We start from the raw sequence: 262,935 nt of genomic DNA on the forward strand, positions 1-262,935 counted from the left end.
ATAATACTAGAAAATCATCAGATTCCACTTATTTACTGGCAATCTATAATCGAAGTAGGCAGGTTCAATTTTAAAAAGGCTAAGGAAAACATAAAAATTAAAATAAGAAGTTAATTTAAAATAATTGTTAATAGTCGTGAAGATTCAACAAATTCTGATCGTTCTGGTGAAGATCTCACCCAAGGTGATGATACATCATCCATTTATTGCAATGAGACGAGTAATGGTTGCATGGCTTGTTCGAGGCTCGAACCCCGCTCTACAAAACTGCTGCTTGTTTCTCAATTATAAACACGGTTTTTGACGACAAAAAGAGTGTTCTTCAAATTAAAATGTTCGGTCGAATCATAAGAAAGAAGACCTTTTTTTAACAAAAAACTGAAAAAAGATTTGTGGCATTGAATTTTTATAAAATACGTGAGATGTTGCCACGCGTTGTTGCCTTATATACCATCTAAAACAAACACATTTGCTTGTGAATTATGCAAAGAAAAATAGCATGTCATCTAAGACGGATATGTGTCATCTTAAGGACATCAAAAATATTTTGTTTTTTAATCATTATTGTAATTCTTCACTAAAAATTTATGTTTACATATTTTTGTTAAATGAAATCAAAAATACATGGTATTTTGTAATTTCTTATTTGAAATAATGATTAAAATTTTTCTCATTTCGAAAAATAGTGTGTCATCTTAAGCAAAATTCCCTTATGTTGTTTTAACGTTAACTTATTTAATTTGAAATATATTGTCTACAATTTCTATCTCACTCTTAATTCTATAACAAAATATAACATTACGAAAAACGCCTCCCTGTGGTGATATTGCTGTTATTGATTGAAATATTACAAAACTCATTTCCTGACCTTTAAATAGCAATGTAATTAATAGAATTACTCTTTCAAAAATCATCGTTCATTTCTTTCAAAATGAACTGCATGATAGTCATGAAATAATATGGTTACTTACAATAATAATTACGGTGCTGTAATTGATTTATCAATGAATACCAAATATTTGCTTTACGATTTCTTAATATTCTTGGCCACTTTTTAATAAAAATAAAACATTCGCTAGATAACTAGAATTAGTATTTAAAATTCAGAATTTGAATTTGAATTTACAATTTTTAATTCGAAAGGTCACGCGTTGGACTTTAAGTCAATAAATAATGTTTTTTCCTGGATCGAATTTATTATTACTTATCTGGGGTCTGATTACAATATAAAAACGAATTTTATTTTCGAAAATATTTATATTTAAATATAAAAAAATTCTTATAGTTGTCTACAAACATGACTACATCCTCAAAAAATATTTTATTTTAACGGTTTAATTTCAGTGTAGTTTAAAACAGACAAATAAATGACAATTTCAGTATGTTATTAAACAATATGAAAAATTACAATAATGAGTGACAACAAGAAAATACTGGTTGACAATGTTGGAAGCCATGAATGATTTTGTTCCGTCGTATACTTCCGTTATCGAGTGAAAATATCCGTTATCCGAACTCAGACTGGATTGTGGACAAAGGCAATAACTCAATGAAATAACCACAATACAGCGAGGTGTCATAATAATGTAAAGTCCATTATTAATTAATCAAACATGTTATAAAAAAGCAACTACAAATAAAACCCATTTTTATTAATTACAACTGCATGCAGGCGGATAATTGCCTTCGAAAAGGAAATTGAAGTATTCGCATTTACTTTTACTTTTACAAGATTTCTTTTTTTTTTTTACTTTAATTTTAATTTTTAAACAACTTCTATTTATGTTTTTTTTCTTTCTCTTTTTTTGTACTTTTATTTTTAACCATTCATATAATTACTTTATAATATGGAAACTTCGCTGGTCCATTAGATTTAAGTCTAACTGTGTAAAATATAAAACTTTGTAACTGTACTGTATGTTTCCTAAATAAAATAAAATATTTTTTTTTTTTTTTAAATTTTAAAAAATTATCAGCCGATTTACCTAGCTTTGATAAATTTATATTACTACTTTACACACTTACTTAACACTGTGTAATATTTATCATGTTTCAATGCATATATTCATTAAATTATTTTATTTGTTGATTAAAGTCAAGTAAAATAACGAAGTTAGTTATAATTTAGGTCAGATTGTTTATAATAATTTGACTTACTTATTTATAGCATTTATCAACACCGTTTTCCGAAAAAATCACTCTCTAGTCACCGTTACGGCGGCTGTTTACCGCATCACCGTTCACTACGGCCGTTAAGATACGGTCACCGCTGTCCTAGGAAACCCGAGCTTTATGGAGTCAGTAAAACAGCTGAAAAATACCGTCCAATTTCAAAACGCATCTTGTCCGTCTGATCCTCATTTCTAAATAATATAATGTAGTCCATTTTAAGGATTTTATATTTTATTATCTTTCGTAGTTATTCTTTGTATAATAAATAATAAACTAAATAATCACATTTTATACCGCTAAAAACTACTTTCGACAATATTGCCATAATAAATCGTCTCTTCAAAACATTTTCGAAATGCACACGTCCATGAAATAGTTACAAAAATCAACCTATTCGTAAAACATGTTTAAATAATTAATATAACTATCTTAATTTATTTCAACAGAGAGAATATGGAAGTCTAGGCATTTACAGGGCTTATGACCTGTCATTGGCTGGTTTAAGTGGCCACTTTACACACAGTGTGTAACATTCACTATTCTGCCCATGTTTTAACATCCACATTTCGTCAACTTTTCCAAATGTTGATTTTTGTGAAGTAAAAGAGCTGAAACCATTATAACGTGGGTGAGATTCATCCGGCTGAAGCAAATCACCTACATGCCTAGACTTCCATATTCCCTTCTCAAAAATGTTTTCCCTCTCTGTTGAAACAAATTTAAATATGAATAACTCCCTAGGGAGGAAATTCAGCTAGTCTGCAAGCATTTGGACATACTCAAATATTGTTGAATATAACTATCTTTTATTATTTTTAATATTATATTTTTTACAACATTCAATAAACTAGGTTTTGTTTTTAAAAAAAAACAGGGGTCTATACATTTTTGTGAATATGAACAAAAAAAAATCAAAATGATTGAGATTAATTTGGAAATCGGCAACTCGTGTAGACGTCCATATTAAATTACTAAAGAGATTTTTTATCTGCGTTTAAATATTTACCAATCTCAATAAACTTTTCAGACTTGTCTATAATGATTGAAATAAGTAAAAAGTCAATTGTCATATAAAATTGAATTTTTATATAAAAATCATTTGCTTAACATTTCCGACTGGACGGTGAATCTTCCAGGTCTCTTCAACTATGGATCTTAGGTGTTTCATTATTTTCTCGCGTTTGTAAAAATACTATTTAGTTACAAATAAATTCGAAGTGCTCTTGTCATATGAATTTTAAAACAGATTTTTATAAATCATTGATAGTCCCGTGATAAGATATAATAATTAAGATGCAGTTCTGGGGCCTTATGCTTGAAAGATGTGACATTTTGTCACCTACTCGACAATAGTAGAGAGGTCATTTCAATTGCTTCGTCAAATTGCTATTCTTGAAAGACCTTTGGCCATTTAACGATAAAATGAATGAAAAAGTGGCGACAAATACTTAATTTATATGCCTTTTATGTCACTTTTAAACTTAAATTTTATTCTGCCATTGTTAAGTCAAACTTGCTTCTTCGGATATTTTGTGTACGTTATACTTTTATGTATTTTATGTCGGCCTCGTGGTGTAATGGTCAGCGCGTTTTTCTACCATGCAAGAGGTATCGGGTTCGACTCCCGGCATGGTTAATATAAAAGATTTATTTGAAAGGGTGTTTTTACACAACAATATTTCAAAGTCCCCGGACTGGTACCTGAAGCGTATAACTGATCATCTTACCTTCATGTAACAAAAATAATCAAGATACGCTGCTATTGCTGTACCAACACAGTGCCCTTTTACAATTAGGTACGGAAACGGAATGATGATGATACTTTTATCTCTAAATGAAATGTTTTACCGAGACCCAGAAATATTTTTAATCACTGCTGGCTCAATATAACACACATTGACCTGTTATACAAAATATTCCTATTCATTTAATGGATTTCAAAAGCATAAAATAAATTTGAAATTGTGTTTTATTTTTGAAGCGATTGGAAATATGTATAGATGTATTATTTGCACATTTGTCGATACGCTAATATTATAATACTGCTGTGGATTTTAACTTCTATAAGTTAAAATAATATGCCTGAAATCCTCGTCGTTCAAAGATAAATGGCGACCGTTTTACATGGAGAAAGTTTGACAGCTGAAGAAACGATGTCGCACTCGATTGTCAATGAGGAAGTTCAGTGGTTATTCATATTTTTTTATTTGTTAATTGACTATTAAACTAAGCCAATTTTTTTTTCAATTCTTATATATTGTATTATCCGCGCTGCGATTTTTCAAGTATTTCTAAAATAACTCCGCGTGTGTCGTCAGAAGTTATTTTCGATCAGTTTTTCCCATTGATCCATCCACGGCACGCAGACCAGAAGTCTTTCATAACTCTCATATTATAGGTTGATTCAAATGAACCAGTGACGTCATTCAAAGAAGTTCTTTTTTATTATTTTTTTCGTACATTATCAGGAAACTTTGGCGTAAAATTTAATGCTCCAATTTTCACCGCAGGCAAGAAAACATTTTTTGTATCTAATTTCCCGTAAGGCTAAAGTTTCTCGTTGTTTAGGGGCACTCGAGATACATTCGACAGATTTTAAACGACATCAGTTGCATGGGTGGTTTAAGAATACTGTAACTCGTCAATTCACATAAGTCGTATGCGATTCTTAAGGCGAACGAGTCCAGCATAAGACCCCTGTTTGTGAAATAGAACCATAGTAATGAGTATTTTAGACTCGATGGCATGTCTCAGATTGAAATCTTAAAAGGTAAAATCGAGTGGAGATTAGTCGGCATTGTTATATACTGATTAGTGCATTAGCCTGCCCTCCTGTGTTCGATTTAGATTAGTTGATTATTCACTACAGTTGTAGTCCCTCGACTGGCTCCTGAAGAAAAAGTTTAATTATTTATCTTCCCGTAATTACTAATAATGCATAGTTTCATGCAAGTGTCTGTATCCAGGTTGATGAAAATAACTGTTCTGTGCGTGAAATATGGGCCAGAACCCTGGGCGAGTGTTTTCGACTCGACGGCTGCTCTCATGTAAAAGCCCTGAAAAAGTTAATCGAGTGGAAATAAGTCCACCTTGTTGTGTAATAGTTAACGCGTTCTCCCACCATTTGTTATTGAGGTCCTGGATTCGATTCTTATCAGGGCGAAAGTAAAATATTAACTTAAAAAGTTTTTTTGAAGTGCAATATTTAATTAATCCTGGACCGGCAGCTGAAAGATAAAACTGATCACCTTACCTTCATGTAACATATTTATTTATGCTTTATTAAGTTCGTTCATAACATCTTAATAACTAATATAATTTTTTTATCAAAATTTCTAAATAACTTATTTTTTCATTTTTTTTTTTAATATTTCGATCTTTTTTATCTCTTTTATTGCTTCAGGGAATTCATTGTGCAGCTTCAATCCTTTGTACAATGAGTTTTGAGATTCTGTATTTCTTCTCATTTGTAATCTTATCATTTTTGGTTAAATTTTATTATTGTTAACATTTTTTTTATCCCTTTAATTATTTTATGCATAAAAATTGCTACAATTTATTTAATTTGCTGGTTTACTGTGGGCAAGCCAGTTTTTTTGTGAATTCTTTCTATACTAAAGATATTTTTTTCAGTAAAATCCTCATCGCCTTATTTTTGAGAATTTGTATATTTTTCATTTCTCCTTCATTACATAAAAAAAGGATAGAAAAACAGTAATTTATGTGTGGACATATGATTGTTTTTTGTATAAGAACACTACTCTTTACAAATGATCAAATTACATCGCGTTTTGTCTACCAATGCATTGCCTTATGCACCACTGGGTCTGGAAAGGGGGGTGATAACATGCGGTAAGATAATGATGTAAATCTTTAAAACCTTTTATTTAAATGTATAAGTTTCGACTTACGTTTTCATTAAACTCAAATCAGTATAAAGTCTGAATTTATATTGCTAAATGCGCCTATATACACACCGGAAAGTGGTGTGTATAAATTACGATCGCGCTGAGTACGCGTTCGGCCAGACTTGATTGAGAAATCTACAGGTTGGTTCAAAATACGGAAGAAAATCACATCGGGTTTGAAAAATGAACTTGTGAAAAAAACGCGGTAGCATTTTTTTTTCTGTATGAATTACATGATGAACATTTTATATTATACTTCCTGTCTACGTGTGTGCTTAAAAATTAGACCACATATTTTAATTTTAGCAAATGTTTCAAATAGTTGAAATTCAAAATGTATAAATATTTCCTGTCTACGTGTGTGCTTAAAAATTAGACCACATGTTTTAATTTTAACAAATATTACAAATTGTTGAAATTAAAAATGTTTATAAAAGAGTTTTTATTTTCACATAACAAGAGGTATTAAAAATGTTTTTCAGCATTGACGGTAGGCATTTTTTTTCTTGAATCACTTTAGTAATATGGAAATAAACTTATTCTAAGTAAGACTGATCTCCTTACCTTCCTGTAACAGATGTTTGAGATACGCTGCATTTGGTTTAACAGTTCAGGAGTTTTACTAGAATTTAAGGCATTTAATTTAAACTATTTTAAACAATGCACATGCATTTGAATTGATATTTATTGTACTAGCTCATTCCATCCATATAAATTTGTATGCTTGTTGCATTTTATATTACTGTAATTATTTTTTATTTTATTTTTGACATGTTTTTCTTCTCGCTACACCTGTTGTTTTTTATTCGATACAAACATAATGAACCCCCTGTATAATCGAGTTTGTTTTGCCTACTTATTTACCGAGTATTGCGGAGTAAAAGTAACTTTTTAATAAGACAGTCAACTCAGTTTTGTCATACGCTCCGTCGCGTACTGACGCTAGTTCGGGTTTCGTGTCTCATTCGAGTTTCAGCACGCGTTGGTGTCTCTTTCATGCGATTATAACTTATTGATAACATTAATGGAAACGTTTCACCGAATACTCGAACCGTCAGCTCACACTACTTAGATAACAGTCTCACAATAATAGATCGCGTAACAGGTGGAATTTCATTTCGTAAAGGAATTTGTTCGTTCGCCGATATCACGGCCTATCTGTTGCAGTAAAATTATTGCACAAATTGTGTGTTATTAGAGTGTAAATTTTTACCCAGTTGGTTGATAATTATTTTTATCGAAGTGTTTCAAAGCTGAGTTTATGGATACGACTCACCAAAACCACCACACAACGGAGAATGTTCTAAATTTTTGAAAAGGTTTGTTTTACACAAATGCATAATTTTTATTTCAATCAAAAGGTCTATAGATTAAATACTTATAACTGCATCTAGTAAATATTATTATGTGAAACAAAATCTTCAAAAAAAATATGAGTTTTTTTGTCTGAATAAAGTATAAAAAATAATTTTATAAATTATGAATTGGCAAAGGGTTACTGTCATTCGATGAAAACGCAATTTAATTACGTATTGTGAGAACTTTATATTTCAATACATTTCGTCAGAATATTTAATGTTTATATTAAAATATGATAGCTTAACACAACCAATGATGAAAATATTTTTTTATCCTAGTTCTTGAATCATATATTGACGATTTTATCAAAATTGAAAAAATAACCTTTTAAAAAATAAATACAGCTCAAAACATCCAAACGGCATTTGTATTTCTTAGATTTAATGTTCGATTTGATACGAATTAACATTCACCTACTTTCATTTAAATATTTTTTTATTATATGTTTCCCTTCCTTCCCTATAAACTAATTTATTTTTGGCATATTTTTATTTTCATTCGATCAATCTCGATTTAAGTTTCTATTGATTTTTTGGGATAACCCGATTGTGGTCCCGTGGCCAGTGTCGCGCATTCATGGATCAAAGGTTCGTGGTTCGAACCCCACTCTACGCCAACTTGATTCTCATTTTTGAATAATGAGTTATTTGCAACTCGTTTAAAATGGCCCTCAAAATTGAATGTTAAGGTAAATCATAAGAACGGAAGTATTTCTTAAATAACGTTTTTAGATTTCATTTGCTGAAACACTAAGTTTTTTTGTGATGATTGTACTTCTGTTAAACAACCAAAAAATAATGGAGTACATAATTCGGTATATTTTTTTGACTTATGCTATTAACTTATAACTTCTTAAGTATTTTTCTAATATAAAATTATCTATTTGTTTTAATAATATAGAAACTGGAGCATGAGGAGAGCATAATAATATCGGACCATTTTTCTAATACCGATATTTTCCGATATTACAATTTCCATGTTTTTTCTAAATACTCAATATTTTATTTATTTATTTTATTTTTTTGGGATTTTTACAGCTATTACATTAACAAAATAAGTATAAAAATATTAACAATGATAAAGCTAATTTAAAAAAATTCACTGTAAATACAATGACACATAATATATAAGAAAAGAAGTTTCGTAATTGTATTTGTGTGACGTTTGTATTCATGTGTATGTGAATGTGTGTATGCGTGAATGAATGAGGGAGAGGGTGCGTGTGTGTGGGTGCGTAAGTATAAGTAATATCATAATCTTCAGGTTAAAATCGTTCTAAAATATGGTAATCCTGGAAAAAAAGTGTTTCAAAGGAAATAAACAAAAAATATTTCAATTTACCGTTTACCTTTAAAGTCTTCAACTTCAATTTAGACTTAGATAGATACATGTATTTTAACCGTGACAGTAATTTCTTAAATTTATCAAACTCATATATTTCTTATTACACACTATGCTATGTTTTTTAACAAACTCAACAAAACATAAAATTAATACACAAACAATACACAATTCATTACTTTAAGCATTGAATAAAATCTAAATTAAAAAAATATTCGGCATGTTTTCAGGCACGGCTTGTAGTAGTAATAGTTGTGAATAAATATTAACTAACTAAAACGACTACTGACGGAATCTGATCGAACGAAATCAGCATTCCGATTTCTGATTGGTTGAATGAGCGAAATGGCGTGACGATGAATCACGTTTTAATATTGAAACTTTTAACTAGATAAAATAAAATACAACTCATTAAATATCGAAATCCTCGGTGTTTTCAATATCGCATTTTTGTTCCGATATTCCGGTTTTCGATATTATTGAAAACGTGGATCTACGCTCTAAGCGTGAGTTGCACTTTAGGGTATAAATTTCAACTTATTTATATTTATCTAATAAATCTTTATTATTTCTATACTATAGTACTATTGTTAGAGTATAACGCTGTTAAAATATTAGTTGGTAGGAATTTCAAATGCTTACAACCAAATTCACTATTTTAAAAAGGTTTTATAATTAAAATATCATGTAATCCAATACCTACTCCCTACCCCTTATTCATTTTCTGGTAATCTGTAGTCTGAACTTGTTACACTAAATTCATGTAAGCAAATGTATTGAAGGTATCTACTTGTCATTTGGTAAAATTAAAAAAACCTTATTTTAGAGCTTCTTACAAATGAACAGTCATATTTGTACATTAAATTTATTTTGATAACTTTTCACATGCATGAAATATTTCACAAAACTAAATGCGTAAATAATTTTCATACAAAATCGCTAATTTAGTTCTTTGAATATTTACTTTATCTTTTTTCATTTTCCGGATTACTTAATAGATTGGCGTATTATTAATAAAAATTTGTCTTAAACGTCATGAGGTAACCAGAAATCTTACTTTCGATCTTCATTTTTTGTATAAGTTGTAGCAAGTACTTGTGTATATGGGGAGACAAAACGTCTGGCGCCAGACCTGCCAATATAATTATAAATATGGAAGGTTATTAAATTGTGCTTTCTTGTTTTCAAACAATTTGAAAAACTTATATTATTTTGTAAATATGCATTTAATTCGTGTCTAAACGGGTGGAAAATACAGTTCTATATGTGAAACAGGACCAGGGCCCCAATTACAATGGGAAGCAAAGTATTATTAATTGAATCGCAATAGACTTCGTAACACTTCAATTCAAAATATTATGAAAATAAAACTTTGTTATTAGTGTAACACAATTTTATCATTATAAAACAACACTACTACAGTTTCGAGAGAGAATTCCTCCCGTCGACGGGTGATATAAAACTAATAGTACATACAGAATATTGTTCACGGTGTCATTATAGAATCTATACAAAAACATAAAAGGAGGAATGCTCTCCCGAAGCTGTAGCAGTGTTCTTGTAAAATAAGCAAATCATGTCGCACTACTAACAAAGATTTGTTTTCATAATAATTCAAAATAATTTAAAGGTTAATAGAGCTATATTCAACTGTCGATAAGGAAAGCAGTCACTTTGTGATAGGTACAATATGTGTCTACTACTAGCACAATAATTTGAATTAAATGCTTTGAAATAAATCGGCTTGTGGTTCTGTGGCTAGTGTCTTGGACTCACAGACCAAAGGTCCGTAGTTCGAATCTCACACTACCTCAACTCTATTCCATTTTCTAATAGTGAGTTTTTCACAACTCGTTGTAAATGGCCCTCAAAATTGAATTTTTGGGTAAATCATCAGAACGCAAATAATTATTTTTAAAAAAAAGCAATTTTATGGATAAATTTCAACTTGCAAGAGTTATATTTCATGACTTAATATTATAATACTATTGTGTCAACCAATTGAAGTGCTTAATTTGTTATAAAACAGTCATTTATGAAAATTAAACGGATATTGGTTTGTTAGAATTGCTTCCAGAGAGTAACTAACGATCTCAATTTGCGCATGTACGGACTTGTGAATTTAGTAATAGGTGACTGTTTTATAGGAACCAATAGACTTACACAGTTCCTTATTTTAAGATAAAGATGGAGATTTGACCCAATATTTACTATTTTGTGTAATGCACTAATTTTGTGAAAACACATTTAAAACGTTAATTTCGAAAATTACCAATGCGAAAATTTATAGTATCTATTAAAACCATATTGGAATGTACAAAAAAGGTCCAACAAGTCAAACAGATACTATTTTTATAGTTTTGGTACTATGACAATGAAATATCAATTCGTATATTTTTTTTTTCTGGACTATATGTTTTTCTCTCTCCTGTAAAATCATTAACTTCGTACTTGGTCGTTTTCGGAATTAACCATTCATTTGATAATAGGGTCAAATTCGGAAAAAAATTAAACTGTCATATTTTTCAACAAATATTTGAACCAAGATCAACGCGCGCATCCCATGCCTGTAATACTGTCAACTGTCAACTTGTATTTGTTTTTGCTTTTGTCATTTTATTTATCTTCGGCCGTATTTGTTTCACGGCACTTTTCGCTTCACGCTTGCCTTTCTCTTCTAGAAATAATGGTTTTCAATAAGGTTCAGGATCCATGTTATTTAAGGGACCTGGTGTTGACTGTTGATCACAGAATAACATAATAAGTTGTCAGTTGTTGCGTCTTCACAAAATAGCGATCGCGGGCAATTTTGAAGCTTTGGAGTAGAATGCAAAATTGATAGTGTTTTATTTGTAATGATACAGCGTGTTTGCAAAACTCTGTCACATCCGAAACCACGATGATCAGTATGAGCAAGATAACGTATAAAAAATAAAAAAAATAGAATCGAGAAAATACATTTTTTTTATATTAAAAAACCAAATGGTTTTTTACTTCTGCAGGGGTGAAACCAGGAGTTGGGGGGGGGGGAGTCAGATACGCCGCACACCGCGCCCCCCGCGCTTTCCACTCGACCGCTCCATAATCCTAGAGATAAAACTGACTTAACATTCCTGGTTAACATATTTGTACGAATTTAGCGTGATTTCAACAATAAAAGGAAATTTCACATTGGTTTACGAATTCCTCACTTTTTACTGACAATATTCAATTAAAACATTAACAACGCCACGATGCTATCTGATTCTATTCATATTCCACGTGTATTTTATATAAGTATTTCACTTATAACTTATAAGTTTAATACATAATTGATTATTTATTTGCTAGTAATCGTACATAATCGTTTAGTTATGATTACGATAATCAGTTAGACTTAACACTTGACACCGATCTACTAGGACCGGTCATGGTAAAATTAACTTGTTTTTACCGATTGTTATAATGCTTTTATGATAAATATATTGATTACCTAATAATGATCATAATCATGCAAGGTAAATCCTGGGAAGAGACTGCCATAAAAGCCAATAAATGTATAAAAGTAATTAAAGAGTGGCTAGATTGAGTTCTTCTTTCTCTCAATTCTAATATTGAGTTACTTACAACTCGTTGAAAATGGCCCTCAAAATTAAATATTTGGGTTAATCATAAGAACGCAAATATTTCTTTTTTTTTTTTTTTAATAAAAAATAGCGAAAAAACTTTCTTCCTACCTTTTTACACTTAAAAATTTTCAACCCCTTCATTTAAACTTAACATTATATTTTATGATAAATACTGTTACCTTGATATATGTTATAACTGAAGAAATAAAAACTGGAAAATAGATAAAATATTTAAGAGTAACGTTAGACTGTCAACTCAAATAGAATCCGTTTTGCAAGTAAACTATTTAATATCAAACGGTACTAATTGTTCGTGGCTCCAAAACTATTCAATGCATTCATAAAGATATTATGAAAGAGATTAATTATCTGAATGTGTTTTGATATGAATTTTTGTTGAAATTATGGATGAAAAAAGTAGATTTGAATAGCTCCTTTTTTTAATATAATATTATTTTCTCATTTTTATTGTCAAAAAATTATATACTAATATTAGCAATTTAAAAAAATGTTTGATACCTATTGTATTCTTCGCAATAGTGTAATTTGTATTTGTTACTTAAGTTTACCTATTTTAAAATGCAAATAAAAAAAAAATACATTATATTAAAAAAAAAAAAAAAAATAGAAGCTTTGCACGTAATGTGCTAAACACAGTACAGAGTAGAAAATTGACAAATAAACTTAAAATTTTAAAAACGAAATAATAAAGATCTCGGATATAATTTCTCTCCCACCTTCAAAAAAATAACAACGATACACGCGCACTTGTCACATATTTAAATATACGCAATTATATCTTACAACGATCTCAAGATTTTACGGCTGAGTAGAGGAACCCCCCGTTTTAGAGATAGGTAAAATACATCGATATTTTTTCAATACAGTTCAACAACTAAAAATAGATCCGTTGTCTTTTGTGATAACAATATTTTCCCTTATGCCGTAGGGATTTTATACTATTTTATTATGTATATTAATTTTTAGTTATTATTGTTGTTGAAACCACTGATTTTCAAAAATTTTTAACCCACACAAGCACAGACATCATAAGTAGCATCCGGGGGTAGGGCGGAGGAACAGATGTCCTGGCTGAGGAACATCAGCGACTGAGCGGGAGTGCGCGGGGGGAGCTGTTCCGGTTGGCACAGAATAGGGATGCCTACTCCCGAGTGATCGTCAACATGGGTTGACCTGATATGGCACAGAAATAAAAGAAATGTACGTTGTTCTCATTCATAATCGTTGCTCATGATCGGTTAAAATCGCTCTTTAAATACCAATATATTTTCAAACTTAAACAGCGCGTAGATCGTGAGATTTTTTGTCGTTCTCTGGTTCATTTCCGCTTGAAATGTATTAAGATTACGTTGTAATAACGTGTAATATTACGTGTATGTAATGGCGTTCGAAAGTCCTCAAGGTCGTCCACTCTCTGAGCCAATAAATGAATAACAATAAGTACAATATATAATTATGTACCCACATACAACATACATAATACAGACATGTAATCTTGGTTAGAGCATGTCACAAAAGCGCTATAACTTCCGTCAACGAACGTTATTGAACTCCAAAATAAAAAGTATGCATGTACCATATACTCGCATAACGATTTATTTTAGAGTACTTAAGGGTTTGTAAAGTTTGTCGAATGAAGATCAAATAGGTTTATTTCAGTTTAAGTAATATCTGTAAAAATTATATTGATCCAAATCCAGAACAGATTTTGATTCAGAAAATATCGTGTCGTGTTACACAAATGCGAATGCGAACGCGAACGCTTAATTTTAGAACACGTTTTTTTATAATTCTTTTTACCTACTGCGAATGCAGTCAAATAATGGCAGTTAACGCATTTAACTTATATAATCAATTTTCTGATACCTGGTAATCACATAGATGCGAGTTCATTTTTTTTTCTATATTTTCAATAATGTGCAATTTAAATTATTCTGAATTGTAAATGCTCCATATTCTTATTTGTTTCGTACTGCTACAAACAATTTCATCCAATAAATTTTCCTAGTATAAATTTACAAATCACTATCTTCATTGACAAAAACAAACCTGCCAAAAATGAATAAATCTTTAAATCTATAAAAAACGGCAAGTTATATCTTTAATTGGCGGGTAATTTTTCATTGTTAACAAACAAAAATATTTCGAAAAAACCTGTTTAAGAGAAATTTCTCAAAGAATAATAAAGAATTACTCTGTATGGGTATACCTGTTTTGTGTGTAGGTTGAAAGAATCTGCCAATTATAATAATACCAAACTAGAAGAGAAACGTCACCTACGTCAGGTTACCTCGGTGACATTGCTTTTGTATAAATGTATTATAAACCTGTTAAATGTATAGTGCATTAATGATTATTCTATTAAATTGATGACGTCGAATTCAATTTTTTTTATATTATTTAATGTAAGTCTTTAAATACTGTTTTTCGTAATTACTAAGAGAATGAGAGTAAATACATGGTGTAACATAAAAACATTAAATTTATTGACGTATTTACACTTTACGCGAGCATATTATGCGTCTCCCGTAATGAGTTTTTCCTAAAACTCCTTTGAAATATTAATTGTGTATCTTGTATAAAATGTAATAATATGAAATGTTAAAAGTATGAAATATTAATTTCATAATACTGAACAAACAAGAACGTTCAATTAACCAATAAATAAAATTTACATTTTATCTTATATTTGAAATCAATAAAAGCCCTTTTTATTCTCAGAAACAATAAAAAGAATGATTTTTTTATATTTGAGACACCGTCTTATGACATTTTCAAAAATAATTATTATCTTAATTCGCATATTTCGCGATTGCATCTTATTTTACGGTCATCAAATCATTATGGTGGTTCATTACTATTAAGTAACTCATTACATACCGATTTAATCATTAATGTTTAGAGAGGGATTTATTAAAATTAGACTTTTTTTTTTTTTAATGTTCGTCTTCATTGTATTCTATTTCACGAAATCGTTGATTTTGTTCAGTAAGAAATTATTTTGTTAACAAATTACAACAGGGATGGAGAATACCTTAAATAAGGGAATATGGAAGTCTAGGCATTTTCAGGGCTTATGACCTGTCATTGGCTGGTTTAAGTGGCCACTTTACACACTGTGTAACATTTACCATTTTGCCTATGTTTGAACATCCATATTTCTTCAATTCTTCCATTTGTTGATTTAAGTGAAGTTAAAGAGCTGAAACCTTTATTGTTGTGAAGAGATTCATCTGGCTGAATTATTTCACATACTAGACAACGCCGGATATTATTCAAACATAGGCAAAATGGTGAATGTTACACAGTGTGTAAAGTGGCCACTTAAACCAGCCAATGACAGGCCATAAGCCCTGAAAATGCCTAGACTTCCATATTCCCTTATTTAAGGTATTCTCCATCTAGGCATTTTCAGGGCTTATGACCTGTCATTGGCTGGTTTAAGTGGCCACTTTACACACTGTGTAACATTCACCATTTTGCCTATGTTTGAACATCCATATTTCTTCAATTCTTCCATTTGTTGATTTAAGTGAAGTTAAAGAGCTGAAACCTTTATTGTTGTGAAGAGATTCATCTGGCTGAATTATTTCACATACTAGACAACGCCGGATATTATTCAAACATAGGCAAAATGGTGAATGTTACACAGTGTGTAAAGTGGCCACTTAAACCAGCCAATGACAGGCCATAAGCCCTGAAAATGCCTAGACTTCCATATTCCCTTATTTAAGGTATTCTCCATCCCTGTTGTAATTTGTTAACAAAATAATTTCTTACTGAACAAAATCAACGATTTCGTGAAATAGAATACAATGAAGACGAACATTAAAAATAAAAAAAAGTCTAATTTTAATAAATCCCTCTCTAAACATTAATGATTAAATCGGTATTGAATCGAATTGAAGAAATATGGATGTTCAAACATAGGCAAAATGGTGAATGTTACACAGTGTGTAAAGTGGCCACTTAAACCAGCCAATGACAGGTCATAAGCAATGTAAATGCCTAGACTTCCATATTCCCTTATTTAAGGTATTCTCCATCCCTGTTGTAATTTGTTGATCTTAATGACTCTCGAGGGGGTGAAATCCAGTCTTTTGTTTACGAACATTTGGACAAACTCAAATATTGTAATTATTTTCTTTTTATAACTGTCTTTTTCTTTGGAAACTTGTTTACAAACTACTTACCCCTCCTTTTTACGCACTTGGAAATAATAATTTACGGAAAATACAATCATGTTTTTTTATAGAAAAACTAATTTTTCAATGGTAATCATCACATCGAATACGGGCCTGAAACTATTGTATTTGCGTGTGATATACCCATTTAATTTGCTTACACGATTTTTCAGCGAATAAGAGTTATGAATCTTATTTTATAAACATCAACTCACAGACAAATAAATGAATTTTTAGGGAAATATTTGGACTAGTTGGAAATGTAACGCATAATACAAAAAATAAGATATTTGGATATTATAAACTGTGTAAAGTCATTTACATTGAATTATCGCATTATTCAGGTTGATTTATATGGATAAGCAACTGATTGCTTATAAAATCTTGGAGACTATTTTATGAGAAATCTTTAAAAATATGTTTATTTTACTGTCTTACACATTTTATTGTTTCTCTCCATTTATATTTTTAAATCGAAGTTCAATTGAAAATAAAAAGTACCCAGATATTCGTCTCAAAAATACGTTCTCATTGTTCCCATATTTTTTTTATTATGTCCGTTTTTATAATATTCAATGTCAATATTCAAACATATCTTTTTGGTGGTTATTTTACAAATTACTTTTACTATTTTATGAAAAAAATGTCTTCAAGTACCTTTATTTATCGAGTACCTACTTATTAATGTTTTGTACACTCAAGCTTCAACATTCACGTATAGTTTTCTCTCGTGGTCAGTTAATACGATTCCAATTTCCAATAGTTAGGAATTTCATGTCAAGACTGGGTTCATGAATCCCAGCAGCAATTAAAAGCTTAGAGAAGGATCCTACGATATTCTCTATTCCGCCTGGAGAAGAATTCTCTCCAATACTTCCATTTTCTTAACATTCCATACTATGACCTTTTTCTATTGCAGGCATTGTGTTTTACTTCCAAGAAATACGTATGCTTGGCTTTCGTAGGGAATATATTCGATTTAAGGGTAGATGAATTGTAGAAGAAAATACTTTACTCAATTGCATTAAATTCAAGTTTAATAGTTTTCATATTTATATTTACAAATCGCTACAATTTGTTTTTGCCGTTTTAAATTTACAATAATAATTATGAATTAAATTTTTATAACCGTAGCGTATAATTTACTCCTTACCGTAGCCTTCTGATGGTTGTCAACCAAGTAGAAATAATATTTCACATATCTACAGGAACTAACTAATTAAAGAAGCTTGAACATGTACAGTTTAATATCATACAAATAATTAAATTACTTAATTAGTTTCTCACAACAACTAAAAAATGATTTGTATTTTCTGGATGATAAAATTCACTATTTATCCATAAATATTTTGGACATATTACAAAAAGGGCATAGAAGCAAATGGAACATGTGATATAGTAAGGAGACAAACGACACAAGTAAAAAAGAGCACTAATTCGATATTCACTTTTGATAAATAACAATTAAAGAAGAACAAAGTAAGATTTACAAAATGAAAATATTTGTATTAGTTATCATGAACCTTTCTTTTTGATTGTGTATTGATGTTTTGTGTGTAATTTAAAATAAACACCATATAAGAGTGATGGATTAGGACGTAACTCAAGTAAGTACCTTATTGCACTAAATGTTATTGAATATAACTACATACCGACTTTTGTATGTCTACCGGTTTCAAGACGTACCCGTCTCTTCGTCGGAAGAACAATAAACCAACATGCAAAACTCACTAAACGCCTTCACCATTGTCGTTGCACAAAAATATAAAACTAACACAACATGCATTTTAATAAGTAACTCTTACATGCACTGATAAAGTTTTGAAAACGTTTTATGCTGTGGGAGAAATATATAAAAAAGAAGGAGGGGCGTGAGTTTAATAGGTATAGGGTGACCATTACAATTGAACATCATATGATGGGCTATATTGAAAGGTTGTTTGATTATTTATCAAAGGAACATGATTTTTTAAAGCTTTTCTAATGTGAAAAATATCTATATTATTTGCTTTTACCCCTTTTTATTTACATGTAAGATTTCAACTCCTGTATCTTTATTGAAATCATGATTAAAGGTGATTAGGTGATTAGGTGATTTGAGAATCCGGAGAAATTGTAAAGACACCTCATATGTTCCTTAACCCGAATATCAAAATTTCATGATGTTCTTCCAACGTAAAATGAAAGACAAGAATTGCACTTTGATTGGTAAACACCTAAATTATTTGGTAAACAATTTTTATCTTTATTATTATGCAAGAATTTACCAATATTGGTATTTGTATCAAAAGCAAGTATGATATTAATTGGTACAAATCGGGATACATTTGTGGATATAGTATTTACGTAAAGAATTTCTCTCGTAAGAAAGGTATGTCTCGAAACTAGTATGCATAGAAAAGTTGGTTAATGGGTAAATACAAATATTGAATATCATTTAGTCAAATGTTTGACCACAAAGTTAATGATTTAATAACTTATATTTACATATAAGTTATTAATTGAAAAAACTTACTACACTTCCACTTATTTGTTTGATCAATTAGCGTTTTTACCTTCTAATGAGCATCTTCAGACTGGTAAATATAAGTTATTACATCATTACAATGGGATTTCATCAAAAATTGACAGTAAATAATTTTAATCAAACAATGCTAATGCTATAAATATTAATAATACGATAATATGTATTTAAATAAATTCGTTTTAAATTATTTTAAAAGGCGGTTTTTTAAGCTAGTTACCTAGTTTTTTTATTAAACATACCTATCTATATGGCAAAAAAGTACGGCAAACTTGAAGCAGCTACGATATATTTCATGAATATATTTTTTTGCAAATGATTTTTAAATTAAAATAGATCATGTCGAGTTGACTAAACTGGACAATTTATTGAAACAGGCTAAAGATTTCATTAAAATGATGCAATTTACTGAGAACAAGGCTATAAATAAAATTGTTTAAAATATAATTATATTACTTTACTATGCAAAAGTAGGTTTGTGAGTACCATGTATGGCATAGTGACCAGCAGTGTCTTGTGGAAAATTGAAAGTTGTTAGTGTGTTTTATATCATTTAACATTTTTTTAAGTTCACTTGAGGTTATCGTGTTGTGTGAATAGAAAGGTGGAGAACTGTGTAGGTCTGGAATCCCAGCAAATGTCAAGGTTGTAGTTATTTGCCATCTTATGCGATTAATAACTAAACTGTCAACCGGTAAATATACAAACTGTGCAGCTTTGATTACATATATAGCCACTGACTGACTATTCATAAATATCAAAATATGGAAGATCTTTCCTATACCTAATAGTATACTCAACGGAATACATATTATTAATTCTAGTAAATATTAATATTTCACCACTTACCAACTTTTTATGTTTACTGGTTTCGAGATGTACCCGTCTCCATCAAGACACTCACTACACCAACATGCAAATACTGAAATACACTTTCTTCCCCTTTACCATCACCGTATACATAGTATTTATGATAAAATACATAAATTACATGCAGAGTTAAAGAGAATGCAACACCACCAAGTTCAAACATGCACTAAAAGTAGGTTAATAATATTTAGGGATATGTTGCAGAACGTAAGGAGGTAGAAATTAAGAAGGGAAGGGGGCTAAGAGGTTGAAAGTTACACGATTGATTATTTTTTTATTTAGAAAGTAGGCTTTATTGAAAAGATCTTTAATTATATATAGCGGAATAGTTTTTTTTAAAACTTTTTTAATTTTAAACATTTCCATGTTGTTTAATTTAAGTCCTTTTTTACTATTTAAATGTAAAACTTTAACTCCCGTATCCTCATAAAAATTGTTGCCCACAAAGTTAATGCTTTGAACATAAATAAAAGAATGCATATAACTTGAGTTACATATTTGTAGGATTGCGAAAGAGCATCCGAATAATAATAAGCGCGTTTTCTAATTTTTTATTCACTGATTTATTAATTATTTGTTATGTGAGTTTACACCATCTTAAAAACCAATATACAATTTTTGTAGTATAGCGATTAAAAAAATTATAACATAAAATAACAATTGAAGAAAAAAATTATTTTAGTATAATATTAAGGTTTCCCGTGTCTTTTATTTCTTCGAATAACTCATTATACAATTTTGAACTCTTGTACAATGACCGTGTTTTGAGACTAATTTTTTATTGACAAATGCTAAATTTTCCCCCTAAAGGATTTATCAAAATTTATGGATATTACAACACAGAAAGATAATGTTTCCCACAACTATATAGTTGTCTAGGCATTTACAGGGCATGTGACCTGTGATTTGATAGTGTAAGTCATCACTTTACACACTGCATAACATTCAAATTTACCCTATTTTAAAATATTGGTAAAAGGCTTTACCTCTTTTACTTCACAGAAATCGACTAATAGAAGAATAAGAGACATACGGATATTCAAACACAAGCAGAATGATTAATTTTACACGGTGCTGTGTTTTAATACCTGAATGAAATGCTAATTTCCCCTAATAGTATTACTACTACCATCACGCCATTTTTTCGTAAAAGCAGGCAAAGAGTATGGAACGCCACAGACGTCTATGCTTACATACATTCCCAGCTTCTTGCACATTCATATATCTTGTCATACCCTTCGATTGTGTCTGCTTTTGACAATACCAGAATAAAGATTTTGGTTTATCTGATCATGCTATATATGTTTTTGACGTCCACGTCCTGCTGTTAAGTTAAGTTATGATGTATGTTAAGTTAACTCGTTATGTAACAATAAGTAACTCTTAAAGTTATGTAATCTGTCAAATAATGGCTAACTCCTCGCCTGGCTCACCTTCCTGGCGGGTCTTTCTCTACCTGAAACAATCTTTTACTGCCCTGTAGGCTGTAGGAATTTGGCACAGATCCATTTATCCATCTTCAGCGATACATTTCTCATTAGGTCTTGTTTTTTACGAATAAACGTCTTCATCCGTTCCTTCCTTTAGCTGTCACCTTCGAATTTCTACCCCAGAGTCCGACAGTCTGCCACGACATACAACCATCGCAGTTTCGGTCTGCCGACACTTTTTCGCCCTGCCGCCGGGTAGTAGCTAAACACTCTTTTTGGAAGCTCCAAACCCCTTTGCATGCGGTGCAAATGACCTAACCAAAGTAATCTGTTAACTGTAATCAACTTGACTACGCTGACGTTTTGATATACGAGTGCATAGTAATGCTTCGTTTTGAATATTTTCCTGTGTCTAAATTCAGCACTGATAGGTCTGATAATAATGTGACGAATTTCTGGTCTGACATTAACGCAATATTGTTCCCATGAAATATCCTTGTTTATAATTATTTACAGTTTTCCAGGTTTATTTGTTAGAAAAACGCTACCTTGATAAAAATAAGCTCGGATAAAAAAAGACCCCATATAAAATATTTGCGTTTTTAAGTCCCGGAATAGTCTCAAACTTTCAAACATTTCAAAACAACCTTCTGACTTCCTATAAACAACGTAAGTTAAATACGTTACACAATACTTGAATGTAAAAATTAGATATGAGTACATTAAATTATTTAAAAGATGTTTAAGATTTATTAGTATACTCACATTTATTATCAGATTAGTTTTTCTTTTTATTTCCTAATAATGGCCATCACTGAAACGAATTTAATCACTCGAAATTCTAGTGTTATTTTTTCTAAATGGCATAAAACTAGATAACCTCAAGAAACGTGATCTTAAATTTCGGACTATGAAGGTGAGAGTTCAATTTTTTATTCCCGGGACTAAATAAAAGTGTAAAAGTATTCAAGGTTACCATGAATCATTAAAAATGCAAACCATCAAACACTTTCATTAAAGTTCGTACTAATAGCATATTTGATTTGGTATTTCAGAGCGTTTTTATTTTAATTGGCGATTTCAAAACCTGCAAATCTATTACAAGCTCTTAAATACCATGATTCAATAAAAGTATATTAAACTTATGATTATTGACGCCAACAAATTCAGCCATTTAATTAAATGAAATTTTATATTTTTTATTTTTTTTTATATTTGAAGCTCTTTGTGGTTATTCATTATAATAAAATAAATAAAAAACTTTTTTATTAACCACCATTTTTTTTTCCACCTACCGGTTTCAAAGCATCTTCTTCGTCAAAGTTTACGTAGCTAATGAATTAAATCCTCTTTTATTTTTATCGCGTTAACTTAATACCACACGTGGACCCAATAAATTAAATCTTTTTTTCCTTACGGTAATTTGATATCAGTATTTACGAAGGTTATTATTTTTTTTTAATTATTATGAATCGCTTTTTTAATTTCTAAGATTTCTAAGTTGTCTAATTTTAATATTTTATTTTCAACGTAAAGTACTTTTAATCCAGTATCTTTATTGAAGTTATGATTATTTTCTATCGGATGGTTTGCGAATTCAGATAAAAAAATATTATTTAAGCACCTAAAGTGTTCTTTTACTCTAATATTAAAGTTTATTTTAGTTTTTCCAAAGTTGATTAAACCGCAATCATTACAATTTAATGTAATTTGAAAAAACATTTGAAATAAAACTGTCTTTAAAATTCACTTTGATATTGGGTGCGTATCAATTGTGTTTTTTTTAATTCGTAAGGAAAATATTAAAATCAAGACATTTTATGAAATCTATTCAATGCTATTTAAGTTTTTAAGTAAATAATTAATATAAACAATACTTGACTCACATTCCATTTTTTCTCGAAAAAAATAAGAAATAATTTGAATTCAACCTTCTGGAGATGGTATTAAGATAAACATATCTTGCACGCGAATTCATGCAAAAATTTAAGCAAAACTTTTATTGAAATATTTCCACACACGTTTTAGTATATTTATTTTATTGGTTTTCATTGCTTGCAATGCATTGTTTATCAGATATAACTAAGACTGTAAACCCCATTCAAAGACAGCCAAAAACCATAATTATCTTGCATATCACCTGTCATTTAATAAACTGTACTTCGAAATTTATTTTATTGTTTTAGTTTATCTCTGATTTAGAGTTTTTGAAAATAAATATTTGTGCCCTAATGATTTACCCAAACATTTAAATTTAAGTGCGACTTTCAACAAGTCATAAATTATTCAAAGCTTAAAGTAGCAATCGAGTAGGGCTCGAAATTCGGACGTTTGGGCCGCGATCATAATTGGACGTTAAATCCCATATCTTTATCATGACGGTAAAGTTAAAGATAAATTCTCCCGAGACACAGGGAATACACTACAGACCCTTTATCTTCCAGTTTTAAGGTGAGTACACATCGATATGTACCGAAGATTCAAATATCCCGGTACACATATCTATCTACGCGTGAAAAGGGACAAAGCGGCAAAAATTTTATTCCACTGAGCAATTTTTGCTTTAAACTACAATTTATTTAATTTTTTTATCTTTTTGAGGTTAGCACTTTTCGTCTTAAAAACTTATTTAAAATACGAAAAAGATATAAGTAAAGTTTGTAAGTATAATTAATTATTAATAGCTGTTACTTTTAAACCAAACGGCTAGATTCTGCTTCATAGCAGCATCTAGCCGTTCGGCTTGGCAAAAAAATGTGTTAAATTTACATTTACAAGAAATAGGAATCCTGGGAATGTTAAATATTATTTTGATAATACCAGTCTTTGTTCAGTTAATATAATTCGCCATCTTGGAGTTATTCTTGACTCACGTTTCACCTTTTTGTCTCATTTTGACCATATCAGGATGAAGTCTTTAAAAATGATTGGCTTTGTACGTAGAATAACTAAATCATTCGAAAATCTAGCAATCCTTATCTGTTTATAAAATTCGTTAGTTCGAAGCACCTTAGAATTTGGAATTGTAATCTAAGTAAGCTCACAAAAATACTATTGAGTCAGGGCAAAAAAAGTACCTTCAATTGCTTTCATCTTAGTGTGGAATGGGTGGAAACCTGAGAAGTTACGAAGAACGATTAATATATTTCAATATTGAAAGGTTGGAGGAGAAGAGGAAAATTACCGAATCGATTTGCCTGTACAAGATAATTAATTTTAATCTTGACTCATCATTTTGAACCAAAAAAGTTACTCTGAATGTTACAGAAGCGCAAAAACAAAAGTTTCATGTTTTTTTTAAGAAGCTATCAGATACTGTAGAATTGCCTAACATGTGTCTATTAAAATACGATAAATACATGTTTGGCAATTCTACCCAAAACCCAGCAAAAATGTTGATTCAATAGTATACGTAGGGACCGTTGAATTATAAAAATTCCTTTACTAAAAAAATTTAATCATACCTATAATATATTATGTTTTACACATTGGTTTTGAACTGTTCAATACCCTTATTAATTCAAAATAATTCATTGTTACTTCATCTTCTAAATTTTTTAAAAACAATTGTTACTAAAAATTATAAATATACCTAAAAAAACTATTTGCTACTACAAGACATTTTACAAATCATTTATATTTTAGTTTAATTTTATTAAATTATTATATAAATTACATCTATTTTGAATAGTTTTTTTTAAGTTAATCTAAATTTCAATAAATTGAATTAATTATACATTAACATATTACAACAGAAATGAAGAACATTCTAAAAAAGTTAATATAGAAGTCTAGTCATCTACAGAGCTTATGACCTGTCATTGACTGGTTTAAGAGGCCACTTTACACACTGTGTAACATTCACCATTCTGCTCATATTTGAACATCTATATTCCTTCAATTCTTTTATTTGTTGATGTCATCAGTCCTTGCCAACAAAAATTTGGATAAACTCCAAACATCGTTGATTACTTAAATATACGAGCTTTATAAATTAAATTTTGTTCTATTCCACATTTTTAATTTTTATTTTGTGATGATTAATGTGTCGGCCTCGTGGTGTAATAATTAGCGCATTTGCCTACCATGCAAGAGGTTTTGGGCTCAATTCCTGACATGGTTGATATGAAATCTTATTTAAAAGTTTGTTTTTACACTAGAATATATCATAGTACCTAGACTGGTACCTGAAGCGTAAGACTAATAACCTTACCTTTATGTAACAAAAAAATATCAAGATACGCTGCGATTGGTGTACCTATACAGTGTCCGATGCACGATTAGGTGTGAAAAGGTAGCTATCACTCCCTCTCACTTCTGTTCAATGTACTTCATAGTCCTAACGCTCCTATATACCTGCGTGAAAATCTTCAACGCTTATCAGTTCATGGTTTACCTCTTTGTTCTAATTCTCAAGCCACTCTCTTAATACCCTTCCACAATTCCTCTTTCTTCTCCAACTCATTTAGTGTCCATGCGGCTCGACTGTGGAATCATCTCCCATCCACCATCAAAGATGTTACTACAACATCTCCTTTCGCTTATTTAATCTCTCCTCCTTTCCTTTTTCCTCTTTTTCCTTTTTCCCATTGAGTAATAGTTTTGATTTAAATTAATTTATAAACAAATACGTTTATTTCTATTTTTATATATCTTAAGCTTTTTAATATTTTTTTTTCAACTGAATATGTTCTGTAATTTTAATTAAAAAAATAAAACTCTTATTTTATTGGTTGGTTGGAAGAAATTGCCATTTGGCAATAAGCCCGCCAATGTACAAATAACATTATGTACAAAAAGTTAAATAAATAAATAAAACCGATTGATGATGATGGGTGCTCACATATAATTCGTGAAAGATGTTTAGTGTTATTATTGTATATTTTATGAATTGTATATATATTGTGTTATATTTTACTGATCGTGAACTGAAAATAAATAAACAAACACTGCTCGGTATTACCGGATTGCGCCCACTCACAAGTTTTTCATCTTTCTATGTCCTCGGAAAGCTTTCCCATCTCGATCTAATAGTCTTTTGTCGTGGAGTACGGCCGAGTGTCGGGTTTCGGGTTCCGGCTGTCGAGGCTTGTGACTGGACAGATCCACCGCACCGAGACGAGGGTAGACGAGGTGTGTAAACCGATTATGGCTGAACTGAGCGCATTAGATGAGCTTAGCGCCGAGTGCCCATTAGCGATGGTCACGTGACCGCCGGCGCTGGACTATGAAAGTTGACTATTGGCGGGAACCTTGACATTATAGAGGAATTGAAGTCAAACAATCTTCAATATTTATGATGTATTTATAATAATATGACGTTCTTTGATTACACCCAAAGATCAGTAGCATAACAATTCACGCGGGTATAATATTTAATAAAAAAATATTTTTCTACGCACCATCGTTGTTCATAATGTATTTGTCAAGGTCGAGTTATGTTTCATTATAAAACTCATACTGGTATTTCAACTATTTGGAGTATGTTAGAATCGTTTAAGTCCATTTTTTAAATTTATTTATTTTAAAAGCATTAATACCATTGTGATAAAATTATAAACAAATGAGCACTTAAAGCTTACCGTGTAACCAGGAACAACTCGTGCATGTGAACTTGCTCCGACTCGCTATAAAACCCGTGTTGAATAAAATAAATGCGTTTATTTATTTATTTTCACATAAACGGTATAAATTGCCTAAAACATGGTGTTCCTTAAGCCCTGTCACATCCGAATCCACAATATATGACGATTTTTACTCCTCCATACCAAGAATCCTCAGGTTTGCTATCAGCAATAATCCTAGTCATTATGAGTTTATTTACAAATTAGTTTCCCCTTAAATTACAATGAAGTAAAATTCAAATATTTCCTTTGGCCATTTTTTATTTTTTAAATGTCTTATTGTAATTAATTTTATTTGTTTTTCAATACAATCTAATAGGACTTGTTTTTCCGTTTTGCGATTTCGGTGTTTACATTATATTGCTATTTAACCTATTTATAATTTCAATGGATTATGCCTTTAATAAGATAAAGTCTTAAAAGCAAAATACAAAACAATTGTGTTAATGAAAAAAATAAACCAAAAAAATTATAAAACTGGCAAGTTTAGAAAAAATCATAAGCGTTTAAACCCACAACTTAAGCATATATGATAAAAAGACAAAGCATAAAAAAAGTTTTCGGGAGAAAGAAAAAATGTTTCATGGAAGTTATTTTTTTCCTGCATCACAAGAGCGGTATGTTGCAGCACAAAACTCCCAGGCTTGAGAAAAATCACATTTAATTTTTGTGTTCTTACCGGGAATCAAACCTGGAACCTTCCGTACGTGAGTCGTCTTGACCACTACACCACGGAGGCCGCAGAGGGTTATTTTTTTGCTTACTCTTATAACTAACCCTCTATAATTCCCCCTTATGGGGAAAATGTCCTGCAGGCGTAAATAAATTAAATGAAAATATAATAAATAAGTACGAAATAAATCGAAAAGTCTGTTTTGAATCTCTAAAGGAATAATCTCACCTCGAACTAGGATAAACGTCTTCGTAAAGATGCATCAGATTTCTTAATACATCATTACATTTCACAATTCTACACGTCGATATTTTTTGTGATTTATTCAAGATGATGTGTTAGTCTGACTTTCGGAAGGTCATTTCCTTCATGTTTGAGTAAACGTGTAACCAATCGATTTAATAATTGTTCTGATGCAATGCTCAAACGCCAAAATGATTTTGCGCATATCGAAAATTAAGACCACAGAGAGTTATTTTATAAAGTTATAAAGTTTTTTTTTTTAAATATTTTCATACGCGCGGTAAAAATAAAAGCGTTTATATGGGACAACGGTCGCTTCCGGTGACAACTGGTGTCAAGCGGTGGCGATACAGTTAGCTAAGGCGCACACTGTGGACTGCCTGGACAATGCCTCCCAAGAGCTTGAACCACGCTTACCTTTACGAGTCCTAGACGTCGTTACGTCGTAGACATCCATTGCTGAAAGTCTGTCGGCAGTTAATGTCAGAACTATTTGTTTTTCCGAGTTTTATGTACTCGTATAACTGTGTCCTATATGTTAAAACATTCAAGTATTTACCATTTTAATTATTTTATCTACTGCATTTCACTGTTGCAAAAAAAAATCCCATTGGATACATAATTTTAATCGGTTAATCATTTTAGTATAGACATCACGAGTAAGAAACACAATTATTCACAATCTGCTTTTGTACGGAAATTTTATTTACATGAATGACCTGCAACACTTGAAATGATTGTGCTGATTTAAAAAAAAAAAAAAATACATACAGGGTGTTTTTTAAACCCTGTCACATCCAAAACCACGATGATCAGTATGGGCAAGAAGACAGATTGGCATATTTAAAAAAAATATTTAGAACTAATAAAATTTGTAAAAATAAAATATTGAAATGAGCAAATGGTTTCTTACTTCTGCAGGGGAGAAGCGAGTGGGGCGCGGCCACGTGGTTAACGATGTATCAGACTTCCCCCTCTTCCTCCTTGTTTCTTTCATGCAGTAGTTAGCAACCATTTGCTTTTTAAATATTTTATTTTTTTTAAATTTATTCATTCTGAAAATGTATTTTAATGTGCCAATATATCTTCTTGCTCATACTGATCATCGTGGTTTCGAATGTGACAGGGTTTAAATAACACCCTGTATACATTATCTGCCAAATAAAAGTTGTGACTAACCAGGAAAAATATTAACTTTGTTTTTCCTAACTATTCATTTGGAAATCATGCACACTATAGGTTTGTCATTTGTTAATAATTTATTCAATATAATATGTTGCAATTAAAATAACTTTTGATATATTGTCTCATTGAGAACATTTATTAAACTTACATAAAAAACGCAAACCTTGAAAACACAACATACTTATAAAAAAATCTACGAAATGTATTTAAGGTATTAAATTATATAAATAATAAAAACTACGTTTATAATTCAATACGTAATGTTTTGAGTATGTCCACATGCTTGCAGACTGTTGATGGTCAAACATAAGCAAAATGGTGAATGTTATACAGTGTGTAAAGTCGCCCCATAAACCAGCCAATGTGGATGTTCAAACATAGGCAGAAAAGTGAATGTTACACGGTGTGGAAAGTGGCCACTGAAACCAGCCAATAACAGGTCATAAGCTCTGTGAATACCTAGACTTCCATATCCCTTCTCAAAAGTATTTTTCCTCTCTGTTGTAACAGATTTAAATATGTTATTTTAAGAAATGCTGTTTTTTTAAGTGTTTAAATTAAATTTGACTGTGATATTGGGTACTTAAAACGTATGATTTTTTGGTACGTAATATTAAATACATAATGTGTGTCGAATTGTTTTTATGTGTAAAATAAAACGCAATTTAAGATTAGGTTTTATTATTGTACACTTATAATGTTTGTAATAATGTTATAAATGTTTGTAAATGTATTTAGGAGAAAACAATGGGCAGTACAAAAATAAATTGAGAATACTCGTTAAATATGCACATAAAATAAGTAACTACTGCGCTTTGCATTCCACATTCCCTGAGAACAATTTGCGTGGTTTTCAAAAACATTTCGTTTACCTATTCAGCCTGGGTAGCAGTAGCGAACGGTGATTTTATTTACAGGTAAACTATAAAAAAATATCATTTATTTGTACCTTAGTAGTAAGTACATAATATAATCTATGTGACATGTACTAAAGTTTGCTATTTTTTCTGTGGTTCTTTGTGACACAACTACTCTCATCTATGAAATCAACTTAAACTACGTAACTTCGTAATATATTATATTGTGTAGCTATATTATCCATTAATTTAACACATTACTTTTATCAAAGTTTATTAAAAATATCACAATGTCACAAGTCAGTATAAGGTATTCTCAATGAAATGTCAACTGGCCGATTTGTTCCAGAAATGAATAATGCTAAAAACAGCCGCGTCGAGCGCCACAGATGTTGCGAGTCATACGTCAAAAGTACCATCTCAAAGAAAAATAGCCCTTAACAAATAATGTTTGAAATACTGTTTTGCTAATCGAAAATCTTCAAAGAACTTGTGTAATCTGCAACTTAACTCGAGGAGAAAAATCTCGCTACTGGGTTTAATATGATCAAAATACAGTACACGTATTTGTATGAAGAAATAAGCTAAAGTAATCGGCTAGTTCCTTGGCTCGCTTTATTAATATTTTTATTTATATTTAGAGAAACATACAAATGGTGGCAATGATTTATAAGAAATATTAATTATTTGTTTGTTTTTGTGTAAATAAAGTCACCGTAAAACATTATTATGGATAGTCAAATATAATGATAAGCTGCGCATAATCGCTTCTATACACGATTCGCCCCTGCCGGGTAGGTATATGTTCAATATTTGCACGAAATTCAACATTTCTCGTCATTATGTATTTAAGAGAAATAAAGAAAATGATGAAAAACAATATTTATTTATTTATTCATCAACGGTTTAATGAACCTTTTCCGGAAATTGTGTTAAAAAAAAATCACTGCAGTTAACAAATTACAATGTAACACATAATATGACATAGTTATGTTATTTTATTGAATGAGTTAACCAAATCATTTAACGAAAAAAAAATAACATCAGTCAATAATAAAAAAAATATTGAGTTGAGAAAATCTTATTCTCTAAAATAAAAATTTTACTAAATGAAGGTAGGAATGATTTAAAATTAAAATAAAATGATTTGTGTTCGTCTAGGCAAGGATAACAAAAAAGGAATAATACAATAATAACACGTATTTTCAAACAATATGTTTTTAAAGCAATACGAAATCTTCAATTAAATCAACCACACCTATATTTTATCAATTGGTTGTAAGAAATTGCCATTTGGCAATAAACCCGCCGATGTACAATTTATATTATGTAAAAAAAATATTCATCCATAGAAAGCAATGTAAAATAATAATAAATTTACAATATACACATATATAAACATTTGCAGTTCCTAATTTAACGCTCAGCTTGACAAAAACTCTGTGCTAACAAATCGTGGATTTTATGTTTGTTAAGAAAATTATACTAAGCATCAAAAAGAAAGATGAAAATATTTGTTATATACGATTTACCCCATAACTTGGAGTAAATGATAAACTTTTTTGTAGTCTTGTGCAACGATTTTATAGTCTTGTGCAACTTGGTTACATTGACCTTAAACATATTGAAGCTGTTCATGGCTTTCAGAGAACTGTCCAGCTGACCACACGCTCTCGCTGAAATAACGCTATATTGCTTTTGGGCGGAATTTCAGCAAAATATATTCTTAAATTAAAAAGCGGTGAGTTTTTTTAAATACTGGTATCTCTTAGTGCGTCTCTATTTTATCTTTTAATGTTAGTAGTCGGCATTACATAGAAAAGTGTTTTTTTTTTGTTTGACAGCTGGCTTCTGGCTGGTTTGTTTGTTTTGATGCAAATTCCTGCCTTTTAAATCATGTTTCATGCAAGTTTTAATTATGTTTAAATAAAATCACAGCAGTTGTATTAAACAAACGTTTGTATATCGTTTGATTAATAAAACACGTTTTATGAATTTTATCTGTTGATTATTAGATTTACAGTGTGTTGATTTCAAGTAATTTCTAATAATTCCTTGATGACATGTTTACTACAAAATATTTTTATATCCATAAGAATTTATTTAGATCTGAAAGGGTTAACTCGTGTGGGCATTTACACTTACATATTCTTTGGTGAAAAATACATATTTAATATGATATTCTTTAAAACATTTTTGTAAGCCACTTTCACAAGTAACTATCTTACTTGTTCTCATAGATACCTTCCATATTATGTTAGTGTACTTACTCTCTCGGTGTAATGTATTTATTTTAAATGGAAAATCTCAAGTCAGTGTTTCAAATGTCAAAACAATTTAATTGACAAGTGCGCTGCAATAAAAACTGTTTTTGAGATTTCCGAGTTTTAATCTCAAACCTTTTCTTTTTGACAAAGAGTTTATAAATTAAAACCAGATGAAACAACTTCTTTTCTTCTGCAGCCTTATTCTCTCCACTGCTGGATAAAGGTCTCTTCCAAACGTCTCCATTCCTTCCTATCACCCGCTTTCATCATCCACGTTTTACCGGCAATAGAGGCAATGTCGTCGACCCATCTTTTCTGTGATGAAACAACAACAAGCTTTCTTTATTTAATTAGCAGTGTCTGTTCTTTGTTATTTTTATCATCATCATCATCACCTTTTCGCACACTTGCATGGTATGAAAACGCGCTGACCATTTCGCTACGGAGTGGACTATTATTTTGTTTATGGATATTTGTTTACACCACAAAGTAAGAACGCTCAATAACAGAGGTAAATTACAGCCCAGACTATACGGCCTTGAGAAAAATCACATTTTTAATTTTTGTCTTTTCACCCGGAATCGAACCCGGAGCCAACCGCACATGCGTCAAGCGCCTTAGTTATTATATCACGGAGGCCACCATCAATGAACTATACCATATTAGCATTCCTAACAGTACAGCGATGACTTTTAGATCCCTACAGATTTTCCACTTGTGTTCAGCGCATTTGAATGAGTCGAGTAAAAATATTTGCATAAGTCTCCTACATGTGAACTGCATGACCAACAGGAATAGGAAGAAGGTGGTTGCCGTTGTGAAGTAATACAGCTTTCAAACTAAGCTTGGAGAAGTCTATGAAAAACCTTCCTCAACCTAAAAATCTAAATGATTACATGTACCTCCAAAGAATTGGGTTGTAGTCCCGTAGCTAGTGTTTCAGACTCACGACATAAAGGTCCGTGGTTCAAATCCTACTCTACCTCAACTTTATTCCTATTTTCTTATAGTGAGTTATTTACAACCCGTTGAAAATAGCCCTCAAAATTTAATATTTGGATTAATCATAAGAACCAAAATATTCATTTTCATTTAAAAAATAAAAAATGAAATCTAATTGGTCATTTGTGCGATTTTCGATTTCAGCAGGTGGAAATACGTAAGAATATTCTGTTTTTTAGTGTGAAACATTTTTATCGTTGACCAGTGATATTAATGTACATTTTTTGACAACCTGTATTTTGAGGTATGAATAAACTTGGTAACTTAATTAAAGTGAACAGTACATAACGCCTATAAATATTATGGGTTTTGATATATAAATCAATTTTCTGATTTTAATCAACAATTTTAGGTTTGTTAAACATGGTTGCATAGAAAGGAAAAAATCATTAAATATAATAAATGTAATGCCTTTAATTTTGATCGAGAAGGCGTTTGTATATAGGCGTGTGAGTATTTTAAAAAAATATTTGAACTAATTGCTATGAATTAACATAACGCACACCTTTCAAGTGAATAATATTATGCCGTCGAATTGTGCTGTATTTCACTTTTTTTTTTACTTTCTTGTATTGAGGTAGTAATTTTTTTATTTTTTTTATCTTAGCTTTAAATTTTTGTATTTGTATTTTATTTCAATTGTGCCTGTATTTATAAGGATATTTGTTTGTTATTATTTTTAATGGACCAATTCCGTTAGTAAATTAATTTTTATAGGTACGTGTTAACTGTTATTTTTCCACCACTTAATTCAAGTCTAAATAAAAAATTGCATTTTCGGATAACATTTAGAATTGAATTCACACAATTTCGTATTATTTATGAAGATGGTGGTTTGATCAATCTAAAACCAGTAAGCTTAGTATGTACATACTCGTATATCAGCGCCGTAATGTGAAATAGTTTATTAAAACTAGGGTTGTGTAAAAAATACGGTTTTTATTTTTTTCTCAGGTTTAAGGCATTTTTTATTTGAGTTTAAAAATACATCTTTGGAAAGCTTAATTTTTTAACTCTTTTTCAACATAATCAACAGATTCTCTTTTGGAATCCAGCTTTAAAGAAGTCCGCCGCCAGTCCGTGGAGGAATTGGTGACCGCTTCCTGCACTCTTTTATTAGTCTCGAAACGTTGTCCACTCAAGTGCTGCTTTAATTCTGGAAACATGTGGAAGTCACTCGGTGCAAGATTAAGGCTGTAGGCAGCCTGTTCAACGAGATCCCAGACAAAATTTTCGATGAAGTCCTTGGTTTGGCGAGAGACGTGCGGGCGCGCATTGTCGTGGTGCAGTCTAACGCCTTTCGTCAGTCTTCCTCTCCGGCGATTTTGGATAGCTCTTCAAAGTCTCGCAATAATTTTACGAATTTATTGTGGTCCCTCGAGTCATAAACTCAATAAGCGGGACGGTCCCAAAATTCCTCCACGTACTGGCGGCGGACTTTTTTGAAGCTGGATTCCAAAAGTGGATTAGTCGTCAACAAAAATGCGTTGAAAAATCTGGTGATTATGTTAAAAAAATAGTTAAGAAATTAAGCTTCCCAATGATGTATTTTTCAGTTCAAATAAAAAATGCCTTAACCCTGAAAAAAATATTTTTTACACAACCCTCGTATAATATGATTCAAGTTATCTATTTTTTATTTTCATGCAAATAATATCATAGTTGCATGATTTGATTTTTCACACTTTTTATATCTCTGCTATTTAATAACACTAGTCTTGATCCTTTTACTGGTATAACTAGTTATACTAAAAAATATTATCTTGAATATGCTAAGCAAATTACGTAATATATCCACTTAATAAACTGGTCTCATTTTGTAGAGAAATACAAATAACAATAATGATCAATTCGAGTCATTTAAATCTACATTTAATTTTACGATTACTCCCTGGTTTGTTTTTTTCTGTCAGATCCTGAATATTTTCTGGATTCTTTTCTGATTCGGGATAAAATATTATTTCTAATTGATATCTACCGTACTTAAAGGCCCAGAGTATTGAAAAATGACAAACATAGAGGCTCTCACGAGGCATCCAAAATATTTGAAACCCATTTAATCGTTTTTGCTTGATGATAAACGGTTGTTCCCCCCCTTATTTTATTACTAAATTCTAGTAGTGAAACCGCGCTCCAAAATCAGTTTTAAGATACCTTGACAAAGACTTTATTTCTAAGCTTTATTAAACATTCATAAACGAGAATAAGAGCAATGCGGGCGTAAAATACTTACTGTGACCAATGGTGAAATATCACTTACTACATATACAAATATATGAAATGGATTTAGAATAGTTAATTGCATTTTCAAAATCAACATGAATATTGTGAAGAAATGGATTCATGTATATCTATAAAAAAGAAAATATAAAAAAATATGTCACTAGAAAAATGCGACATGTTTTGCGTTGATAATTGTGACGTCAAGATTCGTGTCGATGTTCTATAAAAAATAGAATGGTTTGGAAAAATGTTGAAAATGAACACAAATCGTGACGTATTAAGGGCGTGGCTTGTGACCATTTTTGCGGGATATTAAATTTACAAATTTAAAAATATTTTTTATGCTTCTTACAAATAACAAACAATTTTTTTTTCTGGACAGTATTTCATAGACCCTTATTACTTTAAAAATGAAAAATGTATACAAAAACTGTATTTTTTCCTATTCTTATGTCGCTCCAAACAACCTTAGTGACGAACACAGCTTCTAATAATCCAAATTTCTCTTTTGGTGCTTTTTGTGGATTGCTATTTTTTTATGTTCCCTATTTCCAGATATAAAAATCCATGCATAGATGTAATGTCTTTATTTCTCAGAATGTTTAACATGTGGGAAATTTGACCATCTCAACCCTTTCAGAGGTTTCATCAATAATGACAACTTTATCATAATACGCTCAGTTACTAATTTTCTTTAAAGAGATGAGAATTTGGTTCAGAAATATCAAAATGAATCTGGGCATTGATAATTCCCAATAAATCCATTTTTACCGATCATTTATTTCCTTTCAAAAAATATTTCGGATGAGCTTCATTTAAATGTGACATTTTTAAAAACTTAAAGGTGTGTAGCTTTTGATCTATTTTTTTTACTTATCTTGTTTACAGGGTTGGTGGTATCTCCACAGATTTTCATAATGACTCGTTATAATCCAGTGATGAAGGGAAAATGCTGTCGGCAAATGAAAAGAGGCAACTATAAATAATCCCATAGAGAACGTCTCTAAAATCCCCGAAGAGTGCTGTTTACTATCGAAAACTGAACAAACCGACATATGGAAGTGCCTTATTTAGAAGGACGTCTAACGGTAAGCCATTTTTCTGTACCTACTTATGAAAATATTTCATTGTAAAATATAACCGTAAGTTTATTTCGTTTAAATCGTACGAGTATGTTAGTTGCGGGAAAGCGAATTATTGAAACGTCAACCTGTCAGAGTGAGCGTTTCAAACGAGAATTTTCGACTTTTCGTATTTTGTAAAAACTAATCTAAGTTTTGTGTAAATCTTTTCATCGCTCTTTTTTTAACATAAAATGAATATATTTTATATATTTCGCACTCCGTAAGACAACTTAAAAAATGCCATTCCGAGGTAATTGAAAAGTTTTAATTTAAAATGCACTGAAACGTTGTTTCCGTGTTGTTTCCTTGAACAAAACTAATACAACTCAAAATATAAGAATCTAAAATTATTGTTAAGTATAATTTTAAAAAAATCAAAACTATGCTTTCTGAATTTTATTGAAAACTTTTATCTTTTATTGGTGATTATTCATTTACCAGGTAAAGAGTTAAATATAGTTTTTTGAACACTTTTATACATTTCAACTTCTTCTTTCTCAGCATATTTCCGTCCACTCCTTAACCACAGTTAGTCACACCGACATGCCGGTCTAGGTCACTCCTCCACCTTAGTTGTAACCGCCCTGCAATTCTTTTTATTATTCGAGGTCTAGATAGCTTTGCATTGGGAGTGCAATTTGTTTAAAAATAAGAATTAAGTTAGAAAAATGAAAGCGATTTAACAACTACAAGGCTTTTTAATTCTACTATTCTACTAGAGATCAAAATAATTAGTAAATAAGATTAATAATTACCAAATAAAATAATGCATATTATTTGTGTTAATTGTTTAGAAAACTTCTACTCACTATTTTGATTTAAAGTATCGACGCGACATTCGACAGATGGTTTCATAAATTTGAATGACAATATAATTTGCGGACGTAAGCGTAACAGTCAAAACTTAGTAAATTCTCAGCGCGTGTTTCGATTACAAAAAGGAAAGAAATCACACAAGAATAGCTGAGTTTTATGTGTCACATTGTGGTCACGACTTATAGCGACGATAATAATTGCATAATAAATACTTTGACATAACTGGATGCCGCATATAACTAAAGTAAAATTAATTACAGGGTACGTCTATGGTAAAAGAACCGATTCGAACAAATGTGATTTATTTGTTGATTTATATGCGTGTTTCTTTTTTTCGTCCTATTCTCAAACTTTTAGCGCCATTTCAAAAAATGAATACGATTTCATTACAATATCAACTTGAATATTTTGTTATGAAAACATTATGAAAGTTGTACGAATTTTATATAAAAATAAAAATCATCCCTTGTCATCTTAGTATAAAATTATGTTATTTTAGATAAATAATTACAGGGTCTAAAATAAAATCATTTAAAAATACGTCAATTACTTTATGTAATTTTTAGAGTAAGTATGGTTACTCAGTTTTTTTCTTTAATTGTATTACATAATAAAATTACTAATTTTCCATTTTTTCTTTCTTTGTTCTTATACACAGATGTAAATAATACATTAGCTCCTGACGTCACTGCGACACTGGTCAGCGTAGCACTGCTTACGCCTCGGCTCGTATCGTTTGATAGCGTGGCGGTCTCCTCTCGTAGCGTTGCATATTATTTTGGTTACGTGCTTGTCAAGTGACAAAGACTTATGTACTAGTATTTAGTTTAACAAAACCGGTTAGATAGAAATTGATTAGTAATATGAATTACATCCTGTGGTACTTTACGTAACTTTTTTTATTCAAATTTCAAAACATCTAGAGACGGAGAGAGAAGTTTAAGATAAAATAATGGTGTCTTATTGGTAGTATATTTTCATTAAACATTTTTGTTGACTGAATATTAAATCAATTAAAATAAAAGATTTGTTTAAATCTAGTCTTTAGTGAATTCTCTTTTGCATTTTTAAATATCTTCAAAAGAAGTGTGTGCATAATAAAAACGTGTTTTAGGTCTTGTTTCTTCAGAAACGCGCTATAAATAAAATACATAAAATATCAAAACATCACAAATAGATTATCTTGAAATACTTCGTTGTTCACCTTTTAAATGGTTTAAAATGCCTGAAAACCCAAAGGTCATTTATCCGCTCTTGGACCGGTTTCGACATTTCAATACGATGAAATTTCCTTTGCAAACATAATACATACTTGTATATGGCTAATGTTCACATTGTTGTTTTATCTTTATAGTTGTGATGTAACGGAGATCCGGTATCGATGTGCCATTAGTTAGTGACATTAAGAAGGTCAACATTCTAGGAAGAATTTGCGAACGTTAACATTAATAATTGACGGTACAATTATTTAATATTCTTGTTACATTATGAGTCGGCAACAAACTTGTCATTAAATTGGTTCGTACTTCAGCATTACCTATTATAACCCAGGTTTTCTCCATTACACTGTGGTCCCCCCGTGGGTCATAGCCCTGTTATATTGATGTTCGAATTATGAGATGTGTCACTGCACAAAAGTAGCGACTAATAACCAAACTACAAAAACAATCTCGGATCCCTTAAGGATTCATTTGTATTTCGGCATCGAAATTGAATTCATCGAAGGAAGTGCTCATTGCTGTTATCAATGCGGTTATTAGTCGCAGATATGAAGTTGTTAGGGTTCTTTTGTGATTCAATTCCAAATTGAAGATATGTTTAATTATTTTTATATAATTTCAAGAGTCTTGTTATTTTAGAATGGTTTGCCTCCTAAGTACAGCCTAATTTTCCACTTACTTTTAACTATTTTCTCCGTGGTTTCTAGGGTCACATTTACTACATAATGTTCATAAGAATATTTTATTTATGAACCAATAATATTATTGATGAAAAAAAATATTTTTTACTCTTCTCCATTCTAATGTCATATTGCAGTAGAAACTAGTCATTCTTTTCTGAAATTCAGTAATATTTGTCGATCAAATACTTTTTGAATGCAATAGCAATGACCACTGACCACCCTGCTTCGAGTGCGGGACCACTGTGCACTTCTGTGAGACGTTACCTTTTATGCTTTGTTAACATAATATCTACTTTCGTTTGATGTTAACATTTACACTAAACATTATTCATAATTTAGCAATACTGTCAATAAAAATATAAACTTATTATTTTTATTAGATTACATGTCAGTGGTTAATACCCGTATGCAGAGATAAAACTTAAGGTGAGGAAAGTACATTCTAATTTTAAATGCAGAGAATAACCCGAAGGTGAAGACAAAAGAATGTACTGTCCTTACCTTAAGGTTTGTCTCTGCATACGGGTATAAGTCTGTGATTAACTTATGTTTATTGCTGAAGGAATATTTTTCTTTTTATTTGAATTTAATCCGAAATACGGTGCTATTTTCTTGCTTTGAGACCTTATCAAAACAGTATTTTCAGATCTTCATTTCATTTATTATTCTCTTTCCGCACCTAATGGTGCATAGGGCACTCTATTGATACACCAATCGCAGAGTAACTTGATCATTTTTGTCACATGAAGGTAAGATGATCAGTTTCATTAGTTTATGAGTAAAGTCTAATACGTTGTAAAATGAGTAGTAGAAGAACAGAAGTCATCATTTCGTCATTGTTTACAAAATAAGCTGAATCGTTGAAAATATAAAAGTCATTGAACTGTTTATAAAAGAAATTCCAACAGGTAAGTCTTGTTTTAGCACTCGTTTACCTACATTTCAATGGGGAAAAGTAGAGCCAATAGAAACGTGACAGATATCGAACCGAACTTTCTATCATTGCCGTAGTAGGCGGATAAGTACTTTGTAGGTTAATTCTTCTAGCCACGAACGAGGCGCCAAATGCAAGTATTTAATTGACATAATTCATCATTTAAATTCGTCAAAATATCGGCCAATAATGCATGATCAATAACTCGTGCATTATACAATTGCCGCGTAATGTTTTATGTATTTTTATTTATTATAATTATCATTCCCCTTTTCCTATCCAGTGGTACAAAGGGCACTGCATTGGTAACCCAAATTTAGTGTATGTTGATCATCTGTTGAGTCAAGCGTCTTGACCACTACACCGGCGGCCTCCGTGGTGTAGTGGTCAAGACGCTTGACTCACGCACGGAAGGCTCCGGGTTCGATTTCCGGTGAGAACACAAAAATTAAAAATGTGATTTTTCTCAAGCCTGGGTGCTCTGTGATGTAATTCACCACTGTAATTAGGCCTCCTGGCCTGTTGTGGTGCAAAAAAAAAAACTGTTATTTAAATTTAATTTTGCACCACAATAGGAGGCCCAATTACTGTGGTAAAATTACAAAACCAAACATCTAGGTTTAAGAAATATCACATTTAATTTTTGTGCCCTCACCGCGAATTGAACCCGGAACTTTCCGTGCGTGGGTCAAGTTTCTTAGCCATTAAACTACTAGGGTCGCCAATAACATGAAATTACGGCGGTCAATCTAACGCTTCAGATGCCAGTCCAGGAACAATGAAGTATTGCCGTTCAAACAATGTTTAAAATCAATATATCACCTTCACTCTGCCAGAGGTGCTATTCCGAACGCTCTCGCGGCCGTAAAAAACAATTTTATAGCCCTATTTTGTACGTAAATACGCGCTATACAGCTTTTTCTACGTCCGCGGGAGCGCTTGGAATAGCAGCCCAGGAATCAAACCTGGGTCCTTAAAGATGGTACGTGAAAATCTCCACAAGAATTCCTTATTCGAGATTTTTGCCCGAGAGTAGTCATCGAATCGAAAACATTCGTCCAGAATTCTGAACCTTACTTTTTAGTAACACGTTTTGTTGTAAAATTTGCATGTCTGCATTTTTTTGGAGGAAATGTGGCGTTCTATCCTTTTTACCTATCTATTCTAGCAAATAATGTGATGGTTCTGGTAGTAGTGTATTAGAAAAACATGTTTAAAGCATAAATAATTTTAGTAATTTTTTTAAATAATGGTATATCTATATAATACAACGCACGTTCTTTATTAATTTTCCAAATGATTGCAGTAACCTATATAAACATTTCTTAAGTTATTACAAATTCTTTTTATACAGCCAATTAAACTTTCATCACCCACTTAATACAATTTACCAATTTTTAAAGTGAAATATTTACATTTCGGTATGTAAATGATTTTATGTTATTTTTTATTTTATTTATTGTAATGTGTCATATTTAAAATTAGAAATCAAGTTTTAGAGGAAAAAGATCTTTGAATCCGAAGTTTGCAAATATTCTACCTTTGGCGTTGGGCTAAAATATTAATTTTACATTACTAAAATAAAAAATGGCACTTAGCAAGAGTATTTTATAGATATAAGTACTTTTATTTCAACAAATAGGTTGCAATATCAACTCTTCCGAGCGAGCGTTTGCAAATAAACTATCTTTGGTATCGCGTATTACTAAAATGTTAGTACAATAACCTTAAATCTATTTCCATTTTAATGTGTCTAAATAAATATAGTTATTTTAAAGGAGTGCGATTAAATTTTGCAAAAAGAACTTTTATCGCCTTTACACGATCCAATCAAATTATAAGAACCTGGAACAAGTCGGTATTTTCTTCCTTTTTAATTTTATAATAATATTTACTTATCTTATTTATTTTATAATTTATCGGAATTAATTTTATAAAAAAGCTGTTTAAATTACCTAAAATAATAATTTTTCGAAATTGACAATTCTTTGTAAAATTCCATTTCAATTCCATAATAACGAAATATTCGTTGAAATACAATTCGTGGCACAATTCAACTTTTTTCTTTGACTCAAAATTATCGTTTTGTGGTTAGTATAATTAAGTGTAATTAGGTTTTTTTTCGAGCATTTGTAGTTAAAAATTCATTTTAATTTATAACATAAAACGAAAATATATTGCATAATTATTTTACTCATCATATTGTACTAGTAAGTGGTAATTACTAGGTTGGGTAAGATTGCTTAGTTTTGAGCATTTTTTTTTTTAAACAATGACAACATTAGAGTGCAATATTTGCATAAAACCTGACTTCCGATCAACTGACTTGCGTAGTTATATAATATTATTACGCAATTACATATAATATGATGCATTTATGAATAATATGTAGTGTTGTCTCTCGGAGAAAAATAAAGGTACTTTATATCCAAGTACGTATATTTTGTATGTATACCTTTATATATCGACAATGTTTAGGTCAAAGGCATTATTAAACCACAATTCTGTAAAAAATAATTTTACTATTAAATGTGTGTTAAACTAATAACGAAGGTCTTATATACATTCTGCTGAAAGGGTTGAAACTGCAAACCTCTATTGATTATTTTTATTATTTTTCCAGAATATGTAAAAGACGTATATAATTTTACTAAAACACATGTAAAAAAAATAAATTGCGGTTTTCAGAATTGTGGATTTTTGAATTTGTCGGCGTTTGACTTGAACACGGTCGACATTTTAGAAAAAAAAACATTAAATTGAAACGACACATTTTATGTTATTTTTGGTATTGTTTTTTCAAACATAGAGATAAATGTAAAGTTAAAATATAAGGTATAATATTAATCACGATGGAGACATGTTTTACTTGATTACTTTGCGTATGTCAAATTTTTTTATAGTATTTTAAAAAAGAATAATCAATATTTCTTAATGTTTTTGTGAAATTCAAATAATTCTATTAAATATTTATATCAAATAATTAGATTCTGAACAGTTCGTGTATTTATATGAAATATTTATTTGCATACTAATTTATATATCAAAATAATTCGCTATATAAAGTCCTTTCTTAAACTCTGCTAGAAAAAAATGCAAATCATGCGTAAATTGTTAAAATAATCACAAAAAATCTAACTGATAAAATACAATTTTTTCTCGTCTACAAGTACTGTTTTTCTTACCATATTTTATTTCATGTGCATTTTAGCGACGAGCGACTTTAAAAAACATTTTAAAAATTAATTGTATGTATTTTAATAATACTTCAACGGGCATTTTAAAATAATTAGCGTCCGCATAATAATTATAACATCAAAAATCAATATTGCGGAATTAATAACTACCTTTTCATTTAATGGAAACAATTATAACCGTTCGCATTCCATTAGCACTGAGTGGCATTAAAGTTAGTATAGAATGGCACTCTCGGTTAGTACTACGCCGACGCGACGGCCTCGAGATTCACGAACGCCGGAGGAATTTGCTGTTTTTTGTCTTATTTTTAATACAAGGCTGTTGTCAAGCTTTCGATTGCAAATTGTTTGCACATTTCTTATTGCAAAACCAGTTCTGCCGCGAATGTTATAACAAAGTTTCTTAGTCGTAATAGCATAAGAGTTACAAGTACAACAATAGCGCAGATATTGGCGGGTGTGCATAATATATCGGATTTACGCGTAGTACCTACAACTACGTGCATCGATTCGTTTATACTCGTAGTTAGGGCATCAGCAGACCTTGGAGGAGATATGTTTGTCTTTAAACCACGACTGCCCTGACTTAACGTATTTAATTCAAAGAATTCTCGACAAGTTCGGTACGCAATTTCCGTATTTTAATTGTATTTTTTTTTTTTAAATCATTTAATGCAAAGTAGTTTACGAAGTACACAACATTAGAATTACATTTCCAGGAGTCACTACAACTAAATTCAGGACATTAATAATATCCTTTTTTTTAATACACGTATTCTGAATAACAAAGAAACAAAGAAAGTTTAACATTTTTGTAACTAAAAATATATCACAACAGTATTTTAGCCAAAAAACTTTTCTTACATTAGAAAAATAAATATATGAAAACGCTTTCAAGAATGGAGGAGGTAGTAAATCTTGATCTAAGGGAGATAAGGTCGCTTACATCACACGCTACTCAGACGATGCAACCATCGTGTCACATACATGCAATACTCTCACATACATACACATATACAATATACAAACACCCTCACACAATATATGTATATATATATACTCACCCTCACCAACATGTAGGTACAATAATAACACTGATACACTAAAGCAAATACTTAGCATAAATTATATTATTATGTTACAATAAAAATTATTCTCATAATGTAATTGAGACCCATTATGTTTATACTTTTATTTCAAAAATTTGAAATAACTCTATATATATATATTTGTACATATATTTATAAAGAGTTAGTCCAACCCCCTAGGGAGCTGTTAATATAAACACATTTAAACAGAGATGAAGAACTTTTTTTAGAAGGGAATATAGAAGTCTAGGAATCCACAGGGCTTATGACCTGTCATTAGCTGGTTTAAGTGGCCACTTTACTCACTATGTAATATTCACGTTACACAGTGTTATTTATTTATCTCTGTTGTAATTTGTTAATATTAACAGCTTCCAGGGGGTTGAATCCAGTCTTTGTCGACAAAAATTTAGAAAAACTCAAAACATTGTTGATCAATCCACCTGGTCCAAGAAGAAGTATAAAAATTAAACATTATTTGCAAGCGTTGCCTAGTATGTAAGTGAAATGATTCAATCATAATAATCTCACCCGCAACAATAAATGTTTCGGCTCTTTAACTTCACAAACGTCAACAGATGGAAGAATCAAAGGAATTTAGACGTTTCAATATAGGCAGAATGGTGAATGTTACGCAGTGTTTAAAGTGGCCACCATAACCAGCCAATGACATGCCAATGCATTGAATTTTAGTTTGTAATGTATGTATTATTTAAAATAAATTAATTGAATGTCATGACAGTTCTTCATCTCTGTTGTAATGTGTTAATGTTATGTTTTAATCAAAAATAAAATAAAAATAGTGGCAGTAAGAACTTCAGATGATGAGAACGTATTAGTAAGTAAAACACAAAGTTAAAATATTCTCTTTTTTTGTTTTAAAATCTCGAACCACAGCGTCCTTAACTCCAAAGTGAGGGAAGGAACAAACGAGCAAAGCCCTGGAATCATATGGATGCCTCAAAAATGTCGTATTGCACGAAAAACACATGCAGATAGGAAGCAAGATTTGGATGTACAAAACGTGTGGCAGACCAATCACGGTGTATGCAATAGAAACGCGGGTAGATACGGTAAGAACAAAAAAGAACTAAATAACGGCTCAGAACGTTAGAGATAAAAGTACTAAGGGTCAGAGCTGAGAAGTTAGACGGTACGCTATAGCAAAACGAGAAGATTCTGGTGACATTATGTCGATGGTATGGACAGTTTTATAATCCCCCGTACTGGTCGCCGGATCTAAACCAAAAAGAAGAAGCTTTCAGAAACATTTTTCACTCAGATTTTCCAAGGAAAGATCAAGGTAAAAGTCCTTGAGAGCCACGCCTTGTAATTACGCATTTTATTTTCATTCATTTTGGTCGGTAGTTCATTATATAGCATTTGAGGGATATTCTCCGAGGACTTTGTACCGAACTTAGTAGAATGAAATTTTAAGCAAGCACTTCAATTAAAACTGAATCTAATTATTCTACTAACTTCTTTTTTACAAAAAAATATGTCTCCATGCTTAAGTAATATATATTTTTTTTAATTGTTCAATTCGAAACTGCCACAAATCGGGAACCCTGAAATTTCGTTTTATTGCAAAAATGAGATTTAAATCGGTTATATTTTCCTGTAAATAACATACTCCCATGGGTTTTGCATTATAAATTACACAAATCGCACAACATCCCTTTTGGCATTTATCGTTTTGGTGGCAAACAAAAAAAGAGTTTTATAGGCGATAAAAAGTCCATAGTTAGACAGATACTGCTTTAAAAAACGCACCTAATGATATAAAAAACATAAATATAAAAAAAGAAAGATTATAAAAATAAAAAATAAACAATAACTTGTCTTAAAAACTTTGATGGGCTCTACTAAAAAAAACACATTTCGATTAATGGCCCATTTAAATTTAAGCAGCGATATGTCTGTTTCCTGGTGGAGTACCCATATTATGGTAACCACAAGGTCCCTCCCGAATTTTTGTCAGCGGACAACTCTTATGCGCCATAATTCATACTATTTGTCTTAGTAAATACATCAAAATAAATATGTTATAACATTTTATTCTTAAAATATCCCATTGACAAAAACAGGTTTCAAAATTTTACCAATATTATTGCAACAGGTTAAAAATTATAATAGCTTTTATAATATATTTTTTTCACTTTTACAAAATACTGCAATTAAAAGAAAGAATTTCCGGCAAATAGATATTGGTCGGAACAACCAAATCTACGATTTCGTTTTAAAACGCGTTAGCTAGTTTGCCTTGTTGCTATTTTTGGTCAAAATTTTTACTCGGTTATTATTTTTTCAATTCTAACTTCCTTCATTGAAATGTTTACGTATCTTTAAAATGCTCAATTAAAAATTAGATTATTACCATAACTTAATACATTGCATTAGTGTAGTTTTGTTGAATTGGCGTAACTTTTCGTTTAAACTGCGCAAATGTAATAAGAAATCCAATAATATTTCGTTCCGGATTTTATCAACAGCATATTTTAAATTAGACGAACGTATTTTATGCAAATTAATAATGTTGCGGAAGAGCTTCCTGCTAAACATTCACTAGAAACTAAATAAGGATTTGTTTTTTTTTTATTTACAGCTACGCTTTTCTAAAAATAGCTACAAGTATGTGAAAACCTTCGTATTCTAGAATCGTAATTATATTATATCTCGATTTATTCTGTGGCCTATGATAGTTTAAAATATGCTAACCAAATCTGATCGTCACAAGGCATTGATCCTTGATAATGAAAACAATTGATGGTATAAATTATTTTGCCCTAGATTACAATACGAAGTAAGAAAGGTAAGAGATTTGCGAATGCTTTTTGATATAATCAAATCAAATCAATCCCAGAATAAAACTATTTTCAGGGTATAAAGTTTTCGTTTCGTTTGTCTGTAAAATATAAGCAATCGACACCATAGAGGTAATATTTATCGATACGGATAAAATTGAGTTTAAATTATTTTTTTCATTCGAAAAATTATTGACAGACCTTAACAAATCTTTTTCCTTTTGTAATGCTGGTACAAGACGCAACAGCAGCAAACTAAAAGGTCCAATTACAGTGATGGATTCCACCAAGAATCGAACCCGGAACCTCCGTGCGTGAGGTAATATTCTGTAATACAACAAATGTATTCTTCTAGAAGGAAACAATAGCGGAACTTTGTACATTTATGTACGTGTGTACATAATAATAAATGTATCTATATAGGTAGATGTCTTCAAAAGAATTCAGTTTTTCTCATTAGTATTCTAGAGATGTTGAAGAGGTCAGTAGTCAGTTATGAATATCACATAGTTTAAACACTTGCGGTACATTATTTCCATTCTCATTGAAACTGCAATCCTCGCGATTTTTAGGTTTTCGCCCTGTTTTCCAGACTTTTCAAATGTACGTTTTTTATTATAGCTTGTGGTTATGGATATTTTATTAGCTCAAATCGTCGTAAAATATTAAACTCTAAATACTAAATGGGTATATACCAGATACTTAAAACACTGACATAACATTTTGCGGCGTCGCAGCAAGTGGCAAAGCAATTTTCACGATATGGGGAATATCAAATATCGTCATAGTTTTTCCAGGATTTGACCTCATCCAACATCGCTTGGGTTATTCGCGTAACGCTTAAATGGACCGTATACACTGCGGTCCAAAGGTTATAGTTAGTGAAAACTACGCGGGGCAAATGAAAGAACCGCTACACCATTATCGTTACAGTAATCGAGAGTTTTAATAGATAGGTGAGAGTCATGGTTATCGATTTAACAAACAACGGTCGCTCTTTAGTAGGTTTTGTGTTACGAAAAAAATGCTGGATGTAATCAAAAAGCCTGTCTCTGTTTGTCCAGCCTGGGAATTGGCACCACCATGACAACCTGCTGGACCATTATTTGAGAAACGTTATCTGAAGTGAACGCGAGGAAATATGAAATTAGACGGGAACGATTTTCCAGTCGCTGAAACTGCAAATGCCATTGTGACAAAACAACCTCGTTCTGCTGATGTGAGGGCTCCAATCTGCTTCATTTGCCTTCGAGCTAAAACTTGTTGTGGTGTTTGAACAGCAGTTATGCCAGTTTCGTCTACATTCCATATTTCACACAGGGGTGGTATTCTGAACGCAAAAGCGCGCTCAGAAAACGCATGTTTAACGCGTATTTACGTACTTAATATACGCTAACAGAGCGATTTCTTCGCACGCAATTCCGTTCAAAATACCAACTCAGGCTGAAATTGATGTCTATATAAGACTTTGTTAAATTGTGGAAAAATTTATTGACATTATATGGAATAAATATTGTTGCTTTGGCCAGACTTGTGGCTTCCAGCTTCCTTATATTAAATTTGGATGTCTTATAATAAAGCCTTTAAACTTTTTTTTTTAAATATTAAATTTCGTTTTGGCAAAACACTATATCTTCTTCCCTAAAGTTATTAACTCTGAAGAAGGTTTTTCCGATACTAATTGGATATTCAAATTTAATAAATAAAGTGGCTCATAAAGAAAAAACCGTGTTATAATATCTTAATATATATTTTTTTAATATTTATTTATTTAGTGGCAGGTAAACGCACATATAAGTACACCATAAGGCCGAAGGCCCGTTTTTTGCAGGATATTTACCTGAGAGTACAAATCAAATTAAATAAACATACTAAAAAACAACACAGTCAAAATAAATGTGTGGATTTTACCACCAGTGTGAAATCGACCTATCAAAAAAAAAAATATTGCCATTTCAATGTCATAATTACGCAACGACACCTGTTTTAAAACTTTACAATTACTAACTGCTTTATGAATATTTCATGATAGATAAAAAAGTGATAGTTTAAAAAATGTTGGTCAAACTCAATGGACCCTTCTCAATTTTTTTTTTACCAAAACCTACATATTATATGCACAGCCATAGTCTGATATAACGATTAAAGCTAATGTAATAATTGACACAATTATATAACTATTAATACGAAATGAAATGTAAGCCAACGGAAGCGTGACATGCTCCATACCTCCATACAAATATAATACTTACTCCATTCCACCTACTAACACAGGTACAGGTAAGCTGTACAATAATTGTATAGACTTTATAAGTACAGAGAGAACGGGCTTGTGTTTAATCACCTGCTTTGTCACGTTACAAAATCCAGCACATTCTCTTACTTTTCATTTTATATTCTTTTTAAATAGTTTACGTATCAAAAATCGTTGAAAGGCATTACTTCATACACGCTATTAAGAGTTAGATCAGGTACTTAACTCTGTTGTCAGAAATCATTTATTCGCTACCAAATATTACAAATTTTCACAGTTAATTTACTTTTGAACAATTGATTGAACACTTTAAACAGGTTTTTAGTTTGTTAAATATAGGTTTATTAAAGTGAATTTATTACCTACTTATCTCATATAGTATTTTCTATGCCTGGCATAGAAGAAACATTCACATTCTATCACCTCTTCACAATATTTTAAATAATTCCACTTCACCTGTTCATCTGAGAGAGCTCATCCAACCTCTTTCACAACACGGACTATCTCTTCGTTCTAGTAACGAGAGAACCCTTTTGATACCATGTCATCGCTCTAATTTTCTTGCCTCCTCTTTCACAGTAGCAGCCGCTCGATTGTGGAATAATCTACCCACTTTTGTTAGAGACGCCCCTTCTTTATTTACATTTAAGTCAAGATTGAAATGTCACTATTTAAATATTTAAATTGTTCCTTTATCCTTCTTCTTTCCTTCCTATCCCCTCTCCTCTCTTCAAAGTATAGTGTTATTGTTTTATATGTATATTTATTTTTGTTAATCTTTGCTTTTAATTTTTGAATAAAATTGTAAGATTCAATATGTCCATGTATTTATAATTTTCTCAAACTGAACGGTTTGGGTAGGTAGGAAGAAATTGTCTTAAGGCAATATGCCCGCCCTTATATGTATATTTATTGTATATGTATATTAAGTGTCAAATAAATAAATTAACAAATATTTTAAAATAAATTTTTTCATGCTTACCAAAACACATGTTGATATATATTAACCGCTTATAAAGGTGCATAGAGCACAGCATTTGTATCAATAATTTGTTTATATTCCGCAAATGTCTAAATATGTTTATATACTGTGTACTTGTGTATAAATGAAATTTTTACGAACAAGACAATCACAAAAATAACAATTTTATGGTAATATGTAAATCTTCAATTTGCTTTCAATTTATTTTCAATTTAATACTTCTAATGTCTACTTTTTTTAACACGCAAATCAAAATAAACAACATAAAGCTTATTGATATATTACACGATTATCGTGAGTGAAACTTTGGCACCGATAGGAATCAGAACTCTTTATTAAGTAGATACACCTCTGAGGTAACAACATAACCGTGCGATGCCTTTTGAAGTGTTTTATTTTCATTCATGCTTCCGTTCTAAATCTTAGCGAATCTCTGGCCATTGAAACAACACGCGGTTGTGCAATCACTTTACAGCTTCTTCGCTAGGGATCAACAACTTTGGGCTTCTGTTGATAAGAATAATCGGACTATATTAAAAAGCCAAATTGCACATTGCTTATACTCGTTAAAAAACTATGGTCTCACGATTTAGAAAGTACCATTGAAGTAAATAGTACAAATACATGCATTAGATATTTGTGTATTAGCTATGCGCATCACATAATGGGATTGTATATATTTTGCATTTAAAATAAACGAATCTTAGATACCCTTTTGCAAATGAGAAAATCTGTCACGCTCAACAAAGAAAATATTCCAATAAAAATCAAACAATTTGCAACACCATCATGCTGATTTAAAATTTATATTTAAAAAGTACTTAGGCTTGGGGTCAAGTATGCGTTTGGTTATATGAACTTCATAACTTAAGCAATATTTTTAGTGTATCCAAATTACTGTTAATAAATTCTCTGTTGAGATGTCGGAATACCCGTAACTTAAATGTCGCATAGTTAAAATAAGAGATATTCAAGTAGAAGTGAGATGAAGCGCAAAAAGTAAAACCAGCAAAGCACGTAAGCACGTAAGTAATTAACCGAAAAGATCAGTGAATGCGGATCGGTAAAATAAAGAATTACATAATGAGAAAATATAGTTTGAAGAGATTGATGAAGTTACGAGAAAAAAAAGAAATTATCGTTTAATGAAAGTTCCAAATAGTTCATTTCTATTATTTTTGCACGCCTCTGGATTCATTCATCTTTATATTAATGTGTGAAACAACTTGTATTGGCCACATTTTAATTTAAATTAGATGTGTTATTGTAATCGAAATTAACATTTTAAACACAAGAGAAATTGAGAAGCGTGAGTGGTAAATTAAATCAAGTTAATATAATTGTATATGCAACTTTGCCGTAGAAAGTTCTGTATTTTATGTTTATTATGTCAATCTAAATCCACAAAACCTTTTGGCCGGAGGAATCCGTAATGAAGGCTCAAATACATCCATTCAATGTGGCCCGTAATTACAAAACATTTAATTTCAACTAACATACGTGTACTGTATGCATACGTAGATATTTATACTACACATGCATGTTAATGTGTACTTTCTCACGTTCTCAAATTGATTACGTTTATTGAATGCTGATTATTCAAAAATGTTCATACTCTTACACAAACCACCAAATACTTACGGAAATCATAGGTATAGTAAAAATGAACTCTGTTGAGGAAAATGTTTTATTTCCTCATGCAAATCATAATAAGCCTTATTTTTTCATGATATATGTCAATTGGTTCCCTTTTTTGAAAATGGGGTAATTCAATTATTCACTTAAGATTTAATTCGTTTTTATATCATTATCTGCGTTTTTTCCTAATAATTACTTTGTGTACTTATAAAAAAAATATATCCATCAGTAACTAGTATAACATGCTTTGAATAGACAAGTCAAACTCTTACCGGCCTCACAAAATATTGCATCTTGTACTTTATCTACCTTTCATCTAAAAAAACTAGCAAAAATGACAATGAGACCCTTAACGGCTTCATGAAAGTGTGTGGTATACGTACAGGAATGAGTTTGCTTACTTCAAATTAACGCGTTTTAATCATTCAAAGCTGTTTACAATAATAATTGAACAGTGCTATTTTCCTTATCACTGCCAAATATTTTCTGAAATTTTCACAATGAATTTGTTTTTATTTTTCTATCAGCATCAACAACTTCCCTACTCGGAACAAATTTACAATAATTAAATTTGTAATTACGTTTTTAACGTGTTCTATTTTTCATAAATGGAACGAAAACTTTTTCTTCCGGCACTGCCCCAACTCATGAGTTGGCTGTTGGGGTCTGTTTATTTTATTCTTAGACTGTACAATCTTCGGTTTTTGTAGCACTTTCATCTAAGCCGTTTCTCTACAGGATTTTGGAGCATTGAGTTATCCAGAAGTTCTTTGATCTTCTTTTGGATAACTGTCGGAGAAGATCCATAGACATTGCCTCATTTACTGTATGGTTTCGTGGTCTCCGTCTTATGTGTCTGTACTATTTCTTATGTCTCTCTTACAGATTACTGTTAGGCCAGTGATATCCAGGCTACCACGAATGCTTGAACTCTTAATTTTATATTTTAATGATACTCCTGCCGATCACCTGAGCATTCGCATTTCTGCTCTTTCAAGTTGCCTGTAGTAGGAATTTGACATAGTCCGGCATTCGGAGCCGTACAATATAATCAGCGATCTAACAATAGTCTAGTATACTTTTTCTTTCAGTTTTATAAGTATTTTTGGGTCACACAAGATTCCTGTCACCGATCTGAATTTTATCCATCCCACAACTATTATATGGTTAACATTTGCTGTGCATCCTCCTTCTTCGTGAATAAGTGAGCCCAGATACTTAAATGAGTTTACTAGTATTCCCACGTCCAATTACGTTGAAAGAGTTCCAGCATTTGTTTCCTCAAAAGGCAGGCACAGATATTCTCTCTATTTCCTATTAATTTTTAGGCCATTATCCTACACGATCTTTCTTCATCTTTCAACGCTTCTCTGCATGTCACAATCAAATCATCTGCAAAAGGCATAGTCTTAAAAATACTGTTCATTTAATGGTTTGTAAGATAATTCGCGAGAATTATGAAAGATAGAAAACACAAAAATAATTTGAAGCTAATTTTTTTTCTCTTTTGCGCTACTAAACTATTGGTTTAAAAAATATTTTTTACCATAATTTTTTTTTTTGTGGTATGAATTTAAAATTCTTTTGTTTTTGGCCGTTGCCAATTTGCACAAACTATGTAACATATGTAGTTAAAAAGTAATAAAATACTCATATAAGATACATATTAAGTTTATAAATCTTACTCACATATTATGATGTACACATAGGCACATTATGAATGTTGTGTACATTAGTATGAATTTATTTTATTTTACATATTTATGATTGAATTTTTGGTTCATTGGTTAATGTTGTAATATCAGTAGTACCTATTTCCTATGTACAACTGAATAAGTACGTTGAAACAATATAGATAGTTAGTATAATTATGTGTAAATAATATTTCAGGGGTCTTAAACTAATTATATTTATTCATTCTTTTAATAAAAAAAATAATGAAAATAATTTATAATGAAGTGTTACGAAGTGAATTCCGATTCAATTAAAAATATAATTTAAATTGATCTAATAAAACAGGGAATTATGCATTAGCGAGAAATATTGCGATTATTTTATCTTCATACTTTAGAAGTGACATGTGCCAAACATTGGTATAATTTGTTAATTCATTGTTGAGGTTTTGCATTCGATGTATAAGAATATTGAATCCCGACACTGTCTGGCTGTTATTAGAATAAAATAGTTTATGGTTTCTTGTGTTTCTGGTTAGAGGATAAAGATTTATCGTTTGCCAAGGGATAGTCTAAAATATTAAGGTTTTGTATAAATTAATCACATCAAACAGTTTTCTCCTATCACTCAAGTTTAATAAGTTTAGTAGACAAAGCGATTGAATATAATGCAAATGATATTTAGAAGAATTTATTTTTAATTTAACATACTTCAATAATGCATTGTGAACCATTCTTATTGATTGTGAATGGATAGAGTAGTTCGGTTCCCAAACCGATGAATTATATTTCAATTGACTCCTTACTTACGCCGTAGACAAGACTTTAAGTGTGTTTATATTACCGAAATGTTTGGTTATTCTCTTTACAAAACCAATTATTCTCATACTTAATTCATAATTTTGTTTTTGTGGGATAGGAAACTGAGTTTGGTGTCGAAGGACCAAGATCTTCTATTTCTTATAGTGATTATACTTTTTGTGCATACTTTGTTAATCGAGTAATTAAAAAAGAATGGTCTCTCGTTCTTGCAGAATCTCGTGATTCGACATTTTTGCGAGTTAAGGTAAAAATTATTATTATTGCACCAATCTGAGAGTCTGTCCAGATTTTTTTCTAGTATGTGATGAATAGTTTTGAAAATTTTCAGATCGTCGGCAAATTTAGAGTTATTTACCTCGGAACCGCTCGACGTATGACGGAAAATTAAAATGTTTCATACAAATTTACAAACAAATGCGAGTGATAACGCGTGTGCGTGTGATAAAAAAACTAAAACATATTGTAAACAGTGCGTAATTTAATTTAATATGTGGTTTAGTTACCGCATTTTTTCAATATGTAATATTCGCACGTCTTTTTATGATTCAACTTGGTTCAAATGCAGTGATTGATAAAATCGTGAGAAAAACTAATGGTTTCATTGAGTTAAATGCTTCAAATAAAATGAACAGTGTTGAGAAGAATGAACTACTTCGAATTCACAGTTCCACTTCAATGTACTTGTACATAGGTAGCTCGGGACAAGAGAACACAAAGGCATCGGTTTGTGTTCGTGGATAGGTTGACAGTAAGCAGCCATACAAAAAAAAACGGTTTGTTTTCATCTATTATTGTTCTTTTACATTTCTGATTCAGAACGGAAATTTTCATAAAACGCCTTTATAAAGCAGTTTCCGTTTCCGGGCTGTCGGAGTTTTCTCGGGCTAACAATGACAGAGTAATGACGACGCCGACAGCGCCATCAACCCGCCCTGTTGTTGGATGAGGTTCTTAACAAGAAACGTCTTAATCGTACTTTTATCATTATCATCATCATACCTAATCCGCACCCGATGGTTCTTGAGGCACTATATTGGTACACAAAATACAGTGAATTTTGATCATTCAGTACATGAAGATTAAGTAATCAGTCAAAAGATTTAAATGCGAGTCCAGGTCTAAGTAATGAAATATTGCATACAATCACTGCATTTGAACCAAGTTGAATTGAACGTAGCTATACAGAAAACAGCCAGCCATAGAAAAATGAAACTGAGATAATAGCAATTTTGTGAGAAATAGTGAATTATAAAATCTACACAACATGTGGAATGTTTTTGACTTTAACTAACGATAAACAATGAATACATAAGTTTTTTTTTTATTTTTTAAAATCAAGAATCTTATAATGTATTTGACCAGTTTTTATGATTTTTAAAGTACGATAAGATTTTTCTAGTGCTGTGGGTGTTTTTTGCAAATTGAGAAATGCCGTTTTTGTAATCGACACCTTTTTCCGAAGATGATTAATGTAGTTTTTTGTATGAAAGCGGTCTGGCTGTTTTTATCAGAACATAGAATCAACCTTACTGCACCTGATAACATCAATATATAATTTTTCCAAAATTGTGGACTAGCTTCTTTCAGCATAACTACGTTTAATAATAAGGAGACATGCAAAACATTTTTTTTATATATTTTTTTTATTCCAGTAAAATGGCTACATAGTGCAGAGCCAATTCTATCAAATAAACATAAACATTAATATAACCATAAACATAAACATTAACATAAATATAACCATTAATATAAACATAAAACAAAATTTTATTTTTGCAGCACTTATGGTGGTCTTAGCATATCCCGCCATCGCTCGAAAAACGGTGAATGGATCCACCCGCAGTGGCTTAGAGAAGTGTGTAGTTAGAGCTTTTCAGACATTCCCATAGGCTCCAGGCTCTTTGGGGAAGTAGGGCAGTGAAGGTGTTTACCCGTCTATTACATATTTTAAAAATGCGGCAACTAAAATACACAATTACATTATGCATTTTGCATAGACCATGGCATTGGTACACCAATCGTGGCGTATCTCGATATGTTTTTGTTGCATAAGAGCAAAGTAATCGGTCTCTAGGTTCGAATCCAGGGATTATTCAATATTGCAGCATAAAAACACATTTCTAAATCAATGTTTTGTGTCAACCATGTCAGGAATCAAATCTCAAACCTCTTGTATTTTAGATAAAAGTAAAAGGTCTTTTTTTTGTTTTTTAAAACAAAACCTAGCTGAAAATCAAACATATTGATTAAATGAGAGTTGAACGGGAACTTTTAAAATCAGTTTTAGTCTGTGTATGTCTTATTATGAATATTCAAAAAAATGTGGCACTGTTCTGAGACATTCTCATAGATATGATATGATACCGACTAGTTGTTTTATGGACAATAAAAGTTTAATTTTTTGTTCGTATGACATATCTTCGATGGCACAAGCTAATACCCACGGACCGCTGATTGACCACCCATACTCTAAATGCCTCAAAAATCACTTAAACCTTAATTAAATTACATAAACACCTTCCCCAGTAACTAAGTAACACGGAAATCGTTCCGCTACAAGTCATGAGGTTTTAATTAGATCTATTAAAATGCATAATATACATTATGCAGATTACATACATTCGCTGTGCTACGTCTTCCTTGAAAGGGAGGAAGCATTGCATTCTAAATACGGCATACCTTTGTTGAATTTGAGTATTTAAATCGGGGAAAACAAAACTAAAGCTGTCAAAAAAATGTTTCAATCCGTATTCGGAAATTCACACAAAAACATCTAGAAATTTAGTTAACTAAGAAAGCAAATACTGGTAAACATATTGAAATGAGGGTTAGCTCCGGGAACAGAATGAGCGTTAGGTACACAAAAATCAACTTTGACGAATAAGTGTTTTTCGTAGAATGCGAAATTATCCTGGTGCGAAATCGTCCTAGGCTGCTATTCCAAACGCTCTCGCGGCCGAACAAAAACCTTTTATAGCGCGTATTCACAGACTGAATACGCGCTATAAAAGTATTTTCTACGGCCGCAAGAGCGTTCGGAATAGCAGCGCTGATGTGCTTATGTACGACTACGGAAAAAAGTATGGTTTTAGAAAAAACTAGGATGAAAGTAGGTTGAATGCTGTCGAGATACTATCTCTCGGGTTAATGTGTGGAAGATATTTTTTTTAGCTATAAGTCCGCCAAAGTACTTATTCTTTGTACCTGAAGTTTTAAATAAATATATATACAAATAGATTAATTTAAAAAATACACGTATCCTTCCCGGTTCCACTCCCACCAAGTCTACTATATACCATTGTGTCTTTCTACGTTCCTTTATAACAATTTTCTATGCATAAATATGTCCTTAAAAATACCCATTGAGCGTATGTATAGATATATTTTATTTTTAATTTCAAACGATTACATATCTTATGTTCATAAACGGGCAGCGGCAACGGACAGCAAAAAAAGTGCCAAAAGATTAAAGGTAACTGAAAAAGATATGACATGAAGAATAGGACATCCAATAAATATCTGAAGATGGTCACAAAAAGTCTAAATCATCGGTGTGCATGGATGAGAAGATGTATAAATGCATAGGAAGCGAGGTCTGTGTGCTAAGATAGAGTGGTGTGGCATTTTATTCTTTTTAGTAAAGAGTTAAATTAACTACGTGTCTTTCACCTCACATTTTGTAGTTTCCATTAACTGAAATTTGGTATTTTTAAGGCAATTTTGTCTTTTTGTACCTTAATAACAAACCACTAAGACACGCTACAATGTGTTTTCATATATTCAGTGTCCTATAAACCATTTATACGAAAAAGATTATAAGAATAATAATTATGCCATCTTGATTATTGAAAATATTTTTAAGCCCAGTTTTCAAAACAAACGTGTGACGTTCGTTGCTTATTGAATGCGCAGTTTATTCAGTCGAAACAATATATCACTTTTTTGTTTAAACGTTCTTATTTATTTGGTTTTATTTACTTATTTTTATACGAAAAATTCCGATATAGTAGCAGTTTTAACATTAGCCTTCTTTAACACAGTGCCCAGGGCCTCAGGAATAGTATTACATTTTTTATTTCTAAACGTGTTCAATTACCGGTTACTGGCGAAGATACTTTGAATTTTTGTACAAATATATACACGTTTGTACATAAATATCGATTTAACAACAAAAATTTAAAAAACTTGTGTTGGTTTTCAACTCACAAAGAAACATTCTGCACAAAGAAACTTCGAAAAAAGTGTATTTCTCATTATGTCAAAGTCTTATTTAGTATGGTATTATTGCGTGGGGGGGGGCCAGGAAAAATGCTATTCAAGCATTAGAAATTGCACAAAAGTGTTTTCTCAAGGCTCTACTCGGGGTCCCTATCAGGACACCTACAGCTGAGGTGTTTGAACGAGTAGGTGTTTTGAACGTCAGGCAAATGTATGCTAAGGCATTTCTCGTTCACACTCATAAACATGATGGAAATAAAATTTACAATACTAGCTATGAAACGCGTCTTTAAAGAAAACAGCTATACATGGCACCTAAAATGACAACGTCATTTGGTCAAAGAAGTCTAATATACCTTGGACCAAGAATATATAACAATATACCATTTGCCACAAAAGCACATAAAAATCTTGAGCAATTTAAACTATTTGTAAAAAAAATGGCTACTTGATTTGGGTCCCGAGAACTGTCTTCAGATGGTCACCCCACCAAAGCAGTAAACTTGTTAATATATAATTATTTTTGCATTTCATATTTTTTTTATTTGTATTCACACAGTGTCTCTATAAATATATGTCATAAACTCGTATATTTGGCATTTGTGCGGATGTTAGGCCACCGGGAGCTGACAGTAGCTTGTTACTTGACCTAATGTCTGCACAGTAGTTAAATGTGTGAGCTTTACTAATAATATAATGTTGTTTTCTTTTTCTTTTTCTTTCTTTTTATTTTTTTTTTTTCTCTTACTATTATATATGTATATATTTCTGTGTGGATTTGAATGTGAATATGTAATTTATTTATTTTATTTTATATATTTTTAGACACTATATATATATATTATGTATAATATATTAAATCATGTAAATGAATGCCTCGACACAGGTTGTGCCCAGTGAGGTATTCATATTTTTTTAAAGTTTTATGTAAAACGTGAAGTAATCAATAAATAAATAAATATTAGTTTTTACCGTCTCAGTATATAACGATGAAAATAGCCGTTCATAATCGCGGCCCAGGTCCAGTCACAGTGACCGCACGGTGGTTGCCAATTTTGTGTTTCATAGGGAAGTGTTATGTACAAATATCTTATTTACAATCAAATGGAATTGTTTTCTTTTACTTTCACAGGTGCGAAGAGATAAGAATAAAAAGTTTTGAAAAAAATTGATAAAAGAATCACGTTAACGTAAAATAGAATGACAATTAAAGCAATACGAATGAGACAAAACAATCAGGGAGTGAGTAATGACTCAGTTATCTGCTGTCAATTATTGTTTGTTATGTTTGATAACCGCGTCATAAGTCATTACGAACAAAAACTAATGACAAGATATTTCTTTTTATATTGACATGTTTCATGTTTATATTGATGTAATTATTACAGATTTTGTTGAGGCATTCCTTTCCTCCTTATTCGACCGAAGAAAGCATTATTCGTGTACAGATATTATGACGAATTAACATTTTACGAGTTCAGCGCGGAAAAGAAACCAATTTTTGTTTATTTTGATGCATAAGAGATAAATTTACCACAAAATCTTAAACATTTCACGATTGTTCGTTGCCCGATTCTACGAAAATATTTTAAAAATGTAAGTACCTGACATTTTTGCTGTTCGTGTTTACGTATATCCTGTATGCATGATTGATATATATGTATACGCAAGATGCGGCACTAAGTGCTTGACTTGTGCTCCATTCAACCTTCGTTGTTCATTCAACGTTCCGGAGCATACCTTGTATTTGAAGGGAAAAAGTGTGTTACGCGCAGCGGTAGCGAGGGGTTCATTTGTTCTATAATAATTGCGTTTAGAACACGTCTTTCCGTGTTTTAAGGTAATGCAAAAACACATCTTCAAATATTTTTAAAGCTAGCGAAATAAAATTTCATCCAATAAATGAGTCTTAATGTAGCTTTAAAATAAAATAACGATTAATTTTATTTCCGTTAACGTGACATTGTACAACGTATTTTGTCTGCGAGTGCGACGATCTAAAACAGGGTTGCTGGTTGCTACAGTTCGAGTTCTGATTTCAAAATATTTTTAATTTTAAATTAAATTAAACTTAGTGATGATTGTGAGTAATAAAATTTCAGGGTTTCATGAATAAAAATAACAGATGTTGTATTTTCTTTTTCTTTCACTGTTTTATTTTATTTTACATTTTAAAATTTGTCTCGAGCGAAAGAAAAAATATCAGCTCAGCGGCGGCATTATCAAGCGTCGCGTCGTATTAATTTCGTACCCGACTATGAGCCAGATATCTGTATTCTAAATATAAAAACCTTATAGGGTAGCAAAGAATATCTCAAAAATGTGCCACAAACTTTTTACAGGAGCGTTAACATAAACATGTAATCTTATGTATTCTAGTATAAAATCACCATTTTGAATAAATATTTCATATCAACCATGTCGGGAATCGAACCCAAGACCTCTTGCATAGTAGGCAAACGCACTGACCATTATACCACGAGAGCGACAATTCATTAATAGTAAATAATATAAAAATCCTGAAAATTAAAACAAAAAATATTGGAAGTCTGGGCATTTACAGGGCTTATGACCTGTCATTGGCTGGTTAAAGTGGCCACTTTACACACTGTGTAACATTCACCATTTTGCCCAAGGTATTCTCCATCCCTGTTGTAATTTGTTAAATTAATGACTCCCGAGGGGATGAAATCCAGTATTTTGTCTACGAACATTTGGACAAACTCAAATATTGTAAAAATAATGATTTTTTTAAATAAAAAAGTATTTAATAGTATGTAAGTAGCAACAACCCTGGGTTTCCGGAAGCTTTTTTTTGTTTACGCTAAGCAAATGTGAAACAATGCAAAAGAGCGCGACAAACAGATTTGAATCAATTGTGAAGTGGCAGAGACAGTTACTCCTTTTTGTCTTTACAACGCGTTTTCCACGACAATGTTCACAACTCTCCGTGGCGTTTTTTGAAACATTTGGAGCATCGTTTAAACAAGGTTTAAACTAATAATCGTATGAAGTATCATCTCTACTAACTATACCTCAGTGATATACTTTACATCAATATTTCTTGTGCTTATCTAAATCTTGAAGGTTAAAACATTATAGGTTTTATTAGTGTTCTTCGTGTTATGATGAATTTATCTTTAATATTTTTTATGCATAAATTATTTTTCTGTTAAATATTGAAAAAATATAATGCAAAAAAAAATCCTTACAAAAACATGCGAATTTTCCATTTTTGAATCCTTTTGAAAAATGACAATAATAAAATACTGACAGAAAATGGCTTATAAATACGTACACCTATTTTGCGAAAACTGAACGCTTAGTAAATATCACAGTTTTATTGTAAAGTTTCGAATTTTCCTTTCTGTGAGGTAATTTTTTTTGTGGTCTGATATTTTAATATCACAATATTTCGCAATCCTATAAGCTAATGCATTGAGTTGAGAAATGATTTAAAATTCCTGGTTGATATATTATACTAGCGACGATTTTCATTCCAATTTTTTAAACATGAAATTAATAGTTGTAAAGTTTTAAATACTTTTAGGATTTTCTTAATTAGTCGCATCTATTTCATTAAAAGAAAAAACATTTACAAACAAATTATTTATAAGTATTTTTAATATTAAAAGCATTAACTTTGTAGTCAAATATTTTACTAAATGTTATTTAATATTTGTATACAACCACTTTCCGACTTTTCTAACGGTTTCGAGACATACCCGTCGCTTCGTCAGGACACCAATTAAACCAACTTGTGTCCTGACGAAGAAACGGGTACGTCTCGAAACAGTTAGACATAGAAAAGTCGGTAAGTGGTAATATATATATATTTAACAAATTATTTAAGTAACCAGTGTTCTAACCGCAGTCACATATTGGAAAGCTAATATAACTTAACTTTAAACAAATATGAATGAAAACATTATTATATGATATCTACATTGAATTTCATAAAAACGCCTTTCTAAATACGAAATATTGATTTATTTACGAATGCTTTTAAGCATATAAAAAGGTGGATTTTAATAAAAAATGCAATGCTACGATTAAGTTCAAAAGCCTTTTTATTCGCGTAAGCTTATTTATATAATTATTGTTGCTTTTTCTGAATGAACGAGTTTATAAAAAACGCCAGTGAGAGTATCAGAATGAATATTGCGGAACGATTTTTGTAAATTCTGTAATAATTGCAGAAACGCCCAACGCGGTTTTTATTGTTGGAACATGAACCGCCACTTTCGATGAAAAATACTTCAAGTGACCGAACAAGAATGGAGAACGTTCGGCCATGCGTGGCGCGGTAATGTGCTATGTGCTATGTGCTATCTGCTATGCCATAATAATAATTCTTTTCTGCTAGGCCTTGAAAACTAATTCCTTTTCGCAGGAGAAACCAACTATCTGTAATGAATAATAATCATTTTTTGTTTACGTGTGAATCTGGATAGGCACTTCGTTATCGAAACATTTTGCATTTTTAATTCCTGAATTCTATGCTCGAATACTTTCTTGTTTTCCTTGACATATCCACTCCTAAATGGAGCAAGTGGACATCACTAGACGCCTTCGAGAGACTATATCAGCCAGGAGTCTCTCCTCATCCTCAGTCAATTCTGCATCCCTAGGTTCCGCCGAATAAAGCCGAAAAACGGTCATGAAAATGATTTAATTCATCATCTCACATACTAAGTAAAGTAGTTAGTTCGTTTATAACACTATTTTGGATATTTGTAGCACTAACTTTGTGGTTCATTGTTATATTTTAGAGATAAACATAAAATAACTTTTGTTTTTGTTTGTCGTTATAACACGTTATAGTTTTCATCATTATCAATTCCCGTTCCGTACCCAGAGGTGCGTAGGGGACTGCATTTGTAAACCAAATGCAGCAAATTTCAATAATGTATTACATGAAGATTCAGATACCAGTCAAGAAACAATTAGGGATTGCAGTTTATATAATATTTCAAATCAAAATTTCAAGTTCACCCTGCCAGGAAACAAAGCCGAGGAAGCCAACCACTTCACACGAGGTGGGCTTATCTTCACTCGGTTTCCTTTTTCAGAATTTGTACCTGAGAATAGCCATCGAATCGACGCAGTCGGCCAAATATCTGGCTCTATTTTTACAGTTAATAAAACTATTTTCATTAATATATTAACCATGTTTTAACACCGTTTTCAAAGTAACGTGGCATGATTGCTCATATTGCAAAGGGGTAATTATTCCTATTTTGAAATAAAGCAATCTATCAATCTGTCTTCATTGGAGAAACGTAGAACGATGGACTTTATATGCATTTTTGAAATACTTAATGCTATGACTGATGTCCCATCTCTGTTGCAATCAATTTCTTATTATGTGGCCAACCGTGTTACCAGAAATCAAAATCTGATATTTATCAAATCTTTTTAGAGCAACTTCTGTTTTTATGGCCCAATGTCCAGAATATGTAGATTACTCAATTCATCTCACAACTTAAAATTCTTTCGGATAGATCTTCCTTGGGATAGATTATGGTTAGTTATGTATTTCGTTTCTTATTGGTTGTTCGTGTTTAAGAATATATTGAATACTATTATTTTATTGCCCTTGTTTGTCTTTGCTACATAGTTTCTTGAACGTCTAGTATACGAGATTTAGGTATTATACTTGACACTATTCTTTCTTTCACAATTCATATTGAAAATGTTATCAATAAATCCTTAAAACTTCTTGGATTTATTAACAGAAGAACAGCTGACTTCCAAAATATTAATACCCTTAAAACTCTCTTCTGTTCCCTAGTTCGCCCGCACCTAGAGTATTCCTCTGTTATCTGGTCTCCATATTATGATGTTCTGGAGGTTGGGCTTATCTAGAGACCTATATACGTATAATGAGTTAGAAACTACCTTGAATATATCTTCTCTTCAAGACCGTCGAAATAAATCCAACCTTATAGTCCTATTTAAAATTCTCAACTCACTCTTTGATGCGCCTGAACTACTGAGCTCAGTTAAATTAAATATCCCAACTAGAAACCTCAGACAAAACTTATACCCGTATGCAGAGACAAAACTTAAGGCGAAGAAAGTACATTCTAATTTCAAATGTAGAGAATAACCCGAAGGTGAAGACAATAGAATGTACTTTCCTCACCTAAAGGTTCGTCTCATACGGGTATTACTCTTTCATACCGATAACCATAGAACTAACTATGGTTCATTCCCCTATGCCCAGAATTCTTAGGTCTGCCAACAAACATACCAGTCTTGATTTCTTTGATAACAAGTTGTCTTCTTTCAAACGATCACTGAATCAAATTCAATTATAAACACCTCTCTCCTGCTTCCACTCCCACAAAGTCTACTATAAACCATCGAGTCTTTCTACTTTTTTTATAATAATTTGCTATGTTTATACATACATGCTATGTTTATACATTTATGGATACATTTATATGTATCCATAAAAGTGCCCATTGGGCGTATATGTAAAAATAAATATAAATAAATAAATAAAAAAACATATGTTTCTTCATATAACTGTTACAAATGGCTAAGGTCGTATATTCCAAATAATAAATAATAATAATACAATACAGTATAATATTTTCTTACTGTGGTGCTACGTGTGAAAAGTTACTTGTTATTGTTTTTTTTAAATATAATATATGATCATTTTAGCCGCTGGTTATGACATTAAATTATATATGAAAATACATTTGCTAAATTATAGTAAAACAAATCTAAACGAAATATCAAATTTTCCCCAGACAAAATACAGCCAATATTTATCACTCCTATATTTCCTTAATCCATGTGTATTATTGGTTTATGAAAACAATGCATAAATTAAATTTTAAAACAGCAAATAAAGAACGGAAAATAAACGTTACTGTGCGGAAATCGAGTTCTAATTTCATATATTTTATAAAATATATTACATAAATACAAAAAAACTTTTAAAAACTTTTTAAAATAGATAAATTAACTACTTTTTTTAAATTATATTTTTATGTTTTATTAACACCATTAAAAAAATGTTATTATTTCCTCGGCGCTGATCACCTAAGGACGGAGCTTCATTTTTCGAATATATATGTATTAAACAATAATAAACAAATAAAAACGAACTATTATTAGTAATAGTTATTGCATTGCATTGTCTACAATGTAAGTCCCGGGTTTGTCACAAGGCAGACAAAATAGTTAAAGCCTTTGTCTACAAATATTTGAACATACTTATAATACTGTTGGTTAAGCTGTTGTCCATACTTATATTAAGTCCTGTATTTACAGACCTAAACTTCCATGTTCCCTTCTCAAAATCGTTTTCTCTCTCTGGAGCAATGATAGTATTATAATGAATCGGGTTGTGGTCCCGTGGTTAGTGTCTCGGACGCACAGATCAAAGGTCCGTGGTTCGAATCCCACTCTACCCCAACTTGATTCCCATGTTCTAATAGTGAGTTATTTACAACTCGTTGAAAGTTCCCCTTAATATTGAATATTTGGGTAAATTATAAGAACGCTATTTTTTTACAAAAAATAAATAAAAATGTTCCACCGTACATTAATCCAAAATAGTTTTTTATTATTTTTAAAAAATCGCTTTACTTTTTAGTTTTTAAATTAAAGTGGAACGATTCAATTTATTTACTTACTTTACACCACAACGTGCCAGAGGGCCCAATGGTGAATAACAGCACAGAATATCAAGTCTTGAGAAAAGTCATATTTAATTTGTGTGTTGTCACCAGGAATCACACCCGGAGCCTTCCGTTCGTTAGTCAACGTCTTAGCCATTAGATCACACAGGCCGTATATGAAAATACCTTTATTTTCAAACGCAGCTCGAAAACAATATGCGAGAACACGATGTGCCTTTTGCCTATATTTCTCGTTATATGAATATCGAGGTCACGTGAAATCCACGTTCTGCAAGCAACTTAGCTTTAATGCCAAATGGTTTGAATGACATCAGAATATTTTGCAAATGGTTTTCTTCTCAACCCAGTATAAAATAAATAATCGTGGGTGTGATATTAGTAAATCTGAATTGCACGCTCGTAAAATACAAATGTATTGAGAGTTTCATAAGTATGTTTGAGGATCACCATCATCATCATATGTCTGCTGTTTCAGACTACCTCCAGACCGCTCTGTCGGTTGCCAACTCGTGTGCTCCCTCGGGGAATTTCGCATGAGTTTGATAGGGTCGTAGGACTTTGCCTGTATTATCTTGATAATATGCTTTCAAAGATTCAGCTGGCACAAAGAACCGGACAGTTGCTTACAAGGAAAGGGAAAATAATTTGCTTGTATTTATTTACAAACACGTGTATTCGTTCCTTTTCAGTAAGTGACTAGATTCCGTAACATCCGGCGTTGTACTTACATAGTATATGTGCTTTGGAATTCGTAGTATTTTTCTTTCGTTGATTGAGATCGTTTTGTATTGGGCGAATTCTGTAAATTTTCCCTAGATTTATAGGAGTTTTATGTGGTTGTTTGTTTTGTTTTTATTGCTAAGTTCTTCTTCTTTTCGAAGCAGAATTAGGATAGTATGGTCGTAGCTTCAAATTTGGAAATAACACTGTGTTCCGTCACTATCATGCGGGTAAATCCGAATAAGGTGAATCTACTGAACATGTATATATTTGATTGATCACAATTTAACAATACTGCAATCACAGGTACGATAAAATCTCTTAAAGTTTTTATCTTTTATTATTTTTATGCTTCTATTGTTAAGAAATATTACACTTTTGCCAAGTTAGTTTTCTCACCTAGGCCCTCTAGTCTTTAATGCATATACTTACGACATAAACATATGTTTTAAATTTTGTAAATTCATCTCTTTTGCTGATTACTTGAAAATTTACGCCTGCGTTAAATCTCACACTGACTGCAAAAATGTAAGAAGATCTCGACAGACTTTTTCAGTATTATAATCAAAATTTACTGAAATTAAATATTAGTAAATGTCACTAATGTTGTATTTCACGCAAACAAACGACGATCAGCTTTCCTTATTCTTTCAACAACACCCCGATCTCTATAACAGATACTCAAATTCGCGACAAAGGTGTTATTAATGATACGAAACTAATGTTTAATATTCATACTGAATCAGTCCTGAAAAAAACATATTAAATGGTCAAACTTATTATGCGAGTATCAAAACCATTTAAACATGCAAACACATATAAAAAACTTTACAAAACATTTGTTCATCCCCAGCTAGAATACTGTACTCCTATTTTGTTGCCATACTATAATTGAAGTATTAATAGACTAGAAAGGGTCCAACAAAAAAAAAATAAGCAGGTCGACTACCGGTTAAACATTAACTTCTCTAACCATGCTAAAAGTATGTAGTACCATGGAATAAACTATCTTTAAAATCGAAAAATAATGTTGAACCAGTTATTTTTCTTTAAATAATCAAATAATAAAATTGATTCTCCTAACCTACTTAAATGACTTCCATTCCGTGTGCCATCTAGACCGACAAGACAAAATTTTCTGTTTTACACAGAAATCGCGTCTTAACGTCATCAACTATTTGAAACAATTTACAATACCTGGAATATGCGACCAACATAACAATTAATTTACCGAGGCAGATATTTTTTGGGACAATGTATGTAAATTTAGGTCTAAAATCATAGAAATTTTGAGAGAAGCAGATATTTAATATATTATTAAATACATATTTTTTCATTTCGTTTCTTTTGTATTTATTATATTTAACATAATTTAAATTATTGTTTTAAGTGTAAACAATTTTTTTGGTGTGTGCATGAGTGTCCTACACTAATATACAAAGAAATTGTCAACATTTGTGTACATACTGTTTGTTTACCTAATAAAATAAATAAAATATGATGGTTAATATTTGAAACTAAAAACATACACGGGCCTTTATGAGCGGTTTCGGGAAAGGGTTTAACGGTTAGGAGATCAGTGAGCAGTAGACATCCAGAACGTAGCAAGCGTGGTTACGACTTTCAGGGCTGGTATTCTAAACGCCCTAATTAGTACGTAAATTACGCGCTAGCTTAGCATTATCTACCCCCGCGAGAGCGTATCGACTCCTTTTGATGACAAATTGTCACTGGAAGTCGCCTCGCCGTTCTCATATTTCTTCGCCACTTAAAAAGTAATATTTATGTAGCAGGAAACCTTTTTGCACGCCACAAGTTTTAATTGTATATTTTTGTTACAATATATCGTCTGGATTTTCACTCGTAGAATGGTAAATATTATGCAGCATGTTAAGAAGTTATCAATTCAATTAAACAACGCACATTTCACTCCCATGTTTTGACTTAACGTTGCACCCATACGATGTCTGTGTATTAAATTATAATACATAAAATTAGTTTTTAAATTAAAACAAATATTACAAATAAATAAAGAAACCAAAACAGTGTTATATTTCGTCCGCGGTTGTAGGCTCTGCATAAAAGGGGCAGTGATGATCCTATGAAATTCTTGTAACACATAATCAAGGCTGCGAACTTTCGTTAATTCCAAATTGATACCTGTGTACTGATGTAAGTTGTTTAAATCTGCGAATAAACAGACTGGTAATCTTAATACACAACTCAATTATTTTTTTCTTATTCAAAAGACATCACGATTGAAACGTTTGAATATTAAATAAGTGTTATACCTACATACTTCTTAAATGGATTTAAACAACATTAATATAACAGGTCTGCATATATAAAAAAGATGGCTTCTAGAAGAGGTTTTTGTATAATACACAATGTAACTACCTGCGTATAAATAAATCGACACGTTTATATCAATTGGCCCATTTCATGCGATCGTAAAAATCCACACGGCACGATAAGTAACAAAGGGTGGATTGATTTTTATTGCATTATAGTTATTTTTTATTCATTTATTGGCAAGTAAACGCACTAACCAGTACACCTTAAGTCCGACCAACCTCAATCTGATTTCCTTTTGTAGAATTTTCATGTGATAGTAGCCGCTAAATAAATAAATAGTGATTAAATAATAATAAATTCACTTTAATTGTACCGTGTTGTGTGGATTTGGACAATTCCGATAGATGTAAAATCAGCCATATCCGCTATTTGTTTTTTTTTTTTTTTTTTAAAGGAGTAAACCGCCAAGCCTCTATTTTGAGGCTTGTCAGCAAGTGAGATAGAGGGGATATGAAAGGAGGCAATGAAAAATACACCACAACACCCAGACCAATTGGGAATAAAATGGCGGGAATCGAACCCGCGACGCCAGTTTCACAGTTGGCCGTCTAACCAACTGCGCCATCAAATTGCGTACAATAATGCGAAACAAAAGGGTTCACGGATCACGATACTTTTCAATTAATAAGTGTTTTCAGGCGTTTTATAGAAAGTGAAATAATTTGGTAGCAATAGGGCACAAACCTTGTAAATGCCTAAAATTAAACTCCCAAAGTCCTTCTCAAAAATATTATACTCTTTACATGAAAATTATTTGTGAAACAAAATTTTTGAAAGTTTGCGCCAAGTAATTATTTCCTTGCAAACAATGATCTCTGAATGAAACTTCAAATTACTTAAAATAAATCGATTACAGTTTATACCTAGTATGTTCGAATCGCGTATTAGTATTTATTCGGAACAGACAGTTCGAAGTAAGGGCAGTCCACAATACGTAATTTGAAGGATCTAGGCCTCTATTATGATGGGAAGATAAAAACGTTATACCTTCACCTTGACGGTATAGTTGAAGATAAATTCGCTCTAGCGATTACAAAGATATACTACCGACCCCCCCATCTTCAAGTTTTGGGTAGGTACATCGATATGAAACAAGGGGAAGCGTACGTCACGGTACACATATCTACGCTCTAAAATAACATAACTTCAATATTACGTCACAGTTGAAGATAAAATTCTCCCGACCGACTACAAAGACATACCATCGATGCCCCCAGTATCAAGTTTTGATGTAAATACATCGGTTTATACCGACGCCGACGGGTCTAGAACCCCTCGATACGTTTATCTACGCATTAAAACTGTCAAAAATTTTGTTTCACCGATCAATTTTTTCTTTAATTATGATTTATTTAAATTTTTAATCGTTTTGAGGTTGGCACTTTTTTTTTAAAAGCCTATTAAAAATATGAGAGAGAAATATGTTAATTTTGAAGTTGAATTATATTCCGACATAACTGTCAGATTATGAGAAACGAGCGGCTAGATGCAAAAATAATCTCGTTAGATTCTGTCCTCTAGTTAGAATGTTATCACTGTAAAAAAAAAATTTTTTTAATATTTTTTCCATCTGTTTTACTATCTTTCTGACAGAACGTATTAAGATCCGGCTTTATAATCGCTACGTACTACCTCAGTAGATTCAGACGATCGTTAAGCATATCGTTTTGGCAATGGTTAAAGTCATATAAAAATTATGTTCAAGCGAGCATTTTTTGCTTGAATTGGGATTTATTGGAGTTTATAATCGCTTTGAAGTGGGCACTTTCTATCAAAGAAGCCCATTTAAAATATAAATGAGATCTATTTTAAATGTTAATGACGCAAGGAACGCGGACTAATTTTTAGCGGTCATTCATTGGCTTATTTCGATCATATGATGTCGATATGGCAAGTAGGTAGAACATACCGAGGTAAAATACAGATAGTACAGAAGTTAAGTATACCGTCTCGATTTATACAGATGAAGATAGCGTTCATAATCGAGGCACTGGAAGCCCAAAATCGCTAGTATTGCATTTCGTCTCTCTCACTCTATCTGGAACTCGGGAAAGAGGTATCTTTCACTTTTCACTAATTTCTCGTGATGCATAAATTTACGCCAGACCCCAAAATTGACCCGTCAGACGTTGTCCGGCCCGAACGTTGGCTTGCCTGCTATAAGCTGGTTCAGCAAACACAAAATCTCAAAATATTCTAATTATCGATAAACTGTATACTAAGTGACATTTGACATTGAGATCGCAGCGCCGCCTACTGGATCCAATTGTAAATCTTAACTATCCTGAGACCCACCTAAACTAAAAAATGCATCGAAATCGATCCAGCCGTTTAGGAGGAGTTCAGTAACATATACGCGAACAAAAGAATTATATAAATATACTAGTGGACCCGACAAACGTTATCCTGCCAAACGTTGACTTTCCTGCAATAGCAGTCTTTTTCCAAGCTAATAAGCTTGAAAAAAGAGTTTTCATTGATATATAGATACATAGGTACTTGTTTATGGTTGAAATCAAAAACATAAAATAATTCATTTTCAAATATAAAATAAATTTTGCAAATACCAAATTCGGCTCTTCTCACTAACAGGGATGCACATTATACATGAATGCGATTTTCAAAAATGTGTTAAATGTCAATTAATCTTCTTCTCTGGTCTCAATCCTGGGATTGGCTGACAGCAATTACATTCATTCTTCTCCTCCATTCCTCCCTGTCTTGTGCGGCTCTTTTAAAGTCAACATATGATGAGCAGCGCACGTCCTCTAATAGGTCCTCCAGGTACTCTCGGCGTGGGCGTCCCCTAGAATTTGTCCCCTCGGTCATCCCCTCCATTATGACATGCAAGAGGCCTTCTTGACGTATTACATGGCCGATCCATCTCGCTCGCCTTTCGGACAAGGTCCTGAGCAGGTGCCTTCCACCTCCGATTCTTTGGAGAACCTCCTCATTTGTAATGTGGTCTCTCCAGAAAATTCCTTGTAGTCTTCTATAGGACCACATCTCAAAAGCCTCTAGTCTCCGTTTATCTCTTTCGGATAGGCACCATGTCTCGCAGCTATACATCAAGATACTCCATACATAGGTCTTGATTAGGAGTATTCTTAGTTTTAGGTCTATATTAATTGATTAAATTATTTTTGACCTTTTATTAAATGCAAGTCTAGCTTGATGTATACAGCTGTCGACCTCGCTCTTAGACCGACCGTCCCACGTTATTTTGCTCCAGAGGTAGACAAACTCCTTGGTGTTCTTTAGTGGTTTTCCCGACATCACTACTCTCATTTGGTGTTGCATTCGGTCTACAGTCAGTAACTTTGTTTTGTCTTTATTTATCTTCATACTGTGGTTATTTTGAAGAATGCTTTCCATAGTTGTTAAGGCTTCTTGCAGTTCTTCTTCACTTTCAGCAACCATAGCAATATCGTCAGCAAACCTTATCATATCCACCTTTTGCCCGTGTATTTTTACACTTTCTCTGTGACTCATCTTCTCTCTCAAGTCGTCAATCGCACCCTGTATATAAGCGTTAAAAAGAACAGGTGATAGTGAGCATCCCTGTCTTACCCCTTGTCTTATATCGGATTATTTTGTATCATCGTCACTTAATATTCGTTAATTAATATTATTTTAATATTACCAAAAATCCAGTAAAAATAAATAAATAGGGAGAAATTATAAGGAATGCAAGGAAAGAATCTTTTTGCGATCCACAAAAAGCGAATGTTGTTTGTAAACATTCAAAAACAACATTTTTTTAAACAAAAAAAACAGCCTTCCATTTTTTTTCAACCCTGGTAGTTAGATGAAAAAAAGATTTATGCTTCTAACTTTTTTTTTACATGTTCGATAGAAAAATCTACGAACACGCGCAGCGCAAAGATCTACATTTCACCGAAAACCGCACGTAAATCGGTCAAGCCGTTTAGGAGAAGTTCAGTAACATCACACATACAGAATAATTATATATGTATATATAAAGATAAACAAAAGAGATATATTAAAAAAATAAATTACGGAAGCACATTCAAGACTTATTGTAATGTGATTGATGTTTTATCACCGCAATTAGCACACTTCGGAATATTGTTTTTTGATTTTTTTGCGCAATCTGACCAGTAGGCGCAGTTTTGGGTCCCAAAACTACAATAATTGTTCATTATAAATTACATTATTTTTATTAATTTACAGCGTTCATATTTACAAATATAAACATTTTATTGCAGAGAAAATTTTCATATTTTTTTCTACCGACTCACGTCGCTTTGCTTTGTTTATTTTGCATCTAATTATACAGACAATAATAAATATTATATAAAGATAATGTCTGCCATGGTTAAGCGGTAATACCTACTTTCACCCAAGTCGGACTTGGCACAGAACTGATAAATACTTTGGTTAGATGTTGTTTTTACTTTACTTATATAGTCACGCGCACACGTTTACTAAATGTATGAGATACACACGATTGACTATGACTAAGATGCAGATTGTTTACAGTTTCTGGAAAATTCTTACGCAGAAGATGGGTACTAAAAAATGGCCTTCCGAATATATTACGGCTGGATCTAACAAATGATGAGAAAGTTTGCAGATTAACGAAGGTCGTCAATAATAAATAATATCGAAAGACAACAATGTTTGAGTATGTCCAAATGCTTGCAGACTGGCTGGATTTTCACCCTAGGGGGTTATTCATATTTAAATTTATTTCAACAGAGAGGAAAAACATTTTCGACACCTCTTTCTGAGGAGCAAACAAATAATGTGAACTTGAATTAAAATAATCTAACAATGTTTGAGTATGTCCAAATGCTTGCAGACTGACTGGATTTCCTCCCCAGGGGGTTATTCATATTTACATTTATTGCAACAGAGAGGGAAAACATTTTTGAGGAGGGAATATGGAAGTCTGGGCATTTACAGGGCTTATGACCTGTCATTTTTTTATATATTTTTTTTTATATAGGAGTTGCTTTATTATTTACCTTGCTTATAATATACAAGGTTTATATTTCAAAAAGTGGATTTTTCTGCAATTAAATATCTTAAAATTTATCTAAACTATTGGGATCAGGAGGGATATATTAATGTGGGCTAATCAGGAACTTCTCAGCATTTGCTCACGTGGAGAGGAAACCACTTAAAACTCTTCAGGAGAAGCCGGCCTGTTGGCAGTAGTCAACGGGCCTTCCGTTCCACTAGAGGAGTGTTCGGCAGATGACCTGTCATTGGGTCATTGGATGAATCTCACCCGCATAATAAAGGTTTCAGCTCCTTTACTTCACAAAAGTCAACAAAAGGAAGAGTTGAGGAAATGTGGATGTTCAAACATGGGTAGAATGGTGAATGTTACACAGTATGAAAAGTGGCCACTTAAACCAGCCAACGATAGCTCACAGGCTCTGTAAATGCTGAGACTTCAATATTCCCTTCTCAAAAATGTTTTCCCTCTCTGTGGAAATAATTTGAAATTTATATAACTCCTCAGGAAGAAAATCCAGCCAGTCTGTAAGCATTTGGATATACTCAAACATAGTTAAATCAACTACCTGGTGAAAGAAAAAGTATATAAAAATTGAAACATTTTTTTCAGGCGTTGCCTAGAAGGTGATTTGGTTCAGCCGTATGAATCTCACCCACGTGATAAAGGTTTCAGCTCTTTTACTTCACAAAAGTCAACAGATGGAAGAATTGAGGAAATGTGGATGTTTAAACATGGGCAAAATAGTAAATGTTACACAGTGTGTAAAGTGGCCACTTAAACCGGCCAATAACAGGTCAAAAGCCCTGTAAATGCCTAGATTTCCATAATCCCTTCTCAAAAATGTTTTCCCTCTCTGTTGAAATAAATTTAAATATCGAAAGATATTGCAACAGAGATAATGAGCATTTTCGAAAACGGAATATGGAGGTTTTGGCATCTACAGGGATTATGATCTGTCGTTGGGTGATTTAAATGGTCACTTTTCGCACTGTGTGACATTCACTATTCTGTCTTTGTTTAAAAAACACCGCATCTGAGGACATAAGTCTCCTTGGCGATGCCCACGTACACGGAAAATTTGCTCGTTGTCAAACAAGAAAAGCTGCCTAAAAGAACTCTCTGTAATCTGGTAGCCTTAGCATCTTTGTGCTGAAAGAAAGTAATCCAGAAGTACATAATATTATGTACTTCATTGGATTGAGAAAAGACGAAAGGGAAGCGAATTCTTCACTGACTGGGATTAAATTGGTTGGACATGATCAATTCGCCAAAATGATTACAAAACTTTTTAAAAGCCTTGAAATTTGAAATTCTTTTTAGAAGCCACCAGATCTGTATATCCAACAGGGCCACGGATAGTAGCGAGAAGCTCCATTCGGTAATCGTAGAGAAGGGGAAGGGAACAAGACCACAGGATGTGTTCAGAAGATTGGTTAGGATATTCGCAGCTGCACGAAGGGGAGGCAACAATATTAATAACAAATAAAATCCACAAATAGAAGAATTGAAGAAATACGGATGTTTAAACATAGGCAAAATGATGAATGTTACACAGTGTGTAAAGTGGCTACTTAAACCAGCCAATGACAGGTCATAAGCCCTGTAAATGCCTGGACTTCCATATTCCCTTATTTGAGGTATTCTGTAATTTGTAATTTGTTAATCTTTATGACTCTCAAGGGAGTGGAAACCAGTCTTTTGTCTACACACGTTTAGACCAACTCAAATATTGTAAATAATATTTGATAAAATTTACCATGACCTGATAAAAACTGCGTCGTCCAGTTTCTTTATAGACAGTCTGTAAACTTATTGTAATTGGGGACCTGCTAAATATACAGTGATATGAAAAGTCCTTATACCTGTGCGCAACCAGCGTACTCAAATCCGGTAAACGCGCATTTCCGGTTGCAGGCCTTATGTAGCCTGAAATGCTCCCCTTGCAGAAGTGCGATACTGTAAGAGTAAAACGATGTTTTAGAAAAAAAACTTAGAACCCACATGTTCTCTAAACCAGCGTTTTAACCGCCCCCGCCGGTCCGCGGACCGGCACTGATCCGTTGATATTTTCTGCTGTTCAAAATTCCTGTACTAAGAAAACGTCATTTGTTATTTCTATAACTGTTACAATATAATATCAAAAACCAATAAACAAAATACTACACAAATATATATTTGTTCACCTGTGTTACCGGCCTGCAAAGTTTTTCTCCTTTTTTCACCGGTCCGCAGGCTTAATAAGGTTGGGAAACGCTGCTTTTTACTATTTTAACACTATCAATCTGCAGCATGTAATGACAAAATAAATTATTTTACTGAAAAGTCTTACTTAAATTTTATATTTTAAGTCAAATAAATTCATAAAATCACTTTAAGACTTGAGGTATGAAAAATGAGAAAAAAGTGCTGTATGAGTTATCGATAACATTTATCATAATTATTGTACTCCACGGTGGTCCTGTTTTACATAAATGGTGACATGTATTATGTATGTATGTATGATTTCTTGCTTCACTTTTACTCCTCCGGAATTTGACTTTAACTAGACAGAGGATAGTAATATAAAACTATTTTGTCGAAAGGTTCAAAAGTCGTTAAGATCTGCGATTGAGATGTCTTGACCTTATTTTGATATCTTGACCGATTTTTTTGGTAGATGCACAAATGTTGAGATCCGTACATGATGTAAGACTGAGACAAGCATTATCGACAAAATCAAGAAATGTAGAACGAATGGACAGCGAAAGAACGGCTATGAATATTTACAATGCGAATGTTAATGGATGCAGAAATAGAGGAAGACCGAGAAAGACATGGCATGACCAAATCCAACAAATACTGAAAGATGGACATGTCAAAAGTCGGAATAATCGGCCTGCGTGCACGAGAAGATGTACGAATGTAGAGGAAGCGAGATCTGTATGCAAAGATTGTGGCGTTCTATCCTCTCTGCCTACCCTTACGGGGAAACGGCGTGATGGTTTGCTGTTGTTGTTGTTGGCCATTTTATTATTTTATGTACCTACCAGTCAGTAGGGGTAAAAATAATCATGTTTTTCTTATTTTAAGTTCATATAGGTAAGTGTAGGTATGTAACGTATCTATATTTATTTAAAATTTACACTTTGGATGTCAGATTCTTCACTATTACATTTTGATAACTCTGAACAAAAAAAATCATGCCGCCTGCTAGAAAATTTCTAGCATGCAAAAATCAACGATAACCGACTGTTACTTGCTAGTAATGATACTCGTGCACAATATAATATCTACATTAATTATTTAGCGTTCTTCGCAAGATTAGATACCTCATTATCCTATAATTTTATAGCAATTTTATAAAAGTTTCTAGCGTCATTGTCTGATACACGTTATTTACAACAAAATTCGTGATATTAGCGTTGACCGAATATATACAACAAACTATTATTGGCGTAAATTTTCTTGAGAAATCGATTTCGCGCTTGAAGTGTTTCACCGACGCGACGCAGCGCGCGGAATCGTAGAGATCATTAGAATTAATATTATTCAATAATTTATTGAACGGTTTATCCGTAAATTCTTCATCCGGGGTTACAATATAAATCAGAATAATGGTATTGTATTAACAACATTCTTAAATTAGTTAAATATATAATGATTCCCAGTACATTTCAATATCTCTTTTAGCTACATGTATGTACATAAGAATATTATAAGGCTCATCCATACATTTTGAAACTGATTTTGTTCTCTATTCGCTTTCCCGTACGCTCTGTTCTTCGCCTAGATTAAAATAGTAGGTAAAATATATTACAGTAGTAAACTGAATTTAATTTCATAATCCATTGACTTTACAGATAATGAAATTTTAGGTAGGAAATTGTAGTTTATAAACTTAAACCACTCGAAACACGTTATGGTTTTAACCACGAAGAATTGAGAAATACAATATTTTCGCCATGTGGTTTTCATTTTTTCGTTTTCATTCCAACTTTTTTACTTTTACATTGAAACAATCATATTTCTGCTTATAATAAATAGCTGATTTCGCTTGAAATATTTTCCTTGCCATTATAATACAGTACCGACCATGATGTATCAATTTACCACACTTAAAAAAAATATTATAAAATTTGCTTGTATTTTTTATTAATTACTAGCATTGTCATGTTGTAGAATAACTTTTGAATGATTCTCTACTAAAATATTTTGGCGACGGAAATTTAAATTATGTATGGGACAAAGTGTAAATTGATTTAGAGAGAGGAAAGAAAATACTTTGAACGGTATTTTTATTTTGTGAAATTATTATTAGGCAGCCTGCGTGATGTAATGAATAAGACGCTCGACTCACACACTGAAGGTTTTGGGTTCAATTCTTGTTGAGAATAAAAAAAACATTTAAAATGGTTTGAATTTTCTCAAGACTTGGTATTCAACGCTGTCAGTCCTAGCCTTCTGTGGTGCAAATTTTTGAAAATATATTTTAAAAAATGAAAAACATTTTTATCTTTACATACTTTTAACATTCTTAAAACTCTACCGTATTGCCTTTATTATCTCTTCCCTTTCTTGCAAAATAATTTTACAATTTATCCATTTCAACATTACAAATTTCCGCCGGCGATATTTATCGATTTCTAAAACATGTTTTAACAAAATTGATACAAACAGAGTACAAACCAAGTGTCTTTCCAGAATTGTTATAATAGTAAATTTTATTATTTGAAGAATGATGACACAGTTGTCCTCTGAATTTGTCTTAAAATTAAATTACCATTTTAACCATCGTTTTATCTTCGAGAAAGCAAGCAAAAGCAATGTTTGCATGTGTGTCCTCGGTAGACTTAATAAATACTGGGCATTTTGAAAGCTCATAAAATCTTCAATTTGATTATTTTTTTTAAAGTTAGGTGCGTAAATGTTTTATTTATCATTTACCAGAGCTGCACTTGACGAGATGCATGTACGAAAAAAATGGGAGGACGTTTTTTTGTTGGGTGGAAGAAAGTTTGCATTTGAATGTTTACAAATAACGTTACTTTTTAATGGATCCCAATCAGATGTTTTCCTTGAATTTCTTATAATTTCCACCCATTTATTTCTCTACTAGATTTTTGATGATAAAATAATATTAACTGACATTCAATACATTTTTGAAAATCGCATTTATTGGTAGAATAGCAGCGCAGCGTTTGACTTTTGTAAAAATATTAATTACGATAAATTGTTCATTACGGGAACTAGAACAAAACCCGTAAAAACGCCGAGTTTTATCTTTTGTTTTCGGGCGGATATAAAAATTTGACAACTATTTTTGAAAAATGAAAAATGTACCGACACAGAAAATTTCACTCTCACATTCTTTGAAATACCTATTTATCAAATTTTTCTGTCATCCGAAACACAGAAATAATCATGTGTATATGTACATATCTAATTTTAACTAAATACAATAATTGATTTTAGACTTTCGATTGTGTTTATTTGATCCATATACGAGTATATACTCAAATCTAGGAATAGCAAAGCATTGCCGGGTCCAGATCGTATTATTATATTTATTAATGTATAGAGCATGTTGGAGGAATCAGTTAAACAAACATTTTGATGTGAGGTAACAAACACGGGATGATTTTGTTTTTATGTCAATGTTACAATGTCTACGTAATGCGTGTAGATCCCACATACATCATGTGAACGATTAATTCGGACTTTACCGAACAAGGGCCAAACGAATTTGTGTAACATTTTGCTAAATAAATCAACTGTCACTACATGCTTATCCTCCCACAGATAATGTCAAAATCATTTGAAGGAAACCATAATTAACTAAACCAAATACGCTGTCAAAAAAACTAAATGGTATTTGAAATGACATACTTAAAATTAATAAATTACAATGATATAGTCACGATTAATATATGTTGTGGATATTGCAAAATGGTGTCAAAAAATTATCACGTGTAGCCTTTAAAATATTAATAGATTACATGTGAAAACGTAAAGATTATCACTTTATACATAAAAATCAACATATTAACGAGAATACAAATTATTGGTCTTGAATTTGTACACATAGTATAAATGTAGGTGAGTTCTCGCAGTTTCAAATGTTTTTTTTAATATTTATATTTGTTTTCTTTTTACAATACATCACGTGGACGAAAGTTGCACAAAGGCGTGACCTGTGTGAAGGTACACAATTTTTTTTATTCATGAAATTACAGATATTAAAGTACAAATGTTACCTTATAAAAATGAAAATTATTTATAAATAGCTGAAAAAAGAAACTATTGAAAAGGGACTATTGAAAAAAGAAACTATATAAATCTGCTTTATTTATCCATAATTTAAAGAAAAAGATTAATAACTCTAATAATTGATCTCGATGCGAATAAATAGTAAGGAAATCATACGATTTTACTTATTTAAAACGTTGTTCTTTCAAAATTACGCCATTAAAAAAATAAAGTAAATAATTATTAGATAAAAACAATTATTTTCTAAGGTATTTCTTGTAAAGAATATACTGTATTTAACAAAAATGTTATAACTTTTCGACGGGCAGATTACGCCTCTTGAAATTCAGACTAATCTTAGGTACTCAAATTTAAGTAAATTTGTTTTAATGATTCAAAGGTTTATTTTAACAGAAAAGTTATTTTAAAAATGATCGTAATACTCGTATGAAAAGGAAATGCAATCATTTTAAATCACTAAAATTGTGTGCTATTTTTCTTTCAATTCTAAATATTATGATTTCAATAATATTTTCACAAAATAATTGAAATATTTATAATAATGTATAATAAAATATAATAATATACAATAATATATATATATATATATGTATTTTTTTTTTTAAATATATTTTGTATGCCAGGATAGACTAGTGTGGCGGTCCATTCTCTCGGCCTACCCCACGGAGAAATGGCGTTATGGTAGTAGAAGTAGTAGTAGTAGTATTAGCAGTAGTAGTTGTAGTAGTAGTATTGAAATATTTTATTTCAAACCCTTTTTAATGGAATTATGATTATTTTTTAGAATAAGATTTTTGTTGTGGGTATTTAATTTCTATATAATATTTTTAGGAAAATTTTAATAAATGCACTCGATGGCTGATTTATGAGTTAAAATTATAATTAAACCCTTTCGTCTTTCTTGTGAACGTGAACTTTTTTTAAAAATATTTTGAATGTATTATTTTAATCGTATTATAATATTGAGACGGGTTGTGGTGACCCCGCTCTACAACAACTTGTTTCGCTAACACGGTTATTTACGACTTATGACCAAAAGAAAATGGACCCAAATTCGAAATATTTGAGATGATCATAAGATTCAAAATGTTTCTTTATTTAAAAAAAACTATAAAGTTTTAATATACGGGGGAATCATTTATGTTAAATTTTATTTAACCACATTAGTATGCAGCAAAGAAACGCAGTTAAAATACTAGATGATGTGTCGGTACTCCCAATCACAGTGACGATCATCACACATAATGTAGGCGTGCTACTCAAAAATAATAAAAAATGAATATTTTAAAATACACAAATTGAGTATGTAGGGGAGATCCGCAATCAAACGGCCACTTTATACGAACTTAAATTTTATTAAAACTGTTGACTTAAGACACAAACCAAACATTTTTAAATTATTGACAATCCATCTGCTACACATATTTAAAATAAAATTGTTGATTGACTTATTGTAAAACAACAAAAAAATAGTTTTTGTAAAGAACTCAATTTGTCCACATCAAAACACCGTCGCTTTTATAAGGATACTGGGTGTTATGAAATGGAAACAGGAATGAAATGAAAGATTTATCAACTTAAACACAAATTTAACCACTCGGTGGAGTAATTTTGATAGGAAATATTATCAAGCATATAGTTATTAAGTAATTATACATTAAACATAGTGAGACATTATCGTAATAATTAACAGTGAAGATAAGTTAATATTTTTTCATGAAAATAATCCATTTTTGACAAAGTTATTTCAGTAGCCATTTTGACAGAAAAAAATACGTATGCCTCTTATATCAGATGTCTTGTAACACCAAATGGAACATAAAGCGCATTAAATTAAAAAATATTCTTCTGTAAAAATCGCACAATAATTATTTTCCCGATTTTTAGTTTATTCATCCTATTTCTGTACCTCTACCAATTCCTTTTACCTTTCATTTCGTTTGTGGGGATAATGTAATACGTTCCTTCGTAGAACTACCGAGTAACGATATTTCAAAATTACTAAAATCACGTGAAGAATAGTCTGAAGCGGATTCCTCCGTACCTCCGACTTATTATAATACAGAACACCCATGCCTGAAAAAAATCACATTTAATTGTGCGTTCTCACCCGGAATCGAACCCGTAACCTTCTGTGCATAAGTCAAGCGTCTTAAACAATACATCATTCTCGTGGAAGCATTCGGGAATGGATATATCTGTTCTGGTGATATTTGTGAATGGTGGGATGTTGATGGTTGGTTTGATTATTTGAAAATGAAATAGATGCAACGGTACTACGCATTTTTGTGGCTGGTGGTTGTATAGATTCACGAATCGCTCAGTCAGATAATCATTTTTGCACTGTATTTTTGAGTAAAAATAATATTTCAAAAATTAAATACACAATATAACTTTAAATTAAAATAGTCATACTAATAAATCATAGAAGTAAAGAATCGACCGATTCAATTTGTATATGTAGTTTGCAAATAGTGTTGACAAAAAACTTGTGAAAAACAGTATCCAAAAATACGAGTAATCGCAATTATTTCTATAAAAACATGTAAATACAATGATATAACATAGAAATACAATATTTCAAGTAACATACCTTTAAACGTGTTGGGAAAAACTTGATTCAATTCACTTCTTCTTATCAAAATTAAGAATTTCGTGACGCTCCTGCGCGTCCCGCTCAAACGAACTTTTAGTGGGGGGGGGGGTTATTGATGTCAAAATTTGAAAATCGTGAATACTCTAGGAATAACGGTAGTTGGCCGTTTCATTGCGGATCTCCCCTACGCGAGAAAACGGTAGTTAATTTTTCTGCACCTAAGTATACTGGTCGTGATAAAACCAAAACTTGAAATATTGAACAGTGGGTTTTAATAAATATGGCATTTAATACAAGTAATTATATTGCCTATAAATAGGTAGGTACACACATACACAAGCGTAGCACTCTGCTAAAGTTAATAAATAAGACTTAATTAAATAATCTTCTTAATTTGGGCTCTTTAGCATTCACAGTATTCACATTCACATCTTGTTTGTTACAAAACATCTTCAGAGGTTAACATTTTCCCGCGCCTTGTAGTCAGAGATCTCCTATAATGGTACGAGTATAGTGCAATCATATCAGTTCACTAGTTTAGAATCCCAACTAAACTAGTATATTGGTGTTATACTGGTAACTGGTAGAGTCCACTATTATGAAGGCGATCTGTTCGAGCTCTTACGTAATTCAATAGGTTCTATCTGAGATCGGGCGGAATTTATTTATCGAAGGTGTTTTAGCGATACAAAGTGCGTCAATAGTTCCACATAGCTGACTCTACTAAATTACACTAACGGTATTTGATACTAACTATTCATAAATTATAAATTTGTCTAACGTTTTTTGGGTCTAATGACAGGTATTTAATATGTCATTAAATTATTAACCGATTTTTAACGAACATTTTTTACTCGAAATAATAGTATTATAATGAGTGTAAAATAATATTACAAATAACTTACCTTGTCTTCAATCTTCAATAAATTTAACTCTCAGGAATTCCATCGAAGCATATGTACTGATGTAGCTATTGGGGTGCTAAGTACTTCAATTTTGAATTGTTTGACATAAATGCTCGAAGGGATTATAATATATTCAAAGTACATTAACGTTTTAATAGAAATACGTTATATCTCGTATGTTAAGATTACATGGGCACGGTATGTTAAGATTACAAGAGTAGAATTTTCTTCCACAATACCTAGGTATAACTTTATAAGTAAGGCCTTGAATTGGTAATGTACTATAGAAAATAATTTTGATATTATTGATTATTTGGTTTTTGTAGAACGCACATTTAAAAATATCTTCGCAAAAAGTACAAGATTAAAATTGAATAGTAAAGAATCTGCAATTTAAAATTATAACAGTCTGCTGTTGGCAACTGTTATACGATATATATTCAGCCTTTTAGACCTCATTTAATCAGCACTACAGGCCCCAACGAATCAGTCCTCTCAGTCATATTAAATTGATAAGTTTTTTGGGCCTCAGATAATTAGGATCTCGGTTGCGCTGTTCAATTTCTGCGTTCTGTTTAAAGTTATGAGCGAGAAATTTAAACTTTTTTCTCCCTCACATAAAACCTTTCATCTTACCTTTCTTTCTTTTGTTTTCTCGATCCATTTTTAAAGTGACAAATTTTAAAAGACGAATATGATTCTGATTTAACGTTAATACCACGATAACAAGGCTCACATTCCAGTACGCGAGCATAAGTGACAGACGCAATAAATTCTGAAGAAAAAATAATATGGATTAATGAATAGTATCTAAGCCTTACAAATTGTAAGTTTTATATCATTGCCATATGTGTCGCTTATTTTTTGTGAACCATAATAAATAAATATTTATTGTTATTAAGACTGGTTAACAAAACACTGTGACTAATTCAGTGCTCTCAAAGTATCTAATTAAGTGAAATAATGCAACAAATTATTAAATAATTAAAAAACGCAGGATTTTTTAAATTAAAATATTTTTTTTGGTGAAATGGTGTAATATTTACAGTTTATTGCAAATAATTCAAAAATATACTTTTGGACTCAATCAATTTTACCTGATTCCTTTTTAATTAAGGTAAATTTGTGGAAATTTTCTTCAATTTTTTTGCTAAATTGCTTCACATAACATATGCATAAGTAAAATCAATTATAACATTGACAAGAAACGACGCTTAATAGTGATTAATGATTTCTTGCAAGGTGGTCTATTTTCTGCATTGATATCATGTAATAATATACCGAAATATTAACTCGGCCTCTTGGTGCAATGGTCAGCGCATTTGCCTACCATGCAAGAGGTCTCGGATTCGGTTCCCGAGATGGGTGATATGAAATATTATTTAAAAGGGTGTTTTTGCACTAGAATATTTTATAGTCCTTATACTGGTATAATAAGCTGGTCAGTCGGAAGATGGGTGGCGAGGAGTGAGCCATATGGAGAGGGGATTCTAGCCAGTCTAGAACGGTAAACCCTCGGACAAATTATTTTTCCGCAAAAGAAAGGCACGCGTTTGCAATAATGTGAGAAGGAACGCCACGCGCAAACAGAAAACTTCGCATTATGGAGCGTATCGCAACAAAATACCTATATATAAAATAGCGTACCTGGCAGACGTTGTCCTGCCCAAACGTTGGCTTACCTGCTATGAGTTGGTTCACCAAACGTTTTATTTCATATTAGAATTTTCGATAAACTATATACTAAGTGACGTTTGATAATGAAATCGCCATTTTAGTTTTTTCGTTTCGTCATTGTGTGCTGTTGCCCAAAACAAAATAATAAAGACGTGCAATATCACCAGCCATGTATATAATTCTTCTGTACTGGTAATGAACTATTAATATTCAAATTTTCAATTTAAGTAGGTACTTAGGTACTTTTTTACGTTTGAATTCCAAAACAGACAATAAATATTTTTTAAATACAGAATTATTTTTGCAAATGTCAAACTCTGCTCTTCTAGCAACAGGGGTGTACTTTCATTGGGATGACGTATTTTAAAAATATATTAAATATCAGTTAATATTATTTTATAATTACCAAAAATCCACTTAATATAAATAAATGGGTATAATTTATAAGGATTTTAAGGAAATAATTTGATTGAGATCCACAAAAAACGAATGCTGTTTGTATACATTAAAAAAAAGTTATGTAAAACGTGAAATAAAAATAAATTAATACATTTCTTTTTTAATGCAAAAAAATAATCTCCCCAATTTCGTAGTAACCCTAATTTGTCGATGAATAAAACATTTACGCTCCTAACTTTTATTTTACATATTAGATTGAAGATTTTAAAATTTACAAACATGCAGCGCAAAGCTCATTTTTATGCAAAAACTGCACTTAAATCGGTTAAGCCGTTTAGGAGGAGTATAGGGACATCACACGTAGAGAATAATTATATACATAAAGATATATAGTAAGTGTCCACTGTTATTAAATAAAATTAACACATACAAGTTAAATTTAATGAAATTTATATTAATAGAATGGCGGTGATAATTATTATTCGTTTTTAAACGGTTTTAATTTTAACGCCGTTTTATATCAGGCACTTTAATCTATTACGCTTTATGTTTCGCCAAACTGACGAGCGTAATCATGTAATAATAATTATTATCAGTCTTACAAAACATAGGAAACCTCAAGTTTTATTGAAGATTTAGCAATCAAACATATTTTTTAATACACCTTGAAATACAAAAACAATTACTTATGCTTAAACTATACGCTTGTAACAGACCGTCGATTTCTTAATAATTTATTAATTAACATAATTCAACACAAAATTAAACAGCAAAATATTAAACCAGTTTCCATCTTCTGGTACATATTTTTATTTATATAGGTTTGTATATTTTAACGCCGTCGGTGGGTTTTTACTTTTGCATAATATAATATAATATAATAATAAAACAATTACGTAACTCAAATTCCTAAGCGACAGAATCTTCAATTATTATTAATGCTGCGCTAAAATTTAGTAAACCTTAGAAAGGTAACCCAGCGCGCGGCGGTGTTCCCTCGGGTAAATAACTCAACAATTTTGAAATATGTAGTACATTCATAAAACATTCCGATGATTTACGAATCCAGGTAATTGAACAAAGATACATTATATATGATTTGAGCACAGTAATAGTTAATGTGGAGAAAAAATATTTGCAAAGGAATAAATTCGGGACACTCGCCTTACGGCGCCTACAGACACGATGTGTCGATAGATGCACACCGTAAGGCGAATAACGCTCCATTTATTTTAACCTATTAGTTTTATTTTTAAACATTGACTGTACAAATTATTTGTTTATACTTTCACTTCGGTGGGATCCTACTTCATTTTTATTGAATTCATAAAATTTATTCACTAAAAAGTACTATTTTCTCACATTATAAATATTAAAAAATTCGTAAGTTCTTTTTAAACTAAATTGTAAATGATATTTATTTTATTTTTTTTTTTGAAATAAACGATACTTGGTGCCTTTTACATATTAGTTACAAATACAATTAAATAAACATACATGTAAGCATAAGTAATACAGAGCATTTAAAACAATATTATTAATTAACAAATTAAGAAAGTCTAAAAAAGATAAACTATATAAAAGAATAAAATATTACCAGTTATAGAATTATCGATAAAAAAAAGATAATTTGGTATTAGAAATACTTTGAACCAGTGAAAAAAAACTAAGAAGACAATTTTGAATAACATTTAAAAAAAACATATGTATTATTATTTAAAACTAATACTTAGGTAAATAGTATATATTCATGTATAAAAATATATAATGAAGTAAAAAAATGATGAAGAGAAATATTTGGTACTTATAAATTAATTCAAGAAAAGAAATTATGAGAATATTTTCCAAGCATCATACTATTCATCAAAATAATGTATTAATTCTTATATATTATCATCCTATACCAGCACATTGTATTCTAAATATAAAGATATCCTACCTAAAACATATATTAAAATATATAATCACAATGCTCTGGGTATATAATTTTATGTTCGATATCCTTATTATATTACGTTATCATATTATGTTGTTCATTCCTCACACAACCTCTTTTTTCCACTTACATTAAACATTAAACATTACACCTTACTTTTCTTTAATATTCATATTCTTCTATTATACATAATGTATACATACGAGTACATATATATTATTATTTTTTATCATATGCTTATTAACTTTTACTTAATAATTATTGATATATATATTTAAGTATACGTATTTTGTGAAAATGCAATTTCAGAATTCGTCAAATTGTTTACTCTAAAAAAATATATTTTGTTTGATTATTGAACAAGGTACTGAGTTCGTTTTTACATATCTGTGGAAAATATTTATCGACTGTTTTTGCTATTTTTGTTCCTTGTACTTTTAATTTCAGTATGTTTTGTACGTAAAAACTGTTGTTTTTTTGCCAAATAAATAAACATAAAAAATTTCAAAAAAAATATTTAAAAACCAATAAATCAGTAAATGAGTACACAATTGGCATGCCATTCACATTTTAAATTTAAATCTATCATTGTTTGTATGTTTTACATATTATATAGTTACATAATGTATGAGGTGTAGATATGCGTTCGTTTATAATATTTCCATTCTCATCGTGACTAAAACATTAAGATAATTTGTGTAAAATGATGATAATCGCAATCATACACAAAGAAACTCATTATGATGATTCTTACTATTTTAGATGCTATTTGACGAACTTACATTGCAATGGGATTCAAAACTGCTTTATACATAGATCTACTTTTATCGAGCTGATATGATTAGTCAGAGTTGTTTGGAATATATATGATAGAGTAAATAATTTTTATTGTATTTTATATAATTAAAGTATTTAGTTTATTTACAGACCTAGATCAACGCTAACGTTAATGCATTCATTGTTAAATTTACGAAAATCCCTTATTATGAAATATTAGTGTAATGCTTTTATTAAATAAACCACTAATTACCCGTGAAACCTAAGTAGGTCTCTTTTAACGGGATCCCCTAAAAATCAACCAAAATTATTTCATTGACAAGCAACGTGATAGAGTAATTGGAGATATACTCGACATTTGACGATCGTCAAATTGTGACAAATGTCAATTACACTGACTAATAACAATTTTCAACTAAATTTCTGATGAGTTCAATTTTTAAGCTGTTTTAAAGTATGCATTGGCATGCTGATTTCAAAACGGTAGTTCAGTTTCTTCTTTTAAAACACACCGGTGTTTTATGATATATATGTAGCAGTCCACTATTCCCAGTCAAAGGACAAACGCATCGAGTGGATTTGTCGAGCCTATTTTGCATATTTTAAAAATGAACATTGAAGATGAAGATACATTTTAAACCCCTCATAAAGTGAGCAAGCAGTGTATCTAGAACTCACGGATGTGGACAAAGGGAACACGAGATAAATTGGCATTTGGATTTGATGAGGAAAGATCTCGGAGATCGTTCAACTGACTTTCTTTTGCATAATGATAACGTTAGGATATAACAAGAAAAACAAATGTAAAATAGAGTATTCCAGATTACCATCAGCCATACGCCCGGTGCCTCATTCATCCCAGTGTCATTTTTATAAAGAAGTGCCCTCTCTCGAATTGAAATGACATCAACGATGAAAATTTTGAAATTGAAGATAACTCCGTTCGTAAGGAATTTGATCAGCATGAGTTGAATGATTTGGTTCAAAATTTGGGACTATCCAAAAGGACTTCCTAGCATCAAATTCCTAGCATCAAAACTGCACGAGAAAAACCTTGCCTGTTAAGGGAGCATCAAGAAAGGTGGATTTATGCAATACTTTCGAAGTAACGGTGAATTTGTGTATTGCCATAACGTACATGATTTAATGGAAGAGTTAAGAATTCCACCCTATAACACAATTAGAGGGCGATTGTTCTTTGATGGGCCAAAGCGGGGCCAGAAGCGAAAATGTTTACCTTAATATGTATGTTTTTTCGTTTGGTAAAAGAACTTTACTACTTGTATGAACGCAATTTGACTTTCAGTAACTATTTACATATAGCATATGTATGAATAAAATCACTGTCTTTGAACAGTATATTTGGTTAATTTTTTCATTGTTTTTCTTTGTAAACATTTTTTGTACGATTTTTGGATCAATGAGAGGGGGGTATCATGTGGTTTAAAAGTAGACGTGTTAGACAAAAACGGAGGTCATTTTTGAACTTATGAGCCAAAGGTTAGTCAAAAACGAGTGTCAGATCTAAATCGACGAAATTTATGTTCTCCAGTATTATCAAATGTCGCGATGTTGCCAGATACGCTCCATTTTTGTTGATTGTCATTTGTCGCCCATACGTACCCTCCAGATATCGTTACGTATCGGCAACAAATATCGATTGTGTTTGTAGGCAACCTAAACAGGTTTCAAATTCCTATTCAAAATGAGCAACACCATAATATACATAATTTCATTTATTGATTTTATTTATTTCCAAATTTTGAATTATTTGCATTATGAGAATACGGGTGGACGGGATTAAAGTCCTATATTGAGTTGGGACAAAAACAAAACATCAATCATCCGTGGACCATGACACTATAACGAGACCAAAACCGTTTTAAAATATATTACATGTAATAAATTATCAATATGTAAATTCTATTATTAAATATGTAATAGTTAGACGCGGTGAGACTTTCAAAGCTCATCTTAGACCCCTGAATAAATTACAAAATCAAATCATTAAAAAAATACTTCGAAAACCATCCTTCTTCTCAACTACTGAATTTTTCGAGAAGTTCAATGTATTACCAAAAAATAAAGTATATTTACGTAAGGTGTTGTATCCTTCAGGTGCATATGAAGAGCCTCCTATCGAATCGTATTACAAGGAAATGCCTCGTTTTACAACATTGGTTCCTAACCAAAATACAAAAAATATAAGTATCACAAGAGAGGTGAAAAACGTATTATAGAAGGGAATAACAGATTTTTAAAAATACATTTTCTTTAAATTATTAATACCTTGTTACCACCATAAGACCCTTCTCTTTCACGCAGAAGTTCGTTAGCTATCGAAAGGTAACGTGCTGGGAAGATTATACAAGCTCAGAGGAGATAAGGAGGTTAGGTTGCTTCTAGATGAGAAAAAAAATGAAAGACTTACTAGAGCAGTTTTCTGATCTGACATCTGAGATGCATTTGGTTTAATTTGTAAATATTTTAGTTGAATTTCAATTGCAAGGTTCTGGAAACAGACATTTAGAAGGTATTGCAAATGTATTTGTCTTGAAGCTTCATGTCTTTATTTGCAAAATTTAATCATGGATAGGTACAATTGGCGAAAACAGTATTCTGCATTCGTGACATTTAAAGCACTCGTTGATCAGTTAAGGGCAATCATTCCAGAAAATATCGAGAGTTATTTGCGAATGTTGGTTGATGAATTTGATTATTACTTCCCAGAATATAACAAAACTAAAAACTGATTCGCAATTCTTTTAGACCCTCAACCTTCAACCCTCATTGAATTCCAAAATGATAATAATAATAGTGATAAGAACCTTGAGAACGCATTTGAATCTGATTTTCTTGGGTAGTTTTGGTGTAAATAAGCAATTTCGTACACATAAATTCTAGAAATCGCCTTGCGCTACCTTATGCTTTTTTCCACAACTTATTTATGGAAATAAGTGTTCTCAGCTTTGCTGGTGGTAATTAAAAACAAGTCTAGGAATCGATTGAAAGTTAGTGATGATATGCATATGGCTTTGAGCAATAACGTGAGCTTGAGGATTACCGAACTTGTACAGAAGATGCAAGCTCAAAAATCACATTGAAGCAAACCAAATTCAATTTTCTACTAAAAATATACTTATTATAATACTACAGTTGACGCATGTTACTATCGATTTAGAGAATGTGTTTCAAGTTTATTTCTAGATTGACACAGTTTATTTTCTTGAACCTTGTAGTCCCTGCTGTAGCTAAAGTGGTTCCTGGTCAAAAAAAAGTTGGGAACCACTATTTTACAAAGAGTTAAAACAGCCACTGCCGAACATCAATATGTATATAATATGTTTGGAATATGCCTAAATAAAAATATTTTTTTACTTACGAGATGTCTAAAAATTATATTTTAATCCTTTTTATTTTATTTTAAACTTGTTTTGTCACTTTTTGAAGTGTATGAATAATTTATTTTTATTGTACCTACTATTTTGTTCACACTAGCGAATCGCTTGCCAAACACGATAGCCTAGCATTTTTGAAAAGAGTCCAACCAGAACTTTACCTACATATTTTTGTTCGTCTATGTTTTTTGTGATTAAAAAAAAACTTTGAAAAATAAGTAGCGATGCATTGATACTAGACTTGAACATGTCACTCGGGGACATGAGCAATGAATTATCAGAGCTTTCAGAGAATCACTTAATTACCCCTAAAGCCGGTGACATAGCAGTCAAAGGAACTATGTACCAACCACAAAAGTTGAATATATATCATTTAAATATATTTTTATTATAAAACTTCATAAAATTTTAAATTTCACATTTGTTTTTATTATATACATTCAAACAAAACTTAAATTCATACTATTGTCATTACTTTATACTTAAATTATTTCAATTTAAACTTTTTTATTCCCATAATTATATAAAATCATGATTTGTAACTCTCGCTTCCACTTTTATATAACATAGAAATTCTGACTAACTCAACAGTCTGACGACGTGAAATTAAACTCTACCTTTACGTATTTTTAGTATTATAATCAATGAACATTTTTTTTTTTCACAATTCATAAAAATAATTAATATGTACGTGATATCGCTGCATTAGAACATGCAAACTAGTTCAATAGTATTAAAGTAGTGACTTTCTTCCACAAACTGATAAAACCTTACTTATGGTTTACCTATTACCTGACCATATTATTTTCTCTAACTTTCATATCTTATTACAGAGCGTTAAGAGGCTTGCAGTATAATTTTTTAAACCATAGATTTTATTATTTTATAAATTTTTAAAAAAGAATTTTATAAATCTAAAAAACGTGATCAATGATGCAAGATCAATTATATCGATATGTTTGTTAAGTTTTTTAATCAAAAATATGCTACCGGAGTAATACCAAAAGAATGGCTTAAATCGACATTTATTACCTTACCGAAAAAAGTGAACGCAAAAAGGTGTAGTGAATATAAAACAATAAGTCTTATGAGTCACATTCTAAAAGTTTTCTAAATATCATTCACTAAAGAATATATGAAAAGTGTAAGGAAAATTTTAGCGAAACACAATTTGGTTTTAGGAATGGATATGGTACAAGAGAAGATCTCTGTTGTATTCAATTGCTTGTTGAAAGATGCCGCGACATGAACGTAGATGTATACGCATGTTTCATAGACTATGCCAAACCTTTTGATAAAGTACGTCACCAAGAACTTCTAGAAATTTTAAAAATAAACAAACTAGATTTAAGAGATATAAGGATTATTGGTAACCTCTACTGGCATCAGAAAGCTGCAGTGAAAGTGAATGATAAATTGACATCGGATATAGACATGAGTCGAGGAATCCGGCAAGGATGCATTCTGTCTCCTCTCCTTTTTAATATGTACTCGGAAGCCATTTTTAGAGATGCGCTAAATGAACTAACAAACAGCATTAGCATAAATGGACAAATTATAAATAATATCCGATACGCGGATGATACTGTTTTTCTAGCAGATAGTATGGAGAGCCTGCGACTAGCATTGGACAAAGTTCACACGGCAAGTTTGAATAAAGGGCTAGAGATGAATATTTCCAAGACTAAATGTATGGTTATTCGGAAAAAGCCACAAACTTTCCCAATGTCTTTAAAACTTGGAGCGCAGGTTATTGAGCAAGTTCATCATTATAAATATTAAGGATGCTGGCTGAATGATAAATGGCATCACTCGCAAGAGATCAAAGTCAAAATAGAGGTGGCGCGAGACTGCTTTTTCAGGTTGCGTGACCTTCTTTGCAGTAGAGACTTTTTATAATTCTTATATATTCTCTTAAAACATCAAAGCATTCGTAGCTGGAATGAGGAGGTTTTCGAATACAAACTAGTCTCATAAAGTAATGAAAGTGAGAACGTTTCATTTAGAAAAGTGAATGGATTTGTGAAGAAATCAATAAATAACACGGCGCGTATAAAAATGATACCAAATATAGGTTTCACACATGAACAAGACGTAGAACAGCGTGCGAAACTTCGTATATGGAGATGTTACCATAAATTATCCATTTGTTGTTAACTGAACAATGGGCCTTCTGCACGTACCAGTACTGCGGTGTTATATAATCCTTTCACTAGAACAATGACCCCGTTAATAATTCGTTTTCTATACGAGCTAATCACTTCTTCGACATTATTAATTTCTGCTTCCTTTCCAAAAATCTTAACATCACAGCCATTATAAGGAAATAAGCATAATAACAATTATTAAAATAACCTTAAACTTACATCTCTAATATTATCCAAAATGAAGCGGCAATGGAAGAATTATACGATATTTTATACTAAATTGGTTAGAAGAGTTTTTTTTTTTACAGTTTATATTTATTTTATTTTATGTTCTAATAAGTAAAGTAACTAATATAGTATTTAAAGTATCAGTGCATGTGTTATGTGCATGTGTGTTGTAAATAAAGGTGGATTTATTTAAAATTTATTAATTATCTCTTGTTTGACTACCGTTTAAGACAAAATCAATATTTTTTCCAATTATATTGAACGATTTGTCTAATAAAAATAACGTAAAAGGATTCTAATGATACACAAGATAAATTAATTTCCCTTTTTTAAATTCATATTTTAATGAATATTATAATTTCTATCAACATTCAAATTACATCGATACTTTTCAGTGATTTAATTTGTTACAAATTTCAAAAGTTATTGGTTGCTTTTTAAAAATCAGATCTCAGTTTTAAATAAAGTGTACAGATCCCCTGATATGTATTTTAACTTTATACAATTGCAAATTTTAATGATAACTTTTTTAATTGGAGTTTATTAAATTTAAATCTGTCAAATTGTAGGAATATTTCATCTCCTTAAACCTCTTCAACTTCACATTTTGAATGCCTAACAAAATATTCAAAAATACATATACCTCGGACAAGGGTTGGACCGCGATCATGTCTAAAATTACTTGTGTTTAAAAAAATTATACATCGTTTGCCTCATTTTTGCCATATTATAGAGGGCAATGTTTGTTTTATTTATATGTACGTTACAAGCTTTGTTTGGTTACATTCTTGAGACGAGAATATGAAAGTCCAGTCATTTACAGGGCATGTGACCTGTCAACCTATCTACGACTGCAAATATTTGGCCATACTTGAAATATTGTCATTTAGAGCAACTGATCAAGTCAAAAATGGTCTTTTCAGGCGTTGCCTGTCAGGTAAAATAATTCAGTCAGATTATTCTGAATAACGTCGATAAAGGTTTCAGATCTTTTTTTAAATGTATTTATATATTTTTTAAACCTGTCAGGGTTATATTAGAAATATTATAATGTCTCGTTTCTGTCTCGTCTGGTTAGTGTAGTTATCATAATTTTTTTCATGTTGATCTTTAATTTGTTTCCAATGTAATTTTCAAGTAGTACGGTAAGTAATTTTAGTGTTTCAGTATATTGTTTGGTTTTTTTATTGTTCTGGGTTCGTCTTTGTTTTTTTAATATAGTAGTGTTGTTGTCTGGTATTATGTTTGTGTTTGTCAGCATTTTTGGTTAATGTTATGTCATCGTTTTGTATATTTCTTGATGAAATTTTTACTTCACAACAGTCATCAGGGGTGCTATTCTGAAACGCACTCGAGGCACGAGAAAACAGTTTTTCTCGTGTATTTCGTATGTAAATACACGAGATAATACGGCCGCGATAGCGTTTGAAATACCAACCCAGGTGAAAGAATCGAAAAAGTATGGATTTACAGATATAAGGAGAATGATAATTGTTACGTAGTGTGTAAAGTGATGACTGAAACCCGCCAACGACAGTCTCCGTAAATATCTCGACTCCTATATAATCCGTATTCCCTCCCACCTACATACATGTTATGTTGTTATTAGTATGTCTATCTCGATACCTCTTCTGGGGGCTGCAATCCAGTCCTTGTCTACAAACTAATTCTCTAATAGGGAAATATCACATACTACGAATACCGATAAAAACATTTTAAATGGATTTAGAATATTTTTTTTTTCAAAATCAGTATGGATATTGTGGAGAAATGTTTACATGCGACATGTTTGGCCTTGGTTGTTGTGACGTCAAGATTCGTGATAATGTTCCAAAATAAATTTCAATGGCCAGGAACAAATGAACATGAATCGTGACGTATTAGGGGCATGACCAATGGAATGACCGTTTTTGCGGCAATTCAAAATTACAAATTTTAAAATATTTTTTATGCTACTAATAATTGGCAAAAAAAAAATGTTTTTTTGACTGTATTTCATAGACTCTTATTATTTTATTTAATGTTTTAAAAAAGTGATATTTCCCTATTATGGAGATACTCAAAGTATAGCCGATCTTTGTTTGAGTCATTCGTGTATTCAATATTTGTTTCTTAGAGTTTCTTTGTACTCAGACAAATTAATATTAAGTCGCATTGAAAAAAATAATCTGCAAAGATGATTATTCCCGTCCTTATGATAGTTCCGCATCACGAGCATAATAATATATTTTCTCCTATCACGACAATGTATTCACATGCTCAGTTTACCTGAGTATTCTCCTCAATACATCTATGCGTGGTAAATACGTAGATATCTCATTTATATATTTGTATGTATGATGCACCTACACCTTAAAAAACTTATTTTTGCCTTAACCCTAAAGAAATCGAAAACTAAAGACCACTTGAGTTTAACGTTATTTTTACACATATTTCTTTTCAACAAAATGTGAAAATTTTGAGATATTACACGACCGAAATCATTAAAAGTTGCTTTTTTTGCTTTTTATCAATAAGCATTATTTTTTTGTTTTTTCCACTACTTTTTCCATTCTCTTCTGCTTCCCTATTTTTCCATCCCCTTTTCTGACCATTTGCTTATCATCCTGTGGATACTGTTCTTTTTAGAAACCGTAATTGGTAAAGTTATTTATTATAACTTTATGAGTACCGTTTAATTTTATATTGCATTCAATAAATATATATTTTGAGTTTATATAATATCAAAGGACTTAACATTTAAAAAATATATGTCATCGGGTTTCTGACACAAATTGGTAACTACAAATTTTCGGAAAATAAGTTTTCTTCATAACTGGCATTAAATAATCTTTGTTTAAAAAGTAAATAAGAATATGTCGTATTTTATAAATACAAAAAAAAATGTTTTATAAAAGAACGGGTTGTGATCTCGTGGCTAGTTTCGCGGACTCGCGGATCAAAGGCCCAAAGTTCGAACCCCTCTCAACCCAACTCGATTCCCATTTTCTTATCGTGAATCTTACAACTCGTTAAAAATCCCCCCAAAATTAAAATATTTGAGTAAATTATATTAAACGCATATATTTATTTTTACAAAAAAAGGTTAACTTACGGTTTTGAATTGTTTTGAATTGTTAAGAATTGTTGATTTGGGATAAGCTTTTAAAAGTGCAATATCTCACAACTAGTGAAATGTTGTTACCAAGTTGTTCCAGAAACCCGACGATGTGTAAAAACCAAAAAAAAATATCGACACTGAATCTAAAGTCTTGCTAAATGTAAGTCTAATAATCTTTATTTATAACAAAAATTACCTATTTATTTTTATTGAATTTCATACAATAACAAAAATGTGTCCTCACTGGGGTATAGTGACGGGATATATGCCAAAGGCACTTGACACCATGCATTTATTTTTTGAGAATATATTTAGAAAAAATATAAAAGTACTTGATTCAACTGGGGAAAATGAATATGTTGAAATGTATATATTTTTATTTTTTTTAAAGAAAACAAATATGGAAGTTATCATAAACAATTCGTTTTTTATGTAAACGATCTCCCTTCTCTATTTCAATTTACGTTCTTGCAATATACTCAAGTTAAGTTTTAATATGTTATGTAGGTAGGTACTCGAATTTAGTGTTGTTGCTATTTAACCAGTTAGCCATAAATTGTAATTAAAAATAGAAATTACGTAACTTAAGTAAGATCAGTGATCGTGATCCGGAATGAGAATCTTTTATTTTGAAAGTAAAATAATACTTTAATAAACCATATTTTCTCAAAGTCAGTGTATTTATCAATCCATTACAAAAATGAAAACTACACCAATATTAGTTTAAAAACTTTCGTATATCTTTATTATGTTAATCTTTTAGTTCTTAAATAATTTTTAAATTTGCAAGGTTTCGTGTTTATTTTTATGAATATTGTAATACAAAGGTCCAGTTTGACTGATACCATTATAAATGTTTTCCACATTAAAAATCATCATCGTTTCCCTATTGGTTCCCACTGGGGCATAGGGCACTGCATTAGTGCACCGAATGCAGTGCATCTCGATTATCTGGTAAATAAAGGGGAAATGAAATATTGCAGTGTAAAAAACAGCTAATCGACAACATGTCGAGTTGACTCTGCTTAGAGTCGAACCCGGGACTATAAGAAAGGTATACGAATCCGCAAATCTCTACACTTCGAGGCGAACCTATTTCTAGTCGATTTCCTTTTCCAGAATGTTTACCTGAAAGTAGCCATCCGAGACAAAAACACTCACACAGGATTCCAGAATCCTTGTTGTATCTCAAACATATCATTTATCTATTTAAGATGTGACATCACTCAAATATAATTTAATTTCATCTAATATATTTATACTTGAAGAACCTTCATTAAGAAGCAGTGAACATTATTAATTATTCTGCAACCTACGAGATGGCGAATAATACCCACGTAAATCTTCCTACTTTCGTAGGAAAAATTCTAAGTGGCTTTGACGATGATCTAATCAGTGCACAGTAGTTGGTTCTTATAACTGTGTATTGCTCCATATAATATTTATAATTGCGAATAAGAGAAAATAAGATAAAACAGGGAAATCGATACAGACGCCTACTCTATTGTCTCGTAATTAAATGGGCGATTACATTACACGCATTCTAACATACAGCGTGTCCGTCGGCAGATTTTACTCTTTAAATCGATCGCTTTATAAATCATAAGTCCGTCAACCTGAGCCAATCGGGCTATCGGGGTTGATGCTTTTTTCGTGAACCAGATTTTAACCAATGTAGCATGGCAACGTTTTTGTGCTCAGTTTGATATCTGAAGATTTAATGATGGCCGTCGTACCAGTTCTTATAGACGTGAGCGTAGGAGTTTTGAGGAATAGGATCGGTTGGAAATGAACCCCGACCAAGACCTTCTACTTCTGTTTTGAGTCTGGAAAACGTAAACCGTGTGAGAGACAAAAATTGGCAAAATCCTCGCAAATTTGACAGTAAGATTGCAGCATCTATTGGCATTAAAAAAACTTCGTTACACATTTTAATGAAAAAAATATTTTTTCATCTCTGTAAGCTACATCCCTCCAGCAATTGAAAGAAAATGAGCACAATCGCTGGGGAAACTATGCGAGAGGGATTTCGAAAAAAAATTCTACCCCGACACGTTTGAACAACATTTTTTTAGTGAGACAGAGCATTTTCACTTTGTTAAGTGCGTCAATGAACAAAATATACACTATTGAAGTGAGAAAAATCCTCAAAAAGTCCATCAAAAGCCATTTAATAGCTTGAACTCCGCTGTTTGATGTGTCATTTTTACCCGTCATGTAAATCGGGCCTTTTTTGGTAACTTTGAAACAGTGACTTCAAAACAATATTGCGCGGTGGTGAATAGCTGTTTTATACTGGAGCAACAAAAACATGATGATTTCAATAACGCAAACCATTTTCAGAGGGATAGATCCACGGCATACACCGCTAGAGCATTAATGACTAAGGTGAAAAGCCTTTTTTATAGAACATTAATAAGTCGCTTTGGTTGCATAAACTGACTCCAAAAATCACGTGATTATGCTTCGAATAATTTTCTTTAAAAAACTACCTTATATCTCGCGTATACAGCAATTTGTCTTCATAAATAAATGCCCTACAAGGAAACATCCGACGTGAGATAGCATTTATCAGTCCAGAACTCTACGAGCGAGTTTTTGCCAATTTAAGGTCTCGATCAAAGAGTGTTTGCAACAAAACGGAGTGCATCTGGGTCATATTATTTTAAAAAAATAATTTGCGTTATTTATGAAAACAAAGAAATTACATTTTTTTACACATATTATTTACATAGAAATATAATTACAAAAATACGCTTTAGAAAAATACATCTGAAAATTAAGCTATGACATGAATTGGAAAAAATACCCACAGAGACTACAGCGTCGGAGCGTGGGCCATTCTTTTTTAAATTATTAAAAAGTATAGACACATATATATGGTATAACATGACCATGAAAAGAAAAGAAAAATTAAAGAAAAACCAAATTAACATATGCTGAAATTACGAAAATATGATTTATTTGCAGTATGCATTTATTTTTTTTAATAATGTATCTATTTGCTCCTTCCATGCTAATCCAAGACCTCAAACCGACTTTAAACTGTACCAGTGAGTTAATGTTTTGTAGTTCCTTGGTTAGAAGATTGAAGGATCTTGAACCAACATGTAAGGAGTGCCTCTGTGCAAAATGAGTTCTGCATCCAAATTTACAAATATAGAATTTTTAGAATCTTTAATATTTTTTTAAGTTTCAAATCTGCCTGTGGACACCCTGTATGAATTGTTTCTTGTTTTCTTTAACTGCGAAGAAAAGCAATAAGAATTTATATTAAATCTATAATAGTTTGTTCGTTTCTCATCTTCGTTACATCATACGAGTTCATATATTATTATTCATTATCTAACCTCACATTATCGTGTGAACGGAAAATGTTTATCTTTGCCTTCTTAGTAACATAATTTTAAGTAACTGAATATATTGTACGAACTATAATATTGTTAGTAAGTCTTAAGTCCAGTCTATATTAATTAAATACATTAATTTATATTTATCTTAATCTTCCTATAATTCATTATTTATTTTTGGTTTATTTTTAAATTATTAATGGTATATTTTCTAATTTATATTTATTCTTCAATTTTTATTATTATCTACAATATGTTTTCTAGTTTTTATTTATTTCTTATTTTTCAATGTTCTTATTTTAAAAAAAAAACACAAGTTAAAAAGAAGGTCCTGCCTAAACGCAGAAAAAAAGAACCTCTGAACGTTTTAAAATTGTGAAATAAATAAATTGATACCTACCAAAACAAAATAATGTCATTGTACGTGGATTTGAATAGTAACTAATTGTTTTTTAAACTGATGACGTAAAAGTGAATTCCAATATATTTTTCAATAAATTAGCCACACTCTATTTAACATATTCTTGTGATAGAACTGAGGCAACGATTGATATATGCAGGAAAATTCCATTGCGTCATATTAATTAAAACATCGACATATCAATCAATTTTCTCATTGAATCGAATCCTCAATTCAATTGTTTCCTTTATTTTTGCATTATGAGACACGTGATACTTTCACTATTGCGAAATAGTGAATAATATTCCTACAGAGCATTGCTTCGGATCTATTTGCATACTACTTGTTAACACTCATTACTTAAAATGAACTAAAAATGTGAGAACATTATTTACGGAATACATTATTGAGCCATCTTCAGTATGTGGAAACATGGAATAATTCTAATTTAAGAAATCCGCTTGCTATTTTAGTCATAACGTATTAGTTCACAATATGAATAACAATTAAAATCCCTTATTCAGGCGGCTCTACAGGCTGGGCAATACGTCGCGTCGGCCAGTACGCTGGCGCGCGTGTTGGCAATCGCAAAACTGCCCACACGCGGTGAGTCGTTCAATATCTATAGGTGTGCGAATGTCAAAAGCGCAAAAAAAATCGCGTGCGCCCTAGTAGTCGTTTTCAACCTCCATAAAAAAATCGTTAGATTTAGATAAATAAAATTCGAGAGATTCATTATTAACCCAAATATCCTGGAATTTTTGTTTATATGTAAACATGATAATAATAGATTCTCACTAATTTTATGTTATCAGATAAGTTCTTCAGAACATACTGGCTCTGTTTTAATTAATATTGAAATAATACATTTTTGTACTTTTAATATTCTTAAAACATATTGGTTTTGTTGCATTTCATGTTGAGATAATACATTTATGTACTTTTGATATTCATAAAGCAATAAAATTTATATTTTGTCCTTACATTGTAACATCTCATTAGGAAACATTTATTTATATATATTTTTTATCTATTGTTCTAACCGCGTAATATCTCAGTAGTGAACGTATTAAAGCTTTACAATTTTGATTTATCGTTACCATATTTTTTTTTTCTTAATCAGAGTTTAAAATTTAAGAATATTATAATAACCAAATGTTGTGTTAGACAATGTGTTTTATTCGAGGATTCGTGTGGTGATAAGAAAGTGGGAAAGTTCAGGCGGGTGCTTCGCCCCCCGGAACATCTTCATCACAATGACCAAAGGGGGGGACCGGAGGGGGGGGAGTCGGTTACCATAGTAAATAAAATTATTTGTTTTACCATTGATGTCTGATACGTAAAAGCCACATCGAAAAGTCGGTCGGTTGACGTTACATTGTAACAAATACCATAACAATATAATTTAGGTCCGTTTCATAAAATGGTGTAATAAAAAAATTATTATCTTATTTATGAATATTATTACTGGTGTAAAGTTTCCGCAAGCCAAGTTTTGTAAAATTTCCATTGAAAATAAACGTAAAAATGGCATTTTTTAATAAAAAAAATTAAAAGCGCCATCTAAGAATTTCATATTTTCGTTTAGAATCACCTTAATGTGATGGGATTTAGTAATACATTTCGATATGTAATCTCTCTTCTTATTCGTGAATCTGTACATAGTAAGATAAGTGCTGTCTGATTTGACGTCAACTCAGAAAGATACTATTGAATTGTAAATCATTGTCATTCCAACGTTTTAGCGCTTCATTCGTATTAAAATATATTATTTTTTTTATTAGTGTACACGGCATAAATTATGAAATAATACAAGAACAATATAATATATGAACAATATCCGTTACGTAAATAAATTATACGTATTTTGTAACACAACGCACTTCATTATTGATTTTGAAACTGATTAAACTAAAATACTCCTTTAATATTTAAGTATATCTTGATACTCTCAAATTTTTAAGGGTATATGTACGAATCCATTATTTCTGCTGTGTACAACAGTGAAAAACTTTTATAACTTTATAGTAGATACAGCTTCACCAACTATCGTTTTATGTCTTTCAGTTTATAATAATCATTATTTATGTTTTTTTTTATGTATGTATTTTTATGTTGATGTTAACTTTATTACTGATTCTGTAAATGCATAAATAATTTCTTTAAAAAAAACACCTTCCTACGTTATCTTTTAACGTATTGAGGAGAAATAATTAAATAAATCATTTTACTGCTATTATATTAAAAAGATTATTGATTCGTATTGAATCACTCCGAATTTGTCATCCTATTCATTTTATAAAATTTCATGGTAATTTTAGTGCCTTAAAGCTGTTTGAAATCAAGAATGTTTACTCATTATAAATTTGTAAATATTCATTTTTTACATACATACATGCTTACGTCTTACATAATTCATTGTTGTAATAAATTATCGGAATGAAAAGTACGCTTTTGTATCAAATCATTTTTAGAATAACACTTTAACTGTTATGTTATGTCTGAAGTAATGCATTTTAGTTAAACTGTCATTGTTTTTATAACGTTTTAAAAATCCTGACAATTTTAAATTCGATTCCATAGCTATTGAGTTATTTTAGTTTGGTAACAAATGTAGTTACCTATAACTGTCAGTGGTCAAATAGCAATCTGTTGCAATAAAAAGTATGATATTTGTGTGTACAATAATTTATCACTGTAACACTTTTTCACTCTGTATCTAGACACAAATCGATCATAAATAATCATATTCGATAACCAGAGTGATTTGTTACTTTTTTGATAGATCATTTAACGATGTTTTTTTTTTGTGAAAGTTAACAATTCTATCTAGACTTTTCAAAATCACGAAACGAAACAAGAAATTATTGGGAATTTATAGAATATACCCGTATTATATACAGGTATATAAACATATAAATGTATTATTAGAACGTAAATTGTATTTATGTTTTATAATGTCAATTTCTTTTTATGTGATTTCTCATGCTGGAACTCGCAACATAAGGTGATTAGATTACGGTACAAATTTTATTAATATGAACACCTTTCCAGATGCGGCACAAGGGGGCTGGCCGTGTGATCAAATTCCTCGGCCCCCGCGTTATGTCAGCACTTCAAGGTTCGTATATATTGTTTTACAATACAATAGTGTCAACTACTAATGTTCTGTGTGAATAAACATATTTTATAATTCCATGCACATCAAAAAACCTTTATCTCTATTATTTCACAAAAAAAATTCCGATGTTCAAATGATTTTTGGAAACACAAATGATTTTTTTAAAATTATTTAAGAGAATTCTACAGGGTGTCCAGTGGCAAATTTCATATTTAAACTAAAATAACTTTCAAATGCAAGTACCGAGAAAGGGGTGGGTTGAAGCGTTTAAGTTGGAGGTACAGCAGATTTTTTTATTTACCATGGATCGTTGATCGGAAAAGACGCGTGCGTTTTCTATTGAAGAGTACTTAAAAATATATTTTTCGCTTACTGAAGCTTGACGTAAGTTCTGTAATCATAAAAATATTCTCCGAATAAGCGTGGTGTCTTTGATAAAGTTGATTCAACATTGGGAAGCCAGATTCAAAGCTTCAAATACAGGTATTAACAGATGTGGCCATAGTCCAACTCCATCTGTTTCAATTGATGAAAACGTCCAACGCATTAATGATTAGGTGTTGGAAAATCCACAGATGTCACTAAAACGGCGCTCGTTCGTTTAAGGAATCGCTAAATCAGTTTTGCATAAAACAATTAAGAAAAAACTTATGTTTCATTTATATGAAACCTAAATACTATACTCATAGTATAAAAATTCTACCATAATAACTATAAAACAAGATAAACTTACGCCGAAAGAATCTTAAGGACTTTCACCACAGAAACTAGGCATAACAACATCTTTCTTCAGTGACGAAGCATATTTTTATCTTGAAGGTTACGTGAAAAAGCAAAATTTTCATTACCGAAGCTATCACAATTTGAGGGAAATACATGAACAACCATTTCATACCCAGAAAGTACCTGTTTGGTGCGCTATTTCAGTTAGAAGAATAATTGGCTTTTTTTTTAAATTATCCTGGCCAAGTAGTAGCGGTTAATTCTAAGATATGTTGTAAAATGATCAATAGTTTTTTTCAAAAATAACTTTCACTTTTTTCACGTTGTCCTTTCTTCAACAGAAACAGCTGGTTTCAAAAAGATAGCGCCATTGTACACTTACGCCTGCATCTAAAATTATTGTACGAGATTTATTTCCAAAAAAAAATGATATCTCGGTTACACCGATTGTGCAGGCCAGGTAACATCTTCTGGCCCGCACGATCGTCTGATCTGAAAAAAAAAACAAAACCAACCTGCCCCCTCCACTGAACTAAATGAAAATATACGGGGCGAGATCGCGAAGATTTCTAACAGTTGATATGCGTAAAAGATTGGAAAAGAGCTTGCATCTTAAAGGTTGATATTCAAAAAATGTTCTCACATTCTCGTTTTTCAAAGAAAATTAATAATTTTAAAAAGGGCATTTGTATTTATTTTTCTATTATGTTTTTAAATTTAAAATCTGCCGCTGGACAGCCTGTATAATCAGGCCATATAATATAGTACCCAGGCTGTATAATCTATAAATCAGGCCATTCAAACCTATAATAAATTTTGTTTATTTATTTGTATTCATTTAATATTCGTTTTAAGAGTTGTGAGGAAACAGTGAAACATCACTAGAAATATCTGTATTTTTTATTTTATTTTTGTTTTATTTATTCATTCAAAATTACACTAGTTTCTATATTAATGAACTTATTAAGGCTTTTTAGGCTATGCCCGTGTCAAGCCGTAATTCCAAAGAATACAATGCAAAAAAGATGACCAGAAATAATTTTTAAAATATAAATTATGCAAATTAAGATTCACAAATAATAAAAAAGACAAAATAATGGTATCATTGAAATCAGCAAAATAAAAGTAAAATATAGTAGTATTAAAAAAAACAAAATAAGAGTATCATTGAAATCAACAGAAAAAGAATGTATTGTTTTTTTTTTTTTTTTTTAAGGTAATTCAACAATAGAAAACATACAATTTAGAGATATTCGTCGTGAAAGTGTATAAACGTATGTATGCGTAGCAAAAAGTTTTCAAATAAATCGTTTAAATGTGCGTACTTGCTCAAGCAAACATTGTATGTTTACTTCAGTGTTTTTCAACCTAAGAGTCTCGACGCCTTTGGAAAATCGCGAAGCCTTGCTAGGATCACGGTCGCGGGAACAGCTTCCCACCCTATACCGCACCCCTCTTCTGAGGACATAAGTCTCCTTGGCGGTGCCTACATACACAAAAAAGTTGCTCGTTGCCTAACGAGAAAATCTACCCGAAAAAGCTCTCTGTAACCTGGTAGTTTTAGCACCTTCGTTCTGAAAAAAGATAATCCAGAAGTACATAATATGCGCTTCATTGGATTAAGAGAAAGGGGGAAGTAAATTCTTCACTAGGATTAAATTTATTGGACATGATTAATTTGCCGAAATGAGTACACAATTTTTTAAAGCCTAGAAATTATTTTTAGAAGCCACTAGATCTGTTTATCTGACAGGACCTATATCAGGGCCACAGATAGTAGCGAGAAGCTCCATTTGGTAATCATAGAGAGAGGGAAAGAAACAAGATCACAGGATGTGTTCAAAAGATTGATTAGGATATTCGCAGCAGCACGAAGGGGAATCAACAATATTAAAAACGAAAAAAAAAACATTTACATATTACAACAGAGATGGAGATCATTTTAGAGAAAGAAATATAGACGTATTGGCATTTACATAGCTTATGACCTGTCGTTGGCTGGTTTAGGTGGACCCTCAACACACTGTGTCAGGTCATAAGCCCTGTAGATTCCTACACTTTTATATTCCTTTCTCTAAAATTTTCTCCATGTCTGTTGTAATATGTTGATATTTACAACTCCCTAGAGGGTAAAATCCAGTTCTTGTCTACAAAAATTTGAACAAACTCATGGTTAAAACATTGTTCAATAATTTTAATTAAATTTACCATGACCTAGTAAAAACTCTGTAGTCCAGTGATCGGGGATAACCCAAGAAGATTTTAAGCGCTGACGGATTGAAGGAAAAAATAAAAAGGTAACCCTCCCTTAAGGGAAAGATACCCTTCTGGGTCGAGGGCCACAAGTAAGGCAACAGTAAAAAATAAGGGATGAAACACTGGCATCGTGGGTGGGGGGATAGCGCCAAATCTTAAGGAATCGTCCATTACCAACTATTTTTTTTACTCGTAAGAGGGTCTAAAAATTGAATCACGTAAACCAATGTTCTTCATAAAGGTTAAAAAACACTGGTTTACTTGATTTACCAACAGGCCCTAACACATTAACATAGGCTCATTAAACATTCGAACGCATGGTACACATACTTTGAATTCTTCCTTAAAAAAGTGTTTTAAAAATACGTTTTAAATTAAAATGTTTTCCTTCTCTGTTGCAACAAATTTTTAAAAGTTTTTTTTAGAGAACCGGTGGGTTTTAAGTTTTTTTGAAACATCACTCTCATAATATCACACATATCTGCTAGGAGAGCTTTCGATGCCATAGGGCCTGCAACCGCAACTGAGCGTTCACCGAATTCGGTGCGCCAGTTGCATATAGATATGAAGACTTTTTCTACTCTGTATAAGTAGCTGATCTGAGCGTAAAACATCTTTCAGCTAGTTCTTTAGATATTTCGGAGCAGCGTTGTGCAGCGACTTACCTATACATAACCCAACTATATTCCAACCTATATGGAAAGCGTAACCAGTGTAATTTCCGATATACTGATAAAATAAATCTCCGTGTTATTACAAAATGTTTTAATTTTGTTATAATTAACTTGACGCTGATAATAATTGGGATACCAAATAAATGTCGGATTTTGGTTTTGGGGTATGGAGTACTTGTGTGAATATTGTATAATATATTCGTGTATGAATGGTGAAACACATATTTTTATTATTTAACTGTAGCTAATATATACCTGAATAGAATGGCATTCTAAATTAATGATCCTTAACTGGAAACTATCAATATTAAAGGTCGAGCGATCTGAAAATATTACATCATTAGGTATTTGAAGATAGCTTAACACTAACATTTCACTTTGTATAGTTCACATTTATCATGAAATCGTATGACCCTTTGGCACAATAGTTTTTAGCTTCAGATAAACTCAATACTTATAAAAGTAAAAAAAAAAAACGTGACTTTCCAATTGTTACATAAGTGTTTTGTAACCTTGTGCAGTTTTGGAAAAAATGGTTCTAAATATTTGTTTAAATGTGATTAAACAAAAAAAAGTCTTTTGAAATCGAATGGAGATAAGTTCACCTCGTAGTTTAGAGCTTCGCGCATTCACCTTCATTCTTGAGATCCCGGGATCGATTCCTGGGTAGGTAGACATGAAATACTGATTTAAAGGGTGATTTTGAACTAGTAAATATTTCATTGTTCCTAGATTGGCACCTGAAACGTGAGACTGCTCACTTCGTGTAACGAATAATCTATATACGCTGCATTTGGTCAACTGATGCAGTGCCATATACACCACAGGGTGCGTATGGAGACGTTATGATGATAATCTATTCATTTACGTGTGTAATATTCATGTAGTACGTACAAATCTGTGGAATATGTGGTTACTATTGGCTGATTGTACAAGGGAGCCGTTTAAAGTTTCTTACTGATGTAATGCTATCTCTTCGCTCTAGTAACGAGAGAACCCTGTTAATACTAATAATAATAATTTGGTGGCCTCCGTGGTGTAGTGGTCAAGACGCTTGACTCACGCACGGGAGGTTCCGGGTTCAATTCCCGGTGAGAACACAAAAATTAAAATGTGATTTTTCTCAAGCTTGGGTGCTCTGTGATGTAATTCACCACTGTAATTAGGCCTCCTGGCCTGTTGTGGTGCAAAAAAAAATGTAAATGTAAATACCCCTTTACCGCTCTAATTTTCTTGCCTCCTCTTTCGCAGTAGTAGCTGCTCGATTGTTAGAGGATCTTTATTTACATTTAAATCAAGTTTGAAATGTGAGTATCTAAATGTTTGAGTTGTTCCTCTCTCCTTCTGTTTTCCTTCACATCACTCCTCCTCTCCTCTGTTCATAGTAAATTGTAAATTTTTAGTTCATTTTTGTTTTAAATTTTTGTAAAAAATTATAAGATTCTGCACAATTACTTAGAATATGTCCATGTACTTGTAATTTTCTCAATCAGAACGGTTTGGGTAGGTAGGAAGAAATTGCTTTAAGGCAATATACACGCTCTCGTTTGTATATAAATTGTATACGTATATAAAGTGATAAATAAACAAATCATTCTTTAACATACAATTTTAGCTGATGTCTTAGGATACACTTTAAATGAAATTAGATGAAGTGGCACAACTCATATTGTGTTTCTTCTCATATTTTTTGTTGTTAATGGCAATTTAAATACAAGTTACATATATTTTTTTACCTATTTCGGATGTTAAAATTGAAAATAATTAATTTTTCCTGTTTGTTTATCCCTTCACCCAACCTCCCGTAGACCTTATAGAGTGAAACTGCATGCTTGACTCATTTTCTTAATTTTAATGACATGAGCCTCTTTACCTACATGCGACAGAAATTATAAATATCTGAATCCGGTACTTCGAAGAATCTTTTACTGGTCAATCAATCGACGATTTAATGCAGACCGATGTAATGATACATTCTCATTAAATCTACGTATAAGTTCGTAATCAGAAATAAATGGATGTTCATGTGGGCAAAACATAAACGCATGGACTTTACTAGTAAGTTGTGACACATCCCTCCGATGTCTATACACTACTTCCTAGTGTAATAGTTTGATCAAGTACCGCCGAGCACGTTAATTATATAATAAGGATCAAAGTTCATATCGTGACCCTGTTTCTGAACTCTATCTACTTTAACCGCTAGTTAGCATCAAAGGAAAATCATAAACTTAGCAGAAAGCCTGGTTTCAATCATGAAATCAATAAAAGTGACTAATTCCATAGATTAAGAAAATAAGTAACCGATGAGAGATATTCATTTATCCACTGATATTTTTACGGTTATCTCGATATGGCCCTTATGGTTTTTTTGCAACTCAATGTTTATAGTCCTTTGCCTGTTTACTAGTAACATACTATTTTATTACTATACCAAGGGCCAATTATATCTACTATATCTAGCTCGGTATACTCTACCGACTTGTCATCTCTGACGTCATATGATCGAATTCAACCAATTATTGACGCTAAAACTTTACTCCGCGTATCTTACTAAATTTGAAATAATAGTAATTTTCTTTCGTATTTTAAATAGGCTTCTGTGATTATAAGTGGCCATATTTATGCCATTGTAAACTCAATTAAATCGGAATTAAAGAAAAAAAATCGCTTGAACGTGATTTTATACGACGTTTAATAAATCCTAAGATGGTGTGCTTGACTTTACGTCTGTATTTATCTACATTACGAAGCTGGCCCTTTTGACATCTTGATACGCACACTCAAGAAGATACTAAGAACGATGAAAAAATGTATTAACTAAATTTATTTTTTATGGTGCCGATGTTTTTACGGCTAGATGTTGCTATATATTAATAGGGCAGGATCTAGCAACACTATATCTGCATATAGCCGTTCGGTTTTAATACTGACAGTTTATAAGAATTTAATTTGACTTCAAAACTTACTTTTTTCTCTTTCGTTAACGGCTTGAAAAGTGGCCACCGCAGAACGATTAAAAATTTAAATAAATCGCAATTAAAGCAAAAATTTCTAGGTGGACCAAAATTTTCTTCACATTTAATGAGTAGATATCTGTACCGTGGGGTGCTTGAGACCTCGGTACATACCGTAATATTTATAGGTGCGGGGTCGGTAGTGTATCTTCGTAATTGCTCGGGAGAATTTATCTTCAACTATACCGACATGGTGAAGGTATGACGTCCTTAACGTACCATTCTAATCGCAGCCCTGTAGATGGAAATATCTGTGCTGAAAATATTTTTTTAATTTAATATATTTAACCTGATTTATCCTTATGTTCCAGTGAAGTCTTTAGACTTTGTGGAATATGATAATTTTATATATCTTTGCCAACGTTGTATAGCAGCTCAAGAGGTCACTTAAACTAGCTAAATACAAGTCATAAGCCATGTAAATGTCTAGATTTCCATATGCCTCTCTCCAAAATGTTCTCCGTATCTGTTGTAATATGGCAACCAGTCCCTGTCTACAAATATTTGGAGAAACTCGAAACATTTTTGACCTGAAGTACCTATTTCCTCTATCGCTCTCGTTGCGCAATACACGCAACAAACACAAACTTAATAATTTCAAAAATAATCATTAGTATCTCCGCTCCATAATTCGCATTTGGGAATAACGCAATGACACTATTTTAGTTTCATAAATTCGACTAAGTTGGAGTTACTTGTATGTTGTAATAGTTGAATGCAAAATGTCAAAAGCGAAAGTAGGTGCCAAAGCCTGTGTAGTGTGACCTATGTATATATCCACATACACACATTTTCTAATAAATGTGTAGGAATGTTTTGCCCAAACTGACCAAAGCCAGTGTACGTGAGTATTCCTTGTTTCAATATAATAATGACGACATGAAAACGGCATTAACAGCTTGTTAATAAAATTATAATTACCTTCTGGCACTAAATTAATGTCTGTTACTTACATAAATCCCTTGCGTCACTTTTTTTCTGTCCCCCTTCTTTGGTTCTCTAGTTGGATATACTTTGGTTAGACTTTATAAGATCATTACATTTATTCGACATTTAATATTCAACACATTACACATTGTCGATAGTGCAACAAAATTATGTCGATAATTAAATTACTGACATCACAATAATTTGAGGTAATTTGTATTTGTAGGAAGTTCAATTACAGTGGTGAATTACAGTACGTAATACTTACAATGAGGAAGTTCAGTGCAATGGAAAATTGGATACAAAAAAGTTTATATTACGCGCAGTAAAAATTAAAGCATTTAATAGTATGGCGAAGTTTCTTAAAAATGGATGAAAAAAATTCATCAAAATGATTTTATTAAAAAATTGATACTTCACAAGTTCTCAGAAATAAACCAATGCCAGTGTTGTGCTAAATTTCCCGTTACCAGGAAGACAATCCACTAATCAGGACAACTCACTGTAGAGAACCGCCTGTGACGTCTCAATTTCAAAATCACAAAACTTTAAAAAATCAAAGCGCTGATAACACAAAACATATATATATTTATTAAATTTTTGGCTTAGTTTTAGAGTATATTAACAAATAAAATTACTGTAATTCCTCATTGAGAAAATCACATTCCTTGTGATCTAGCCGAAAATCGAACCCGGAATCCTCAGTGTGCGAGGTCAGAGTCCATTACTTCACATGGGCCACCAATGACAATAGGTGTATTAAACTATAATCATTTTTATAGCGCCGTTTTTAAAAGTGATTACTTTTCAAGTGCGCTGTTTTGACTAACTATATTAGGAATTTATTAAAATGCAGTAAGGAACAAGTGAGTAAAATTGCTAAAAAAACATTCTAACTTAATTGTTCAAACAATTAACGTAAAAAATGTATGAACACGAAATCACATTAACATTACTTATACAATTTTCAGGCAGTTATTTTTTATTGTTATTTTGTCCCAAATAAAATGTATAAAGAGATTTTACGAATGTAAAATAAATAAGAAAATACTAAAAAATGCCTTTTTGAAATAGTTAAAATAAATCATTGCTTCAAAAAATAACAGGGCTTGAATAAAAAGCAACAAATCAAATAAGTTTGGAAAATTTTCAAATTAAACTGAGCAATGATTTCAACAAAAACAAGCCATCACGCCGTTTCCCCATAAGATTCCATTCCTCTACATACATACATCTTCTCGTGCACGCCCGTCGATTATTCCGACTTTTGACATGTTCATCTTCAAGTATTTGTTGGATTTGGTCATGACATGCCTTTCTCGGTGTTCGTCAATTTCTGCCATTTGTATCGTAAAGTTTTTTAGCCATTCTTTTGCTGCCAATTCGCTCTACATGTCCAAACCAACGCAGAACTCCTTTCTTGATTTTTTCGATAATGCTTATCTCCTAACGTAATTTTATTTATTTACGGACTTATTCAGTCGATTTCACAACAGTAAATACATTTCATCTTTTTTTATATGTATACCATACAATTGAAATAAAATACAACGAAAGGAAATTAAAGCCAGGACAAAAAATATAATAATAATAATAAGTATCTCAGCACAAGTCTGGTATATTTTAGTGATTTTTTAAATCTAGAAAGACTTAAACCAAAAAAGTCCAAATCTCGAGTTTATAATGCGACACAATCGGGACATTGCTGTATGTAAGCCATAGTTTGTGCTGTGCTAATCAAGGAACGGAATTATTATTTCGCAACCAGCGGTTCGGAATATTGAATGGCACTTGTTCCAGTAACGATGATACATCAACTAAGCCATTTAGTAAATTGAGTCAATCAAACTTGAATACAATCAATGTTATTTCTACGCTTTTGTAGACATGAGATTTTTAACATTGATTCCATTTCTCCGTAAGTGTAGTCTCCCCTCTCGAGACGAATCATCCATGCTACTTTTTTTAGCATACGATGTTGCACCAATTCAATGTGATTTATCCGGCCTACATAGAAGGGAGACCAGATCACGGAGGCATATTGTAAAAGAGAGTAATAGAGTGTGAACATATTAGTAAAGTCACTGGATGTTTTGCTAACAAAACCTTGGTGTTTTAGGGACTTATTTTTAAGGAAATTAATCATAGTATCAATGTACTTATCAAAGGTAAGTTTACAATCCATGATAACTTCGAGGTCCTTAATAGACTCCACTACTAAATTAATGTTTTCGATTTTGTAATCAAAGTAAATAGAGATGCAGAGATAATGCACGGATCTCGGCATTTGTCCAGGAGTTCGCATTTCGACAGCATTCATCCTACTTTCTTCCTTGTTTTTCCAATTCCATACTTTGCTCCTATACATAACGGTCGGCACCAGGACTCCATTGTGGTCTGCTAGTTTTGCCTCCTGCGACAAACATTTTTTGTCTAGGTTGATTTAATTTAAATTCAACACAATTCATTTATTTCAAAATAACATATACATAACAAACTAAAATTCAAGACGTGCGTATCTTAAAAAAAAAAACGGCAAAGTTTATTGAATATGTAAGAAAAATATCATAAAAACGAACTACTTTTAACGACATCACTAATTCATATGAATCAACCAATTGTAAGAGAGCTGCAAAGTATATTTATTTATTTATTTAACTTTTTGTACATAATGTTATTTGTACATTGGCGGGCTTATTGCCAAATGGCAATTTCTTCCAACCAACCAATAAAATAAAAGTTTTATTTTTATAATTCAAGTTACAGAACATATTCAATAGAAAGTATATCCGGTTTACTTACCGTGAACGGACCAATCGGCAGAACTGACTGAGAATAAGCGGAAGAGAACCTCTGACGACACATGCGGAGTTATTTCAGAAATACAAAACTTTGAAAAATCATAGCGCTGATAATAATACGATATAATTTTTTTTTAATGTTTTTGGCTTAATTTAATAGTCAATTACCAAAAAAAACCTTCGCCTTTTTAGGGCATTTCCATACAAATGCGATGATTGGGTAAGTAGACTGAAAGCCCTTATATACAGTTATAAAAAATCTAGGTACTTGTGTGAGGCCAGGTTTGAATAAATAAGTTTGGAAAACTCTGATTTGGAGCAACAATGTTTATGTTGTGTTGAAAATAATTATTCTGATGATTGTTACATGGATGCCTTGTTGTATACCCAATACCTTCCTAACAATTTACCATAATCACCTAATAGGTAAACTGCTACAATTATTTTGTTCTAGATAACAAATACCTACGTGTATCGTGATTTAAGGCTGACGTAAGGCGGTAAAATTACCCCGGTGTTTTACTGTAATTTTACCAGATTTTGGTAAAATACGGTATTTTACGGTAATTTTACCAGATTTTGGCAAAATACGGAATTTTACGGTAATTTGCGATTAAAAATGCATATGACGTACTATTTTTTTATTTTTCGAAGATATAACAAATACGAGTAGCTTTGTTTAGGGACACATTACATGACAGTGAAAACCATGTTTAGATCCATTCCATAGAGTGGCTGTCGAGATTTATAACTAAGATATCCAGGTCATTCGTTATGTACTTTTCAAACTTTTTTTGAAAAAAAGAGATTATGATGTTTTGAAACTTAACAGGACCGGTGGACATAGGGCTCTTGGTAAAACTTTAAGTTTGTGGCCTTGAACGACCATCGCTCGTGCCGCGATTTTGAAAAAAACATTCAGTTTTTTTGCGTTTAATTACGTCCCTATAGATTTTATATAAAAAAATACACAAAAGACTGAGAAAATAAAATTTACTTAAAAATCGTAATTATTATCTTTTCTTTTGACCAATACTTTCCAAGATCAAATAGCAGGAAAGCGGTTTTTGCACTAACTTTTTAGGTACTAACTATCCGATAGTTGGCGAACCTAAAGTCATCATCGTCATCATTCCATATTTGCTACCTAGTTGGAGCTTATGGTGTTCACAAAGATCCCAAAGGCATCTGAAATCGGGTTGTGGTCCCGTGGCTAGTGTCTCGGACTCACGGCTTAAAGGTCCGTGGTTCGAATCTCCCCTACCCCAACTTGATTCCCATTTTCTAAGTGAATTATTTACAACTCGTTGAAAATGGCTCTCAAAATTAAATATTTGGGCGAATCATAAGAACGCAGATATTTTTTTTATTAAAAAAACTCTGTCGGCTGCCTGCTCGTGTGTATCCTCACACGTCAGATTCGCATCTCGCAGTTCTAGCATGAACTGCCAACTAAGTTAGCAGCAGACGTCCAAGACGTCGAGAACCTGATGCGTTGTAAAGCAGGCAAACCTTGAGTTGCATTATGTAATATAAAATTATTGTTTTATTATAATGTACACTGTTTGAATTATTTGTTATACCTGCCACCCTATATATTTGTAAATTTCAATACTTTTATCAAAACACGTGACTGCGAGCAAAAACTCTTTTAAAAACTACCGGTGGAACTTTTTTTTAGATGCACTCGAAATTATATATTATTATATACTAGTTGTCTATGGTAAATAAAATTGACGGCACAAAAAGTTGTCAATGCAATGAAAATAAACAAAATAAACTATTTAACGTATCTTCAATTAAACAGCAAGAACCTCAGAGCAATAATGCGTCAGTCAACAGAGAAGCCCTATCACTATGTTTCATAGGACGCAAGCGATGTTGGTTAGCAACAAATTAGCACCCATTTTGTTTTGTTTGACAACATGGGCATAACGGTTCTATAGGATGCTTTTATCGCTGTGATTGGCTTTGTTTGTAAATAACTTGGATATTTACGTTATAATTCATAAAAACCGACTAGCAGTATGTTTGGTTGCAGCAGTAGGAGCGTCAAAGGTGTTTAAGAAGTCAGTTTTCACAGGTAATTGATTTCGAATATTTTCCCATGATTTACATTAATTTTTGGCATTTATTGTCCCAACACGTGTATTATTTTGCTTAAAAACTTTCTTGATATCAAAATATTTACTTCAAATACCATTTTTTTTTTCAATTTAGAGGATAAATTTGTGAATATAAGTTTGTTAACTGTTGATAATGACAGTTTATTACGGGCAATATGTCGGGGCCGCACTAGGCATCCATATAAAGTTTGAGTTTTTACCAAGTAGAGGTCGATACAAATTTTACTTGAAAATAGCAACGTTAACCTTGAAATTGCATCTTAAATGACATGTCCAAATTTCAAGTCGCTACGACTCCCCGTTTCGGAGATGTCACGGACAAACAAACAAACTCAATACAGGACTTTGGTTCCATGGAGTTGGGACTTATTTCTCAATAGATAAAACATCAGTATATTGTGAATAAAATTAATAAATACATAAAATAATAAACACACACGTGTATTTTCAAATTTGTAAAATAAATATAGGCGAATTATAGAAAAATAAATTGGAATAACCCTCCAATAATAAATACACAGGTACATATTAAGGAGTATTTATAATGCAAATTGATATCAATTTGGCAATTTCGACCTGATTACAGCCCATTGATTTGCTGCAAACTGTAGCTAACTTAATACTCAAAAGTCATAGAATGGTTTTCCTACATTTGGCTCCTCTAAAGCTTTGCTCATTATTACTCTGAGGCAAGAACAAATCATTCAAAGTATCGTGAGTACATTATTTGCATTCTAGATTTGAAAACACAAATCACTATATTATTGTTGCAATTGTGTGAGCACACAAGTCAGTTTTGTATTAAGCGTTAAAAAACCATGAATATTTGATAACGTATGCAAAATAAATTCAAGTCGTTTCGGAAAATCGTTAACTTTATTGTGTTTTTTAATGTTGTTACTGGTCTGAAAAATTTGTGGACATTGTTATGCCCTAAATAAGTCACAATATTCGAAACGCGACAATGCTATTCGAGTGTTTTTCATCAAATTCCTGATATTTTCTGACCTAATTATAGAATTGAACAACATTTTATTTGATGATCAGATACTTCATCTAATAGAATAGCGGGGAATGTTTATTTTATTTAGAAATATAAATATTTTCTTTCTTTTAGTCCCTGTTTGACCCGATTTAAGAGTTCCGGGCCGTTACTTCAGCTTTGAGGTTTTTGTCAATATTTAAGAAACAAGATCGTACTATTGACATATTAATACATAAACGCGCCCTACAGAGTAAAATATTTTTAAAAGTAATGACACGAAAACATACCCATAGTTACCGAGTTGTTTATTCAAACCAGGACTACATTCCACGAGCATGCATATACTACTAAAAATTGGAGAATACTCTTTTTTCGTATATAATTTTCTGTATTTTAATGTTATCAATCAACATTAGTTTTAGGTGGGTTCCAATCAGATTCTTTCCTATAATTCCTTATAATTTCGACCCATTCACTGGATTTCGTGGAAAGATAAAATAATGTAAAAAAATAACTCATATTTATTATATTTTTTAAATATATTCCTATAAGTGTAGCCCAGTGGGTAAGAAGAGCTTCGCAATTAGGCCACTAGGCGTAATATGAAGTTTATAAAAAACAATATTTATATTTAAATACTAATCGTTTTAAACTTTGTTGATCACACATGAAAAAATATTTACTAATAAAAAGTTAGACAATCCTTTTTTAAATGTTACCTAAAGGTTTTTACACTCTTTTACATGTCAATGATGCATATCAATCGTCAAGAAAATGCATAAATTAAAAAATAAAATTTTCGTAACATTAAATTACTTTTAACACGTATGTAATATATATTTATAATTCAGTTTGGTGCAGAATAGAAGGTAGTGATTTTAAAAATACATGTACAGTTGGTTTTTTTTTAATTTGGTATGCAACTCGCGTTTCTCGTTTCCATAAAGAATTTTAATTTCTCTAAATAATTGTAAGTATAAGAGGTTGCTTTTTAGAAAAAATTAATTGGTTTTTCAAATACACTTTTTTAAACAATTAATCTTTTTTTCTCGAGAATTTTACTTTACTTTACTCAAATAGGCAAACGAAAACCATTCTAGAGGATTCAGTTAACAAAGTTATAACTGAGTATCCGTCCAATGTACGCGAGATAGTGGGTTTTAAAAAATAGGTTTATATTTTTTTCAGTTTTATTTATTTTGTAGAACCCCATATTATAATTTTAGTATTAAAATTAATTACTAATTTTTATGTCATTAGTTTGAAAATGCCCTAAGAAGGTGTTATCCGAATCCTTTTTGTTTTTGTGTTTAAATCAGTGTTTGATTTTATTTTTTAATCTGATCAGAAAGTATGATTACTGTGAACAATCAAACCACTTTCGCCCTCTATGGTTAGACGTGCTACCTAGATTACCTAACATTTTCCATATATGAAGTACGTAGTTTTCAGTCAGCCCTACCTAAATTCATGAGTAATAATCTATTATTAAAATGACTGTATGATGCCATTTTCTTTAGCCACACTCTATATTCCCTTACGGTGTACCTGCATACTTCATTCATCGGACAAAGATAATTGTAGTGGATACGTTTATCGACTATTACTTCCTTCTTGCTGCACATAACTCGTGTTATTCACTCTGCAAGTATGGCCGCTCCTGCAGACCCGATATTCGGCTATGAGCCAAGGTCATTTACTTGAGATCTCTTACATACCTATTTGGCTTTATCACATTAGACTCGAGTATATATAATGTATCCTTGGCGGAAATATTACGTAGGAATGTATCGCTCATGCATACAATAAAATCGGTCGTGTCACGATCACCCGGAACTATCGCTCATTACCTCTCCTCCCAATATCTTTCGAGGTTTTAATAGTTTTTTTGCAGGTTGATATGAATTTGAAAACCACGCCATTCGCAGCACAGTTATGTGCCAAAACTGTAAAGTCCGAATTCAACAACGTAGTAGGTACTTGTTTATGGTTGAATTCCAAATCTAAAAATAATAGATATTCAAATATTTCATTTAAGTCGGTACCTAAGTACTTGTTTATGTTTTAATTCCAAAACATAAAATAACTAATTATTTTCAAATAAAGAATTCTTTTAGCAAATGTCAAACTCTGCTCAGGGATGCACTTGAATCAGGAATGCGATTTTCGAAAATGTATAGAATGTCAGTTGATACTATTTTAGTAAAACCAAAATTCCATTAAAAATAAATTAATTATAAGGAATTCAATGAAATAATCTGACTGGGGATCCATAAAAAAATGAATGTTGTTTTGTAAACATTCAAAGACAAACTTTTTTTATACATAAAAAAATATCATCCAGCCATTTTTTTTTGTTTACGCATTCTCGGCGAATGCAACCCTAGTTATGGATAAAAAAAACATTTACGCTCCTAACTTTTTTGTACCTAATAAATTGAAGATTTTATGAGCTATAAACTTTCTCGTGGCAAAGATGTACATTTATCTGAAAACCACACGTAAATCGGTCCGGTAGTTATCGATTCCATCGAGGAGAACCATTCGAACATTACCTTTTATATATATAGATTAAAATGCAGTTACACCAACAAATTAATGTAAGCAGAAAAACCTAACGTTTACAAATATTTTGGAATAATCGGTATATTAAATAAACAATACTTCTAGGTACAGAGGGTTATGTTTGTCTTTGTATGTTATAAACGTTTGTAATTCAATAATACTTGCTTTAATTTATATGACTTTTGACGATTTAATCTGATTGTAACACAAAGTGTCACGACTGTTTAAATTGAATTTTCATCTTGCACATAAAATAAATTGAAAAGTGTTTTTATTCCACAACTGTTCTCCGTATATATATATGTATTATATTTACTTGTTGGGTCTATCTACATACCAACATAAGCTGATAATTTCTTAACTTTGGTATCACGATGTACGCGTATTGCGGCTTATCAAAATAATCTTAATCCAATAAGTGTGTATTTTATGCGTCGTAATCCATAATGGATTAAATAGTGATTCACTCATTGATAAATAATGTTACGAGTAACTAATGTACTTATATACCAACTACGTTTTTACGTTACTAAAAGTGGGTAGTAAGTACTCATACATTATATAGCCTGCAGTACAAATATGAAATAATGAGCAAAATATAATATGCAGGGATGTATGTAGGTATCACCAGCTTAAGGAACCGTGTCACAAACACTGAGATAATAAGATGAAATGGAGTCACCGACATCAGTTGAAATGGACATAGGCTGGCAAATAATATTCCAAAGTATATGTGGATTAATAAACTAAATGAGATAATCAAATTAGATAACGAAATTGCAAGGAGAGACGCTGACTCCGGATGACGGGTAGATGACATCATACAGGGGCCAATGTCTTACATGTCATAAATGAGGATATGAGGAAGTGTGGATACTACGCATTGCAGTACCCATCGTTGTTCCTTTTAACTATACTTTATTATCACAAGTTTGCGAGTCAGAGGGAGCATTGCCTTACTTATGACGGCCTTTAAACTTTTGAACGGGTTAGTATATAATCCTAACATTTTGAAACGCATAAAATTATATGCACCGAGCAACTGCTTGAGAGTTAGGCAACACAGACCATTTGTCTTTCCTGAACACAAGAACAACATACCATTGATGATGCCTGTGGGGAGGATGATTTGTCTGTTGAACAGCCTACCGAGAGAGGTGGATCTTTTCCATGCTGGGATTACCAGTTTTAGACTCTTCCTCTCTAACCATGTAACGTAATGTGAATTCGTGATTTAGTTGTCTTTGTTTATTACAGTTTTTATGGACTACATATTGTTGTACCTTAAATGATATATTGTGCACTTGTTCTTGTAAATACCTATGTATATGTATGATGTTTTATTGTAACTGGCAGTTGCGCTGTATTAAACATTCAATAAATAAATCTGACTTAAATCTTTGTAGTAGAACTTAATATAATCACGAAAAGGCAGATAAATAACACGACCATGCTTATAAAAAACTTTTTTTCCCAACAAATGACAACAGGGATGAAGAACACCTTAAAAAAGGGAATATGGAAGTCTAAACATTTACAGGGCTTATGACCCATCATTGGCTGGTTTGAGTGGCCACTTTACACACTGTGCAACATTCACCATTTTGCCTATGTTTGAACATCCATATTTCTTAAATTCTTCCATTTTTTTATTTTAGTAAAGTTAAAGAGCTGAAACCTTTATTGTTGTGAAGAGATTCATCTGACTGAATTATTTCATTTACTAGGCAACGCCTGAAAACCATTTTCCAATTTTTAAACTTATTGGACCAGTTAGTTTTATTACAACATCCAGTCTTTTGTCTACAAACATTTGGACAAACTCAAATATTGTAGTTATTTTTTTTATTTCCAAACAAAAATATGCACACTCTGCCCTTGCAAAAAACATCGAGGAAAATGTGCTTTATAGGTATTTTAGTTTCCCAAAATGTAATGTCAGTATGATTTTTTTCTTTGTGATGCGGGTAGTTTCTGCACCAACTGAAGATGACAGAATAAAACGAAGTTATGCTTCGATATGTATTTATTACATGTCATGTTGAATGATGTACAGAATCGGTAATAGAGCGCGAGAGTAACATCAAGAACCGCGAACGGTTTTTAACTTTTCGAATCTCCCATTGATACCTTTAGGTACTACTGTTGTTAAAGTAGTTGTCCACAATGTTTTATTTACGTCCCAGTGGAGGATTGAGGTAATTTTTTATTTCCCTTACCGTCAGCAATTAGACATCCGTGCTGCGCAATCAGTATTTTGGATGATTTGATTCTTATGTATGTCGTTCCAATGCACGATTCTCCTTCTGCACTGTCCAATACGATTGTACGTCAGGTGACAGTAGGCATTTATTTTCGAGTGCGTTTGGAAGGTCCCTTATGCCCAAGAATAAGAAAAATATTTTTGTGTCGTCCTCGATTGGTTTTCAATCACTTGTAACAATGAGGAAATTCAGAGGTTTTTGAAAAAAAAAAATATTTTTTAATTGACCCGAATTATTAAAATACTTTTTATGAATCGTATTATCAGTGCTCTTATTTTTTAAAGATTTGTATTTCTGAAATTATTCTGCGTTTGATGTCTCGAGTTATTTACCGCTTCTTCTCGGACAGTTTTGCCGATTGGTCCGTTGACGTGCCGTAATCCGGAAATCATTCACAACTCTCTCGACACTGGTTGCTCTAAATGAACCAGTGACGTCGTTCAAAGTAATTATTTTTATAAATTACATTTTAGGAAATTGGATATATTTTCAAGAAAATATATCCAATTTCCTGTAGAGCTGAACTTGTTAATTGGCAAACATTTCTGAAAAACTCACCTTTTCATTCAATAGGTATCTTTTAACTGACCGGTTTTGGAACCACAGCGTGTCTTTCTTTTTCGATTGTAAGAACATTAGCAAAGTAATTTAGCTTATAGAAATTAAAAGGTTTTTATAGTGATTTCATACGAAACTACAATTAGACTCTTAAATAATATTGATTTTGTACTTAGGTACATGTAATATAACAAAAATCTTTAACAAAAAGAGATGTATAAATGCATGAAAAATCTGTTTCTTCCACCTGTTCGATGAATGTCTTGAATATATTATGCATGCAACTGCATATTCGCTAAACCTTTGTGTGATTTTCGTGCAATTTCCGATAATTGCGCTCTCATAGCCTGCTCATAAAAACCAATAACCGGTTTAATACAATATATTTATGAAATAGTAATTTAACCCTTTTTAACCTGAATTGTTTTAAAACAGCCCTAACTTTGAGAATTATTTGCAAAGTGTGTACCTACTGACAACACGTATTTGCGGCTTTTTTAGAATTGATTTAGTAAATCTTTTATTTTTTATCGGGTTCACTGCGAGCAAACTTTACGCTTTATACCGTAAACAAACTGTCGCGCCGCACACTAGGTTAAATGCCGATTCCAGAAGCGAATAAGTCCATTATTCGTGTCACTTTCAATGTTGAACAATCCAACGGTATAAAATTATTAAATACCCTATTAGCAATTAACAATTCAAATATAAAATAAATGAAAGTGCGGGGATGTTACTGAGACTTTATTAAACGTGAGTAAGTTGGAAATATCGGTTTTAAAACGATTTCAGTCACAAGTTGCTCATCTACTTGAAAGCATCGTGTATAAAGTACTTTTGTAATACTAGAATAATATTAACTGAAATTTAGTATATTTAAAAAAATCACATTCGTAAATAAGGCGCACCCCTGTTGGTGAGAAGAGCAGAGTTTGACGTTTGCAAAAAGAATTGTGTATTTGAAAATTAATTATTTAAAGTCTTAGAATTAAATCATAATCAAGTACCTACTTACAAATGAAAATAACACTAATAATTTTATGATTAAATGAACGGTTCTAACACGCTTTCACGACACAACTAAGCATTTCGGTTTCAAATTAAATGTCAAGTTAACTTCAAAACCTGGCTGGCGGTTTAAGAACGACTAAATACGCGTAGGGCAGGACTGAGCGTTTAAAATTGAGTTAAGTGTCATAATTTTAGAGGGTTCCCGGTGCGTCTATGTGTATTAATAGGTCGACGGTTTTATTTAAGAACACCAAACCTGTTGGCACTAGAAGAGTGTTTTTTTTACCACACTATAAACATTTACCATTGGCGTGTCCAAACTGTTTTGTTTCTTAAAAAATGGTTTATTATGGAAACTAGAACTATTCAAAAACCCTTAAAAAAGCACAGTTTTATCCGCTGTCTTCGGGCGCATGAAATACAAATATAACTATTTTTGAAAAACGTTAGACTTACAAAAAATTGTATTCTGATAATCTGTCTAAAAAAATAATAAAATCGGTTCAGTTTTGAGGTGCGGAAAACGGGACTACGAAACGTCGGTTTTGTCTATTTTAGTTAGGCATCAAAATATCAGAAATGCAGTTGTCTTATTCGCTTAGCATAGGGGTGGCATATTCAACACAGTAGCAGGAAAACAATGTTCAAATACCTATTTATCATAACTCCCTGTCACCGCATATCCTCATAATTTATTTAATCTGAAACACTAGAATTATTATTTACATGAACATTTTTTTTTTTTAAATAAATATTTACGTTCTTATGATTTCCCCAAATATTTTATTTTGAGGGCTATTTTTAACAAGTTGTAAATAACTCTAATTTTTACTAAATAATAATTGATATCAAACTTTCGATTGTGTTAATTTAATATGAATATATACATATACGAGTATAAATTCATATTAAATCATATATCAAATTATATATTCACTCAAATCTAGCAATTGCAAAGCATTGCCGGGTTCAGCTTGTTTTATATAAAATTGACTTCGATACGTCATCTTTACACTGTATTCCGTCGATTTAAACCTCAAAGTTATATTTGTACTTTTGTTGGAATAATCGGCCTATTTACATTGTGATAAAAGGCCGATTCTAATCAATAAAGCAGTTAAACTGAAAACAGGGGGAAAGAGTTAAAAATTAAATGTTTTTTTTATTTGTAAAAATGGGCCAAGTAGATTGGTTTATTTTAATTTCTGCATGCAGCCCATTCTGTCAATTTTCACAAAAAAGTTAGTGATGTAATGATTTTTTTTTGTATTTCATTTTATGCCACCGGCTCTAAATCATGGCGACCCTACCTATGAGGTTACCTGGAAACGCGTCCCACAGTTGGAACTCAGGTGACATTCCACTGTCTACTGTTAGAACCGGATTTCCTTTTAACGTTTCTGTAATATTTCGTCGAGCTCATATTACCATTACGGACCATTAGAATGCATTCCTTATAAGTTCTGTTTTACGCGTGCATACAATTGCATTCGCACTTGAATGATGATCTGCAACGATCAGTCAACCACAAAACATTTACGTACTATAATGATATACTTATATGTTTTTATGTTTTATAATATGTTTTTTTATTTACGAAACGCACACCGTGATTTCTAGATGGGGTCAGTTTCAAATACCTAATGTGGACATTAACATAATAAAATAAATATTATACAATACATACATTATATATATGCAGAATGTAGATATGTATAATAAGACTGTTTCGTTTACCTTATTACTTTATACTATTCTGCCTAATATTGATTAATCCGTATACTTACTTTTTTTGTTTTTTTTTTACATGTATTAAGGTATTTTATTTATATGTATATGGCAAATAAAAGTATACGAGGTATACTTTTATTATAAGAGGTATACTTTTATTTGCTTTTTATATATCTTGATATTTTTTCATTGTGCATTTTTGTATTATTTAATTTAGTACCTACTATTATTTGGCATATTATTTATTACTCTTATTTCTTACTATAGTATTAAATGAGTTTCTAGAAAACATATCTCAATTATCATTTTAATTATGTTTTGATACATACATTCTCTTTCTGTTGATTTCAATAATTCTTTTTTTTTAACACTACTTTATTTTACTATTATTTTGTTGATTTTAATGATACCATTATTTTGCATCTTTGATTATGTGTGAATCTTAATTTGTATAATTTAATACTTAAACCTTTTTTTCTAGATTGTTATTATATTTCATCACATGTCATTATAATTTAATCTAATTAATTTTACTATGTATTTTTATTGTTAATTATTATAGCTTGACACGGGCATAGCCTTAAAAGCCTTAATAAGTTAATTTATATTTAAACTAGTGTAATTTTGAATGAATAAATAAATATATTTAATTCTTATAAAAATTTGATTGGTTAAAAAACTTTTTTTTTTTTAGTGTGGCTGTGGTTACTCTTATTCATCTTCCAAAATAATGTTCATCCCTCTTGGACGGCAGAACCCGGGGTGAGTATATTTATGTCTTATTCATTGGTATATATTATTATATTGTAATTTAACAGCAATACGAGATGTTCCATGTTACTTGACCTCACAGGTTGTCCCTATTTAATCGTGTCCTGCCCCAGCTCTTTTTTTACTTCCCAGGACAATCCAGCCTTCCCGGGTTTCTTCGTTAAATAGTTGTCAACGGTCTTCTGTGGCTCAGGAGCTAGTAGTAAGGATAGGCAAGGTTGACCTCATCAAGCGGAATTCGAAGTGTTCAACTCAACAACTTCCACCCCGCCGTATTTTCTCCCTGGATTATAGATATTTACCATTGTCGTGTCTTCGTTGTTTTACTTTTTTGGTCAATTGTTTCTTATGGGAGCAGGACTATCCAAAAACCTTTAAATGCGCCTAGTTTAATCTGCTGTCTTCGGGAATGGTATACTAACATGAGAAATCATTTTTAAAAACTAAAAAAGTAGACAAAAAATGTCATTATATACTCTTTCTTAAAAATCAAAAAAAATCGGTTCAGTTTGGTGTCTGGAAAACGGTACAACGAAACTTTGATTTGATTTTAGTTATGCGTAATCTGTTTGCCATGCATCTTTCTTTTCACAAAATTTCGGGTATACATCTACGAGAGAGTGACAGAAAAACTATGTTCAAATACCCATTCATCAAATTTCTTTGGCACCGCATATCCTCTTAAGGACTGTCTTCGACTCTGCAGCACGATTTTCCTAAGAACTGTCGCCCGGCAGTTCTATCTAGGGATGTGCTGACTCCCAAATTGGATTCACGAAGTGTTGATTTTCATCACGTAAAACCACTTTTGTCGGTCTCGTGGTGCAGTGGTCAGCGCGTTTGCTTAGCATGCAAGAGGTCTCGGGTTCGATACCCTACATGGTTAACATGAAGTATTAATTCAAATATATGTTTTTACACTATAATATTTTACAGTCCCTGGACTGGCACCTGAAGCGTAAGACTGATCATCTTACCTTCATGTAACAAAATTGATCAAGATACTGTTCTTTTGGTCTTTCAATGCAGCGCCCTATGCACCATTAGGGGCGGAAATGGAATGATGATGACGAAATCCACTTTTAATTTTTTTTTTAATTGTCGGCTTGTACAAGTAACAGGTACGCAAAATTATGTCTATTCTACTACTACCATTACACCATTTACCCGTATGGGTAGGCAGGGAGGATAGACAGCCACACACATTTATCCTGACATACATTCCTAGCTTTTTACACTTTCATAAATCTTTTCAAACATGCCCTTCTGTTGTGTCTGCTTTTGACATCGCCAGAATAGAGATTTTTATTATTCTGATTATTCCAGAACTTTTTTAGTCATCCTCGTTCTACGTTACCATTCATTATTGCCATATCGTATTCAAAATCGAAAATAAGTATGAACATAGTGAATAAATTAAATCTTTTGATTTATTTTTATTTTTGTTGTAACAAAAATATAAACTTTACTATGAACAACAAAGTATGGAACGAATTTGTATAAATAAATTTATTTCGATAGTGCATGAGAAAATGTTAATATTTCGCAAAAATAAATCGAAATATTCAGGAAAATCTCATTTTGGCCAGTTCAGTTTTCGTGGTCCAAATTACTGACTTTTTTCAAAATAACACTTCAGTGCAAAATAATGGACACAAATAATATGTGTAGGTAAGTGCATAAAATCTTTAATGGCCTTTGTTTATGTGTTCGTAAAAGTTTTCAAATAAAATATTATAGTTTGAGTATTCACACAAACAAAAATAGCATGTTTATTCGGTTAACCGATGGGTACTAACACATTAATATAGACCATTAAACATTCGAACGTACTCAACTCGTACTTTATGGTCGCCCAAACGTCAGGATATATTATTAATTTTATTGGTAATATATTGTGTACTTACAGTATCTGGATTTCGACAACCTTCCTGACACCAACTTCTCGTGCGCGGGGAAGGTCATCGGAGGATACTACGCCGACTTGGAGACTGACTGCCAAATGTTCCACGTGTGTACTATAGGACAGCTGGAAGAGCCTATGGACATCAAGTTCCTATGCCTCAATGGCACCGTGTTTGATCAGGTAAGAACAATAGCTTATGTTTAAACGAAAATAAAATAAAAATTTGTGGCAAAAAAGAGATAAAACAAGCTCCAATACTAAAGCTAGAAGCTTCACAAAAAAGTTTCACAAAAAAATTCTGCTACAGAAAACATAAACCCCAAATTTGTATGAGCTAAAATGTTTTTAGACAAGCTGGATTTCATTAGAATTCAGCCGGTCTACAAACATTTGGATATACTCAAAACATTGTTAATTAAGTTTAAGTATAAAAATGGAAAAATTGTTATCAGTCGTTGTCTAGTAGGTGAAATGGTTCAGCCGGATGAATTCCACCTCCATGATAAAGATTTCAGCTCCTTTACTTCACAAAAGTCAACAGATGAAAGAATTGAGGAAACATAGACAGAATGGTGAAAGTTACACCTTGTGCCAGTTAAACCAGCAAATGATAAGGTCACAAGCCCTGTAAATTAGTTATGCAACAGACCTCTGCTTCTGCTTCCGCAACTGTGGAAGTTCTGCACATTTTTTGACATCCGTTTTTTTGTTTCTGTTTCCGCAACTTTTATAACGGAAATTTGAACGGAACTTTACGCGCGGGAGGAGTGTTCACGGCGTTCCAGCCAACCACAAGCGATCCGGGCGCGTGCTTTCGGCACTTGTCGCAATGCATTTGTTTATACGCTATGACGTGAGTTTAAGCTCGTAATATTTTCTGTTTCTGTTTGTTTCAGTTATTAATTTGTGTCGTGTGTGTAACGTATGTGCAATTGAACATAGTGCATATGCAGAATGCAGCCAGTCCAAAATTTTGAAAAAATGAGATATTGATATTATCGGATGCAGTAAGGTCAATTCTATGTTCTGCTAAAAACACCCAGACCGCTTTTATACAAAAAAACTGTATTAATCACCTTCTGAAAATGGTGACAATCACAAAATTCAGAAAACATCCCACTTTGAAAATCACTAAAACTGGTCAAATCCATAATTAAATTCTTGTTTGTAATGTAAAAAAAAAACTAGTGTATTATCGTTTATCATTAATTAAAGTCAAAAACATTCCAACTGTTGTTTAGATCAGATTATTCACTCTTTTCACAAATGTGCTATTATCTCAGTTTCACTTTCCTATAGCTGGCTGATTTCTACATAACTACGTTCAATTGTGAAACCAAAAACAAGTCCTATTTGGAACTATTTCGTTGAAATTGTCGATCTAACAGCCAGATGTAAACCATGTGCCGAACTCAAATTGAGAATGAAGTTAAACCTACGTCATCATAAAAGATGAATTCATCACTCCTAATGTTAGAATTCATGTTAAGTATGAATGAAGACCAGCAAGATTCGATTTTAAATAACGAGAATGACATTATATTTTTGGAGACAACTTCAGGAGTACAAAAAAGAAAAACGATTGCTTTTAGATGAGAATCACCTTATGTGGTGGAAATTAAATTCATTCAAATAAACTTATCTTTTGCCATTAGTGCGCCAATATTGATCAGCTCTTCTCAGCAGCGTCGCCAGTGAGCAATTATTCACCGGAGATGGTCTTATATATGAAGAACGCCGTAACAGATTGTTAGATGTAAAAGACGCCAAACTACTTTTCATTCAATAAAACTTACCACTACTTAATTTCGAATATTAATTTCTTTAAAAATTGCATTTGTAAAAAAATGAACTTTTTTTTTCATAGTATTTATGCTTTCACCTCTGCATCCGTTTCCGTTTCTGTTTCCACTAAAATTGACTTTTTACAAATGTTTCCATTTCTGCTTCCGTTATGACACTTCCGTTGCATCATTACTGTAAATGAGCAGACTTCCATATTCCATTTTAAAATTTTTATTTTAAATTTAGATCTTAATAACTAGAGAGTGAAATCCAGCCCGTCTACCAACATTTTCAAAACATTGAAAATAAAGCATACGCATACATACGCAATCATATTTGATTGCGTATGTACTCTGGCGTGCTCCTAACTCGTCAAATATTTAGTTTTTCTATTTAGTTTTTCTACTTGGTTTTTCGTATTTTTTATTTTCTTCTCTGTCTATCCTCGCCTCTGTTGTATACACCATGATTTGGTCTGACACGCGTTTTGTATATCCGAATTATGTTTCCAATAATCATGTGTTCATTGTACTATACGTATTTCTTAGGCATCCAGATGTTTACTAACTGAGATGGATATGTTCTCATCATCACTATGGCAGCATCATCTGCATGGCATGTGATGTTAATGACCTTATCCCCCTTAGTAGATTCACTACTTTTTTTCTTTTTTTTATTCTTAAAAGCGTTTTTATATACATATTTATTCTGCTTGTGTAAGAAAAGATTTTATGCGTAAATCTTGTTGTATATTTAGTTATAAAGGTGCTAAACTTGCTTTGTTTCTTTGTTGTTCTCAATATGTGTTATTTTCTAAATGCTAATATTATTTATGTCCCGAATTGAGTTGTTGTAACTCCTGGGAATGTAATTCAGCGTATTTTACTTGTAAAATACTTTGTGTTATATGATTTATAAAGAAAAATATTTAAAAAGCTTTTTTTTTTTGATGTTTCAAATGCAATATATTTTTTTTTTAATTTACCATTTTAAATCCCACTTTCCGGGCATTTGAATGGGTTACAATTAAAACAGTATTTATTGGTTTTTTTTCGTACTTTTTAAGAAATTTTATAAAACGAATATTTTTTGCAAATGTTTTCCCCCTGTTGTAATATATTTATATAAACATATGTTTATCGATTACAGGAAACCAGAGTCTGCGAAAGAGTGGATGAAGTGGACTGCAGCCGCTCAGAGCACTACTATAGTCTCAACCTGGAATTATATGGAAATACTGCCCCTCCGATTATTAAGGCTGATACACCAAAAAGTGAAGGTACTTTTGAATAAAAATATTATTGATCGAGTTGATTCCGTGTTACGATCGAAATATACACGGAACTTTGTCGAATTTAGTATACCCGAATTTTTCATACGAAAATTAAATTTGTATGAAATTTTACCAGTAGGTAATATGATTCATAACTATGTAACATACGAAAGCAACTGTAAATTTATTACCAATTTAAGCATAGAGTATTATGCTGACTTTTAGTGATAAACATCTTATTCTCTAACCCTTCCCCTAGTTTTAAGTCCCATTGATCGCTTTTTCATCTTCTGGGGGTACTTTTAAACGTGCCCCCAACTTTTCAACATACGTGAAAATTGTTTTGACCACTGAATAGGAAAAAAGGGTTTTGAATAGTAACCGACCAAAGTTTCGGTTTCGGCAAGTTTCAGCCAATAAAACTAGTTTCAGTCGCGATTTCAGTTTCGGTCTAAAATTTCCCGAAACTTCGGCTCAGCCGAAACCTACGGTCGGGATGTGTCAGATTACGTCCGATTGTACTCAAGAGCTTCTATAGATCGTGACTCGGCCGCGTGACCTGTGACCTGTGACCTTTAGTTTGTTTCGGCTTTCGGCCGGTGAGTATTGGTAGTCTAACACAGCATAAAAAATTTAATTAGACTGATTTTTTTACTATAATTGGTAGTTCTAAGATCTATCGTATTTTTGTTTTTGTAATTCTTTTATAGTTTATAATTTAAATTTCCTATACTGTACATTGAAGAACTGTTACATTATGAGTTATATAAACAACGAACCAAAAGCGCTAAAAAAACTAATTAACTCATTAAATTTATGCCTTTTATCTAATTGTGTATATATTACTCGTATTTAGCACCTAGTTTAATGAACTCATAAAGTTAAACCATATTAATTTTGGTCATTTTAAAGTGTTTTTCAACTTATTTTAATAGGTTTTTGTTTCGGCTAAAACGGTTTCGGTTTCGACTGAAAAACTTGTTTCAGTCGGTCACTAGTTTTTATTGAAAGTCTTCATTATCTCGCGATAGGTTTTAACATTCTAAATATCTCACGAAACAAGGTTAAATACTCATACGAGTACTTTTTCAAAAATTTATCTTACTAGTCAGTATGTTTGTTTTTTTTTCTAATGTGTAGAAATATATTCAACAGTTTACCCAACATTGTTTTCTTTGAAATGTGACACTAATTACTTACCAAAATCATGTTTAACGTTTAATTACATTAGAGGTATTTATTAATTACACCATTTCCATTTGTGCGATGTTTCTCCTCTGAAAACCATTTAAACATTTCCAAATCCTGATACTTCAGATCTCCTTTTATAGATGTACTGAATCACATTATACTGTATGGGTGTCTCGTAGGTGAATGATAGTACTTCATCCTTGCAACAAGTAATACTAGTAGAAGTATTTGGTGCCGTGTTATAGCTCTTGGTACAATATTATATTGAGTTGTCATATAATCGGGTTGTGGTCCTGTGGCTAGTGTATCGGACTCACGGACCGAAGGTCCGTGGTTCGAATCCCACTCTACCTCAACTTGATTCCCATTTTCTAATAGTGAGTTATTTACAAATCGTTGAAAATGGCCCTCAAAATTAAATATTTGGGTAAATCATAAGAACGCAGATATTTCTTTTTAAAAAAATATTTTATTTATTTATTTTCTAATATTTTCGATGTTATGTTTTTATTAGTTTCAGTATGAAGGTGTGATAATAATGCATTGTAACACATAATTACTAGCCTTTCCTACGCACGTAGATGCTTATAATATTACCTACATGGTATAGATTACTAGCTGAGCAAGTATCAACCATTTAAAGGCGCACCTTCTATAAAATAACCCAAAAATACCAAATTGATCCCGGACAATTGAAGATTTGTCTTCTAGCGGACTATAACAGAAATCTCTCCCCAAGAAATCCGAAGGGTGCTATTCTGAACCATTTTCGCGGCACGAGAACAGTTTTTTTAACCAAGAAGAATAGGGCTAAGTTGGGCTGCTTTCGCCAAACTAAAATATTTTTTTAAAAATAAAGAAGTCCCTATATGCTTAAAAATACAAGTATATGAATCGTTCATATTGCCGGTGACAACATACGGATTAGAAACCATGTCTGTAACACAAAAAAGCCGCCAGAAATTAAAATACACGCCACGATCCGTGGAAAGACAGATGCTCGGTGTATGTCTAAGAGACAGAGTAAGAAACGAAGAAATAAAGCACCGAACCGGAGTCGTGGATATCATGGATCGTGCAGCGAAATTAAAATGACATTGGGCAGGACACTTGACGAGACAAAATGATGGCAGGTGGACACCCAGAATAATAAATGGAGACCATGGGCAAACAAAAGAAGTGTGGAAGGCCACAGAAAAGATGGGGCGACGACATTGTTTCTATCGCCGGTAAAACGTGGATGATAAAAGCGGGTGATAGGAAGGAATGGAGACGTTTGGAAGAGGCCTTGTTGAGGTTAGGTTATCACGTGGTCGAGAGAGGCCTGTTTGAATATAAATTACATAAAATGTTTTTAAAAAAATCGATCTTGGAGCTCCCGCGATGGCAAAAAATAAAATAACGAGGACTTACGTCAAGTTTGGCGCCCCAGGGTTGATTCGGAACTACATTTCTTGATTCGAGTTGGCCACGTTCCGTTAAATATTCGGAAATCACATGTGGAAGTTTTTAACTCCGTCGTCAACAAATGTTGAAAGAAAAGGGAATTGTGACGTTAGGTTGTTCAACCTTAGCTCGGAAAAAGCAGTTCTGGCAACATTGCAAGCGCATGGCAAATAACGGGGCTAATTAACATACAGTACCCTTATGAATTAATTCGTTACAGTATGTAGAATTATTTGTAATGATCTTAATTAAGGATGTTTTTAAAATTATTTTAAAGCTTATCGGTTTTTTAGCCTAAAGATTATTTTTTATTTACTTTGAATCTTGAAATAGGGCACACATAAACATATTCCTATGTGTGCTTTATTAATAACAATGTACTTTCATTTTATGTATAAGTTATTTAACACATTTTTCTCTTAACCTTCTGTTTGAATAGTGTGTTTTTTCTTCCGTGATAGTGTTATTTCGCATTTCAATTATATTAATTAATAATTAATTATTATAAATTGAATTTTGTGACTTCGCATTTTTTCTGAAAGTGAGTCTGATTTTTACATTTTCTCTGGTATTGTGAAAATATTCATGTTGGTTTTAATAAAAAAAAAACAATAATTCTGTGTTTAAAAAAATAAATTATACACAAAAAGATTGAATTGTAAAATATCATTTACTTATATGTTGGCACCATTAATTAATTTAACATCGAATACACACTTGTGAATCGGATTTTTTTCAAAATGATTCTTAATGCTTTGTTTGATAGTACGGTTGGTTTGTTGAATTTTTCTTGGTTTGATATAAATAATATGCTGCTACAGAAATTAATGTGCGATTCAATAATTATGTAATAATTAATTTAGCATAAATCCTTATCAACAAATCTTGTGATTCTTCCCAAAATTGATTTTTTTTACAATCTTTTTTGTTATCATCCTAGTATTTTGATGAAATGTAAGTTAAGAATCCATCATTACACACAAATATTTCATTTCGCTAAGTTCATTCAGTTTTTCATTATCTAATATTGTTTATGCATAATCTACTTTGTTTATATTTCATTTTAATTTATTATTATTTAGCCATAGAGATATAATATTAGGGTTATGATTCGATTTGTCCATTATTGTTTTATAATTTTTTCCCTATATATATATATAGTAAGGAATTGTCTGCAAAGAGCCTTATTTTAGAATATTTTAATGTCTGATTATTTTTATTATCTCAGTTATGTTGTGACAAGTGCTTTACGGTTCCTCAGTAAAACATAAATAATAACTATTCATGGAAGCTTAGCGGGTTTATTCCCTTTTTCCAAAATTAAAAAGCAATTTAGGATTAATTTATAAAATCTTACAATATAAATTAAATTACTGTTTTTAATTAGATAATTAAGAAATAATATTTTTACAGATACTAATGAGGATGAAGAAGGAGAAGATGAAGAGTACGACATTGACGAGATGTACGATGAACCAAGTACTACCACGAAGTCCACTACCATAGTTACAAGTACAACTCCCAAACTTAAGGAGAAAACAACAACTCCCCAAATATTCCACACCACCATGAAGCCAACTTATTACCATACTACGGTACAATCATCCTTCAGTTTTCATGATCCCACAAGTGATAGCGAAGATGAAGCATATGAATTGATTGATGATAATGAAAATAGTGAGCCTCCAGTCAAAAATTCAAGCATCTCTAATGTTCCTCATTACAGCCTCGACTCTCAGTTACAGCGTCCTTCTGACGTTTCACAAGGACCAACAAAACACTTCTCAGGTTTTGACCTAACGAGCATCGGTGAAGATGACGACAAATCTTCAAATGTAGAAGACAACGCTCATCATGTTTATAATCCACACGAATTAATATATCAACATAATAATTTGGGCCGTAAAACTCCGGCAGTTTCATTTCAACAGCAGTCATTTTCTAGTGACGGACAAAATTCACATGTGACTGTAACGACACATACTGGTGGGAAAACGTTCAACACAGGTGCCCCAAAAACTCCTAGTAAAACCGCAGAAAACTCCCAGTTGAGCCGAACATATTTGTCTAGCTCTACTCCAAACTCAAATAAATCATTTAAAGAAAAAACTCACTCGTTCCACAACTATCCAGCATTTGTGCCTCCTAAAAGAACGCCACTGCTCCCTACTCCTGTTGCTCAGGGGCAGATTCCTACCGGCCATCCGGGCATAGCAACATCCAAACGCCAGCATCAAGATGAACCGTTATATTTTAGTTTTAGAAAACCAGCCCTTACGCCTCAAGGATTCAAACCGAATCACTCCGCCTCTAATATTAATTTGGGTGTAAAACCTAATGTCAAGAGTCCCGCTAAACCATTTCAAAGCTACCAACCATCTGAAAGACACGAAGTATCCATCGAATCTGAATTTGAATTCGAGAAACTCACTCCCACATTTCCTTATATTCACCAAGATTTTTCGCAATACCACTATGAACACAAAAGAAGTCAGGATGCTGATAAATATGAACAATCAAATATTACCGAGAAAGGATTAGAGACGACAACAGTGACGTCAACTCCATATTATAATACTTGGGCAACTCGTAATAATAATTATACCAAAAGCCTTCCCAGAGTTATTGTCACGGCCAGTGCAAGTGTAAGCGATAGTAATGGGAAAAAGTTGAACTATACTGTAGGAAATATAGTACACGCCGTTAAACCATTAGTGCCCACGAACTATGATGACTACAAAGAGACGGATGTACTTTTAGATCCATTCTTTCTAGATGTTCCCAAAATTCAAAAACCGAGAGGTAAAAGGTCACATCAAACAATATTTACCAACAAAGTACGAAAACGTCATATTGTGGATGGAAGAATTTTTAAACTCATTCCAAAGTTTGCATATACTACTACCACAAAACCTTCTACTGATTTAGATCTACCATTCAAAGTTGAAGATTCGGCAACGGAGCCTGCTCAAATTACGATATTAAGTAAAATGAAGTCCAAAGACGAAGGTCAATCATTTATTACGATAAATCCTATACCATCCAACAAAAATAATACAGTTTTAGAAAACAATAAAGAGCATCATTGGATACCTCCTGACTACGTGAACGATAATTACGAACCATTAACGTATTCTGAGTCACCGCCAAGCGATGAAGTGGAAAAGCAATTGCCAAAAGAGATTCCGAAAATAAAAACCGAACATAAAACTGTTTCAATTCTTGATGTGCCTACATTTCCAATTGTAATGCCTCAATCTCCAACAGTGGCTAGTTTCAAAGGTACGTTGATTGACAAAAATCAAACTTACGAAAAACTATCAGACAACCATAATAAATCTAAGATAAAATTGACAACGGAGAGCGATATAGCCAAAACTACGCTAGATATAGCCCATGTTGATACAACTACAGAGAGTTTTATCGAATCTGTGTTGAACAAAAGTTCAACAATATATTCTAATAAATATCGAATTAAATCTGTGCATTTAGTGAATTTAAGTGACGAAATTTCAAACAATTTTACCTGTCAACGAAAAAAGTATTTCAAATTTTATCCTGATAAAAGGGATTGCAGAACGTTTCACATTTGTTCGCCGGGACTTAATCCTCAACAAGTATTAGATATTGCGTTCACGTGTGATCTAGGAACGTTCTTTAATCATAGTTCCGTACAATGTATTCCTGAGAAACCAAATGACTGCGAACATGTTAGTGCGTTATGAACACTAATTATGATCAAATATGTTTGCTATTAATATTGTGTAAAAATATTACGTGTACCTATGAATAATGGTTTTACATTATGTGTTGTACCACTTAAATAATCAATTGTAATTATTTTGTAAAAGGTATATTTTATATATTTATTATGTAACAAAAGTACACTAAATGTCGTTACGTATGCACTATACGCAATACGTGCTGGCTAAACGAACTTATAAATTCTGATTTTGTAGTTACAGTCAAGTAAGTCGCACGTGTGTATTATTTCATTTTAATGTCATATGACTACGTATCGCTGTATTCTATATTTAAAATAAAGGTGAAGATAATCAACTATTTATCTAACCAACGTAAGTGTTGATATTTTATACCTCCATCATCGAATTTCATAATCGTATTTATTTATAAATTAAATTTGTTTATAATTTTTGATAAATCCAATTTAAAGTTTTATGTTTGTATTAAACTTTTTGTTACAATGCGCTGTATTTATATTTTTTTACGCGAGCTCTCTAATTTAATATAAAATATTTTGTATAAATGTTAATAGAAACACTTAAATGAATATTACGCACAACACAGACTTAAAACCCTAAAATATTGTATTTTTCCATAAACGTTAATTTTCTCTAGCTATTTACAATCCTATAATGAGGAAATTCAATGCCATGGGAAATTGGATATGAAAAATGTTTTTTAACACACGGTAAAAATTAGAGCATTTGAGTTTTCTGCGAAATATCACGAAAATTAACAAAAAATTTCATGAAAATGCATTTTAATAAAACGAACTTCTTTAAAATGAAACAAGTTCAAGTGAACAGCCGTTTAGAAGAGCCAATCAATTATGTGTTTTGATGTATTTCCGATAATTGGGAAGCTATGTTTAGTGTGTTTTTATGCGTACCCCCGTAGTTTAAAAAGTAAACCCCTACTTTTTAAATGTCAGGACAACTCACCGACGACAACTTGTGACGTCACAGGCGGAGTAGTTTCAAAAATACAAAGCTTCAAAATCACAGCGATGATGATACGATACATAAAAAAAAATATGTTTGATAGTCGATTAACAATTTTAAAAAAAACAACCTTACTTTCCCACTAGAGAAAATCATCACAAACATTTTAAACTTCATTGCATTCCTTATTATTATGAGTAAAAATGACAAACTTACTATTGTGTTCACTTAAACCGGCAAAAAAATAATATTCCCCTCTCAAAAATGTTTTCCCTCTCTGTTCCGATAAATTTAGATCTTGATAACTCTCTGGGAAGTGAATCCATCCTGTCTACAAACATTAGGGCATACTCAAAACATTTTTGGTTAAAATAAGATAACCTCAAGTTTTTTTATCAAACAGAAAAAAAACTATTTTTCTGGTAATATGAATCAATTTTTTACTTTATGTTACAATAAACGTTTTATCTTTTTTTTATTTTCCGTAAGTAATGTTTTACTTTTGTCATTGTAAATCATTCCAATTTATTGACGGAAAAATAAAATTATCACAAATGACTTATTATTGTAAACAATACACATGATTTTAGTTTGCCTGTACGGGTGCAGCATTTCAGATTATTGACGCCCATGTGGCAAAATAAAAAATAAATTGAAAAGTGCTTTAGGTAACATTGCACATTTCAATACTATTAGATATCAATTGCCGAGTGATTTCGGTAAAATTGTAATTTAGGGAAGAATAGGGAGCAATGTAACGAAAAACTTTTATTTAATTTTAGAAAAATCTATAATTATTTTATGAACACCTTTTTATAGTCAATCAGTAGTTTATCCTTTAGCTTGACTTTACTAAAAAGAACGATAGATAGCATGCATGTGATTTATAACATAAATTATTTTCCTAAGCCCCTTATTTGTCACGCTAAACCCCAGATCTAAGGTGTAACTAGCATAAAGGAACAGTTTAACAAAGTAAAACATTGACCTAAACGGTATTTTCACAAAATATCTTTTTGGAATGGATAAAGATCAGCTTGCCTCTTTGTTTTACCCTCAGTAATTTGGATACGGTGGTCATCATTGTCATCAGCTGAGACAAGTACCGGATCGGGTTCCAATGGATGAGAAAAACTTTTTTTTGTGCTATTTCGAAGGTTGAATTCATATTCCGTATTCTCTCAGCACCCGGCCAGCAAAATAATTGTCCTGTTTTCTAGAAAATTAATTCCCCACCTGACCCTATAAAAGTTTTCCTTCGATGAATGTTCACGTCATAATATTTTGTAAACGATTGACAGTGATTTTTCGGTAAATGAAAATCATGAATTCCAATATGATTTCATTAACATGATAACTATTTTGATAAGCCGGCATCATCAAATTCTTTATTATTTATTAATTTCCCGCATGCAGAATGCCTAAAATATTCGTAATACTTAAAAAATACTTGTAGGTTTCTTCAAAAAAAACATCTTTGCCAATGTTTTTTTTAATCATCTATATTGAATGTTTTGCGTTGTTTGTGAATATAAACATTCTTTCATCTCTCCTATGTATATATTTTATATTAAAACTATTTATTACAGAAAAACACTAAATAAATTGTTATACTTCACTAGGTATAATGGAAGTACTGTGTACATATTTATAAATCGTTATAATAAACATATTACTATAAATCGACATGAAACTAAATCACGCCTTTTCATTTAAAAATGTGTAACGGACTCGTATGTAGGTCCAAACTAAAATAAAATTATTATTTATTATATTAGGAAATTCGGTAGGTATTAAAAAAAACAATTTTGAGAATGTGTCTACTATATTATTTAATTAAAAGTATGTATTATGTAAAAGTATGAATTATAAATATTATAAATACCTTCCACGTTATAAATAATCAGTACCTACCATAAACAAATAATATATTTATAGCTCACGGTACCTACCTAGTATGATGACGAAATTAATAGGTACTAAATATAAAAACAGCATTTTTACAACTCGCTGAATAGCCAATATTTTATTGATGAGGAAGTTGTTGGTTTTTTTTATATTTGTTACTATCAAACTAAGCCAATTTTTTTTAGAATTGTTTTTAAGTATCATATTATCATCGCTACGATTTTAAAAAGTTTTGAATGTTTTAATTACTCGCGCTTGACGTCACTAGTTCTCTTCAGTGACTTATCATATATCACAAGACTCTATCGTTGGTTGATTTAGAAGAACTCGTGACGTCATTCAATCAAGTTTTTTTTTTATACATTTTAGAGAAATTTCTCTGTACAATTAAATGCTTCAATTTTTACCGCATGTAAGAAAACATTTTCATATCCAATTTACCGTAGCACTGAACTTCCTCATTGTTATATAGCTTTACTGGCATCCTATTGCATCATCAAACGCGGGGCGAGTATTAAAATTAGTATTTCTAAGGACCCCTTGCATACAACTTGATTAGTATTTCTAAGGACCCCTTGCGTACAACTTAATTGTGATTGGCTCAATATAGTGAAGGAGGTTTGAACAATCCAATCCATTTTCTAAAAAACGTGTGTTCTGAGAAAATGTCGCGACATAATATGGATGCTAAACTTGCACAAAAGTATCCAAAACGCATACGAGAGACAAAAGAAAATCATAGGTAATCCAATAAACTTAAACTGACAAATGCTGAACCTCAGAAGAATTACAGGAAATGCTTGGGATAGGGGGTTCTTTAATTTAGCACAGTGGACCCACAACCCTGTACTCGTAGATCTGCTACTGCTGCCAGTGGACGACGATAAATACGAAATGGACTTTTGAAATAATAAAATTGAACCAAGTAATTATTATTTTCCAATAAAGATTTGATAGTTAGTAAAATAAATATTTTTTCGTTTTATTTATAACGCAATAGCAACCCTTGAATACAGACGTATTCTATGTTTGCGGCCGTGGCTCCGACCTTCGATACAGCCTCCGCCAGTGTTTTTTTCAAAGTGGTATGGATCTCTACAACTACCTACATACCTGCTCGTAAGAACCTTGCCTTCCTGCAACAGATGATAGAGATACGCTGCATCAGGTTTAAAAATGCAGTGCCCAATGCACCATCGCGTATGGATAAGGGTTTGAGTTGAGCTAACACTTTGTTTTGATATGATAATTGCGTATTTTTCGAAAACCGGAACTTCCAGCCCCGGCCTCCCCTGTAAGTACTTAGATAGTTGTCTGTAATCCTAATCAAATGAGGCCCAATGGGCCGATTAATTGAGGTATTTATGGCAACGACTGGTTCCTGCTAGTTCTTACTGTAAGAAAAAGAGGACATGGAAGGAATTAACTAAAAATACGGAGAAAAAATATTTCTTTGATTTTTTCTTGCAACTGGCAGGAAACTCGCGACGCTAATTTTATAGTTAGTCGTCTTAACAACTGCGCCACAGCGCCCCGTTATAATGATTGAATGGATAAAACTGGTGCAATAGCAGAAAATGTTCGAGTAAGTATTTTTATTAAAATAATACTCCATTGAGTATTATCACTTGGGAGGAATATCGGATTTAACATACTTTACATATAGTTTAAAGGATTTTAAAAAACTATTTTTGTGTTTATAAAAGCCCTAATAATCAATAATTTCATTTATAAATTTTGTTTGCAGATTTCCATGTCTCAGAAAAAAGATTTTATTCGATTGTAAATGAATTTAGTCCTACAAATCCAAAGTACACCACCTAGACTGAAGGCCTGGGCACTGAAATCATGAAAGCGATTTTTGACGTTTATTAACATCAACAGTTTTTAGGTTATGAACAGTTTACCTATTAGTTTTTCAAAAGTTCTGATACAAAGGTAACTGAGGACCTATGTTTTGAACTTTGTATATTTTTCTAATAATAAATACCTATAATTCACAAAGACAGGTTAAAATTAAACATACGTTTTTTTTAAACTCGCTTTTACAGAATGGGTACCATTTGACATCTTGTTTAAAGGATTATTTACCCATCATTTATCCAAACCACGCATATTCATAATATACAAATAAATGGAGTAAACACGCATAATAAACCAATAAATTTATAATGCGTGTGAAATGACAAATATCATGTACTTAAAATACATAAGCATAAATCATAAGAGGTAACGTTAAGGGGTTAATTAAGTGTTGATTTTTAGTAAAAAGATATTTTTTAATATATTTATACTTACCCTGGCGTATTTAGTTGGTCTAAGTCATTTTTACGTAAAACCTGGTCAGTGGAAAGCACAAAGGTTTAGACTTTTAGACCAGATTTATAATTTCCTTTGGAATTGGAAACTTAACACGTATTAACCATTTCTATATATCAAAACCAAAACCAACCAGCTAAGGGAAGGTAACCCCGACATAATATCCACCAGAGAAGGCAACGGGAAACCACTCTGGTCATCTTTTCCCAGGAATCACTATGGTGAGTACCTACATCAATAAGCAGTCGTCCTGGCTGCGAAATGTAAAATTAGCGCAGGACAGATACATATGCTTTCGTTGTAGTGATCGCCAACGTCGGGAGGACCCGGCAAGGCACTAGAAAAAGAAGATAAATCAAAATTATTATTTGATAGGCAGGAATAGTTTTAATATTAATTTTACTTTATTTTAAGAGCAATTGGCCACTTTTAAGGCAGAAAAACACGAGTGAGCGGCGGTTTGTCAGACGAGAAATGACGGAATATATTCGCAGATATATGAAAAACACACAATTTACAATTGAACGCATAGGGTCCCCTATGGCCTCTTTAACCAGATTCTACCGCTAGGGGCGCTTTGACTGCCAAGACTTTTGACTTGTAGATCTAGTAGGTATTGACACCGCGAACCATGCATTTATTTTAATGTTGGTAATGCCAAATATAAATTAAAACGACGCGTATTGTTGTATATTCTTTTTCCCCCTCTCCCGCCTACCTTGAAGCTACCTTGAAGCTAATAGCTTCGGTAAAATGGAGCAACATTTGAATCGTAAGGTAACTTTGATCAGCAAATATATTTTTCATATTTCTCTCTATAACTTGAAAATATCTGTCAATTTTTAATTGTTTTTTCTTTACGATAATGCAGAATACGCTTTAAATGTTAATGTTATCTGACTTTATTTCAAGTAAGATTCCAATAAATTTGTAGTTGGATTGTTAAGCTGGTTTTTTTTATTTTTAAATCAGTACAAAGTGTTTTCAAATATTTATTCAATGATAAATTTACTTTTCTGTAATTTGCATTGCTTTGACATCACTGGTATTTATATTACCGAATGTCTATTATTATGATTGTCTACATATTTGAATTTTTATTTAACGAATAATAAAAGGTTTTCTAAAATAGGCTGAAATCGATTCTTTTTCTTCATCTTTGTTTTGCGTGTGACATAATTCTTACATATATATAAAAACTTTGAGGCAGGACCTTTAAAAAATATTTTTCTTAAATACAAGAAAAAACTCTTATAAAGAATCGGACTGCTTCCAACGAATACAAAATATGTTTTTAAACACTATACAGTGGATAATATAAAATTTAAAATCCTTATAAGAATTTTAGCTAGTATTTCCAGAACAGGAAAAAAAAATTTAACCAAGCTGTAGTAAAATGTGGGGACTGGAGATTTACTCATATGAACGAGTAAAATTTCAAAATATTTTCTTTTAAAAATGAGCGGAATAAATGTGAGGCTTCGTCCTCGAACAGTTATATATAAGTGATTCATCAAGTAAATACTATAATTCTGATGAAATCCTTGTAGAAGAACATCATATACTTCAATTGCACTTCTTGTGAAATCTTGTCGAACACTGTTAAATATGGCCATTTTTGATTTCTTTGTTATATTTCACGTCGTTGTAAGAAATAGATCAGCAGATGCAAGAATTGCTTTACTGAAATAAAAGTAATGAATTCTAAGTCATTTGGTCAAATAAATATTTTGAGAGCTGTAAAAGATGAAGTTTCCACCATACATAAAAAGAACACAATAACTAATCTTTCTGATCCGATAATAATGTCAGGGAATGAAAAAATTCTTATACGCAATATAATTTCTATCTAAATAATTTTATTTGATCATAAAGCAAGGTCATTATGTTTTCTTCGTCAATTATTATTATTATTTAGGAAATATCATTGATCAATTTATTTATTTTTTAATTCACCATAATATTTCCCAATTTACACTTTATTCATATTTCACAGACTATTTTTCTGCTTATAATAAAATTTCCTTTTTTGGTTGACAATAATTTAAAAAATAAAATATTAATTTATGTCCAATTAATGTGTATTATTTATATTTACTTAATTATTTCATGAGATGCAACTTAAACGCCCATCAAAGACACGACTCTTTTAAATTTGATAATGCCTCAGTGTCTTTTTTTGTAAGTAATTTATAATTGGAAAACTTCAAAACACACACATAAAATCATGGTGTATCAAAGCGACCCCCTTCCGGAGGTTGACTTTAATCACCAATTTTTTTTTCTCGCTCACACAACATAATATTTTCTCATCAAAAATATGACCGTTTCAATTTCCCCTTTATGAAGGTTTGAAGTTCGAAACTGATCAGTCATTCCACTTATTCTAATAAAGATCATAGAATTTTAAGTAAAATCTTTCGCCGCATCTGATGAAGTCATACTTGATGACGTCACGAATTGTTTTTTTTAATCTTTATTCAAATTAATAGATTTGATGCTTTATATAATTATTTATTTCTTAACAGATTTTAGTAAGAATAGTACCGATTGTCCTGTGATTTTTTAATTAATTTATCAGCTAATAAAAAAATCCATGATAATTGCCCATTCGGACACCGGCAGTATGGAAGTCGCAAGGTATTTAGTCAGATAAAATAAAACTTCATTGGTGCACGCATTCGCACGCTTTGTCTATGATATTTTTTGTGCACATGGTAATGTTTTATTTATTTTTATTTCGTTATGTTGTCATATTGACGTTTAACTGCACATCCGTATCCACGCGTATCCATTCGCATTGACTATAACCTAAAACATAAATCTAAAAAAATTACCAAAGTCATGGCCGCTGTAGAAGCTGATATAGGGAAATCTAAGCAGAACGAGGAAGATGATAATATACCAAATGTACAAGATGACGATGCTGAAGATCACCCTGGATCGCAAGACGCCGAGAAAAAGAAAAAGAAACGGAAAAAGAAGAAGAAGGTTGTCGCCGAAATTAGTAATTATAATTATTTGTTTTTTATTATAAAACGTGACCAGCGGTATACAAGATCCCGTATGCTCTTTTATTGGGGCAAGGGAAGTAGCTTCGCTGATTCAAAGATCGGTAATCTTAACTTTTTTAGTTAGTGTCATTCCCTGTTCCCCCCTTCATAAATTTGAATATTTTTTCAGGTTTTCTTAATTTATTTGAATAAAATGATGTTACCTTTAAAATTGACACCCACCTATTATTTCAAGTATATAATCCAATCTTATTTGTTGGAATGCCATTTATTTAGTAGTATTCTTATATTTACATATTTTATATGTTCCATATTTGTGGAGAAAAGCAACTTGGCCATAATTGAGTTAATATGGACATTGTGCAATTTAATACAAAATCCCTTTCGTGAAAAGAATTGTGAATAATACCATAGATTTATACAAATCACACTTGGAGCGATCAATATAATTCAATCATATGATAACTGTTTGACAGAGGGATTATCATAAACGGGAATAAATAAGAATGGGGTTGTGGTCCCGTTGCTAAAGTTGTGGATTCATGGTTAAGATGTGTTAAAACTCAAAATAAATCAACTACTACTGTTTAAACCGAACCCCTCTGGGTCTTTGAATCTATCTGGATTGAATCGGGAAAAGAATGCAGATCACTTAGATGCAATCAGTTTATTGTTTTTCTAAAAGCTCTATAGTTAAGAGCTTTCTTTCCGTGCTCTGGATCCTGGCTAATTTCATCCCTGTTTGTTGGTCTGTATTATATTGAGGCCTATAACCGAGGCTTCTGAAAGTACATAAAATTTATTTCTAAATGTAATTAATATGCTTTTAGTGTCCTCTGATAATGCGGCAACTGAGAGTGACATGGCAAAGCAACTAGATAAAGCAAGCATCGAAGATGAAGATACTCAGGAACAAGTTGGAGATGGAAAGAAGAAGAAAAAAAGGCCAAAAAATAAATCAAAAGCAACGACACTTGCCTCTGACAATAACACAGGGCCTCCGAGTGTTCCTATATCAGAACAATTCCCTAAAGGTAAAATGCCCGACAAAATTTATGTAGTGTAAATATTAAGAAAGTAACTAATTAATACAAAATATTTATCTTGTTAAAAACTATCCTTGCTTGAATGTTTGAAAATTTTTAATTAAGTTTTTTAAAAATACTTATTACCTATATATTATTTTCCAATACAGTCGAACTTAATTATCACGAGGAAAATGGAACCGACTGAATTTGCTCGTTGTAAGCGTTACTCGCTATACCAAAAAAAGTTTGTTTTTTTTAAATGCAATTGCCATTGGACATTATTATCACATAAATATGTAATTCATACAGATAACTTCAAAAAACTTTAAGAAAAATTACAATAAATGCATGTAAAACACGTGGAAACAAAGTGTTACACATGACACTGAAAGTTGTAATCCAAAGAAAACTACACAATTTGAGTTTATTTATACACACATTTTTCTGTAAATCCCTTTTTGTCATAAAATTTTAAAATTCTAAATTTCTTCATGTCTGCAATATTCTTTTCAAATGCAAATAAATAAACATTCTTATTTTTCCACAATACAGATACTATGGGTGAAAATAGAAAAAACTTTTTTCACTAATAATATTTTTTTTTCGCAAATTAAGAGCCACTTCCTCCGTTTTTCAATGTCGGCGAAAAAAACAATTAAGTAGACACTTACATTGTCATAAACAAAATTTTCCCTACTCCCGGCGGTATTGGTCCTTGAAGTTAGTCGCACATTTGGATTTTATTACTTGGGTTCTTATTTTCAGTGATGTTTTTAAACAACTGAAGATTTGTTGTACAACTGTTGACCATATTTTTGTTCGGTATGTCTGAGAAGTCAGCTCATTATAAAAGTGAATAGTATGGAGAAAACCATGATCTAAAATGTTAATTAGTGTTTGCTCATTACATCCGAAATCTCGCTATTTCCAAGTTCGACTGTATATGTGTGAAGCCGAGATAACACATTGTTTCAAGGGTAATTATTTAGATGAAATCTATCCCCCTAATACGAAATTATGTAAAAATTCAATAAGATATTCACGGCTGTTCGGAAGCTATTTGGGTTTTTCTCAGTTATTGTGATGTGATCATCACAATAACCGAGACGCTGCAACCTGAAATGTCAACAGATAGTTCGAACAACACATGGCACAATAACTCAAATAAACTCAATCTGCATCCAAAGGATGCATTTGACAATAGGGAAATATATGAAATGGATTCAAAATAATTAATTGTATATTCAAAATCAATATGGATATTGTGGAGAAATGTTTTCATACATAAATTTAAAAAAGAACTTTAAAAAAATATGTCGCTAGAAAAACGCAATATCTTTGGCCTTGACAGTTGTGACATTAAAATTCGTGACAATGTTTAAACAAATTTTAATAAGCAGGAATAAATAAACATGAATTATGACGTATTAGGGACGTGGCCAGTAGAATGACCGTTTTTGTGGGAATTCTAAATTACAAATTTAAAAATATTTTTTATGCCACTAATAATTAGCAAAAGAATTTTTTTTACTGGACAGTATTTCATAGACCTTGATTACTTTAAAAATGTAAAAAAAAACCTGATATTTTCCCAATTGACCTAAACAGAATTTGGAGATAAACAGTATTTTTAATATGTTGAAATGTTTGTAGACATGACTTGATTCCACCCCCTAGGGAGTTCACAAGATTGACATTTATTACCACAGAGAGAGAAAAGTCAACAGGTGGAGAGTTGTTGAAATATGAACATTTGAACATGAAGTAATTCGGTAGAATCTCTCCCACATTTTCACATCAAAGGTTTCTTACTTTATGAAATTAACAGCCGAAAGATTTTTTTTTAAATATATGTTTTAACATAAGAGTGCATAGGCACAATAGTGAATATTGCACAGTGTGTAAAGTTATCACTTTAACCAGCCAATGATAGGTCATGAACCCTGTAAATGCCTAGACTCAAAAATGTTTTCTCTCTGTTTTGATAAAAGTCAGAATTTGAATATTTGAAATAGTAATGATTTTTAAAAAATTGTATATCTTTTTTCTTTTGTAAGTTTTTAAAAAAATCCATTTGATTGAAATGTTTTCTTCCTTTTAAGGAGTTTTCCCTATTGGGCAGATAATGGATCACGGTCCTGCCGAAGGTATAGATGAGAGAACTGCGAAGGATAGATACACTAGTGAGGAGAAAAAAACCCTAGATCGGCTACATAATGATATTTATAATGAAGTAAGGCAGGCAGCGGAAGCTCACAGACAGGTATGGTAAAATTATTATATTATTCTTTTAATCAGAGACCCAGGTTCGCATTACACAATTAAAGCATAAAGTCCATTTTTTGCATGATTTTTTCCAGTATTATCTTTCATTAGGTGATTCGGGCCTTCTGCTTATGCAGCGATTTGCCCCCCGTAACCTCAAACTTAAAGAAAAGATAGTGAAATAAAGGTTTGAGTCAAAATATTTGAAATGTGAATTTAAAAATTCAAGGGATGTGTTGACTTTTAAAAAAAAAACTTATTACCCTATGATATACACGCGACAGAAAGATAAATAATACGACTGTTACATACCATGGAATTTAACCCTTCGGACCTCATGTAATCGGCCTTCCGAGCCTCGGTTGTTTAGGATCTCAGGCATCACAATTTATGTTTGTTGTTCGGAGTAATTTAAATGTTATACCGAATGTCTCTCAAAATAATGCTACCAAAACTACACAAATAAAACACATACATTTTAATGTTATTTGATATAATGGTATTTATATCTAGGCAAAAAGTTTGGTTAATAAGCAATCAAAATTTAATAGTGAAAATTCTGTAATTTAAAATAATAACAGTGAGTGGTCAGCGACTCTGTAACATGCTCCGAATAAGTAGATAAAAGTTAAAACAGGCAGATGGGCCCGATAGGCCATTGATTGAAAGAATAATATTATAGCCATAATAAATTTACCATCAAATTAATTTTTCAGATAATAATTTCAATGTATTATTTCATTTTCGATTATACAGTAGGGCCTCAACAATCCGGACAGGAAAAAACAGGGCCTTGACATATTTCCATCCGCACGCCCGGATTGTGGTCTGCAATACCCTAATACAAGGTTTTACTTGAAGATGGCCATGTCAGAGTAGGAATAATTGGCGTGCGTTCTTGAGAAGATGTATGAATGTATAGGATACGAGGTTTGTATGCAAAGACAGAGTGATATGGCGTTCTATCCTTTCTGCCTACCCCACGGGGAAACGGCGTGATTGTGTGTTGTTGTTTAATTTAAGAAATTTCTTTAATTATCAAAAGATAATATTAACAAGAGTGAATAATAAACATGTAGGAAGACTGCGCGTTTGACATTCAAGCTAAAAAAACAGAAGTTTAAATAGTTGTCTCTATGATTGACAACAGACTGCTTAACACGGGTGAAATGCCTCCCGCCTCCCCTTTGAACACCCTCGCATCATCCGTCGGGATTACCTCAATCATCACCGGATAAGCGGGGGTCCAGATTAGCGAGGCCCCACTGTAATTTGTAATATAGGGTAATTATTATTTGCTGACAAAATTTAAATGACTTATTACTATTGTTTAGATTATGATATATTATAACTGTTTTCTAATGATAGAGACTTCTTTCATTTAATTATGAACTCAAAAAATCATGAAATGTAATTTGGTGTTTTGCCCTGTCATGCCTTTGATATTCTATGAAAACTATAGAGGCCTTTGAAGCGAGGTCAAAACATTTTTCCATAACATATTACTAAACAATATTTATTCTGCGTACGGCATGGCATGACTTGGCTTTATGATAATAATATATGAAGAACTTGCTCCAATATTGAACTTCAACATTTTCCGGGCCGATAGACCTTACCATAAAAGTAATGTATCCCGCGGATGTGGGCTTATAATTATCCTCCGAAAGGAGCTGGAAGCGCGCTCGGGAGGGTTTGGTATTCACATCAGAGTGCATATAGCATGCATCTATATACCTCAAGGACGCAATTACAACTCAACGGTGAAATCATTTTCATTGTTTTGGGTCTGTGACCAAAATCCTGTTGACGCTATAATAGTGATGGGTGATTTCAATATGCTAAATATCTTACAAAATTGGACAATATAGCAATACTCGTATACCACACTCTGCAAGTTATTACATTGACACATATAGCCCCGCCACATTATGCTCCTTGCGCTGCTCATGCCCATGCCCCTCGCGCTGCCGCCTTCTCGCCCGATGTTGCCCTCTCCGCCCACACACTGCTCTACTCGCGCAATTAATCACGACGTTCCGCACTTGTCATTTGTCTTTCTATACAATGGACGATGAAACTGTGACAGCGTGCGCCGATGCATTTTTAGTACAGCTAATTATATCAATGTATATTAATATGGAATGATGGAATATTTTTATGTTTTTTATATATTTTTTAAATTACTATAAAATAAAAAAGTACCTTATAGTCTTTAACACAATATTTTCTTTTCTCTTTCTTATATAACACAAAAATATTATATCTGTCTATTTATTATAGGAGCAAAAATTCATAAACATTTCTTGTATACCCACGAACAGGCCATGCCTTTGTGGGATTTTTTTTGCTATTTTTACAGTTAATATGTATTTCATTTATATGTAATTATCCTTTATTTTTTAAATAGGTACTTTGTTTCACCTCTTCTGTATATTGTAAAAAAAAAAAAATACAAAAAATAGTAAAAAAAATGTCATACAAAGAAATATACATCATTTAAAAATGACGTGAGCGCTCGGTGCGTACTGCGACCGCGCGATTATGTGGCCCCCCACTCGCGCTCATATTGCCGGCCCTTTGACTCGCGCTCAAAAAACCGACAAAATAGGGAGCGATGGGCACGACGAGGAGCATGACGAGCGGCATGACGAGTAATGTTACCACACTGCGTCTGCCTCCTCTCCTTGCTACTTCCCACGCCACTCGTCGAGTGTGTGGCAGGCCCATTAATAGTAAAGGAAGACTCCCGTGTACTTAGGAAGATTGTCTCGTACTTAATGATTTTTAAACAATATTTTCAGAATGCGTAGACATTGCTTTTAAGATCAAAGCATGATTTAAACAATCGTGTTGTATTTTTATAAAATATAAACCATATTTTTTTTACTGAAATATTCTATTAACATTATGATCAATAAGTTATTGTTTCTTTCCTTAGACAAGACAGTACATAAAAAGTTGGGTCAAACCAGGCATGTCTATGATTTCTATTTGTGAAGAATTGGAGAATACCGCTAGAAAACTGATTGGGGAAAATGGATTATCAGCTGGACTGGCTTTTCCTACAGGATGCTCACGTAACCATTGTGCTGCACATTACACACCTAATGCAGGTAAACTCAATTGAAGGCTACATGGCAAAAACAGTCTCATTAACAAATTCAATAATTAATTTTGCAAAATTTAATAATGAAAAGCAAAAGGACAAATCAAAACCTTATTTGTGGGTGTAAATTTTTTTTTTTTTAAACTGACTAAATACAAACTCGTTGCAGCGATCGTTGCATTTTAGCTATTTTTTTTACAGCCGCGACCCCATATTTACTTCCTCCCATGAGGAAGTTCAGTGCTACGGGAAATTGAATACAAAATATTTTTTCTTCCATACAGTAAAAATTACAGCATTTAATTGTACGGCAAAATTTGAAAAATGTACAAAAATGAACTATTTTGAAACATCACAAGTTTATGTGAACACGTGTTTTTAATAACCAATCAATTATAGTGTTTTATGTCGTGATAGATTTCTGGTTTCCGGGCCAGCCCTGTTTTTTGACATTTAGCGGGGACGGGGTCCTACTTTCAAATGTCAGAAAAACTCACAATTCCAATTTGGAAGTTTCAGTAGGGATTTTCAAAATTACAAAACTTTAAAAAAATCAAAGCGATGATAATTATGATACATAATTTTTTTGAAAATCCAGCTTATTTTGATGAGAATTCTATTAACAAATAAATGTCTGTTTTAAAATCGCTGAACATCCTCATTTAAAGACATGCAGCCACGTTTTGTTAGGTATGAATATTTTATTCATTCGGGAGAAATAAATAGCATTAATAACAAAAATGCAATGAACCCGTTTTAGCCGTATAGACGTTTTTGTTAGTGTCAATTTTCTTCTAAAGGACATTTTAGCGCATTTATAAACAGTTTGGTTTTTTTTGTTTGAAGAAGGATCATATTTTCGTAACATACTTATAGAATTCATTAGTAGTTTGCTGAAAGACAAAATAAGGGCTATCATATCATATTCTTAAATCCCTCAGTGATAAATTATAACCATTTTACACCAGAAGATTACTCAATAAGATTTGTAATTAAATAATACCATTGCCTCATGTAAAGCTAAGCCAATTTAATTGTTAAAATGTTAGAATTGTTAGAATTCATGTGATATCAAAGAATGTATGTACTTTCTAAAAAAAAAAAAAAATTTTATTTCAGCATTTTTGTTTCTATTTTATATTATTTTGTACACTTTCCAATCACAAGAGCCTGGCTCTTTTGGCAAGTTCAACCTGAATTATTCATCTCTTTATGTATGTTTTAATGTTAAATAAAGGTTTATTAATAAATAAAAAAAGGTAAGTTTTTTTTTTATTGTAAAATTTATTGAATTCAGTTTCTGATTAATGACAATTTAATATTTTTATTTTATAGGGGATCCTACAGTTTTAGAATATGATGATGTTGTCAAAATAGACTTTGGAACACACATAAATGGGCGTATTATTGACTGCGCCTTTACTCTAGCGTTCAATCCTCGATATGACAAACTACTGGAAGCAGTAAAAGATGCCACCGACACTGGGATCCGGGCTGCTGGAATCGATGTGAGGCTCTGTGATATCGGAGAAGCTATTCAGGAAGTTATGGAGTCCTATGAGGTGGAACTAGATGGCAAAACGTATCAAGTCAAGTCTATTAGAAATCTCAATGGCCACTCTATAAGTCCTTATCGTAAGTTCCAATGAAATAATACGATCTATTTTAATTCCCCCATGTACAATCACTTTGTTCAAAGTCTTCCACTTGTTTACATAGAGCTGGTGATAGAAACTGAGCTGATAAAGTTTCAAAACATAAGATGTTTTGTTCAGTTTATAGACATCAGTCAGATTCACTCCCACATAGAAAAATTGACAAACTGTATTAAATTTATAATATTACATTACAGGGAAGTAAATATTTTAGTATTATATTTAACATAGTGAATTTATCACAAATTCTAAGATGAATATTTCTAAATATAATATCTTTTTAAAAGTGTGCCTTCTAAAATAAATGCTATATTTTCCAGGTATACATGCTGGTAAAACCGTTCCAATTGTGAAGGGAGGTGAAACAACTCGAATGGAGGAAAATGAATTTTATGCCATTGAAACCTTTGGTTCTACTGGAAAAGGATATGTACATGATGATATGGATTGCAGTCATTATATGAAAGATTTTGACAAACCTTATATTCCCCTACGGTAAGAAAGTTTTGCTCTATTCATTAATATTTTGAGGCAACATATCTCTGATTTCAGCATATTGAAAAAAAACATTCAAATACTAAAATGTACTTAATTATTTTTTATAAATTTTTAATTGTAATATTATAAAAATCATAAACATTAAATTCGTAGAATTGTATTTAAGTTAGACCAGAGGCGGTTCCTTAGTATGTGCGTAAGTGCAGTGAACTGCCAAGTAAAAATTAGTGTAAATAAATTGGTAATTTTATTGATAGTAAAAATATGTTATAAGTAGGTACAAAGAAACAGGGATTCGTTGCAATATTGTACACGTAAACATCATAATATTCAATACTAGCGCTAAAAGATCTAGCGAAATCGACTCTAGCGGACGATTTTCTCATCTTGTCTACGCATGCGCAATCGTCCCAGTGTATATTCTGTTTTGCACAATCTTTTACCCTGAATTTGTAAGAAATATATCATATCTCCTAAAATCGTCATTTGAGCGAGACAGACAATGCTTCATACCGATGAATTGTGCGTTTGAGGGAGAAGATAATATACATATTCCGGGCATTGCCAACGCATGCGCAGATTTAAAGTTTGTTTGTAATATCACTTTAAACATGCGTAATGACATGATATTAGTACGAATTTAGTCAACTATAACGTGCGTATTATGTTGGGCGCGTTTCTGGTTCCGATGTGCGGGCTGTCATACTATTGCTCGTTTTTGGTAAATCGTAAACTTTTTTTACTAATTTGTTATAGATTACAATCATCGAAGAATTTGCTACGACTTATAAACTCCAGCTTCGGCACTCTGGCCTTCTGCAAGCGCTGGCTCGACCGAGCCGGTGCCACCAAGTACCAGATGGCGTTGAAGGACTTATGCGACAAGGAAATAGTAAATGCCTACCCTCCGCTGTGCGATGTCAAGGGCTGCTACACGGCACAGTACGAACACACTATTATGCTACGCCCCACCTGCAAGGAAGTAGTATCCAGAGGCGATGACTACTAATTATTTTCCCCTGAGACTTCAGTATCAAATTAAATCTAGTTCACATGTTTTCCTTATGGTTATGTAACTCATTTATAATATGACTAAAAATTATGAATACAGTTGAATTATGTCTTTCATCTTCTAAACATTTCATTTATTCACCCTTCAAAAATGATTTTCACTTAACAATAAATAAACTAATCTGACATAATTTTATGTCATTCATAAATCAAGCAATAAAAATTCTATTTGATTGATATTTGTGTTTTTATTTAATTTAACATTGTGTATTATTATTATGGATAACTTATATAGCGCCATTTTCGTAATAAAATGCCTCAAGGGCGCTTTACGTGGTGATTCTATTGTTAAATTAATTTAATTGAAGCTTTTAAATTTGTAATTTAATTAAAACAATTTATTTTGTTGTCACGTGCTACGGATTTATTCTAATGATTTAGAGAACAAGTGGGTTTTAAATTTTTTCCGAAACATCACTTCACTTTCACAGCCTCGCACCTCTGCTGGGAGAGCATTCCATGCCATAGGGCCTGCGACCGCAAATGCGCGTTCACTAAATTTAGTGCGCTGTTTGCGTAGAGGTACGAGTATAATAACTTTTCCTCTCGCCGTAGACGTAGCTGATCTAAGCGTAAGACGCCTGTCAGTTAGTTCATCTGGGGTGTATTCAGAAAATAACGTGAATTTTTTAATTTCGCAGGTTTGGAGAGTCCGATTGTCAATTTTTAAAATTTTATTATGTTTTTGTATACATGCCCCTAAAGTATGCTTAAATTTTCAGCTGTATTCATTGTTTACTAATACCCGTATGCAGAGACAAAACTTAAGGTGAGGAAAGTACATTCTAATCTCATACAAAATTAGAAAATCAGCATACATTTATAAAAGCCTAAGAAATATTTTGAATGCTCAACTTAGGAGACAAATTTACTTTGCTTTTTGCCAAAGCAAACTATCATATTGCAATTTAGCTTGGGGAGGTTGCTCTCGTTCAATCCTTGAACCAGTAAAAATAGCACAAAAATGGATCATGAAGATCATTCTCAAAAAACCCTTGAGGTATTCAACGGAAGATCTATTCGCTGAGTTAAAGATATTGGATGTAAGACAATTGTTTGTAAGACGCCTACTACTTAAATTTTATGATAAATTAAGTGAGGTCAAAAGAACCCAACAGAATATAAACACTCGTTTAGCAACACAAATTAACTGTATTGTCCCATGTTTAATTTCTTACATTTGATTAGCTAGGCATTTATAATAAAGTAGTTTTAGTTTTTCTTTTTTATGTTATCGTTTTATTAGTATAGGACTACTTACGCTGTAAAGATAAAAAATCTCCATCTTAGAACAGGCTGTGCCATGTTAGATGGAGACTATCATAAACAGAGAACACTCCGTTTTCATTTTACATTAATTGGTTTTATATAGATTCCCTGTTATTAAGTATGTATATTATTTTTTTGCAATAAATTTATAAATAAATAATATGCAGAGAATAACCCGAAGGTGAAGACAATAGAATGTACTTACCTCACCGTTTGTCTCTGCATACACGGGTATTAGTCTGTGGCAGCCGCTAAGGTTAGATGTGTTTTTCTGAGCTCGGCAATTTTCGTTTGTTAAAAAAATAGATCAAAGAATTTGTACCTATCAAATATTGTGTAAAAAAATGAAATAAAGTCTAACAAAGTACATTTCACACGAAATGTTAACAAAGGCCTATGGTTAGTCTACTATGAGTAAAACAAGAGTTTATGAGTGGTGTAAACGTTTCCAAGATGGCCGTAAAGACATTGAAGATGACAAACGGCCCAGACGCCCCAGCACATCAACAACTGATGAAAACGTGGAAAAAGTTAATGAAATGGTTATGAACAATCGCCAAATCACAATCAGAGAAGTAGCTGATGTTGGCATATCGATTGGCTCATGCCATGAAATTTTTTCGAATGTTTTGGGTATGAGACGCGTGGCAGCAAAATTGTTGAATTTTGAACATTTCTTGGAGTGGAAGTTGCTCAGGTGTTACTTAATGAAGTCAACGATGATGCACAAAATCGGGTTAGTAATTTTGATACAAAGTATCAACCAGAGTTTTTTTTCCATCCTTTTTAAAACCCATCACATTCATTTAAAAAAATTACTCTATTATACTAGTAAAAAAAAATGTAACTTTTGAAACTATCTGTTAGCAATATACTGCATTACAGATTACTTGCACTGAATCATCAGCATACAGAAAACAATGGACGGTAAGGATTGGATTTGATATATACGTATAATGAAAGACAGCAGTAGTTTTTTTCTTATCTATAGATATTTATCTTATCTTTTTTTCTCATGAGAAGTATACCTCTCATGAGAAATTAAATAGGCTGAGGTAAAATTAATTAAACAGATTATTTTATATAGATTTATTTAAATACCAGTTTTCCCCATTGTCTACGGGCTGGTCATAGATATAATAGGAAAACATATTATTAGCAATACAATAGGCATCAATTTATTGCATAAACATATTGTTAAGTATTTAACTTTGATTGGTTCATTGAGAATACATAGTCATTACCCAAATAAATGTAAAAGATGTAGAATGCAAATAAGTACATAATTTATTCAATTGATAGATGGAAATGGTACCTATCCCAAAAAATTTTTTTTGTCTAATTGAATAAATAAAAAAAAAAGCCAATTTTACTGGAATATTAAATGTAAAGTAAAACTTTAAAAAGTATTAGCAATTAATTAAAAGAAAAATTGTGGAATCTTATAAATATGGTAACGGGAATATTATTAATTACAGATCAGCATCTTAGGTAGATAAATAAGAATGTTTATTATGTATTCCGATACATAATATCCACAACAAACATAAATTATACATTTTTCATAAAATATTACTATCAACCCCAAAGCTAAGAAAACTTTTTAAAAATAATATACTAGAAAAAGTGTACAATAATTTCTTAAATTATCTGGGTTAAATAATACTTATCTTTATAATTTAATAAATAATTTTGGTAAAAAAAGTACATATGTATGGAAGATCATCCTATATTATGCTCATAAAATTTTATTTTATTTATCTATGAAATATTTTATTAAAACAAAGCTTCACAAACAATGAAAGCGATTATAAAACCTACGTATCTGCATATGCAGCTAACTGCTCTGTTCTATAATCATGTTAACTACATACTTTTTATACATAAGAGACTAATACATGCATCAAAGCCGTAAGTATTTATACCACAGTATTTTATTTTATAACCTAACAGCCCTTACTTCATGAGGTAAGAATTTTGTTATATCTAATGACTCCTAATCGCACAATTTTATTGCACACAATATCATATCTCGTGAATGTCATTGGCGTGAAATAAACAGAAATAAATAAAATGTGAAAAAACTACAATTACAAGACTTTTTTATTTTACTCATAGTACATTTTGCATCATTAATATACATATATTATGTATTTTATATATTTAACATTTAAAAAATAGTAATGGCTGCATAAAATAGAAAGTAAAATTACTCACATAATTATAAAATACAACCAGAGTCTGAAACAATTAGAAAGCTTTTTCATACCCAACATCTAAATCCCAGTCAGTAGGTACCATATATTTAAATTAACTCAATACACAGTGTTTAAACAAACTTCTGTTGTATAAATGAACCTAAAGTAATTCTACAATGAAATAACAAACCCTCAGAGTAATAATTCTCTAGAGAAGCCCTCAAGCTGTATTGCATAGAACAAAGACATTCCAAATTTTCAGTTTGGTTTTAGTTTGGTTTTTAGTTCAACAACAAACGTGTAATGGACGGTTTTGGTGTGCGCTCGTAATTCTCAACACAAGTACCTATGGCCCGTTGTATTGCTGTAATCTGTAGCTTAGTTCGTGGTCAATAATCATAGAATGGTTTTCCTCCATATGAGCAACTCTATTGAGTTATTACTTTAGAGTTCTTAGGAACAAACCACATAATCATAGGTCGATGTTGAAAAAATACAAAGCTCTCTATAGAAGGCAAACAAATCTATTTCTCCTCAAATTCAAATAAACCGTCCATCAAACAAAGATTCCTTCCATGAAGATATGTTTAAATGATGAATATATCTGTTTAATTGTTGGTGTTGTATTACATTTTACCCTTTAAAATGTGTTAATTAAATGTACAATTATTTTAATCGAATTGTAATTTATAACATAATATTAAAACCATATCAATGTTTTAGCTACATATAAGTAATTTATTTTTTTTAAACAAGAGCGGGAATATGTTAGGGGTGAATTTTACAATTTACTTTACATTTATTATTTGTAATGATGTAATAACTTATATTTACATATAAGTTACTAATTAAAAATACTTGGAACACTTCCACTTATTTGTTCGATCATAATTGAGCGCTAATGCGCTCGCACCCTCTAATGGGCATCTTCAGACTGGTAAATATTATACAGTGTAAGGATAGTTTATATAAAACTAAATATTATATTAAGTGTAGGTACATTTAAAAAATAGGTTGAAAAAGATACAATACGTAATATTTCAACAAAACAGAGTGGGACAAATTATTGAAACATGTGTTGGCGGTCACATGTTTCAATAATTTGTCCCATTAGAGGGTGAAAGCGCTAATTGGTCGAACAAATAGATGGAAGTGTACAAAGTATTTTTAATTAGTAACTTATATGTAAACATAAGTTATTAGATAATTAATGACAATGGAATTTCATCAAATCAAATCAAATTTATATATTTATTTGAGGAGAGAACAAACAGCAGTAATATTAACAAAACATCACATAAAAATAAAAACAGTAGCCAATAACTGTTTTCAAATTGATATAGTAAATAATAAAACAAAATAACAATAAAATGACATATTTTGCTAAAATTACTCTAACTAAAGCATCCACCAATGCTTAATCCAACTTGGATATAGCATAATAATCTATAAACTAACCCCTTCTTGTCCTGTATTTCAGAATACAAAACAAAAAGTGTTTAAAACGTTCACAGACTAACCAGCTGTCGCTGAATTCAATGAAGCACTGGTGGACTGAATAAAGTTGCCACAATACAACAAAATATATATGAATGTCACCATTACATCATTAGTATTTGAGTATCTGAAAAGAACTAATCTCATAGCACTGATGTTTATAATTTTGCTATCATTACTAAAATACATATTTATGAATAAAATTCAGGTTTGTAATGTGTTTTATATAATTCATCTATTATGGATCATCAGAATTACTAACCCCATATATTATATCACTATTAAGAGGATATGTAGAGGAAAAGCAATTTGATGAGTAGGTATTTGAATATGGTTTTTCTGTCACTCTCTCGCAGATGCCTCTCCGAGTACTGTGCGAAAAAGACAACTGCACGTCGGACTGATTATACCTAACTAAAATCGAGGTCTCGTGGTCCCGTTTTGCGCACCCCAAAACTTTTGTTTTTTTATTCAAGAAAGAGTATTAGAAAGAAATTTTCTGTCAGCAGGTTTTACTTTAAAAAAAAATAGTTATCATATTTGTATGTCAAACGTCAAAAGACGGCAGATAAAACTAGGCACTTATAAGGATTTTTGGATGGTCCTAGCTCCTATAAAAGACAAATTATAAAATATAAAAAAATTATAGAGACATGACAATGGTGGATATATATAGTGTGTAAAAAATCATCGCTCTGGTAACATAATCCAGGAAGAAAATACGGGAATACGTCTGTATGGGAATACATTTGTAAATAAATTTGCACAAAGATGCTAAGGCTAGCAGCTTTTCTCGTTTGGCAACGAGCAACTTTTCCGTGTATGTGGGCACCGCCAAGGAGACATATCCTCAGATGCGGTGTGCGGTATGTGGTGGGCAAGCTGTATATATGTATGAAGAAAGGTCAGACCATGTATCCTCTTAAGGCATCAGTACTGATAAACCTTAGTAAAGGGCAGAAGTAATGTGTACAGAAATGTACAATATTTTTTTGTCCCTTTTAAGTACATAAATGCAAATGCTTGGTAAATTAAAACTACGACATTCTCAAGCCAAATAAAAGTGGGAATTTAATGTTTAAAATTGGTTTTGAAGAAATAATATGGCAGGTAAATGTTGTACAAATACGATCTTAGAAATCTTTTTGTTTCTGCTCAGCTAAAAAAAATGTAATTAATTTAAATTTATTTCAACAGAGAGGGAAAACATTTTTGAGAAGGGACCACATATAAAAAAATATAACATTTTGTTTTTAAAAAAAATATGAATGCTGTGGGAAAGTTTTAAAATATTTGCAACTGAAACTGTGCTCCTCATTTTTAGTTTTGTTCACCAATCATTGATACACTTTATTTTTGACTCCATTTTTGACAGTCAATAAATAAATTAGATTATATTAAAAAAATAAATTTAAAGCATTAGTGGGGATCCAAGAAAGCCAAATACTGTTCACTCCTGGAATATTTCATAGATATGTGTACTCCCTAAGTAATCTGCTTTATTCAGCAAAGTGTTGTCTGGCCGCCTGAAACTCGTCATTTACAGAAAATTAACGCGTTCTGTACATTCATAGGGTTAAATAAATAAGTATAAATTCGGCAGTATCTACAGTACCTCCTCAACGAATAAGACTCGCCCATAATGACTTGTATTTTAGTAGCAATAACAATGTTACAATTTTTTTCTTCTCGGAATGGCTATTGTTTAATATTTCTTAGTACATAATCTTCAGAATTTGCTAACTGTTCAATTGTTACCTTCAACCCTTAAAACTTTCCAGACCCCTTTTCTTAGGAATTGCCACTGGGGCTAAACGGGTGTATAAAATCCTACTTCATTTCAAAATGAGATTCCATGTACTACAGTTATATTATATGCTAAAATAGTGTTTTCTGTGATAATTTGAAAATGTTTTATACTTAAAATCCCCGAAACCATTTTCTTAGGGACAATTCAGTGTTTTTTGTAAATAATTTAAAATGGGAAAGTGTAAAGACATTTCTGATGAATTAACAAGCGAATGTGTGGTAAAACTATGAATGATAGGTGTACGAATGTCGAGATTTGTGTATTATGTAAGGCTGAGACCAGAGTTCTCAACAAAATCAATATCTAAAAGGATTAACGATGCAAATGTCGATGGATGCAGGAAACGAGGAAGACCAAGAAAGACATGGCATGACTGAATTCAACAAATACTTGAAGATGGATATATCAAATTCGGAATAATTAGCATGCGTGCATGAAAAACTGTATGAATGTAGAGGAAGTGAGGTTTGTATGCAAATACAGTAATATGGCATTCTATCCTCTCTGCCTACCCCCCCGGAGAAACAGCATAATGGTTTGTTTGTATAGAAGTCCAGTATTATAGCATTAATAGAACTAAAAATGCTATCTAATAGACAAATTGCCAAAAAAGAAAGTGTTTCCCAACATACTGCTGACAGAATATCAAATTTAATCAAAAATAAATTACCCTCAAAGAAAACGAAAAAACAAAGCCTAGAACAGATCAGAAATTATCCGAAGTGCTAATGAGAGTCGTATTGGTCCAGCAAGTGTTAAAAAATAGTTTGGATGAAGAGGGTATTCATACATCCGGGTCCACATTAAGGCGGAGTCTCCATGAAGCCAATATGAAGTGCATGAGGCCCGCTAAAAAGGTGAAATTGACCCCTAAAATGATATTGGCAAGTTTAAATTGGTAAAAGTGATAAAACATCCACCTGCAATAATGATATGGTCGTGCATTATTAATCAAGTGCCTGGACCATTATTTTTATGGAAATATGAAACAAAATTCATATAAAGGCATATAAAGGAAATGGCATTTTTTCCATTCTATGATACCTTTGAGCTGAGAGAAGGTCCATATACTTTCATACAGGGAGGAGCACCTTATCATCGGGGAGATTACATAAAAAACATCACTGATTTTAAAAAAATAAGATTACTTCCCTGGCTGGGAAATTCTTCTGACCTTAACCCTATTGAAAATGTGTGGAGCATGTTAAAATAAGTTGTTTATTTATTTCCAAATCCAACTCTTCAATTTCTCAAAAGAAATACTGAAAAAAACATAGAAAAGTTATAAATATAAATTAAATAAAATTGAGCGATGTATTCTCAGTATGCCATGAAGAATAGAGGCAGTCACACCTACAAAAGGTGGAAACAGTAAATATTATCCTACAAAAATTGCCAAAAATGTAAATTGAGTTCAAATAAAGCATCAGTGAAGATAGAAAATTAACAAATGCTTTATTTTTAATTTACTATTTATTATCTTTATTTTATACGAGAAAATGGCGGGTCCTAATTAATTGAGGAAATACTGTACTCTTTATTAAGCTGGATTGATTAGAGGGTATGTATTTAAACTATTAAATGATTACATACAAGTATCTATGTCAACCACAAACTCGATTTATTTTCTCGGAGTCAAAATAACAATAAGTAAAAAAATTAACTAATGCAAACATACATATGTAGTAAACAAAATTTTTGAAATTCATAAAATGGTTTTAACCTAAAAAGTACTATACTTGTCTTTTGTCTATTTTTTTTTTTTTAAATAATTAATAAAGCTCCTTAGACTTTGAGATTAATATTTTGAAATAAGTTTTGAAATATTTTGTACATAATACAGGCTGATAAAAAAATATATGACCTACCAAAACATAAAAGGATTTAGTCAGCATCCACACTGGTCCCTTAAGATAAGAACCAAAGCAGTTTGAGCTTCTTTGGATAAAAACTGAAAATTAAAATCCATATGTCAGTGAAAAATTAGTAATAATCTGAAGAAATGGCAGTTTTGACAGTGCTATTTGTAAATAAGCAGTAAACGGGAACATGCATTATTTGGAATCGCTATTTATTTCATGAATAGTGAGTATTATTAAATATATGAAAACATACTAAATAATAGTGAAGAATTTTATTTTATGTTACGTTAATCAGGAGATCAAACAGTAAAAAGAAAACCAAAGTAAAAAGGTATAAATTAATAATATTCAAGGACAATCACAAGAATCTGTTATTTGCAAGACTCACTAATACAATTGGGATATTAGATAATAATAAGATACCTATGTATATCTACATAATAGTACAGATAATATATCGTCAATAATTGTGAGGCAAATCCAAAATTACAATATCCAAAAAAAGAAAATACTAAGTTGTAAAATACGTGGGCAAAGATCAGAAACTAATCTTTGCCTATTTTCACTAGTAAAATGGCTTAGTAAAACAAAAAATCAATTTTATTTAAAAAAATTAACAATTTATTTCGATGTTTAAAGTATGCATTTTTTTCGGCTTTGAAAGTACTCAGAAGTGTCTTCATTTGATACAATAAATAGCTTATTTTAGGGAAAAAAAATAATATTTCAACCTTCATTTCAGTTGATATTATTCATAGATTTTTAAAAAATCTATTGATATTTTAGAAATGATGAAATCTAATAATACTTGCTTATTTATTATTACGCATAAACTGGATGTAATGTCAAAGTCATTTACAATTTATCAATTAAGCATGCAAAAATGATTACTCCGATTTTGAAAAACAAACACAGCATGAATTATCTTAGAGGTCAACAAAAAATATATTAAAAATACATTTTTAAATAAGGTACATCAAAGCATTAAAAAAAAAGAAATGGGAAACAGATTTTTGAGAATCAACAAAATTGTAATACCTTACCAACGTGTCTGAAAACATTGACGGATATTGTTCAAAGTTAAATTGGAACAAAAACTATCTTAAATTGGAAACCTTAATTAGCAAAGAAATCACAGAAGATTGCTACAACTGAAAAGTTAGAACAAACCAGAAAGTAAATGAAGTTAAAATAAATTGCAGGTAAAACTAAATCATGACTTTGTAAATATAAAAATAATTGAAAATGAAATTTAACAAAAAATGTAAAGACAGAAGAAAATCAGTTATGTGTCATCATTTTTGAAGGCTCAGGGCGCATCTATGTGTATTATTAGCTCGATGGTTAGAATATACATACATTATAATATTACAAAAAACCTTTTCTTTTTATTGATAAAAAAATGTTTAAAATGAATGAAAATAAAATCATGTGTCGGATTTATTTCCACTCTTTTAAGTATCATAGTACATAAAACTCAATAATCATTACTAAGAAATCGGCTTTTACTTCTTTCCCAAATTAACAAAAGTAATCATATTTTGAGAATTCATTCATTTAAGTTCATATCGGAATTGGATAATATGTACATGTATAGTATGAATTTCAATCACCATGCTATAAACATGCTTGGTTAATTACTAGATTAAAATTATGTATTATGACACCAAGCCGTTACGAGGGCGGATTGATAATGAAGCTACCTAGCGCTAGATAGCAGCACAAACACAAAAAAGATTTCTTTTTTCCAAATTGCGATCTGTCAAATAGCAGCTGTAATAATGTCACCAAAGTTCATCGATTAGTTTATTTGTTGTAGTCGTTTGAAGTAAACAACTTTTGTGTTTCTTGAAAAATGGAAAAAAGCGAATTTCGTGCAGTGATTAAACACTATTATTTGAAAGGGAAACCGGCGAAAGAGACAAAAGAAAAGCTCGATAAACATTACGGTGAGTCTGCTCCGTCAGATTACATGGTAAAATATTGGATTGCTGAATTTAAATGCGGCCGAACAAGCACTGCAACAATACCATCAACAGGAAGGTTAAAAGAGGTGGTTACTGAAAAAAATATCAAGAAAATCTTCAATATAGTTACGAATGATCGCCGAGTGAAGTTGCGTGAGATTGTTGAAATGGTAAACATCTTATATGAACGTGTGTTCAACATTTTGCATGAACATTTGTATATGAAAAAGCTATCGGCAAGATGGGTGCCGCGTTTGCTCAGTGTCGAACAAAAACGAGTTCGAGAGACCACTTCACAGCAGTGTTTGGACATGATAAAGCGTAATCCTGTTGATTTTTGGCGTCGATTAATAACTGTTGATGAAACGTGGGTGCACCACTATACACCTGAAACCAAAAATCAATCAATGCGGTGTGCGGTATGTGATGGGCAAGCAGCTACTTAGGTTGCTTCATTTTCAATCCGCCCTTGTAAACATCAAATACCAGATGTTTAAAAGGGAATATTAAGTAAGCCACCAGATAAAAAATGGTAAGGATTACTTTCTTTTCTATAGGATTTTACTAGGCAACCTTAAAGTGTGTAAACATATTCAAACCAAAGATCATTCTAATCCCGTGTACAAATCAACTGAATTACTTAACAGTTGACATAAACTATTTAAAAAAAAAAAGAAAACAGATCATCATACATTAATTACAAGTTTCTCGACAATCACTGTGCATAATTGGGCTGCTCAAGTAAAAACCATGATAAGTAGCACTTTATTGCAAAACTTTGAAGTCAGTTTTAGTGTGTTAAAAAATATTTATACAGATAACATTAATTTTAAAATACTACCTGTATATTATTTTTCATGTTTAAAGATATCTTAAAAGTTTATTTTTCCAATTATACCTGAGCAGCACTAATATGGTAAACAAAAAAATACAAACATATCATACTTGCTCAACTTTGTATGTGTATAAAAGTAAGTTCGGAAGATACAATTAGAATACTTTCAAATTTTTCAGGTCATAAAAGCGGTTGAATACAAGAACATTGAACGAATATATTTATGGATACTCTATGTTTTTATGATTAAGTTGTGTGTTAGTTATCGACTGAGACAAATTGGATTGAATAGCAACAAAAAGGGTATATCGACAGTTAATTATGCAAAAGGGCCTACTTCACTTTTTAGCGAAATGGGGATTATTGTTCTCTCAGCGTTTATTCATTAGTTTCTATCAATATAGAAAAGCACGAACTCCAAATTGAGATACAAACCCATAAAAAACACTGCACAAAAATGAGTCAACTCTGTCCATACATTGGGTTACAAGGAAAGAGTTGAGTGCGCATTTTCAACTGAGAATTGTTAGTGTAAGGTGTAGATTTTTGCAGAGCTCAGAAAAGTATAGTAATACTGAAATAAAAATGTTTCATTGTTCAAAAAAAGTATTTAAGCATTTGCAATGTATGTCACACTTTCTTTTTTAATATGACACGAGCTGAACCCAGCAAAGCTACGCTATTGCTAGATTTGCGTACATACTCGTTTATATATTAAATGAACACAATCGAAAGTTTGATATCAATTATTGTATTTATTAAAAATTAGATATGTGCATAAACATTATTATTTTTGTGTTTCGGATTACATGTTCGGTTACACGATATGCAGTGACAGGGAATTTGGATAAATAGGTATTTGAATATTGTTTTCCTGTCACTGTCTTGAGGATGCCTTCATGATGCTATGCGAAAAAGACAACCGCATTTCGGACCTTTTATGCCCAACTAAAATAGACAAAATTGACTATTCGTTGTCCTATTTTCCGCACCTCAAAACTGAACCGATTTTGTATCAGAATGATATTTTCTGTATTGGTACGTTTTGTGTTTTTCAAAAATAGTTATGATATTTGTATACCGTACGCCTGAAGACCACAGATAAAACTGGACGTATTTATGGGTTTTTGGATGGTTCTAGTTCCCATAATAAACTATTCATCAATAAAGCAAAACTATTGAGACTTGCCGATGGTAAATATTCATAGTGACATAATCCATGGTGAAAATACAGGAATACGTTTGTATGAAGAAAAGTCAGACCACGTTTCCTCTAAAAATAAAACATTATTAAGTATAATTAAAAGTTTGCTTCATAATGTTTTTACGTAACCAAAGAAACAGGTTCGGTTTTCTTAAGTAAAACCATTGACCTATTAGTACACATAGACGCACCCTGAGCCCTCTAAAATTATGACACTTAACTCATGCCCTAACGCTTAGTCATAGCCAAGCGTATTTAGTGACGTGAGCTTGATATTTTATTTGAAACCCAAATGCCTGATTGTGCGTGAAAGCGTGTAAAAACTGTTCGGATAAAAGGAAAAAGATGATGTAACTTTTCATTGGTAAGTAGATACCTAGGTACTTGTTTATGATTGAATTCCATAGCTTAAAACAATTCATTTTTAAATATTGAATTTAAGTAGGTACCTAGGTACTTATTTACGGTTGAATTTAAAAAAAATACATATTAATTTTCAAAGTAGAATTATGTTTGCAAATGTCAAACTCTGCTCTTCTCACCAACAGGGGTGTACTTTATTTAGGAATGAAATTTTCAAAAATGTATTGAATATCAGTTAATATTATTTTAGTATTACCAAAAATCCAGTAAAAAGAAATAATTGGGTAAAAATTATAAGGAATTCTAGTAAATAACCTGATTGGGATCCATAAAAAACAAATGTTGTTTGTAAACGTTCAAAAACTTACAAAATATAACATCTTTCCAATTTTTTTTGTATATGCATTCTCAGTAAATACAGGCCTGGTAAACGATGAAAAACACATTTACACTCCTAATTTTTTCTCTACTTAAAAAATTGGAAGATTTTAAGAGCTATAAATATGCTCACGGCAAAGATCTACATTTCGCTAAAAACTGCACATAAATCGGTCCAGTAGTTATTCAGTATATCGAGGACACACATATTTTGCCTTATATATATATATATAGATAATTCTGGCATAGTTGTTTAATTCCAACAATTAATAATATGATGAAACAATGGTGTCTCTTTTACAAAAAATACATCAGCAATGAATGTTCATCTTTGTAATTGAGTTAACTATTTTATTTAAGGTGTATGTTTTATCAAACTTAAATTTAATGTATTGTCTAGGTGTTACAACCTTTATTTTCTTATCAATTTACATTATATTCAATGTGTCAAACAAGTATGTTCAATAATGCCGTTTGAAAACTTGGAACTATTATTTCATATATATGGTAAAATCTAAAAATTAACAAAGTATATTTTACTACAGAATGGCTGTGTTCAAACTTAAGTTGAAATGTTGTTTTTTACTTGGTTATTATTATTGTATAGAAATCTCAGACAGTGGTTCGGTGTGTCGGATGCAGCAGCGCTGATTAGACTGACCCAGGATCATGATGAATTCAGAACAATAAAGAATTCAAAAGAAGAATGAGAATTATTGTTGTGTATAAATAACCACAATTTCTTGAAGTCTTACTAATGAAGATTCAATAAAACAAATTCGGATGTTAAAATTTAGGTTAAAAGTTTAATTAAATTTTATCATTAGTATTGCCTAAGAACTTATTTCTTGTATTTTTTCAATAAGGTAATAAAACTAGTTTTTTACATGCCAAATTTTATAAATCTATTCGACCTAGTAGAATGAAGGGGGATCTAAAGACAAAACAATGTTTACTTTACTAATTACTATGAAAATACATTATTTGTATTTTTATTTTATTTTAGGTAACTGACATCAAAGCACTCCAATACCTGACTAATGGTGACATTAACTATATAAAAAAAACTGATGACTGACAGCTTATACCACAATGCCGAGAATCAATATCCAAGCAATCTTTAAACTAGATGTACCTGATTTGTATTCCAATAAATTACCAATTACATACCGAAAATACCAAGACCTTCAAGATTTAAAAACCACAATACCTTCGGATTACCATTCATATTACGACAATCTTCGACATTTATTTCATGTTTTGAAACTCTTTACAACAATGTTCAATATATTTTAAATTTTCAAATTATTTGAAAAAAATTTATTCTGTTTTACAATATAAATTATATTTGTTTTTCAATTTTACAAAATAACTTTTAACAGTTGGGTTATGGTCATTTTAGCATTAAAGAATTGCTCTTAAAATTGTAAATTGTAGGATATTTTTATGATAAAGCGCTTCTTTTTTAAAGTATAATGATTTATTTCTACCCAAACGTCATGTCAATGTGAAATAGGGCTAACTCCTCCCAATAAATTATGGAAACGTAATTTGCAAAAGAGCCAACTCCATTAATCATTTTTAAAAAACCAAAGTAATCACGATTTTGGAATAAGTCTAAATTAAATAGATAAACAAAAACGAATTACACAAAATATCAATAAAACACATGTACGAGGTCTGTCCAGAAAATAATGGGAATTTTTAAATTTGCAGGTTTGGAGAGTCCGATTGTGCACTTTATTTAATTTTTTACATAAAATTTGATACAAATTCTTTGATCCATTTTTTTAAAAAACAAAAATCGCCGAGCTCATAAAAACACGTCTAACCTTAACGTCTGCCAAAGACAAAGTAAACAATTAATACAGCTGAAAATTTTAGCATACATCAGGGGCATGTATACCAACATAATAAAAAAAATACTATCGGACTCTTCAAACCCGAAAACGCGAAATTTAAAAATTCCCATTATTTTCTGAACACACCTCATATGTGCTTGCACATGTATAAAATATACAGTTTTCTGTTCATACTGTAAACTTTGTTCTGAGTGAGTTAGTCCCTTTACAGATTAAGCCGTCGATATTGAAAATTGAGCATTGAGATTTAAGGTGATGCCAGTATTGACAATTAAAAAATACCAATTACTAAAGAAATCTTAATACGAAGCAGGAAATTTCGTAAAAGTTTAACAATGCTTAGTGTTCAAATATTAATGTCGCCAGCAAACAAATTTGAGTTCCCAAAAATCAAGGAAAACTAAATGTATTCACTTTAAAAAACTATTTTAAATATTGCTAGCCCATAGCAACAGTGAGATATCTCTGAAGAACCTATTCTCAGATAATCGGACTTTGAGGTGTGCGAAGGGTCTAACGGAATTCAATTATATTTTTACAAATTTTATTTTATATTACATAGGTTAACTATCTACCGTCAATATTTTATTATTTGAAAACATTAATTTATTTAAGTTATTAACATATCTGCATGTGTATCTCAAAATCGGAAATATCGGGTTTATCTCGCTGTTGCTTTGGGCTAGCGATATGGATATGTAGTAAAGGTAATAATTCATTTAATTATTACCTTTGAAAGTCAAAATTATACAGGAATTGGAAAAACGATGTACATATCGTTGAGTTTCTGGCACAAGTCGGTAAAGACAAATTTAAAAAAAAAATTATATCCCCCAACTGGCATTGAATAATCTTCGTTTAAAAAGTAAATAAAAATATGTCGTATTTTATAAATATAAAAAATTATATTTTATTATATTCGACTTGCAGTTTTCTTTGAATCGTTGATTTGGGATGAGCGATAATTTTAAAAGTGCAATATCTCACAACTAGTAAAATGTTAGTTACCTAATTGTTCCAGAAACTCGATGGTATTATCTTATCAATATTACACATCAGAACACATTTAGAAAAAAATACTTTGTACAATTCTATGTACCAATATATAAAGATATTATTTAACTAGAATTTATTACATTTACACATTGTAACATGATAAAACCATATTTATATAAATTAATGTAACTTTTAATTTAAAAAAACATCAAAAGGCCAGTCACAAATAAACCTTGTTTTGTAATTACTATTGTTAATTCCAAACATCTACTACCTACTCATTTAATTGAGATCACAATATGTAGAAAATAATCATTATTCTTCTTTCTTTCTGTCAATCCTAAGTGGAGCATTTGGATATCACAAGATGTCTCAGGGTCCCCGTCGCTAGCCAACACTCTTGCCTTTTTCTACATTAATCCTGTGTCCCTGAGTTCCATAGATGTGAAGGCTCCCTTAATGGATCCAAGGCATGTGCCCAAGCCAGTTCCACAACCGCACCCTCAAATTTATTGTTTTAAGAAGTTGCTGCATTTATTCACTAACTTCTATGTTAGTTATAATATAGTCAAACCACTATAATATGCCTAGTATTTTTCTCAAAATAACCTTTCAAAACTCGACAGTCAAATGTTTTGAAAATGTATAAGGTATCGATTATCATACAAATGTTTATTATAGTATTATTTTTACGCACTAGTATGAGGCTATTTAAAATTTGCACCTGAATTTATAACCATAGCTAATACACAATCAGATTACTAATATTTAACATATTTTTATATAATGTTACAAAAAGACCTCAATCAGCTGTATAAAATTACTATTAGGATATTAAGAAACTGAAAGGCACAATCTGTCCCAATATATTTTTTTATATCTACTAAAACAAAGGTAATATTATGAGAACCAAAGAAACATTCAAAAATCTTCATCTCATGTACGGATTGGTTAGTAGCCAAATTGATTCATGTTATATACTCAACTAATTATGTTTGTATTGTATAATTTTAACTACACCGCCACAAAAAAGTAGGATACTGTACATAAGTGTACTGTTACTTTGATCACAAACATCCGAATGTGATAAAAATATAGCGTTAGGACAAAACAACTCATGTAAATTATTAGTATTTATTATTAGTATTTCACTATTGTTTTCTTTTAAGAAAATATGTAAGTACGTATGTAATTAGTAATAAGATTTCTTGGAAAAAAAGACTATTTTAAACATGTCTTAATTTATATATTGTACATTCGTACATAAAAGAAGACATATTTAAACAACTAGTACGAATTGGACTTAAATATGAAAAAATTAAGCCATTGCACGAGAACATATTATTTTAAGCATTGTATCATTGTGAAGACTTGGATATATTATGTATATTAACATGTAAATAAAGGTTTATATAAATTAACTAGTTAATTATTAATTTAAGAAAGTTACAAGTTATTGTGCTGAGAGTTTGGTTGTCCATTTTCTTGTCGCTGTTGGAAAGGCCACCGGTAGATATTCTGCAGAGGGACATGAAGTAATTCCACCAACTCGACAAAATTAGGCTCTACAAAGATTAGACAAACAAATTCATATATTTATTGTCGTAAAATTTTATGCACTCAAAGTGCGGCGGATCTAAAGTCTACTTGTCGATCCAGATATTTCGTAAGAAAATTATAGATCAGATCGGGTTGGTACATTGTATATTATGTGAATACAAATTATTACGAATGTTTAACGATAAAATAAATAATAAAAAGAGTAACCTCACCATTATCCGGAGTAATGAGACCTTTCCTAATTAAAAAGTCGATAACGACTGGTGCACTTGTGGTTTTGAAATTAGGCGAAAATATCATTTCAAGACACTCGCTAATCGTAAGGAGTTCAAAACTCTGCACCTCCCCATCAGAGTTATCTGGTACAAATTCTATCGGAAGCTCCATGTCGTAAATATACTCCGTGTTTGGAAATAAACCTCGTTCACTTTCAAAATAGAAACTGGAATAAAATCAATTAAAAAACATGAATTTCATATTGTGACAGGTTGTGGCGCGGACTCCGAATTGGGAGGCCTGAGATTTGAACCCCATTGTACCGCAGCTTGTTTTCCATTTTCTAACACGGTAATTTATGACTAAAAGAAAATGGACCCAAAATTTAAATATTTGGGTAAATAATAAAAATGCATATATTTTATTAATTTTTTTAAAAACATATATACATATGTATATATCGTGGGGTTAATTACTACAACTTCGACACTTCGAAATCAGCATTTTTGAGTTACCCACTAAATATACTTTTATTTTCCCCACAGCAAGCCAGGAGGCCCAGTTAGTAGTGAATTACAGCACAGAACACCCAGGCTTGAGAAAAATTAAATAAAAATTTTGTGTTCTCACCGGGAATCGAACCCGGAACCCTAAGTTTGTGAGTATTTGTATCTTCCTCCATGAATGCTACAAATAGGCAAGTCGTGATTCATTAAAATCATATTATCATGGTTTGAATGGATGACTTGTCTATTTTGTAGCATTGGGTATTAAAAATTTTAAACAACGAGCCTGATTGAATGAATATGTCCATTCTAACTGTGCTTGGACAGTTGAACATAAAATATACATAATTACAGATGTATGTAATTAATATTGTTGAACGGAAGATGAACAGACCTAACACAGCCCACAGGGACCATAGTAGTAGCCAAACTAGGTGGAACAGAAGCTTCCTCGGCTGCTTCCTTAATGGCTGTCTCCAGAATACCGAAACCAACAGAGAGGCCTCCACCAACCATATTATCCCATTTACCTGTGGACAGAGCAATAATTTTTATAGTAAAAATCAATATTATAGAAAACTGCATTTCTGGCTGTAATATTAAGTACATTATTGGAATTCTGCCTAATTCATGAATTTGGCATTAAAAATATTAATAAGTAAGAAACCCCTATTATTTAAATAAGCAGTATTTGACAAAGGCTAAATCTATTTTAGAGAAGATATTTGCCATTTTAGTGATTATTATCAAATTTTAAGCTTTGCGAAGAAATAATTCTTATCGATATTCTATAAAATAATCGCCATACGTCATGCAACAGTCAACTTTTTGTGATCATGATTGGAATATGTTCATCTACCGCAAAATCGTCCAATTTTGCCCCTAAATAAATAAAAAATTTGGTACCAAATTTACCAAAATCAAATGGAAATATGTTTTTTTAAAGGTTGATCATAGATTAAACTGTTTGGGCAAAATATCCATCCAGGGCAAAATTGGACGATTTCGCGGTACTGGAATAACATCTGTAAAAAAATCATTACAATGTGTCATATGGGATGATGACTCAGAATAAAGAAAAAATGTTTTCACCATTATGTGAAAATTACATCAGATCCATCTCTAAGAAAACTAAGTAAATTATCTATTTAGTTGCAATGGGGACAATATCAGCATTTAATTTAGAAATTCCATAAAAATTCGAGGGTTTGGGATCACAGGGGGTAACTACAAAAATTTGTATTGTGAATTAAGCTTAGTTTCAGTATTTTATAATCATATTTTCTGAGTTTCATTTCATATTCTATATTTATATTTATCACAAACCCATATTTTTGTAGTTACCTACTTGTCATCCTCAAAATATGGTTATGGCATCAATGAAACTAAGCTTAACTCACAATGTGTATTTTTGTGGTTACCCCCCTGGGATCCTAAACCCCCGAATTAATAATACAAGTATCATCATCATCATTTCCTTTCCGAACCTAATGGTGCATAGGGTACTGTATTGGTACACCAATCGCAGCATATCTTGATCATTTTTGTTACATGAAGATAAGATGATCAGTCTTACGCGTCAGGCACCAGTCCAGTTACTATGAAATATTTCGGTGTGTAAACACCTCTTTTATCAATAAATATTTCATATCAACCATGTCGGGAATCAAACCTGGGACTCTTGTATGGAAGGCAAACGCGCTGACCATTACACCACGAGGCCGACACATACATTTTATCAATTGTAAGCATGGTTACTGCTGTCTCATTCAATAACCTGTTCTGAGATAGCTAACAATGATTCCTTAATTTTGTTTTGTATGTATTTCATAAATAATTTTTAAAAGAAGAAATATGAAACACATAATACAAACATATAATATATATTAACAATTATCATGAAAAAGGGTCATTTCATCATGTTACATGTTGAGTCAGTCCAGTACTTAGGAACATCAAAGTTTAATATTGAAGCTCGCATAACAATATGGTGAGATCAGGGTTTTTATTGAAACTTATTTATTATATTTTGGCTTTTCTGTGCAGTTTTTATCGAAATTAAATCTTTATCTTAAAGAGCCATCTCTATACTTTCATGTTTTAGTATCAGGAGCTTTGCAGTATTTGTTATCTAAACTATTTTTTTAATATCCACTTCAGATTTTATAGACTTTTCCAACCCCTCAAATTTACTACATAAAATATTCCTGATTTCAATTGTACAGGGTGCGGCAAAACAGACAGTGCAGTTTTAAAAAGCCGGTACATCCCGTATAGTGGGAGTAGGAACCTAGGAGTGGTCTCATTGTAACGGGAGGGTCTTGCCATTTTCAGTCGTTACCATGGTTTGATCCGGACAACAACGGGGCTTTGCCATCCGCACGTTTCTTGAAAACGCCACCCAGCGGGCCTTTCGGCTGCACTTCAATCTTGGGTGTCGTGATACCGTCCCTCACCATAATTTAATTGTGACTTGGGTGCATACATTAGAAGGAACTGGTTCCACACTAAGGCCTAAGGGTTTAGGAAAACCCAAAACCGTATGAACACCCGAAAATTTAACGAGAGTGAGAAGATTATTGAACTGTCGCCTCGGCGCTCTGCCAGGAAGCATGCAATTGCATTGGGCATTGCTGACCGCTCACTAAAGAGGATTTTGCATCAAGACTTATCATTCCACCCCTACAAGATTATGATTGTCCAAGAGTTGAAACCTCCTGACTATGAAAACCGCATGAATCTCTCCCAAGAAATGTTGAACCGAATGCATGTGAGGTCAACTTTTTTTCAGTAGTGACGAGGCCCACTTTCATTTCTGTGGAGTGGTTAATAAACAAAATTTTCAGTACTGGGCTGAAAATAACCCAAGGCAACTTCACGAGAGACCTCTTCACTCCTCAAAAGCGACTGTGTGCTGTGCGATTTCCAAATTTGGGGTGATAGGGCAGTATTTTTTCGAGGAGAATGGACGAACTGTGACTGTCAACGCTTAACTTAATGTTTCCATGTTGGAAAATTTTTTTGAACCTCAATTGGAAGAACTAATGAAGGAAACAGATCTGGGAGATATCTGGTTTCAACAGCACAAAACTGCGACAGATGTTCCTTGTGCGCCTCGTCTCTCCGAGGGGTGACGTGGGACGGCACGCGCGTTCACCTGATTCATTTGTGACTTTTTCGTGAGGGGTTATCTGAAGGAAAAAGTTTTTAAACATCGACCTCACACCTTGAAAGAACTAAAGGATCGAATTCGGGAGGAAATCGCCGCTATGCACATCGAGATGTGCCAAAATGCAGCCGAAAACTTCAGAAATCGCCTTCATCAATGTATCGCTGTTGGGGGCCATCATCTTTCTGATGTCATCTTCAAGACTTGATGCCTAAAACGGCATGATGTGCCAAATAAAATAAAATGAATCTCATTTCTGTAAGTTGCGCCGTTTTTTTTTTACTAGCCCTTCAAAACTGCACTCTCTGTTTTGCCGCACCTTGTACATCGAAGTGACGTAAAAAACATTTATTCTCTAATGCAAAATTTCCTTTTTGTTCAGAAAAACAGTCAGGGTCAAAATGTTTACAAGCCTCACATTGCCAGTTTTTAATGGGTTTTTGATTTACGGAACTAAAATTTTTATTCTGTGGATTTACTTTAGAAGCCAGAACACCCCTAAGTAGAATGGTTAAGTGACCATTCTTAAGCATGCACGTATGTGACAAACTCTCCAGTTTGCCTGTACAGAGAACCTGAGCAGGTATACCCGTCAAATAGCATTTTGACATATTATTAAAGATATTTTTAACAAAACATATATAAGACCTCTTTTGGAGTATGGATACCAAGTTTGAAGCTACTGTAAACAGTCGAAAGATGTGCTACTAAAATTTCTAACTTGCTGAACACATAAAAGAAGAAAAATTAGAAGCACTGGGTCTAATTTTATTGGACAAACGAAGGAAGAGATGTGACTTGATACATATACAAGATACTAAATGAATACAATGATTGTCCCTTGCAAGAGACGCATCAATTCAACCAGAACGACCATTTGCAGAATCATCACTGGAAGCCCTATAAAAAATTGTCCCAACAACTGAGTGGTTTCAGACTACAATAACTTCACTAGTGAACCAATTTAAAAACTGCTTGGATGATTTCTTAAACAAAATAAAATTAAGTAAATAATGTGTACTGCGTTTAGGCACCCCAGCAAAGGCTGCTGCTTGCCATATTTTGGTGTCCAATATTAATAATTATTTTTATTTATACAAGTATAGGAGAGTACATACCTGGCCAAGTTTGTTTGCTGTTACTGCGTTGTTGGAACCAGATACATAGTCCTTTAGTTGGATGTTTTACATACCCATTAATTGTTACACCATACTTTTGTATTCCAAATAGACAAGTAGCACACCTATCCATTTCGAATAAGTTTGAGTACCCTGGTGCACTTACAGCATAACACTATAAAAAAGTGCCTAAATTAAATTCATTAATTTGTAAATACTTGTTATATTTCTATGATTGAATGAGCATTAATTTTTTTCTCAATCAGAAATTTATTTTATTTTAGCAGATATTTTTGTAATCCATTGCCAGCATCGTAGCTAGGGGCTGGCCAGGCGGGCGGCTACCAGGAACGCAATTCTCAGGGGGGGCGCACTTTGCAGACCCACAGCCTTCTTTTCCCTTTCTCTTTCTAGAAAAGAAGTCTCAGGGGGTGCAAAATTCTAATCTTGCCAGGAGTGCTCATGACCCTAGCTACGACGCAGTTCATTGCTCACTTTTATTACATGTATGTATATAAAGACCCATAGTTTAAGACTATTTTAATACTTTTCATTAGATGTATGCTTTGAAAATTTTTATTGTTACATATCATCATGATCGTAGAACAACGATGCGTGATATTTTCTTCAACTTTACATGAGAGCAGTTTTTTTTTTTTTTTTGACACTTTATGTCCAACTTGATAATTCCAAAAGTATATCATTTGATACTTGGATTAGTCATATTTTTTCAAACCTGGAATGTAAAGCCTTTATATAACCTTTTCAAGATCAAATATTTTTAAAAAGTCAAAGTCGCATTTTTCTCACATCCGTCGTTATTCTACAATCACGACAATATGTACTTGAGGATCATCCCAAAAATATGATAAATATGGAACTGTCTCCCTCATTTCTTATACCAGCAAGATATTGCTACACATATTGAAGGTGAGACTGAAACACCAATAGAGCAAGCTAGATTCCTCAAAGGTAAGGCGCACAATAACAAATCTTGAATATAAGACAAATAATTGATAAACATTGAAAATTCAAGGTTCCGGTGGTACTTTGCTTAATCGATTGTAAAAAGTTGTTTGACTGCTTAAAATAGAATTTTCCCCGGAAGGTTTTGAATAAAGTGGGTAGACCAAAACAGTTGATAGGACTTATTCACTATTTATATGCACAAAATGTGGCAACAATAAGAGTAGACGAGTTCCTCTCGGAGCCATTTCAAGTATAAAAGGGCGTGAGACAAGGGTGCATATTTTTTAATGGTCTTTTCAATATGTAATGAGAAAAATGCTAAGACAGGTGGGAAGGCGGTGTAACAATGGGGGCCAGAAAGATTGCCAATATCAGATTTGAAGACACCAAATGAGAATGAAATATCTGAACTCCTTCAAATCAGCAATGAGCAGTCTGATGAAGAAATCGAAAAATCAGTTCATACTGAGAAGAACGAGAATCCGTCTATTGAAATCTCTGGCGTTCTCCATAGCATTGAATGGAGTAGAAACATGGACACAAGAAAAAGGAAAAGCGTAATATACTTGATGCATTTAAAATGTAGTACCAGAGACGGATGCTACGAATTTCATGGACTGCAAGACGCAGAAGCGACTCTATCAACCAGGAACTATTAATAAACGGAGCAGAAAAAGGATTTTATCCTGTATTGCAAGGAAGAACAAGGAGTCTCAAAAAACTAGTAGTAACACGGGGATAATTGAGGGTAAGCAAGCAAGAGGACAATCTCCCAGAAGACAGACTGACCAAATAAAGGAATTAACTCCTCATTAAAGGTTCACCTTAACTTGGCCCAGGACAGGAAGGAATGGAGGTGTATCACACACCTAGCCCCTGACTTCCCAACACATCATGATGGTCAGCATTAAGCAAGATAATAATGAAAATATATTTAAACAAATTAATTCAATTTAATCATACTCTATCAATTACTTGTTTTTATCAAATGTAAAAGTTTTTATCAAATGTAAAACGTTTTTTCAATAAACATATGCTCAAGAATACAGATTACTGTTTTAAAATGTATCCTCTATAAGTTCAATACCGTGTATAAGCCAAAAAATAAAAATAGTTTTTTTGTTATTTTTGACATTCGAAATTGACTAATACACTGCTTACATTTTATTGTATTCAATACCGCGAATGAATCATCCCCACTAAAGAGAAAGCAATACCGTGTATATCCCTAAATCCAACACCGCGAATGAATCATCCCCACTAAAGAAGCAAGCAATACCGAGAATATTCCTAAATGAATATTCATATATCCAATACAGTAGATGAGACGTACTCGATATGCGTAAAGGCAATAGACCGAATACGTCATGCATAACTGCCAGTTTAACAGCCACAACTAACTTTGTATAGAGGCATAAGATAGTAAAAATAGATTTTATAAAATAAATCAAGAACCCAAAATCAACTGGATTCAATTTTATTATTTATTTTAAACGTAATAGCAAATTATTTTGTCTCTCCTGAACATTTTGACAAATGGTTCTTACGCAGTATTGAACTTAGATAGACGATATGATAAAAGTTTTCCACTTGCATTAGTCTACTAAACTTATAAATAATTTATCAATCTATAAAATCGTAAATGACGGGGTACAATTATAAACAAATTCAGCAATCTTCTCAATTATTCATGATATCTTCACCCTAACTTGTATGTAAACTCGTAAGCCACAAATGGTCAAAAATTATATTTTGGTGTTTTCTGTTAGGATTTCAAATAATCAATATGTGTGTAAAACTTGTATATTCGTAGTGTTCCATTTTTTTTTTAATTTATCGAAAAAAAAAAAATTCTGAAGTAAAAACTGTTTTTACTCTCCCTTGAACAAAAGTAAATTTGGAACATATGAGTTTTACATGTTAGGCCAACAATATGTTACATAATATCTTCGAGTTTCTGGCACAAGTTGGTAACTAACATTTCACTAGTTGTGAGGTATTGCAACTTTAAAGTTAAAAGCTCATGCCAAATCAATCATTCTAATAAAACCACAAATAGAATATTATAAAACACTAGAGTTATTATTTTTTGTTAATTTTTAATTTAATTTACTTTTTAAACAAAGATTATTTGATCCCAGTTATGAAGAGATCTCACATTTTCTAAATTTGTAGTTACCAACTTGCTACAGAAACCCAATGATATATGGTTCTTTGTAAAAATTAATAAACAACCTAACGTGTTTATAAAAATATAAGATTTTTGATGAAATTATGAATTACAGTTTCTAGAATCTTTCTACTATGATGACTTCTTGTATTTAAAATGAATTTCCTTCACATTGTATTATTTTGTACTATTCTTACAACAAATAGGGAATTATTTTAATAATAACCTCATCTCGCCAGCCGCGTAGTGTGGACAAACAATCATCCTGCTTCAACTGCTGCAGAACACTTGCTACGCGAGTTGTTCTTTCTCGGTAGTCTCTGAAGGCTGGGTTTAATTCTACACATTTTCCCGAAACGTGAAACACCTATAAAAATATAACTGTATTTATTTAGGAAGGCCGACAGACATAAATTATTCATAAATCAAATATAACATTTAAAAAAATACATAATTGTCCAATTATAGGCTTTCACATAATTACCATATTTAAACATATTAAAATGTCAAATACAGACATATCTACTCACTAACTTTCAACAAATTAAATTTTATATAAACCAAATAAAGACAAATCAAAAGATAAGTTATTAATATATATCAGGGGATCATATAAATAATCCATTGCATTCAACAAAATCCACTCAATCCTGTGCAAACTAAACATCAATAGGAATTTCGTATGTATAAAAATGTCAGTACAACAATACATCATAGTGTATTGCTATAAAATAAATCAATATATCATATCTATAATATAGCTAGCCTTCGATACAATTAAATAACATACAAATTCCAAAAAGATAATTCAACGCTAAGCTAGAAGAAGCCCAAACCTATTGTCAGAGGAAATTTTAAAAGTTGTGAGGGACGAAGTGTAAATTCTTTGAGTTAAGGAAAAGAAAATTACAAAAAAAACCTTGTTTTTGTTAATATACAAATAACAATTTTCCTTGTACAATATTAGTTCTAATGTATGAACAATTTATATACTAACAAGAAATATGTTTATTTTTAACTTTCTTTTCCCTTTAAACCATTCACACATTGCACTTACAGCATTCTTAATTTCTGCATATAAATAATATTAAAACAATATTTTGAATATATTTGTAGACAAAGACTGGATTCCACCCCCTATGGAGTATCGCGATATTATAACAAATATGGAGAACATTTTTGTTATAATATAATATGGAAGTTTAGGCATTTCAGGGCTTACAGCTTGTTCATTCACTGGTTTATGTGATAACATTACACACTGTGTAACATTCACCATTCTACCTACACATGTTTAAACATCCTTCTTGGCACTCTTAATTGTTACAACTGTTGACTTTTGTGAAGTAAAAGAGCTGAAACTATTATTGATGTTGATGATATTGATTCAACTAACTGAATTAATTCACCCATTAAGTAATGTCTGAAAACAAAAAGTATAAAAATACATTTGGACATTTTGGACTTAAAATATTATAAAAATTAAAACTGGAAATATATTAAGCAAAGGAACCCGCTCGTGTAAGTTTAATTGTCTTATTTTAACAAGACTTGATTTCGATCTTTGTTGCCTTATTAAACCCTCCAAACATGAATTCAGCAGTATCTCTATACCTACTTTGTTTTTATAAAATTGTATTTTATATTTTTTTGACACTTGTGCATCAATACATATATTTATATTTGAGGAGGCTTGTCAGTAGGTGGGAAAGAGAGGACACGAAAGGAAGTCATAAAAAATACACCGCAACACCTCGATTACACCTTGATTATATTAGTATGATTATGAATCTTTTGCTTTGTAATTTCTAGTAAGTAGTTCTGTAATAAAGATCTGTGTGCGAGAGGTAAACTACAATAAATCCAAATATGATGAAATTGACTTGTAACTATGTCGAAACCAAATGTTTGGTTCTCTTTTCTTTACTACGGGGTAAATATCAGTAACTCCTAATTTCTTTGATAATAATAGTCATTTTAATTTTTCTATTGTAACTCCACACATTTGAGGTTAATAGGAAATCTATTAAAAAACTGTCTAACTCTCACCATTTCAAATAAAAATAATTTGTTTAACAGAAGAAAATTACAGCATTGATAAAAAATACCAAACTACTTATTTTTTACTAAACGCCATAAAAGAGTTTATTTCCTGGAAAAACAATACTTTGTTAATAGTTTATTCAAATGATGTGTGACAAGAAACTCATGAAAATTAAAACCTATTGTTGATGTATAGGCACCCTTTTAACATTTCATCATTTAAAAAAGCTTAAACTGTATTATCCTTACAAAAAAATATATATTTGATCAATAAATAACACATATTTTTAACTAATTTCAAAGTAGTGTATTTTTTCTATCCTGGATAGAGATGCAAGGCGGTAAAATTACCGCGGTATTTTACGGGAATTTTACCAGATTTTGGTAAAATACGGTATTTTTCGGTAAGAAACGAATTTTACGTACTAATTTTTATTTTTCAAAGATATTACATATACGAGTACCTTTGTTTTAGGACACTTTACATGACTGCAAAAACCAGTTTTAGATCCATTGGGTGGTTGTCAAGATTTATTAGAAGTATGGGACGTTCAAGGTCATTCGGTATGTACTTTTTTCACTTTTTTTTATAAAAAAGGTTATTATGTTTTGAAACTTAACAGGATCGATGGACATAGGGTCCTTAGTAAAACCTTAAGTTTGTGACCTTGAACGACCCCCGCTCATGCCACGATTTTGAAAAAATGGTGCTTAAAATCAGTTTTTTGTGTATAATTACGTGCCTGAAGGTTTTATAGAAAAAAATATACAAAAAAAAATTTCCTTAAAAATCTTCATATTTTTGTTTTCGTAGGATCAATATTTTCCAAGATACCGTTTGAACATCAAATAAATTTTATCAAAATAGCGGAAAAGCGCTATTAGCACTAACTTTTTACTAATTATTTGATAGTTGACCTACCAAAAGTCATCATCATTCCATGTCCACTACCTAGTTGGAGCATATGGTGTTAACAAAGATCCTCCGGGCATCTCGGTCGGATGCCAGCTCTTGTGCATCCTCACAAGTCAGGTTCGCACCTTGTAATTGTGATATGAACTACCAACTAAATTAGCAGCGGAGGTCTAAGACGTCGAGAACTTGATGCCTTGTTAAGCAGGCTAACCTGAAGTAGCATTATGTAATATTAAATTATTTTTATATTATAATGCACACTGCTTAAAGTATTTGTAATACCTACCGACTATATATTTGTAAATTTCGGTTCTTTTATACGTGACTGCGAGAAAAAAACTCTTTTTAAAAACCACCGGCGGAACTTTTTTTTTAGATGCACTCGAAGTATTAAAAAAGTCACGATGACATAGATGTAAAGTGTCTTAAAACAAAGCTACTCGTATATGTAATATCTTTGAAAAATAAAAATTAGTACGTCAAATTCGTTTCTTACCGAAAATTACCGTAAAATACCGTAAATTACGGTATTTTACCGCAACTTCTGGTAAAATTACATAATTTTACATCCATAATCCTGAAAAAAAAATCCTTCGGATTTACTATTGTTTTTATAAATAATAATATTAATATTATGGCATTAAGAACACATAAACATTCATACATATTTGAAAACCAATTTACTTAACAAAATCCTCTCATTAAAGTAACAAATGTTTAAAGCAAAAAAAAAAACACTAATTTGTCTCTCCAGTAAAGTTGTGTTTTTGAACTTACTGTAGTTTACCTCTTGCATACAGAGATTAGGAAGTGGTTGACGACAAAATTGTACATTTATCTAAGATTCATGTGGTAAAACCACAAATCTAGTGTTACCAATATTAAATTACAGACAATGATTTTCCTTATACAAGATACTAAAAAAAATACATAAAAGATATTAATTTAATAATAATTAAAATACATCAAAAACATATTAATACTGAGCGCAAAGTAATGAAGGTGAAACTACCGCAATTAAAATAACAACACCTGGGGAAAAAATGTCACAACAAACAATAATTGCTGACGACTCAGATGTATTATTCGTCAGCCTTTTGCAACTTTTTCATTTTTCCAAAACTCAACAACCACTTTATGGAAAGCATTTCCGCTTGATGGAAGCCATAAAATAGAATTCGCTGAAAGAGGTAAACTCCGTATTGTAATATTTTACTATTTTTTTCCTTTTAAAAATTTTGTTTAGTTTATTAGTTTTTAATTTGTAAATTTCGCTTGATGAAAAGGGAAAATAAATTACGTAAGTATTAAAATATTTGATTTTATATCTCGAAAAATGTATGAAACGGGTTTATAAGAACATAAGTGGTCACATATCGATGTATTACATTATTAAAAAATTACCACAGAGATAGAAAACATTTTAGTGGGAAGTTTAGGCATTTACAGGGCTTATGACTTGTCAATGGCTGGTTCAAGTGGCCACTTTATACACTGTGTTGCCTATGTTTAAATTTTTCACCGTTTTGCCTATGGTTGAATATTCATATTTCTTCAATTCTTCCATCTGTTGATTTTAGTGATTACATTCAGAAAACTGTTAGTTCTACTATTTCTTTTTCAAAGTGTATAGAAAGTATAGGCACTACTTTATTAGAAAAAACTTACTATAACTATGTATACTATTCAATATTGCATCAAATTTTTGGTGTAATTTTGGAATTTAAATATGTCATTTAACATCACCTACAATACATCAAACTATATATAGTTCAAAAAATCCCTTCGAACACTAAACTACTCAAAGAACAATTATTTCAAAAGGTATATTTTCCAAATTTAAATTGGCTGAAATTTGAAATAATAAGCAAATAAAATAACTAAAACAATAAGTTAATTATTTGTTTACTTAATTGTATAAATAATAATAGGCAACTATGGATAAATCTTGTGGGGTGAGAAACATAATCAACAAAAAAACATTTTGTTCAGTTACTGATACCGTTCAACTGATACTTCATTCAAATGTATATTATATTATAGAATAGTAGATATAACAAATTACCTCTGGATATCTTATAAGGTGTTTTAAGATGTCTGGTCGAACCAATCCAACTTGAAGCCCTTCTACGACGAACGGTTTACATTGTCCGTAACGCAGACCTAATTACAATAATCAGAAATTAACAAAATAAAAGAAATCTAATATCATTAGTAAAAATGTTGATGAAATAATAAATCAATATACTGTAAATACTTAGCCCGGGGGCATTTCATAGGAAAAGTACACCAAATTACTGAGAATTCAACAAATCACCAGAAGAATACAATGTATATTACCTGACAAGTAGAAACAATTGAATTTTTGAGCCAAATTGAGAAGATTTGACACATTAATCTCCGAAGCAGCCATAATTATTTTATTTTTATAATGAATGAGTTTAGTGTTGCCAACTGGCAAGAACAATACAAACAAAACTATTTATCTCTGTGCTGCCATTTGTCATACATTACAGCAGGGTTGCCAGACTGGATCAAACGAAAATAGGTAGATTCAGAAAAATAAATCGGTAGAATCGGTGGGTGAGGAGGGGAAGGGAGGGGGCAAAAATAAATTTGACAGTTCAAAATTAAAGCGCCGTTTCGCCGTTGCCTTAAATAGTCGAAAACGCTTGATAAATGAACAATTTAAAACCAGAAGGACTATAATATATGAATCACCAAAATATATCGATTAGGGCTTGCAAAACTGGCCCAGAATAAAGGTAAATCTCGTTTTATTACTTTGAGGTTATGTTGATATTTTAATTTCTATTTCAACAATATTGTATTTTGAGTAACCATACAAACTCTTCATTTATTTAACTTTTTGTACATAAAGTTATTTGTACATTGGTGGGCTTATTGCCAAATGGCAATTTCTACCAACCAACCAATAAAATAAAAGTTTTGTTTTTATGATTCAAGTTACAGAACATATTTAGCAGAAAAAAAGATCATAAAGCTAAAGATATATAAAAATAGAAATAAACGCAATAAATTACCTCAAATGAAAAAAAGAGGAAAGAGGAAAGTAGGGGAGATTAAGGAAGAGAAAGGAGATGTTTCTTCAGACGTGATTTAAACAGAGATAATGTAGTAACATCTTTGATGGTGGACGGGAGATGATTCCACAGTGGAGCCGCGTGGACTCTTTATGAGTTAGAAAAGAAAGAGGAATTGTGGATGGGTATTAAGAGAGTACCTTGAGAATTAGAACAAAGAGGTAAACCATGAACTGATAAACGTTGAAATTTTTCACGCAGGTATATAGGAGCGTTAGGACTATGAAGTACATTGAACAGTAGTGAGAGGGAGTGATAGACTCTCCGCTGTCTAATTTTGAGCCATTTCAGTTGCCTACGATAATCAGAAATGTGGTCATATTTTCTTAGACCAAAAGTGTACCTTATGCATGTATTCTGAAGTCTTTCAAGTTTATCTAGTTGCTCACAGCTTATATCAGTCATGGAAACAGCAGCGTAATCTAGAATGGGTAGTAGTAATGCTTGTACAAGGGTGCATTTAGTATTAATGGGCTTAAGGCATAAATATTAATAAAATTACACTAAGTTACCTATGTATGCATTTTTTTTATGCACAAAAATACATCGGTTGAATGTATTTTCATAAAATATATTCAATGATGTATATTAATACCCGTTCTGTGGAAATTCAAGTATTGTGTATTGTGAGCCTGTCAATGACTCGGAAAAATATTTTTTTTTCAGGTAGAAGCGTCTTGCAGCATAGAGGCCCTGACATTGATGGGTCTTCTCTATTTCTCTATGTCCTGGGCATTTTTACAATTATCAATCAATCTTTGTTGTCAAACAAAAGTGCCAAACAAAGAAATAAATAATATTTTTAACTTCTTTAAATGTAAAAAAATTGTAATTGGTGAAAACATTGCTTAAAACAATGATTCATCCACATTTAAACATATAATTAACTGAAAAAAAACATTTCTATCATTTTTATTCGAAAGAAGTTGATCCCCTTTCATTTATTCTCGTAAAATAAACAAAGACACATTTTCAATAATGTCATGAAATTCTATGGTCATGATTTATTTTTATTTTTCCGAAACATCACTTCACTTTCACAGCCTCGCACCTCTGCTGGGAGAGCATTCCATGCCATAGGGCCTGCGACCGCAAATGCGCGTTCACTAAATTTAGTGCGCTGTTTGCGTAGATGGATAATAACTTTTCTTCTCGTCGTAGACGTAGCTGATCTAAGCGTGAAACGCCTGTCAGCTAGTTCATCTGAAATCCATAGTTCCCTTAGATATTCCGGAGCAGAGTTGTGCAGTGACTTATACATAAGCCAACAGAGTTTGTATTAGACCCTCTGTGGAAAACGTAGCCAGTGTAGTTCCCAAAGTAGTGGAGTGATATGACTGAACTTCGAGATTCTGAAAATAAGTCTCGCTGCGGCATTCAATACAGACTGTAGGCGAGTCATTTTGTTCATTGGTAGACCTGCATATATACCATTACAATAATCGACTCTAGACACTACAAACGCATTTATTAATTGACAATCGGCATCAACCGGCAAAATTTTGCGTATGCATTCGATTTGTCTCAGCTGGTAGAAGCATGAACTTATCGTTCTACTAATTTGAGCGTCAAGAGAAAGATCAGAATTGAGTAAAACTCCCAGTAGTTTAACGGTGGGTAAATCGGTACTCTCTACATTGGGTAGGGTCGTATCCTGGATCAAATTCTGTCGTCTGGCTAAAGCCACCCATAGTTGTTCAGTTTTTGATAGGTTTAATGTTAGTCTGTTTTCAGCCATCCAGTTTCCTATTTTCTCGATGCATCAATCAATTAAATTGACAAGCACTCTTCTCTCGCCTGGTTTTATTTGTATTGAAATTTTGTTCTATGGAAAAAAACGAGGAAACGAATAGAAATCGGTAGAATTTCAATAGAATTCGGTAGATTGGTAGATTGCTCCTAAAATCGGTAGATCTACCGAAAAGTCGGTAGTAATGGCAACGCTGCATTACAGTTGAGTTATAACATTAGGGGAGACCGGGGATGAATGTAACAAACGAGTTTTAAAAATAATCACTTTTCTTGTACGAACATTTCTGCTACTATTATGCTTATCTTATACTCCTCTCTCATATCTGTAATGCCTGTGGCTCTGCGTTGGACGGTTGTGAGTAAATCGTTTATGTGTCGGTACAATAGAAAAAAAGTAGGTTTTTGATATTTTTTCAATACTTTATATTTCTTAAGACACAGAAGCTATTTTCAGCTTTCTTCTTTAATGTTTAATTGTAAAGATCTGTCTTAACGTTTTTATCACAAATAATCTACCTATAAATCGCATTTCTCATTAAAGAGATTTGACGTTCTGATTTTGTGAAATCGAGAAGGCGGGATAAAAATAACAACATTATTATGCTAGTAATTTCTCAGAACAGGGTTGTTCTTTTTTTTTAAATCAGAATTTTGGGGTGTAGGTAAAGAGAATAAACACCAAATCAATATTATAGAACACCTAATTTGCAAAAAAGTAAACTGATATAGTCTGACAGCGCCCGAGATGCTTTTGCTTCTGAGATTACCCTACTTTTTTAGTTAATAGGTACCCTTTCATGTCCATCACATTCTACCCCGGAACTGCCTGATCTGATTACTTGAACAGCTAATACTACAACGTATGGATGTTGGTTATTTACCTAATATGATTTGTAACTCATCTGTGCTGTTCCAGACGATAACAATTTATAAAAATAAATATGATTAAATGCAGCTAGGAACCCCATTATTTGTCGACTAAGTGCTAGGCTACCAATAAAAATAAATGATTCGCTTTTGAGTCTGGCCTTAGTAACACCGGGGAAAATATAGCAAAAGAAAACTTATTAATATCGATTAACTTAAATAAAGGTATATGTTTGGAAATATAGACCTAAAAACGGCCATTGTATTATTTCTAAACCATTTTTTTATTAGTTTACCCATTACCAACCTACTGTTTATCCTCAGAGTAATAATGCGTAACCTAGAGAGAAGCCCTATCACTATGTTTCATAGAACGCAAGCGATGTTGGTTTGTTGATTAGCCACCATTTTGTTTTATTTGACAACAAACATTCTGTCGGATGCTTTTGTAGCTGTGCTTGGCTTTGTTTGTAAATACATTGGATATTTACGTTATAATAAATAAAAATCGACTACGGTTAATTACAGTATGTTTGGTTGCAGCAGTAGGAGCGTCAAAGGTGTTGAAGGAGTCAGTTTTCACAGGTAATTGATTCCAAATATATTCCCATGATTTACATTGATTTTCCGCATTTATTGTCCCGACACGTGAATTATGTTGCTTAAAAACTTTCCTTATATCAACATATTTACTTCAACAATATTTTGAGTTTATCCAAATTTTTGTAGACAAGGACTGAATTCAACTCCCTGGGGAGCTGTTAACATTAACATATTGCAACAGAGATGAAGAATATTTTAAAGAAGGCAATATAGAAGTCTAGGCATCTACAGGGATTATGACCTGTCATTGAATGGTTTAAGTGGCTACTTTACATACTGTGTAACATTCACCATTCTGCCCATATTTGAACATCTATATTACTTCAATTCTCTCATCTGTTGATGTTTGTGAAGTTTAATAGCTGAAGCCTTTATTTACGCGAGTGAGATTCATCTAATTGAATTCGATCACCTAAATACTAGGCAACGCATGAAATTTTATTTTTTTCAATTTCTATACTTCTTCATGAACCAGGTGGATTTATCAACAACATTTTGAGTTTGTCCAAATTTTTGTAGACAAGATGAATCTCACTCGCATAAATAAAGGTTTCAGCTCTTTAACTTCACAAACATCAACAGATGAAAGAATTGAAGTAATATGGATGTTCAAATATGGGCAGAATGGTGAATGTCACACAGTGTGTAAAGTGGCCACTTAAACCAGCCAATGACAAGTCATAAGCCCTGTAGATGCCTAGACATCAATATTGCCTTCTTTAAAATGTTTTTCATCTCTGTTGTTATCGGTTAATATTTACTTCAGATACCATTTTTTCTCAATTTAGGAGATAAATTTGTGAATTAAAATATGTTTAGTGTTAATAATGACAGTTGATTAAGGACAATATTTCAGGGCTGCACTAGGCATCCATATAAAGTTTGAGTCTTTATCGAGTTGAGGTTGATTAAAATTTTACTCGAAAATAGCAACGTTAACCTTGAAATTGCATCTTAAATGACATGTCCAAATTTCAGGCCGCTACGACTCGCTGTTTTGGAGATGTGACGGACAAACAAACAATCCCAACGCGGGACATTGGTTCTATGGAGCTGTGATTTATGTAATAATATAAATGTAATAATATAAATGTAACATAAAAGTATATTGTGAATAAAATGAATAAAAATAAACATACACATATATTTTTAGTTTTATAAAATAAATGTAGGTGAATTATAGAAAAATAAATTGAAATAACCCTACAATAATAAATACACAGGTACATATTTATTTTTTCATTTTATTTTTGCACCACAACAGGCCAGGAGACCTAATACAGTGGTGAATTACATCACAGAACTCCCAGGCTTGAGAAAAATCACATTTAATTTTTGTGTTCTCACCGGGAATCGAACCCGGAACCTCCCGTCTTCGAGTCAAGCGTCTTGACCACTACACCACGGAGGCCGCCAAGTTTAAAAGTATTTACAATGCAAATTAATATCCATTAGGCGTACGGCCCATTGTTTTGCTGCGAACTGTAGCTAGCTTAATACCCAATAGTCATAGAATATTTTTTTTTTTTACGTTTGGGCTCTTCTATAGCTTGGCGCATTATTACTCCGAATGTTTATCTGTGTTTTTTTTCTCTATATTTTGTCTTGTGCCTTGTGCATCGTTCTGGCGTATATTCTCGTATGGAATATAGTCTGTGGTATAACCATAATATAATAATCACATATCTTTAGTCTGTGGTATAGTCTATAGTCTCTGCCATAATCTGTGACTGTGTTCAAGAGTATATTTCAATATCTTTAGCAATCTTTAGTCTGTGGTATATTTTCAATTTTCACGATTTCGTGATTTGCGCTGTGTTCTCTGCTTTGTTTTGATTCTGTTTTTCGTTTCTTGTGTTTTTATTTATATAAATTGATCAATAAACAGTAGAAATACCAAGGGGATACGTATGTATTTCATAGCAATTTTTTTATTTCACCTTGTCATTTAATACAAACTCACGAATAAATAATTATGATAATACCAAATCGTTGTAGATGCTAACATTGGTAAACAAAATGTCACAAATAAAGAAATAAATTCGAAAGTAGATTTTTAATAAATGTTTAATTAAGTTATGGTTATTTTGTCTTTCTCAAACAATAATTATTCACAACCCTAAACAGTCCAAAAACCACTTTCACATTGAACTTGAACTTTTAAAACAATGTCAGAAATAAAAATGTTAAATATTTGTATCATAATCAAATATATTTGAAATAGTGAATATTTAAATACTGGATGTTTGCAAGATGACAGGTTAGTTATTTACTAATGTGAACTTTAAAAAATCAATAAGGGGCTGCAAAAGATTAACTGATGTTAGCCGATAATAACTTGGAATTTTCCATCTCGGTTTTTTTAATACGTAAAGGTAAGATGATCGGTCTTAGGCTTTAGTTGCTGGTCCTAGAACTATGAAATCAATATTTTGGCTTAAAATACCTTCTTAAAAAATATTTCGTGGAAACCATGTCGTGAATCGAACCTGAGACCTTGTGCATGGTAGGCAAACACTCTGACCACTGCATATGTATATCACGAGATTGATTTTTATGTTGACTAGTTTCGGAACAGTCAAGGTGTAAAATACTTACTGAAAATTTTTTATTATTTCATGTGGAAAAATCATAAAGTCCGCGTTTTGAATTAATATTATTTACACGAAAGTATATAAATAAAGAGGATTTTAAAAACATTTATCTATTTTATTAGTATATTTTACATTTTATTTTCTTGGTTTTTTATTATTCCTTATCTTTGTATATTCACATACTTGAGAAAAATAGAACACCTTGGTGACAAATTACATGACATAAATATTTGGTAAGAACACTAATAAGAATAATTTTTCTAGGTACAATGAAGGCTGAGAAAAGGTTAATGACCACAGCTATGGCAGAACTTATTTTTCTTGATTCAGATTATCTAGAACAAGGTGTACCTCCAAATAAATTACTGAAAGCTATGGCAAACAAAGAAAACTCAATCTACAGTAGAAAAACTTTAGAAAACATAATCGAAAAAGAATTGGAATCTGGCAGCCTTGTGAAAATGCACAATGGCAACTTTACCTTGGGTGCAGATGATGGAGACCAAGATAACAGTATGGAAGCATATAACTTCAACGCTGACTCAAGTACCAAGGTGCCAAAGTCATTTAATTTTTACCAACATCCCTAAGCAAAATATAATTCTACACTTTTTTTTATAAATTTGTATAAACCACTTCAGTTTGGAGTTATATGTTGATCAGGTTCGAATTTACTACTTCATTGTCAGGACTTACTGATGTTGGATTGTGGCAGTAACCTCGAAACTGGTCGACGTATTACTTAAAATTGAATAGATTTATACTTCTTGATAAACAAAAGTGTAGCATGAAAGTGTAGCATGAAAGAAATGTTTTAGATATTAAAAATAAAATAAAACTGTTTTCCAGGTGCTTATTTTTTATGAAATATATTTAAAACACTTTATTGCTCTTTAGTTCGCCCTATTCTTGAATATGCATCTGTAATCTGGTCCCCTCATTATGCTGTTCATATCAAGCGCCTTGAATCAGTTCAACATCGTTTTATAAGAAAAATTGCATGGAAGATGGGATTGGAAAGAGGAGACTATTCATATTCTGATATGGAGAGGTTTTTAAGCATATCAAGTCTTGAAAAACGCAGATGCATTGCAGATATAATCTGCATGTATAAAATTATGAACTGTCTCATTGATGCCCCTGAAATTTTGCAAAAGATTCTTTTTAACGTTCCCACCCGTAGACTAAGAAATAATGAAATGCTTTTCCTCGGTCACTACAGGACCAATTATGGTGCACAGTCGCCTTTGCCCAGAATGATCAGGCGGGTGAACGATCATCAAGATCTTGATTATTATGGTGTAAGGATGTCTTTCTTTACAAATCAGCTAAAGAATCTGTATAGTTAGCCTATGCTTTTTACTTAATCTAAAAAATCTATCATCTGTCTTTGCTGCTTATTTCTGTTCCTTATATTTTTTTATTCCTTTGTAAAAATTTCTTTTAATTGTAATGTTTATAATGGACTTTGTCCGTAAATAAATAAATAAATAAATAAATAAATAAATTAAGTACTAATTTTCAAGATATACTTTTCTTTTAATTATAGAAATAAAAGATGAGTGATACATAAATCCACAAATTTGGAATAACCAGTGATCGGTTTCATAATTGTGTTGACATATTTCAAATTAATATCCTTATTAAAGAATTGAATATGTACAAAATCAGTAAGGATACAGAACTTAATTTTTTTATAAAAGTAATTGAATTTAATTATTTTTATCTGAAGGACATTTTCACAAAGTGTTACTGGGTAAATGCATGACTTTATACAATGTTATTTTAATGGGTTTAAATAATATACTATGTGAGAGCCCTCATATTGTTGTTGTGGAATGATCTTTTATAAGAATATTATTGACGGTTGTAGTTTTTCTTTTTTAATTTTAATCTTACTGGTTTTGTATATCCAAAGATAGATATATATTTTTAAAGGAATAATTCGCTAAGCCTCTATTTTGAGGCTTCTCAGCAAAGGGGATATGGAAGAGGAGATAATAAAAACTACACCACAACACCCAGACCAATTGAGAAAAAAATCTTTCTTGGATTTTTTTCTTGCATCTGGTGGGAATCGAACCCGCGACACCAGTTTCACAGTTGGCTGTCTAACCAACTGCGCCATGGCGCCTGTCTTGAAGATGTCACAAAAGTGATGAAACCAGTCACTGGTTATTCCAAATTTGTGATTTGAGTATCACTTGTCATTTGTTTCTATAATAAATTACAATTAACTTCCATAAATAATTTTTATTAAAAACTTGAAACACTTCTTTTTCAGATCACATCATCTAATAATTCATCCTCTACTTCTTCACCTATGAGAGTAAAAGGAAAGCCGGGTAGGAAGAAAGGATCCATGAACAGTAAACTAAAAGACCAGACAATGTTTGCAAGAGCTGATACAAAAAGAGTTCTGGGGATCAGAGTGGGAGAAAGACATAAAAGAGCGAAAAAGGTTTTTGATCCATCGGACAATAATGTACCCATAAAGAAGAAACGTGGACGCCCTGTTGGTTCTCTTAACAAATCTACCTTGAAAAAACATTCCCCCACTGTTAATAGCAAAAGTCAAAACTCATATCAACATAAAAGGTCAGACAGTGGTGAGTCTAACGAGGATGAAGATGTAGAGTCTAACGATAGCCATTCAGTGAAAATGGAAAATTGTGAAAAAGTAACTGGTGGAGTTTGTTCTGTTTGTCGTCAGCAAAAAAATAAAGATGAGAGGAGGGACTCTGGGATATTAGTGAGTTGTAGGGATTGTAGTAATAAAGGTAAATTTTATATGTTTATTTCATTGTGCTAACTATCATAAGGTAGTGGTATTATGACTGAACTTTTTTTATATTTCAGCACACCCATCCTGCCTGCGTGGAGATGGTATGTTACGGTTAAGACCGGACAACACTTGGCAATGTCCACACTGTAAGACATGCATAGTCTGTATTGAGACAAACGATGCTGTAAGTAGAGCAATTTTAATGTTACATTAAGTTTGAGGAGATTTAAATCCAATAGAGGGTGAAACACTGATTGGTTAAGTAAATAAGTGAAAGAGTTTTCATTTCATCCATCTAAACTAAATTTACCTGTGTTTATTAAATTAACCTGTGACACAATGTGAGATACGTTTCTCACATTGTGTCCTTATCTTTGTGGTTAGTAGATAGATTAAGTGCCTACATATACGCTTTTTATCTGTAGTAGGTTCCTAAATGCCTGTATTGGCTGCTTTGTTCGTTTGCTCTTATTGCCCGCCCGCCATGTCCATGCCGACTCAAAGGTTTCATGGTGTGTTATTCAATATTTATGTAAGGGAATGGCTCTTGAAACTTAATTGAAACTAATTATGAAATGTGAAAGATAAAAATGCTATTTTATGAATGACTTACGTTGAGACTTAAACTCTGGTGGTTCTGCCGGTGACGACATACGGTCATGAAACCATGTCACTCACTGCCAGAAGTGTTCACAAAATTAAGAGACCGAATAAGGAATGAGGAGATAAGACGCCATACAAAAGTGACCGATATCGCAGAAAGAGTGGGAAAATGAAAAATAGCAGTGGGCGGGTTATGCGGCGAGACAAGAAGTTGATAGGTGAACCCCCAGAATACTAAATTGGAGATCCTACGAAAATAAAAAGAAAGCAGGGCGACCACAGAGGAGATGGACTGATGATATCATCAAACTCGTGGGACATGGATGGAGACAAGAGTCCCCAGGACAGAAAAATATAGAAAAATTTCAAAGAGTCCTATATAGGCAGTGGAGAGAAACAGGCTGATAATAAGAAGAGACTTAAGCATTAGTTATTCATATTTCATTAATTCCCTCAAATGTGAACAAGGAGTTAGTTTGTTTCCTGGAGTTTATTTATTTGTCTGTTCAATACTTAAAGATTAAAAGAAACACTTTTTAAATCATTTATTTATTAATTTTAAATTACATCAATTTATTAACATACATATTCAGTAATCTATTATGGCTTTTTAGTCTGTGCCCGTGTTAACCGCCCTGCCCATACAAACGTATGTGATATGTCCGCGATATTATCGCCTGAACACAACAAGCTGTATCATGTATGTCCAGGTAGAAAAAAGTATACCAGCAATAACAAAAACATTTGTGATACGTCAAATTGCTCCTACTCGCCCTACGCATACGAATACGTTATACTGGGAGTTTAGTATTTCGAGATCAGTGGAAGTTAACGTATGTGTTCGTATTTTGTTTGTATGAGGAAGGAATCTGTAAAAAGTCATAATTCACAAGCCCATTTATATTTCGCAGTTCACCTTGAAAGTGTAATGGAAAAATGACCCAAGGAAAAGTGTTGATATTAATTTTTTTTTGTTCTTAAAATAAATGTTGATTACAAATCGAGAATAACAACCTTAACAGAAGAAATAACATAAAATTATAATTACAAATGAAACAATGTTAAAAATTAAAATAACAACTTTATATAACTTTTTGTACATAATGTTAATTTTACATTGGCGGGGGCTTATTGCCAAATGGCTATTTGTTTCAACCAACCAATAAAATAAAAGTTTAATTTTTGTGATTCGAGTCGCAAAATAAAAAAACTAAAGATATACAAAAATATAAATAATTGTATCAGTATTTGTATAAAAATTATCTTAAATCAATACTATTACTCAATGTGAAAAAGGAATAAAGAGGAAAGAAGAACAAATTAAGAAAGAGAAAGGAGATGTTTCCTCAGAAATGATTTAAACAGAGATACTGTAGTAACATCCCTGATAATGGGTGGGAGATGATTCCACAGTCGAGCCGCATGTACACTATATAAGTTAGAGAACAAAGAGGAATTGTGGAAGGGTATTAAGAGGGTGCTTTGAAAATTAGAACGAAGAGGTAAACCATGAACTGATAAGTAGAGACCGGAAAACAGCGGTATTATTACTTGTGAAAAGCGGTGTTATTTTTGAAAACTGGCGGTGTTATTTTTTAGAACCAATTTGAGTTCACGGGTTGATAATAAAAGTCAAAGGCGTTGTTTTTTTGCATTAAAAATATTTATTTTACAATAATGCAACATTAAAAACACTGAATGTAAACTAGCTGGTAATATATTTTTTAAAATCTGAATAAAAAAATTAAGCAAATATTACATAAAACGCGGAATATACATGTGTGCAATGCACATGCAAAAGATGGTTACCCAAAACCACCTTCAACGTCTCAACACATTTAGTCATGTAACACGCTGAATCTGTCACTGTCTTTCAAGGCATCTATTATATCCCTGACACAGTTTGTAGCATTGGCTGACTCTTGAATTTTACCCCTGCCACAAACAGTTTTACCACTTCAGGACTTTTATTAATTCTAAATAATATGGCGAACACACAACGGCCTGAAGTTTTGTCGCAAAACCAATCAATTTTTTTGTTTTGTAAAACTTCTATCACTATGTAAACTCTGTCGGCAGCTACAATTCCGAGATATTTCTCCCTTAATTATGGTTGGATAATTTATATAGCGCCATTTTTGTGAAAATCACCTCAAGGGCGCTAAAATGTTTTTGTGCACAGCAAATCTCCAGCACCTGAAAAAAAACAATTGTAAACTGAAAAAGAAAAACTGTATTTTTGACAATTTTTTAAGTCTACTTTCAAATGTCTTCATTCGGCGTTAATCTTGAAATTATAATAGTGTTTGTAAAAGTTGTGGCTTTGGAAATTGTTTTGATCAGTGAAGTTTACAAAACAAATTCACTGCGTACTATAAATATTACAGATAAAATGTTGAATGTCGTATTTTTACCACTTTATAAATATGTGTCAAAAACAGTAAGGTTATCAAAATCGGTAAAATAACATTAAAAATAAATATTTTGCTCAGAATAAAGTAAATAAAAATAAATCAAATACCTTGCATATATTTGTCAATCCAGGCTCTGACATGCGGATCATCGAGTTTTTCCAAAGGTATGTTGGCTTTGATAAAGGTTTCAGTCGTGTCTTTAGCCAATTCTGTAAGAGCGTTCTGTCTTATGGTAACATCTTTTATCACCGTAAAGATCGAAAATTGCTTTGAAGTGCAAGCTGAATTCTTCTCGGCATTTTTCCTATTTTTTACACCATGAATATGTTTTTCACAAGAATCCTTTCATTCCCAAGATATCGTCATATTTAGCAGAATCGGCATATAACAACACTTTTATGGAAATATGACAATTATGAAAACAAATATGGCCTCCAATTTGAATCAAGCCAAGATTCCATAAAATGACGCAGAGAAACGAGTGTGAAGTTAGCAACTTAAAATATTCTTTGAAATATTTTATGGCTGTTCAAAGCTTACTAAGCTTGTTATTTTCAAAAAACACCAAATTTCGCGTAAAAATGACAAATTTCGCATTATTTTTCGTTTTATCGCGATCGCGAAATTTTCCAGTCTACTGATAAGCGTTTAAATTTTTCACCTAGGTATATAAGAGCGTTGGGACTATGAAGTATAGTAAACAGAAGTGAGAGGAAGTTATAGTCTTTCGCTGTCTAATTTTGAGCCATTTCAGTTGCCTACGATAATCAGAAATGTGATCATATTTCCCAAGACCAAAAATATATACTTTAAGAATGTATTCTGAAGTTGTTCAAGTTTATAGAGTTGCTCACAGCTTAAATCATTCATGGAAACTTCAGCGTAATCTAGATTGGGTAGTTGTAATGCTTGTACGAGTGAGCATTTAGTATTAATGAGTAAAAATTTTAGCAACCTTCTAAGTGAGTGTAGACTGAAAAATATTTGGCTGCTTAATTTATTAGCATGAGCTCGCCAACAATCCGATTGTAGAATAATTTGTTAGGTCAGTTATCCATTTTGTGCTTGAGGCCCATTATTGTTTTTTTAATTTCATTGATATATTTTTTTTCTATTTGCATTTGATTATTTTGTAAGCTGTATAACTTTAGTTTCTAAATATAAAAACCTATTGTAAAAAAAAAAAAAAAAACTAGCTAATGGGGTTTCAAATATTCATAATTTAAAAAAATAAACAAAATATTAATTATAAAAGTAGCTTGCACAAAGTAAATAAACCTTACATGAAATATAATTTCTATGCTAAATTGTTTATTTATTTAATTTTTTGTACATAATGTTATTTGTACATTGGCGGGCTTATTGCCAAATGGCAATTTCTTCCAACCAACCAATAAAATTATAGTTTTATTTTTATAATTCAAGTTACACAACATATTCAATAGAAAATAAAGATTAAAAAGCTAAAGATATGAAAAGATTTTTCCATTGCCTTATAGTTCTAACGTTATTTTTGTGAATAAAATAATGTATCTGTTTTCTACAGGTTTGCAATATTGTAATATCAACAACTTTATAAAATCGATAAAAAAAATCATGTTGATAAACCAGCCAATGATTTATAATTATTTGATTATTTGTTTCATTCATCGCTCATACACATTTGGCTCAAAACAAACTAGGGACACGAAAGATATGAAGATACGAAAGGTATGAATAATACGAAGATGCGAAAGATGCGGAGATATGATGAACTAAATGAGCTGAATGAACTAAATATACATTAGCTCAATTGAACTACTTGAAAGATCTGGTCACTTTGGTCATACAGATCAAGCGATACGTATTATTTCAGTGACAGGGTCTTACCCACCTCTAAATTGGCCACACTGATGATTAAATGTCAAACATCATGGTTTTTAGTAAGAACATTATTGCGACCAAAGCATTACCCAAAACACTTAATTCGGTTGAATTGACTAAATCATTTTTTTTTTCCATTTTTTAAACGGTTTTATAATAATGAACCATGAAATGTCAATTACAAAACTGTTTATTTGACATTCAATCATCAGTGTGTCTATATACGAGGCATATCCAGAAAGTAAGAGTACTCAATTTTGTATTAAAAAAAAAAAAAATACAGTACATTGTTTGTAAATATTTATTTATTTATTTAAATCTTAAAGTAGGGCACACATATCATACATATTGTTATGTGTGTTCTAATAATAACATTGCAAATATATTTAATTTATAAATTGTTTATCACATATGTCTTGACCATTATTTTAAATTTTGATATGTTTTTTTCTTGGGTAATAACTAATTTTTTTCTTCTTAATATTGGGTCTATAACTTAAAAACCGGAATTTGAATTTGTGGCAAATCATTGACATACATATCATTTTGAAGCTCTATTCATAAGCTGTCAAAATCAGTCAACAGTGTTTGATTTGCTATTTTTTCATATCTTTTTTAAATATTTTTTTCAACCATAGAAAATTTTGAAAATAGGCAAAAAAAATAGCATTTGCGGGAAGTTTTGCTGAGCCACTTTTTTGCAAAGAAAACTGCAGCCGAAAGTCATCGTTTGCTCGTGGAATTGTATGGCGAACATGCTCTTGCAAAATCACAGTGTTTCGAGAGGTTTTAACGCTTAAAAAGAGTCGATTTTGATATCAAAGACAAAGAGCAGCCTGGACTGCCAAAAAAGTTTGAAGATGAATACTAGAAGATAGTTGTGTATTATGAGCTTTTAAAACCGGGTGAAACCATTACTGGAGAGCTGTACCGACCACAACTGATTAGTTTAAAGAGAGCATTAAAGGAAAAATGGCCAGAATGGGAGACCAGACAAGAAACATTGATTTTCCAACATGACAATGCTCGGCCACATGTTGCTCAGCCCATTAAAAACTATTTGGAAAATTATAACAATAAAAATACTTTATAGTTTTATTCCACTTTTATTTATAAATTTTTTACCAGTGACCGGGTTTCGTCGTGACCGACATTGTCAGACTGGTATTGTCAGACTATTAGGAAAATAGTGGATGGGAAGTTCTGCCCCACCCGCCATATAGCCCAGACTTAGCTCCTTCTGACTACTATTTATTTCGGTCGGTGCAGAATGCACTTTCCGGAATACGCTTCACTTCAGTCCAAGGCATCAAAAATTGGCTTGATTCGTTCATTGATTCAAAAGATGACCGATTTTTTTTGGGATGGCATCCACAAATTGCCAGAAAAATAGGGAAACATTGTAACTTCCGATGGACAATACTTTCAATGACAGAATTGTACAAGAACTCCTTTAATAAACCCTCAAATTTCCTAAAAAAAAAAACGGTTTTTAAGTTATAGACCTAATCTATTACTTATTTTTCCACGTAGTCGCCTTCCCGTTCTATGCAGGCTGTAAGTCGTGGCACAAGCTTTTTCATGCCTCCCTCAGAACTCTCCTGCCATCTCCTTTATTCACTTCAAGATCTCTTGTTTCACCTCCTCATCGGTTAAAATTTGTTTCCACCCAGGAAGTTGGAAAGATGACAATCTGAAGGCGCTAAGTCAGGGGAGTATGTAGAGTGGTTCAAAATGTCCCAATCAAACGAGTTCAAACGCGTCTTGGTGGCGTTAGCCGTGTGCGGGCGGGCGTTGTCGTGCAACAAACACACTCCCTTTGTGAACATTCCCCTCCGTTTTTATTTTATTGCTTTTTTGAGCTTTTGTAGAGTCTCACAGTATTGTGCTGCAGTAATCATCTCCCCCTGAGGCAATAAATCAATCGAAATTATCCCTTTTCGGTCCCAAAATACGGATGCCATGATTTTTCTGGCCGAAATTGAGGTTTTTAATTTTTTGGCAGATGGGGAACTAGTGTGCCGCCACTGTGATGACTGTCTTTTTGTCTCAGGGGTGTAATGGGCCACCCATTTTTCATCACCAGTCACAATGAAGCTCAGAAAATCCTCACTTTCCAATTCAAATCCCTTAAGGAACTCGCGAGCACCAGCGACCTGATTCAATATGTGCTGCTCTGTCAGTTGTTTTGGGACCCAATTTGAGCGCAATTTTTGATATTCCAGCATTTCTGTCATTGTTTCTTAGAACAGAGATCTGGAAACATTGCAGACATTTCATCTACTGTCAATCGGCAGTCTTCACAAACAGTTTTGTCGATTTTTTTCACCAACTTATTGGTCACAATTAAAGGTCTTCCACTCCTTTACTCGTCATGAATATTCATTCTTCCTTCATTAAACTCACGACACCACTTAAATACGTTTGTTCAGTTCATAGCACCTTCGCCATAAACAGTTTTGATCCGTGCAAAAATTTCGGTCGGAGTTTTTCCTTCCGCGATAAGGAACCTTTTGACCTCGCACGAAACGAACACTACGAGGCAAGTTTTGGTACTAACGAGGGTCACCGGTCAACTTTTGGAAAAAAAATTCTCACAGCACGAGAGCCAAATAGTACTCTTACTTTCTGGATATGCCTCGTATGAAGCAAAGTGTAGTCTCATGCAAAAAATTAAAATCCACAAATGATCCCTAGTATTTTTGTCTTTTAAAGAAGTTCAGTTATAAAGGGTTGAGGAATTATTTTATTTTATAATGCCTTCTTATTTTCTAGGGTGTACTTACTGTATGTAGTACCTGCGCTGATGCTTACCACGCTCTTTGCCATGTGCCTCCCATTCCTGAGCGTTTAAAGGCATGGGATCAATGGGAATGTAAAAATTGTCTGCTAACTAAAACCACAGGAGGCACATTTGATTCAACATACATAGAAAAGGTTCCTGGCTCTGACAACAGCTCGAAGTATTCCGATAGATCTGATTCTAGAAAAAGTAACCCAGACAAGCGAAGGGATAAAACATCAGTCAAGAGTGCAGACAGTGATGAGCGAAATGATTGTAAATTAGTTATTGCCGAGAAAGAAGAATCTTCTAGTCCAATTTCGGTATCCAATTTTGACTGGAAATTCCCTGTAAAACATAATTCTCCAGAACCACCAACCTGTGCTGTTCGAGGAAAACCCCTTGAAGAAAAAATATTACCTGAAGCACAAATAGATACTAGGAAAATTAAATCCCTGGCTACAGATAGGAAATGCATATATAATTCTAGATCAATATATATGAATGAACACGAACTGACAAAGTTTCGCAACAGTCTTACTTTTCAAAAGCATCCAAATGATAATGGTGATGAGACTTTCGATGTCAGTATTCCTGATGCGGAAAATTGGAATAGTAATGATGTTTACCAATATTTCTCTTCATATTTCCCTGAAGAAGCTCAAGTTTTTAAAGAAAATGTAAGTACAATTGATAGTTACTAAAAGCCCATAAGGAAATACCAAATTAAAAGTTTTTTTATGTAAACCCTATAGCGCATAATGGCCCGTTTACGGCACAAAACTTTCAATGTAGTACTAATAGTAAGTTTTTTTTTGCCTGATTTAATTATGGTATTAAAATAAAGTGTTTTTGCAGATTTGCCATAAACGATTCTATTCTTTTTATTTTAAACTTGTTTTCAAAAAGTAATATTTGGAATTTTTGTCAGCTGACACATATTGTTTTATGGTTATTTTGATTTGTTTCTAGTTTTTACTCAAATAATTATTGTCAACTTAGAACAGGTATTTTTAACACATATTATTCTTAAAGGTGCAGGTCAGTGCTATGCAAGCTCTTGACGTCACTGTGACCTGTGAAGATCTGTTGTGACAAGTTATCAATAATAGTGAAATATTTTAGTAATTTTCCAGAACAATTTACATTTTTGGAGTTTTGTTCAGCAAACGACACATATATAAGTAATTTACAAGTCAACCGTTATTAGTATTGTATGTAATTATTTTTTTCAATACAGATCATGTCCTGGGGTAATTACTACAACTAGATAACTTCAAAATCAGCATTTTTTAATTGACCACTAAAACACATATTTTTTTTTTATTTATTGTAATTTCTTTTATGATTTACAATAGGTTACTAAATACACAAAAAAACTATTACATTAACACAAAAAAACCCCACAAAGGCATGGTCTGTGTGTGGGTATACATTTAAAAAAAAATTGAAATAAAGGCTACTAGAAGAATACAATAGATATCAATAAGTTAAAAAATGAGTGGTGATATTAGAACACAATTTTTTTGTCACTAAAAATGAGGAAATTATAATAAAAGTATTTTCTATTCATTTAAAAAAAGGTATTTAAATCCGGCCGTATCCGTCATTGTATCTTACTCTAAGAATGCTACAAATAGACAAGTTGTGATGCATTCAAATCGACATAATATGATTTGTTTACAGGATTTTTTTATTTGTGGCATTCATGGAGGGGGATACAAAGAGGTGTGCTAAGTGGTTAACTCAAAAATGCTAATTTTGAAGTTTCTTAATTGTAGTACCCCACGATGTAATGTTAGGATTTTAATGTAAAGTGGATAAAATCCAGTAATGTAATGTAGAAGAAGAAGAATATTTGTATTTGTACCATCTGATGACAAAACTTGGTTCACGGATTGTGAAGGCCTACCAAGTGGCCTACTTAAGACACCCGATCAGTTGCTCAATTATTTATTTCTTTTTTTTTTCATTTATTGAGGCCTCCTGCATGATAATATCGGCTGAAAACAAGATACATATATTTACAAATTACAATGAACATATTATATTATACACAACCAAACCAGAAAGGACAATGAATATTGTTTTTTAAATATTTTATATATTTAAAGCATTAACTTTGTGGTTACTTATTGTAATAAAATAAATATAAAACAACTTTGTTTTCAACCACCTTTATAATATCTACCGGCTATACCTATATAATTTACTAATAATTTGATAATGAAGCTTGTGTAGCTTTAAAACTGGTCAGTAGAAAAAAAAAGTCATAAAAAACAAAGTTGTTTATTTTATTTAATAAAAATATGTGTACACAAACATAATGCAAATTTACAAGAATAACACACTATGAAAAAATAATATTAAATAAATAAATAAAATAATTATCAAATAATAATAATAAATAAACAAATAATAATAAAACTAAATAAAATTTTAACACAAATTGAAACAAACAATATTAGAAAAAACCCACTAAAAACCTGATAATGCCTTTTTAACAATGAAAAGGGATAATTATAGTAAAATACTGTACTCTCTCAGTAATCCGTCACTCGATTATCCGACAACTACTATAATCTGCCATTTTTTTACTAGTTGAAAGCACAAAATCAGGCTCTATAATTCACTGGTATTCGTATGTCAAATTCAGTAGTACGCCGCGTGCCTATAGGCTTGAGCATCAAGATTTGTAGACGTGATGCATGACAAATTGGGTTATGTTATCTTGTTATTTACTCTTACATACTCAAGTCACTACTGTCTTCTTACTCCTGCTGACCATTTCACTTATATTTAAGAGTACATAAACAGTGACAAGACTGCAAAACCGGTAATTTTGAGGCAATTTTGTAATGAAATGGCACACTCCAAAAATATGTTGTTTTTTTAAAAATAAGTGAGCCAATTTATACAACCAATTTTTAAAAATAAAAATCATGGTTAAAAGAAACACAGTTTCTTTGTCTTATTTTAGATTTACTTATAAAATAACATTTATTATTAAATAGCTTATATTGTAAAGTAATACATATACATACGCACTTTTTCTTCTCCACTTTCCTTCTTTTCTTGATAGCTTTTCATTTATATACCAGGGCCCCAATTACAATTGAAAGTTAACAGAGTTATCTTCGCCTGTCAATAAAGAAAAAATGACATTTTTGTACGAAAATGAGTATATTTGCATAAACATTTAAAGTATCTTCGTCGGTAACCTATAATTGAACATGTCTAGTAGATAAAATTTAAGATAAATGTTAACCTCCCATTATAAACGGGGTCCAGGAAGGCAATTACAATCCGAAGATACAGAAGCTATATCTTCATATATATGGAATAGTTAAAATCTCCCGAGCAATTACGAAGATCCAGTATCTCCGAGTTTTGACAATTTATTTGAGGAGGTACAACTATTGAAAGCTCCTGTACCCCTCGGTATATTTATCTACGCAATATCTACACATGAGAAATGTACAAAATTATGCCTTTGGTGTCTGTTTGGTGAGCAGTCAATTTAACGCTGACGACATTAAGTTATGGTAAAAAATAAATATTTGAAGAGTCTGCAACACTACTACGGGACCACAACCCAATTAACAGACATTTTGCCGCATGTGTCAGATTATGACAGTTGAGATAACAATATGAACATACGCAGAAAGACATAATAGCAACACTTTAGAAAAAAATATGTCACTTGATTGGATTAATTTCCTGAAAACATGTGTCGACGTATTGGTAGAGCTAGCTTCGTTATACATAGGCAGATAGAGATATTTAAAAAGTAAAGTATACCATTTAAATACGTACCTACTGATGAAGATAGTATTTGTAATTGCTGCCCGGACAAGATAAAATTTATAATAATTATATATTCTAACATATAATGCCTTTTTCCCTCCCACAGAAAATAGAATTCATTTATTTAACAAAAAAAAAACATTTTAGGAAATTGATGGCCATGCTCTGTTGATGATGAGAAGAAACGACATAATACATAATTTTGGTTTGCCGTTGGGTCCCGCCTTGAAAATATACAGACATGTTGTCAAGTTACAAACCAGGAAAGATGATTTCACCATGTGCTGGATGTAAATGTGCTGGAATATGATTTAGTTCTTAACCAGGAAAGATTGTATGTACATTAATGTTTGCAGAGTGTATGTACATAAACAAATAAACTTTGCAGATGTATTGGGATGTTGTTAAATAATTAGTATTATTTCTGATTAATAAATAAAACATTTAATCATTACTACATTTTATTGAACAATAACTTTAAGTGTGTAGTACATTTTTTTATTATAAAACAATGTTACATAAAACAATTATTGTAACTCACTTTGTGATTTAATATAATGGATATAATTCAATGTGTAATAATAGCTTAAAATAAACAAAATAATATTATGTTAATGACTTTTTAATTAACCAAAGCTTTTCAAAGAGATTAATTTATGTCATTTTAGGCTACGCTAATATTTCTTCATACAAATAAAGATTGCTAATAGTCACTTTTTGTCCGTCTTATGGTCTAGTGGTTAGTGAGTTTACCTACCATGCATGCGGTCTCGGGTTAGATCCCCGGCAAGATTGACATGCAATATTTATTCAAGAAAGTGTCACATGCCATAGTCCCTGTTCTTGCACTTGAAGTGTAAGACTGATCATTTTGCTTTCATGTAACAAAAAAGTGCAGGTGAGGGGTATGATGATGATGATTTTCACGATAATCAAGTATGGGATTGTCATCCTTATAATTCACGAACCATATTTATCACATAACTTTCTAAAATAAACAAATTCATACGTAGTAGAATGCTTGTTTTCGCAGGTCTTAATTGTGGTCATTTGGATATAAAGCTAAGGAATGTTGAGCATCATGCCTTCATGACTGATGCTTGTGCTGGTAAATAAGATAAATTAATTGTAATATAGTACTATGACAAACTAGTGAAAACAGAAGTTGCGGTAAATCTTTTGCAATCAATATTAATTCATTCAAACTGAAATGATACTTTTATCATAGCAAAACCATTATTAAAATAGGCGGTACCTATTTTAAAAAGACTATTCTGATTTATGCTGGCGCGTGCTTTACGGGTCAATATTAGAAAATGTTACTATGAATGTCCATAAATATGAAGAAGAAAAATGCTCAGGTTTCATTGAATTTGTTATTAAAATTAATTATGCTACATAATATACGTAGTAATAATTTAATATATTGGAATAAATGACAAAAATACATTATGTCGTCGTATTTTTAATAAATACTAGTTTTGAGATATTGCCCTTTTAAAGTTAAAAGCTCATGCCAAATCAACAATTCAAATAAAACGGCAAGTTTTTTTTGGATTTATAAAATATTTTCATTTGCTTTTTAAACGAAGATTATTTGATGCCATTTATGAAAACATCTCAATTTTCTAAAATTTGTAGCTACCAACTGTGCCAGAAATCCGACGATATAGTTATGCAATCCACAAGTGAAAGAAACTTTCTAATTTAAGATAAGATAAAATGTATAAAATAAATAAATGCATCTTAAAACTAGAAAAAATGACTAGATGAATTATTACATAGTATTATTTATTTTATATTCTAAAAATAAAAACATCTCCTGAAAGTTTCAATAAATACAACTATCAATTTATTTTGTAAATTATAGTCATGACAACCTTATTAACTTAATTTTATTCAATAGAAATTAAAATTTTATTTTAAAGATTGACCGACTATAGGAGTGCTCACATAGCTTATGATGATGGTATGCGCTGGTTTAAGAGATCAACAAGATTCAACATCCTTATTACATATCTCAAAAATGATCTCCATTTCTGTTGATATGAAACCATATAAGGGATAAATCCAGTACTTTGCCATACCTAAAGATTTGGACACAATGAAAATGTTATATTTTAAAATTCACTAACATGAAATGATTAAAACAGTATTTTGAATTTGTCCAATGATCTATATTTTACCCTCTTTTCAAAAAGGTTCCTATCTTTGTTGAAATATCTTTCAATCTTATTGAAACTATCAACAGACATACGTACAAATGTTACTTTATACTTATTCTTGAAGAAGAGAGTCAGCGCTATATAAACTCCTGACGTCACTGCAACATGTGTAGATATGTTGTGACAGAAGTTACTTTAGGTAAAATAAATTCAATAGTACCGTTTCATAAATATGTACATTATATTATATTTCTCAGTACATCTACTGAGTCAATACTTGACAAAAATAATTTAATGTATTTTTTCATTGAGTGCATAATTCAAGAGATCAACTACATAATATATTTATGTACCTACTGCATATAATTTATAGAAACATTAATTTAAAATTCACAATATGTAATAATAGAGAAAATTAAATGCATACAGCAAAACTGCATCATACCTATAATAATGTTTTATAAATATGACATTTATACAGTACACAAAGATAGTACCCAATTTCCAGCATTGGCGGTTAGCGATATACTTTAAGCATGCCATAGTGAGTGCAAGGTACTCTTTAATCTTCATCATCTTCGTTTTCTGGGAACAGGGTATATTTCGGAGGTGGTATAACATTAGAATGAAAGTCCTCAGAAAAGAATTCATTAAGCGTTACAAGCTTATTATCGGATGTCAGTATTTTGTTTCCTTTAGAGCAATTCTCATCTTCATGGTACACTACGGACAGCTTTACTATATCATTATCATAAAACATACTTTCCATATGACCATTGGACTGGTTAGTCTCGATAAGAAAATGACTATCGGAGCGAGATGGTAGGAGATAAGAAACATACACTGTGATGATGATCAGAATTGCTGCTACAAGTCCTACTACCCAGCGAGGAATGTCACTTGTTCGGGTACAGGGATTCCAAGTCTTTTCATCCAAAGCTTCTGGCAGCTAGAATAAACAAATTCATTCAACTTTATTTGTCTATTTCATATATTATACCTATTTTTCTGAAGATTACTTATCTGACTTAGACGACAGCAATCATTAGTCAATAAATAAAATATTAAAACCAAACCAAGAGGTTTTATTGATGTTTTTATCAAAAACCACCACCACACCGCCCCCCGAGAAGTTTATGGTTGAAATCGCTATTGGCCGGAAAGGTCATGGTTATAGAAAAGGAGTGGAAAATCTACCAAAGGTGTTTTGCTTCTCCATATTTCCCTCAATGTTTCAATTTCTGCTTTTCACAAATGTGTTCAAATATTAAACCACCCTGCCTACAGTCTAGACCTGGCCCCGTTCAATTATTATTTGTTCCCAAATTAAAAAAATACTTTAAAGGAAATTTACAAGTGATAAAGAAGTCAAGTTAACAATTTCAATGCGGAATTTCAATTTTAAGAGTATAGAATCGGGTTGCGGTCCTGTGGCTAGTGTCTCGGACTCACGGACCAAAGGTCTGTGGTTTGAATCCCACTTTACCCCAACTTGATTCCCATTTTCTAATAGTGAGTTATTTACAACTTGTTGAAAATGGCCCTCAAAATTAAATATTTGGGTAAATCATAAAAACGCAAATATTTCTTTTTTAAAAAAAAAAATAAATAAATAAATTTAAAAGATTTGAAGGAGAATTAATGGAAAAGGAAAAATATTATTATATTAACCCTCCTTGAATTTTTAGACCACCTCTTGTAACCCAAGATGAATTAAATTGATGTAAAATGTTAAGATTTTTAACAATTTATTTACTTTTTAGAGTACAAAAATGATCGAAAAATCTTCACTGTATCAAATAATCAACTGCTTACAATTCTTAACTAAAAAAACAACATATTTTATAAAATTTTGACCTTTTTCAGGTAAAGGGATAAAAAAAAAATAAGAATGAATATTCATAAATGTGACTAGTTCTAAATTCTTGGAATTTTGAGGACAAACACTTTTGCAATAAGAAAATACATGTACATAAATATTACTTACATAAAAAATAATGTGAGTGGAAACAAAAAAGATTGGACAATTTTTTCATAATGTCTAATTAAAATTTATATATGAAGACATGAGTGGATGTTATGTGACAAAACAAAAAGCAGAGATATCTGAGGTTATAGTTTTGACACCTTTATTCGCTCCTATAATTGGTTTTCTGCTACTTTTTTATGGTGAAGTTTGTTTTATATGAAAGGGCTGTATATGAAATCTTCATCCATGCAAAAAAGTACATTTTTGAAAATTTGCAACAACGCCTTTGTCCACTAATGTCTTCATATATTTCTGTGTTTGAAAATTGGAATCGAGTTGTGCTGTCTTGTTTCCGTCTGTCAAATATACTCATCATGAATAATAAATAAATCAACAATATATTGAGTTTGTTCAAATTTTTGCAGACAAGGACTGGATTTAACTGCATAGGGAGTTATTAATATTAATATATTACAACAAAGATGAAGAACATTGTAATATATTAATAAAAATAAATTATTCTAAGCTCCTTTGTACAAAAAATCACTTAAAGTGCACTATGGTATAGAAATGGTGAATTGGAAAATACAAGAGGCAGCTAATGCAAGATAAATATTTTATTTCAGCAATTTTTTTATTATATTGAATGAAAGGTATTTACATAATACATAATGTATATGCCAGGAGCATGCTCTCCTCTGCGTGCTGCTGCCTTCCCTTTCAAAGTTGTCCACGAAATGATATCAATATTCTCTCTACTTGTATTTTGCGTAAATTGGTTCCAGAAGACTCATAATATTTTTATGGTAATCAAACATGCTTATTCAGCTAATTCATAATGATTTCAGCAGAATAATCATACTTACTCCTGGTTGAATGGGCATAGAACGCAGATATGTTTGCGGTATTTTGTAGATAGTATTGGTTCCAACGGTTTGATCCCACAGAGCAGGATCTGATACTAGGCTCACTTCTATTTCCAGTATACTTGTATCACCTTAAATAAACAAGTGACATGAAAAACTGCCTTATTATTATTGTATGGAACAAAATCTAAAAATTGGTTGTTATAAAAACTTTATTTTTGTATATTTTTTTTTTTAACTGAAGCTTTGAAGACACCTCAAAAGCATTTTACCCGATAGTTTGTTCCCTTTGTAAGTACTATATAACTTATTGATAACTTTAAAAAATATTATTATGTGTTCTAACTTTTTGTCAGATATGAAGTTTAATTAAAAATGTTAATAGTATGGCGAGTAATATTTACATGACTTCAAAGGTAATTAATTTGTTTTCATCAAACTTACCTTGTTGTTCAAGATAAAAAAGCCAAGCATCTTTCTGTAATTGCATCATTCCGAGGCATCCAATGAAACAAACAGCATCTGTTTGATGTGGATATGCATCAGAACAAGCTGAAAATAATCATTCCATTTTTCACAATAATTTATTGAATCAATCATTATTTGTTAAATTGCTTTTCTAAAAACTAAAAGCAATAGGACGAATAATTTGGTTCACCAAAAATGCTAAAATATGAATTATAAAATCACTAATATTTCAATGAAAAAGACATATCTTTGTATTTCATATGAATAGTTCGCAACTATTTCCCGAATACAAATATGGACTGATAGTTGCTCAATTATTGCAATATAAATAAATTAATATAAATATACATATACTCATATTTAAATATGTTTTAACTTTTTCATTGTATAAATGTATTTACGTTTATGTATGCAATAAAAAAGTAATACTCAAGACTTTACAAATCAGAGAAAAGGGTGTATATCTATTTGGTTGTATATCTCTCCCAATATAAAAAATTAAAATCATCAAATGTCTTAGTATTATGATGAGATTTTTATGATATTTATACAAATAAGGCCCTTCAGTACCAATTTCCATTATTTGTCTATTGGACAATATAGTGATATTTCGGTCGATTCCTTATAATTCGAGAGAGAGGAATCTGATTTTGATGTTATTTTTAAATCAGGTTGTGGTCCAGTGGCTAGTGCCTAGGACTCACGGATCAAATGTCTGTGGTTCGGATTTCACTCTACCCCAACTTGATTCCCATTTTCGAATAGTGAGTTGATTACAACTCATTGAAAATGGCCCTTAAAATTAAATATTTGGGTAAATAATAAAAAACGCAAACATTTATTTTTACTAAAAAATAAATAAATCATATTCTGCACCAAAAATTGGATTTTGTTATCGTAATTCTTATTTAGAAATTATTTAATTTCCAAAATTCATATTATATATGTTATATGCATTACTGTTTTGCTACCAAAACCCGTTACTTGCATGATTACTTCCAAAATCTGTCTTATTTCATATGAAATATGCTGTGTTATGCAGATCCAGTTCCAAAATCCTTTATATGCATCCTCGCTAATTAAAATTGAGAAATACTTTAATCAATATTGGCGTAATTTATATATTTGAGTATTTTATCAAAGTAAAAACTACAATATTATGTGCATGCGGTGTCAAATTTGCATCCGCAGCATACATATGTGATAATGAACTAATCTGTTAATTGACTTTGAAAATTTGCAGAAAGCGTCCGGCAAATGCAGCTAAATGGTAGAAAAATGTTGAAAAATTGCTGCGATATGCTCAAAAATCATTACCAAAAAAAGCAAACTGCATTCGTAAGAAAAAACTGTTCAAATGTACTATGCTGGGTGTTCAAGATATAAAGAGATTCGTGATTATAAAAACCTGACCAAGTCTGAACATATTATTTTTTCAAGGAAGCAGGAATATATTTCCCTAATATAAAAGTTGAAGAAAGTGGAAATCAAAACTTCAGAATCTGCCTCAATGATAGCTCAGTCCTGGCCAAAATAAAAAGTTGACTGATAGTGATAAGGTTGTTAATTTATCGGTTATTTTGGGAGGCTCCCAGACAATATTAAACAAGTGTTAATTATATTTCCAGTTGCTGGCTATTCTTTTTTGCCACCGGATAAAATATCTGGCCAAATAGAAAAAGAAATTTGTTCCAGAGAAGTTGTCATCAATACAAAAGATTACGTTGTATGTTAAATTAGTCGGAAAACAGCAACCATGAAATTATTAGGCAATAATTCTATGGTTCCAGAATGGAAGAAATCAGCTGGTTTCCTTTTGAAAAATATGTCAGGATTTCATTTTAAGGTCATAAATTGCACTTGAAAAGAAAGGAGGCAAAAAATTATACTATTGTGAAAGGAGAAATAGCGGACAACATGGATCACAGAATGTACACTAGAATAAGAAAAATAAATTCAGATGAACTTCCTATAAGAATTCCTGGTAAAACCAAAAAGATTTTAGATGTTTGAAAATTAATCATTAAACTCTTTTAAAAAGAATGGAAGAAATTTGAAGATTTATGATTTATGAATGAAAAAAAAACATTCTCACGACAACCAGGATACTTTGGAAGTAAACTCTACTTTTTATGGAAATGAAGATTGTTTTATTTAATTTACTAAACGATAAACACACTTTTATTCATAATAATAAAAATATTTCCTTTTTTTTATTTTTCCCTCAGAAAACCATTATTTGCTGCAATTTAATTCCAAAAACCGCTATATTACAAATACTACTCCAAAAACCATCTTTTGAGTTCTAAAAATGAACTAATATTTAGGACACTATTGATTTTTTTCCTTTTAATATGGCACATTCATTGTTTTTCGATTTAATTATATTTTTATTTTACATGCATCATAAAAAAGTACTCAAAATAGTTTTTTGCGGTTTTCTCAATAACATGAATTTGACATATGACAGAAATCGTTACTGGATACCTCAAATGTATTTCACATTACTTTAAGAAAGTGGATCATTACTTACATTGCTTACACTGGTCCTTTGTTATATTCAGATCAACGCTCTTTCCAACAGACCAATTGGTATTCATGGCGATATTAAAGAATCTGCAACCCCTTTCGCATTGCGTGGCAGTTTTCTTAAATAAGATGTAAATATTATAAAAGATATATATGTATATATGTAGCCGCCAAACAGTCAAATCAGACACTCAATTGGGCGGCTAGGCTGTTCATCAAATGTTGGCATTCAATTGAATGGCGAGGCTGTTCATTAATCCAAATCCGCCGGGTTACGTTTATTATTAAATATTAAATAATATTTTATGTACATTAATATGTTCAATGATATTTTTTTTATTATTAAACTTAATCCAACTTATCCTAACTTAAAATAACATGACAAAATATATTTAAAAATAAAACAATGATTATTGTGGCATTAAACTTAAAAAGGCTAAGCCACGTTCAGCCCTTTTGTTAATTGTTGCTTTCAGTATTTTGGCTAAGCGTCCGTTAGCCATTCAATTGAATGCCGACATTTAATGAATAGTCTAGCCGCCAAACAGAGCGGCTGATTGAATTATTTAGTGGTGACTAAAATCGTTTTCTGGTCTTACTAGAAATAAATCTGTTATAAGTATTTTATTTTCAAAAATTATAGATTGTATTTCATTTGTATTTCACTATAAAAAATATTTTAAAGTTTTTTATGAATAATCTTTTTCACATTAAATCAAACAACTTTTTAATCTTCATTACCCTTGTTCCTCACATACAGAATTTATGAGTTTATATAATGTTCAATAAACTAACTAAGCATGTTGGAAATAAATAACATAAGGAAAATGCATAAAACAAGAGTTTGTCTTATTTATATTCTAATATTTTTATGATGCATATTTAAAAAAGGTATCTCTTGTATTACATTTTTGTACATATTATATGTTAAAAGGTGTGTAATCACTTAAACCAACCAATGACAGGTCACAAACTGTGTTAATGCCTAGACTTTCATATTATCTCTTTCTTACAGCTAAGTTAGTTGTTTTTCCCTAATGAAATATTAGTCAATTATTATCCTAAATCGATTCCAAGAACAAATTAATATATAAAACTTACATCTTGTAAAGCATTTTCAGCGCAAACCTGTTCACAGACATCCAGCTCAAGGGGTGCTTCAAATAAGGTTTCAGCAAGTGAAAATGTTGAATTCACAAAGAACAGAATCGTCAGTAACATCAGTAATTTCTGGTTCATTTTCCGACCAGTAAATAAGTACATTTTCAGATGCGTCAGTATACAAACGAATGTAAACTGTAATATGTGTATATTAAAGCAATTTGAGATTTATGTTATATTTTTTCACCAATATTCCGAGTAAATTCCGCTTTTCCACAGATTTTCCGAAATTTTCCACTTTTCTACAAATTTCTAATCCTATAGATTAAAAATATATGGGTACCATAGACTAAACATATTGCTAGCCACAACCATGTAGTTCGGCATTGTCTCTGACCACAACTTAAATAAGTAGTCTGTGAATAAGCCCTGTTTACTAATCTCTGGTGCAGAGTGATGTTATCTCACTTCTGGATTCCGATTTAAATATAATAATTTTATACCATTTAAGAAATGTGTTGTTATTTTTAAGTCTTATAAAGATAGTTTAAAATATTATTTTATACGTATATCGTTAGTCAAGATGATGAATTAAATTATATACCTTGATATACCGCATGCACTGCACTAAAACGCCGGCGCATAAAGAATTAAATAAAGGTTAGAATTTAGAATAATTTTATTAAAAATACTAATTTTACTGCGTAATATTATGTTTTATTGAAACAAATATCAATATTGTAATTATGATTATTTCAAGTTACGTCTGACTTCTGGGATATTCACATTGTCGAAACTAAGTTTTCATGGACGGTGGACGTGATGTACACAAAATTTGGTTGAAAAATATATTAAAAAACTGATTATGTACTTGTATTTTATTATTAGATTAATACGACTCAACTTGATTGTCTTTCCCGGATAGAGTCACCATTTCAAAATGAAGGAATGCTTGTTCAGGTTGCTTAAAATACCGGATTTTTTAGAAAAATGCCTGTAAGGTAAAAATAAATTTATGGATGGATTAAATAAGTCTGTTAAAAATGAAGCTAATACGTTGATGCATTTTTTCAAAAGCCTTGTTGGAATCAGATCTATTATACATTGTTGGGTAATGCCGGAACAGTCCTTTTTAACCTTATTTACAGATGTTGGATTAAATTTACTTAATTTTTGGGAGGCGTTAGCTGAAATCACCGGGTTTTTTTTCCTGAACTAGATGCGAGTCTGATTTTTTCGTCTTTATTTGTTAAAAAGTCGGAAAAATCGGAAGCAGTAGCGTCCATATTAAGTTATACAGTCACCATAAACAGATTGAAGGCTTCGCCAGTGTTGTTTTGGAGGCTTTCTCGGTTTAGTGATTTTTGTGCACCAGAAAATTGATTTTATTTATTTTATAAATGTCCCGTGAGAAGCTTGCATTTCTAACCATATTGATCGGTCTGAAGGTGACAGTGTAGTATTTACGTTCTAAACGTCATAACTTTTATTTTTGCGTTGACAATTTTTGTCAAACCACACATCAAATTTCCTTTTTCAAATAGTTTTTGTAGTAAGTGGTGCATATTTGTCTGTCACGTTAGATAGTACCCCATTGTACAACCCAACCAATGAATCGACGTCGTTTGAGCGACAGTCAATATCCGGACCAATGAACGATGTCAAAAGTTCGGAATTAAAATGTTCTAAATTTAATTTTCTCCATGGCCTTGATGTGAGTGTTTTGTAAATTGCTGTTGGTTTCTGTATATTCATTTTACAGTTCACTAATCTGCGGTCTGAAAGTCCGATGTCTGTTACATAAACTGTGATCTTAAAGTTATGCTTCAGATAAAAACTCATTTATGTACCTTCGTGTTGTATCGACATTTAATTAATATAAGTGATAACATTGTGTGAAGTTCAATCCCAATATGCGGATTTTGTTTATATAGATGGATTTATATCGACATAATTACTAAAATATAACGTGCGAAGTTTGATCACAGTATGTGGATTTTATTTGTATAGATAGTTTTAGGACTAATTGATTATGATTATAACCGATTGACAACATTATCCGCGATTCTAATATCCGAATTTCACTTCTAATTATTTTGATGCGGACGAATGAAATTACTTGAAAGTTCTTAACTTGTTTTCAGGAAAACTCATAAATAATAAAAACATTGGATAGACCAGATCAGCAACCATTTTAAGTATGTATGTAATTTTATTATTTTTTGTTTATTTTGTGTGGTATTTAAATAAATTTAATCTATCAAATATTTCTATTGTCTTTATGCTGGTCATCGATCTATTAATACACATAGACGCACCATATAGAGTAAAATATTTTTTTCAACGTACTGACATGAAAACATACCTGTAGTTACTGAGTATATTTATTTATAGCAGGGCTGTATTAAACGAGCATACATATACTACCAAATATTGGAGGATACCCATTTTTAGTAAATAAAAAAGTTAATATTTTAATGTTTACTATCAACATGAATTTTTTGTGGATCCCAATCAAATTTTTTCCTTAAATTCCATATAATTTTGACCCATTTATATCTTTTCACTGGATTTCGGTTTCAAAATCCTTTTGGAACTACGTCAAAGACTTACCCAAAGATAGTGGCATGCTTACCATGAGAAAGAACGGTATTAAAAGGCGGGTACGAACTAGGTAACGCTGGATAGAAGGGCGATGCTATCTCACATAAACATATTCCGGATAAGAAACAGGACTGCATAATATTAACCAACATTTAATATATATTAAAAACGTATCCATATCAGTGCATCCCTGTAAGTAAGAAGAGCTTCTCAATTGCGCCTCTAGGCATAGTTTGACGTTTATAAATAATAATATATTCATTTTAATATGAATTATTTGAAGCTTTGTTGAATCACTCATGAACAAATATTTACCAATAAAAAGGTACACAATTTTTTTTTTACAATGTTTATCCGAAAGGTTCTTACACGCTTTCACGACACAGGCAGACATTTTGGTTTCAATTATAAATATCACACCTGGCTGGTGGTCGAAGAACGACTAAATACGCGTTGGGCATGACTGAGCGTTTGGACATGAGTTAAGTGAATCATAGATTCAGTCTTTTGGAATTGTTGACTACCTTGCCAAATGAGTTACTATAACAAGCTCATACTAGGGTAAATGTATTTATTTTTCTTTTTGCTGACATTTCAGTGTTACAGTATCCCCCAGTGACTTCTACCTGTTTCCAAACCTGAAGAGAAGAGAGCGTGAAAAATTTCAATGCTTATCAGTTCATAGTTTACCCCTTCGTTCTAATTCTAAAGGCACTCTCTTAATACCCATCCACAATTCCTGTTTCTTCTCTAACTCATATAGTGTCCATGCCGCTCGACTGTGGAATCATCTCCCATCCACCATCAAAGATGTTACTACAGTATCTCCGTTTAAATCTCCTTCCTTAATCTCTCCTCCTTTCCTCCTTTTTCCTTTTTCCCATTGAGTAATGGTATTGAATCAAGATAATTTTTCATAAACACATACATTTATTTCTATTTTTATAGACGTATCTTTAGTTTTTTTTTTTCCTATTAAATATGTTTTGTAAGTTGGCTTAAAAAAATAAACTTTTATTTTATTGGTTGGTTGGAAGAAATTGATATTTGGCAATAAACCCGCCAATCTACAATTAAAATTATGTACAAAAAATTAAATTAAATAAAAAGAGATGGCTCACCGGTAAGCTATTCCTCATCAGAGGAACACATAGCTGAAACTGAGGCCTGTTTTGGAGAGCTTCCGAAGAATTACTTTTTGTACAGGATAAAAAAGTTGAAAAATAGTTGGACTCGCTGTATCTAGAGGTGGTAAAAAAAAATGTAACTGCTGTTTTAAAACAGTTACCCTTCTGAAACACTTAAAACAGTTTCACAAAAATAAATCTAAATTTATTGCAACAGAAAGGGAAAACATTTTTGAGAAGGGAATATGGTAGTCTAGGCATTTACAGGGTTTATGACCTGTCATTGGCTGGTTTATGTGGCCACTTTACTCACTGTAACATTCACCCCTCTCTGTTGCAACAAATTTTAATATGAACAACTCCCTAGGGAGAAAATCCAGCCAGTCTGCAAGCATTTGGACATACTCAAAAAATTGATAAATTAAATCCTTAAAAAAAAAGAACTAAATCACCAAGTGCAGAAGTAAATAAAAAATTAATTTCGGTTAGCGCGAACAATGCAACGCCCCGCCGCACTCCGTACTGTGCTTTGCCCTAACTTCAAATCTTTATCCACTATAGCTACCTACTCGTATTGTTATCTCCCAAGGAAGAAGTACATACACATTTACACATATATGCATGAAATCTCCCTGGCTCATCTTCACTCCGCCCCTCACCAGCGCAGTCCCTTGACCTTGCCCATAGTTCTGTTTTTTAAAATATTTGAAATTTTAAACAGCACAAAGTCGTTAGTCGTCACCGATATACAAATACCACCAAAAACTGAAGGTGTTTCCACAACGGAGAAGCAAATTAAACTGAAACAGTGTCATAACCACATGAAAAGAATGGGAAAACTTCACCGTTTTAAATAAACTGTAAGCCTCTTCACCATTTAAAAACAAATGCATTTAAAAGAAACTGTTTAAAAATATGACTAGGGTAATATTTTTGCACCATTCATCCCAATTTCATACAATATTGTCGGAATTCACATACAGTAATGAGGCACTTAAGCGCACAATTTTTTTTAAACGCCGACTCTGCCATTTGTATAAAAGGAATGCCAAATTTAGTATGTGGCTCAATTTTAATGTACGCTCGCATAAACAATGTAAGTAAAAAAGCCCGCCGTATACGTGCATCAAGTATATTTTAAACGTTTTCACGAAACAGCTTAATTTGTGAAACGGTAACTGTTATTGCCATTTTTATAAAAAAAAACAAAATGCCCATCTCCAGCTGTGTCGACTTAAAAGGAACGTATGTTGACAAATAAAACCAAATTTGGCCAAAAAAGTTTACTTTTTTCACTTATTCCAAACTTTTTGATCCACCTAGTATTTTATGCGTATATCCAAGATTACGGATACATATATATGAACACAAACCGTCTAACTGTGGTGCAGTACAAATTCCTCATACGACTACGGCATTAAAACTACACCAGCCAAGCTGATGGACACTGTAATGCTGTTTGAAACGTTGGCGAAAAGAATAATAAATATGCAAAACTGAGAAAAATCTAACGAAAAACCTTCAAATTTTTATAGAGAAGAACTGGATTCAATATTTCCTACTATAAAATGTTCTTCGTCTCTGTTGTAATATAAAAACTTCTACCAGGAAGCATTACTGCACTAAGTGCATACAATTCAAAGAGAACTACATTGCAAAATTTGTATAATGTAGCCGAAATAGGTGCAAGGTAGAGCAATTAATTAAGCTAATAATTATATCAAATGTTGAAAATGAATTCTAAACTCTAAAGTTCCTTGGGGATGTAGGGTTATTTAGGCAAAATTTGTAAATAATACAGGAATTTAGATGCAAATAACTATTTTTATTGTATTGTTTTGATGTAATATTTTCACAGAGTTTAGAAAAGAAGGGAGTATTTCTTTTACGAGAATTCAATGTAAGGTATGATTGAAGAAAGAGGCAGGTGGTGAAGGAGGCAGATTATGCATATTTTTTCTAGTGACTACTTAATGATATAATAATATGTAGTTCATGGAAGAGATACACATAATCTGCCTCTTTCACCACCTTGCCTCTTACATTGGACTAATGTAAAATAAAGACTATCTTCCTTCTAAACTCTGTAAAATAATTACATTGAAATAATACAACTAAGTATTAACTTGAAATCGGATATTACGACATGAAGAACTTGAGTACACAATTTTTTTTAATAAAGATTTTTCTGTGCGAAAATATTTTAAATCTTGTTTACCTTTATTTAACCTATTGTGAGGTATCTTTCAAAAATAAAATTAGTTTAGTTTTATAAACTTAAGAATATGATAATTGTTTTAGGTATTCTCTTCAATGAAGTGCAGTTATGGAACTACCCGAATTGATGAAAACGCTTTCGACAAACTCTTCTTCTCTGATGATATCTGAAACTAAGTTGTTTAGATCTATCGGTGCTGAGATAAACAATATTCACACTGATTTTGTATGGGCAGAATTTTCAAATTGTATTTTTTTGATTGTTACGCAATTCCAAAAAATTGGGTCTTTGATATTAATACAAAAGGAGAATATTTCTTCCATAAACATACAGAAAGAATCGTCTTTTGATTCTAAAATACTTCTGGGAGCTTGCGATACAGAAAATCAATTAGCGGCTCGATACTTAGCAGGAAACTTGAATATAGAAAAACCTTTATATTTTTCTTCCGGTTTAAAAGATTATAATTTGGAAACTCTTAAGGCTATAAAGGATGTTTGCTTAGATGTGTTCTGCACTTAGATATTAAAATAATCATCACAATGTCTAACCAAATTTTGCAGCACATTAAGCAATCAAAAAGCTTATATGGCCAATTAGTAGTTGGTCCCCCTGGCTCTGGCAAAACTACCTATTGTTGGAAAATTTCCGAGTATATTAAAACACAAGGCAGAAAGCCCGTCATTGTCAATTTAGATCCTGCCAATGATACATTACCATATACACCTGACATCAACATTAAATCTTTAATCAAACTAGAAGATGTTATGTTAGATTTGAAGCTCGGACCAAATGCTGGGTTAATGTACTGTATTGAATATTTAGAGTTGAATTTTCACTGGCTTTATGAACAAATATTAGCTAAAGGAGAAAAATGTTACTTTATATTTGATGTACCAGGACAGGTTGAGCTGTATAGTCACCATGGAAGTCTTGGAAGGATATTTTCATTACTTGTAAAGAAAGCTGAAATACAAGTCTGCACTGTGCACCTTGTAGATTCTCATCACTGTTCTGATGCTGGGAAATTCATTTCGTCGTTAATTCTCTCTCTAAGTGCTATGCTGAGGATAGGTTTGCCACATGTCAATGTACTATCTAAAGTTGACTTGCTGAAGAAGCACTCCGCTAAGTTACAATTTGGCCTTGACTTTTATAGCGAGGTTCTTGATTTGAATTACCTTCTAGATACATTAGATAGTGATTCCATTATGTCTAAATACAAAAAAATTAATTCTGCTTTAATATCTGTTGTTGAAGATTACAGTTTAGTTTCATTTTTGCTTTTGGATACATTTGACAGTGATAGTTTAAAGAAAGTGTTAAGTGTAGCAGATAGGGTGAATGGATATGGGTTTAAAACAAATGAAAAAAGGAATGTTAATTCAATGTTAGCTTGTGCTATTGGTATGCAAAAAGATGACTATGAGATAAATTAGTTTTCACTTCTATACAGCTTTGGCCAAATGTGTTTAGGCACCCCTAATAAATGAACATATTTATTTTTCTGGCAGGATTTCAAAAATAATGACAATTGTTTAGTAATACTGGTATATTTCTAAGATACATTTAATATTTGGTACTCATTCCTTTCGCTTCTATTACGGCACACTCTTTTTTGCATACTACCATCAAATTTTTGACAAACATAAGAGCCTATTTTATCCCATTCTTCAAATACATATTTTTTAAACTCCTGCATTGATTTTTAATTTCGTTGGCATACTTTTTTCAAAGTGCTGACCATGAATGTTCGATTGGATTTAGGTCTGGTGACTGTGGAGGCCAATTCATAACTTTCACCTTATTTTTTTGAAGTGTGACACGGAGCATTGTCTTGCTGGAATATAACGTTCTGTTGGGACCCGACATCATATAGTTTCATGATGGAGGGTTCCAAAACATCATCCAACATGATGAAATAGGTGTCGGAATTCATTCGTCATTGGCAGACAAAGAGTTTCCCAACACCTGTATTCGCCATACACCCCCATACCATTATGCTTCCTCCACCATGTTTTACTGTAGGCACTACACAATCGGGATGGTTACCTACTCTTCGACGGACATATACAGAACCAGGAGTCCCAAAAATCTATAAAAAATGAAAAAAGAAACATGACTTCTATTTCATTTTTTTCTAATAAATTTTCTGTTACCTACATATTTAATTTTTTTTTATAAAAGTAGGATTGGATTAAAATACTCACATTAATATTAGTTTCATCGGACCAAAGTATTTTAGCCCAGTCTTCTACCGTCCAATTTTTGTGTTCTTGTGCCCAGATAAATATTTTTATGTTGCATTTACTTTCCAGTTCAGCAGATAGCTTTGAAGTCGTACTAAGACAATTTTTTAATGATTTATTAACCAAAGTTCGGTCTTCGCGACTTGAGGTGATCCTCTTTCTGCCAATTTTTGGGCGGTTTTTATAAGAATTTTTCATTGTTGTTTGGACCGCACACCGGGAGCATTGAATTTTTTTAGCTGTTTGAACCTGGGTTAACCCTTCTAAATTCAATAAAATTATTTGAGACCGCTCGGTTTCAAATCCCATTTTCTTAGCATTTTAACAGAAAATAACGAAGGCTTAAATGAAAAGTATAAAAAATCGCACTTATTCACTGATTATAATAACTGGAGAGATTATAATAACGTTTCAAATATAGAACTAACCCTTAAAATGAGAAAGTATTGTTTTTAAATAAACCACGCCCCTAATTGTAGTAGGTTAGGATAGAAGGTAGTAAGTAGCAGGTAAAATCCATCAAAATACAATACAATCAGAAAGGATTGCAGTATTTAAAGACATAAACCAGTTCTGTAGGGGGTGCCTAACACACATGGCCAACGCTGTATATTATAATATTAAAACATCAACAATTGTATTATAAGTAATTGAAATCTGAATAGAATCTAATGTATGTTATTTGTGAGCATTCTTGATAAATAAAAATGTGTACTTTAAAATTGGTTTTGAATAATATTATTATGTAAAAAAGGGTACAATTTTTGTAAAACTCTTTCAATAAATAGGCATATAACAGGTATGTTATGTATATGTGTATACTATTACTACCATCGCGCCATGGCTCTTTAGGTGTGGGCAGAGAGGATGGATCGCCACACGCCTATCCTGACATACGTTTCTAGCTTCTTCAACTTTCATACATCTTGTCATACATGCCCTTCGGTTGTGTCTGCTTTTGACATGACCAGATTTAAGATTTTCAGATCGTGCCATGTCTTGGTCATCCTCGTCCTACGTTTCTCGCCATATGAATAAATATATATATATCTGTTTTACCATTCTTTCGTTATCCATTCATTCTACATGACCTAACCATCTCAGTGACCGTTTCTTAATCTCATCAATTATACCTGTTTAAGGTTTGCACTACCATTTTAAAAATAAATATTTGCATGCTTCTTGGACCCATCGCAAGTTTCATAATTAAACAAGAAATCATACAAAATAGGTATTAAATATATATTCACTGAAACTTTAGTTAAATTGTGATGTAATTGTAATCATAGCCAAAAATGTCTGTTCTGGTATGATAAATCCTTACGTTTGCATTTCTAAATGATTATATGACATTGGCATGCATAATCATAAGATTGCAAGTATCATCGAAATTTACAAAATGTTAAACAAATTAATCAGTAACACATGCATGTTCCAGAATGGTTTATAAAATAATAATTTGTATCTTATATTTTGTTGGGCATCTCTGAAATTTAACTACTGCCTCAATTTTTTAAGGCATTGTGTCCAAACAGCGGAGATCTTCAGGTATGATAACCCTGAGTCTTGGGTGGATGATGGCCTGGATCAACTCCCTTTTTTTGCTCGGGTTCCGACAAAAACCAGCACTTTTAATTTCAACCACAAATTTTCAATGGGTTTGAGGTCAGGGCTGTTGCCAAGACAGGGCAGGACACTGAACCACTTATGGTGTGGAATGCCGCACCATCCTACTAAAAGATACACTGCTCAGGACCCCTGTCGCACAAATCATCCATGGTGGCAGTTTTGGTTCTAAGACCACATCTTGATATTTTCTGGCGTGATATTACCCTCAATGAGTATCAGACATCCAATACCATGCAGGCCCACACCATGACACTCACGGGGTGGTTATGGGGCTATGGTGCACCCAGGCAACTAATCTTTGCCTGTTTGACGACAAACAAACCTGACGCCATTACTACCAAAGATGCAGATTCTAGATTCGTAACTTTGGCCGAGTCATCCTCCGTCCAATTGATGCGTTCTAAAGCCCGGTCCAGACAAATTTATTTTTTTGCCTATTTTGACTAAGACCTAGTGAAACCTAATTTTTCAAAAAGTTTCCATTAATGGCACTAGTGTACATTCTGTCGTTTTTCGGCCTTGTGGTGTAATGGTCAGCACGTTTGCCTACCATGCGAGAGGTCTCGGGTTCGATTCCGGACATGGTTGAAATGAAATAATTATTTAAAAGGTGTTTTCACACTAGAATACTTCATAATCCCTGGACTGGTACCTGAAGCGTAAGACTGATCGCCTTACCTTCTTGCAACAAAAATGATTAAGATACACTGAAATTGGTGTACCAATGCAGTGCCCTATGCACCATTAGGTGTGGAAAGGGAACGATGAGTACATTCTGTCAAATAAATACCAGGACAGTAAAAAAAACAAATCAATTATTCTTTCAAATTTATTGAATCTCCCTCAAAATAGGCTTCTTCTGAAGCAATACATTTTTTCCAACGAACAATCCAGTCATCCATCCACTTTTTGTAGGCAAACTCCGGAATCGCCTTAAGTTCCCTCTGCGAATTTTGTTTTGTCTTCAATCGAGTCACTTGGAATTTCTTCCTGACAGCCAAACAGTGAATGAACAATATTATTTGAGTGTTATGAGATGTTTGAGAAGAACATCGCTGAAAAAGTCTAGATTTGTGGAAGAGCAACTCTTGGACTTTGCACCACGATAATGCGCCGTCTCACAAAGCCAACACTGAATAATTTTTTTAATAAAAACTCAACTAATGTCATCGAACAACTCCAGTATTCTCCTGATTGGCTCCCATGACTTTTTGGCTGCTTCTCAAACTTAAATTACCAATTCGTTTTGACTCAATTGAAAACATAAAAGAAATGAACTCAAGGCGATTCTGGAGTATGCCTACAAAAAGTTTGAAAAAAATGTAGCTCATCAGAAGAAGCCTATTTTCAAGGAGATTCAATAAATTTGGAAGAATAATAGATTTATTGTTGTTTTTTGTCTCAGTCCTGGTATTTATTAGACAGAATGTATGTATTATTCCATTTGCTATGGTGAATGTTACTCCGTGCGTCGATAAAATATAGAACTTAATTTGCGCATATGCTTGCTGTGTGTCCACATAATCAAGAAATGTAATTTCTTTGAAATATAAGATAAAATGGATCCAAATTTATTAAAATAATTATGTAATATCCTCAGAGTTCAATACCGTTTATGAGCAAAAATTTTCAATTGAATGATAGACTGCTTGCATTCGATTAAATTCATTACTACGAATGATTCCTCCCTACTAAAGAAGCAAAGCAATACCGATATATCCCTAAATCCAATACAGTAATCGATTTTTATAAAGGCAATACAGCAAATACTCCATTCGTAACTTCCAGTTTAACCGTCACAATAATTTAGTATGGACACATATATAAATCAACAACACAAAATAAACTGCATTTAAATAGATTTTTTCATGTTTTTTTGTCCCTCCTGAATATTTTAATAAATGGTTCATCTGTGGTATTAAACTTACATAGATTATATGTGTATCTAAATAGAAATTTATTTAAATAATTATAATGTAATAGTGACCTGATGTTAAAACTGGGAAATAAAATGTCAAATAGCAACATCTCACAAGCCGAATTTCTTTTCGTTACTAACTTCTGCTAGAAACAAAGTTTATTTTTGTTGCACATTTGCCTACTGAACAGACGGGACCAGCGATACAAAGCTGACCCTGCGCATTCAGTTGATTAAATTAAATGTATAATACTACCATTTAGAATGGTTGATTATGCACATGTAGTAAAACTCAAATTATCCAGGTCAATGATTGCCAGATGTTATAACATAAATACTTACTAAAACATGTCCAGCAAAGTTAATTGCTTTGATGAAGAAATGCATCAGCCAGCAGCGTCCTTTATATTTGTTATTACATCTTTTTTTTTTATTTCCTGGTGACGATCCTGATATTTTGTAATCTGGATTACCGGAGTTCGGATAAGCAGAGTTCTACCGTACATAAAAATTCACTGCAATATTTTCTTAACAGATTATGGTGACTAAATTGGAAAATGATTATGAAAAATTAAAAGAAATGGAAAATAAACTTGACCAAGACCTTAAAAAATACTACACCGAAAATGAAAAATATTTAAAACTTCTTCATGAATACAATGATGTTAAAGATGCAGCACAAGTTGTCATGGGAGCACTCGCTGACTTACAAGGAACAACGGTCACTGAAATTCATAAAATATTTGACATGGAAAAATATAACAAAATGTCATAAATTTGCCCAATAAAGAAGTCGTTAAATTGTTGTATTTTATTTATTTAAGACAAGTACAACTCATACAATTTACAATTCATTCAAAATCGGCTTCTAAGATCTTTCATTATAAAACGTACATTGATAATTTTAAATGTAGTAGTAGTAGTAGTATTACATAGAATTCTTCATTTAGGTATACATTTTCAAAGCCATTAGAATTGTTATGTTTAGCTACACTTCAATGAAAAACTTGTTGCATATAGGTATGAGACATAATCTAATGTGTTGAATATTATATTTGTATAGCAACAAAACTAATAGAATTTTCAGAATTATATCTGATTTTTCTAAGCTATTTTATATTATCGGATTTCAGGTAATCGGAAATAAACATCATGCATTTTTACTTAAAAGTCCATACGGTGGTGTGGGACTATAATATTGAAGCCACGGTATAGATATTCCAATATGTGTTACCTTCAAGAAAACAATATATACTGAACTAACAATTATTTCAACTATATTAAAAACAAAAAAGAAGGGAATTCGAGTTCCTTGAAATTACTAGCATACTGAAAAATCCCATATCTACTTGGATCATAAAACACAATTTAGAGGTTTGGAAACATATTTTAATAAGTTTGATAAAATTCTAAGACTATGATATTTGTGTTAAGCAAGCAACAATAATTAATATTAAGAATTTTAAATGGGATGGCTATATATAGCCATGAATAAACACATACACAGTTGCTGTGTAGGATTCATGTTCCATGTTGGTCTATGACCATATTAGTTTATTTTTCCTCTGGGGAAACTTATTCCCCACCTCTACATTGAGGTTGCGAATGGTTGAGGAAAGTATTGTGACTTGTTTATAGTGACATTAATCGTTAATCGTATGGCAAGTCAGACAATTACTTTCCTAGTACAAGAAAGTAATTTCTTGACTTTCTGTAAAATTAAAATCATGTTATTTTAGCCATATTCTTGTTACGCCGTGAGTATGAAATTTTACTTTTGCAAGTAAATTGTATACAAGAGTTTCATTGCCGTTTGTAGTTTTCTTTGATGGTAAATTGCATTTTCTTTCACAGTACCAATAAACTGTTACCGTATTAAATAACACCCCAAAAAATGTTCAGTAGTAAAAAACATTAAGGCAGTGTAAATAAGACACAATCAGCTTCCCGCAGCAATATAATATAAAGCTACCAATCCTCTATTACATTACCCTCTGTAAGGCCTGACAGGTGATTTAGCAACACCCTAACCTGTCTAGTCTAACTCAGGTTTACCAAACTCACTCCATTACTTATTTACTTACCTTCCACAAGGCCTGAGTCGGTAATGAGCAAAACCTTGACACAGCCTCACTAACAGTCTGTTTATTGATACATCCAATGCACCCAAAGTTCATCATATCCAGAGTTAATCATACTTAATTTAGGTATAACAATATAACAAATATACAAAAATACAATGTTGCCGCACCTCCTGCCTGGGAAAGTGAAACATCCCTAACTTTATTGAAAAATAATACTATCTATACCGTTTAACAAAATAGCACCTATCCTCTATCCTCTATCCACATACTCATACCATAACTAAACTGAAGAATGTTTCACAAGGAAGAAAGGATGCGCGGAAACGTTCTGTCGAAGGCTATTTTATATCGACTTAGATCTACAAGCATCCAGATACATTGGTAACTAATGACACAAACTAGAGTAAACTAACCAAATGTGCAGCTTCCAGGCCAATATCAACTGCAACAAGGCACTAAAAATAAATGTATGAGAACCGATTTTCATAATTAAAAATAAATATTCATAACAATTAAATAATTTAAAAAACTAAAATACATAAAATTATATTTACTATTTTTTTTTTTAATTTCATTAAAATTGAAGACAATAAAAATTAATCTATACATTTAAAATTACCAGATTTATCGAACAAAATTAAACAATTTTATTTTAATGGAAGAAAATGATTTAAAAATCTTTAAATAAAAAGAATCCCATATATTTGCATGGTCACCAATTTACCTGGAAAATATAGCAGACGATTCAGTTCACACATTTTGTAATTATAATTTGTGACCGAGAAGTTGTAAAGTGGAAGCATGGTGTAAAGACAAATGAGCGAGAACGCACTCTATATAAATGAGGATGTAAAAGGCACAAAACTATACATCTAAACTATTTCAATTTGATTGTATGGTAATAATGTGCCAATAGATTTTTTTTTTAAAACATTTTTTGCTCGTTTAATTCTCACTAATTTAATAGATGCCTCTGAAAATAAATTTATCAATTAGATCTTCGTGGAAATTTTAATCCTGAACATATTATGTCATGTTATTGTAACAGAGCAATTGATGGAATTTTTTGAATATTGGATACAGAACAAAAGAGAAACTTTGGTATAATAGGTATAAAGATATTTGAACCGAGTCGTCCGCTGTAAATAAATACAAAACATGCAAGCAACTAAATAATATCTTCACTCCAATTGGATCATAAAAACTGCTTACATTATAATCAATTAAATAGTATCTTATTATCTCTAATAATAGAAGTATAATATATATATATCACTTTCTGTCACAGTTATTTTTTAAATCTCTAATATTTTCCTGCAAATGTCATTTGCACCATTTGGATAATCGGAGATTGTTCTAGTCAAATTCGGGTTTCTGTTGTCTTTAGTTAGTGAACGATACTGAATTAAATTCGTATCAAATATAAATCACAAATTAGCGATTGTTCAGTCTGAATATATTTAGGAGGTCTCAATATTTAAGCTGTCTTATAAATATTACTTTTCTAAAATAAAAAATAACAGGTGTTAAAAATGTATCTAACTGCTGTTTAAGCGGTGGATACAAACTAAAGGCAATAAGAAGTCAAATACTGAGACTGATCCTGTTGGTGAGTCATTAGCTGCAGCGGCTTAGTCATTCAGCGGAGAGTCTCCCTGACCTTTATGGTCTCCATTGGAAGATGCTCCATTGCCTCCGTTTACCATTGCTGCTCCAGGTTTACCTGTAAGCTAAAGGTATGCATATTAATCTATATGTTGTTATTAGTGATTATCCTGCTCCTCCACACGCAAGGCCTCAAGTTATGAAGACTAGCAATCATAAATGTGGTTTCATAGGAATTATTTAATTAACTTATTGTATATTTAGTCCAGAACTGGCACTGAGTGATATTTTTCTGTTCCCTAATCTAAAAAAATAACCTTTGTGGGAAACTATTTGACGAAGACGGCAATCAGTAAAAATAAACAGGATTTTTTTATAAAAAATAAATTGATTGCTAAGAATCAAGTTTGCATACATCGCACTTTATCTTTTTTTGCCAGTTGTTTATACAGGGAGCCATATTTTGTTAGTTTTTAATATTCTATTTTATTGAACTCATTTAGGAGAAAAAAAAAAGACAGCCTGTTTTAGCCATGTACCTTTCAATTATTGTAGAAAGTTTAAATTTTCAATAAATAAGATGAATGTAATGAACCGTTACAAGATTGTATAAATTAAAATTTATAATTAAAAATACTAATGTTAATAATAGTGTTACTATGTTTAATATCTCGATAAAAGTTGGAAAACTTAATAATGTTAAGCTAAGCAAATATTCATAATAATATTTACAGATATTCAATTATCCATTTGATTTTTTTACTTTTTAAGACCAGGTTTAGGAAAAAACAAAGAGAATAATTATTGCTAATTTGCATTGAGTTAAATGAGATTTTTTCACTGTAAAATTGAGGAACCATAAAAACGAAGTTTACTGTAGGCATACATGAAACATATTACACTTACCTTGTTTATTCCACTCAGGGAATTTTTTTCTGAAAAAGTTCCGTTGTTATCATTTATCTTGAGTTCTTCACATTTGGCAGGTGAATCAGTCTTTTGATTACTCTTTTTTTTTCCTTTCGTGGCATTCTTCTTGACATTTTTGGCAGTTTTGCCTTGACCTTTAGCAGCAGACTGTACGCTGGCCACAACTCCACCATCTCCAACTCCATCTGACTCTTGAGTGTCAGAGTTGCCTTCTTGCACCTGGGTACCATCTGTTGTAGAGTCTACCTGAGCTTCGTTACTTGAAGAATCAGTTCCATTGGAAGATATTTTGGTATCATCAGCTTTCACAGATTTCCTGGAAAAAAAATCATATAATTAACAAAATAAAAATACCAAATCAATAATGAAGATGTTAATTTATAACACTCCTTTGACAATTACTGTCAATGGGATTTTTTTTTAAACTCAATCTACCCAAGCAAGATTTATTATCAGCCAAACTGGCAAGAGACAATAAAATCTATAAAAATGATATTCTGCATAGTTATAATGAACGAAGAGGAAACAAAGGCGATGCATGGTGGGATGATGGTATTAAAGACCTTATAAAGGAAAAAAAAGAATGCACGGATGAGACTAATCGCAATTAGAGATACTAATAGCAGTGAGTAATGAAGGAGCGAAAAGTAGTTGCAAAGTATGCAAGAGGTTGGTAAAGAATGGGATGAAAGAATGCAAAAAACAACTAAACAAAGAAGAAGGTATAAAAATGTATACTCATTTTCATGAAAATATAAAACTTTTTTGGAAAGAAGTGAAAAAGGCAAAGAACTCTTCTGAAGTATAAAAGCGATTAAATCAAAAAATGTATTTATGTAAGCGAATGACGAAGGATTGAAAGAGAGATAGATGGAATACTTTGTGGAAGTATATGAAAGTACTGAAAGTGTTCCTGCGCAACAGTTAGATTATACAGAGGAAGATACAAGTGGTGGGTACCGTATGTGAGATAAGCATGGTACAGATAAAGGGTGCGCTTCAGAGTATGAAGAATGGTAAATCCGTTGGGTATAAGGTCGCTGTGGAATATCCGAGAGTGGTGGCCAGATTGTGGGCACATGGCTGCATAGACTTTTCAATCTCTGCCTAGAGGAAGGGCATATGCCTTAGATCTCGTGCGGAGTGTGGAAACTACAGGACAATCAGTCTTAGTAGTAGTTGTCGTAGAAGTAGTACTTATCATGAAGTTTAGTAGCAACTCACCCGTTGAGGGAGACAGTGGTTTGTCGCATAGTGGTCGGGCGAGTGGTGCGCGGGCGGCGGGCTGCGCGGGCAGTTAGTGCTCCCCCCCTCCCTGCCGCCCCCCCGCGCCCCCTCCCACGCCCGCCCATGTAGCCATATGTGCCGCGCGGGGCTGCTGGGTATCCCACGTACTTTACCTAATAATATCTTTATTTTACATATCTATCAAACATCAGAGTCAGAATCTAATTTTGAATTTAGTATACAGAATAAATTATTTTAAAAAAAAACTCTTATCTGTTAAAAAATAGACAACCTTTACGACACACTTAAATTAACACTTATTTTAATGCAGCCACTCTCAAATAGTATCATATTTTAATTAATAATTAATTATTTTATTATTCATGACAATCGAAATTTTCTTCAAAAAATGTAATAGGATTTTAAAATTCAATTGAAATATATATGACACATGGGGAGCATTAATAGGTGATTTTACCTTTTAGGCTATACTAAAAATTCAGATTTTTTGAGTTTAAACAATTTTATCGGATGTGCGATATCTGGACTACAATCATAACTTTGTAGATGTTTTTAAATATTATAATTTTTTCCCTTTGATAAACAGTTTGTTGGTCAATATGAAAGGTGTTTTGCTTCTTTTTTTCGATAGAATTGTAGCAAATGAAGCACAAGAAACAGTATTGTTAAAATCAAGAGTAAACTGATAATTTATTTCATGAAGACAAGATGCACTTCACTTTATTAAGATTAAATATTGTAGTAAATTGAACAGATTTTCATGTCGACCTCGACAAGCATATATGGACGATTGTTTTTTTATAATATACCTGGTCTACTGGATATCTGGAGTTGGAAGAGCGAGCATAGTTGGCTCCCCACTGCCCTACCACGACTCCGGCTATTTTCAGTCTAGCTCCTCCACGGGCCAGGCCACCTGGGGCGCCCCCGCGACCTCCGGACCAGCCCAGAACTCCGGGTGGTGGATAACCCATACCCAGCTGTACATCTATGAGGTTACACAAAATCCATTGTAAGTAATCTAATTTTATATTTTTTCTAGTTGTTTTGAGAACTCTGCAGGTCTTAAAGGTGGCTAGTTATCCATACTGGTTCTTTTAATTATTTAATAATTTATGGATATTTTAAATAAATAAAAGCAGAAACATTTTCTCTAAAGAAATCAACAGTACTGAGATGAAAACTTAAAAAAATATGCCATATATAAAAGAAAAACTTAATACTCACTAGGATTTAGAGGAAGAGGTGGCATGGCGAACTCAACATCGAGACCTTCCAATATAGCTTTCCGCATGCGTTCAACCTTAAATGATATAATTTACATTAAAAAACTCAAGTGTAAAGAGAAATAAAGACAAATAGTAACAGAACTTACTTTAAGAACAACTTCCACTTGATTATCGCAAAGTTGTACCAGGTGTTTGACAGAGTTGGCTCTAGCCAATTTATGTTGGAAGAGCTTTCCATCGAAGAAAGTCCAAGGGGAAGACCCGATCAGCGGCACTGGGGCTCCGCAAGCATCATTAGCCAATAGAGCAGTCTCTACACCAGCCATGAGGAGTGTGCCCAACTGGATTCCGCGCACATTTACACTCTGTAGCTAGGACAAGGGATTCTTTTACTTTCTGAACATTACTTTTATGCCTTTTTGATTATTGGGGCTTTCCATGAGAAATTCAATCTTAATGTAAAATATAAAAGTTTTTAAAAATCATACGATTACTCAATAAATCAATAGCCAAAACATGAAATTGAACATTTAATTAAAAAAATTAATTGAAAAACTATTTTTATTTCGCAAATGCCCACTTATAAATTCTACAGGCAGAAATATTCATGGATTTTGGGTATGCCAGCTGGAGCTCAATCACAAATAACTATCGATGTGCTAATAAGCAACGTGATAACAATTTCTCACCATGGTTGTTTATCATGTTCGGGATCACAATGGAACATCCGTAAACACCTAATATTAAATGTCAAAATATTTACATTTCACGACTTATAATCCTGAATATTACCGGTGTAAATATGGAAAATATTCTAAAACTGCTATTTTTATTTATTTAATATTTATCATGCTATTTATTGCATTTAGCCGGCGGTTGGCAAGCCAAATGTCAAGAAAAGCAGTCACCATAGTAATTGTAATTTCATTTTCATTTTTTTGTATTAGATATTTATACTTTTTGTTTTTAAGCACGTCAATAGTTATTTGTATTTGAGCTACTGGTATTGTAAATGATATTTTTTATTTAATAAAAATAAATTGTAATTATGTTTTATTTTTTTATTTCACCGGCCCATCAGAAATGTATCGCTTATGTGTTAGACAAAATTGATATTAATTTTAGCAATAATGGAAGGCTCAACAATAGATAAGGTTTTTTTTCGCTAAGCTGCCAGGTATTGGGTCTTCAATGAATATTAAAAAAGCATATTTATTATAAAGTTAATATTTAGTACAGAAATTACTTACTGTCATCCCTTGTAAATGTAAAGGACTCCTGAGATCAGTAGCAAAAGCTGTTGCAAGAAAAGCATCCAATTCATGTCGGCGCAAGCAAGGAGCAGCTGTCATTATGTATCTGTTCAGTAAAATTACTCAAAATTAAATAAAGCCACCCTCCTTAAATAACCTGAAAAACTTTTAATAGGCATTCAGTGAAAGGAATAAAAGAAATAAGTATATTCTTTTAGGTATCGAATAATATACATCCAGAAAAATATTAAATATGATTTTAAAATGTACTTATCTATAAATGTTACTTACCGTAGTACAGTGGCTAATATAAGCAAATGATGAGGTACATATGAAGTGTTAAGAATAAGAGCAGTATCGGAACGCATACAAGAGAGGAATGCTCGGAGGCGACGTCTCCTATCGTCTTGCGCTGTACTGTAACAGAAACAAATTCATTAACTTAGTTAACTAATTCATTAAGTATAATTTATAGGAGCTGGAAGCAGTGCATATTAATTTACTCCGTCGGCTGGACCAATGGGCGACCACCTGTTGTCCCTACTCCCGTAGGAAGCAAAAACCTGCCGGACAGCCAGGAGAGCATATAACCGTCTTCTCTTCCAGCCTGCAATGGTGGATTACCTTCCATAAAAAATACTGCCATGTCTACCATCATAGTTAACACTTGTTTCACTACCAAGATTTTGCTTATCAAGTGTAATAATCGTCGGTGTTTGTAGTATAACCTTGTAGCCCTGTGAAACGTCAGTTATTCACATAAAAAAGTAAACGTGTTCCAGAACAGTTACTGTGAAATCGCGAGCAATTAATATAATAATTAAATTAGTTGTTGGGGACTCACACCTCATCAAGAAGCAAGTCTTCAGATAAAATTACTGTATTTACAACATTCATTCATCCGTATCAGCTTTACTGAAAATCTGTAGGCAAAATTCGTTAAATATATTATGAAGAATCAACTCTGAACGCGGCTGTAGTAACTCAGTCTTTGGTGACATGTTCGTATAAATAATTTGATCTCAAATATCATATTGCATTTCACCATTATAAATGGTGGAATTGAACCAAAACTCCTAAATAAACGATGTGAGTGAACCTTGGAATATGCAGAACAGTGAACTTGTTACCCTGCCAAATTATTGATAATATAAATAAACTAACATTAATCTTTAAATACAGTGTCATAATCTCAATGCTCAGTAGTACCATCCAGGTTTTCGTGAAAGGCGAAGATTCAAACAGCTAAGTAATAATTTGAATCATATTTTTATTACAATAAGACCTCAAATTTCAGGGAAAAAAACAGCGGAAGCAAAGTTTGTTCACCTAATATTTAAAGAACGGTTTTTAGATTCCCCTGTAAAAAAAATCTAATTGAGAGTTAGGAGTAATTGCAGTATCACTAATATATGTATGTGTACATAAACTAGATGAATATTAACTTTTTTTAATTGACATCGGCCCTCTACAAAATGTTGGCAAAATAAAATGAAATCTGACATTGGCCTTTTTTAGATCCTAGCCACAGATTTTACTGGGTGGTGCGAAACATGAAATGTAAAAAACATTCAAATTTCATAATCCAGAAATATATTCCAATATAGCACAAAATATACAAATTAAATTTTTTTAACGACCGCGGCCGGGAGGTCCCCACCGATGGCTACTGGCTAAACCTGACACCTAGCGGGTGTCAGCTCGAGATACAATTGTTTGTATATATTACTTTGTAATGGCAGGTAACTTATGACAATTTATTTATATACAATGTTTTGAGTATTTCCAAATGTATGTAGACAAGCTGGATTTCCTCCCTAGGGAGTTTTTAGATCTAAATTTGTTGCAAAAGAGAGGGACAACATTTTTGAGATGAGAATATGGAAGTCTAGGCATTAACAGGGCTTAGGACCTGTCATTGTTTAAGCATCCACATTTCCTCAACTCTTCCACCTGTTAACTTTTGTGATGTAAAGGAGCTAAAACCTTTATAATGTGGGTGAGATTCATCCCGAGAATCCTTAAATATTTATAATTTATTTGGGATGATAGTTTTACTGACATGTAGATAGTATTTACAAATTAAGAAATGACAAACTGCTTGACGTAAAGATAATCACTTGTGCTTGAAATGTTTGGCGTCCATAGGGTTAGATGTTATTTATTCGGGCGCTTTTTAATTTTTCACCAAGAAGCTAAGCTTGGTGATTTAAAAGTAATAATTTAAATATAAATTGATAAAATTGTTTACAGCAGCGTAAATTTAAGCATGAATTTAGCACACATACCCAAACCACAAGCGTTGCACAGTTGGGACTGGCCAGTCTAACATGATACCAGGAACAATATCTGGTGTCTTTCCAGGATTCTGCCGACTATAGATCCATTCAGAAACACTCACATCTAATACAGGAGGCTTTTCTCCATCTGAAAATAAAATCAGTAAAATATGTTCAGAGACTGTGCACTTCAGGCAAACAACTCAATCATGGTGGTGAAATTTTGTCTACGGGTCTATATGAATGTATTATGTTTTTTATTATTATTTTACTTTATTTTGCTTATTATTTTTACGATGATGAGTTAGGTTAATTAGATTAATTATGTTTTTATTTTCTTATTTTGTTAACTATGTTAAATAACTAATATAAGGCATGTTTCATTATACTTATTGAGAAATGTTTCCCTCGGTACGGGACACCCCAGTGAGGGAACATTATTCTGTATAAAAAAAATAATATAACAATTGTAAAAGTATAAATAAATAAATAAACCCTGAATACTCAGACTTGAAAGAATTACATATTAATATAATATAATGTGATCAAGAATCAAACAAAAGACAAATAAATTTAAACCTGCCTATCGGAATATTAATCAGTTTAGGACTCATTTATTTGTGTCCAGGCAGATGAAGAATACATTTGAAACCAAGATGAATGTAAAAATCTTGAATAAGGAAATTGAGTAGAGATAAGTCCACCTCGTTGTGAAGTGGAGGTCCTGAGTTCGAATCCTGTCAGGGTAGACATGAGATATTGATTTTAAAAGTAGTTTAAACTGCAATGTTTCATTGTTCCTGGATTGGCAACTGAAGGGTAAGACTGAACACCTTACCTTCAAGTAACATGTTATGATCAAAATACGCTGCATTTGGTTTACCAATGAGGTGCACTGTGCCCTGTGCACCACTGGGTGCATAAGGGGGAATGATGATCGGGACTTGTTATTATATTGGTATATTTAGGAGCAAACATTCAGAAAGTGATTTGTCACATAAACATAGAGCTTGAAAAATTCAGAAAAACTTAATATCTTACGACAGAGATGAAGAACATTTTAGAGAAGGTAATATAGAAGTCTAGGCATCTACAGGGCTTATGCCCTGTCATTGGCTAGTTTAAGTGGCTATTATACACACTGTGTAACATTCACCGTTCTGCCCATATTTTTTTAATTTTATTAATAAATCATAAAAGGTACATGTTTTTGTAAAATTCTAAACATATCTACTTTTACACATCTAGATAATGTTATTACAATGTAACTCTCCAAAAAAAGAGACTAACTCTTGTGCTTGGAGAGAGACTTACACTGCTTTAGTTGTTTATTTATAGGAGTTTATATAATTTCAAATACGAGTACATAAAAAAGAAAAATAAAAACATAGTATATATAAAGAATAAACATAAAACATTCATACTAATTAAAATTTAACGTTGTTTTATTGTTGTTCAAAAAATTTCTTTAGATTAACTTTAAATTTATTTATTAAAAATCTATATTCCTTCAATTCTTCCATCTGTTGATGTTTTTGAAGTTAAAGAGCTGAAACCTTTATTTATGCGGGTGAGATTCATCTGGTTGAATTATATCACCAACATACTAGGCAACGCCTGAATTTTTTTTCCAATTTTTATACTTCTTCATGGACCAGGTAGATTTACTGGATTCAACTCCCTAGGAAGCTGTTAATATTAACATATTACAACAGAGATGAAGAAGATTTTAGAGAAGGTAATATAGAAATCAAAAGTACAAAAATTTGGACAAACTCAAAATAATGCTAAGAAAAACTTGTTTTTACAGCACTATTTGTTTGAATGTATGAACTTTAGGTCATATTTTATATAGAAAAAAACACATTGTGAATGAATTGTGATTTTTTTATCAAAGATTCAGATATGAACTATAAAATTTAATTTAAACCTATTTTGTTTTCAAATTTGGACAAATCCCCCTTTTGAATATTTGCTCCTCGATTATATGGAAGCTTTTTATAACAAAATACTCTGTTTATGTAATAAATACTCAAGGGGTCCTTACTTATAAACCTGGTATAAAATTGTGCCTAGGCAAAGTGATAGAATAAGGATGGTATAATAAAAATTCATAATAAATCTCGCATAGTTATACTTGGTATAGAGCTGGGATAGCAACCATATGGCGACCATATAAACTTATTTCACGTATGGCACTGGAATAAGCTGGCGATCTGTCGTTTGTCACATTTTTTAACATCGTAAAATCGGGGTGATGAAAAATGTTAAAAAACCTAATTGTGGGAAATATTTGTAAAATGGGACCAGAACGTTTGGGTGTAAAAGTGTAAAATTGAGGAACATAAAAATGAGGTTTTACTGCATATATATTAAAATAAACATTTTTTAAATGTGTCCTTAATGGAGTAACCTGCGCCGAAGACACTGAATAATATAGTACATAAATTAAACCCTGTCACACCAAAAACCACAATGATCGGTATGAACAAGACACATTAGCATATTTAAAAAAAAAATGTTTTAAGATTTGAATTCTCTCTCTATTCACTATGTGTTGAAAAAATAGTAAGCTGACCTTTGGCACGATTGGCCATGAAGCGGTGGTGATGCATATTGAATAAAATTGCGTAGACATATTGGCGTACTGGTCTAAAAAGACGGTGCATGTCGGGCAGCTCTCGGTGAGCTTCATCCTCTAGCAGCGTGGGCAGGGTCAGCTGGCGGTGCTGCAGAACTGCCAGTAGGGCAGGGGACATGAGTCCTTTGGAGTGACGCTCTGCACACGTGCGCAACACCTCCACAGCCACACTCGGCAATACCTAGCATTGGCAAAGAATCAATAATACCTTCACTTACAACTTCAAAATAAATCAAATACTCAATTTATGTCTACAATACATTACAGTTTTACCACTTCTAAAATTGCTGCCTGATATTGTCTTCAATGAAGGGAGAGTAGGAAAATATCACATACTACAAATACCGACAAAAATATATGAAATGGATTTAGAAAAATTAATTGTGTTTTCAAAATTAATACGAATATGGTGGAGAAATGTTTTCATACAAAAATTAAATACATTATAAAAAAATATGTCCCTATAAAAACGCAACAAGTTTGGCCTTGATAATTGTGACGCCAAGATTCATGATGCTGTTCTATTTAAATTTTAACGGTCACATACAAAGTTCCAAATTTACATTAATGTTTTCGAAGGAATTAAAAATTATAAATTTAAAACTATTTTTCACTCTACAGTATTTTATAGACCCTTATTATATTAAAATTGTAAAAAAAGTGATATTTCCTAATTGAGTCCAAAAAGTTACAAAACCCGCTATTAACAAAATTTTAAGAAAAAAAAGAGTAAAGGAAGAGTATCAAGTTTATATTAAGGCTGTAGTCTGTCATTCCAATCCTACAATTTGCCATCAAATGCTTAAAATATACTGTTTCAAGACGAAGCAAGTAAAAAAAAATAATTCAATAACATTGTATATTCGTCAATTTTATAATACTGTTGATTTCTATGTCTTTGTATATGAGTATATTTGTATTTTGGAAGTTGACAGCAGACGGGCCCGACAGCTGTGTTTTAATAAAAATGTGTCTTCTTGAGTGTAATTATTTAACCTTCTAAAATTTTCCGTGGAATTATTTAACTTTCTACATCAGTCATAATGCTCTCCATGGCAAGAACTTTATGTAAGTAATAAAAACAGAAAACCAAACACCTCCAGCCTTTGTATTTTCACAGGAAATTTGAGTACAGTGAAAACGAGGTTTGCATCGGTAAAATGGAGTGATGGTTAATTTGTACTTTTTAATTTTTTAAAAATATTTTTTAAAAAATATATTTTTAAAAAATTCTCACCATATTATTGGATTTGGATGCTGCCCCCGAGGTGCTAGATCCAGTAGATAAATTTTTATTTCCTTTCTTTTCAAAAACATCGTTCAATGAATCCGTAAGCCATTCTGATGGTTTGTAATCATCCAAACTTTTTTCCTGTACAATAAAAAAATTACAGATTAGTTAAATTAATGTTTTACACCCGTAAAAAAGATAGTCTAATTAAAATATCTATCATTACTCCATCTATCTATAAAAATATCTATCACAGATGTGAACATTTATTATGAATCGGTTGTGGTCCCGTGGCTAGTCTCGGACTCACGGCTCAAAGGTCCGTGGTTCGAACCCCACTCTACTCAAACTTGATTCCCATTTTCTAATAGTGAGTTATTTACAACTCATTGAAAATGGCCCTCAAAATCAAATATTTGTCAATCCAGAGAGAAAATACGAGAATACGTTTGTATGAAGAAAAGTCATACCGAGTTTCCTCTTAAGATTAAACATTATTAAGTATGCTACAAAACTTGACTTTTTAAACTTTTATGTAACCATAGAAACGGGTTTGGTTTTCTTAAATATAACCATCAACCTATTAATACACATAGACGCACCCGGAACCCTCTGAAATTATGACACTCAACTCATGCCCAATTCATAATAAGAAAAAAATAGTAAATAATCAATATTTCCTTTAGTCCACTCCAGTTTTAAAGATCATATCGTATCCATCTCACATTACGCTTCCCATCCTTACAAGACAAAAAGACTCGATTTATATGCTCCACATGTAGTATTTGGTATACATGGATAAAATAGGATAGAATTCATTAGTTAAGTAAGCCTTGATAAAGAAGCTTGTGTAGCTTTGAAACCGATCAGTAGGAAAAAAAGTAGTTAAAAACAAAGTTGTTTTGATTTATTTTATTATTTAGAATATTTTATTTATATGGCCTTAGCCAGCAATGTCAGAGGCATTAATTAGACAAAAACAGTTATCTTTATTGCACCTGTGTTTATGATACCACATATTCTTGTTATTAGAATTTGTAATGTGAGTGAAATACTTTTTTCATAATCTGTATAGTTAAACATGAATTGATGACAACTACAGCTTACCCCCAGTTCGGCAGACTCGGATGCAAGTCTAGAAGTATCCATATCATTTTCTTTGGGAAGGTTGACTGTATTGTTGACTTTCTTATTACTTTTTGGTCTTCGAGCTAAAAATGTGTAAATATACACAATACAGGCATAAAGGGTCAACTTAAAATGATAAACAAATCATAAAAACACCCAACATTTAATGTAAATAGCAGAAATGCCAAATAAATCAATAAAAAGAAACAAAAATTGCGAATTTAATCAACAATAAATTGATAAATATGTACATTTTATTATAAAATGCAATCGCGAAAATTATTTATAAAAACACACCAGTAGCGGTTTTGTACTTTAAAAATCCATCCTTAGTACCATTTACATAATACTGTACTGATTGTTTGAAGCGTGCGCTGCGGTTGTCATTTGGATTGCCAAAAATATCAGTAGTTATAGTATCCAAATCATTACTTTGTAATCCTCGTACATATTCTGCCACAGCTCTTACCAAATCATCACCAGCGAGCTGTAATTAAATTTAAACAACGTTATATGATAATCACTACCACCTAATAATAAATTAAATAAATGAAAAAACTTGGGGAGTTCGAAAACTAAAAACCGTTAGATTATGTAATGTCGTATTGAGTATTTACGCACAAAATTATTTAATTAGTTCAACAATGATATAAAATCGCATAAAAGCTTCAGTAACATTGAAAGTAGGTATGGCAAGCTTTAACCCTTTATAGGGTACCTGAATCAAAGTGGTATTTGAGAATTGTGGTATTTTGTGTGACAGGGTCCAATATTTCGTATTAATAAGTTTTGTCACAGAGTATCCTAATAATGTACACCGGTAGATCAGTCTTCCACTTAGCTTTTCCAAATGCAATAGGTTTATTATCTTAGAAAATAACATATTTTATTAGGTTTTCAAGAACTAAGTCAACACCAAGTACGTGTCCTGTAAAGGGTTAATAAACAATTTGGATTACTACGATTTTTACTTTTTTCTGATTGTTGCTTATTCGCTTGTGAAACTCGGTAAGATGATGCTCCGTGAGTACTGTGTTGCCCAAAAGTGCAGCTAATACACACAACCTTTCCTGGGGTACTTCCAGCCACTGAGCCAAGTCATGCACCATGTACTCCTTGGTTTCCAGAGATGACTGAAATACAAACCATCCAACCGATAAATTACATAATACAAATTCCACATACAAGAGTGAGGATGTATGATAAAACATTTTCATTTACCCGGTAAGTGAGCTTCATCTGAGAAGAGCTGAAGTATCGCGGTGGTTGGAAAGCTAGATACTCTCCAGAGTTGGCGATGATGCCAGCATATCCACGCTCTCGACAGAGCCCCACTACTTCTTGGTGGTGATCATCCGATGAAACCATCTACATTAAATGGAATCACATAATTTAAAAACACCATTTAACAAAGTGAAAATAACATTTTTACTAATAGAAAGTAGATTTAACGTTTAAGTACATACCACAGGAACATTCATCTGGTGCAAAGCGGCACGAAGGCAAGACTGAAGTCCCGCAGGGGGCACCCACCACACCTTGGGAGGTGGAGTGCCCTTGGCCTGCACATGGCGGAGCACATTGTTAACTCGCTGTCTATACAGAGCCTGCTGCTGCAGCCAGTGGGCGGGGGGGGATGGAGTGGCAGAAGGAGCCGGATGTGCTCCACTGAAGCATACACATAACGTCACTTGGTGCTCAGCCAGCGCACTACTCAGCGTGGACAAGAACTGTGCGCAGCGTGCCCACTGTCCTCCGCATGCCCAATCTGAAATTGTTTACACAATAATTACATTAAAAAAATAGACATCGACAGTGGAAAGGTAAAATTTAGAGCCAATCAAAGTTGCGAAGTAGAGCGATTGACATATTCTTATTAGCAATTACTGTGCTTAATGCTCCGTTCATTTTGTTGCATAACTATAAGACTATATGATGTGTGTTTTGTCGCAATTTATTTTGTGATCTGTTGAGTTATAAGACAAAGTTCATCATAAATAACTCTATTCAATAATCATGGAAGAAAAAAGGTAAAAAAAAAATTAATTTTATATCTTTATGAAAATAAGAAAATTAAAAGTTCATTAATTAACAAGTTGCCTAAAATGCGTCGACGGAATGCTATTGAATACCTTTATGTTTTTATTAAGTTTGGGAAATGAATAAAAACTTATAGGCCCAAAATAACATAGTGACAAAGCCATAAATTCTTCCATTTTACAAAAAGAATCTCTCTCTGCAAACCGTTTAAAAAAGGACAGCTAACTTCTTCTTCCTCCTGTCTGTGTCTCATTTACTTGGGGTCAGCCCTCCTAGTCCTCAATCTACACGTCGGGCTAGGAGATTTGTTGTTAGGTTTGTTTTACAACCGGTTGCCACCTGACAGTGCTTAGGATGCCACTGTTGACTATTGTTCCTCCGCTGCCATCCATAACACAACATTCTGCCCGATGTCGCTGTCTCCCAACAGCCCATAGTCCGAAGTATGTCTGAGAGGAAGATTTGTGACCCTTCCGCCTGTTCCGCTGTACCGATGCACTTTATCTCCGCCATCGCAGCCGTTGAGGTTTTCGCCCGTAGCCCTGGGCAAGGGATCGCGTTATACCCCGCAATGCTGGGTCTTCATCTAAACTTAGTCACCTAAACGCTCCGGTCCACTGAAGCGAATTGTGCCCACCCCCGCGACGTGGACGCACTGAATGAGAATTACTCCAGTGAGAACTGAGGAGGTGACTCAGAAATGTGTTAGTATGCATTCTCAGTCCAGTGGTGTGTGTCCAAGAACCGAAACACATGGCGAAGTTGGACCTTTCAATTAACAAAGAAACCTATATTTTTGAAGTTCGGCACATTTAAAACTCAAGGAAGAAATAACTGTTAAAAATACTATTTTAATTCTAAAATCAACATAGGGCATCATTATTTATATTCACATTTATGCCGCATAGGACACTGCAAGGTTAGCTAAAGACAAGGTGATCCCGCTTACACTTTCCCAATTCTAGGGCTCTGAACAATTCATCCGGGACCGAACCGGAACTGTGTGGTACATACATAAAGCTATATCGTATTCTATGAGAGGCTTAAAAAGCGGTAGAATTTTAAATGAATTCTGTAGATTGCTGCAAAAATCGGTTTCCATAGATGCGACCGGTACGAGGAAAAACATAATTCTGTAGAGAAACAATTCATGTATAATGTGCTCCTTACTTGAGAACAATATTAAATTATCTTACCCCTTTTATTGGCTGGCTCAGAGGTAAGAGTCGGGTCTCTTAGTGTCCCAGGTGACTGTCAGGATTCTATAACAACTCCCTACAACTCCTCCCTATCCCAAAATAAAACTAAGTGCTTGTCATACAGAATTTATTCAAGAAATTATTTACATAGAAATTAATTTTTAGCGTAAAAGGGCCTTACATTCCAAATTAACGGGACCTGTATGAAATTAGCCTAACATAGGACAGTAAATATTTTGTGGATGGTTACATGTACATACTAAGACTAAATCGGTAAAGATAATGATCTGAGGTTAATAATTAAGGTTAAGATTTATAGGCGCCTTGTCTTGATAACTGTTTGGGGTGATTTCAGTTTTGATTACAAAGAGAGGTTGTTTTTGGTAGTTGTCTGAGGTTGTGGTGGCGCACCGCGCTGGGTCTCTGGGAGTCAGGCGAATAGTCTACGGTTGAACGATCGGGGAACGCAAGAAGTTAGTTTCCTTGTGGGAGCGATAAGTACAACAAAATTTCTTCATAGTTCATCGGTCCTTAGGTAGTTTAGTTTATCGACAATATTTAGTGTAAGGGATAAATGACAAGTTTTGGCGCGCACACAATCTATAAGCGTCAGTAGTTTCACAAACGGTCAACTGAAGAGATTTCATTCATTATTCTGGGTAACAACAAGTTTTTGGCGTGCACACAATCCACAGGCGTTGGTAGCTACACACACGGTCACCTGAAGAGATTTAGTTTATTGCTATGGGAGACAACAAGTTTTATCGCGCACAGAATCTATAGGCATCGGTAGTTTCACACACGGTCACCTGAAGAGGTTTTGTTGGTTATTTTTAGCGAAGAATTACCGATCAAAGTCTGGGCACTAGCGTAAACGTATTTAAAATAGTTTGTTGGCCACTACACTGTACTGCAATGCTTGTCTCACTCATTCGCCTCCAGGGTAGGTTAAAATGTTGTGAGAGGAAACTTCACGCACGGACTGTTTACTTTAGGTTGTGTGCGGTAAATTATAAGCTAGTTTAGAAATTATGCAAAGGCTGCAGGTCGCACGCGGGAAAAAGGTTGAGAGACGCATCGTCACCGTGGCGGACCGTGGATTGTAAAGAAGCTAGTTACAGAACTGCGGAGCGCACAGCTATTCTTCTTAGCCAATGACGAGAGAAGTGAGCTTATTAGTCAGAGGCGTGATCTTATGGTTACATTGGTCGGATCCCATTGCCGCCGGAATGAAAAAAATTTGAATATGTGTGAATTGACAAAAGCGAATTCGTAAAAGGTTTTGCGTTTAACCTGTTACAATAAAAATAAGATTCTCGGTGGAATGTACAAGTTTCAGTACGATTACTTTTTATTTGATTAAGGAAACTTTTATATCAAAGAGTCATAAACCATTATGTAGATATGATAGATTGATTAATACTTACATGTTGGGTCTAATATGAAGTGATAGAATTTTAAAACGAGCGAGGTATATGTGATTTATTTTCAAATGAGGTATTTTGAGTTATTTCTCTATAGAACTAGGGTATTGATATGTCCATAAAGGTTTTTTTGCATATCTCTAATACATCACCCTTACCACCCGGTACAGAATATCAAACAGATGTCTGTCGTCAGCTAGTTTGAGGGTCAGTGTAGAAACAGTAATCCTCCCTAATAAATACCACTGCTAAGCAGTGGTATTTATTATACTCATAATGTAGAAACCCTGACTCAATGAAGTAAAGAAAAAAGAATTGATAGTAAAAATCTGCATTTTCATAACTTTTTGCAAAGAAGCGACATTTAAAATAAACACAAACAAAATATTAACACCATAATGCACTGTAATGTGTTAAATGTACTTATAACGGCATTTCATAATAATATTAGTAGAGGTATAATAACAAAGACAAGAAAACCGGGTTGTGGTCCCGTGGTAGTATTGTGGACTCACGGGCCAAAGGCCCGAGGTTCAAATCCCACTCTACCACAACTCGATTTCCATTTTTCCAACACAAGCTATTTAAGACTTATAGGAAATGGTCTGAAAATTGAAATATTTGAGTAAATAATAAGAACTCAAGTAATTCTCTTTAAAAAAATTAAAAAAAACAAAACTTACTCCCAATGCAGGCTTCTTCGATTAGAATGAATCCACATTTTTTGTTTTATATGATTTGCCAGCAAATTTTCTGAAGAAGACGAAACTGAGTTGACGTTTTCATGGAATGTCATCCATTTCAGATTGAATAATATAGTGATAGTGCTAATGAAAGTGAACTTGTCAATCTGGCACTTTGCACCTTTCTTACTTTATAGCAAGAGGTATTACCATTTTTTATTGACTTAAAATATTTTTTTTGACTTTGCAGCACACAGCCTTTTTGATCATCAATACACCGATAGTCATAGCACCTAATCCACGCAATTTTTTGGCACTTTTCTTTTCAAAAGTATTCAATTGTGCACTTAAAAATTCCGTAACCTCTCTTATGCAAAAAAAATAGAGCAGGTAAAGGAAAAATCTTAAATTTCCTATCAAAACATAGATTAAAAGGCGGATTGATCTGCAAAAGACAACTAAGTCGAGTTGGGATTAAAATTTGGTTCGGCAAAATTTGGGAAAATTATTTTTTATCCTCTGCTTAATGTTATCAACTGGTTATTGTTATCAAAAGTTACAGGTCCCATAGTGATCACAATAAGCGGATTCCACTGTTATCAACTGGTTATTGTTATCAAAAGTTACAGGTCCCATAGTGATCACAATAAGCGGATTCCACTGCATTACTCACCAATAACACCTGATATTTTAAAAAATATGTCCACAAAATAGGACTTTTGAAAAAAAACATACACACCTGAAAAGAATCCTCCATAAAGTCGGTCAAGGCATCCTTCGGCATCCAGCACCAAACGAAAACCTCCAGCATGATTCCTCCCAATCCGAAATAGGTCTACACTGACTCCTTCAGCTTCATAAAGTGCTTGCAAATCTTGGATCCCCATTGTTACTGGATTATGAATACAAATTATTCAATATATGTAAATGACTGGCGATATTGCAAAAAAATATCCAATTTGCTGATTCTGAAAAAAAAAATTGTTGAAATTAAAACGTCGTCTCCTACAAGGTTAACTTGAATAGTTTACTGGAGTGGTGGTATACTGTAGTGGATTTAGCATAACTATGTGTTTGTGTACATAACCAACATTATAATTATCAATGCATGCTAAGAACTTATTGTTTAAGTTTCCATTTAGGAACCTGGGTGCTCTGAGTAATTAGCAGAAGAGTCTGCGTGTTTGCTCGTATGTAGAGGAAACGAGAGAAAAATAAGATTTTGATTGCGTTAAAGGGATACGAACAAACTAACAAAACGAGGGCATGACGTGTTAAAGAGTCGAGACACTTCCAAACCAACACATGATATATAATTAACAAGTTAAGGCAAGAATCCAAATAACAATAAAAATAATAAAGGATATTATAAACAATACCTTATTTTTTATATTATTTGGTCAGCTAATACATCATTTGTATATTAACACTTTTTTTCTATACTATACATACACCAATTTATACATCTACATCATTACATTAATCCATAAGTTTTATTTTCAATTGATAAAAACAAAACAGTGAAGACAGTTATTAATACTTTTAGATGATAAACCTATATACCCATACATGTTCGAAATAATTAGTCTCTAAAAACTAATGATTTAAAAATATATATAAAACTAGATAATAAAAACAAAGATGGAAAACAAATTGGAGAAAGAAATATGGAAGTCTAGGTATTTATAGCGCTTGTAACTTGTAATTGACTGCATTGACAGAATTGTGAATGTCACAAATGACTTAGTGTCAGGTTCCTTTTCCTTCATACAAAAGGTTCTCTATCTCTGTTGTAATATTAAGTATAGTATAGCAAGCAAATGGGGACAGTCATATTTTCGCTACCATTGTGTAAACAAGTGTTCTATTTCTACTCTAAAAGAAATAGTATTTTACAATAATAAAAATATAAATAGTGTATATTGTGTCAAAATAAAGATTGTGATCCCATTACCAGGAAATTAAGATGAAGATTGAAGCATATGAAAAATTTAGAGCCATATCTTAAAACATGTAAAAAAATAAAATAATAAATCACAAAAGCTTTGACTACAAGCCACAAAAAGAAGACAACTTCACAAGATTAGAGAGTAATCGCTCGGATCTCAAAGAATGACCCCCTTAAGACAGCTGTAGAAATCCAAAAGGAGATTGCTGCTCACGAGGACATATCCGTCAGTGTGTGGACTGTTTAAAGACTCCGAGAAGTTGGACTTCATAGAAAAATTGCAAGAAAAAAACCGTTAATACACAGAAGAGTTCAATTTACTCAAGACTAAGGATACACATTATTTTCAGTGACGAGTCAAAGTTTAATCGTATTGGATTTAATCCTCAATAAGACTGTCAAAGTAGTGGATGGTAATGTAATGGTGTGGGGTAGTATTTCATGGCATGGAGTAGGACCAATCCATCGAATAAGGGGTATTATGGACCAGCTATACGTGAACATCAAAAAAAGTTTTATGTTACCATATGCGGAAGAATTACCAGTAATTTGGAAATTTCAGCAAGACATCCTAAATCATCTGAATGATTGCAATAATTGAAATGAATAGTTTGAGAATATAAAAATATCTAGAACAAAATTCCAGTAGAAAGATGCCAGAAGCTAATAGAATTAATGCCCAGAAGATGTGTGTCAGTTTAAAGGGTAAAAGGAGCACCTTACTAAATATTAATAAAGACATTGGAATAGGCTAATTTTTTTTATCTTTTAGGAGAAAATATTTAAGTGTACCTGTTTAAATATTCCTTTAAAACAATGGTCATTATAAAAAATAAAAATTTAAAAGTATTATTGAAATAAATATATTGTAAACTTCGCATTGTTTTATTTCATATCCAGAGTTGCATTACTAAATTTTTTTAAATATAAATATTATGTACAAAGTGAAATTGATGATTTTTTACTTTTTATACAAGCGTCCCTATTTACGTGCTCGCCACTGTAGTGACAATAGCATTTAGGACTGAGAAAAACTGATTTTGTCTTTGCAGATATGAGTATAGTAAAAAATATTGACTGAATAATATTTCAAACCGATTTTACAATAGTACATGCAACATTTTCAAAACCTACAATTCCTTTTTACTCCTCTTAAGTGTTTCAAAGCAGTGAGAAAGTTCAGTGATTTTTTATATTATTTGAATTTTTATGTATCGTATTACCTTTTCAGGTTTTGTAATTATATCGTCCATGACGCCACCCACATCTATCTATTGACTAAATCAATCACAACACTTAACAACGATGTAATTGATTGGTGACTTGTGGCATATCAAATTAGTTTTTTTTTCATACTTTTTAGATAAACTTCACAGTACAATTAAATGCTCAAATTTTGACTGTATGTAAGAAATATTTTTTATATCCTATTTCCTATAGCACTGAACTTCCCCGTTCTATGTTACAAATCTGAATTTACATGAATTATGGTACAACTTTTCATTTTCTCATAATTATTTTATTATCTAATTTATTTATTTAAATATGTCTGACAGTTGTTTCGTAATTTTGACTTTATTAAAACCGTTTTCATACAAATAAATAAACTTGAATCGCAACCTTTTCCTTTATTTCCTAATGTTCACTTAAATGCCAAATCAAATATTATATGTTTACTAAACATATTGTTTAAAACTGCATTAGTTTGTATAAATACGTTAAGGTAAAAATGGGAAGTTATTTATTTCAATAGTTTCAATTTAATTTATCATAAAATGAAGATAAACAATGATGGATACCTACGGGAACACGCAACTTGCTAAAATACATATTATGTATAGCAATATAAACGACATGTAATAAATCTACTGAATAGTGATAGTACATGAATACACACACAATAAATAACGTATTTTTATAAAGAAATAAAACTACCTACGAATATATTGAGTATCTAATACAACAAAAACACCCGAAGAAAATGCAACGAAATGCCTCAAAGCGCACAATCGCTAGACATGTCCTGTTGTAATGCACTTACTGACTGAAACCACTAAGTAAAGTCAAATCATCAACCAAATAACTAGATATTATTTTTTTGACTATCGAAATAGACAATCAGTATGTGCCACTAGTCCGATGGCATTGTAAGTTGGATCATTAAAAAAAAACATATTTCGAACATGAAAGTCCTCCATTGCAAAATGCATGAATGCACATCTATGCAACCTACCAGAAGAAAAACTATAAAATGCATTCGGACAATGTAAATGTCTATAAGTTAACTACGATTTGCTGTAAATCTATTCGGAAATAACGTGTGACTTGACATAATAACTAATGAGTTTTAACGGATTGATAATTAAGACTAAACTAGGAACTCAACATCGGATTATGTGAGTTAAAATAGCCGGCATGATCGGCGAGTGGTATGGTTTATATCTCTATAATACAGCAAAACACGAAAACGTAAAATTTTTAAGATAATGCAAAAACTATTTAAAAAAACTATCGTTTGATTTTAGAACTTACCGGCAGAAAATTAAAACCATACCCCGAAGTGCAAACAACGAAAACACTAAATCAACGCCATTTGTAAATTTCTTATGATCACTTGAAATAGGGTTGCCCTCACAAATTATACGTTGTCCTGTTTGCTGCTTTTCTGTGTTACCAGGCTCGCGTTCAAATAAGGTATTTTACCGTTTCTGTTTTTGTGGAGTATTAGGTACTTTTTTAAAAACTTATACTTATTTGTAAGCGGCCAGGGGGTATTTACAAAAGTACAATTAATACGAATAAAAAGAACAAAATAAAAATATTATAAAAAACAGTTCACTTCTAAGTTTGCACATTTGTAAAAGTTTTTTATAGAAAAATGACTGTTTTCAGTGATTTCATGATCTTCGAGAATTGTTTTCACTAGCTTACAAGATTAAAACAAAAACAAAAGATATTTAGCCCTAGAAGAAAGTTCAAATTTTGACGAGGTTTTTTTAAAATTTGGCTAGGATTACTACAAGTACTTTAAATATCTCATCAAAATATCACATTTTAGCATTTTTCTGGGTACTCCCCCTTAATCAAATTTCGTAGTAGCTAAATTTTGACTAATGTTTGACACGAGACCACGCCCACTTCACAAATTTAGGTATTTAATATGTATATCTGTGTTTGTGACCAATTATTTGTGGTTCGTGATCACACGTTCGGTTAGCGTGTGGAGCCTTTACGACAGCGTTGCCTATTCTAATTTTCTAAATTCCCCAAAAATCTACAAAACCCAAATGGGGAGAAAACAAAATCCCGATTCCCCACAAATTTCCCACATAATTATCTCAAGAAAGAAAACACTATTTTGATAAAATATGTAAAATATAACATGAAATAAAAACTGGCTAGAATCGTAAGTGTAGCGAGGGTACACCGTTGATAACTTTACCATTTATGTACATATAATATAACAATATTTTTTTATTCAAACTATCTATCTGTCTAATCATCCTCGATATTTCGAGGGGACGTTTGTGGGCTCTTAAGAAGAATTTAAACATTTTTTTTTCATAACCTACCTTAGGATTATCTTGCAATTTGTTATCAACAACTTTTAACAACCATTTGTATTTTTTTGCACCAAACCGTTAGTATTTTTACATATGATAAAACAAAACGCAAGCAGTCGTTTGTAGGTACTAGTACCGAATGTGCTCATTCGACTGGCATTGTTTTCATTTTCCGTTAAAAAGGGGATCCCCAAATTACTATTTGAAGTTGATATTGTGTTGCTATTAAGAAATATCGATTTCATTCATAATATTATTTATGTTTTGATCACTTACTATCAAACTATCAATGTCTTAGCTAAAAATAAATTTATAAATGGTAAAATGTTAAAATCCCCCCATTTTCCCCGCATAATAACGAACCCCACAAAATCCCCAATTCAGATGAGATTCCCCGCAGTTTGAGGAATTCCCCACAAATTGGCAACCCAGCTTTACGATCTGTGGTTAGTCTATGGTCAATCAATGGGTATCGGTTGTTTGTTTGTGGTCATGTGTCATATCGTAAGTCATAATATTGGTGTTTCTGGGAAATAGAAAAAATAATTATTCGTTGTGCGCGTAATTGTGAGGCAACATTTTTATGTATTATCTTTTAACGTGTCTAAATTGATTTACTATCCAACCAAATAATCCCAAACTCAGGTAACAAAACCATTAAACTGCAAACTTGTACTACTACATGAACGAAACAGAGATGTTTGAAAAGTTCCAAATTATAAGCTAACATTTTTACAGTATTCAGCGTATTTTTTTAAACTTATACCCGTATACAGAGACAAAACTTAAGGTGAGGAAAGTACATTCTAATCTAGAATGCAGAGAATAACCCGAAGGTGAAGAGAATAGAATGTACTGTCCTCACCTTAAGGTTTGTCTCTGCATATGGGTATTAAGCTTTTAACTTTTCAATTATGTAATTCTATGAAAACCTCAGACATGGGAGGCATAAAATAACCTAATTATATTTGATAGATAATTGTCTTACACAAATAAACCAATATGTAAATTGAATTTGTGTAATGCAATTTAATCTATCAAATATAATTAGGTTATTTTACGCCTCTCATGTCTGAGGTATTTAAAAAAAATCTTATTTTGATTTATTCATATTTTTCGCTTACAAACTATAATCAATAATAAAAATAATGGGACCTCACTGGGGTCACATTATTATTATTCATAGCATTACATTGTTGAAATTCGTTATCATCAAATTAAACACAAAATACTTTAATCATTTAACCGGGAAAGGTCTCTGCGCACTTAAAAAGTATTTTTCTCCTTTTTGAAATCCATGAAAAATAATTTGATTAGTAATTTCAGACAGCAGTAAGCACATTATGGCTTCTATAGAATTAGAACCATCAATAAAGCAGGCCTTACGCAATTTACATTCGAGTTCTAGAGATTCTACCGAGCAAGTAAGACTTCTCTTAGATGAGGTTATCCGACATGCATATGGAACATCCAAGACTATGGCCAATGTGTTGCCCAAAAAGTATTTGGCAGAGGAACGCTCGGATAATAATTATCAAAACAAGAAGCAGAAAGGTGAAAGTGGTTTAAAATCATCTACCTTAAAAACGGTTCCTGTTCCTACCCAGAGTCCTCAGCAGATACAAATACCAGAGCGTCCGGAGGATGAAGATTCCAGTATGATGGACAATGAACTAGCCTTTGAGCTATTGGAGGAAGACCTAACATGCGCCGTTTGCAGGCAAATCGCAGTCCAAGCTGGAAACAGGCTTGTGGAGTGTGATGCTTGCCACGCGTTGTATCATCAGGTTATTATAGTAATTTTGTTTATTTATTGGTTCATTTTATTTTGTTTTGCAATTCAACAAAGATCATCGTCATTTCCCTTTCCGCACACGGTGGTGCATAGGGCACTGCATTGGTAAATCATGTGCAGTTTATTTTAATCATCTGTTTCATGAAGGTAAGGTGATCAGTTTTACGCTTCAGATGCTACTCCAGGAACAATGAAATATTTAAGTTTGAACAGCCTTTAAAATCAATATTTCACATCCACCCTGCAGGAATTGAACTTAGAACCTCAAGAATAGTAGGCAAATGTGCCAACCACTTCTGTTGCATTCAATTTTCTCAGCAGCTATCGAGTCGAAAACCCTCACCCAGGGTTCTGGTTCTATATCACAGACAGAACTGTATTCATCATCCGCCTGGACACAGACTTAGCTAAAGACATGCTTAAATATACAATTGCAACAACAATCCAATCACTGTAATATTTTAAAATTTTACACAGTTGAATTATTTTCCAAAAAGTGCACATATTAGTGAAACCGGTGAGTGACTTATGAAACACAAGAAGAGGCTCTGAACTCCAGTTGAGAGTGTTATCTTTCTTTTTATACTCTTTAAATTCTAAAAATTCGCTCTAATGTCTTGATAAATTTATTATTGTCCAGTCTTTAGAAACAAACTTATCACACCTATTCATTGAGGGCAGTAATAGTTAATAGTGACATCGTTTTGTATCGCAAGATTCTTAAGATTTGGTTGTAGGTGCTGTCAACTATATAAATATAATACTTAAAAATGGGTCCTAAATACATAATATTTAATTTCCATCATCCAAACTCTAAGAAATACATATCTAGGCTAAAATTTTTCAAAATTTTCCAACCGTTTACTCCAAAAATTGCAATGTGAAATGGAAATAAGTTTAATGATCTCTGATATTCATGATATTAGTAAATCTGCGGAATACATGTCGCACCAATACTAAAATCTCCTATCTAAATCTCAAATTAAGCGAAGAAAATTTAAAGAGATCAATAGCGAGAATAAGAATTTAAAAATGAAGATCGAGGACTTGGAAATAAAACTATGGAAATATAATAATAAAAACTTTAGAAATCTACAGTCGAAAAAAAAAATTGAAATACGTGGAGTTCCAAAAAAAGAGAACACATTGAAGTGGACATTGGAAAAAATTCTTCTGTAGTTGGCTTCAACTTGGGTCCTCATCTAGCAGACAATTTCACGAGAACTCGCCAGTTACAGACACATATTTTGTGTTGATTTACATTTTGCAAACCTAATAAAATATTTTCTTTTTAAATATTATAATAAACCTATTGCATTTGAAAAAGCCGAGCGCAAAACTGATCTACCAGTGAACATTATTATGATATTCTTGTGACATAAGACTAATTATTAATATGAAATATTAGAAAATAAATACCTTAATTCTGGTGGTATATTTATGTACCATTTTGTTCTAGGTGTCCTATAAAAGGTCAAAGGAAAAATCTTTTTTGCCGGATTCCCAACTTCATAATATTATTGTAACTTTTTAAAAATAGTTGGATAAAGACAATTTCTTGGCCGCAGAAACTCCTTCAATCAAAAATTAAATTGAGTTCAGATAAGTTAAATACTACTCACCTAAGCACCTCGGAGGAAAAATAAACTATACACAAAAAAACACAAAAAGAATACTTTCTCTTCCCAGAGTAGTCGCTAAAGAAAAAATACAATTTGTATGGTCTAGAGGGGCTAAAATTTTTATGCGTAAAACATGATAATTAAATTTCAAAACCTTTTTTACAAGTTGTAAATAAATCATTGTTAGAAAATTGTGAAAATCGTTAGAAAACTCGGACCTCTGATCTGTGAGTCCGCAACGCTAGTCACGGGACCAAGGCCCAATTTACTATTATGTGATTTATTGGTTTCCATTTCTTCCTAAATTGTCTTTTTCTGTTGTTTTGTGTTTGTTGCCAACTCTACTGCTAAATGTTTTGTGTCTTCTGTATCGGGAACTTGTGAGCTATATGCCCTTTTTCCCGATCATTTAGATTTTTTTGCTGTAGATATTCATCAATTCAATTTCACATGCATATATCTTCGATTACAGAATTACACAGAATGGATAGAATTACATTTGACCTTAAATTTTACTCTTATTGATTATTGGATTATAGGCAAGTAGTTTTTGCTGGTGTTCCTTTATCTCGTACGCATTATTTACTAAGTTGTAGTTTCTTTAATAAATCATCCAGGCTTTTATATAATTAGTTGACTATGTGAAATGGACAACTATGTTTGGCAAAGTTCATTTCAGTCTGAAACTACCCATACTCTGCTTGAGAGTAAATTTTTTGGAGTTGAGGTGGAATCGTGGAAGATAGAGCTTCAAATGATGACCCTACAAATGTGTGCTTGGAATGAACTGATACATCTTTTGTAGGTGACAATCATAATGGCCATTTAGGGCCTTGTATGTCTCTATTGGCATAATAATATGTAGTATTTTCCAAAGAATAATAATAATCTAACATATCTTCTTTTTACAGGATTGTCATAAACCAGTTATTTCAGAGAGCGATATGGTATCGGAGTGGCAATGCGCAAGCTGCCTCATTGCTACTCATGGATTTACTTTGGGAAGTGTATCAGGTTCTAAATCAGGATCATCTACACCGGTGAAATCTTCTCCTAATAAACAAGTATCAGCATCTGTTAAATTAACGTCGGCATCACAAAGTACTCCTTCAAAACTGGTAATGCCTAACATCAACATAATATCCGCAGATAAAAGGTTACAAATAATGAAAAAAAAGGCAGCTAAACAACAAGAAAATAAGCGTAAACATTCTAAATAGTTACATACAGTACACTATACATATTTTGCAAAACAATTCTATTGCTAAACAAAACCTGTTATTTTGGATGTGTTTTGTTATTAGAATTAAATTAAGTCACCTTTATTATACATTACTTATGTACGCACGCCGATTATTCTGACTTTTGTTTGCAAAAGGTCACTGTTTTGGATATGTAATACGTTGTATATGTACATAGGACCTTTTTAAAAATCCATGTTTTCTAATTTGGCAAACCTGTGTGAGCGTCGTATTACAGTATTTTTTGCTCAACAACTCTTTACTGGTGCGTTCTACAAAAAATATTTGATATAGTTTTTTGTAGAACTCAAAAATTTTTTTTACAATTTAATTTATTTTGAGGAATCTGTTTTAGATAATAAAAATGAATTGTGAATTTACAAAGTAGTACAATATAACGTATATATATATATATAAAACAAGAAATGTAAAACGAACGCACACAAGTTTTCACTTTTAGAGAAGTAAAAACGTTATTATTAAGTATGTATGTACAAAACTTATGTAATTTTATACTTATTTTACTAACAATTTTTTCAATAATAAAAAAAAAAAAATTATCATTTAATTTCATCTGTAGTTTCACTTATATCGTTTCCTAATCTGCCCTTCCAAGCAAAAAGGCAGTAGCTAATGCCATCTGATAAATTATTGTAAACAATTTACTGTAGTAAATACATGTAAAATGTTAAAAAAATACTGTTTCAATAAATATATGGTAAAAAAAAAACAAACAAATATGTATATTCAGTCCGATGTATTAAAATATGATTGTACGCTCCTTTTGGACTTTTCTTAATTCTATGATACATAAAAAAAACATTTTTGCATGAGAACTTTTATTCTAAGTATCGTAAATTAACGTGCTCTGTGTTTTAGTAAGCATACAGTTTAGGAAAACATGCTTTATGAGTGAATTGTAGCAACTGGTTGCAACTGGTTAAGACATATTTTCAGTTTAATTTGCTACTCCGTTGTGGAAACACTTTTAGTTTTTGGTGTTCTTTAACAACGGTAACGACTTTGTGCTGTTTAAAATTATGTTTTCAAGATACGGATGGACGAGGGTATGGGGCTGCGGGGATGTGGGGTGGAGTGGAGATGAACCGGGGAGACTTCAGACTTAAAATATATTTTTTATTTACATCGCCTGGTCATTTACTTTTTTTTTCAAACGATTCAATTTATTTTCGTGAAACTGTTTTAGGTGTTTTGGGAGGGAAGATGTTTTAAAACAGCAGTAAAATTTTTTTACTACCTCTACTATAAAATATTCTAGAATAATACTACTTCTAAAATATTATAGTGTGAAAACACCCTTTTAAATAAATATTTCATATCAACCAAGTCGGGAATCTGGCATATGCCAATTAAATTGTAATGACCATGTATCACCCTTTCGCTCCGAACTCAAGTGGTTTAGTTTTTATCAGTGTATGAACTTTCAATCTCTCTCACTTCTTTATAATATTCTTCACAACACTTGCACTCCAAAATATATTACTGAGAATTTCATTTAACTTTCTGATCACGGTCTTTCGCTTCCCTCTTCTCAGGAGAGAACAGTTTCCATTCCTCAACATAGCACATCATTATTTAGCTATTTAAGGTGCTAGATTTTGGAATGAGCTACTTCTTCATATAAAAAATGCACCTTCTCTAGCCACTTTCAAAAAATACCTGAAACATAACTATATATCCTCAGAATCCTGAATACCTTTTCTTTCCTTGGTTGCTCTTTCTCTCTCCTTCCAAACTCATTGTCTGTTTCCACATTCCTCATCCTTTAATATGTATAACATAATGTACTTTTTAAAGTTGATATGTACAAGCCTTATCTCCTCATTGAAAAACAGCAGTTATTTTTAATTTTTTTTTTTTTCATGTAGGTATCTTTTTATATATATTTTCGTTTTTAATACAAATTTTTTAACAACTTTTTTTTTACCAACCGGTTTTGAAGCTATACAAGCTTCTTTATCAAGGTATAACTAAGCAATGCATCTTATTCTTTTTCATTTTGACTGTGTACAAAATATTAAATCCAAATTTTTATTTTTTTATTATAATGAATAACCACAAAGTTATGCAGTGCTTCAAATACAAATTTTATAAAATTCATAATAATTATTTTTAATGTCTAAAATTGGATTCCGTGCAGTAATTAAATTCTTATAAAAAGTTTATTTACAAAAAAAATTAAACAGTAGCAGTTCATGGTGGCACTTGACCTGGTAAAACAATTGTGTATAAGTGGAACCAACTATTAAAGCAATGTTTAGAGTCGCTTGAAGACAATGAACAACATGGAAGACCAAGTGACATCAAAACACAAAAAAATGAAAGATCCATTTG

At 31.8% G+C, this 262,935-nt stretch overlaps 10 protein-coding genes across 20 annotated transcripts; 6 read left to right on the forward strand and 4 right to left on the reverse strand.

Annotated features, from left to right (window-relative positions):
- The first annotated feature begins 6,954 nt into the window (after window positions 1–6,954).
- LOC148284984 (uncharacterized) lies at window positions 6,955–139,035 on the forward strand. Its single transcript, XM_088231697.1, has 7 exons — window positions 6,955–7,399; window positions 36,380–36,579; window positions 104,884–104,950; window positions 127,283–127,350; window positions 129,269–129,445; window positions 132,200–132,329; window positions 136,374–139,035. Exons 2-7 carry the CDS (start codon window positions 36,547–36,549, stop codon window positions 138,683–138,685), a joined length of 2,787 nt encoding a protein of 928 aa, XP_088087823.1. The 5' UTR covers window positions 6,955–7,399; window positions 36,380–36,546; the 3' UTR covers window positions 138,686–139,035.
- A 7,606-nt stretch (window positions 139,036–146,641) lies between these two features.
- Window positions 146,642–156,689, forward strand: und (methionyl aminopeptidase und). Its single transcript, XM_088231707.1, has 7 exons — window positions 146,642–146,879; window positions 147,717–147,920; window positions 150,017–150,177; window positions 153,121–153,295; window positions 154,624–154,923; window positions 155,264–155,438; window positions 156,198–156,689. The coding sequence occupies exons 1-7, from the start codon at window positions 146,717–146,719 to the stop codon at window positions 156,448–156,450; spliced, it is 1,431 nt and encodes a 476-aa protein (XP_088087833.1). The 5' UTR covers window positions 146,642–146,716; the 3' UTR covers window positions 156,451–156,689.
- Window positions 156,690–162,048: 5,359 nt separating this feature from the next.
- LOC148284986 (uncharacterized) lies at window positions 162,049–187,888 on the reverse strand. Of its 5 annotated transcripts, none has more exons than XM_088231746.1 (9): window positions 187,761–187,888; window positions 187,486–187,583; window positions 182,688–182,828; window positions 179,323–179,497; window positions 175,430–175,565; window positions 174,526–174,755; window positions 174,204–174,318; window positions 165,155–165,237; window positions 162,049–162,087 (listed from the first exon to the last, which is right to left on the reverse strand). In XM_088231746.1, the coding sequence occupies exons 1-8, from the start codon at window positions 187,831–187,833 to the stop codon at window positions 165,195–165,197; spliced, it is 1,011 nt and encodes a 336-aa protein (XP_088087872.1). In that variant the 5' UTR covers window positions 187,834–187,888; the 3' UTR covers window positions 162,049–162,087; window positions 165,155–165,194. The 5 variants fall into 5 exon arrangements, 4 of the variants coding, with proteins under 4 accessions (XP_088087872.1, XP_088087863.1, XP_088087856.1 ...); XM_088231737.1 differs by lacking the exon at window positions 162,049–162,087 and adding an exon at window positions 162,900–163,002; XM_088231730.1 differs by lacking the exon at window positions 162,049–162,087 and adding an exon at window positions 163,155–164,548.
- Window positions 187,889–193,480: 5,592 nt separating this feature from the next.
- Lint-O (L(3)mbt interactor in ovarian somatic cells) lies at window positions 193,481–209,205 on the forward strand. Its single transcript, XM_088231775.1, has 6 exons — window positions 193,481–193,654; window positions 194,605–194,894; window positions 196,625–197,120; window positions 197,200–197,309; window positions 204,781–205,467; window positions 208,742–209,205. Exons 2-6 carry the CDS (start codon window positions 194,610–194,612, stop codon window positions 208,886–208,888), a joined length of 1,725 nt encoding a protein of 574 aa, XP_088087901.1. The 5' UTR covers window positions 193,481–193,654; window positions 194,605–194,609; the 3' UTR covers window positions 208,889–209,205.
- On the reverse strand, window positions 199,370–203,834 carry LOC148284988 (uncharacterized). The gene is made up of 3 exons (XM_088231645.1): window positions 203,755–203,834; window positions 200,250–200,446; window positions 199,370–199,924 (listed from the first exon to the last, which is right to left on the reverse strand). Exons 1-3 carry the CDS (start codon window positions 203,832–203,834, stop codon window positions 199,890–199,892), a joined length of 312 nt encoding a protein of 103 aa, XP_088087771.1. The 3' UTR covers window positions 199,370–199,889.
- Window positions 209,038–218,019, reverse strand: LOC148284989 (uncharacterized). The gene is made up of 5 exons (XM_088231796.1): window positions 217,693–218,019; window positions 216,596–216,710; window positions 214,039–214,146; window positions 213,595–213,725; window positions 209,038–211,708 (listed from the first exon to the last, which is right to left on the reverse strand). The coding sequence occupies exons 1-5, from the start codon at window positions 217,852–217,854 to the stop codon at window positions 211,322–211,324; spliced, it is 903 nt and encodes a 300-aa protein (XP_088087922.1). The 5' UTR covers window positions 217,855–218,019; the 3' UTR covers window positions 209,038–211,321.
- A 192-nt stretch (window positions 218,020–218,211) lies between these two features.
- LOC148284990 (DNA repair protein SWI5 homolog) lies at window positions 218,212–231,815 on the forward strand. Of its 4 annotated transcripts, none has more exons than XM_088231812.1 (3): window positions 218,266–218,352; window positions 219,837–219,890; window positions 229,973–231,815. In XM_088231812.1, the coding sequence occupies exon 3, from the start codon at window positions 229,976–229,978 to the stop codon at window positions 230,210–230,212; it is 237 nt and encodes a 78-aa protein (XP_088087938.1). In that variant the 5' UTR covers window positions 218,266–218,352; window positions 219,837–219,890; window positions 229,973–229,975; the 3' UTR covers window positions 230,213–231,815. The 4 variants fall into 4 exon arrangements, with proteins under 4 accessions (XP_088087953.1, XP_088087938.1, XP_088087946.1 ...); XM_088231820.1 differs by having other exon boundaries at window positions 218,270–218,352; window positions 219,837–219,894; XM_088231827.1 differs by lacking the exon at window positions 219,837–219,890 and having other exon boundaries at window positions 218,212–218,352.
- Window positions 223,865–226,612, forward strand: LOC148284991 (GPN-loop GTPase 2-like). The gene has a single exon (XM_088231785.1). It carries the CDS (start codon window positions 224,184–224,186, stop codon window positions 225,078–225,080), a length of 897 nt encoding a protein of 298 aa, XP_088087911.1. The 5' UTR covers window positions 223,865–224,183; the 3' UTR covers window positions 225,081–226,612.
- A 623-nt stretch (window positions 231,816–232,438) lies between the features above and the next one.
- Window positions 232,439–255,055, reverse strand: LOC148284992 (constitutive coactivator of PPAR-gamma-like protein 1 homolog). Of its 2 annotated transcripts, none has more exons than XM_088231765.1 (18): window positions 254,892–255,055; window positions 251,151–251,379; window positions 246,532–246,833; window positions 246,287–246,433; window positions 246,037–246,198; window positions 245,363–245,552; window positions 245,045–245,148; window positions 243,944–244,078; window positions 242,644–242,887; window positions 240,075–240,213; window positions 238,078–238,203; window positions 237,784–237,892; window positions 236,680–236,898; window positions 236,532–236,607; window positions 236,114–236,292; window positions 235,281–235,456; window positions 234,033–234,372; window positions 232,439–233,251 (listed from the first exon to the last, which is right to left on the reverse strand). In XM_088231765.1, exons 2-18 carry the CDS (start codon window positions 251,296–251,298, stop codon window positions 233,153–233,155), a joined length of 2,895 nt encoding a protein of 964 aa, XP_088087891.1. In that variant the 5' UTR covers window positions 251,299–251,379; window positions 254,892–255,055; the 3' UTR covers window positions 232,439–233,152. The 2 variants fall into 2 exon arrangements, with proteins under 2 accessions (XP_088087891.1, XP_088087885.1); XM_088231759.1 differs by having other exon boundaries at window positions 236,680–236,904.
- Window positions 255,056–256,381: 1,326 nt separating this feature from the next.
- Window positions 256,382–261,148, forward strand: IntS12 (integrator complex subunit 12). 3 transcript variants are annotated; one of them, XM_088231848.1, is made up of 3 exons: window positions 256,382–256,567; window positions 257,249–257,709; window positions 260,251–261,148. In XM_088231848.1, the coding sequence occupies exons 2-3, from the start codon at window positions 257,266–257,268 to the stop codon at window positions 260,557–260,559; spliced, it is 753 nt and encodes a 250-aa protein (XP_088087974.1). In that variant the 5' UTR covers window positions 256,382–256,567; window positions 257,249–257,265; the 3' UTR covers window positions 260,560–261,148. The 3 variants fall into 3 exon arrangements, with proteins under 3 accessions (XP_088087974.1, XP_088087989.1, XP_088087982.1); XM_088231863.1 differs by lacking the exon at window positions 260,251–261,148 and adding an exon at window positions 259,177–259,387 and having other exon boundaries at window positions 256,397–256,567; XM_088231856.1 differs by having other exon boundaries at window positions 256,401–256,567; window positions 257,240–257,709; window positions 260,251–261,137.
- The last annotated feature ends 1,787 nt before the right edge of the window (window positions 261,149–262,935 follow it).

The sequence above is a fragment of the Micrasema longulum genome, unplaced genomic scaffold (assembly GCF_059751315.1).
Source record: "Micrasema longulum isolate JH-2025_06_02 unplaced genomic scaffold, ASM5975131v1 h1tg000071l, whole genome shotgun sequence".
NCBI lineage: Eukaryota > Metazoa > Arthropoda > Insecta > Trichoptera > Brachycentridae > Micrasema > Micrasema longulum.

Coding starts and splice junctions, on each gene's coding strand:
- LOC148284991 (XM_088231785.1), top strand. CDS start 224,184: ATGTCTAACCAAATTTTGCAGCACATTAAGCAATCAAAAAGCTTATAT.
- LOC148284990 (XM_088231806.1), top strand. CDS start 223,750: ATGGAACTACCCGAATTGATGAAAACGCTTTCGACAAACTCTTCTTCT. Junction 223,867..229,972: donor ACAATATTCACACTGATTTT/GTATGGGCAGAA, acceptor TTTTCTTAACAG/ATTATGGTGACTAAATTGGA.
- und (XM_088231707.1), top strand. CDS start 146,717: ATGGCCGCTGTAGAAGCTGATATAGGGAAATCTAAGCAGAACGAGGAA. Junction 146,880..147,716: donor GAAGGTTGTCGCCGAAATTA/GTAATTATAATT, acceptor ATATGCTTTTAG/TGTCCTCTGATAATGCGGCA. Junction 150,178..153,120: donor CAGCGGAAGCTCACAGACAG/GTATGGTAAAAT, acceptor TTCTTTCCTTAG/ACAAGACAGTACATAAAAAG.
- LOC148284986 (XM_088231746.1), bottom strand. CDS start 187,833: ATGGCTGCTTCGGAGATTAATGTGTCAAATCTTCTCAATTTGGCTCAA. Junction 187,584..187,760: donor CAATTGTTTCTACTTGTCAG/GTAATATACATT, acceptor TATTGTAATTAG/GTCTGCGTTACGGACAATGT. Junction 174,756..175,429: donor GTCCCTGTGGGCTGTGTTAG/GTCTGTTCATCT, acceptor ATTTTATTCCAG/TTTCTATTTTGAAAGTGAAC.
- LOC148284984 (XM_088231697.1), top strand. CDS start 36,547: ATGGAAGTGCCTTATTTAGAAGGACGTCTAACG. Junction 104,951..127,282: donor CGTTATGTCAGCACTTCAAG/GTTCGTATATAT, acceptor TTTTTTTTTTAG/TGTGGCTGTGGTTACTCTTA. Junction 132,330..136,373: donor TGATACACCAAAAAGTGAAG/GTACTTTTGAAT, acceptor ATATTTTTACAG/ATACTAATGAGGATGAAGAA.
- LOC148284989 (XM_088231796.1), bottom strand. CDS start 217,854: ATGTACTTATTTACTGGTCGGAAAATGAACCAGAAATTACTGATGTTA. Junction 214,147..216,595: donor AAAGGACCAGTGTAAGCAAT/GTAAGTAATGAT, acceptor GATTATTTTCAG/CTTGTTCTGATGCATATCCA. Junction 211,709..213,594: donor CTATGCCCATTCAACCAGGA/GTAAGTATGATT, acceptor TGTTTATTCTAG/CTGCCAGAAGCTTTGGATGA.
- Lint-O (XM_088231775.1), top strand. CDS start 194,610: ATGAAGGCTGAGAAAAGGTTAATGACCACAGCTATGGCAGAACTTATT. Junction 197,121..197,199: donor TAGGGATTGTAGTAATAAAG/GTAAATTTTATA, acceptor TTTATATTTCAG/CACACCCATCCTGCCTGCGT. Junction 197,310..204,780: donor GTATTGAGACAAACGATGCT/GTAAGTAGAGCA, acceptor CTTATTTTCTAG/GGTGTACTTACTGTATGTAG.
- LOC148284988 (XM_088231645.1), bottom strand. CDS start 203,834: ATGTTCACAAAGGGAGTGTGTTTGTTGCACGACAACGCCCGCCCGCAC. Junction 200,447..203,754: donor ACCAAGACGCGTTTGAACTC/GTTTGATTGGGA, acceptor TGTAAAAAATAG/GAAAAATGCCGAGAAGAATT. Junction 199,925..200,249: donor GATTGACAAATATATGCAAG/GTATTTGATTTA, acceptor GTTTTTTTTCAG/GTGCTGGAGATTTGCTGTGC.
- IntS12 (XM_088231848.1), top strand. CDS start 257,266: ATGGCTTCTATAGAATTAGAACCATCAATAAAGCAGGCCTTACGCAAT. Junction 257,710..260,250: donor GCCACGCGTTGTATCATCAG/GTTATTATAGTA, acceptor TTCTTTTTACAG/GATTGTCATAAACCAGTTAT.
- LOC148284992 (XM_088231759.1), bottom strand. CDS start 251,298: ATGGGGATCCAAGATTTGCAAGCACTTTATGAAGCTGAAGGAGTCAGT. Junction 246,434..246,531: donor ACCAGATGAATGTTCCTGTG/GTATGTACTTAA, acceptor CATTTAATGTAG/ATGGTTTCATCGGATGATCA. Junction 245,553..246,036: donor TAAGCAACAATCAGAAAAAA/GTAAAAATCGTA, acceptor ATTTAATTACAG/CTCGCTGGTGATGATTTGGT.